This window comes from Dromiciops gliroides, chromosome 4 (assembly GCF_019393635.1).
Source record: "Dromiciops gliroides isolate mDroGli1 chromosome 4, mDroGli1.pri, whole genome shotgun sequence".
Taxonomy (NCBI): domain Eukaryota; kingdom Metazoa; phylum Chordata; class Mammalia; order Microbiotheria; family Microbiotheriidae; genus Dromiciops; species Dromiciops gliroides.
In genome coordinates, this window is record NC_057864.1 from 277,227,432 (window position 1) to 277,474,522 (window position 247,091).

At 37.0% G+C, this 247,091-nt stretch overlaps 4 protein-coding genes across 13 annotated transcripts in view; 3 read left to right on the plus strand and 1 right to left on the minus strand.

Moving 5' to 3' along the window:
- BEND6 (BEN domain containing 6) overlaps window positions 1-40,521 on the plus strand; it is a 112,711-nt gene extending 72,190 nt beyond the window's left edge. For 7 of the 8 annotated variants that reach the window (XM_044004468.1, XM_044004463.1, XM_044004465.1 and 4 more), the window contains 4 exons: window positions 12,923-13,140; window positions 14,723-14,915; window positions 17,734-17,872; window positions 27,773-27,809. In XM_044004468.1, the coding sequence (XP_043860403.1) occupies window positions 12,923-13,140; window positions 14,723-14,915; window positions 17,734-17,872; window positions 27,773-27,800 (578 nt within the window). In that variant the 3' untranslated portion in view covers window positions 27,801-27,809. Of the gene's footprint in view, window positions 1-12,922; window positions 13,141-14,722; window positions 14,916-17,733; window positions 17,873-27,772; window positions 27,810-38,149 lie in introns of those variants that run through there. The other variant, XM_044004469.1, reaches the window with a different exon arrangement.
- Window positions 40,522-70,526: 30,005 nt separating this feature from the next.
- On the plus strand, window positions 70,527-185,789 carry ZNF451 (zinc finger protein 451). 3 transcript variants are annotated; one of them, XM_044004459.1, is made up of 16 exons: window positions 70,527-71,020; window positions 71,723-71,800; window positions 104,443-104,523; window positions 141,262-141,387; window positions 144,132-144,243; window positions 150,841-150,991; window positions 152,502-152,628; window positions 156,548-156,701; window positions 157,618-157,762; window positions 159,790-161,408; window positions 163,501-163,644; window positions 164,551-164,681; window positions 168,476-168,662; window positions 176,112-176,189; window positions 182,851-182,887; window positions 185,210-185,789. In XM_044004459.1, the coding sequence occupies exons 1-16, from the start codon at window positions 70,976-70,978 to the stop codon at window positions 185,277-185,279; spliced, it is 3,285 nt and encodes a 1,094-aa protein (XP_043860394.1). In that variant the 5' UTR covers window positions 70,527-70,975; the 3' UTR covers window positions 185,280-185,789. The 3 variants fall into 3 exon arrangements, with proteins under 3 accessions (XP_043860394.1, XP_043860396.1, XP_043860395.1); XM_044004461.1 differs by having other exon boundaries at window positions 159,790-161,021; XM_044004460.1 differs by lacking the exon at window positions 182,851-182,887.
- Window positions 185,790-194,092: 8,303 nt separating this feature from the next.
- Window positions 194,093-194,721, minus strand: LOC122726493 (40S ribosomal protein S17-like). Its single transcript, XM_043964226.1, has one exon. It carries the CDS (start codon window positions 194,552-194,554, stop codon window positions 194,147-194,149), a length of 408 nt encoding a protein of 135 aa, XP_043820161.1. The 5' UTR covers window positions 194,555-194,721; the 3' UTR covers window positions 194,093-194,146.
- Window positions 194,722-202,279: 7,558 nt separating this feature from the next.
- On the plus strand, window positions 202,280-241,701 carry BAG2 (BAG cochaperone 2). The gene is made up of 4 exons (XM_044005577.1): window positions 202,280-202,436; window positions 202,761-202,894; window positions 233,176-233,285; window positions 239,786-241,701. Exons 1-4 carry the CDS (start codon window positions 202,431-202,433, stop codon window positions 240,193-240,195), a joined length of 660 nt encoding a protein of 219 aa, XP_043861512.1. The 5' UTR covers window positions 202,280-202,430; the 3' UTR covers window positions 240,196-241,701.
- Window positions 241,702-247,091: the final 5,390 nt, after the last annotated feature.

Sequence of the window (247,091 nt, forward strand, 5' to 3'; positions counted from 1 at the left end):
TAATTAAGACAGAATTAGTTAATGTTTGGAATGGTTGTAGGAAGACAAACTCATAAATATACAACTGTTCAAGAAAACAATTTGGCACTAACAGAAAAATTATTAAACTTTTCACAGCCTTTGACTCACTACTTTGATCCTACTACTAGGCATCTATAGTTGATATCCTCAAGCATAAAGACAGAAAGGTCTTAAATGTACCAAAATCTCCATAATAGCACTTTTAAAAGATAGGTTCAAACTTGAAAAAAAGTGGAAATCCATCAACTGAGGAATGGCTAAACAAACTGTTGTAAATGAATATAGGATTTCACTGGTAAAGGGAATTCCCTGGATGAACAATTCCCTTTTACAAATGCAGTTTCAAAGACTCCTTCTGTGCAATTTATAGTTTTAGAGAATTTACCTAAAGTTATGAGAAGTTAAATGACTTGATGAGGGTCATAAAACTGGTATGTGTTAAAGGGAGGACTTGAGCCCAGGTTTTATTGGCTCCAATGCCAACTCTCTACTATGCTATACTGCCTCTTTTAAAGGATTATTGAAATATTATTGTGCCTTAAGAAATGAGGGATCAGGAATTCACAGAAGTATGGGAAGACTAGTATGAACTAATGCAAAACAAAGGAAAATGACTAAAGTAATTGTGGTAGGAGCAATATCCTAACTTCTCTCTTGCTGCAAGTTATTTTTCCTTAAAAGGTACTGAGACATTACTCAAGACTTGGATTGCTCAGGGGACTGAAGGGCTGTTAACTTTCTCATCTTCTGAGTCTAAGAAGCCACAAAGAGCTTGGAGGATCTCGGATACTTGGCTGTTGAATCCCAATGGGAGCTTTTTACAATAAATCAAATCAAGGGATTCTCAGTGTCTATCTTTGATAAATATCTTGTTGCCATGACTAAGTAAATCTCATTTTGTTAGCTGTAACATTCTACAGTTAGGAACCATATTGTTCCAATATCAGATTTAAGTAAATTAGGCTCTGCCCAGAACAATTGGCATAATCTTGTAGCATCAGAACATGATGAGATCACTGAAGGGAGGGATGAACAGTACACAGGAAAGTAAGCAGGGATTGGCCTTTGTGTATCTAGTGGTGGTTTTGGTGATTTCTCTAGAAATTTGGTTGCCAACTGTAAGCTCCTTGGAAGATTAGAGTAAACTGTTTATGGCCATTCATTAAGAAGATAACAATGTGAATATGCTTTGTCCTTTAGAACTGTACCTTGAAGATAATTTAGGTAAACTGTGTTTTAGGGCCTCTAGCACTATTGTACCTCCCCATTCTGGTAATTTAAGTTCTAATAGGTGTTTACCTTCAAAGCAACCTAGAGAGAGGGTGGCTAGGTGGCACAGAGGATAAAGCACTGGCCCTGGATTCAGGAGGACCTGAGTTCAAATCCAGCTTCAGACACTTGACGCTTACTAGCTGTGTGACCTTGGGCAAGTCACTTTAACCCTCACTGCCTTACCCAAAGGAAAAAAACAACCTAGAAAGAATCAGATTTTCCAAATGGAGAGACTTTCCCCTCATTAGAAAAGGACAAATTCAGAACAACTAGTAGCAGCTGAGCCCTTGGCAGGGCTAGTTGTTTTTATATTGCTAACGTCATCATTACCCAATTGCTTGCAGGAAGCATACTTTTCTTAAAAAGACCCTACAGCTTTAAGAGACTTACATTTATGTAAACTGTTCCAGTACAGCTGAACCAGCAGTCCTCAATCTTTTTTTTTTTTTAGTAAGGCAATTGGGGTTAAATGACTTGCCCAGGGTCACACAGCTAGTAAGTGTTAAGTGTCTGAGGCCGGATTTGAACTCAGGTAGTCCTGAATCCAGGGCCAGTGCTCTATCCACTGCACCACCTAGCTGCCCCAGCAGTCCTCAATCTTACAAATAGTATGTGGACCTAGCCAAATCAATGAAGAATAGTATGAGAGAATTCAACATTGAAAACTATGGAATTTTAGAATTTTGAAAACTATTTGAGGGTTTTTTTGTTTTGTTTTGTTTTAAATTGGTAATTTAAGAGACCAACCATAATTTTACCACGTTGATTTTGTGATGATTCTTTGGTGTAAACCATTGGAGGAGGTACTTGAAAGAACAATGCTAAATTCTTCCCAAGGAACTAGAGACATTTCTGGAACTTGGGATATGGATATATTTGCCAGTTGGAATCCATTTAATTAGCTGGGGACAGGAAGAGTGCTGCATCAGTTCTTTTTTAAAAATTTCCAGTTTAAGCCCCAAACTATAAACTACGAACAGTAACACTCTCTCTGGAGCTTCCAATGAAGGGTCCCTGAAGACTGCAGAACTCAGATACCCGAAGCATTTCTTCAACTGCATCAGAAATGACTACTGGGGCAACTAGGTGGCACAGTGGATAGAGCACCGGCCCTGGAGTCAGGAGTACCTGAGTTCAAATCTGGCCTCAGACACTTAACACTTACTAGCTGTGTGACCCTGGGCAAGTCACTTAACCCCCATTGCCTCACTAAAAAAAAAAAAAAATTTTAAAGAAAAAAAGAAATGACTACTGCTTACCCGTTTGCCTTCAGGAATCTCTGGCTTTGTTGCTTATTGTGCCGCTCTGTATTTTTTCCCCTACATAGGAAAGCCAAGTCAACCAGCAGTAGTAGCATAAGAATAGTATAGCAATGTACACAGCAACATTCTGTCCAAGCATAAGGTAGAAAAGCTCAGGCCCTACTAGAATCAGTTGTCCCATCTGGGCACAAGGGATAGCAGTTGACTCTGCTATAGTAGACAGAAGGGAGAAATTAATAACATTAAGTGCCTAATATGTACCAGGCACTATGCTTAGCACTTTACAAATATTATTTCATCTGATCCTCACAACTTTAGGGTGCAGGTCCCATTTTATGGCTGAGGAAACTGAAGATGGAGGTTTAAGTGACTTGTCCAGAATCACATAGCTGACTTGAGACTGAACTTGAACTCACATCCTCATGACTCCAAAGCCACCACTCCACTCCATTGCTCCACATAGCTGTAGTGTTGGCCTTGAGTCAGTAGACAAAGATTTGTACCTTAGTAGTAGTAGATGGTGGATCACCTCCCAGCAGCAGTGGCAGAAGAGTGGACACTGGTATTTGCAGTGGCAAAAGGCAGGCCCACCATAGCCCACAGCTTACTGTAATGTAAAACTTGATTGGCATTTTGACATTGCTGCCAGTACAACACCCAAGGATCCTTGTATATCTCTTCCCCAGGGAGAGGCTAGAGGACCAAGGGGTGGCATTGTTGAGAGGGAGTTTGTTCTTGCCAACAAAGGGAAGGTAAAAGTATCTATCAAACACACACACACACACAAGGAGTTGTACTTCAGAGGTCTATCATAAAGTAAAGATTGTATATTTGACCCTGTCCTATCCCATGGACCTCTCAGGACCTGGGAGGTCCTGGCTGACGGAGTAGGGTGATGGTACAGGGCAATTTGGTGACTAGCCAGGAAGTATCATCATCTTTGCTGTAACCTTGATGCTTCTGGTGTTCTACTGATTATGTCACCTTTTTTACACTGAGACCCACTATGAACTGCAAAGATTTTGCATCTTTAACCACATGGACCTGATCATTTAAACCTAGACATGGTCCTTCCTGGAAGTCTCCCTGATTTAGTCACTTTTTCAGGAAACTATTACATTGTTTGTTTTATTATGTTTCTTTGATTTTAATTTTTAATCTTTTTCTGCTACCATATTAGGCTTCTTGAATATCAGAGGTCAGCGTAGAACAGTAATAGCCCTAAAGTCATTTAAGTGATAGAAGGTCAGTCAATTTATATTTATTAAGCTAAAAACTTAATAAAGCTTAAGGAGCTTACCACAAAGAGATGAACTGTGGGAGGATTAATAAAGCAATAGCTTTACCTCTCCATTCAGGGTTAGACTAGTTTTTCCTTATAAAGTATTGAAATATTCTTTGAGACTTGGTTAGCTCAGAGGACTAAGGGCTCGGACTGTTGACATGACTTCCTCATCACCTCAGTACAAAGCAACCACAAGTTCTCAGATATTCCACTGCTGAATCCCAATATAAATTTTGTTCAGCTGAGTCATCTCAAGTTGTTCTCAACAACTATCCTGGATGAATAGCCTTCTGCTAAGGCTAAGTAAAGCTCCTTTTGTTAAGATTTGAGTAACCTATGAGTTCTCATTTTGTTCCAAACCTAAACTGTCAGGGAACTGACCTGTCAGTTAGACCAGAGCAGTAATATAAAACAAAAAGAAAAGGCAGTCAAATGCAGATTAATTTCACTGAATAATCATGGTACCTAAGAATGGATTATGAAACTTGGTACCCCACTGGGGAGTAAATATTATATAGTTATTTTATATTATTATTTGTTTTGTTGTTGTTTTGCAGGACAGTGAGGGTTAAGTGACTTGCCCAGGGTCACACAGCTAGTAAGTGTCACGTGTCTAAGGCTAGATTTGAACTCAGGTCCTCCTGAATCCAGGGCCAGTGCTTTATCCACTGTGCCACCTAGCTGCCCCATGAAGTATCCTTTTTCATGGAACAGAAAGGAGGCCACTGTTACTGGACTGAAGAATATGTGGTGGAGAACAAGGTACAAAAAGACTGGAAAGGTGAGGGGTTTGTGGGGGTTAATTTATGAAGGGCTTTGAAAGGCAAAAAGAGGATTTTGTATTTTATCCCGAAGGTGATAGCTACTGGAACTTATTGAGTGAAGGGTGGGGAGAATCTTCAATTTAGGAAGATCATGTATGTTGGCAGTTGAATGGATTGGAGTGGGGAGAGACTTGAGGCAGGCAGACCCACCAGCAGGCTACTGCAATAGTCCAAGTGTGAGGTGATAAGGGCCTGTACCAGGGTAGTGGCAGAATCAGAGGAGAGATGTTACAAAGGTAAAAATTAACAGGCCTTGGCAACAAATTGGATGGGGAGGGGAAAGTGAGAGAGAGTGAGGAGTCAAGGATAATTAATACATAGATTACAAGGCTGGGGGACTGGCAGGATGATAGTAATAGAGGAGTTTGGAAATGGGGAAAGTTTAGGGGGAAAGATAATGAGTTCACTTTCCTACATTGTAAGTTTAAGATGTCCCCTTGGCATTCACTTTAAATGTCTGAAAGACAACTGGAGATTTGAGACTGGTGGTCCATAGAGAAGTTAGGTCAGGATGATTTGAAAAATCAAATAGATAGATTTGAATCATTTAAAAAGCATCCAGTTTATTGGATCCAGCACTAGATTCTTCCTGCAAAGTACCCAATAGCAATCACTTTCAGTTCATTTTTTCCTCTTCTACCACAGCTTGATTTTTTGGTATGCCTCAAAAAGTTAACCCCGGGGCAGCTTGGTGGCACAGTGGATAGAGCACCGGCCCTGGAGTCAGGAGGACTTGAGTTCAAATCCGGCCTCAGACACATGACACTTAACTAGCTGTGTGAACCTGGGCAAGTCACTTAACCCCCATTGCCCCTCACAAAAAACAAACAAACAAAAAATTATTTGGGGAAGCTAGGTGGCACAGTGGATAAAGCACTGACCCTGGAGTCAGGAGGACCTGAGTTCAAATCCAGCCTCAGACACTTGACACTTACTAGCTGTGTGACCCTGGGTAAGTCACTTAACCCCAATTGCCTCACTTAAAAAATAAATAAATAAAAAGTTATCCCTACTAAATTTTTCCCTTTAAATTTATGCCCTTAGTGGCAGCTAGGTGGCACAGTGGATAAAGCACTGATCCTGGATTCAGGAGGAGCTGAGTTCAAATTCAGCCTCAGACACTTGACTCTTACTTGCTGTATGACCCTGGGCAAGACACTTAATCCCAATTGCCTCACCAAAAAAAGAAAAAGAAGAGAAAAGAAAAAAATTTATGCCCTTAATTTTGTTACTTCCTGTAGCAGCCATTACCTGAATTTTAGCTACCTGTAATTTTAGCCAATAGCTTTAGTTGGCAAAATCCCAAGATGTGTTATTAAAGGGTTGGCTGTCAAACATCTAGAAAAAGAAATGGTAATCACAAAATGCCAGCATTGGCTTCATCAAGAATAGGGCATTCTGGGGGTGGCTAGGTGGCGCAGTGGATAAAGCACCGGCCCTGGATTCAGGAGTACCTGAGTTCAAATCCGACCCCAGACACTTGACACTTACTAGCTGTGTGAACCTGGGCAAGTCACTTAACCCCCATTGCCCCGCAAAAAAAAAAAAAAAAAGAATAGGGCATGCCAAATAATTTTATCCCTTGTGGCAGTCATTAAATAGGTAGATGGGGAGTGAGATAGATCAGTTTCGCTGGATTTTAAGAGCCCTCTGAGGTTCATTTTGATTTGAGTGTCTGTGAGGCAGGTTTATTTTCAGGTTGGTGCCCAGACTGGGAGCATATGAGGACTTGGAGCTCTGCTCACCACCTGAATTGGCAGAACCTCGTGTTCTGATCATGGCCTCTCTCATACCTGCTTTATAGGGAGGCAGAGCTGGGTGTTTGGAGAAAAGGGGCTGGGTTGGGCGTGGTGAGGGAGGGAGAATTTTTGTTTTGAAACCTGCTTGGGGGGCAGCTAGGTGGTGCAGTGGACAGAGCACTGGCCCTGGATTCAGGAGGACCTGAGTTCAAATCCAGTCTCAGATACTTAACACTTACTAGCTGTGTGACCCTGGGCAAGTCACTTAACCCCAATTGCCTCACCAAAAAAAAAAAAAAAAAGAAACCTGCTTGGGTTATTTTACTGTTTTAAAAAGCTTTGTTCTGAATCTTTTAGCTGTCAAAAAAAAAAAAAAGTCAGCCTGGGAGCTGGTTGCTAAGAAACAACTGCATTTCAATTACTGGACTATTAACATAAACTGTGAAGCTCCAAAGGTCAAAAACTAAGGGAGCTGGGAGTTGTTTACCTCCCTTATTCTAATGTCTGAGGTCACAGGAGGAATGCTGGACTGTTACACTCAATAGAATATGTTTTTGTTAATTTTACAATTTATTTCCCTTTGAAAACGAGGCCTAACTACATCTAAGATATTCAGATTATCCCACTTTTGGGGGTGTGGAGTGGGAATTAAAATCATCTAAAATTTAATCTGAATGCCCAAGGAAGATGACTACCCTTAGTGCAGTGTCTAGCACATACTAGGTGATTCATAAAAAGTGATTGAATTCAATTCAATACAATCATTAAATTCACACTATATACAAAGCCCTGTGTTTAGGTTCAGCCCATACAAAGTTTAAATAAGACTCCTGAACCCTCTCTTCACTGAGTTTAAGGTCTACCTGAGGCCTAGGATACAAATGTATTATGGAATCAATGCCTTAAAAAGAGAATAAAGCATGAATAAGGCACTATATACAAGATCAAAGAGAGAAGGAAAAGCCACTTAGGATCATAGACCATAGACATAAACTGCAATGGGCTGGGGCAGCTAGGTGGCACAGTGGATAGAGCACCAGCCCTGGATTCAGGAGTACCTGAGTTCAAGTCCGGACTCGACACTTACTAGCTGTGTGACCCTGGGCAAGTCACTTAACCCCAATGGCCTCACCAAAACCCAAAAAAACCCAAAACCGCAATGGGCAATTGATCCTGAGCTTCAAGGACCTTAAGAGGTCATCTAATCCAGAAGTATCAGATTGTTTGGGCCCACAACTCTCCTGAGTGTGACCCAAACCAGATTAAAATATAATTGGTAGGGGCAGCTAGGTGGCCGCAGTGGATAGAGCACTGGCCCTGGATTCAGGAGGACCTGAGTTCAAATCTGGCCTCAGACACTTAACACTTACTAGCTGTGTGACCCTGGGCAAGTCACTTAACCCCAATGGCCTCACCAAAACCCAAAAAAACCCAAAACCGCAATGGGCAATTGATCCTGAGCTTCAAGGACCTTAAGAGGTCATCTAATCCAGAAGTATCAGATTGTTTGGGCCCACAACTCTCCTGAGTGTGACCCAAACCAGATTAAAATATAATTGGTAGGGGCAGCTAGGTGGCCGCAGTGGATAGAGCACTGGCCCTGGATTCAGGAGGACCTGAGTTCAAATCTGGCCTCAGACACTTAACACTTACTAGCTGTGTGACCCTAGGCAAGTCACTTAACCCCAAATGCCTCGCAAAAAAAAAAAAAGAAAAGAAATACATCCCAGTGAAATATCCTTTCCTACTAATTCCCCCAAAGTATCAAATTATGCCTGCTTTTGTTCTTGGTATTCTTATGATGGACATATTGTCTCTCACATTAGAATGTAAATTCCTTGAGGGTTAGGACTGTTTTGCTTTTGTCTTTTTATTTCCAACACTTGGCGGAGGGCCTGGCCTATCCTTCTTGACTGTCTCTGTAGCCTTTGGTACTGTACATCATCTTCTCCTCCTTGATATTCTCTTCTGTTTAGGTTTTCAAGATCCTGCTTTCTCTCCTGGTTTGTCCTCCTACCTATCTGACCCTTCTTTCTCTGTCTCCTTTGCTGGCTCTTCTTCCAGGTTTGCATTTAACTATGGGTGTTCATCAATGAGGAACCTCTTTTCTTTGGTCTCTGTACTATTTCACTTAGCAATTTCTTTTACCAATAGTATACTGTTGTTGTTGGGTTTTTTGTTTGTTTTGCGGGGCAATGTGGGTTAAGTGACTTGCCCAGGGTCACACAGCTAGTAAGTGTCAAGTGTCTGAGGCTGGATTTGAACTCAGGTACTCCTGACTCCAGGGACAGTGTTTTATCCTCTGTGCTACCTAGCTGCCCCATCCAATAGTATATTGTTAACAAATGCCCCCCAGGCCCATAGAGGGATCTGAAATGAAAGAATCCAATACACCAATTAAATGCATTTATTATCTGAGAAAAGGTTTGCTGAAGAGAGAAGATCCTATAAGGGAGCAGAGAGGGAGAAAGAAATCTCATCTACTCAAAGGTGAGAGAAAAGGAGCAAGATAATATAGTTTCTAGAGGCTTTCGGAGGGGTAGTGAGGTTTAAGGGAGAAAACATCTGTTGACATAAGCCAGGGAGTAAGGTATTTGGAAAGTCCTGAGTTTTCAGCTGCTGCTCAAAGCTGCTCTTAAGGAGCTATTCAAGGTTGGTCTGGCCTCTATAGCCACCCCCAACTTCATCTAAAGTTCACTTCACAAAGGATCACTGGTATGTCAAGCAGCTTTGAGCTTCAGGAATCTTTCTAATTAGCTGGTTGTTATAGAACCCTATTGTCCTGCTCCCCTATGAAGAAGGGAAGTTCTAACATAGTATAGTCCTTACAGAACTCATGTCCACAATACCAATCTCTTGGGCCTTTTTTATTTTTCTTCTTCCTCTATATCATTTCATTTGGTAATCTCATCAGATCCTGTGGTTTCAAAAGATGATTCTTAGATTTATTTGGCCAGCCCTAACTGCTCTCCTGGCCTCCATTCTCAAATTTCTACCTGTCTATTGGATGTCTCATTAACATAATAAACTTACCATGTCCAAAACTGAACTCAATACCCTTCCCCCCAAACCCTCCTTATCTTCCTAACTTCTCTATTACTGTAGAGGGTACTGCAATCCTCCCAGTAATCCAGACTCCCGACCTAAGCATTATTGAAAGGTCTGAGGAGAAGCTAGATGGTGCAGTGGATAAAGCACTAGCCCTGGATTTAGGAGGACCTGAGTTCAAATATGACCTCAGACACTTGGCACTTACTAGCTGTGTGGCCCTGGGCAAGTCACTTAACCCTCATTACCCCCAGGCGGGGGAGAAGTTATGTTGACTCAGTGATCCATAATTCCCACTGCTGTTTGGTGATCAGTACTGGGAAGGCTTAGTTGGGGGAAGGCTCAGTTAAAGAGAGAAGGGGGCTGTCGCTCAGTCCCCAGCTCTTTGTTATACCCCTACTGGGAAATTGATAAAGCACTTGCTACTGCTACCTAAGGTAGGAACTGAGATGAAAGGCCCTTTTACCACATGGACTTATTTGAATTGTCTTTATCTCAGGAAAGTTACCCATAAAAGCTACCCCCACCTTGAAGCCATCAATTATTCCCCGCCCCCCCCCTTAGCCTATCAACTTGTTGCTACCTTGATTTACTTATAATAAACCTTTTAATTCTCTTTGTCCTGAGTTTTGCCTTGTAAATCAGGGCAAAAGCCCAAACAAGAATTTTCCTTCCAACAAGCATCATCCTCCCCCACTTCCCAATCAGTTGGCAAATCCTGTTATTTCTTCCTTCACATCTCTCAAATTCTCCCTTCTCTCCTCTTACACTGCAAACACCTGGTCTAGGCTCTTATCACTTCAAACCTGCAATAACCTCATAATTAGTCCCTACCTCAAGTCTCTCCCATGCCAGTTCACCTTCTACTCACCTAGCTATAAGACTGCTCTTACTAAATTAAAAGTTTGGGCATGACACCTCCCTTATTCAATCAACTCCAGTGGTTCTCTATTATTACCTCCAGGATCAGATAGGAAATCCTCTTTTTGGCATTCAAAGCCCTTCACAACTTGGTCCATTCCTACCTTTCCAGTTTTCTTACACATTACATAATTTCCTCCCTCCACCTTTGAAACCCAGTGACACTGAACTTGCTGTTGTTATTCACACAAGATATTCCCTCTCCCTACTCTGGGCATTTTCACTGGCTATCCCCAAACCCTGAAACTCTCTCCCTTTTACCACCTCCTGACTATCTTTATTTCCTTTAAATCCCAGCTAAAATTGCACTTAATGCAAGAACCCTTTCCCAATCCCCCTTCATGCTAGTGCCTTTGCTCTGTTAATTATCTCCAATTTCTCTTGTATATATGTAATTAAGAGCTTCTTAAACCTTTTCCACCCACAACCCCTTTAAGCCAGAGAAATTTTTACACCACCCCAGGCATATAGGTATATAAAATAGGTATACATAACCTTTTACTGTCGCCAAATTTTTTGCAGCCCCCACATTCAATTACATGACCCAATATGGGCTCGCAACCCACAGTTTAAGAAGCTTTGACCTAGTTTATACATGTTTGGTTGTATGTTGTCTCCCCCACAAGACTATAAGATCCTTGAGAACAGGGACTCTTTTATGTTTCTTTATATTTCACAGGTTTAACACAGTGCCTGGCACATTTTGTTTTTGTTGTTGTTCAAAGGTGTCCAACTCTTCATGACTCCATGGACCATAGTATGACAGGCCCTTATGTCCTCTACTATCTCTTGAAGTTTGTCCAAACTCACCATAGCTCATAGTTTCAATGAGCTACACAAGCCCCTTCCACCAGGGACAAGGCAGTATTGAGGAGGGGAACATAGTAGGTCCCTGATACATAGTAGGTACTTAATCTGATAGGAGAACCAGGAGAGAGTGGTGTCCCAAGGTGAAGATCCTTATCACCTCATACTTGGTGGTGATTGTCCTTTATTCTAGAAGAGGACCAAAATCACTATGTTGGAGTCAAGGTACAGTGTGTCCAACTGTGGCTGATCAGACCAATAAGATCTCAGAAGGCTCTACCACCGTTTTGGCACAAATAGTCCTTATGAACATTTGGAGTGGAAATGTCTTTAAATTTACACTTTGCTCATGGAAGCACAATGCCTTCCATGATGTTGGCATGCCATGTGGTCCTTTGGGAGTGTCTCCCTTGTCACAAAATCAATTCATAGAGACTTTGAGATTATCCTTCTTCTGACCTTCATGTAGGTGCTTGCCTTGTGTAAGTTCTCTCTAAAATAGTCTTTTAGGCAACTGTACATTGGGCATTCAAACAACATGGCCACTTCATCAGAGTTGTGCTCTCTGCAGTAGAGTTTGAATGCTTGGAAGTTCAATTCAAGAAAGGACCTCAGCATCTGGTACCTTATCTTAACAGGTTATCTTCAAAATCTTCCTAAAACAATTCAAATTGAAGTGAGTCAATTTCCTGGCAAGGTGCTGGTAGACTATCCAGGTTTCACAGGCATACAACAATGAGATCAGCACAACAGCTCTGTAGACCTTCAGTTAGGTAGGCAGTCTAATATCTCTTCTTTCCCACACTTTCCTTTGGAGCCTCCCAAACAATAAGCTAGCTCTAGCAAAAAGCCAGCATCACACTTTATAAATGCTTATTGACTAATGGATTTTAGTAGGTATTTAAGAAGCACTCATTGATTTATTAATGTGGAAAAAAGTGAGCTAGATATTGGTTTAGAACCACTGTTTTGAGCTACCAAATGCTATAAGGGGCACAACACTGGATATTTTGGTTACCATAATAAAAAGAGTATAGAGTATAGTATAGAGGGGGTGTGTTTGAGAGCTGGATTATATTCTTTATGTCACCTGGAGCTTCCTGCACCATTGAAATCACAGTTCCAGTCCCTATTCTTTATGAAAAGCAGGATGCTTGATGGCATAGTGGATAAAGCACTGGGCCTGCAGTCAGAAAGACCTGACTTCCAGTCTGGCTTCAGATACCTTCTAGCTGTGTGACCCCAGTCAAGTCACTTAACCCCTGTCTACCTGAGTTTCCTTAACTGTAAAATTAGGATCATAATAGCATGGTTATTAGGAGAATCAAATGAAGTAATATTTGTAAAGTCCTTAGCACAGTGTCTGACATATAGTAGATGGTTAATAAATGTTCATTTCCTTCCCTTCGCTCCGCTTTGTGAAAAGAGAACAAAGAAAACATCTAATTAATGAAAACCCAACTTCAGGTATGGAAACATCTGCCCAAAGTATGACAATAAATCCTCGTTAATTGAATTTTATTTGAATGGTAGCGAAAACCTGCCTGGCCCTGATTAGCCTTTTGCCTTATTAAAAAATTCATAAATAGACCATGGGAAAATCATCTTCTTTTATCAGGGATTACAGGTCACAGTGTGGTAGACCTAATGTGGCCTTATAGTTCATGTAAGGAGCTTGGGCATGGAAATAATTATGAATTCAAATGAGGTTACACACCATCTGTGTTTCTCTTCTGGTTTTAGTGTTACCCCAGGCGGTTACCCACTTTGAAGAGCTGGTGAGCATGGCAGAAGCACTGCTTAAAAGAGGAGGAGCTCATTCTGCATCCAGCCTTCATTCCCAAGACATCTGGAAGGCTGCAGGAAATACTTTACCAGATTCTTATTCTACAGTGGGTAGTAATTCCAATTCACCTCTCTCCTCAAAGGTAGAGGAGGAAGAGCATCCCATTGATAAAGAGGTTAGTTAAGTGATATGAAATGTCAATCTCTTGAATACTAAAATATAAAAACTGATGAATGGCTATAGGATAAAGAGTATTTCTTTAAAATTCAATGACAGGGGGCAGCTAGGTGGCACAGTGGATAAAGCACTGGCCCTAGATTCAGGAGGACCTGAGTTCAAATCCAGCCTCAGACACCTGACACTTAACTAGCTGTGTGACCCTGGGCAAGTCACTTAACCCTCATTGCCCTGCAAAAACAAACAAACCCCCCCCAAAAAAAATCAATGACAAATTGACATTTAATCATTTGATTAATATTGTGAACCCCTAGAGCTACCTTGTCTTTCTCCTCTTTTTATATATTCATAAAAATGTTAAATATAGTAAGTGAGGCAACATGACAAGGTGTGCTATAGAACCAGCTTTGAAGCCATGAAGACCTGGGTTCAAATCTTACCTCTGAAACATATTTGCTGTGTGACCCTGAGTATCCTCTACATGTACTAAGTAGCTCTCTTAGACAGTAAGTAGCAAAAGAGGTGCCTACAGATCTGAATGGACAGAGAGAGTTTCTTCATCTGGGAGTTCTCTATACCAATGAAAATCACATGTCTAGTCCCTAGCCTGTCAAATGTAATATTTTTAAAGGGATGGGCAGCTAGGTGGCGCAGTGGATAGAGCACTGGCCTTGGAGTCAGGAGTACCTGAGTTCAAATCCAGCCTCAGACACTTAACACTTACAAGCTGTGTGACGGGGGCAGCTAGGTGGCGCAATGGATAAAGCACCGGCCCTGGATTCAGGAGTACCTGAGTTCAAATCTGGCCTCAGACACTTACTAGCTGTGTGACCCTGGGCAAGTCACTTAACCCCCATTGCCCCGCAAAAAAAACAAAAAACAAAAAACAAACCCTTAAAACTAGCTGTGTGACCCTAGGCAAGTCACTTAACACCAACTGCCTCACTTAAAAAAAATATATATATATATATATTTTTTTTTTAAAGGGATGTTGCTATTTTGTTTTGTTTGTTTGTTTGTTTGCAGGGCAATTGGGGTTAAGTGACTTGCCCAGGGTCACACAGCTAGTTAAGTGTCAAGTGTCTGAGGCTGGATTTGAACTCAGGTCCTCCTGAATCCAAGGCCAGTGCTCTATCCACTGCGCCACCTAGCTGCCCTTTTTTTTGTTTTGTTTTGTTTTGTTTTTTGCAGGGGAGATGTTGCTATTTTGTACAGTACAAATAACCACAGTAGGTATTGTGGATAGAGGGACAACCTTGGAGTCCAGAAGAGCTTGGAGTCCTGCCTCTGACATATACTGGCTCTATGACCATATGTCTCTTAGCTAAAAGTCAACTTGTCAGTTTCCCTGGCAACTCTAAGACAATCAGTTACAGAGAACCCTGATTTTCATTGGTAAAGGAACTTTTCACACTAGGACTCTCATCCAATGAAATCAAAGGTCCAGTCTTTGTCCTGTGCCCAAGGAAGAAAAAAAAAAGTAAACATAATTAAGAAAAGTAAAGATTCAGTCAAAAAGAAATGATTGTTTTGTTAAATTTCATTAAATATTAATATCTACAAATTGTTTTATTTTTCAGTTCAAGATTGAAAAATGGCAGATTGCCCTTTGCAACAAGAGCAAGCCTCAGAAATTTATAAATGATATAATGCAAGCACTTTATACCAATGAATATATGGCAACACATAGCTTAACAGGGGCAAAATCCTCTTCTTCTAAGGAGAAAACAGCAAAGCCAGCTATGAATCAAAATGAAGTCCAGGAAATCATAGGTGACAATAAGCTTTCAATATTCTTATACTAAAACTCAAAGTGATATTTTAGAAACTCTTTTTGTAGGCATGATCTAATTACTTAATCTTTTGTAGTCCTTAATTTTCAAATTTGTTATTACTTTATTAGATTAAAAAAAAATGTCTTTGTTCCAAAGATGTCATTTCACTTGTAATTTCATTTTTATCACTTGCTTTGTTTCTTCCAGGTACTCTTGTAGTACTTGAGGCCAAGTAATTTTTTAAAAAATTCTGAGGCTCTGTGTGTAATCATGGAGTTACTCACTTCTGTATTTGTCTCTTGAATGTCTCTTTATCCATTATATTTTTTCATAGTGTTTGATGTCTTCTGTTTACTCATATCTAGATCCTTAGTATTGACTTGGGACTTTGTGCCAAGCCAGGATCCACCCTTTCCCACATTCTTAGATTGGAGTTGGGCCTTATTTGTCCTGACCTCAATGACCTGGCCTCCTTCTACTAACTTCACTTCTGCTGATGTGTCTGTGCTCAAAGGACAGACAAGTTTCAGGTCTCCCCATATTGTTTGGTTTCAAACCCCTGCAGTCTTCAAAGCCTTTGAGTGTCTCAGGTCACATTTCTTCAGATTCCAAGCACTCCTGTGCCAAAACAAAAGGAGAACTGATGGCTCCTGGCTCAATCTGTAGTCAGAGCAGTCAGAGTGCTGTGGTTTTCTAATCCCTACCCCGGGACTTCCCTGTCTCCTCAATACAGAGTTCTACAGGTTTCAGTGCCCTCCCATGCCTCCTAGGTCAGAGGACTAGAGACTTTCATCTACCCTGAAAAATGGTAAAGTGGTCAAAATGATGCCTGACCCATCAGGTGTCTTTCTATGTAGTCCTTACCTGGATTATAGCATTTACTATAGTTTCTCTATGGATTTCTTGATCTTTTTTCAATTTGGTATTGATTTCTCCTCCCTGGGACCTTACATAATACCTTATTAACCAAAAGTGCCACAATTTGAAATTCCTAAAAGCTTGAATTGTTCAAAATGTGAAATAAAAAGTTCAGTGAGCCATTTAATAACCTGTGATTATTTTTCAATTTTTTTCACCTCTAACAGAGCCCAAAGAAACATTAAATTTACCCTTTAGGGAGGGAGAGTGTTAATCCCTTACCTACAAAGAATCCATTTAAGCACATGGGAGATGAGGACCTACTTTAATTGTGAATATGTCTATATAAATATATGAGATTATAATACAAAGATATAGTCAGTTTTGGAATTCTCTCCCTCACATGTTACACATATTTCACCAGCATACAGGTTTTAAACTGGTAGAATATTAATCAGCATCAGTTGTTTCATCAGGTATTGGGAATAGGTAGGTCTGTACTGGAGCCGGCTCTTAACTGCTCATGAGTGGGATTGTTAAATTTTCTATGTAAGCATTTATACTTCAGAAATCAGCAAGAGCTACAAATCTGCATTTGATTTGGTTTTTTATTGACTGAATAGGCTCAAGAAAATTATAGAGAAAATGTTAATAATGCAAATTAAACTTACAAATATGTCCTGCATACAATATATTCCCTTCTCCCCTTTAGATTATTGATAAACATTGACCAGTACATGCTAAAAACAGGTACAAAAACAGCCTCATCTTTTAGGCAAGTGGATTTATATCCATTAGTTATATAACTAGTAAGTAAATACCTCTTCTATTTAGTGACTCATTTTTTTTGCAAAACCTATCATTTAAAAAAATCTCCTTAAATGATTCTGCTAAATTCTTCTCCATTGGGGGGAGAGGGGTCTTTAACAAATTAGAAAGATAGGGTAATTTATAATAAGGAAAGTGGTTACCTTACCTAACTTGTAGGGAGAATTTTTGGACATATAAAAAGTTGGAGAGACATAGTTTCTGGTAATTAATTATTTTATTAATAATGCTAGCATATTATTACTAAAAGGATGGTCTTTTGAAAGTCTCTCTTAGACAAAGACAAATCATGGAATCCACTCAACACTTATATGCCCTTGGAACAGTGATTATTGCTGAGGGTAGAAATCGACTCTGGCTAGTTAACAATTAATGAGAGAATATATATTATAAAGAATGGTGGATGGATAGAGCACCGGCCCTGGAGTCAGGAGTACCTGAGTTCAAATCCGGCCTCAGACACTTAACACTTACTAGCTGTGTGACCCTGGGCAAGTCACTTAACCCCAATTGCCTCACTAAAATTAAAAAAAAAAAAAGAATGGTGGATTTATTCTAATGATGGTCTGGGGTAGTGCCTCTAATCACTCAGTCTTAGTCAAAAAGATTTATCTATTTTCCTATCACCCCATCTGACAAGAGGAATAATCCATATTTTTTCAGACCTGAATATAACACAACGGGCCATCAATTCACTTAAACTAAAATTTCTTTATCTTTTAAATAGATGTGAGTTTCCCCTCTCATCAGTCCTATACTTCAGAGGATTTCCCAATGAGGAAGTAGAAAAGGGGAAAAACTTCGGTTCTAATTCAAGAATTCCTTATTAATACAAGAGAGAAATAATCATTTCTATCGGTTTGTAGGGAAGAGTACCTAGAATAATTTCTTACTCTGCCAGTTAATAGCCATATAACTGAAGTTAAGTTTTTTCATCTGTAAAACAGGGATAATAATTTTTGTACTGCCAACATCTCTAGGAAGTGAGGATCAAATGAAACAATATATGTGATGTGCTTTATTAAAATAGAGCTGTGTATACATATATATATATGCATTATTGTTATTACTCATTCTTTCAAATCAAGGTACCTTATACATGCTTTCTTTTTCTTTTCTTAATTTTATAGGTGTCACAAAACAGTTATTTCCCAACACAGATGATGCTTTAATTAGGAGAATGATGGGTCAAAAGTTAAATAACTGTACTAAGAAGCCAATTTTAAGCCAAGATCTTAATCCCCATGTTTTTAGGAAGCAAGCCTTTTGGTAAGTCTTCTAAATCAATGGCATTATCCTGTCCAACCTAGCCATGTCTGGGAATAGAACCAGATGGGGAAGGAACCTGAATACTCTTCTGGAAGGGGAAAGGAAGGAAGCCTCAGGACAATACCTGAGGAGCAGTGCCAAAAGGAGGCTCATAAGAATGAACCCATGGGTGAGAACAGTCAAAAATTAACAACGGATTCTGGAACAGTAATGGAGACTAACTCCTCCACTGGGTGTGGCAATTCAATCATAAAGCAGCAAACAAACCTCAGAGAAGAGTTTAGGTTAAATCAATGTCCATAGGTTTAACACTTGGTTAACAGCCAAGAAATCTGAAGAGGGCTAGATTAAAGGTCAGTGATTAACAATTTCTCTTGCCAAGAGTTCACCTTTCCAGAGGTCCTTTTGATCTGGTAAGTATGAGTCACATCTTCCTATTTAGCTCAGTGAAGCCAGCAGGAATTGCAGGTGTCTTTGATCAGAAATCCTCTATCAATATATGTGAGAAAACAATTCCTGGGACTCAGGGTTGGAGAAGTATCAAAGGTCTTTATTTACATTCTCTCAAGAATGGGCCTGTTCCCTAATGGAATGGCGGCTAAACGTGGCCCCCTGAGCCCTTTTATCCTTTAACACGGCTGGCCTCTCCCTTCTTCCCCAGTTACAATCTTCTCCCCAAGACAAAACTAGCCAATCAGAACACAGTGTAGCCTATGGGGGGGGGTAGGTAACACAGAGACAACCCGCTAAACTCCTCCCCCACATGACCAGCCTTGGATTTCCCTTATCATGTGATTCGGTTCACTGGGGAGGGGGAGGGAAGGCAGCCCTTTCTTAGACTGGGAGGAGCCAAGGTCTACCCCTCCCCCCCCCTTGTGGATATTAGCATTTTAAGCACCTGATTCCATTCCCAGCTGGATCTGAATTCACCTCCCAGACATTTAAGTTCCCCAGACAGTTTCAATTATCTTAGGGGGGGCACATTTGCCACAATATATCTATACATTTATAAAATCTGCAATCTACAAAAATTGCCTACTCTGTGCATATATTGGATATATGTGTCTATATCGGACATATGCACAGAGCATATATACAACATATACTATATGTTTTGAGTAATATTTCTGCCTCTATAACCTTTTACATATATATGTGTTCATATATACATATACAAATACACATATGTATAATGTTGATTCATAGACACTTACAATTGCTGCAGGGGCTCACTGAGCTAAGGAGAGGGTCTGGCTAGAACTCTCTCCCTCAAAAGAACAGCTGGAAAGATAAAAAAGGCTTAGTGCTCTTACTGTGCCAAATCCTTAATCCCTGAATCTTTGATCAGTCTTTATAGCTTGTCTATACTGTTTTGTGGCTGTCTTCCTGTGTGTGTGTGTGTGTGTGTGTGTGTGTGTGTATGTATATCCACCCCTTTCTGCTCTGTGCCCAGAAATGCCATAGACCTGTACTACATTCATTGCTGGGGTTTCCTGACTTCTTTGATAGTGGAAGTAGGCTCCTAAATTCTCACCTTTATTGGCTCATTACCCCCACCTTGGCAATTGCAGAAACTTACTAATTATAGAAATAGCTGTGCGATCAAAAGTCTAAGGGGTGTCCCCAGAAAGGAAGAAACAAAAGGAAACATATGAATTGGGTTCAGTATAGAGCAGGTTACTTTATTCCTGCGCAAAAAGCATGGGCAGTTAGATGGTGCAGGAGTTAAAGCATTGGACCTCGAATTAGGAAGACCTAATTTCAAATATGGCCTCAGACACTTAAAAGTCATTTAGCCTCTGTTTGCCTCAGTTTCCTCATCCTTAAAATAGGGATAATAATAGCATTTACCTCCCAGGGTTGTTGTGAGGATCAAATGAAATAATAATTTTTGTAAAGTGCTTAACATAGTGCTTGGCACATAGTAAGTGCTACATAAAGGTTACCTATTATTAGCTGTTAATGATAAACATGAGATAAATCATAGTATACGTTAACAGAGCAATTTAAAGGGTTGCAGCACATACAGTTGGTTTCTCCATGAACAAACTGACTGATATCACACCAAAGAAAAGCCCAACCGGGTTTTTCCCTAAATTCTCACTTGCTTGTGACACTTCTATTTTGCTACTGGATATTAATCTACTTGCCTAAAAAGATTAAGGTGATTTTTTTCATTTTTCCCCAATTTTCCAAACAAACAAACAACAACTAGAATTTCCACATATCTTCATAGAACATATTAATTAATCCTCTATGTAGGTCACTATTGAACTATAAAAGAATCAGTGATCTAAAGCTGTAGGAGACCTCAGGGACTATCTAGTCCAACCCCCTTACTTTACAGATGAAACTGAAGCCCAGGGAGCTTCACTATTTGCTACTAGGTCTTAGATATTCTGGGCATATACATTAATAATAACATACACAATTGTAGACTACTTACCAATAGCAACACCTTAAATGTACCTTTTCTTTTTTCTTTCTTTCTTTCTTTTTTTTGCGGGGCAATGAGGGTTAAGTGACTTTCCCAGGGTCTCACAGATAGCAAGTGTCAAGTGTCTGAGGCCAAATTTGAACTCAGGTCCTCCTGAATCCAGGGCCAGTGCTTTATCCACTGCGCCATCTAGCTGCCCCGAATATACTTTTTCAATAAGATGTTTTATCACGTGGCTATAGCTTGAGCTTGAACCCACAGTCATAGAAATAGTAAAAATCAAAGGCAGGATTATGAACACTCATCCTCTGATTTTAGAACCAAAGCTCTTTCCACTTACTATGCTTCCTTTGATGGCATGATGCTATAAAAACCTTGTGTCAAAGATGGAGCAGCCTATCAGACATCATTACCCCTGTTAGGGCCTGGGGGTGGGGTGGGCAAGAAAAGGGGTGGTATTCAGAGACTGTGTAGCTATTTTAGAAACCAAGAGAATACAATGCAATAGAAACCAAGGGAGGAAAGAGTATCACAAAGGAGGGGATTGTGAGCAATGAGATTTGTTACAAAGAGGCCAAGGAAGGTAAGGGCTATGAGAATGCCTTTGTAAAAACCTGAAAAGACTCATATGAACTCATATATAGTGAAGTGAGCAGAACCAGGAGGACATTGTGCACAGTTACAGCATTATTGTTCTTTGAGCAATTGTGAATGACAACTACTCTTAGCAATACAATGATCCAAGACAGTTCCAAAGGACTAATGATAAAACATACTATCTACCTCCAGGGAAAGAACTGATATTGATTGAACACAATATCCTCTTTTTTTTTTTTTACTTGAGTCTTTTTATATAAAATGACTTATATGGTAATGTTTTACATAAAAAAAAGAAAGAAAGAAAATGCCTTTGTATATGGTGAGCCTGGAGAAAGCAGTTTCAGTATACTGTGCAAAGCAGAAGCCAGATTACAAGAGGCTGAGAAAATAAGTGGGTTGTAAAGAAATGCAATGTAGACTATCATATCTAGAAAGTTATGGTGTTAGGGGAAAAAAAAGAAAGAAAGTTATGGTGTAAAATTGCTTTTTATGTGGGATGGCTTTTTGGAGAGGGGAAGGAGAAGAAGAGAGAAATTTAGGAGATGTAAAAACAAACAACAATCATAATAATAATCAGTAGTTTGGTTTTTTTATTTCATTGGATAGAGCTTATTTTAAATTTTTTTGTGTGTGTGGAAATTAATTTCTTAGCAACAAACATTTATTTGATTTTTTCCAGTTACATGTAAGGGTAGTTTTCAACATTCATTTCATAAGATTTAGAGTTCCAAATTTTTCTCCCTCCCTTTCCTCCCCCCTCCACAAGATCTTTACCAGGTTATATATGTACAATCCACAAGTGTTCTTTTTCTCAGTTCTTTCTATAGGGGTGCATAGTAAGCTTCCTCATTAGTTCCTTGGAATAATCAGTAGTTTTAAAAGTTATGGGTGAGGGTGTCTGTATCATCATTGTCTACCCAGCATTTTTTTGGGGGGGAGGGGCAAGGCAATTGGGGTTAAGTGACTTCCCCAGGGTCACACAGCTAGTAAGTGTTAAGTGTCTGAGGTCGGATTTGAACTCAGGTCCTCCTGAATCCAGGGCCAGTGCTCTATCCATTGCACCACCTAGCTGCCCCTACCTAGCATATTTTTGTTGTTCAGTCATCAGTCATGCCTGACTCTTTGTGACCCCAATCCTTTTTTTTTTCTTTTTTGTAGGGCAATGAGGGTTAAGTGACTTGCCCAGGGTCACATAGCTAGTAAGTGTCAAGTATCTGAAGCCAGATTTGAACTAAGGTCCTTCGACTCCAGGGCCAGTGCTTTATCCACTGTGCCACCTAGCTGCCCCCCAACTGGGGTTTTCTTGGCAAAGATACTAGTATGTTTTGCCATTTCCTCCTCTGGCTCATTTTACAGATGAGGAAACTGAAACAAACAGGGTTAAGTGACTTCCTAAAGGTCACAAAGCTAGTAAGTGTCTGATGCCAGATTTCAAACTCACAAAGATGAGTTTTCCTAACTCCAGGCTTTAGTACCCTATCCACTGTGCTACGGAGTTGCCCACCTAACATATAAGAGGAACATAATAGATACTTGTTCTTTAGTAGATTTTTTGTTTTTCTCCTTAATCTCAGAATAAAGCAACTTTCCTAGTGTGTTACCTCTACTTGATCAAACAATCCCATTCCACCTCATTTCCTCCAACAGATTTCCCCTTCTGTCATTCCAACTCCATCATTTCTTTTCTTTTCTTCTCTTTTTTTTTGGGAGGGGGGCGGGGCAATGAGGGTTAAGTGACTTGCCCAGGGTCACACAGCTAGTGTTAAGTGTCTGAGGCCAAATTTGAACTCAGGTCCTCCTGAATCCAGGGCTGGTGCTTTATCCACTGTGCCACCTAGCTGCCCCCTATCATTTATTTTCAATCTTTCCCTGTCTACTGGCTCCTTCTATATTGCCTACAAACATGCTCCTTTCTCTTATCATCTTACATCACTTCTACCCTTTGTTGTTAAATTCCTCCAAAGACCATCTACAATATTGTGACTCCACTTTCTCTCCTCTTACTCTCTTCTTAACTTCTTAAAATACAGTTTCTGACCTCATCCTTCCATCAAAATAGTTCTCTCCAAAGTTACCAATGATCTCTTAGTTGCCAAGTCCAAAGGCATCCATCCTCCTTCTTCTTGATGTTCCTATAGCCTTGGACACTGTTAATCACCCTCTCCTCTTTGATCCTCTTTTCTCTCTGGGTTTTCAGGATACCCTTCTCTCCTGTTTCTCTTCCTACATATCTGACCACTCCATTGATGAATTCTTATCCAGATCCTTCCAACCATAAGTGTCCCACAGGGCTCAGTCCTGGGCCCTCTTCTCTTCTTTCTTTATTCAACTTCGGCTCCCATATTTTTAATTATTATCTCTATCTCTATTACTCTCTATGTTGATGATTTTCAAACCTACCTCTCCTATTTTAACCTCCCTGCTGACCTTCAATCTCACATCTTCAACTACTTTTTACGTACTTAAAACTGGATTCCAGGAGACATATTCAAACCAAACTCATTATCTTTCCCTCTAAACCTTCCCTGTTTCCAAACTTTCCTATGTCTAACTATAGTGAACACCACCATTCTCCTAGTCCCCCCAGCTTGCAACCTAGATATCATCCTCAACCCCTCATTATCTTTCAACTTCCCCCTCCCCCCATATCCAATCTGTGGCCAAGGCCTGTACATTCCACCTGTGCAATATCTCTAGAATATGTGCCCTTTCTCTCCTCTGATACTGCTACCACTCTGGTACAGGTTCTTATCACCTCATGCCTGAACTATTGTAATAGCCTGCTGGTAAGTTGGCTTGGCTCAAGTCTCTCCCCACTCCTCTCCATCCTCCATTCTGCCACCAAAGTGATTTTTGTAAAGCACAGGTCATACCAAGTCATCTTGCTACTCAATCAACTCTAATGGTTCCCCATAATTTATAGGATCAAATAGAAAATCCTCTATTTGACATTCAAAGCCCTTTGTTGCCTAGCCCCCTCTTACACCTTATTCCCTGCCACGTATTCTTCAATTTGGTGACAACAACTTCTTCTTCCACAAACATCTCTTGATTCTGGGCATTTTGTTGGGATCTCCCCCATGCCTGGAATGCTCTTCCTCTTCATCTCTGTCTACTGACTTTCCTCAAGTCCCATTGAAAATCCTGTCTTCTACAGGAAGCCTTCCCAACCCCTCTTAATACTAGTGCCTTTTCTCTTTTAATTATTTCCCATTTTTCTGTAGAAAATTTGTACTATTTGTTTGTTTGTTGTCTTCCCCATTAGATTGTGAGTTCCTTGAGGGTGGGGACTGTCTTTTGCCTCTTTTTTGTATCCCCAGAGTTTAGTGTACTGCCTGGCACATAGTAGGTATTTAATAAATATTAATTGAGTATTGACTATTGATATAGGAAAGGCTCCCATGTCATATATGTAACCATATCAGTGTATTACAAAATTTTTAAAAGCTTCTAATGTTTGGACCTCTGCCTTTCTTAATCTCTCAAAGTACCAAAGTACCAAGGCTAAGTGCAAAATCACAAATGTATTTCTTTGCATATCTGAATGCATAGCTGAATGTACTGTAAGTCAGCTCTATGCCTTTCCTCAGGTCCTCCCAACTTTAGGCCCTGTGCTCTATCTACTGTACCAGCTAGCTGCCCCAGACATTTACTAGCTGTGTGACCCTAGGCAGGTCACTTAACCCCAATTGCCTTAAACATCTGGGGCTATCTCCAGTCTTCCTGATATATATCTTGCCACTGGATCTAGATAGCTCTGGAGGAGAGAGTGAGGATGGTGATTTTATACCACCTTCCCTCACTTAAAATCCAATTCACTGCAAGTCATGACATCACTCTGATGTCATGGTCCTCATGGAAAAGGACAAACAACAATGCTTCTCCTAGTCTAGGGCAGGAGACTATATTTTCACTTAGGCCTGCTCCTTTCTTTAGAACTATGCAACCAGCCCTTTAAACAAGGCATGCATTAAACCAAAAGAGAATTTGCCCCATTGCATCAGGACACTTGTCCAGTGACTGATACTGTAACCCTTGTATGAGTTTTAAGCCATTACAAAATGCCTGGTTTCAGCTCTTAAGTAAATGATGAATCCGGTTTTGAATCAAAATTTAGATGTTTTGCAAATTATTAGCTATCTGAATTTTCTGATTAATTCAATCTTTTTCTGAAAGGAATGGTTTGGGGAAAATGTTTCGATATTTAGACTAGGTAAATCTGCAATTTCTAGTCTAGATATAGCACCATCTGGTGGAATACTGTTTGCTTTTTTTTCCCCCTCAGACCAGAAACAGAAATTGAGACTATTTATTCAGGCCAAGGGCAACAGTATCATACAAAATATGTACTTATTGAAAAGAAACTTTCAAGAAGTTGCTGTAGGAAGACTAACTATAGTCCACAATTGTACACATTATTATTAACTCTGATGCCCAGAACATTTATGCCCTAGTAACAAGCAATGGTCTTCCCTATCTACTACTCTCTGTACTCCTGTTTGACTGTGCACAGCTGGTATAAGTGGCAAACTTCTTCAAGGTAATTTCCCCAAGGTCAGCCAGTCAGTCAATAAACATTTATCCAGCACTACTTCAATCCCAGGTGTGGCACCCTTCCCCAAGGACAGCTTACTACCATCTCTGTTCTAATATCATTCCTTCTCATTCCTATGCTTTCCAAGTTGCCTAAAGCTCCTGATGTCATATTTGCCAGGCTCCCATTCTATTTTTGAGGGAGGTGGTAGGCATCTGTATTTTCTTATTTCTTAGTGTAAGACTGAACGGTGAGAGAATGTAGAGGTCCTTGCCTTAGTGTATACGTCTTTCAAAATTATGTAACCACCAGATTATTACTTTGATACTTTATTTTCAATTCAACTTAAAAAACATTTATTAAGAATCTTGTGGGGAGGGGCAGCTAGGTGGTGCAGTGGATAGAGCACCGGCCCTAGAGTCAGGAGTACCTGAGTTCAAATCCGGCCTCAGACACTTAACACTTACTAGCTGTGTGACCCTAGGCAAGTCACTTAACCCCAATTGCCTCACTAAAAACAAAACAAAACAAAACAAAAGAATCTTGTGGGGGAGGGCAGCTAGGTGACACAGTGGATAGAGCACTGGCCCTGGATTCAGGAGGACCTGAGTTCAAATTTGGCCTCAGACACTTGACACTTACTAGCTGTATGACCTTGGGCAAGTCACTTAACCCTCATTGCCTGGCAAAAAACAAAAAAACCCACAAAGAATCTTGTGTACAAGGCCCTGTGCTCAACATTGAGAGGCTAGAAAGACAAATCCAAGTCTGTCCTCAAGGAACTTATATTCTTTTAAGAGCATTCTCTGCACTTAAAGGCATTGTGGTATGGTAGGAAAGGCACAGGATTTAGTCAAGAGGACCTGAGTTCAAATTTTGATTCTGCCACCATGTTAACTCTGCAAGCTGAGGCAAACCATTTATTTCTCTGGGCTTTAGGTTCCTTATTTGTAAAATGAGAGGAATAGGCAGCATGATATGAAGGAAAGTTGACATCTGGCCCAGATTTTTTAGCTAGAAGTCTCAGAACCATCCATATTCTTATTCTATATAATACATATGCATAGTTTCCTATAATTCATTCAGTAGCATCTATATAAGGAACTTTTCTATAATAGGATTCATCTACTTTAAAGATTTCTAAGTGTTTTCCATGTGATCTTCTTTCACATGCTGAATATGTGCATAAACACTTTGATGCCCCAATATGTACATTATTATAATGCAATGCATATTGTATATGTCATATAACATATTTGATTTTCTTAAAGATTTTATTGTGAGGAGAAAACAATTATATGGTTCTGAAATTTCTGATGTCTTCTGTTTGTTTATTTGTTTTGGTAAGAGTAAGATTTTTGTGTTACTTTCTTTTTGAGCCTCGGACAACTCTCTAAGACTATATACCTTATATGTTAGTTGTAATCTGCTTCAGCCAGGGAGTTCTTATATTGATGAAATCAATAGGTATTTGACCTGTTTTTAATGTAAGACATTTTTTTCATTTATTGTACCATAAAAGACAAATATAAAGAATACAAAAATTTGCAGAGATTTATATAAAATTATTCAAAAGCAAACAAAATTAGAAGAATATATACATTGGCTCTAAGGGCATAAGAAACCCAGCAACAAAACATTCTAAGGACATAGGTGGAAATAAGATTGGAAAAGTACATGAAACAAATGTGTTAGAAAAGTTTACATATTTTTTTTCTTTTATGAAAACATAAACAGTTCCAACTCCATAGTTTTATTTGGGATTTTATTCCTTATTTTGTTGGTATTTTTTATTTGTTGAGATTGTTTTTTGAGTTTAGAATATTAACACGACCCAATCATGATTAGTGAATATATTTTTGATTACTTATGTCTTCTTTTATTTCTGTAAAGGCTGCTTTGTGATTATATACATCTTGTGTGTTTTCGGAAGTTAATACCCAGATATTTTATGCATTTTGTAATTATTTTTCTATAGGATTCTGTTAGATTATAACAGTAATATATGTAAAGACTAATGCAGTTTATGGGTTTATTTTATATCCTGCTACTTAAGTTATTAATTACTTCAATTAATGTCTATTTGAATCTCTAGGTTCTCTAAGTAAATCATAATATCCTCACTCTTACCATCCTTACCTCTGGGCTCCTATAATTTTCTTTTGTAGGGCCCATAAAAAAACAGTGGTATTCCATTTTTTTCCTTTACTTTTCTGTCTCTGTTTCTGTGTCTATCTATGGGTCTGTGTATGTCTCTTTGTGTCTCCCTGTGTCTTTCTGTCTGGCTTTTTTGTCTTGGCATCTCTATTTCTCTCTCTCATCCAATCAGCATTGAAGTTGACTTCCCTCCTTGCTGACTAATTAAGGTAAGTGAATCTCCTGCCCTATGAGCTAGGGGAGGCCCCATAGTCCAAGACCACATATTCAACCCCAAACCAGAAACATACTCCCCATCTTGAAGGTGTGGGAGTGGTTATAATACAGAATAAAAGAGTTTGTACTGAAGATAGACCTATTCTTCCTAACTGAATATAAAGTAGGAATCCACTCTGGCCTAGGGCTGAAAAACTCTACTCTGAAACCGTGAAATAAGTATAATTCTGAGGTAAGACTGATTATATGAAAAATAATTTCCCTAGCTACCACTCCCAGCTACCCCATCCACTTGTCCCTCCTGATCTACTTTGCCCTTCAATTGTGTCCCCAGGAAATTCAATCTCTCCTTAACAAATTTTCCGTCATCTTATTTATATTCTTATCATCTATGCCTTCTAGCTCCTTATAAACACAAAACTGTGATTCACCACAGAAACATCTCAGGGCATGCTCTCCAATGCCAGATGTTCTTTTTCTCATGCCCCTCAATACAGAGGGTCAAAAAGAGGCACAAACCTGTTCCTTGTTTCTCATGGACCGTTTACATTTTTTCTCTCAACAAGTTACCATCATTCAGCAATCTGCACCCTCTCCAGATCCAGGATATCATGGAGAAGGCTGTCCACTACCCCCTAGCTATTTTCCTTCCCTTTTGGGGAGCTTAGTACATGGCTCCTAGTCTTCTCTAGCCCGATCCCTACCCTTCTACTTGGAGAATTCAGTCACTTAACCCCAATTGCCTCACCAAAAAAAAAAAAAAAAGAAAAAAAAAAGGAGAATTCAGTATACAAGCTAACATTCCTTCAACCATACTAGCCTCCCTCCCACTTTGGCCACCTCCTCAGCTTCCATGGCCTGCAAATTCAGTGAACGTTAGTTACACACAAAGATAGTCATATCCTAGACTTAATGTCACCCAAAAGTATTAGAAGTCCACAACCCAAAAGTCTAATATTCTTAGAATCCAATATTCTAATATTCTCTTCTCATGTATTCCTTGCCTAGCCTGTCCTGGATCTCCTGTTCTTTCGGTCATTTCACTCCTCCCAGTTTTTCCAGTCCATTACCCTGATCTTGTCCCACATTCCTCCCTCCCATTGAAATGTTGGTGCTATTATTAATCAGTTCAACTTTTTTTTATTACCTCATGCCTTTTTCATCTCAAAACGTGGACTATACTTCTGAGCTGCTAGAAGTTTCACAACCATGAATGAGTTAGTATACCAATTTTTTTTTTGCCACCAATTAATCAATCAAAAAGAATTATTATGTGCTTACTATATTCCAGACACTGTGCTGATGATACAAAGAAAAAGGTAAAAATTGTCTGTCTCAAGGAGTTTACTTTCCTATGTGGGAGAAAGGGAAAAGTCAGGAAAGGGTTTTAGGACAAAATATTATTCAATATTTCTAGAGAAACTAAAAAAAAAGGAGATTTAAAAATGTGCTTCCACAACAGTTATGGGAATATTTACTTTGGTGACTTTTGGGACATAATTCTAAATTGTTCTCCAGAATTTCTGTACCAATTCAGCAACAGTGTATCAGTGTGCCTATTTCCCCCTGACCCTCCAGCAATTGTCATTTTCCCATTTTTGTTATATTTGTCAATCCAATGCTTAGGAAGGGGAACCTCAGAATTTCTTAAATTTTAATTTCCCTAATTTTTCAGTTATTTGGAGCATTTTTCATATAGTTTTTTAGAATTTATAGTTCTTGGGGGCAGCTAGGTGGCGCAGTGGATAGAGCACTGGCCCTGGGTTCAGGAGTACCTGAGTTCAAATCTGGCCTCAGACACTTGACATTTACTAGCTGTGTGACCCTGGGCAAGTCACTTAACCCCAATTGCCTCACCAAAAAAAAAAAATTAAGACAGAATTTATAGTTCTTCCTTTGATAATTGCTTTGACCAGTAATCTGTTGGAGAATAGGTCTTGTCCTTATATATTTGAATCAATTTCTTACATATTATTGATGTAGGGGATGGGATTAAACCCACCCAATACATCGTTATGATGAATGAAAAACCCAAGACACAGAGTTTCTGAGTCATTAACAATCAGTTTGTTAATTAGGCTAGCTAATATTAAATAAATTGATAGTCAGTAGTTTCTCTTAGAAAACCAAAGACCCCCAGTAGAGACATTAAATGTTTTAAATACCTTTGGTAACAGGGATGCCCTAGTAAGTGAAAATCAACCCTAACTGGTAGATATTTAATGAGGAGGTAGGCTAGAAGTTTTTAGTTTCTCCTACTGAGAAAATTGCTTGATCATGAGACTCAGCCACCTCCAGCAATCTGGACAAAGGAATACACTTCTATCCAGACCACTCAGGTAGGTTTTTCCTTCATGAGCTGAAGAATTACAAGACTCAATGACTCAGTTTCCCAAGTTTTATTGCAATATTGTGAGTGATCACAGGGAGAAAACCAGAAAAGTGTAAAGGTATCTCTCGAATAGTGAAAGAAAAGACAGTTATATTTATAGTATAGCTAAATTGATTATCAATCTCATTATAATAATCTCCACCTTGGGGAGTGCCTGTCCTACTCATTATAATAATCTCCACCTTTGGGAGGTACAGGGGAGGGCTTATCCTAATTTGGAGTTCCTGGGGTCCTAAACCAACCCCTGAGGCAGGTACCTTTTTCTGTGGACATGTGTTTTGGGGCTTTACATGTCATAAGGTGAATCTGGGGACAAATGTGGCCTTTTCTGTGCATGTCTCTTTCTGGTTCCCATGCTTAGTTTCAAAACATTTTCATTTATCATTTATTTCTAATCTAAATTTCTATAGCTTATCATTTTTTTTTATTGTTATAGTCTCAGGTCTTCATGGCCTCTCTCCCTCTGTTCCCATTATGGGCACTGATTTCTGTGGGTAAGCCTGACTTGTAAGTTATCCATTAACTGGGGTCTGAGTCCCTTTTAGAGCTCATATCTGAATTAGAGCTTGGATCTTAGGTTTTTCTATTAACCCCTTTTTGCCTCCTACATCATTAGCATATTATGAAAGAACACACACACACGCACACACACACACACAAAAATAAAGTAAAAAGTGTGCTTCAATTTGCATTCAGATTCCATCAGTTCTTTCTCTGGAGGTGGATAGAATTTTTTATTGTCTTTCAAAATTGTTTTGGATCATTGTATTGCTAAGAATAGCTAAGTAATTCATAGTTGACCATCATACAATATTGCTTTTACTGTGTACAGTGTTCGCCTCATTCTGCTCACTTCACTTTGCATCAGTCCATCTAAGTCTTTCCAGGTGATTTACTTGTTTTCAAAAGGTCTCTTTGTTCTGTGCTCTTGTGTTTGTATCTTCCCAAAAAAGAGGCACTGTATATCTTCCTACTCTTTCAAAAAGTTGTTTGAAGATCAGAATGAATTTAAGATCAAATCAACCCTTAATAAAACTGCCAGTCTCTCATCTGAAAGAGGCATTTAACAACCCTTAGATCTCCTGTATAGAAGATATACTAACAGACAAATTAAAACCTGGGTGTATGGAATGGGGTTGGAGCTATGATTTCATTAGTATAAGAAACTCCCAACAAGGAAACTCCCTCCATCAATACAAATTAATTAACACACTCCCTCGAATTTATAGCCTTAGGTGCCTAGTGAATTGAAAGGCTAAATAACATCCCAGAGCACCTGAAGGCAGTAGGATTTGAACTGTTCTTCATGACCCAAAGCCAGCTCTCTATCTCTTATGCAATTCTTTCTCTGATCAAAAGTAGCCTTGGGGCAGCTAGATGGCACAGTGGATGGAGCACCATCTTCCATAGTAGCTTATTATTACAACCATGCTTGAGGCAGCCAGGTGGCACAGTGGATAGAGCGCCAGCCCTGGAGTCAGGAGTACCTGAGTTCAAATCTGGCCTCAGACACTTAACACTTACTAGCTGTGTGACCCTAGGCAAGTCACTTAACCCCAATTGCCTCACTAAAAAAACCCAAAAAACAAAAAAGTAGCCTTTATTCACAATAAATTTGAAATTTTTTAATCCACAAAAAAACAGTTTTCAAAAGGTCCTGTTGAAGAACCACTGAATTTACATTTAAATGTACAGCTATTCCTACTTTTTTTTTAAACATTATGTTTCCCAAGGCAGCTGACTTCACGCAGACTTATTTTTTCTGACTGAAGTTGCCAGCAACCTGATAAGACTTCTAACTTCTCAAAGTCTCTTGTTCTTTGTAACTTCTACAGTAATGTTTTCCCCAGTCCAAATTAACTCATGATTCACTGGGTGTACATATAAATGTCAATACATACTATTGTGAAGAGAAAAAAATCCTCTTCTCAATAATTCTCAGGAACTCAGCATTGATGTGACTTCTATTTCCTTCTTGTGAGAAGGAGGCACCCTACTAGTCCCTAACTCGAATGGACACTCCCCTTTTTCATCATTGGTCTGATTACTCAAGGGTTACAATCTACATGAAAAAACTAGCTAATCGGAACACAGTATTCCCATCCTTCTTCCTTATATGGGTATAACTCAGGAGTGGACCTTATTCTTCCTTATATGGACACAACTCCAGAGAGGACCTTATTGAGACCAGGGGAACCATGTGATTTTGTTAGCCAGATGGGGAAGAGGGGATCTGAGACCTTTGTCCTACAAACAGGTCAGGAGGAGTATGATTGACTGTTATATCCTCATTGAGAGGAGACAACTACCCATTTTCTCACACTATGAAATCAGTCATAACACATTTATTAGGTGATAGGCATTGTTACTTCAGTGGAGATACAAAGAAACAATACAATCCTTGCTCCTAGGAGCTCACAATCTAACAGAGGTTACAACATGCAAACAACTATGTAAAATAACAATAGCAACAACAATACCTAACATTTACATAGTGCTTACTATGTGCCAGATACTGTTCTAAGCACTTTATAATTATTATTATCTTATTTGATCCTCACAGCAACCCTGGGAGGTAAGTGCAAAACTGAGGCAAATGGAGGCTAAGTGGCTTTGCCCAGGGTCACACAACAAGTAAATGTTTGAGGCTGGATTTGAACTCAGGTCTTCATGACTCCAGGTTCAGAGTTCTATATACTGAACTACCTACAAACAAGTTATATAAAGGATAAATTGGAAATAATCAACAGAGGGAAAGCACTAGAATTAAGAGGGATTGGGAAAGACTTCTGTAAAAGTTGAAACTATAGCTGGGACATGAAGGAAACAGGAAATTTAGCAGTCAGATCAGGAGGGAGATCATTCCAAGGACAAATCTCTTAATTATTTGATGTTCCAATAAGATTCCATCTGTCTTTTCCAGATCTACAACAGGACTTCAGCATCTGTGAAATTAAGTATAAAATCATTAGCAATTTTCAAAATTCTCTAGGAATGATCTCATATTAATGTGGGATGGAATTAGGGTCAAATTGATTGTGAGTCATCCCAAAAGAATTACAAGACTCAGTGACTCAGTTTCCCAAGTTTTATTGCAATACTGTGAGTGATCACAGGTAGAGAACCAGAAAAGTGGAAAGGTATCTCTCTAATAGGGAAAGAAAAGACAGTTATATTTATAGTATAGATAAATTGATTATCAATCTCATTATAATAATCCCCAGTTTAGGGAGGTACAGGGGAGGGTCCTTCTCATTATAATAATCTCCACCTTAGGGAGGTACAGGGGAGGGCCTGTCCTACTTTGGAGTTCCTGGGGTCCTAAGCCGACCCTGGAGGCAGGTACCTTTTTCTGTGGATGTGTGTTTTTGGTGTTTACATGTAATAAGGTGAATCTGGGGATACATTTGGTCTTTTCAGTGCATATCTCTTTCTGGTTCCCATGCTTAGTTTCAAAACATCTTCATTTATCATTTATTCCTAGTTTGAGTTTCTATAGCCTGTCAATGTATCATTGTTATAGTCTCAGGTCTTCATGGCCTCTCTCCCTCTGTTCCCATTATAGGTACTGATTTATGTGGGTAAGAGAACTTAGCATCCTGATTTGTAAGTTATCCATTAACTGAGGTCTAGATCCCTTTTAGGGCTCATATCTGAATTAGAGCTTGGGTCTTCTGTTTTTCTGTTAACCCCTTTTTTGCCTCCTACATCACTATGACAGAGACTACCTCTAAATTTAGGGCTACTACTGACTCAGACTTTTAAAAAATGCTCCTGATTATAGAAACAATTACAGAAATAGCTTTTTAAGTAAGGAGGATAAAAAAACCCAAACAAACAATGATGCTGATATAGTTCCTTAAGGATGGGCAAGATGCTTCACCTTTATTAAATTATTTGGTGCTCCCAAAAATCCTGTGAAGGAAACACTATAAGCTACAGAAGAGGAAACTGAGGGGCATCATTATTAAAGGAAAGGCTTGATTCCAGGTACCTCTTGAATCTAAGTCCAGGAGAGCAGTTCTTTCACTCATTTTCAGGATTACACTGTAAATAATTTGGGAGGGAAGCCACCCAGTGGACAAATTTTCAAGTCAAAACTGTAACTTTTTGTACTTTTTTTTTAGTGAGGCAATTGGGGTTAAGTGACTTGCCCAGGGTCACACAGCTAGTAAGTTGTCAGGTGTCTGAGGCTGGATTTGAACTCAGGTCCTCCTGACTCCAGGGCCGGTGCTCTATCCACTGAGCCACCTAGCTGCCCCCAAAACTGTAACCTTTTAAAAGCTGAAATTGTTGGGACATACTCTTCAAGACCTTGAGTTATATTTATTTTGTTTCCTTTAGCTTTGTTAGGAATTTAAAAAAAAACTTTTTGCACAATACTAAGATTTCAAATTATCCTAGCCCATATCAATATTATATTTTAAAATATTGGGTACATCTCTGTCTTGTTCCTTTTTGTACATTTATGCAGGTACACAAAGACTGATTTATATCATAAGACTACTTTCCAATTTCATAATTATAACTTTTGGATGTCAGAGAGTGGTTCCCCTGTTGACATCAGCAGCATACATCACTCAGGGCAGGCCAGGTGTGGCCCATATCCAATCATCCCTAGCCAGTTTCCCAAATACTACTAGATCATTCAGGTGGGACCCCTGGGCATCTGCTAAATTCCATTATTTTATCACAAAATAAATGCTTAAGAATGGGTGGGAGGAGGCCAAGAGAATTGGCTGGATTTAAAGAATCTGAGTTCAAACCCACTTCTGATGCTTACTGCCCATATGACCTTGAGCAAGTCATTTAATTTGCCTGAGTCCCAGTTTTCTCATTTAAAATGAAACAGTGAAGTGGTTGGACTAGATGGCTTCCAATATCCCTTTCAGGTGTAGATCTGTGAGTCATGAATTTAGGGTTTTTGTTTGTTTGTTTTAGTTCAATAAATTTATGGAGTAAGAGTCTTTTTCTATATTTTTCTTTATCTTTTTCCTTTCCTGATAGGCCAGCCCAAGAGGAAAACAGATAAGATAAAATGAAGCAGTGACAGGTCAACTAAGACTAATCCCAACTATATAGTTTGGAAGTTAAAAAAAATTAAAGAGCTAGCTTGGACTTCTCTTTTTTTTTATTCTGATTTTATTAGAGACTATTTCCCATTCTTACTGATGGGCTACACACACACACACACACACACACACACACACACACACACACACACACACATGAGACTACACATATATTACCTGTAGTTACATGCAGAGAGATATATAGTATTTGTGTATATATTTAAAAGACAAATACAAACAGATTAGAAACACTTCTGTTGACACGCACTCATCAATGACAACAAAACATTATATGCTAGTTAACTTTAATTAGATCCTTGTGAGGTCTTATAACTTTCACTTCTCTTTACCCATTTCCAGATAGCAATAGAACACAGAAATTATCTTTGAGTTTCTCTTGGCATTCCAAATTGCCTTTTCAGATTCTTATCACCAAAGTGAGGATTGTTTGGGTTCTGTCATTGAAACAATTAACTTATTATTTTCTACATACTGTGGGATTTTTTTTTCTATTCAAGTTATGTTTTGGGGAGCCACTTGCCAATTGTATTTTTTCCCCTCTAGGTTCTTCATTTGTTGGGAATTGAAAAAAGGACATTCCTAAGGTTCCATATAATATCATATTGGAGAATAATTTGGACACACATCAAGCTACACACTCACAGGGGCTAGAGACATCCATCCAATCACTTTCTTTTTTTTTTTTAATTAATCATTGTACATGGCACACCGCAGTGCAATTTTGCCCTAGGTTCAGACAACTGGGACTTTTCCCTTGTTCCTTTGATTTACAAGAGTAAAAGGCTATTTCATCCTTGGACCCTGAGGAGCTATCAGAGTTGATGCAGGACTTCTGAATATTTAGAAACCTAGTCCCCAATTATCCCCCACTTTGGTTTCAAATAGAACCTAAGCAGGAGAGGCACAAGTAAAAGATGATACTCTTTGCCCAGAGGGTAACAGAGTTGAAGTTTTGTTTTTGTTTCCTCTCTAAGGAATAGTATAATCTCCTAATGGGTGGTTCACAGTTCTCTTGATCAGATCCCTGGGAAGCGGGAGAGAGTGAAAGTTTGCGGGGAACTCACAGAAGTTCTCTGTTCTGAATCTCAGATCCACATGGGGAGAGCATCCAGATGAGTAGGTTTAAAGATAGCTAAAATTCTCCTAGTGTTCCTTACTTGGAGATGGGGCAATCCAACAGTTCTCTGGCCTCTTTTCCTTTCTTCCCTTCTTCCCTTATGCTCCAACACACAACTTGTCCTCAGTGGGCTTGCTTAGATGGGAAGGAAGGTACCCTTTAGATCCTCACTGAAAGACATTATTTGGAATATGCTCAGTCGTATTCCTTTCCTATCACCTGGATTCATAGTCTGAACTCATAGCTACTCCCTCCATGCCTCTAGGATCAATATTTTACCTTCTCAATGCAGCCAAAGCCCCATTTATTACATCTTAATTATCTCTCCATTGTTGGCAGTTAGGACAGTATCACCTCAGTTCTCTTTATTTAAAAAATTGTTTTTCTCAGTTCTCTTTATATCAGTTTCAATGCTGTCTCTAAATGTGTTCTTTAGTACCACAATTGTTTTATACTTCAGTAATATAAATGTATACTTTCTAACTTTAAAAAGACAACATAGATGTTATGGGGTTGGGACATATCAAGGAATTTGGGACTATTAAAGTTTAAACCAGTCAACTAAACTAAAGGACAGTGTTCTGGGGTAATTCTCCTTGAGAAGCTAAACTAAAGGACAGATATACCTTGAGAAGTAAGGGAGATAAGCCCATTAGGTGTAGCTACTGCCTGATCTTCCAGAGATAACTCCAGAAGTCCTGACCACCACCTCTCACTCAAGCTATCCCTACCCCCAAAGGGAACTTTCCATTTTCAGGTGGTCACCCCATTCAGTGACCCCATCTAAAATCTATAAAAGTTTTTGCCTTTCTCCTGTTGGAGATAGGTATCTCAGAGAATCATCTCTGAATCCCTTGAGAGAAGTCCTTGGCCTCTCTCTTGTTCTCCTTTCTCTAGTGCCTAAATAAAAGATTATTTTATTCTAATTGGATTTGTGTGTGAGAAGGTGTAATTCTTTAAAGAAGAATACCTAAGGATCCCCACCACCACCAATTTCCCCCATAACAAAAGATTTGAAAACAAATGATCAGCTTCTCTTTGTATCTTACATTTATAATATGCTATTATAATAATTAGCTTATTTTAAGCCTAGGACAAATACAATGGCCTTTAAGATCTACTTGGTTCTCTCTGAAATTTAGTTGAAAAGTTAAGATTTCAATCACAATTGCTCTAAACCCTTAGTTAAGAAAATTCATAACATTTAGGTGGAGGTTGGACTCTCTCCCTGAATGCATATTTATATCTACCTCTAGCTAATCCTTGAACTCTCTGTGATTGAGATAAAATTTAGGTTTCTGGAAATGTTTGATGAAACAGGTAATTATATTTTAGTATATGTAAATGGAAAGGAACCAGGAGGGCAAGTTGGAGAAGGAGCAGGCATTTTATTGGGATTTCCCTAAATCCCTCAGTCAGTGGACACCATGGTAATGTCAGCACAGGTCTTCTGCTCAGAGATGCCTGTAGAGGTAACGGCCCTTATCTCTCTGCCAGTTCTGGGCTCAGTTATAAGTGATACCGCACCCCACTGCAACCCCATCTCTCCTCTTCCAGAGGTCAGAATATCTCTCTGGTTCAAAGGTAGCTCCTCCTTCTTGCTCAGATTCCTATTTTTAAGTGAGTGGGATAATCAAAGGAACTCCACCCTTACACAATTAAGAAAAAATGTTTAACAAAAAAATGCTTTTAAAAATGCTAAACTAGAAAAAAAATCACTTTTCATTCCAGAACAATTGGTAATAATGAAAAATCTCCAACTACACATACAGTATTTTGTGGAAACATATGAAGTGACTAAGTATGAAACAACTACAGTATGACTTGGGCCTTCCTGGAAGAAACACAGTGTGGTAATCCAGATCATTAAGCTGGAGAATTTGGAGAAATGTTAACTGTTGTTCAAATCAGAATAAATATGTAGTACAGGTTATTCTAGAATATTTATGTTACTTAATATATATGCATATATGTCTCTGTTTAATTCATTTGCTAGTGACTGTGAGCAGTTATTACTTATGATGTAGGAAAAACCTATAATAGTTTTTAATGACAAGATTCCTTAAGTAAAATCAGGTTGCTGATTCAAAATACTTGAAAAATTATTGCTATGACAAAACTAAGCATTCTGATATTTATTCCTTATGTAAAAGTCTCCTTATTTAGAGTTTGCTACTCTGGAATTTAGATTCATACTCTCTCACTAGGCAAAGAAAGTCAGTATTGGACTATCATAAATGCAGTATCAATTAACTAAAGATAATATTAGAAAGAGTATTATAAAATCAAGATAATGTGTTACCAAGAAATACCATGTTGTGCATTGTGATTACAAAATTATTCACAGCTATTTGAAATGCATAAGATAAAAAAAAGAGTAGTAGAATTATTACACATATTTGCAAATATGTTTGTGTTCCTTTTATCCTGACAATGAAGTTAACCTTTTTTGTTAATGTTAAAATTATAGTATTAACTTTCAACATAAACTTCAAAAAATATTTATGTCATGATTTTTTTTTTGCGGGGCAATGAAGGTTGTGTTTAGTCATGATTTTTAACTTGATTTTTCACTAAGTTTTAAATGGGTCCAAAAAAAAAAATAAATCTAATGTATATCAGCACAATCAGTTTCATAGTTACTATATTTTTACTTGGATGAATCTAGAAGTGCATACTTCCACTGGTGTGGATTTCACCCCATCCGGGTCATTTCCTTTTCTGTGATTTTTGTCCATGTCCTTCCATGAATTTAACATAGAGGCTGAATATGCTTTCAAATGTGCTAGAGATCTTCCACTATCTTTTAATGTTTCATGAACACCTGCATAACATTTGAGTTTTCCATCTGTTATATTTCATTCTTGCTATGTAACTATACTCAGTATTAATTAGTTTATCTTAACTGTGCCAAGGGAAAAGTTTTTAATCTTGTTTTCAGAAAAGAGGACTAGAACACAAAAGTGACAAGGATTTATTTGGGGATTACAAATGAGGATGAACACCATTTTGAAAACTGATATAACAAAGTTTATAGAAAATGATATATTTTTTCTCTTTTTTTTTGCAATACTTTCTTTTCATTTGAATTTTTTTTCTTTCCAGGGAAAGTATGCTTTTTACAGTACCTGTAAGCACATCAATGTGTTTACACTGATTTGGGAACTAAGTACTTTTTGGAATGCTGGAATACTCATCAAACCCAGTGTAATATGCAACAACAGCAAAAGAGAGGAATACATTAGATTAGGACATTTTATGATTAAAAATGCTCATGGTCACAGCTTTTGAAAGAATATTTCATTAAATCAAGTCATTGCACTTGGTCAAAAAAAGTGATACATTTTTTCAACAGAAGTTCAATTACTTTATGTCAGACTATGCATTTCACACCTAATTATGCTCATTCCAAAAGTCTTTCACATGCAAGGTTACTGCTCTAAGTTTACTATATATGAGTTATATAGGTGTGAGCCCACTGTCATGTACTCAATACAAATTTAATAAATGCTGCTTGATGATGACAGCATGGTTATATAGCAAATGTTCTCAAGTTTCTGTGCCAATGAAAAACCACTATTTAGTGGAAATGAATTATGCAAGCTTGTGTGAGGCAGGGCTTTTAACATTTAAAAGAATCTATAATAAAGATAAAGTATTTTTTTAAAATGTAGTGGAAAGGCTTTTTAGACTGCTGTTTGTCATTCATTTCAAGATGCACTAGTAAGATTTTTTTTTTTGGTTCTATCTGGAGCTACAAAACACATGGGATTAAAAACATCTATTAAGAAAGGTAAACAAATCAGGGGTGATTTTTTTTTATCATAAAGGAGGTTGGTTTTCTGTTGTTTTTTAACAGGGTCAAGTATAATGATTATATTTCTAAAATGTATTTATTTTGTCTTTGCTCTTAGCACTTTAAAAGCTCTAGTATTTATATCACTTTCAATGAAACCATAGTGCCTGTCAAAATGTATACCTCTAATGACGTTTCCTTAAAGTACTATCTGTCTCTATCTCTCTGTATCTCTCTATGTAATAATAATTAAACTTATGATGTTGTTTGCTTTTTAAAGCAACTATTGATATCAGAAATATCATTGTACCACAATTTAAATAAATTGCTTTAAAAAAACCCCTTATTGTTCAACTAGATTTTCTGTAAGCTTATGGCCGATTTATTTTTTGGTTTAATCCCCTCTATATTAGCTCTACTGCAGCTAAGTTTTGTTTGTTTGTTTTTTGTGGGGCAATGAGGGTTAAGTGACTTGTCCAGGATCACACAGCTAGTAAGTGTCAAGTGTCTGAGGCCGAATTTGAACAAAAGGCCTGTGCTTTATCCACTATGCCACCTAGCTGCCCCTGCCCCCAATTTTTTTTTAAAGTGGATTTTCTACATTTTAGGAAGAGTATCCAGAGTAGGGTGACAAAGATGGTAAATGGCCTCAAGGTCATGTCATATGAAGATCAGTTTAAGAAACTGGGGATACATAACCTGGAGAAAACAAGAATGAGGAGGAGGACATGATATTCATATGCAAGTATTTGATGGGCCATTCCTTGGTAATTAGATTTGTTCTGTGTAGCCTGAAAGGATAGAAGTAGGGCCACTTCCTAGAAGTTACAAAGAGGCAAATTAGGGTTGAGGTAAGAAAAAATTTCCTAACATTTAAAGTTAACTAAAAATAAAATGTGCTTGCTTTAGGAGAGAATGATTTCCTCTTTACTGATGGTCTTCTTCAAGCAAAAGCTGCTTGAACACTTGTCCATTAGATTGTAGAGGGGTTTCTTTTTTGGGTATGAGTGGGACTTCCCATCTCTGAACTTCTGTCATTTTGAGAAGCGATAAAGGGAAAGGGGAGAGATAAAAGCCATGATTTTTAATAGTGTAAGTCCAATGAAAGAGAGGGCATGGTATAGTGAATTAAGAGACTGCTTCATTACCAGGAAGATGTGATTCAAATCCTGCTTCTGACAGATACTTTCTGATCATGAACAAGTCACTGAACCTCTCAATGCTCTAGGCAATTCTTTAAGACTAGTGTCAACTCTGAAAATAAATGACCAAAGAGTCACAGAGGTTATGCAACCACTGTTAACTCTGAAAAATACCAAAGAGCTCACAGAGGTAATACCCTAACTGTTAACTCTGCAAAATAAAATAAAACCAAAGGGCTCACAGAGGTTATAGGCAAGAAGACTTCTTTATTCTGTTGGAGGAAGGAAACTAGATATGTGTACTAGTATCTCCTCTAGGAGAAGGCCCAAGGGAGTTGGGCTAAACTTTTATAGATAGATGATAGATAGATAGATGATAGATAGATAGATAGATAGATAGATAGATAGATAGATAGATAGATAGATAGATAGATGGATGATAGATATGTCATGGGGAAAATGGGGTAGGGAGTTTAGGAAGGGGATAGGGGTTTGGGGTTGGGGTTGGGGTCCTTACGAATTCCTCTTTAAAGAATTACACCCTCTTGCACACAAAAGCAGAATAAGATAGTAGTTTATTTCAGTGCTGAGGAAGGGAAGGGAAGGGAAGGGAAACCAAGAGAAATCCTTGGGCTTCTCATGGGGAGAGAGGCATGGCACAAAGCATGTAGCTCTGAGATACCAATCTCCTCGAGCAGGAGACTGGCAGGTATTTTTATAGAGGACTGATGGGGGTGACCATCTAACTGTGGAAAGTTCCCTTAGTGAGGGAGGACCATCCCCCACTGATGGTGGTTGGAGGAGTTGGGTGAGGAGTGGCTGTAGATCTCCCAAGCCATCTCTTCAGGACACAAAAGAAGCAGCCACACCTAATCTTATCACCCCAGGGTTGAGGGAGACTAGAATGAAGGGTGGGGGTCCCAAAACTAGCTCAGTCTGAACTGGTTCTGCTTATCTCTTTAGGTGTGTCTGTCATTTGGATTAGTTTCTCAAGGAGAAGATTCTTTGATGTGCCCCAGAGAACTTCTGGGGTACTCTGGGCACTTAATAGATAGATGATAGATAGATAGATAGATAGATAGATAGATAGATAGATAGATAGATAGATAGATAGATAGATAGATAGATAGATAGTTGTGGCTAGACAGAGAATCAAATAGTGTGATATACCAATGGTGGTGAGGCATAACAGCAACAATAAGGTAAAGTTGCCTAGTGACAGAAAGTCCATTCATAGCAGGGCTTCATGTCTGGGCATACTGGTGCTTGCTTCAGTTCAGATCTTTGAGTTAGTTACAGCAAAGTTCATCCAGAGGGTGAGTGCAAAAGATTGTTGTTATGCCAAGCACAGCCTGATTCTTGGGTCTTAGCTCTGGAAACAAGGTGTCCCCAAATAGTAAAAAAAAAAAAAAAAAAAAGGAGTGAAAAGAGAGGGGTGGTCTTGGCATGGGGATCCTGATACTAGAAATTGTAGAGAAGGTGCTCATTGGTACAGTAGAAGGATTTTCCTCATCAGGGAGTTCCCTATATTGGTGAAATTAAAAGTCTAGTTCCAGTTCCTTTTTTTTTTTTTTTTTTGGTGAGGCAATTGGGGTTAAGTGACTTGCCCAGGGTCACACAGCTAAGTAAGTGTCAAGTGTCTGAGACCAGATTTGAATTCAGGTCCTCCTGACTCCAGGGCCAGTGCTTTATCCACTGTGCCACCTAGCTGCCCCTCAGCAACTCATTCTTTTTTTTTTTTTTTTTGCAGGGCAATGAGTGTTAAGTGACTTGTCCAGGGTCACACAGCTAGTAAGTGTCAAGTATCTGAGGCCGGATTTGAACTCAGGTCCTCCTGAATCTAGGGCCAGTGCTTTATCCACTGCACCAACTAGCTGCCCTCTGCAACTCATTCTTTTTTTTTTAGTGAGGCAATTGGGGTTAAGTGACTTGTCCAGGGTCACACAGCTAGTAAGTGTTAAGTGTCTGAGGCCACATTTGAACTCAGGTCCTCCTGACTCCAGGGCCGGTGCTCTATCCACTGTGCCACCTAGCTGCCCACTGTAACTCATTCTTTTTTGTTTGTTTGTTTTTTTACAGGGCAATGGGGGTTAAGTGACTTGCCCAGGGTCACACAGCTAGTAAGTGTCAAGCGTCTGAGGCTGGATTTGAACTCAGGTACTCCTGAATCCAGGGCCAGTGCTTAATCCACTGAGCCACCTAGCTGCCCCCCAACTGTAACTCATTCTTAAACTGAAACCCAAAGAGTGGTTAAGATTCAGAGAATGGTATCAAAAAATCATCTGGAAAGAGTCAAATGGGGGAACTGAGTACACCTTCCTTTTAAATTTATTTATTTTATCCTGAACTTAAGAAATAAACCAAGCATTCCCATAACATAATAGAATGAGAGGGGGTGATTGTATATGAAACTGCAGATCTATCATTTACAACTTCCTATTTCTTTTAAATATATAATAAAGTAACCTTGTGACTTCCTCCCCCCTTTTTTTCTTCCCTCTCCCACCTCCAGAAATGGCTACTATTAGACACAAATATATATATATACAAATATTCTATAATTCTTTCTGAACCATATAAAAGTATAATAATAGCTTACACTTATATAGCATTTTATGGTCATGTAACGATTGGAATGATGCCACCTGCTGGATACTTACTGTAGAAGAGTTCTGCCCATGAAGCGAAGGTCTTTGAGGGCAAGACCAGGAGCCTTTTCTTTGGCGGGAGGAAGTGACGCGGACTAGTGGGAGGAGGAAGGAAGAGACTGGCGCTGACTCTGGGGCTCTTTCCTGGGGACGCTGGCGGAGAAGGGAGCTAAAAATGTGCTCTCCCTTTAATAGATAGAAATCTAGGCCTTTCTCTCTCTCTTTACCAAATTCTTATTTTCCTTAATAAATGCTTAAAAGCCTAACTCTTGCTAAAGCTTATAATTTATTGGCGACCACTCATTAGATATTTTAGACAGACTAGCTAGAATTTTAACCCTTAACAGATGGCTGACCATGAAGAGGAAAGCTAAACCTCAGTCTTCTGATCTTCTGGTTGGGTAAGAAATTTCCCCTCCCTCTCCCTTTAAACTGCTAAGTACTGGTGCACTGGCTGTGTTTTCCCTTTAAATTTTTTCGAATGGACCTTTTAAACTCCCTAATTACCCTATTTTTGATTTTGGTCTGTTTAACCAGACAAATGGGAGATAAGATCATGTTAATGCTTTGTTTTTGTGGATTTTCTATTTTTCTTTTTATTTTTGTTAAAAGAGCCAGCAACTTACTCACACAAGGAAATATCTCTCCCTCTCCCAACCATGCTTTTTCAGAGAAACCTGAAGAGATTCCTGCAGCTTTTCCCAGTTCTAACACTAATTGTTGCTCTAATTTTGCATGCCTGGAGGCAATGACCCACCCTCTAGAAGCTTTTAATTCCCTAGCACCTGGAGGCAAAGTGGGGGAAGAGGAATCCAGGCCTGAGTTCAAAATCAAGTCTGATTCAAATTGTGCTGGTCCCTCCCCTCCTCTCCAGACCCCACCCTCTACTCCTCCTATGGCCAAGCCCATTGCTTCCCCTGCCTGGGAAGTCCAGAGATCTGATGCGCATGCTCAACTTTCTCTAACTACATTTGCAGATTCAGGCTCAGCCCTTCCCCAGCCTGGCTGTGCTTCTGAGACAACCTTAGAAAACCCTTTAAATTCCAGATATGCTCGTTTTGTTGATAATTTTGCTAACCTGCTTTTGTCTTTCATTAGTAATCTTATAAAGCATTTGTATGGTGAAAAGACTGACAGACAATATAGAGGGGTTAAAGAAGAAAAACTTAAGCTGAATAAGAATGACAACCATCAACATAGTTCAAGACTCTGCTTCTTTTGCCATGGAAGGGTATATATATTAGAGAAATGTAGAAGTAAGCAGCAAGGTATTGATATGAGTGTTGGGGATTTTAGATATCGGAATCAAAAGTGTTCTGAATTTACTCAGAGTAGTAATAGTATCAGTTCAGAGGTTACATAGGATTTCTATGCTATCACATATACATTTTGAAATTAATGGTATGGGTTTATTTTCATAGAGATTTTCATGCTTTTGAGATTGTGTTTTATATTTAGTTTTTAAAACAAGGAGAATATTTGTAAAAGCTTTTTATAGTCATGCGATCAAGTTTATATTTTGTAATACTCGTTAATATTAAGTTCATGCTCATTTAGATTTCCCTAGTTTGAATTTCATTGTCTTTTATTGTTCCATGTGTATTTTTTTCTATTTATTCATCTCTAATTTTGAAACATTGCAAGATGGTTTTGATTTCATAATACAATGTTAATTCTAGGAGTATTGTGCTCCCATATTCTGAGTTGTTTGTGTTTGTTATTTTTTCTCAACTGATTATTTGATCAAACTCTTTAAAGCATTTCCTTGGCAAATTGGTTGCCATGGCAAGTGTAAATTGATTCTAGAAGTATTATTTTTGATAAGCATATTTTAAAAAAAAAAGAGGGGAATGTTTGTAAAAGTTTTCTTTTTTCAAAAAAAGTTTTCTTTAGGATTGTGTTGTGCTTTAACTTGTATTTAAATATGTTCAGATTTTTCAAAAAGTAATTGTATACTAAGTTTTAAAAAAGGGGTATTATTTGAAATTGTTGCATAATTATATATTGTGTTCTGAGTCAAGATGTATTCACATTTTTTGCAATCATTTATTATCCTCAATTTTTAAATCCATATGAGACTTGGATTATGGGAACTTATCATTTAAGACATTAATTGCCTTTATTCTGAGTTATCAGATGCCAGTTGGCCAAGATGCCATCCAATCACAAGAGGAATACATGCAAGAGCAGACACTGAACTGTCACATGAGGGGAGACATGCATGAAGTCAAGGTATGGCCGAGGGAACGGCTTTTGACAAATGTTGAGGTTGGATTCTCTTGGTTTAATATTTTATTTTATTTTTCCCCACAATATTGTACAGATGGCTGGAAGTATTCATCCCACCCATCTCACTTCTACACCTGGCTTCTATGCTCCCTCCTATATGCCTGATGCCATGGACATCTCAATCCCATGCATCTGATTAAGTCTGACTCAGTTTCCTCCAATATGTTCGGTGCCATGGACATATATTCCATCCACCTATTTTAAGTCTGGCATACTGTATGGGCAGTACATATTGCTCAAGTGTGGGAATGCTCACATCCCATCATTTCTCTGTTCTTTTATGGTAACCCCCATAATTATCTCAGGTGTCATGATAAATACAGTGTTGAATTTGGCCTTGACACCTGTTACCAATTATATTAGATTTTTTAATTTCTCATAATGGCATGAGGATAATTAGGCAGATGATGCAAAAAGTGATGAAACAAAGATAAAAATTATTTTTAATAATTAATATCACAGCAATTGTCTTCTCAATTACCCTCCATAAGGGGGGGGCTATAGTAATATTATAATTTTAAAGAATGGTTCAATTTTTGTTTTATTATATGTTTCATGTATAACAACTAAGATTCTGAATTCCCTTAGACATGTTTTTGAGAACTTTCATTGTTTGATTTGATTATTGACAAAGCTATTTTAAAGTTGTGTTAAGCTCAATTTTGTAGGAAATTTTCCTGGCTGATTACCAGTATCCACACATCAACCCCTGAAAAGACTTCCATTCCACGACTACACCTAGAGGACATCTGAGAAAAGACTTTCAGAGACTTTAAATGAACAGTTTTGATTTGTTGTTTTTGTTGTTGTTTTTCTCTTTCTGTTATAATATACACCATCTGTAACATGTATTCTCTGCAGAGGCCCTCCCTTTGCAGGACTAATGTCAAAGCGTCGGTTCATGAGGACAAAAAAAAAAATCGCCCCTCTGGACAAAACTTTCCTCTCTTCCTTTTCTATATTGTTGTTCACATATTATTAGTTAGCAATAGTTATTATATTCTTTTTACTGTTCCGTCAAGGAAACATTTTGTTTCTTGAGGAACAACAGGGGGGACTGTAACGATTGGAATGATGCCACCTGCTGGATACTTACTGTAGAAGAGTTCTGCCCATGAAGCGAAGGTCTTTGAGGGCAAGACCAGGAGCCTTTTCTTTGGCGGGAGGAAGTGACGCGGACTAGTGGGAGGAGGAAGGAAGAGACTGGCGCTGACTCTGGGGCTCTTTCCTGGGGACGCTGGCGGAGAAGGGAGCTAAAAATGTGCTCTCCCTTTAATAGATAGAAATCTAGGCCTTTCTCTCTCTCTTTACCAAATTCTTATTTTCCTTAATAAATGCTTAAAAGCCTAACTCTTGCTAAAGCTTATAATTTATTGGCGACCACTCATTAGATATTTTAGACAGACTAGCTAGAATTTTAACCCTTAACAGTCACAAACCATTTAACACACTTATATTATTTGATCCTTACAACAAGTAGGTAGTAAAATTATTATTATACATATCTTCCAGATAATAATTGTGAGAGGTTGGGGGGAAGGAGGAACAGCCATGTGCTGTAGGGACACATAGCCAGTCCTGATCTCCAGAGTCTATTTATAAGTCTCAGAAAGGAGTTTCTGAGTTGTTGTTCAGGCCATGGAATAAGTGAAGACTTGCCTTGCTGGGGTGAAGGGTAAAGAAATAATATTGGGGTGTAGTAAATTTGAAAAGTTTGAATGATTGAGAGAGTTTGTTTATATTGAGCATTTGGGCATTCATGAGTCTGAGGGCCTTAAGAGAGGTGAATAGAAAAAGAAGACTGTAGAATGAGGTAGAATTAGGTAAAATAATTATTATATTATAGTTTTTCATGAAAATAGATAATTATAATTATTTATAATAACAGCTGACACATTGTTTGATTTTAATTCAGTGAATGATATAGAAGAAAGAGAGTTCTAAGAAAGTGAGGAGCTGGGTTTGAAATTAAGCACTAGTCTAAGACAGTTTGTATACAAGGTTGTAAATGAATCAATCTGATCACAGTCTTCTCTCCCTCCTCCTCCCATGTATACAGTACATAGACCAGCACAGAAGGGCAGTAAATATTGTTAGGTGTTTAGCACATATTGAATTAATTATAATTATTTCTATTACCTAATGTGCACTCAATAGATACTTTTTAATTGAGTGATAATTCTCAGTAGTGCACTACTAGAGATATGTAAGACTGGATGGCCCAGGAAATAGACTAGTTCAGCTCAATTTAAGAAGCAGTTCCTAAGCACCTACTCCGAGTAGGACACTATACAAGGTGATGACACTTACTGTATGACTCAGAGTGTGAAAAAAACAACCACAACATTTTGTTGCTCTTTGAGTGGTCCATATGAAATATATGTCAACTTGAGTAGCTGTGGAATCCACAGGACTTGAAATCAACTGAATTCCAGTGTTTATGTCACTAATCAATGACATAAACATGGACAAGCCATTTAATATTTGCCAGATATAAATGTCTTCACTTGTACAATGAAAGGTTTAAGCTAGATGAACTCTAATGTTCTTTCTGATTTTAAAATGCTGTCATATATGAACCAGAACAAAGGAGAGGTGTGGATTACTACTGTATTGAAATAGTGTTTATTGAGGGGAACATTTCAAGTTACTGGTAATTGCCTTTTGCACTTGGATACCTAAGTTTTTCATTGCTCTCTGAGATAGAAATAAACATTTGGTCATTGTCTCCAAAAAAGGCGGGGGAGGATAGTGAAGAGTGGCTGTTGATCACTTTTCATCACATGCCAGATATATAACCTGAGCTTTTTCTTATTTTTGTATGAACTACTTTGAGAGGAGTGCCCAGAGAGGGTGAGGTGATAGGTGGTACAAAATAACTTATTCAGAGAGTGATAGTTTTCTGACAATAAGAATAGTAAATCTCATTTATATAGCACTTTATGGTTCATTATTTCCTCACATAAACCCTGTGAGACAGTTACTTCAGGTATCAATGCATCATTTTACAGATGAGCAAACTGAGACTTATTTATGCTTTATTAATTAGAGGATCTTTGATTTCATCAATATAGATATTACCTCAATCAATAAACATTTAATAATTGCTTACTGTGTACCAAGCACCAGGCTTGGTGCTGTGGCTATAAATAAAAACAATAGAATCTTAGTTGTCAATTAACATAGAAAGGAATTTTTGCATTACAAATTCTGGCATATTCTACCCAATGTAGATTGCTACCCACCTCTATTTTAGCATCATGATCTGAGAAGGATGCATTTACTATTTCTGCCTTTCTACATTTGACCGTGAGGTTTTTGTGCCCTAATACATGGTCAATTTTTGAGTATGTGACATGTATTGCTGAGAAAAAGGTATATTCCTTTCTGTCCCAATTAAATTTTCTTCAGATGTCTATCATATTTAACTTTTCTAAAATTCTATTCACCTCTTTAAATTCTTTTGTTTTGAGGTTATATTTATCTAATTATGAGAGGGGAAGGTTAAGATCCCCTACTAGTATAGTTTTGTTGTTTTTTTTTTTTAAGTGAGGCAATTGGGGTTAAGTGACTTGCCCAGGGTCACACAGCTAGTAAATGTTAAGTGTCCAAGGCCGGATTTGAACTCAGGTACTCCTGACTCCAGGGCCAGTGCTCTATCCACTGTACCACCTAGCTGCCCCCTAGTAGTATAGTTTTGCTGTCTATTTCCTCTTGTAACTCATTTAACTTCTCCTCTAAGAATTTTTTTCTTTTTTTTTTGTGGGGCAATGAGGGTTAAGTGAGTTGCCCAGGGTCACACAGCTAGTTAAGTGTCAAGTGTCGGAGGTCACATTTGAACTCAGGTCCTCCTGACTCCAGGGTTGGTGCTGTATCCACTGCACCACCTAGCTATCTCCTCCTCTAAGAATTTGGATGCTATACCACTTGGTGCATATATTACTTCATTATCTATGGTATCTTTTAGTGTTAAGGGCTAAAATTCTAGCTAAACTGCCTAAACTATCTAATGAGTGGTCGCCAATAAATTATAAGCTTTAGCAAGAGTTAGACTTTTAAGCATTTATTAAGGAGAATAAAAGAATTTGGTAAAGGGAGAGAAAGGCCTAGATTCCTATCTATTAAAGGGAGAGCACATTTCTAGCTCCGCTCTCCACCAGAGTCCAAAGGAAAGAGCGTAAGAGCGAGCGCCAGTCTCTTCCTTCTTCCTCTCACCAGCCCTCGTCACTTCCTAACGCCAAAGAAAAGACTCCTGGTCTTGCCCTCAAAGACCTTCCCTTCATGGGCGGAACTCTTCTACAGTAAGTCTCCAGCAGGTGGCATCATTCCAATTGTTAAAGTTCCCCGCTTTGTTTCCTTGATGAAACAGTCAAAAATAACAGAATATAATAACCTATGCTAACTAACAATATAGAAAAGGGAGAGAGGAAAGTTTTGTCCAGAGGGGCGATTTTTTTTTTTTTTGTCCTCATGAACCGACGCTTTGACATTAGTCTTGCAAAGGGAGGGCCTCTGCATAGGGTACATGTTACAGATGATGTATATTATAACAGAAAGGAGATAGTAAAAACTAACAAAACAAAACAGTTCATATAGAGTCTCTGATTTCTCTTGTCTTCTTGAAGTGGTAAGATGTCATCAGGAGGAAACTGGATTCTGGTCTGGAAAACTGGATTCTGGACTCTGGTCTGGATTCTGGACTCTGGTCTGGAAAGCTGGATTCTCTTCTTTAACTGTTTGAATTGATGTATTTTTTACTAAACCTTAGCATAGCATTGTCAATGATCAAATTAGTAAATTCCATTATATTCCCTTCTTTATATCCTTAGACTTCCAATAGAGGGTTGAGGTAGTTTTGCAATCAGTAACACTTTTTACCACCATGTGTCTGGATCAAAGCCAAATTTAGTATGTGTTCATGACACCTGAAAATGTTATGGAAAGGTTATCATACCATATCTTATGGTTCCGAGACAGCCACCGATTGTGCTAGGCCACAGGTGAGTTCAACAGAGTGAGATAAAAAGATAAATAAGTTCAGTTAAATTAGGTTAAATTAGGAGGATGAATACTGGACTGTGCCTAGTAATTGTGCTCTACATAGTCACCATCATAAACAAACCATGGACTTACGTATACCTGTCTCTCCTTTTGTTGCACATATATTCTCTCCAGGGCCTGCATCAGAGTTTACAGCAAGTTAGTCTCTGAAATGATAAGTTTCCATATTTCTGAAATCTCATTAATTTCACCAAAGACAGTATGATGGTAAAAACGCATGCTATGCTGCATAACTGAGAATATATTAGTGATATATACAATAATTCCAAACCATACCCAGAGTATAATGACATATAAATAATAAATGAATGTAAATAGCTGATTATATTAGACATTATTACATAATCTTCTTTTAGCAAGTAAACCACATCATCTTATACATGAATTCTCTAGTATAACAGTAGCAGATACTTAAAGTGGTGATTAATTTATCAAAAAGAAGTAAGACTTCAATTAGCAAGATTCAATATTCAATGTTTTCAGTGAGGTATCAAGCAATAGGGTTCAATAACCCTCTCTCAAAAAGAAAGAGTAAAAAAAAAGAATTCTAGTAGCTTCTGAGGCCCGATGGCCTCACCCACAGTATATACTTAAAATGTCTTTGAATAATCACTTAGTTTACAAAATTTAGTTTTAAAGAAAAGCAAAAGAAGCAAAAGTCAAAAAACAAAGCAAACCCAAAAACCAAAAATAAAAAGCAAAAGATTCGCTAAGCACCCTTTTGTGCTCTTAAAGAACTTAAAGGTGTGGTGAATTCCAGGTCTTTTCAGTGCCTTTCAAAAGTCAAAACAAAAAAACAAAAAGAATTAAAAAAAATAGTTGAGGTGGTCCAGAAAACTAGGCCATGTGCTTTAGTGGTTTGCCTGTAGAAGGAAATGCTTGTTAAATTATAAGGTATTTAAGCTGCTAGAGTTTGGGGTATGCCACATTGTTTTAACTGGTTCCCCAATTCTCTGCATGCCAAAGTGGCAGGGGTTTCTGAATTGTCATTGATCTTTCTAATGCTGTCATAATGTTCTTTATGGTAGAAAATGTGGAGTTTTCTAGCATCAGTTTTGTCTGTGCCACTGATTTTCAATAAAGGCTGATTTAACTGATGAACCACCACATTCAGCTGATGCTGCTTAGCAAACGCTACAATTGTATCATTTCCTCCCCACTTTCCAAATTTCTTTAATTCGTCAACATATTCTTCAAAAGGGGAGTCATTTACTCTAAAAGACTCAAACTCTTGTCTATGGTTAATCATGTAAGAAGCAGCTTCTTGTCTATATCTGAGATGATTTCTACAGTGACCTTCTAGCTGGTCTGCTAAAGCCCTAAAAAGGCAATTTCCGTCTCCTGATACTTTATGAAGACTGAGTCCCAAAGCATTTAACTGATCAGTGGGATTATCAAATGGGAACTGCCTATTTCCTCCGGACTCTCTTTGCTCTTTAACAGTTGCTATCGTTAGGGTTTTTAGCTCTTTAGCGTCTACCTCAGGTCTATCTGAAATCTCTTCACCTATGAATGGTGCAGGCTTTACATGAGAGCAATGAATCCATGAGTCTTTTTCACCAATTTTAATGGCAGTAGGAGTTGTCAATAATACCTGAAAAGGTCCTTCCCAGGCAGGTTGGGTTCCACTGGTTCTCTGAAAATTCTTTACATATATTTTATCTCCTGGGTTGAAGTTATGCAAAGAAAAGTCTAATGGGCCTGCCTGGACCACAGCTCCTGCCTCATGGAGTTCACGTAGCCTGGTTTGTAATTCCTGTATATAGTGTAGAAGAGTTCCGCCCATGAAGCGAAGGTCTTTGAGGGCAAGACCAGGAGTCTTTTCTTTGGCGTCAGGAAGTGACGAGGGCTAGTGAGAGGAAGAAGGAAGAGACTGGCGCTCGCTCTTACGCTCTTTCCTTTGGACACTTGACACTTACTAGCTGTGTGACCCTGGGCAAGTCACTTAACCTCCATTGCCCCACAAAAAACAAAAAACAAAAAACCACAAATGTTGAAAACTATTTCTACATGTAACTGGAATATAATAAAATACTTTCATGAAAAATAAAACATTTAAAAAAAGAATTATTTACTCACATACCATAAATGTGTATTTGTTGTTGTCTTTAATAGCATTTTTATTATTTCTACTATTTATCTATATATACACATTCTTGTCTTCATTGAGTTTTTATTAGTCATATTTCACTTACTGTTCATTGCTCTTATTAATAATTGTGGTCTACAAAAGTACTACTTACAATTTTTGCTGTAAAATGTATTTATAAGGATTTTTCCATATATTGTGATTTTTAAAAAATTTCCTGCGTATTTGAATAAAAATTAAATTGCCCCCCTAATGGCTTATATTCATTGTTATTTGAGACTTGTAATAATGATGCCAAGTAGATATTATTGGTAGTATTCTCCACATGTTACAGATGAGAAAACTGAAGATTGTAAAGGTTAAGTGACTTAGCCATGTGGAAATTAGTGGCAGGATTTGAATCTGGTTTTTCTTCTTTAAATTCAGCATTCAATTTATACTTTGATGTTTCCTTTTAGTAGAATCCAATGTCACATAGCTAGGGTAAGGAAGTCTGGTAGACTAGGCCTTCTTTTCCAGAGCCAGTAGGAGGAACCCATAGATAGAAATGGTGTGTGTGTGTGTGTGTGTGTGTGTGTGTGTGTGTGTGTGTGTGTGTGTTAATTGATCAAATTGATCATGAGGGGGACAGCACAGTGGATAAAGCACTGGCCCTGAGTTCAGGAGGACCTGAGTTCAAATCAGGCCTCAGGCACTTGACACTTACTAGCTGTGTGACCCTGGGCAAGTCACTTAACCCTTATTGCCCTGCAAAAAAACAAACAAAAAACAAATTGATCCTGAGGTGTCCCAAAGAATTACAAGACTCAGTGACTAAGTTGCCCAAGTTTTATTGAAAGACTGTTGACCACAGGGAGAGCACCATGGAGATAAGTGTCTCGAATAGGGGGGAAGAAAATGGTTATATTTATGGAGAGAAAAAGATTATCTCCTCATTATCTTAACCTCCTCTTTGTGGGAGGTTCATGGGAGGTCTTATCCTAATTTGGACTTCCTGGGGTCCTAAGACATCCTCCAAGGTGGGTACCTTTTTCCTTGGAGGTGTGTTTTGGAGTTTACATGTCATAAGGTAAACCTAAGGACACATTTGGCCTTTTCTGTGCATGTTCCTAAAGACATGCTTAAATTTGTCAGACCCAGAGGGTCTCTGCTGATGGTATTTACTCTTTACTTAAGATCTGGTTTCTAGGTGTCCTGTCATCTAGTAATATTAATGGCTATTAATGGTTAATGGTCCCTAGTTACTGTCTCTGTTGATGGTGAGGGTTGATAGGGACAAACCCCCTTGGTTATTTAAAAAACACAACTTAGTTTCTCTATTAATCCTTTTAGGTACTATTGATAAGGACTCAAGCCTCACTTTATCTGTTAACCACTTTTTGCTTCCTCCATCAGAAACAGCTAGTATATGTGGTAAATCCCTAAGTGTAACCTTTAAGAAAAGGAATTTTACTATTCCCAGCACTTAGTACAGTGTCTGGTGCATGGTATAAATGCTTGTTGCCTGCCTACCTAACCTGTGTGCATTTGATCTAGGCTAAGTTTGACAGGTTGGTATGGAAATTCAAACTGGGAATTGGAACACAATGAGTCATTTGTAGACAGAGGCATGTTAGTAAATATTTATCAACCAATTCTCTGGAGGAAAATATGCCCATGACATATTTTTAAGTTTAATCTGCATTATTAACATTTTCCCCATCACTTTCTTCTTTTTTTTTTTGTGGGGCAATGAGGGTTAAATGACTCGCCCAGGGTCACACAGCCAGTGTGTCAAGTGTGTGAGGCCGGATTTGAACTCAGGTCCTCCTGAATCCAGGGCTTTATCCACTTCACCACCTACCTGTGTGCCCCCCCCCCCCAATCACTTTCTTATGTCTTAATCCACAAAACAATAAATCAAGCCCTGATTTGTAGTATTGCTTATTTCTGAGGTATAAATACACAGAAAATGGAACAATCTGCCTGGTTGGAGCTGGCTCCAACATGTCTGTGCTCATAGACCATCTAACATATAGCAAAAGGAAGTTTACTTAATAGCATGGAAAGGATATTTAGCAAGGACACGCCATTTATTCATTTGGCCACAACTCTCTTGCTTCTCTATTTGCCACAGTGGTGCAGTAGCATATGTCCCACCCGTGGATTTTCCCCATTCCTCATGTACTGGGTTATTTAGAAAACCATGAAGCTATTTCAATGGATCCAGCCTTAGTCTCCTCGACTAATTAAAACATAAGGGCAGGATAGAGCACCAGCCCTGGAGTCAGGAGTACCTGAGTTCAAATCCGGCCTCAGACACTTAACACTTACTAGCTGTGTGACCCTGGGCAAGTCACTTAAACCCAATTGCCTCACTAAAAAAACCAAACAAACAAAAAACCAACCCAAAAAAAACCATAAGGGCAGTTTCATTATCTAGGAAATTTCCTAGACTAGAGAAAAACTAGTCTAACCTGAATCAGACATATGCTGCTCCTACTACAGTATCCTTATCTAGCTTACTCATGATTGGTATATTCTTTTTTTTAAACTTTAATAATATTTTATTTTTTCCCAATTACATGTAAAAACAATTTCTTTTTTTTTTTTTTGGTCGGGCAATGGGGGTTAAGTGACTTGCCCAGGGTCACACAGCTAGTAAGTGTGAAATGTCTGAGGCCGGATTTGAACTCAGGTACTCCTGAATCCAGGGCCGGTGCTTTATCCACTTTGCCACCTAGCTGCCCCTATGTAAAAACAATTTCAAACATCCATTTTTAAAAAATTGAGTTCTAAGTTCTCTTCCTCTCTCTCTCTCCTTCCCCATCCTTGAGATGATAAGCAATTTGATATAGGTTATACATGTGTAACATGATTTTGATATATTTAAAGGTACCTGGTATAATCCATTAAAGGGCTCCAGTTCTCTTTGTTTTGAGGTCCTTTAGTATAAAATAGCTTAAGTCTCAATGTTCAGGAGTTAAACAAATCAGTTGGTAATCCTAGCAGAGCTGAACAGCTATTATTTGGATCTCTTATGCCCTGTAGCATGTTCCAGATTAGGACAAAAGATATCTGACCATATCAAAGGTTGGCATGTAGCTTTGATATATCCTTTTTTTAAAAAAAAAATCATCAATGACTCATAACTATGCGAGTTGTCTGTGAGTGAACTGCATCTCTCTTCCTTAAATCACAATGTATTGTCATAACTGGGCTTAGAATCCAACATTCTGATCACAAACCCAGTACTTTTTTTCACCAAATTATGAAACCTTGAAATTAGAAGCTTCTGTGGTCATTAGCCTCTCCAATTCCCTTCTCACAAATGCAGGGAGTAGATCTCAAGCTCAAGATGGTGACACCATGGCACCAAAATATTAAGACCTATGATAAAATTTCCAGGTACCATGGCAACCTAATACCAAAAATTTCTCTAGTCCTGTTACAGAATTTTTGATGAGCTATCAAATGGCATCTCCTTAGGAGAGCTCTAATTTCTCATGCCCCTCCCCGTTGTGATCCAAATATCTAACTCAGCTACTTTGAATCCTGGCCCTATTTCAATTGCCCCTTTGACCACAGTTGACTGATCTTGTGACCACATGACTCTTCTACTCCTCTCTTCATTTTTCTTGCTTCTCTCTTTGACAAATGTTTTCCCCAATTTTTATTACCAGATAGTCTCCCTTCTTCCAGATTTCATCAGTACTGGAGAAGCTATTGTCACCACCTTGATAAGCCAGTGGGAAGTGAGAAAGGGCACATAGGTTATTAATGGAATAATGAATTAACACCTATAAGGGAGGAGAGAGGAAAGGGGGAAGAGAGAGAGGGAGAGAGATTAATTTTTAATCCTTGAGTTCCCAAAGTTTCTCTGGAATTATTGGCTAATTCAAAGGTAGTTAGGATGGGGTGGTTTGGGCAGTAGGCAAACTGAAAGACCATATACTGAGTTTTACTATTTACTACTATTTACTATTTCTATAATAGTATTGCTATTGAATAGGATGGGGAGAAGTTGGGCACTCTGACTTCCTCTCCCTCAGAAAGAAAAGAGAATATTTTATGCAAACAATAGTGTGATACAAAGAAAAAAAAATGGCACTGGAGTCCCAGGCTAAAATCTAACTTCAGATATTTTCTGTGTCAGCTTTAGCATGTCACTTGGTTTCCTTGGGCCTCAGTTTCCTTATCTGAAAAAAACAACAACAGTTTTTGAGGTCCCTTCTAGCTCTAACTCTGTGATCCTATAGGTCAGGAGTCATAGTCTAAGTCTTTGGACAGGTAGAACTTAATTTCATGCAGATGTTTAGCCACACCAAACAAAAGGCTATAGAAAAGGGAGAGTTAAAATCCTGCACTTTAAACAATTCTCTTATCTCTGGGATACTCACATTTGGACATTGTCCTGGCCAGATGTATAACACAAAGGTACCTACTTACATCCTCCTCCTCTCAGAGCAAATTGTAGACATAGAGATAAGATATTTAATGCCTAGTATATTTTTAAAAGAATATATAGGTGGCGCAGTGATAGAGCACTGGCCCTGGATTCAGGAGGACCTGAGTTCAAATCCGACCTCAGACATTTGACCTTACTAGCTGTGTGACCCTGGGCAAGTCACTTAACCCCAATTGCCTCAGCCCCCCCCCCCAAAAGGTGAAGTACAAATACTTCCTCTCTTCTATTAATTTTCATTTTCTGAGGTAGATTTACTATGGAACCATAAAGAAAGGTTGCATTTGGAGTGAGAGCACTTTCATTCAAGTCCTAGCTCTGCCACTTTTACCTGTGTAAGCTTGGGCAAGTAACAATCTCTTTGGGCATCAGGTTCCTCATCTATAAAACACTGGGGTTGGACTAGATCCTTTTAAGTTTAAATCTATGATAATAAAATTCATTAAAGTGGAAGACAAGGTTCATAAACTATTGTCAGATTCTGAATGAAGTACAGATACATACTGTGACTTTGTTTTGGTTTGTTTCTTTCTTAAAACTAATACATTTTGTCACACCAAATACATTTCAACAAAAACACAAACGAGCTTCCCACAAAGTATATTCCCCAAAACACTTAAGCAAAAATTGATGACTGATGATGCATGTCACTTTCCATCTTTGTAGACTATCATTTCTTATTAGAAAGGAAGAAATGTGCTTTAACTTCAGTAATTGATCAACAAGCATTTGATAAACACCTATTATACATAAGGCACTATTTCAGACTGTAATGATTGGAATAACGCCACCTGCTGGATACTTACTGTAGAAGAGTTCTGCCCATGAAGCGAAGGTCTTTGAGGGCAAGACCTCAAAGGAGGAAGGAAGAGACTGGCGCTCAGTCTCGCTCTCTTTCCTCTGGACTCTGGTGGAGAGTGGAGCTAGAAATGTGCTCTCCCTTTAATAGATAGGAATCTTTCCTCCTCCCACTAGTCCGCGTCACTTCCTGATGCCAAAGAAAAGACTCCTGGTCTTGCCCTCAAAGACCTTCGCTTCATGGGCAGAACTCTTCTACAGTAAGTATACAGCAGGTGGCGTTATTCCAATCGTTACAAGGCACTGCTGATACAAGGACAAAAATAAAACAATCCTTGCACTCAAGAAGCTTACATTTTATCAGGGGAGACAACATGTACATGTATTTATATTTGTTGTTGTTCGGTTGTGTCCAACTCTTCATGACCCCTTTGCAGGGTTTTCTTGCAAAGATACTAGAGGGGTTTGCCATTTCCTTCTCTTGCTCATTTTACAGATAAAGAAACTGAGGCAAACAGGGCTAAGTGACTTATTCAGGGTCATACAGCTAGTAAGTCAAACGTTTGAGGACAGATTTGAACTCATGATGTGTCTCTTCTGACTCTAGGCTCAGCACTTTATCAATGGCACCACCTAGCTGCCCTGTATGTATTATATTTATATATACACAATGAATTTAAGGTAATTTTGGGGGGAGAAGGGAATAAAAACTGGGGGAGATCAAGAAAGGCTTCTTTATATTTACAAAGAATTTGAGCTGAGCTTTGAAGGAAAGTAGAGAATCTAGGCGATACTAATAATTTCTTTTCATTTAAATTTTTTTATTATTTAAATTTAAACTTTTTTATTATTTATTTTTAACATTTAAAAAAAAAATTTGAGGGGCAGCTAGGTGGCACAGTGGATAGAGCACCAGCCCTGGATTCAGAAGGACCTGAGTTCAAATATCACCTCAGACACTTAACAATTACTAGCTGTGTGACCCTAGGCAAGTCAGTTAACCCCAATTGCCTCACCAAAAAAAAAAAAAAATTGAGTTCCAAATTTTCTGCCTTCCATTGTGAAGGGAAGAAATGTGACATAAATTATACATGTGAAATCATGCAAAACATATTTCCATGTTATCCATGTTGCAGAAAAATAAAAAATAAAAACAAGAAAAATAAAGTAAAAAAAAAATATGCTTCGGAGGAGTTCAGAGATACCTGGAGGGTCTTGCGTGAGCTGATGATGAGTGAGATGAGCAGAACCAGAAGAACATTGTACACAGTATCATCAACATTGAGTGTTGATCTACTGTGATGGACTATATTCTTTTCACCAATGCAGTGGTACAGAAGAGTTCCAGGGAACTCATGATGGAAGAGGATCTCCAAATCCAAGAAAAAAAAAAAAGAACTGTGGAGTATAGATGCTGAATGAACCATACTATTTCTTTTGTTTTTGGTGCTGTTGTTTTTTTCTTTTTTGAGGTTTTTCATCAGTGCTCTGATTTTTTCTCTTATAACATAACTAATGCAGAAATAGGATTAATGTTATTATGTATATATATATATATATATATATATATATATATATATATATATATATATATATATATATATAAAACCTATATCAGATTACCTGCTGTCTAGGGGAGGGGGAAGGGAGGGAGGGAGAAAAATCTGAAATTGTAAAGCTTGTATAAACAAAAGATGAGAACTATCTTTACATGTAATGAAAAAAAAATACTTTATTAATTTAAAAAAAAAAGCTTCATTCTGCATTCAGCCTCCATCAGTGCATAGCATTTTTCGTCATGAGTCCTTTGGAATTGTCTTGGGTCATTGTATTGCTGAGAGTAGCTAAGTTATTCACAATTAATCATACAATCTTGTTTTTACCATACCATGTTCTCCTGGTTCTGCTCACTTTGCATGAGTTCATGTAAATTTTCTTAGGTTTTTCTGAAACCGTTCGGCTTATCATTTTTTATAGTGTAATAGTATTCCATTACAATCATATACCACAATTTATTCAGTCATTCCCCAGTTGATGGGAATCCCCTCAATTTTCATTCCTTTGCCAACAAAAAAAGAGCTGTTATAAATATTTTTGTATGAATAGGTCCTTTCCCCTTTTCTTTGATCTTTTTGGTATGTAGGCCTAGTAGTGGTATTGCTGTATCAAAGGATGTGCATAGTTTTATAGCTCTTTGGGCATAGTTCCAAATTACTCTGCAAAATGGTTAGATCAGTTCACAATTCCAACAACAATATATTAGTTTCCCAATGTTCCCACATGCCCTCCAACATTTATCATTTTCCTTTTCTGTCATATTAGCCAATCAGATAAGTGTGAGGTGGTACCTCAGAGTTGTTTTAATTTGCATTTCTCTAATCAATAGTGATTTAGAGCATTCTCTCATATGACTATAGATAGCTTTGATTTGATTTGATAGATTTGATTTTTCTACTTCTGAAAATTTCCTTTTCATGTCTTTTGACCATTTATCAATTGCAAATAACTTGTATTCTTATAAATTTGACTCAGTTCCTTATATTTATCAGAGAAACCTGTTTTAAACTCACCCCACCCCCAACATTTCCTGCTTTCCTTCTAATCTTGGTTTCATTGGTTTTATTTGTGCAAAATCTTTTTAATTTGATGTAGTCAAAATTATCCATTTTACCTCCTGTAATGCTCTCCATCTTTTCTTCAAGCATAAATTTTTCCCTTATCCATAGATTTGATAGGTACATTTTTCCATGCTCCTGAAATTTAAACCATTATTGTTCACTATATTTGACTCAAATTTTATTGCTCTTTAATATTGTCTTTATTTACATTGTTGTTAATTTTGGATATTGTTCTTTTGGTTCTGTTTTCTTCACTTTGCATCACTTTAAGTCTTTCTGTTTCTCTAATTCCTCATATTTATGACTCATAATGATATTCCATTACATTCACATACCAGAATTTGTTTTACTGTTTTTCAATCACTTGTGCATTATTAAAAATTTTCTCCATCATTTTCCTAAGTCTAAACAGTCAACAATCAATTTCTGATTGATAGGGTTTACTGATTTCCAGGAGCAAATGCTCATATTGAAAATTTAACAATCATTTCACCTGTGTAAGCTGACTCCAGCACACCACTGCCTCTTATATATACTGGCTGTATGACCCTGGCCAGGCCACTTAACCTCTCAGTGACCCAGGCAAGTTTCCCAGACTATAAATTGTAGAGCTGTTGCTGTTGTTCTATACTGGAGTTTCCTCAAAGGGAATTCACTATAAAAACAGAAGTACAAGTCTGGTTTAAAAAAAAAAAATTCAGGGGCAGCTAGGTGGCACAGTGGATAGAGCACTGGCCCTGGAATCAGGAGTACCAGAGTTCAAATCCGGCCTCAGACACTTAACACTTGCTAGCTGTGTGATCCTGGGCAAGTCACTTAACCCCAACTGCCTCAGTTAAAAAAAAAAAAAAAGTGAATAGAACTATACATAAGTTAAAATGTTCAAAACTAGAAAATTGGTTGTTTCAAAATTTATTTGGATTTTTATGTATGAATAGACTCATAAGTTTTCAATCTATGCATGAAATCCAAATCAAATTTTAATTACTTATTTTTCTAGTCTCATTGATTCTCTACTTTTCTTTATTATTCCATTCACTCATTGCATAAAACACAGATAGACCTTTGTTCAGTTTGATCATCTTCATTATACCTTTTAATATGAAAAATACAACAGTGAAGAAATGATCAGATCTGTTTATTAGTTTAGGAAGCACCCACAAAAAATAATTTTTATTTTTGAAGATGCTAATCCATTATCTGTGCAATAATAAAATAAGACAACCAAATGGGATGAACTCAAATAAATAATGTGAAATAATAACATGAAATAAAATATGACAAAATAATGTGATAAAAAGGATGACATAAGTAAACAAAACTAGACAATTTGATTCTAAGTGATGATACCCTGAATGGCAAAAGATCAATTAAACCTTTTCCAAGGGATGGCAAAAATTGGAAATATTAAAATGTGAGTTACTTCAAAAAGAAAAGCTATGTTAATAGTTATTAGAAAGATAACCTAGATGAAAGATATAGAGACCAAGGTTAAAAAAAATACTACCAAACATAGCAATTGTAGAAATAGTCTACTTGGATTGAAGATGATAACATTTGATAAAGTCAGTCAGTCAGTCAAAAAACATTAAGTGCTTACTATGTGCCAGACATTGTGCTATGCTCTGGGGATGAAAAATAAAAAGGCAAAAGACAGTCTCTGCCTTCAAAGACCTCAAAATGATTGTGGGAAATAACAATAAGTAAATATGTACAAACCAGCTATTTATAAGATAAATAAATAATAATTGAGAGGGAAGGCACTAGAGGTTGGGTAAGCCAAGATAGGATTTTAGTTGAGACCTAAAGGAGGTCTGGGAAGCCAGTAAGGAAAGATGATGAAGGAGAGCATTCTGGGTAAGGGGGATAGAGAAAATGTCCAGAGACAAGAGATGGAGTGTCTTGTTTGTGGAACAGCAAGGAGGCCAATGTGACGGGATTGAAGAGTATGTGCTGAGGAAAAAGTATAATAAAACTGAAAAAGGCGGGGGGGGGGGGGGGCGGGGAACTAACTTATGAAGGGCTTTGAATGCTAGAGATTTAAAAATTTTGATACTGGAGGTAATAGGAAGCCATCATAGTTTATCGAGTAAGGAAGTGATAAGGTCAGAGCTTCTCTTTAGAAAAATAACTGTGGTAGCTAAATGGAGTCTGGATTGGAGTAAGGAAAGACTTGAGGCAGGCAGACCCAACAGCAGGCTATCATAATAGTCTAGGTATGAGGTGACAAGATCCTGTATCAATCAGAGTGGTAACAGTGTTAGAGCAGAGAAAGGGGTGTATTTGAGAAATATTGCAAAGGTGAAACCAATAGGCCTAGGCAACAGATTGGATATGAAAGGTGAGAGATAGTGAAGATTTGAAAATGACACTTAGGTTTTGAGCCTGGGAGAATAGGTTTGCCCTCTACAATAATACGAAAGATAGGAGGTGGGTATGTTTTAGAGGGAAAGATAATGAGGTAGGGAAGAGTAGAGCTGCATAACTTAGTAAGTTTGAAAGTGCTCTGGCATCCCAGCATTCTAGAGCTTAGGTCCCAACCTGAGAATTGCAGCTAGGCCAACATCAATGTCTGAAGGAACAAGGGGCATTTTGGGAAACAACCTTCTGGACCCATACCAGAGAAAGCTGAAACAAAGGCTCATCTGACAGCAAGACTACCTTTGGATGTGAACTTAGTAGAACTAATGCTATGGAGGAACTGAGCTAAATTTTGAGCCTACTCCCCCAGAAACCAAGGTAGTATAGGGAATAGCACTGATTGGAGATATTGGAGAAATTAGGGGCAACGAGGTGGTACAATGGATAGAGTGCTAGGCCTGGAGTCAGGAAGTCTCATCGTCCTGAGTTCAAATTTGGCCTCAGACACTAATTTTGTGACCCTGGGCAAGTCACAGTTTGCCTCAGTTTCCTCATCTATAAAATGAGCTGGAGAAGGAAATGGCAAACCATTCCAGTATCTTTGCCAAGAAAACTCCAAAAATGGGGTTAGGAAGAGTTGGATACAACTGAAAAATGATTAAACAACAACAAATCGGGGGCCTGTTTGTACATATTCTCTTACAGTATCTATGAGATAAAAACACCTTTGTAAAAACCAACTGGTATTAAGTAATTTAATAGAACTAGGATACTAGACCTTGTCCCCCTTAACAAAAAGGGAGATCATAGCCACTGTGGATTTGAGCCCATGGTAGATCATAAATGTCTCAGAGTACTCTATAATCCTGAGAGACAAATGTACTTGACCTGGTGTCAGGAGAGGGGGTCAGAACATACTCACATATGTTTGTATAAATACATGCATACACACATACATATCTTCCCTGAGTACCTTTCAAATTTTCAAGAGTGGAAAGTTTATATCTCCTCCTTCCTGTTCATTAAAAATTTCATTTTCTTTTATTATTATTTTAAATAAGTTTTTTATTGGTGTCTTTTGTTTTTCATATTACTAAAGTAGTCTCCAGTATCCTTCCTTCTTCCCCTTCCAGAAAGCCATCCCATTTAACAATACTTTTTTTGCCCCCTGCAGGGCATTAGGGGTTAAGTGACTTGCCCAGGGTCACACAGTGTCAAGTGTCTGAGGCCGGATTTGAACTCAAGTACTCCTGAATCCAGGGCCAGTACTTTATCCACTGTGCCACCTAGCTGCCCCAACAGTACTTTTTAAGACAAGAAAAAAAGAAAAAGAAAAAATTAGCAGACCTAATCAATATATAAAAAAAGTTTAAAAATATATATTATGTAAAACATTTATTGACCTTCCACCTCTTCAGAGGGATAGGGTTTAGGGATGTCTTCTCATATTTCTTTCTTTTTTTTTTTTGGCTACAAACATTTATTTTATTTTTTCTAGTTACATGTAAGGGTAGTTTTCAACATTCATTTTCATAAGATTTAGAGTTCCAAATTTTTCTCCCTCCCTTCCTTTCCTCCTCCCTCCACAAGACTGCAACCAGGTTATATATGTACAATCCACAAGTGTTCTTTTTATCATTTCTTTCTATGGGGGTGGATAGTAAGCTTCCTCATTAGTCCCTTGGGATTGTCTTGAATCATTGCATTGCTGAGAGTAGTTAAGTCATTCACAATTGCTCATTGAACAATACTGCTGTCACTATGCGCAATGTACTCCCAGTTCTGCTCATTTCACTATCCATCAGTTCATACAAGTCCAGGTTTTTCTGGGATCACCCTGTTTGTGATTTCCTATAGCGCAAGACCATTCCACTGCAATCATATACCACAGCTTCTTCAGTCATTCCTCAATTGATGGACATTCCCTTGATTCCCAATTCTTAGCTGCCACAAAGAGTTGCTATAAATATTTTTGTACAATTTTCCCCCCTTTTCTCTTTTTCATGATTACTATTGTTAACTGTTTCCCTCCATCCTATTCCCTTCTCCATGATATTTATTCTATTATCTATCTTCTTTCATCCTATCCCTCTTTAAAAGGGATTTGCTTCTGTCTGTCCCCTCCCCCAATCTGCCCTCCCTTCTTTTGCCCCTCTCTTTATCCCCTTCCTCTCCTATTTTCCTTCAGGGTTAGAGAGATTACTCCACCCAATTGAGTGTGTATGTTATTCCCTCCTTGAGCCAATTCTAATGAAATTGAGGTCTTTGAGTGGGGCAGTTAGGTGGCTCAGTGCATAGAGCACCGGCCCTGGAGTCAGGAGGACCTGAGTTCAAATCTGACCTCAGAGACTTAGCAATTATTAGCTGTGTGACCCTGGGCAAGTCACTTAACCCCAATTGCCTCACCAAAACTCCCCTCCTCCCAAAAAAAGAGTGTGTTGTGAGGTCTTTGAGCCAATTTTGATGAGTATTAGGCTCATTTACTGCCCAGATTAAATAGATTACTCCACCCAGTTTGGTGTGTGTGTGTGTGTGTGTGTGTGTGTGTTAGTCCCTCTTAACATTTGCTAACTGTGTGAAGTGTCAAGTGTCTGAGGCCACATTTGAACTCAGGTCCTCCTGAATCCAGGGCCGGTGCTTTATCCACTGTGCCACCTAGCTGCCCCCCAATTTTTTCCCAATTCTTTATCACAAAAAGTGCTGCAATAAATGTTTTGGTGCATATGGAAACTTATCAATTATCTCTTAGGGTATAAGGCTAGTAATGAAATTTGGGGGTCAAAGAGATAAAGGATATTTTAGATTGTGTGTGTGTGTGTGTGTGTGTGTGTATAAATCCAAATGGCTTTTTAAAATGGTTGTCCTAATGCAAAGCACTACCAACAACACTGCACTACTGTGGTTATCTTACCACACACAACCCCTCCAACATTGACTATTTCCATCTTTTGTCAATTTTGTCAATTTGCAAGGTTTGAAAAGGAACTCTCAGGGTTATTTTGATTTTAATTTCTCTTGTCATTAGGGATTTGGAGCATTCTTTCATGTAGTTTTTAATACTTTGCAATCTAAGAACTGTTTGGTCATATCTTTTTACTAACTTGGTAAGGAATGGCTTTTGGTTTTATATATATATATATACACATATATATATATCACATGCCTATATAACACTTAATATGTTAATCGCTTCTTTATCTTGATACTAAAAACTTATTAGAGAAGTTTTATCTTCTCATCTGGGTTGTTGTTAGGATCAAATGAGATAATAATTGTAAAATGCTTAGCACTGTGCCTGGCCCATATTGCGTGCTATATTAATGCTTATTTCCTTCCCTTGCTTCTCTTCTAATTTGTTTTTTATAGAAACATCTTTAATATTAGGGTCATGTAGGAGAGATACCTTTCCACTATTCTCATTCTCTCCCTGTGGTCACCTACAGTATTGCAATAAAACTTGGAAACTGGAGAAAAAATATTAGGGTCATGTAGCCATTTAGAATGTATTGTGCAATATGATAGAAAGTATTGCGGTAAGATAAATTTCTGTTGGATTGCTTTCCAGTGTTCCTAGAAGTGTTTTTTTTTAAATCAAATTGAGTTTTTTTCCAACTATTTCATGTTTTCCAGTTTTTCAAACTCTGTATTACTGTGTTTCACTGTATGTGATCCCCACCCCCACCCCTCTTGTCTAGATTGTTTCATTGATCTGTTTTTTTAAACCAACACCACATGGTTTTGATGACTGCTGTTCTCCAAAATAGCTTGAGTTCTGGAACTGCTATTCCTTTTTTTTTTTTTTACTTCTTTTCGTAATTTGCCTTGGTATTTTAGATCATTTATTTTTCCAAATGAATTTTGCTATTTTATCCAGTTCTGTGAAGTATCCTTTTGATAATTTGATTGGTTATAGAATAAAAGTGTAAACTAACTTTCAAAGTATTGTCATTTTAATTGTATTGGCATGGCCCCCCAGTATCACTTGCATTTGAATGAATGTTTCTCCAGACTCCACAAAAGCTGCAAGGACTACTACTTCCTTGACAATATAATCAAATGGTTCTATTTTTCAGATTTGACTTGGAAAGTGGAATTTCATTTTAAATTAGCTGAAATTTTAGTTTTTTGAGTGAGCATTATAGGGAAATTAGAAAAACAGTTGAGGACTTGTGGATGTCTTCACCTGCCAGGCTTTCTTGTTTTAAATGATTTTGTGTTTTTTTGTTTTTTGTCTGTAATCATTTTTTTCCCTATGGAAGAATGTTATTTGGGAGTATGAGCCTCCAGATATTTCTGCCAGCAGAGTGAAATTCTCTTCACCCTACACCACTTGAGCAGGGTTTCAATAAAATCATTGTCCTTTCCACTGATCAGAGTATGCACTAGAACTTTTACCTGAGCTATCTATAGGCTCAACTCAGATCAGGCATCTTATTCGTCTCATAAGTGAAGTAAAACCACAGGCTGCATCCCTTAAATGCAAATGTATCAGGCCCTCAAAGTAATTTTTTCTCTTTCATGCAAGTAAAATGCTTTTCAAGTCTTAAGGTTTATCTAAATGCCAGCTATTATCTTCACCTTTAATTCACCTTCTTCCTCTTCCTGGCGGAAGGGAACCACTCTTCCCCCAGCTCTAGTACAATATGCACTCCAGGCCCAGGTTTCTGTTTTGAAAGTATCAACCAAAGGAGGATGGGAGCCATACAGATTTTCCTAAAGGAAAACCAATCAAGGAATCCCGAGTTGTTCTTTCCTCTTTCCTACTCACCAATCAGAACAAACCGCTGAGACAATTTTCCTTCCCCCTCTCCTCACCCTTCCCTGTTGCTGCTGCTGCTGCTGCTAGATTAAAAAATAGATACTAAGCTGGTCCTGAAGAGATCCTTCCTTCACCTAGCTGTTTAACGGAACGGATTCTCCTATTGTACGGCGGTCCATCTAAAATTGCTTTTGCCTTCAGGTTACACTTCGGCAAGAATCGAAAACCAAACCACGCGTATATCGGCGAATTTGCATTGCTCAGTCCAAAATGGAAAGGCTTACAGATATACCTTTAAGTCTTGCTTCTCCCCCTCACCCACATCTCTCTTACACGCAGGAATTACCCTTCAGAGAGGGATTAGTTTTGGGGGTGAAATGTTTCTGAATGTTGGTGGTAGAAGCAAGATTTGGGGGCTGGGCTTCTAAAAAGTGACGTATATTACCCTCTGTCTTGGTTGGCTGTCACACTTTCCCACACGTGGTTCTCTCGGCCGGAAGGTAAACACAACCGCATGGACTTGCTTGAAGCCACACCCCTACGCAGGGACATGTGGTTGCAGGGTGCTGTTAAACAACTACAGGAATCACGGGGTGCCTGCTGCTTGTGATTATTGGCTACAGGGTCAGCGAATGAAAACTAGAATGAAAATTACTGGGCACAATCACAGCCGTTTCTCTCTATTCCCACCCACCCCGCCATTGAGTCATTCATTCTGGGCGGTCCAGTCTATTCGGTTTTCCAGTACAGTTTGACAGCCAGCTCTCCACGTGTCCTCTAGTGGGGGGTGTGGCTTTTGGGGAGTCCTGGACGTTTCTGTTTACTATCTGATACTCCACGTGGAACGCTGTCAGGGCATATTTAATTCATAACTTTATCCAATGTTAGGGCTGGAAAAGACCCTTTAGCATCACTAATAGTATTCCCTACTTCATAGTTTCTTAATCTTTTCTCATCCCTAGAATTATTCTTGATCCAAGAGCTAAAGGACAAAAAATGGTGAGAGGCAGGTTGGTGATTATTCTATCAAGTGTCTTAAAGGCAATAGTAATTGGATGAACTGATGTAGGGATACTTAACATGACTATTTGAGGCCACCTTTCCTGGGATTCTTGAGAGATATATTCTGTTCCCTACCCCTCTTTTATATATAGTCACTTCAGCTACTACATGACTGATGAGAATAGGCCAAACAAAGCAGCCTACAAATGACCAGAAGACTGTCACTGGGCATCTAGGATTGGATACTACCAGCTATGGCTTTATCAGTTAATCCTGGATATGGAGTAGAGAAAGCTTTGCAAGGCTCCCTCCCAAATCCAAATAATCAGACCACTGGCTTATGGTTGACAAGATAAATCTATGTAATTTGGCCTTATGTTACGTGGTATATTTGTTATATATGTTATATTTGTTACTTTGAAAGGCCCATGAAGGTCCAAACCCTTTTATTACCTATCTAATGACACAATCTGATGATCTCTCTTCTTTCACCATCTCTGTCAAGGAAATGCCTGGACTACTGGCCATACGAATTTAGAGGCTCTACTCATCCTCCCATTTGCCATCCCTGCAGAGTTTCTTGAGGGAGTAGCATGGAGTTGGGGACTGTTCCCTCAGTGCTACGGGGGACGGGTGAAAGAGTGGAATAGTATTGTAGGGGAAAAAAAACAAAGCCTGAGGGCAGAGACAAAGTGATTTCCAGGTCAGTTTTTACTAGGGACAGGAAGGCCTAACAGTGGAAATCAGAAGAGGATGTACATATTGCTTATTCATTTGCCTTCTTCCACCCAATTAGCCTTCCTGAAAGGGGCCCGGCTAGTCCCCACACCACAGGCGGGGGTGGGGTGGGGTGGGGTGAGGTGGGGAGAGTCTAGGTGGGGGTGGAGTGTGAGAAAGAGCAGCAAGAAGGAAGGTCAAGACACTAGGCAAGTTAGGGTGCTGCTAAATTGACAAGAGGAAGAAGAGACTGTTCCTTTAAAGTTAATACAAAAACTCTAAAACTCCTCCCCACTCCGGGGCCCATTTCTAACTACCCCTCCCACCAAGCATGCCCTGTCAGCGGAACTGACTACGCATGCTCCTCCGCGCTTCGCCCGCTTCTTGGTTTTCCCGGCCGCGGTCTTTCTTCCCAGTCTACCCGGGCGCCTGCTTCGGACCCGGGGAGAATAACAAATCCCAGAAGCCTGTGCGGTGGCTCCCGGAGTAGAAGCGGACAGTTACGGGAGAGAAGCTAGGGATAAGGAGTTCCGTGGGATTGGTCTCTTTCCTCGGCGGTGGCAGCAGGAGGCCGGCCAGCGCCTCGGCCTGTGATTACTTTTGAAGTGGGAGCTCCCGTTGCTTCCTTTCCCTCCCTGCCTTTACCCGCCCACCGTGTGTAGGCGGTCACGCGGGGGCGGGTCCCCGCTCGGTGGCGGCGGCGCGGAGAGGCGGGAAGGGACCGGGGAAGGAACGCGAGCCCCGGCCGCGAGGGGTGCCCGGGCGGCGGGGACAGCTGCAGCTACTCTAATAGTAGCGGCGGCCGGAACAGCGGCGGCTACTACGAGGGGAAGATGTCAGAGGAACAGTCGGAAAAAAAGGGAGAACCGGGTTCCGAGGTAGGTGAACAGCACAAGCCTGTGACCGTGACCGTGACCGCTCCGAGGAGAGGACGGCGGGGGATGGAAAGGGGGGGGGGTCCGTTTACTTAGGATGCTGGAGGGGCCTGATGCAACATCCACCCCAGCCCTAGGTGGGGGCGGGGAGGAGGGGGACTAAAGAGCAGGATTGCTGCTTGCCGGAACCGGTGGGGCCCGCTGTGGGGTGGCGTGGAGGGAAAGGGGGCCTACCTAGTGCAAAGCCGGCTGTTGCTTCAGCAACAATGGCCGGGCCGGCCGCCTTGCCCTGGGTCCGGAGTTTTCTGCAGCTGTTACCGGCTCCGCTGCATTGTGAAGGAGGAGGAGACGAGCATTGTGAGCTAGGGTTGTTGCTCGGCGCCGGCTCGCGCCTGTCTCCTTATTTGGGGAGGTATTTGGAACCCAGTGACTGGGGCGATGGGGAAACGCACCTCACTTTCTTGTCTCGACCCCCTCACCGCGCCCCCAGTCTCCATGAAAATATTGGGGCATGCCTTGCCTTGCCTGTTTAGTTTGATTTGCATCTTAACATCGGGCTTCTCTGAGTACTCTCTTGGGTTTCCTCCCTTTGCTGTTAGTTCCGGTTGCTCCTGCAGTGTACATCTTGTGGGAGTGAAAAAAAGTGGCGTGAAGAACTACCTTGCTTTAGAGTTAATAAAGAATGTTTTGGTTTGTGTTGTGCAGATAATGGAATTATCTTCAACTGACTCTGAGACTGAGTCACCAAAGGAAGACACTGAAGATGACATTCAGTTTGTTAGTGTAAGTAGCTATTGCGTTCAGTTTTACCATAGTAACTGATGCCTTTAATCCGTCATTACATGGTAATAATAATAATAGCTGGTATTTCTGTTGGGGTTTCAAAGCATTTTCAGGCATTAACTTGTTTTGAGCCACAAACAACCCAGTGAGGTATATATTGAAAGTATCATTCCCATTTTACAGATGAGGAAACTGAGGCCCCAAAGAGGTTAATAATGGGACTTGCTGATTGAGCAGTAGCTAGGAAATGGGAGATCCCTGATTCTAGCCTTTTTCTAACGCCAAGTCTAGCACTATGTAAAACCTAGATCAAGAAGTGATTTTGGAGGTCATCTAAACCAACTTCTTCAAACTGAGACTGAGAAAAGATAAGTGACTTGTTCAAGGCAACACCGATTAGAAATAGCAGAGTGGGGAACTGACCTACACCCATTTTCCTCTGTATGCTGCCTTACTTCTGTGTCTTGCTATCTTTTCTACACCATAATACCTCACCAATCTGTAGTTCAGCTATTAAGCAACTTCACCTTGCTGGAGGAGGCATGGTAGTTGAGAAGCAAAGAAGCACCTAAGAACATAAAGTAGATATTACAAAGTCCACAAAGTGGAATACTTAAGAGCAAAGGAAAGAGCCAAAGTTCTTTGAGGAATTTTTGAGATGTGATCATGTTTAAGGTGGAAGAAGAGTGGTCAGGGCTTCCTGGAGGAGGTGGCAACCTGAGTTTAGCCATGAGATTTGTAAGAGTGGGATTTCAGCAGCAAGAGGTGGGGAGAACAGAATGAGTAAAAAGACCCTAGATAAATAATAGAGGGCAAAATGAGGCTAATGAGCAGAGAGAGAAAGCTAGAAAGGTAGGTTTGAGAGAGATTATAGAGGGCCTTGAATAACAAGAACAAGAATTATTTAATTCTTATTGGATACACAGTTGCAAGGGCCACTGAAGATTTTTTGAGGAGAGGAATAACATGAGAGCAGTGTGATAGGGGGTTTGTTTTTTGGATGATTCAGAGAGATGATCGGTTAGAGACAGGAAGACCAGGACAATGAAAACTTTTCTTTACAATAGTTCCAAGTGCAAGAGAGCTAGGGTAGTTACAGTGGGAATTGAAAGGAGAATATAGATGAATTATTGCAGAGGTTAAAAATAGACATAGATCTTCCCAACAGTTTAGATGTGAGGGAGAGGGAAGAATAAAAAATGACTTGGAGATGATGGATTTAGATGATCCAGGAGATTGATAGTACCATCAATAGAGAACAAAAGAAGTAAAAGAAATAGTGAAGTAGGGGAAGGGCAGGTTTTGGGAATGTGATTTGGTGTTTAGTTTTGGACATACTGAATTTCAGGGTCGTAGCCTATTTGCTGTTGTTTTCGCCACACTTAACAAGTATTAGTATTTCTTAAGTTCACAGTCAGCTGGTGGACTAGAAAGAAGAACTAGTATAGAAGGTAGTCAAGCACAAGAACAGCATCGTCTGTAAAGAGAAAGCAAACCCCAAACCCTGAAAAAGCACAATTTATGTTAGGATCATTTACTGTAGGGGCAGATTGCCTTAATAATAAATAATCCTGTGTTAACAAGAATGTGTTCATTTATATTGAGTGTAGGTTTTAGACAATATTTACATCCAAAGTGGATGAGAAAGTTTTGATGCTTAAAAATAGTTATTATCATATAGTGGGGAGAACATAGGATTTGGAGTTAGAAAACCTATGTTCAAGTTAAAGCTCTGTCACCTATTAGTTAATTTACTATGTAATTCAGTTAATCTCTATGCTTAGGTTCTTTATGCAAAATGGGAGTATTGATTACTTGTATTATCTACCTCTCAGGTTGTGAGAAAAACTATGCTAATATGACTGTTACTGTATGAAATCCTCAGCCGTCCTGAACAACTTAATTTTTCAAGGGTTCCAGATGGCTACAGCTTTATAGTAATCCTGATTGTCATAGAGTATCTCCTCCTGTCTCTTGTTTATCTTTGTTGGCACATGGTTAAAGCTTACTAAATAAACCACTGGTTATGAAATATTTAGTCCATTATCTAGTCATATTGTTATTCAGGTAATTTAGTAGGATTATTTTGAAAGTCTTCACTAAAACAACCCAGCCCCATTAAAAAAAAAAAACTAATTAGTGGTAGGATAGATATTCTGTCCCTAATAAATTGAGTCTGGTACAGTGGGAATAACATTAAATTTGTAGTCATATGGACCTGGGTTGAATTGCAGCCCTGCTAGTTTACAGTCATGTGTCAGCCTCTCTGGGCCTCAATTTCTCATCTGTATAAATAGTGCTTTGGACTGGCTGAACTCCAAGAGCTTCTAGAGGTAAATTTTATGCTTTTATTTAATATGAGTGATTAGAACATACAGATGGGGCCAAATTAATATTAAGCATAATATATACAAATTTGCTTAAATAATCTTGAGAGATGGGGCAGCTAGGTGGCACAGTGGATATAGCACCAACCCTGGAGTCAGTCAAATCTGACCTCAAACACTTGACACTTAACTAGCTGTGTGACCCTGGGCAAGTCACTTAACCCCAATTGCCTCACAACAACAAAATAATAATAATAAAACTGAGAGACAAGTATAACTTCTGAATAGGGTAGTGCAGAGGAGTTAGTATTTTTAGCTTGTCATCTTATAAGGTGGTAGCTTTTTAAAAAGCAAGTGGTGGTTGTATCATAATTCCTTTTTCACTCAGGTGAGCAAGAATGCTTACCAGAGGGAGTGTACCTGATCAGAACATTTTTTCTTCTTAGCTTTAGTACTGAATATTAGAAGGGGAAAAAAAGCCCTTAATACTCATACTTTCTAGCTCTGTGATCCTGGGCAAGTCACTTAACCATGTTTGTTTCAGTTCTTCTAGTATAAAAATGAGCTGGAGAAGGAAATGGCAAACCACTCCAGTATTGTTGCCTAGAAAACCTTGGACAAAACTGCTCAACAATAACAAGAAAAGAATATAAAAAAACTAAAGCATTTATATTAAAAGATGAATTGAACAAGCTTAAAATTATTGTTATAGATTTCCCCAGCTTATATCTGTATCAGAAATCAAGCATTAAGTAAGCACTTAATGTGAAAACAAGATAGTCCTCTACTCCCAAGGAGCTTACATTCTGGGGTGGGGGAAAGACAGCAAGCATATAGAGGGGAGCTTGTTATGGGGGTAAATCGGTGGGGGAAAGACAGCATATAAAGGGGAGCTTGTTATGGGGGTAAATCATCAAGCTACTGATGAGGAGATGGGAAGGCAGTTCAGAGAGGGATTTCAGTAGGGAGTGAAGTCATTTTGGCTTAAGCCCCCCCTCATAAAATGGTGGCCAAGCTAGAGCCACACCAATCAGGAGGGTGAGCTACACCCTTGTTGGGATATCATCCTGGTAGTTTTCTAAGAGTCACATAAATTTTGAATAACTTTATCTCCCAATTTACTTTAACTAAGAGTAGAAGTGATATGGTTGTTTATATTTCCACTCCAGAAAGCATAAAAATTAGGCCGTTTATTGGAGGGAAGCCTGGATGTTACTTATTTTCAAGAGTAACTAGCATATTTAACCTATTGACTGTTTTGCCTTGATAAGTATTGCAGTTTTCTACTATAGTTTGGAATAACTTTTCTGAAGTTGTAGCCATATTGTCTTTTTTTTTTTTTGGTTGGGCAATGAGGGTTAAGTGACTTGCCCAAGGTCACACAGCTAGTAAGTGTCAAGTGTCTGAGGCTGGATTTGAACTCAGGTACTCCTGAATCCAGGGCCAGTGCTCTATCCACTGCACCACCTAGCTGCCCCCTGTAGGCATATTGTCAAGGTTTTTTTTTTTCTTTTTTTTTAAATACAGTTTTAAGACCAACTTAAAAGATATAATGTATCCAGGATTTTCTCTATATTTCTATTTTTGGGTCTTGGTTTTCAGGGAGTCTGAAGATTTCTTAAATTTCATTTTCTTGATTTACTTTCCAGGTCAGTCATTTTTGGTAGTAGATACTTTACATTTTCTTTTTTTTTTTACTTTTATGATTTTGTTTTAATATTTCACCTGTCATGGAATCATTGATTTCTATTTGCTCCATTTTAATTTACAGGTAGTTTAATAGTACTTGAGTAAAGTTTTCTAAGTTCTATTCTAAGTTATTTATTTTCTTCATTCTTTTCTCTGGAGCTTTCTAATTTCACTTATAATTTCATCTTCATATTTCTTGCTACTTTTCTTTCAGGTATTCTTTAATAGTCTTTATGTCCAAGCCATTTTTTCTCTCAGCATCTGCTTTGTCATTTTTTGTGGAGTTATTCTTTCCCTAGTTTGTCTCTTGGATACCTCTAGATCTGTGATTTTTTTCAGTAGTGTTCTATGTCTCCTGTTCATTCAGTTGCTATTTTGGACTTTTGTGCCAGGTTCTAGGCTCTACTCCCTCCTTTCATTTTTGGACAGGGTGGTTGGCTCCTATATTTGAGTCTGACCTTGATTTCTTGCTGCTGGCTTCTACTTTCTCTGGTATGTCTCCTTATGGAGCCCTGGCAGGTTTCAAACCTCCTTGCATTGTCCTGTTTCAGAGCCATATGGTCTTTAACACCCACTAGATCAGCTCAGTCAGGTCAGAGTGCTGTAAATTACTTCTGTCTCTGTCTGAATGAGCATTGGTAGTTGGTTTCCTGCCCTTTTGCCTCAACTTTTCATCCTGTACATAGCTTCTTCTCATTTTCTTGCCTTCTGGGTAGAGAGGCTTTGGGTGCTCCTGAATTTTCTGATCGGCCAGAAAGTACTTGTTTTACAGTGGACCCCTTTGTGCAGTCCTGGGGTGGATGAAGGTGCTTACTGTAGTTTCTGTTGGATTTTTTTTTTTTAACTGAGGCAGTTGGGGTTAAGTGACTCGCTAAGGGTCACACAGCTAGTAAGTGTCAAGTGTCTGAGGCTGGGTTTGAACTCAGGTCCTCCTGACTCCAGGGCCGGTGCTTTATCCACTGTGCTACCTAGCTGCCCCCTCTGTTGGATTTTTGATCATTATTTGGTTTTTTGATCTTCTTTAGATTTTTGCTGAAGTACATGTGTGAGACCTCTGCAGCCACACAATCGTTGTAACTGGAAATGAGAGTTTAAAGAATATAGGATTTCATGATTCCCAGTTAAAGTATGGAGGTCAGCATGAGGAAACCAAGAGTCCTTCCTGTTCCTGCCTTTAAGTACTCTTTTTTTTGTTGTTGTTTTTGTTTTTAGTAAGGCAGTTGGGGTTAAGTAACTTGCCCAGGGTCACACAGCTAAGTGTCTGAGGCTGTATTTGAACTCAGGTCCTCCTGAATCCAGGGCCGGTGCTCTATCCACTGTGCCACCTAGCTGCCCTTTAACTACTCTTTGACTTAGGATAGGGGAGTTTTGTTTGTTTTTTAAAATAAGATTTTTGATTAGCAGAGATTTTAGATCATATGCACAAATGTGTATATGCAACACATGCTTTCCTGTGCTTGTCTTCACCATTCGTATACTTAAAAACTCATAAATGGCCCTAGCATTAGTGTTGTGGTACAGTGGAGTTTGAGTCAATGGGTATTGGTTTGCATCTTTACTGAGTGACACTATTAGGGAAGTCATTTAACTGCCCTGAGCCTTGGTTTTCTTTTTTCTTTTTTTGGCAGGTTAGTGAGAGTTAAGTGACTTGTCCAGGGTCACACAGCTAGTGTCAAGTGTGTGAGGTCAGATTTGAACTAAGGTCCTCCTGAATCCAGGGCCGGTGCTTTATCCACTGTGCCACCTAGCTGCCCCGAGCCTTGGTTTTCATATGAAAAATGAAAGGATTGAAATAAATGACTTTTAATAAGATCTCTTCAAACTCTAGATCCTATAATTCCCTCAAGACATGATGCTATTTCTTCTTTGATTAATTTTTCTGATTAATATATTGATAGTTTCCCCAAATTGTTGAAGCAGTGACATGCTGCATTGTTTATTCAGTTGCTATTTTGGACCTTTGTTCCAGGTCCTAGGCTCTACACCCTCCTTTCATTTTTGGACAGGGTGGTTGGCTCCTATTTGAGTCTGACTTTGATTTCTTCTCAACATTTTTTCTCAAGAGATTCTACTCTAGTGTAGTGGACATGAAACCATTCATTTCATTAAAACTTTAGAAAACATTAGAAAATTCTCCTTTAACAATTTAGGTAATGTGTCTCTACTTTTAGATCAATTTTCTTTCGTTTTTTGTTTGCATTTTTTGCTGGGCAGTAAGGGTTAAGTGACTTGCCCAGGGCAACACAACTACTGTCATGTGTCTGAGGTCGGATTTGAACTCAGGTCCTCCTGAATCCAGGGTTGGTGCTTTATCTACTGCGCCACCTAGCTGCCCCCCTTTTCCCTTGTTTTAAAAAAGTTTATTCAGTAACAAATTGTTCTTCTAATGTTAAGGACTGGAAAAGGAAGATCCTTCTATCCTAGGCAGGAACAGTATCTACTTTTGTGATTACTGTAATGAATGTTAATTTTTAAAACTTGTACTTTTTTATATCTTGCCTTAGGCCTACTGGGATAAGATTGCTAATTAATGTATCATTGTAATCTTCTAGTGCAGGTATACCTTGCTTTATAAAGTGTGTTCCTAAAAAATTTTGTGCTTGATCTAATCCTCTATCTCTCCAATCCTTCAATCATTCTCTATCAACTGTTTTCATTTCTATTGCCTTCTCCCAAGCCCAACTTTTTAGTATCCTTAAAAAACTTTCACTAGACTATCATCCCCTCAAGCTATTATTCAATAGCTCTTTTGAAAGGGTTCTTAGCTAAACTCCATGAAAAAGCATAACTAAGAAATATTTTTACTCTTTATTTGCATTCAGAAATTGTCAGAGGTCTTTAATGCCTCACTCTTCTAAAATTCTGTGTTTGTCCTTAACTTTTCTTGTGTTTGTTTTTTTTTCCTAGATTGGTGTAGTCATGATTTAAAAATACTTTACAATCATTTTCTTCAAGTTTTCTTGTGTTTCTTTCATTAAGTGATCAGTGTATTCATTCCTTTTTTACTCTGACTTCTTATTCTAATATGTTTGGGTATTTTTCATGATTTCTTGAAATGTGATACCTATGCTATTTTTTGGTCATGGCTTTTAGGTAGTCCAGTGATATTAAATTATTTTAACTTGATCTATTTCCCAGCTCAGTTAAAAAAAATCTACCTGAAAAATGCTATCTATCTCTAGATAGGGAACTAATGAGTATAGATTGAATTATATTTTTCTCATTTTTCTTCCCCCCATGTATGTTTTGCATGACTTCATAAGTATGATGGACATTGTATTTCTTGCCTTCTCAAAATGTGTGGGGGAGGAGAAGGAAAGGAGAGAGACTTTCAAACTGAAAATAAAAATTAAAAAGAAATATTATCTATCTTAAAGTTTCTTCACTTTCCCCAATGTTTTGAATTTTAAAAATGTTTCTTGTTGGCTTATGGAGTCAGTGACATCTGTTTGGCCCATTCTATTTTCAGGGAATCTGTTATCTTTTGTCTGTAACTCTCATTTCTTTTTCAGTTCTTTCCTCCAGCTCTTTACTTTATTATAATCATTTTTTAAACTCTTAAAACACTCTTGCATCATTTCTGTTAGGAATTTTAATTGATCTTGTGTGCTAGCTCTGTGTCTGTATATCTTTGTATTTTGAGTCTTTGTGTTTTGAAGTTATTCTACTTGTACTATATCATGGGTATCCCTAGTGTCTTTTCCCTTTTTTTTTTTTTTTTTTTGGTGGGGCAGTGAAGATTAAATGACTTGCCCAAGGTCACACAGCTAGTAAATGTCGTGTCTGAGGCCCAATTTGAACTCAGGTCCTCCTGAATGCAGGGCTAGTGCTTTATCTGCTGTGCCCCCCCCCACCCCCCAGTGTCTTTTAAAAATTTTTCTCATTTGCCTAGCCTTTCTTCATTGATTGAGACTTTGGGTTTGGGTTAGGCTCTGTGCATTTCTAGTAGGACCATAATGGTCTTAGAATCATGCTGATTTCTTTTCTGGTGTTCCTGCTACTGTAGAGTTATAGCTCTACAACTTTCTGCTGATAAAATCTGGCTCTGAATGTGGTTTAGAGGGATATCACCATGGCCCCTTTCTGCTCCCAGGTTTGGCTTCAGTTTCCCTGGTTGATATTATTAATAGCTCTTTGGAATGAATGTGTTTGAATACCCTGGACCATCCCTTTACCACCATTCTTGCCCTTCTCACTTTGTAATCTTATGCTGAAAAATGACCCATTGGCTTCTCCTTGGATTTTGTTATTCAGGCTGATGCTTCTTTGATTGGGGTATCTGGACTACATTCCTTCTTTTGATTCTGACATTTTGGCTGGTCTCCTAGAGGAAGAGAAATTTAATGAAAAGATTTTTAAAATTCAGTTTCAATAAGAATATTTATTAAGTGTCTGGCTCTTTTCTAAGTGCTTATGAGAATCCAGAAGTACAAAATTGGGTCCCTCTTTGTAAAGAGTTTACAGATTAGGTGAGGAGATAGACTAATACAATGAAATTTATCGACAGTACAAAACAATATAATTGCTTCAATGTATCAGCAAATCTATGCTCTTGTCAACGTGAGTACTCCTGCCAACTGCACAGGTTGCATTGCATCTACTCTTCATGACTTTTGTTCATGTTAATCTTTCATAGGGAGTCCACCCAACACACTGGGAACTTTCTTCAAGGTCTTCTGACTTTACATAGGTAACACTTGTGAAGCTCTTGGGCTGCCCATCTGTCTCACTTCCTTGTGTAAACTAGATACAACCTCTTTTGTAGTCATAAAATGTATGGATAATGTCTTTGATGCCCCGTCTTGAGTATAAATAATTTATAGTAATATGTTGCAGCCTATAAGGCCCACCAGTTTATAATGTTCCATGATTTGTAGCCATAAAGCTGGAATGATATTGGTGTTTTTTTGTTTTTTCCTTTGGAGAGAACCTTGAGTTCTTTAAAGTACTGCACAGTTTTCTATATATCATCTTTCCCTCTTTCTTCCTCCATTTCAATTCTAGGTCCAATTTATTATTCTATTATCAGTTACTATATAATTAGTGGATCAGCTAAATGAACTGGTCATCCATTGCATATCAAAGTCTGGACAGTAGATATTCTTCTTTATCCATGTGTTTTTTCTGGTGTGGATTTTTTGACTGAATTATTGATTGTTTTTGAATCTTGTTTAAGAAATTCAGTGGTACTTAAAATTAGCACAATAGCATTTGAAGTACTTTATAAAGAATCCCTTTTCCATTTATACTTTGTGTTGGACGTTCTCCATGAAAACAACAAATACCTTTGTGTGTGTATATCCCTACTTTATGCCCTAGTAATTATTATTATTATTATTATTTTCTTTGGTGAGGCAATTGGGGCTAAGTGACTTGTCCAGGGTCACACAGCTAGTAAGTGTTAAGTATCTGTGGTCGGATTTGAACTCAGGTCCCCCTGAATCCAGGGCTGGTGCTCTATCCACTGCACCACCTAGCTGCCCCTGCCCTAGTAATTATTAATAATTATCATTAGACAAAATTAATCTCTTGTTGAAGCTATCCATGAAACTTACGTGGGTGGCTCCTTTTAAAGGAGAGCCTTTAAGTTTGCATTTTTTTTCTGTTGAATTAAATACTTTTATAGTCAGCATAAACACAGTGATAACTTGTTTTATCTGTACTTTTCTAGAGGTTTTGTAACAATAAAGATGTGCTTCTGAAATAGGATGTCTTTTGCAAAAAAAGCCTGCTTTTCATATTTTTATCATATAGACTATTGTAATTTTCTGGCCATGAGAAAGGAGGCATATGGGTTGGTAGTTAATGATGGCCTCTCCATCACTTTTTTAGGTTAGTTGGTAGTGATCATGAGTCTTCCTATCATTTAATATCTTTTTTTTTTTTTTTGCTGGGCAATGAGGGTTAAGTGACTTGCCCAGGGTCACACAGCTAGTAAGTGTCAAGTGTCTGAGGCTGGATTTGAACTCAGGTACTCCTGAATCCAGTGCTGGTGCTTTATCCACTATGCCACCTAGCTGCCCCTAATATCTTTCTTTCAATGTCTTGAATTAATCTTTTAGTGTTCTTAAAAATGATTATTTCCTGCATGCAACTCTTGTTTCTACTTGCTTTGGTGTAGCTATTCTTCCTGTCTTTGTTTTCTTGAGTACTTTTTCTACTTCAACTTACAGCATACTGGGAGACTGAGATCATTGGATCATAGATTTAGAACTAGAAGAGACCTTTGAAGTCAGATAGTTTAATTCTTTCATTTTGTAAATGATGAAACTGACGCCAAGAAAGAAATTAGTGAACTTGTCCAAGATCACACTGATAGTAGGCATACAAACCAAAGTCCTCTGACTCCAAACACTAGAGATGAGTAGTTAATAAATCCCAACTCCAAGGCCACATTCTAGTATGAATTTTCCAACTCTGTTGCCGCCCATAGAGTGCTAGTCTTTTCAGGTTCTACCATGCTAAAAAGGCGTCAGATATACTCCCAACAACAGACCATGTTAAATCCAATCTAGCTGAACATAAAGATTATAAAGAACCAATAGGCTGATGATTGAAGGTAACAACATTTTTTTTATCTCTAACCACCTCTGCCATTTCTCTTCTAATCTCTATCCAGTTCTGTTCTATCCTTTTGTGCCCTCTTGAATTTCTCTTTTATATCCTAAACATATTTCCCTTTATTTTAAACATCCTCCCCTTTGAGATTTTACCCATCTATGTCACCTTACATAGGTCATGGTGGCAGTTATCTGTTAGCACCAAATTCATTTTCTATCCTTCCTTAAGAGTTCAGTAACTGGCTCAGTCTTTCCATTTTATCCCCTACTTTTACATTTGTAGACATACATACATATATGTATATATGTTAACTCTCTCATACATATATTTCCCATATATATTTGTAGACATGTGTGTATGTGTGTGTATGTATGTATGTTGACTTTCCCTTAAGTATCCTGGCTTTTTAGTTGACCTCTGCTCCCATGACCTGCTCTTTTAGTCTACTTCAAGATATTATATATTCAAGAATTGGAGAGTTGGAAGGGACCTTGGCAACTGTCTGGTTGATTCTATATCAGAACAAGTGACAATCCATTCTATCCTTGAAGATCTTTAAGTAGGAAAAACCCACCACATCCTCCCTCACCCAATTCCCTTCTGCCATTGATGAGTAAAGAAAAACCCCATTATAGACATATATTGTCAATTAAAACATACCTTGTTTATGTCCAAAAAAGATTTTTGTCTCATTCTGCTGAAATTTCTATCATGAGGTAGGTAACATGTTTCATTATTAATCCTGGAGTCATAGTTGGTCATTACTCCAATAAACAGAGTTCCTAATACTTTCTTTCTTTCTTTTTTTTTTTTGTGGGGCAGTGAGGGTTAAGTGACTTGCCCAGGGTCACACAGCTAGTAAGTGTCAAGTGTCTGAGGCCAGTTTTGAACTCAGGTCCTCCTGAATCCAGGGCTGGTGCTTTATCCACTGCGCCACCTAGCTGCCCCCCAATAATTTCAAAGTTGTCTTTATCATATTGTCTAATTAGACTTATATGATCCAAGATGATGATACAGTTCAAAAGCTATAAGTGTATCATCAGATTATAAGAATAGATATTTTTACTTTAACTAATGTTTAAGTGAAGAGAGGCTATGGGTATTTTGATCATATCTTTACAATTTATGAGGTTAAACATTCAGATACCTAATAATAGTAAAAGTGCACTATAAAATCAAGAGTTAAACATAGATAGGTACATTTTAATCAACATAGATCACAAAGAAATACAGAACATTGTGTATAAATTAATAAGGTGTAAGGGGCTAAAATCCTAGCTAGTCTAAAATCTAATGAGTTGTTGCCAATAAATTATAAGCTTTAGCAAAAAAGTATTTAAGTATTTATTAAGGAGGGACAGCTAGGTACCAAAGCAGATAAAGCAGCAGCCCTGGATATTCAGGAGGACCTGAGTTCAAATCTAGCCTCAAACACTTGACACTTACTAGCTGTGTGAACCTCATTGCCCCCCCCCCAAAAAAAGTATTTATTAAGGAGAATAAGAATTTGGTGAAGAGAGAGAAAGAGGCCCAGGTGCCTATTTATCTCAGGGAGCGGGCACTTTAACTCCACTCTCCACAAGAGTCCTGATGAAAGAGAGAGAACCACGCCTTATTCATTCTACAAGCCTCCTGTGAAACTGGGAACATCCGTCCACATGCACACACAGCTCCAAGCTAATTGGCTGGTAGCTTTGATAGACAGTACCCACAAGCAAACATCACTTCCTGACGCCAAAGAAAAGCCGCATGGCTTGCCCTCAGACGCCTTCTCCTCATGGCGGAGCTTTTCTACAGTAACTCTCCAGCAGTTGGCGTCACTCCAATTGTTACAAAGGTAATTCATTCACTTTTCAACATGTTCTTAATAGTTCATTCTGTGTTTTGCCTTACTCCTATTATATGTTAATAATATGTATGTCTCTGCTTCCATGTAATGAAATCTCATACCATAAAATTCTTTATCATACAAGCATGCCTCAGACTTATCTTTAATTTAGGTAGCACTATGTTACTAGTTGGATCCTATTTTCCAAAGGCCTTCACTGTCAGCAAATTGCAGTATATTCTAACCTTCTAGGCCAATTGTTTCCAGACTATTTGGTATTTCTCAAATTTGCCAGCTCTGGCAAATAGACAGAATGTCTTTTCAAAGGGTTTTATAACTTCTATTATAGTGGTAATATTGTTCTTATTGTTCAAGAATACTAAATCTGGTCTTAATACTTCTCAGCCCTGAAACTGTTAAATTTATCTAAATTTCATTTCTTTGCCACATTTTGATAACTAGTCTGTTTAAAATAGCCATCTTGGCATTAATATCTCCACTCATTTGAGAACCACATTAATAGAGGATGTGTGGGAGGGTTTCATTTGATGCCTCACGTTGACAATCGCATTTGTCTCTACAGCCAATGGGATGTAGGTTAGTCTGTCTTTGTGAATTAATTGCCAGTCTGTAAATCAGGTAAAGGATCTTTACCTCATTTAAAAAAAATGAAGCTGCTACCATTGGGGTAATAGAATATACTTATCCTGGTTGGGTTTTTAGACTAACTGCAGTATTTGTGTCAGGTTCCTCTCTGCTCTTTCTAAGGCCAATAGACTCATTCAACCATAGAGACAGGACACTATTATTTGCTGCCCATTTAATTGAAATTTTAGCTGGTAATCACAGACAGACCAGATTCTACTGTGCCCTGGTCTCCAAATTATTCTTTCATGGAACCTTTTAAATAAATAGGAAGGTCTTCAGCTAAGAGTTAGGTTTGATTGTGTTCCTTACTGTATCACTAAGGAAATGGTGGTACAGTTGACCTAGATTAGTTGTTGCCAGAAGTCTCATTTAATGAACACATTATTGATGTTTATTGCCACAATTAGTAGCAAGTTCAGCCCCCTTCACCACATATGTTTTATCTGGGAAATATAGGGGCTCAATATTGGTTCTTTGGGGGACGTATAACTGTCTCTCAACACCAATTTTAATTGTCTTATCCAAAAGTTGATCGCACTGTTGGGGACCATGCTGGGTTTTTTTGTTTGTTTTAATCACAAAGTATTTTATTATTTTCCAGTTACATGTAAGGATAGTTTTCAACATTTGGGGGTGTGTGTGGTTTTTTTTTTTTGTGGGGCAATGAGGGTTAAGTGACTTGCCCAGGGTCACCCAGCTAGTAAATGTTAAGTGCCTGCGGCCGGATTTGAGCTCAGATCCTCCTGAATCCAGAGCCAGTGCTTTAACCACTGTGCCACCTAACTGCCCCATAACATTTGTTTTTATAAGATTTCTAGTTCCAAATTTTTCTCCCTCTCTTCCTTCCCTGCTCCCCAAGACAACAAGCAATCCGATATAGGTTATATATGTACATTGACATTAAATATATTTCTGCATTAGTCATGTTGTGAAAGAAGAATCAGAACAAAAGGGAAAACCCCCCCAAAAGAAAAAACAAAACCAAAAAATGTTGAAATAGTATAGTTCAATCTGCATCTAGATTCCACAGTTCTTTTTTTTCTGGATTTGGAGAGCATTTTCCATCATGAGTCCTTTGGAATTATCTTGGATCATTGTATTACTGAGAAAAGTTAAATCTATCACAGTTGATCATCACACAGTGTTGCTGATACTGTATTTATTGTTTTGTTTCTGTTCATCTCACTCAGCATCAGTTCATTTAAGTCCTTCCAGGTTTCTCTGAAATCTGTCTGCTTGTCATTTCTTATAGCACAATAGTATTCCATTACATTCATATACCACAACTTGTTTAGTCATTCCCCAATTGATGGGCATCCCCTCAATTTCCAATTCTTTGTTGCCACAAAAAGAACAGCTATAAATATTTTTGTACTTGTAGGTCCTTTTCCCTTTTTTATGATCTCTTTGGGATAAAGACCTAATAGTGGTATTGGTGAGTCAAAGGGTATGCACAGTTTTATAGCCCTTTGGGCATAGTTCCACATTGCTCTCCAGAATGGTTGGATCAGTTCACAGCTCCAACAGTGCATTAGTGTTCCAAATTTTCCACAGCTTCTCCCACATACATTATTTTACTTTTTTGTCATATTAGCTAATTTCATAGATGTTAGCTGGTAACTCAGAGTTGTTTTAATTTGCATTTCTCTAATCAACAGTGATTTAGAGCATTTTTTCATATGGCAATAGATAGCTTTGATGTCTTCATCTGAAAACTGCCTGTTCATATTCTTTGACCATTTCTCAATTGGGGAATGACTTGCATTCTTATAAATTTGATTTAGTTCCCTATATATTCTAGAAACGAGGCCTTTATCAGAAATACTGGCTATAAAAATTTTCCCAGCTTTCTGCCTCCCTTCTAATTTTTTTTTTTTTTTTTTTTTTTTAGTGAGGCAATTGGGGTTAAGTGACTTGCCCAGGGTCACACAGCTAGTAAGTGTCAAGTGTCTGAGGCTGGATTTGAACTCAGGTACTCCTGAATCCAGGGCCGGTGCTCTATCCACTGCGCCACCTAGCTGCCCCCTCCCTTCTAATTTTAGCTGCATTGCTTCTGTTTGTACAAACCGTTTTTAATTTAATGTAAACAAAATCATCCATTTTGCATTTCATAATATTATCTATCTCTTGTTTGGTCATAAATTTTTCTCTCCATAGATCTGAGATGTAAACTATTCCTTCCTCTCCTAATTTACCTATGATATCAACTTTTATGTCTAAATCATGTACCCATTTTGACCTTATTTTAGTATATGGTAAAATGTTGGTCTATGCCTAATTTCTGCCATTACTGTTCCAGTTTTTCCAGCAGTTTTTGTCAAATACTAAGTTCCTATCCCAGAAGCTGGAGTCTTTGGGTTTATCAAACAGTAGATTACTATAGTCATTTACTACTGTGTCTTCTGTGCTTAACCTATTCCAGTGATATCCACCACTATTTTTTAGCCAGTACCAAATAGTTTTTATGACTGCTACTTTATCTCTGGATTTTAACTATGATCCTGGGAGTTTTCATTTTGTAGTTTGAAGAGGTAACTGGTGGATTCTTTCTATTTCTTTTTTTTAAAAAATTAATTAATTAATTTCTTTTTTTTTTCCATTACATGTAAAGATAGTTCTCAACTTTTGTTTATACAAGCTTTCCAATTTCAGATTTTTCTCCCTCCCTCCCTCCTCCCTCCCCCCTCCCCCCTCCCCTAGACAGCAGGTAATCTGATATAGGTTTTTTTATATATACACACACACACCCATAATAACATTGATCCTATTTCTGCATTAGTCATGTTATAAGAGAAAAATCAGAGCAATGATGAAAAGCCTCAAAATAGAAAAAACAACAGCACCAAAAACAAAAGAAATAGTATGGTTCATTCAGCATCTATACTCCACAGTTTTTTTTTTTTCTTGGATTTGGAGATCCTCTTCTATCATGAGTTCTCTGAAACTCTTCTGTACCATTGTATTGGTGAGAAGAATATAGTCCATCACAGTAGATCAACACTCAGTGTTGATGATACTGTGTACAATGTTCTTCTGGTTCTGCTCATCTCACTCATCATCAGCCCATGTAAGACCCTCCAGGTTTCTCTGAACTCCTCCTGCTCATCGTTTCTTACAGCACAATAGTATTCCATTGTATTCATATACCACAACCTGTCCAGCCATTCCCCAATTGATGGGCATCCCCTCAACTTCCAATTCCTTGCCACCACGTAAAGAGCAGCTATAAATATTTTTGTACATGTGGGTCCCTTTCCCCTTTCCATGATTTCTTTGGGAAAAAGACCCCAAAGTGGTATTGCTGGGTCAAAGGGTATGGACAGCTTTATTGCCCTTTGGGCATAATTCCAAATTGCTCTCCAGAATGGTTGGATCAGTTCACAGCTCCACCAACAATGCGTTAGTGTTCCAATTTTCCCACAGCTTCTCCAACATTTATTATTTTCCTTTTTTGTCATTTTAGCCAATCTGATAGGTGTCAGGTGGTACCTCAGAGTTGTTTTAATTTGCATCTCTCTAATCAATAGTGATTTAGAGCATTTTTTCATATGGGAATAGATAGCTTTGGTTTCTTCATCAGAAAACTGCCTGTTCATATCCTTTGACCATTTCTCAATTGGGGAATGACTTGGATTCTTATAAATTTAATTTAGTTCCCTATGTATTTTAGAGATGAGGCCTTTATCAGAAGTACTGGCCACAGAAATTGTTTCCCAGCTTTCTGCCTCCCTTCTAATTTTGGATGCATTGCTTCTGTTTGTACAAAAATTTTTAAATTTAATGTAATCAAAATCATCCACTTTGCATTTTATAATATACTCTATCTCTTGTTTGATCAAAAACTGTTTTCCTTTCCAAAGATCTGATAGGTAGACTATTCCTTTCTCTCCTAATTTACCTATGGTATCACCTCTTATGTCTAAATCATGTATCCATTTTGACCTTATTTTAGTATAAGGTGTAAGATGTTGGTCTGTGCCTAATTTCTGCCATACTATCTTCCAGTTTTCCCAGCAGTTTTTGTCAAATACTGAGTTCCTATCCCAGAAGCTGGAGTCTTTGGGTTTATCAAACACTACATTACTAGTGTCATTTACTACTGCATTTCCTGAGCCTAGCCTATTCCATTGATCTATCACTCTATTTTTTAGCCAGTACTAGATAGTTTTGATGAATGCCGCTTTAGAGTAAAGTTCCAGGTTTGGTACCGCTAACCCACCTTCCTGTGAATTTTTTTTCATTATTTCCCTGGATATTCTTGATTTTTTGTTTTTCCAGATGAATTTTGTTATTATTTTTTCTAGCTCTATAAAATAATTTTTAGGTAGTCTGATTGGTATGGCACTGAATAAGTAAATTAATTTAGGCAGTATTGTCATTTTTACTATATTAACTCTGCCTATCCCTGAGCAATTGATATCTTTCCAATTATTTAGATCTGATTTGATTTGTGTGAAGAGTGTTTGGTAGTTGTGTTCATAGAGTTCCTGGGTTTGTTTTGGCAAGTAGACTCCCAAGTATTTTATATTATCTACCTTTACTTTAAATGGAATTTCTCTTTCTATCTCTTGCTGCTGGACTTTGTTGGTCATGTATAGAAATGCTGATGATTTATGTGGGTTTATTTTATATCCTGCTACTTTGCTAAAGTTGTTAATTGCTTCAAGTAATTTTTGAGTTGATTCTCTAGGATTCTTTAAGTATACCATCATATCTTCTGCAAAGAGTGATAGTTTTGTTTCCTCCTTGCCTATTCTAATTCCTTTAATTCCTTTCTCTTCTCTGATTGCTAAAGCTAACATTTCTAGTACAATATTAAATAATAGGGGTGATAATGGACATCCCTGTTTCACCCCTGATCTTATTGGGAAGGCCTCTAATTTATCTCCATTGCATATAATACTTGCTGATGGCTTTAGGTAGATACTGTTTATTATTTTAAGGAAAGTCCACCTATTCCTAAACTCTCTAGTGTTTTTATTAGAAATGGGTGCTATGTTTTGTCAAAAGCTTTCTCTGCATCTATTGAGATAATCATATGATTTTGGTTGCTTTTCTTATTGATGTGGTTGATTATGTTAATAGTTTTCCTAATGTTGAACCAGCCCTGCATTCCTGGTATAAATCCCACCTGGTCATAGTGTATTATCCTGGTGATCACTTGCTGTAATCTCCTTGCTAATATCTTATTTAAGATTTTAGCATCAATATTCATTAGGGAAATTGGTCTATAATTTTCTTTCTCTGTTTTTGCTTTGCCTGGTTTTGGTATCACCACCATATTTGTGTCATAAAACGAATTTGGTAGAACTCCTTCTTCACCTATTTTTTCCAAATAATTTGTATAATATTGGAATTAATTGTTCTTTAAATGTTTGGTAAAATTCACCTGTAAACCCATCTGGCCCTGGGGATTTTTTCTTAGGGAGTTCATTAATGGCTTGTTCAATTTCTTTTTCTAATATGGGTTTATTTAAGGATTTTATTTCCTCTTCAGTTAACCTGGGCAGTTTGTATTTTTGTAAATATTCATTTATTTCATTTAGATTGTCAAATTTATTGGCATACAGTTGGGCAAAATAATTCCTAATTATTGATTTAATTTCCACTTCATTGGTGGTAACATCACCCTTTTCATTTTTGATACTGGTGATTTGTTTTTCTTCTTTCTTTTTTTTAATCAAATTAACCAATATTTTATCTATTTTATTGGTTTTTTTATTTAAAAAAATTTTTTTTTAAGTTAGGCAGTTGGGGTTGAGTGACTTGCCCAGGGTCACACAGCTAGTAAGTGTTAAGTGTCCAAGGCCGGATTTGAACTCAGGTATTCCTGAATCCAGGGCCAGTGCTCTATCCACTGCACCACCTTGCTGCCCCTTATTGTTTTTTTCATAAAACCAGCTCTTAGTTTTATTGATTAATTCTATAGTTTTTTTTTGCTTTCAATCTTATTAATTTCTCCTTTAATTTTCAGGATCTCTAGTTTAGTATCTAATTGGGGATTTCTAATTTGTTCTTTTTCTAGCTTTTTAAGTTGTATGCCCAATTCATTAATCTCCTCTTTCTCTTTTTTATTCATGTAAGCATTTAGAGCTATAAATTTTCCCCTAAGCACTGCTTTGGCTGCATCCCATAGATTTTGGTATGTTGTCTCATTGTTGTCATTTTCTTGGATATAGTTATTGATTATTTCTATGATTTGTTGTTTGGCCCATTCATTCTTTAGAATGAAATTATTTAGTTTCCAATTGATTTCCATTCTACTTTTCCCTGGCTCTTTCTTACATGTAATTTTTATTGCATCATGATCTGAGAAGGATGCATTTACTATTTCTGCCTTTCTACATTTGACTATGATATTTTTGTGCCCTAATACATGGTCAATTTTTGAAAATGTGCCATGTACTGCTGAGAAAAAGATATATTCCTTTCTATCCCCATTCAATTTTCTCCAGACATCTATCATGTCTAACTTTTCTAGTAATCTATTCATCTCTTTCACTTCTTTCTTATTTATTTTTTGGCTAGATTTATCTAATTCTGAGAGGGGGAGATTCAGATCCCCCACTAGTATAGTATTACTGTCTAATTCCTCTTGTAACTCATTTAACTTCTCCTCTAAGAACTTAGATGCTATACCACTTGGCGCATACATATTTAATATTGATATTACTTCATTATCTATAGTACCTTTTAGCAAGATGTAATTTCCTTTCTTATCTCTTTTAATGAGATCTATTTTTGCCTGTGCTTTGTCTGAGATAAGGATTGCTACCCCTGCTTTTTTTACTTTAGCTGAAGCATAATATATTCTGCTCCAGCCTTTTACCTTTACTCTGTGTATATCTCGTGTTTCTTGTAAACAGCATATTGTAGGATTCTGTTTTTTAATCCACTCTGCAATTTGCTTCCGTTTTATAGCAGAGTTCATCCCATTCACATTCACATTCACAGTTATTATTACTGACAGTCTATTCCCCTCCATTTTATTTACCCCCTTTGTACTTTCCCCCCTTTCTTTCACCCTATTCCTCCTCACTGACAGTTTACTTCTTACCCCTGCCTCCCCCAATCTGCCCTCCCTTTTTATCACCCCCCTCTCTTTTCTTTACCCTTTTCTCCCTTGCTTTTGTCCTCCCTTCTGTCAGTCCCCCCCCTTTCTCTTCCCCTTTTGCTTCCCTAAAGAATGCGCTAAGTTTCTTTAGAATAAGGTGGTAGTTTATTTAGGAGCAAAGGAAGGGAAGGGTGGGGGGAGGGAAACCATGAAAGAAATCCTTGGACTTTTCATGGGGAGATAGGCACGAAGCACATGGCTCAGAGGTACCAAATCTCCGATTCTTTCTATTTCTACTTTGCCATTTGGTTCTAAGAAATCTGGGCAGGTTTTTTGTTTTTTGTTTTTTTTTGGGTAGGGAGGGGGGAATTAAGATGTCTTAAAATTCGATGTAGTCAAAATTATCCATTTTTTCTCCTTTAATGCTTTCTATCTCTTGTTTGGTTATAAATTTTCTTCCTTTATCCATAAATCTGACAGGTAAAATATTCCATGTTCTCCTAATTTGCTTGTAGTATCACCTTTTGTATTTAAATCATCTACATTTTGACCTTATCTCAGTATACAGTGTGAGATGTTGATCTATACACGGGTTATGCCAAACTGCTTTTCCAGTTTTCCCAGCAATTTTGGTGAAATTTCTTGTCCCAAAGTCTTGGATCCTTGGGTTTGTCAAAAACTAGATTACTATGGTCATCTACTCTGTATTTTGTAGCTAATCCAGTCCCCTGTGCATACTGTTTTGTAATACAGTTTGAGATCTAGTACTGCTAAGCTACCTTCCTTCACATTTTTTCCCTTGATTCCCTTGACATTCTTGACCTCTTTTCTTCTACTTTAGCCTTTTAAATTTAATTCCTTTTTTTATGTTTTAAAATTTTTTATATGAAGCTTCAAGTCTCTTATGATCTACTTTTCTTTTTCTGTAGAATATACATGTAACTTTGAAAGCTGTCCTGCTTGTTATTCCATTTATCTTCCCTCTGTTTTTTCTACATTTAAAAAATGTTAGTCACTTTTTCTTTTACCCACTGTTCCAACTCTCCACTGAAAAAAAAAATAGGAAAAAAAAACCTTTTTAAAAAATAGTAAAGGAAAACAAATTCCCACGTCGGTCATGTTTGAAAATGTATGTCGGAAAGAGAACTGATGAACTCTTGAATGCAGATTGACACCCAATGTATCACTTTATTTTTCTTGCCTATATGGAAATGTGTTGTATGCAGAATGGTCATCTCATTGCTTGCCTTCTTAGTGGGACAGGGAGGGCCTGGAGAGAGGGAGAGAATTTAGAACTCAAAATTTTAAAATAATGTTTTTAAAAAAAAGAAAAAAAAAGAAAATTTATGTATGATTCTGCAGTTTGAGTCTATTACTCTTCAGTCAGGATGCCTTCTGGAATAACAGTTGGTCAGAGTTCTTTAAATAGTTTAAAGTTGTTTTGTCTTTACAACAGTGTTATTATTGTATAAATTGTTCTCCTGGTTGTGTTCTTGTTTTAATTAATTTAGTTTTTCATTTGTGGAATAAAATTAGCATTTCTATAACAGTATAATAAGAAAGATGATTCCATGTGAAACTGCAAAGCTATTATGTACAACTTATTATTCCTTTTAAATATAATAAAGTTATGTAAATTTCTTTTTTCTTTTCTCCCCCCCATAGTTACCATTGGACACAGATGGTGTGTGTGTGTGTGTGTGTGTGTGTGTGTGTGTGTGTGTGTGTTGTAAAAAATTATTCTATACCTACTTCTATTTATCACTTCTTTCTCTTGATGTCTGCATTACTCTGAATCAGTTCATGCTAGTCTTCCCAGGTTTTTCTGACACATCCTTTTAGTCCTTTTCTTATGGCACAATAATATTCCATTACATTTGTATAAGATAATTTCTTTAACCATTCCCCAATTAAGAAACACCCTTAAGTTTTTGTTTTATTTTGTTACTACAAAAAATCTGCTGTTAACATTTTTGTACATATAGGACCTTTTCCTTTTCCTTTTTCTTTGGGGCATATTAATTTTATTATTATATTCCAAAGGTCAAAGGGTATTTACTGTTTAATGACTTTTGAGGGCCTAGTTCTAAATTGTTTTCCATAGTGGCTCTACCAATTCACAACTTTACCAATAGTACCTATTTTGCCTTAGTCCCTCTAGTAATTTTTATTTTCCCTTTTGTCATCTTTGCCAATCTCATAGATATGAGGTGGTACCTCAGCATTATTTTAATTAAATCACTTCTATTATATTATGCCTAGAAAATACATTCTAACCATAATTTATTGGATCTGCCAGGTGTTTTATCATCCTTATATATATTTTAGGCATGTAGTAGAATCCCAAATCTTGTTTTCAGATACCACCTTCTTTTTTTTTTTTTTAATTTGCAGGGCAATGAGGGTTAAGTGACCCTGGGGTCACACAACTAGTAAATGTCAGGTGCCTGAGGTTGGATTTGAATTTAGGTCCTCCTGAATCCGGGGCCAGTACTTTATCCACCCAGCTGCCCCCCCCGTAGATACCAGCCCTTTTTAGCTCAGCTGTTCACTTCCCAAATTATTTTTTCTCTTTTGCATCCCCTTTCTTTAATGGACAACAGTAATGAAAATTCGCTCTATGCCCCTTCATAATCTTTGAACAGTACCTTTTAGGTTCTTTCAAATTTTGGTGAGTTTTGACAAATTCTCTGTTATTTCTTGGATTCATCCCCTAAGAGGACAGCAGACCTCTTTCTGTTATTGTTGTGTTTGATAGAAAGTTGTACTTGATAAAAAAATTTCAGTATGTGGAGAATCACCAAGTACTATGGGTCTTTTTTCTCTGATTCTTTTTGGATGATCTCTCATCTGACTTCGGTGGTTTTATTGTATTATTCTTTGGAAGACAAGCAACTACTACCGCAGAGCTTCAGCTCCCTTCTCTTCAGGAAGCGCTTTGGATACCATTTTTGTTGTTGTTGTTGTTGTTGTTTTGTTGTTGTTTTGTTGTTGTTTTTTTTGTTTTTTTTTGCGGGGTAATGGGGGTTAAGTGACTTGCCCAGGGTCACACAGCTAGTAAGTGTCATGTGTCCGAGGCCGGATTTGAACTCAGGTACTCCTGAATCCAGGGCCGGTGCTTTATCCACTGTGCCACCTAGCCGCCCCCCAGCTAGATTTTTTTTGTTTTGGTTTTGTTTTTGCGGGGCAATAGGGATTAAGTGACTTGCCCAGGGTCACACAGCTTGTAAGTGTGAGAGGAGGGTTATTGAATTGTTACAGGCATTGACAGCCACACATGAATCCCAGACAATTAAGAGATTATTAATATATATCTTCTGCCCAGCAGACACTTTTTTTGTGTGGGGGGCAATGAGGGTTAAGTGACTTGCCCAGGGTCACACAGCTAATAAGTGTCAAGAGTCTGAGGCTGGATTTGAACTCAGGTACTCCTGAATCCAGGGCCAGTGCTTTATGCACTGCGCCACCTAGCTGCTCCCGATACCATTTTTTTTTATCTCTAACAACTTTGTTTTTCCTTCCCCATATCCTTTATATAGCACTCTTCTGGTCTCTAACACCTTTTACAAAGTTTAAGCACCTCTCCTTCACCTTAGATTCCCTCTTTCCCTTATTGACTCCTCTCTCACTTCCATTTCCTTTATGAACATTTCATTGTCCCTAACTGGATTGTTGAGTACTCCTCAAGTTACTCTTTTTTAGAAAGGGAGACCAGCATACACTTAGAATACAGATAGTAGACACTTGGATGTGTCAGAGATACAAATGTGGCACATTTCAACTGTACACTTTCTCTTGTGTCATTCCCTTAGCCCCTACTCCTGAAACCACATATGCCTTACTAAACACCAGCCTTAAATTTAGCTTCAACATTCACCTCCTCCGCTCTTAATTATGTACTGATAGAAGTCATACAGTTGTATTGATTGGGTCAGTATTCATGTTATCTAATCTGAATTGGTCTCTCACTATTGCAAGGCAAGTCTTTTATCCTTCCCAAAATGACTTAACAAAACTTTTTTTTGTTCAATTACATGTAAAGATATTTTGAGTTCCAAATTTTTCTCCTACCCTCCCTTTCTTCCCCCCTCCCGAAACCAGCAAGCAGTCTTATAAAAGTTATACATTACAATCATGTTAAACATTTCCACATTAGTCATGCCATAAGAGGAGAATCAGAACAAGAGGGAAAAAAACACAACAAAAAAGCACCAACAAAAGTGAAAATAGTATGCTTCAGTTTGCATTCAGACTCCATAGTTCTTTTTCTGAATGTGGAGAGCATTTTCCACCGCAAGTTTGTTGGCATTGTCTTGGATCATTGTATTGCTGAAAAGAGTTAAGTCTATCACAGTTGATCATCACACAGTGTTTTTGATAGATTTCATCAGCATCAGTTCATGTAAATCATTCCAAATTTTTCTGAAATCCTCTTACTCATTGTTTCTTTCTTTCTTTCTTTCTTTCTTTCTTTTTTTTGGTGAGGCAATTGGGGTTAAGTGACTTGCCCAGGGTCACACAGCTAGTAAGTGTTAAGTGTTTGAGGCCAGATTTGAACTCAGGTCCTCCTGACTCCAGGGCCAGTGCTCTATCCACTGCGCCATCTAGCTGCCCCATACCCATCGTTTCTTACAGCCCAGTAGTATTCCATTACATTAATATACCACAACTTGTTTAACCATTCCTCAATTGTTGGGCATCCCCTCAATTTCCAATTCTTTGCCACCACAAAAAAGAACAGCTATAAATATTTTTGTACATGCAGGTCCTTCCCCCCTCCTTTTTTTTTTTGGTGAGGCAATTGGGGTTAAGTGACTTGCCCAGGGTCACACAGGTGGTAAGTGTTAAGTGTCTGAGGTCAGATTTGAACTCGGGTCCTCCTGACTTCAGGGCCGGTGCTCTATTCACTGTGCCACCCAGCTGCCCCCAGTAATTTTTTTGTTTTTTGTTTTTTTTGGTGCTTTTTGGGTTTTTTTGTGGGCCAGTGGGGAGTAAGTGACTTGCCCAGGGTCACACAGCTAGCAAGTGTCAAGTGTCTGAGGCCGGATTTGAACTCAGGTCCTCCTGAATCCAAGGCTGGTACTTTATCCACTGCGCCACCTAGCTGCCCCTCCTTTTCCCTTTTTAATGATTTCTTTGGGATGTAGACCTAGTACTGGTATTGATTGCTAAGTCAAAGGGTATGCACAATTTTATAGCCTTTTGGGCATGGTTCCAAATTGCTCTCTGGAATGGTTGGATCGGTTCACAGCTCCAGTGTTCCAGTTTTCCCACATCTTCTCCAGCATTTATTATTTTCCTTTTTTGTCATATTAGCCAATTGGATAGATGTGAGGTGGTACCTTAGATTTTTCTAATCAGTAGTGATTAAGAACATTTTTTTCATATGGCTATAAATCGCTTTAATTTCTTCATCAGAAAACTGCCTGTTCATATCCTTTGACCATTTCTCGAATGACTTATATATTTGATTCTTTTCTCTATATATTTTAGATATGAGCACTTTATCAGAAACACTGGCTGTAAAAATTGTTTCCCAGCTTTCTGCTTTCCTTCTAATCTTGCATTGGTTTTGTTTGTGCAAAAGCTTTTTAACTATATGAACACAATTACAAAACACTTTTCACACAAAATCAGATCTAAACAAATGGAAAAATATAAATTGCTTATTGGTGGGCTATACTAATATAATAAAAATGACAATTCTACATAAATTAATTTACTTATTCAGTGCGATACCAAACTACCAAAAAATTATTTCATAGAGCTACAAAAAAACAAAAAACAAAAGGTCAAGAATATCAAGGGAATTAATGAAAAAAAAAATGCAAAGCAAGGTGGCCAATTTGTACCAGATCTTTATAAAGCAGCAACCATCAAAACTTTGGTACTGGATAAGAAGTAGAGAGGTGGATCAGTGGAACAGGTTAGGCACGCAAAACACAGCAGTAAATGAACATAGCAATCTCTTGTTTGATAAACCCAAACACTCTGGCCTCCAGGATAAGAACTCAACTATTTTAACAAAAATTGCTGGGAAAACTGGAAAATAGTATGGCAGAAACTAGGCATAGACCAACATCTTACACTATACACTGAAGTAAATCAAAATGATTACATGATCTACACATAATGGGTGATACCATAGGCAAATTAGAAAAGGAAGGAATGGTTTACTTGTCAGATCTATGGAGAGGGGAAGAATTTATGACCAAAGATGATATAGAGAACATTATGAAATGCAGAGTAGATCATTTTGACTACATTAAATTCAAAAAGTTTTTGCACAAACAAAACCAAATTGACTTTCTTATAGCATTTTCTAAAGCCTAGATTCTTAAACTGTGGGTTGTGTATTGGGTTGTGTAACTGAATGTGGGGATCATGAAAAATTTGGCAATGGTAAAAGGTTATGTATCCCTATTTTTATATACCTATGTAACTGGGGTTGCATAAAAATTTCTCAGGCAAAAAGGGCTTGGGAATTGAAAAAGTGACTCTAAAGTGACTGTTTCAACTCTTTTTCTCTCATCAAACCTTCCATAAAAGCCCCTCTGCTTTTCTCATGATTTATTGAGAAATTGCAGGCAGTCACTATGAACTCCCTTCCCCCACTTTATTCTGTATTCAAAACCCTTTGAAATAATCCCCTATTCTCTCTCCTCTGCTCCATTTTCTGAAAAGTTGGTCAAAGGCCAACAACTATTTCTGTCCTTTTATCCTATTCCCCTTCTGTCTTTTGACAATTTGCTTCTACAATCATCCTTTCTTGTCCCATCCCTTCCAAAGTCATCAATTATATTTTTAATAAATAAATTTTTATTGATGTCTTTTGGTTTTTTACCTATATTTCCCAATCTATCACTTCCCTACCACACACCTTCCCCCAGACTTTCAGAGAGCCGTCCCTTATAATAAACAATAAGAGGAAGAAGGAAAAGTTCAGTAAAACTCCAAAAATATCCAGAAAAGTCTGACATTATATGCAGTATTCTGCATCCATGGTAAAAAAAAAATCAGGACTCTGAGGCATTTTTTCATATGTTTTTTTGGATCAAATTTAGTAATTATAATTTTGTAGCCTTTAGTTTCATTCGTTTCATCATGATAGTTCTTTCCTTATACTTTGTTGCAGTCATTGTGTATATTGTTTGCCTAGATTATCCTTCACTGTCTATTCATATTCATCATATTAATTGGTTTTTATGGCATGGTATTTCCATTATATTCATGTGCCACAATTTGTTTAGCCATTCCCTAACTGATAGGCATCTGTTTCATATATTTGCCAGCACTAAAGTGTTGCTATAAATGTTTTGGTGTATGTATAACTTTTCTCTGTAATTGATCACTTTGGGGGGGGGTATATGCCTAGCAGTGGAATCCTGGATCACAATTGATGTGCATTTAGTCACTTTATTTGCGTAATTCCAAATTGTTTTCCACAATCATTGGACCACTTCATTGCTTTGTCAATAATCATTAGTGTACGTGCGTTTCTTCTGAGGGTGCCCCCTTGGTCTTTCTTGTTACTGAAGAAACTTTCTATGGTCCTCACCTTTCTCTGTCTGCTCATCTTGCCTTTCTTTTACTTGACTTTTAGCGCCTTAAAGTGGGGCACTATTTCCAGACTGCAGTATCCGAAGCTTCAGAAGTCCCAGGTGGTATGATTTAAGGAGGATCAGGTTCTTGACTCACCTGGCCTGTTCCCTGGTCCTTAGATGACCCCAGACCAACTTGCTAATCAACCAGCTTTGTGTGTTGTGGTTATTAGCTCTGATGAGCCTGTGCCCCTCCCCCACCTGGGCCACTACTACTCGAGCCTACCTCTTGGTTCTCAGCAGGGGTGTAAAATCCAAGTTCTGCCTTAGCACCAGCAGAGACCCCTATAGTCTCCCCCCTGCCCAGGGCTCAGCCCTCTCACCAGACTGTGAGCTTAGTTCCAGACATCACTGGTGCTTCAGCCGATTCAGTGGCTCTGGGGGTCCCCTTCTCTGGTGAGGCCTTCCTGGGACTGGATCTGTGTCAGGGTGACTGTGGGGTTGGGCTCAACTCCTGCATTAGCACAACAGCTCCCTCCTTCTGACCTTTCAAGTCATTCTTGGTTAGAAGATGATTTCAGCACATTCTTCTGTGAGTTTTGCTGCTCCAGACATTTTCCTATAGTGTTATTTGGAAGTTTTTTGGAGTGATCCTGTCATGAGTTCGGATGCTCACTGCCTTTCCTCCGCCATCTTGCCTTTTTTTTTTTTTTTTGGTGAGGCAATTGGGGTTAAGTGACTTAGGGCCACACCGCTAGTAAGTGTTAAGTGTCTAAGGCCAGATTTGAACCTAGGTCCTCCTGACTCCAGGGCCGGTGTTCCATCCACTGCGCCACCTAGGTGCCCCCTGTGTTTCTTATAACTTCTCCGATATTGACTGTTCCCATCTTTTGTCATCTTTGCCAATTTTCTTTGTGTGAGGTAAAACCTCAGTATTGCTTTGATTTGCATTTTTCATAATAGTGATTTGAAGTATTTTTTAAAATAGCGGTTAATAATTTGCAATTATTTTGCAAACTGTTCATCTCCTTTGACCACTTGCTTGGGGAATGGCTTTTGGTCTTATATTTTTCTAACAGTTGCCTGTATATATCTTATATATCATATTCTTATAATGCAAAGGTTTTTTTTTTTACCCCCCCCGTCATTTCCTTTTTTATCTTAGTTCCATTATTTTTTCCCCTAGAAAAAGCTTTCCAATTTCATGTAAACAAAATTATCTGTTTTATCTTATATAATTGTTTCTATCCCTTGTTTGATGAAGAATTCACCCCCCCTACTTCTATAACTGTGAAAATTATATGATCTCCTCTTCTAAAGGCATGATTTTTAATATTTAGGTCACATGCCTATTTTGAATTTATTGTGGTACATGGTATTATTAGATAGTGGTTTCAACCTAATTTCTGTCAGGTTCCATTCCAGTTTTCTCATTAATTCTTGTCAAAAAGGTTTTTGGTAATTTATATTTTGGGGTTTATTGAACTAGTGATATTTTAATAATTAAATCTTAGTCCTCAGGGGCAGCTAGGTGGTGCAGTGGATAAAGCACCAGCCCTGGATTCAGGAGGACCTGAGTTCACATCTGGCCCCAGACACTAGCTGTGTGACCGTGGACAAGTCACTTAACCCTCATTGCCCTGCCAAAAAGACAAAACAAAAACAAAAACAAAAAATCTTAGTCCTCTTCCTTCTTGACTTTGTGACCTTGTTTCTCCTGATTGATCTCCTGTCTGATTGCTCCTTAGTCTTCTTTGTTTTATTATTGTCCATGGTCCACTTCTTTTGTGTGGGTGTATCTCTCTGTGTTTTGTCTTGGCCCATTTCCTCTCCCCCACCCCCAGGCTTTTAGTGAACTCATGACTTTCCATAGATCCAACTATCATCTGTTTATGCAGATGATTTCCAGATCTGTGTATATAGGCCTTTTCCCTCTCTTGCTGCCTTCTTTTTTTTTTTTTTAAAGTGAGGCATTTGGGGTTAAGTGACTTGCCCAGGGTCACACAGCTAGTGAGTGTCAAGTGTCTGAGGCCAGATTTGAACTCGGGTACTCCTGAATCCAGGGCCAGTGCTTTATCCACTGCACCACCTAGCTGCCCCCTTTTGTCTTCTTTTTTAATCTTCATTTTTTATAATTTTGAGTTCTGAAGTATCTCCCCCTTCCCCTTCCCCCTCTTTGAAAAGGCAAGCAATTTGATAAATGTTATACATGTGTGGTCATGCAAAACATTTCCATATTAGTTATGTTGTGAAAGGGAACACAGACAAAAAAAAAGTTAAAAACCCCCCAAAACTCAGCTGTTTCAATCCGCATTCCAATTCCATTAATTCTTCCCTTGGAGGCAGGTAGCATTTTTTATCATAGATTCTTCAGAATTGTCTTGTATTGCAGAAAACAACTAAGTCATTTACAGTTGATCATTGTACATTATTGCTGTTACTGTGTGCAATGTTCTTCTGCTTCTGCTCACTTCACTTTGAATCAGTTCATATAAGGCTTTCCAGGTTTTTGTGAGAGCATCTTGCTCATCATTTCTTATAGCCTCTCTTGCTTCTTTGCCCCATCTCACCAATAGTCTTTTTCCAATTACTGTCTTGAAGCATCTTGAAGTTAATATGTTTGAAATAAAACTCATCCACCCCTTCCTCTTTTGTTTCTGTTGACGACACAATTTCCCTTGAATACTATAGTTGAATCAGGGAGGAAATGGGTTCAAATCTCTCTTCTGACTCTAACTTTGTGAGCCTAGGCAAGTCAATCAGACCTGTTGAGCCTTGGTTTTCTTATCTTTAAAAGAGATAATAAAAGCACCTTCCTTACCCAGTTGTTGTGACAAATGAGATGATTGTAATAATAGCACCAACCTTGCAGAGTTTTGTGACAAAGGAGATAAGTGTTTTGCAAATCTTAAAACACAATCTAATATGAATTAATACTATTTTCTAGTAACCCAGATTTAAAATCTGCTTATTCTGTCATTCTTACTCACATCCTTAAATCTAGTCAGTTGTCAAGTGCTGATATTTTCACATCTCTCAACATTCTCCCTTGTATTCAGTATTGACACTGAAGTGAGTAGAATTTGGATAGTTGGATTTGTGAAACAATAGCACAGAAGCAAGAATAAGAATGACACATGTGCAGTACAGTGAAGACATTGTCTTGACAGGAGCAGAGGGTGTATCATGAAGGAGTAAAAAATAAAGTTGGATATAGTAGAGCTAATTTTGTTTAAAAAGTCATTCATTATAGGTTTTTGAGCAGAGTAATGACATGATTAAAACGTTCAGGGAAGAATTAGTTTAGCAGTGATTTGTAGAGTAGAGTAGACTGGAAAGGCAAAGATTGGAGTGGAGGCAAGATAGTGGAGTAGCAGGATAAGTTAACTTCTCTTTGGAGAAATTCCTAGTAAAGTGTGGTTCTCTTGATGACTTGACACTTGTGAACTTGAATAGTTTAGTTCAGTGGCCATTAATGGATGTGTATGGGATATTAAAATACTAGATTTCCAGCATAATCTAAAGAGTTTACAGGTTCAGAATTTCTCTCAGGGGACTGGGAAAAGTTATCAGTGGATTGTTACTTAATGACTTGCTACCAATTCTAATAGTGTTGGAATGACTGACTGACTTTAGCATATTTAAGAACTTACTATGCACCTATATGTCCTAATGGGGGAGATAATACATATGGAAGGTTTTAGTTGCAAGTCAGATATAAAGGTTCAATGGTCTTTAGGGTACAGGGGTGAAGCCGCTTCTTTAATACCATTTCCCCTGATGAAATCCTATCTTTTTCTGATGTTGAACCATTTAACTGTGCCAACTTCTTTGGTGATAAGAACATTCTTTTTGGGATCTTAAGGAGCTGTGGTTATAGTACCTGCAGGAACAGTGACCAGGTTACATCTCCACAAGGCTTGCTTTTTAAGATGAAACATTAGGCTGGAGACACTGATATTCACAAAAGAAGGTGCTAGGCTGTTTCTGTTGTTTTGATCTAAGGGGAGGTGGTGGTTTGACCTGCGGGGTTCACCCTGTCTCCTATCTTCTTCCCGGGGTACCTGGCTACGTCAGTTAGGCTGGCATTCCTGCCCAGTGAGTGACACTTAATTGGCAATTGAACATGGTAGGCTCTTTTTCCAAAGGAGTTCTTCCCACAGATGCTGGTTATGAGGGCTTGACTGCAAACAGCACTGGAGGTCTGGGGGTGCTGTCATTCCTAGGGCTCTTGTATATTACTGGCAGTTGATCAGCAATTGTTGCTGATGGTGATGAGGAAGGCAATATTCTCTACAATAATTTCTGCCGTCAACAATGGAGATTATATGTTGACCCCAAGACTTAGGAAACAGTTTTCTCACAGTGTTTCTTATAATGAGGCTAATTAATCAGCTTTAGTAAGTCATTTTAAGAGTTGATAATTGTCATACCCAGCATGTCATTGTGTAAAGAAAAACAAAAATGCTAGAAATAAAAAAAAAAGAGATTCATAGATTTAGAACAACAAAACCTTCAGCAGCTATATAGTCTAATTTCCCCCCCTTTCCCCCCCTAATATACAGATTTCATGACAAAAAGGATGAGTCAAAGATGACTCCAAGGTTTAGATCCTGAATGATTGAGAATGGTAGCTTTCAACCTGGAGGTTCAACTGGAGGACACGCCTCCAGTACAATACAGCTTTTCATGCTTGATGAAAAAATATATCCATGTAGCATAGCAATTTGGTACCAGATTTTTTAACCATAATATTTTACAATTTTGAGTTCCAAAGGTATCAGTGTGTTGTCACTTTATTTCATAAAGATTCTACTTATTCTCTTTAGATTTTATATCTTTTCGTTTGTGAACTCTTACTGGTGGCTTGCATGGCATCTGTGGGTTTTCCTTAATGCTGGCCCTTTCTTCCATTCAGCCAAAAACCATTTGATTAATGGCAGAAATTCTGATTTGAAGAACTGTTCACTAATTTGTAAATTTTTTCTTTTTAGGAAGGGCCATTGAGACCTGTCCTTGAATACATTGATTTGGTTAGTAGCGATGATGAAGGACCTAGTACTTCTCATATTAATGTAAGTACATTGCATTTCATTTATGGCATTTTCTAGTTCTTCAGATAAAATGGCATTTTCGAAGAATAAGCACAGATCCAGTCATTGAACTAGTTAATACTTTCTTTACTTTGGATGATTCGGTGATAGAGACCTTCAGAGATTTGCCCACTCAGGTGGGCTATGAGAGAGTATACCCAGGATCTTCTCTTTTTTTCCCTTTTTTTTTTGGTGGGGCAGTGGGGGTTAAGTGACTTGCCCAAGGTCACACAGCTAGTGTCAAGTGTCTGAGGCTGGCAGGATCTTCTCTGGAAACTAACCTCCTACTTCTAGTTTTCCTCTGTTGTCCTCCAGTAAGGATATGAGAAAACTTCAAAATGATTAAGGTAAGTACTACCTGGAAGTCTTAAAGTTGGTGTGAATAAAGGGAAAAATGGAAAACTTCAAGCCTTTTGATTCCTATTGTTTTTCCTTATTGTTTTCATCAGACACTTTGTAAGACTGAGGCCTCCCATCCTAGAACATCAGAAATTATTTGAGGGGTGCAGGGGAACACATTCCACCTATTTTTTCTTGGTAAAGAGGAAAAGGACATAAGTATTCTTTAGGAAGTGAGGTTCCATAAATTGTTACGCATTCTCTAACAACTCGACTAGCCCAAAACCCTGTAACTCTCCCTTCCAAATATAAGTATTAGTTATCAGCTATGGCTCTTAATTATGTCACTCAGCCTCCACTATGGTAAAATAGACTAACAAGACCCAAGTGGTAACCTTGCCAGGTAGATTTTCAATAATGAACTATGGAAACAACCTATATCTTAGTCTTGGTTGTGTGTGTGTGTGTGTGTGTGTGTGTGTGTGTGTGTGTGTATGTATGTTTTGTTGTTATTGTTGTTGTTTTTGTGGGACAATGAAGGTTAAGTGACTTGCCCAGGTTACTGGCTAGTAAGCTAGTAAGTGTCAAGTGTCTGAGGCCAGATTTGAACTCCAGTCCTCCTGAATCTAGGGCCAGTGCTTTATCCACTGTGCCACCTAGCTGCCTCCAACCTTGTTCTTTAAAGCAGCTTCTCCTTCTTTTTTTTTTTTTTTTGGTGCCTTGAAAAGAGAACTATTGTGTGACCTGAATAAGTCATTTCACCTCTTTGAGCCTCATTTTCCTCATCCATAGAATGGAATGAATCTTCACTGCTTATACTACCTATTTCGTGTCATCACTGGGAAGAACATACCAACTAAATGTGAATTGTTAGTATCCTACAATAGTAGACAGAAAGCTTTCTGCTCTCATTTCTTCCAAAGAACTTAACAGCTGGCCACACCCTCCCTGCTCTTTTTTAACGGGGGATAAAAAGGAAAGCAAAAGTGGCCTGGAATAGTGGCAAGAGATATTTTATTTTAACTAGCCCCTTCCCCAGATAATCTTTTCTATCACCATTTCCCCCATTCTTAGCAAAGGAACTGTGGTGGTCTTTTGTTGTTGTTGTTGTTGTTTTTCTGGATGCCAGTGGCTTTTCTGCCTCACCTGTTCCAGCATGGAACTGACCTAGTGGTGGGCCAGGAAATTGCCTATTTTGATCTGTACTTGGCAAACAAAAAAATGTGATATGCAATATAGGCACAAACATATGCAGTCTAGCAGCATCTCTCTTTGTTCCTCCAGCCCTTCTCTTTAAGAGATAGGGCCCCTGGTTGACAGGCATGGGGGACCAAATCATATGAACTCCATAATCTCTTCACCAAGGGAATCTTTTAGTAGTAATAATTCTTTTTTGAGTTAAGTTCACTCACTGGACATATATCTCTTTATCTGAGATTTAATATAATGGTAAAAACTTTTTTCTCTTTGATTTTCTTTGTCAAGTGACTCTGCTAAAGCATGCTCCAATACAGAGTGCCATCCTCTTCAAGTGAGCTCCAGCTGTAGTAGTTCTCACTTCTATTAGACATAGCTGCTTCCACCACAGGAATTGTTATAGGAAACTATATTATTCATCCTCTCTCTGAGAGCCTCAAGAGCCAGAAAGTCAAGCAGGAAAGGAATTAAAAAATGGACTTAGCCCCACAACTAAGGCATCTGTCACTAGGTTATGAGGATTCTATCTTCCTTTCTGTACCTTATTTCACAAGAACCTTTAGATCCATTAGAAATCAAGGGGACTGGGATTGGAGATCTCATTCTCAAAAAGAACAAGATTCCTCTTGTGTATTTGGACACAAATGACTAAATTGTTCTGGATTATGAACTCAAGCTCAGAAGCAGTTTAAGTTTTCTATCTTTAAAGATGGAGAGAACTTTGGGTTTGCTGGAACATTACTTCTCATGGAGGAAAAACATTAAAAGAAATGAAAATTCAGACTTATTAAAAATTCCTTTACTGTGATGATGAGGGCTATTTATTTTCCTTTGTACCCTTTAAATTTTGCAAACCTGTTGAATAACGAGAATGGATCCAAGAATCTAAGGATGGTAGCTGTGTGACCTGAAGTCAAATTGTGGAAGTTGGAATTTGCCTTCAACAGGTGTTTGGATACCCTATCCTATCTTTTCTAAGAAACTTCATCAATCAGATCTTCAAGTATACTTCTGATGGCCTATCATCCTGCATTAACAAGGCACAGTATATATAAGTATATATGTATATACACACATTCATGCATACATACATACATATACCCTATGGTCAAGGACACTTGACTTTTCCAACATGACTTTTCAGCAGAGGACTTGATTGTAGAGATACTAGTGAACAACAAATAAAGGAACATGATCTTCAAGCTAGATTCTACTTCAAAAGAAATGGACGGCATGGGCTACAGGTTCTAATGAGGATGCTTTCATTGTGACATGTTCTATTAACTGTATGACCTGTGTGGCTTCATACTTTAAGAGGACATGGTACTGGATCCAGAGCTTTATTGAGACACAAAGAAACAAATCATTGGTGAGAGAATAAATGGAGGATGACTGCTGGTAACTTTGTAGTATCAGAGATGGAAAAAATTCCTTGACCTGTTCGAAGTTATAGATCACAAGTTTGGCTCTAACTTGTATTCTCTCCAAGGGAATACAAAAGATCTTACATGTAGCTTTTTTGATGGTACAATAAATACCATCATTATGGATATAGATGATGGTATTTGCCAAAGATGATTATGGTAAACTTTGTAGATTTATTTCTAGCAAACCTTCAATTCTCTTGTAACCATGATCATAAAGTACATCACAGGAGATTTAATATTAATGTCAAAATTGTCTATTACAGAGTTCCAGAACTACTATGGGCACAAGATCCCCAGGTTCAGGAAAATCCTCAGTGGAGATTCTAAACTCCTATCCTATTTCTCCATCTCAATTTTATGTAGGATTCTTAAGTAGGAATTTGCCTATAGAACATGGCACATTCCTGGCACAGTGGCACAGCTGATGTTTTAATTCTAAGTATAATATGGCTTAAGTATTAAATAGTTTGCTTTTGCCTAGATTTGGAACGAAATTCAGTGTTTAGAAGATTTACATTTTATGGTTTTTTGGGTTTTTTTTTCCCAGAGGAATCTGGGATAAGGATTCTATGATATTCTATTACTGTTAATTTCTGATCTCAAGGAAGTTCAAAGTACGCTAAATTCATAATGGTCTTTAGGAGGTAAAATTTTAGCATGACAAAAGAAAGGCTCAAAACATTATCTGTAGGAAATCTTTACATTCACAAACCTAGAAGATTATGTTTTATATCTGGAAATATCTAGCAGTCCATCTAGACCATAGAAAATCCTTTCACTTCCAAGTGACCAGTAGTTGAGCCCTGCTTCCTAGGTTTTCATGAAATACATCCCTGGTACCACAAGAGAGTCTATGTCTTGTTATGATCAGATTACTAAAGGTTCATCTCACTCTCCAATCCATGAAACTATTTTTGGAACTAAGACTCAATTTGAATCTTGCCAGAATAACCTGATTGCAATGATTGGATTTTAAGGGCTGAGTTTGATACTATCTTTATATATATTGTTAAGGGCTAAAATTCTAGCTAAACTGTCTAAAATATCCAATGAGTGGTCGCCAATAAATTATAAGCTTTAGCAAGAGTTAGACTTTTAAGCATTTATTAAGGAGAACAAGAATTTGGTAAAGAGAGAGAGAAAGGCCTATCTATTAAAGGGAGAGCGCATTTCTAGCTCCACTCTCCACCAGAGTCCCGAGGAAAAAAAAGGCCAGACCAAGCGCCAGTCTCTTCCTTCCTCCTCCCACTAGCCCACGTCACTTCTTGACACCAAAGAAAAGACTCCTGGTCTTGCCCTCAAAGACCTTCGCTTCATGGGTGGAACTCTTCTACAGTAGGTCTCCAGCAGGTGGCGTCATTCCAATCGTTACAATATAATGAAATTAGAATAGTTTTTATAATCCTAGTTGATTGTCATAAATGGTAGCCACTATCACTAAGGGGTGTATGTGTGTGTGTGTGTTTATGTGTTTATGAGAGAAAGTCATTAATGTGCTGTGTTCCATCAATTTCTCACTTATGAATAACATGATCTTTGCAAAGCTCTGTAACAGTAATCTCTCATCATTGGCTGCAAACTTCTTATAGTATGGACCTTTTAAAAGGAACCTGCTCCAGAAATAGCTATTTCCATTAGGCTGGATAACTCATTTACAGTCTCTATAAAACATATGGTGGTCACAGGGGCATACATTTGGGAACTCTGGAAATAAGGGATATTGTTCACAGCATTCAGGAATGCTGATCAGAAATATTAGAAATACATATTCTTTTTTTTTTTTTTTACATATAAGGTATTTTATTTTTTCCGTTACATGTAAAGATAGTTTTCAACTTTTGTTTATACAAGCTTTACATTTTCAGATTTTTCTCCCTCCCCTCCCTCCCCCCTCCCCTAGACAGCAGGTAATCTGATATAGGTTATATGTATATATCTATATACATATATCTATATATATCTATACACACACATATATATACACATAATAACATTAATCCTAAGAAATACATATTCTAAACAAGACTAAACCTGGTTTCAGTATTTAAAAATGGTATCATAGGAACATCTTTAAGGCCCAAACAAGGCCTATGGGTCTTGGAATGTGGATATTGATGTTTTACTAGTAAAATCTCACAATTGTGATAAAACTTCTCCAGATTAACTTCTTTGTAATGTTCCAGGTCAGCCTCTTTGCAAGTAAGAATAACCACAAGCTGCCACAGTTCTGCTAGCTATGTAGTTCTCTCTGGTCAGTGATTTACTTAAATAGTCAGGAATCTGGGTATGCCTTTGCTTTTAATTCTGTTAACTGACTTTAGTGCCCTTCCCCCCCCCCTTTTTTTTTTTTTGCAGGGCAATGAGGGTTAAGTGACTTGTCCAGGGTCACACAGCTAGTGTCAAGTGTCTGAGGGCAGATTTGAACTCAGGCCCTCCTGAATCCAGGGCCAGTGCTTTATCCCCTGTACTACCTACCTTCCCCTTTCTGTGCCTTCTTACTGGCTTCACTAAAGCTAATCATTTAGACTTTGTACAGTATCTCATCTCTTGTCCTAGCTACTGAGCAGATCCTGTATCCCACTCCCTGGGATTCTAATTCTCAGGGTCCCTTTTATCCAAGTAGAATGGGTTTTCTTTTTTTCCCCTAGGAATCAGAAAACCATCAAGATCTGTAGTTCTGTGTATCTATCTATCTATCTTGGCTTTTTCTCTATTTATTTAGAATTTTATTTCTCCCCCCAGTTAAATGTAAAAAACAATTTTAATGTCCATTTTTCAAACTTTGTGTTTGAAATTCTCTTCCTCCTTCCCCCCTCCCCAAGAATGCAAGCAATTCAATATGTTATACATGTGTAGTCATGCAAAACATTTACATATTAGTCAGGTTGTTAAAGAAAACAGACAAAAACTTAACAAAAAAAAACTAAAAAAATGCTTTAATATATTCAGACATCATCAGTTCTTTCTCTGGAGATGGATTTCATTTTTTATAAGTCCTTAAGAGTTGTCCTAGGATCATTGCATTGCTGATCATCTTACAATATTGCTGTTACTTTGCATAGTATATCTCACTTTGCATCAGCTCATGTAAGTCTTTCTAGGTTTTTCTGAGAGCATGCTGCTCATCATTTCTTATGGCATGATAGTGTTCCATCATAATCTCATCCCACAATTTATTTAGCCATTCTCCAATTGATGGGCATCTCCTCAATTTTGAATTCTTTGCACCAGAAAAGGGTTGCCATAGATATTTTTTATACATATAGGTCCTTTAACTTTTTGGTTTTTATCTCTTTTTTTGATACCAACCTAGTAGTGGTGTCAAAGAGTATACGTGGTTTTATAGCCCTTTGGCCACAGTTCCAAATTTTTCTGCAGAATGTTTGAATCACTTTACAACTCTACCAACAGTGCATTAATGTCTTATTTTCCCCATATCCCCTACAACATTTGTCATTTTCCTCTGCTGTCCTCTTATCCAATCCAGTAGGTATGAGGTAGTACCCCAGAATTGTTTTGACTTTCATATTTCTAATCAATAGTGAGTTAGAACATTTTTTTTATGTGTCTATCGGTAGCTTTCATTGCTTAATCTGAATATTTCAAGTCTTTTTGATCATCTATCAATTGGGGAATGGCTCTTATTTTAACAAATTTGACTCGTTTCTCTATGTGTATGAGAAATGAAACCTTTATCAGATAAACTTCAAAATTTTTTCATAGTTACTGTTGCTAACTGAATTTCCCTCTATCCTATTCCTTACCCATGTCATTTACTCTATTCTCTATCTCCTTTTACCCTATCCCTCCTCAAAAGTGTTTTGCTTCTGACTGTCCCCTCCCCCAATCTACCCTCCCTTCTATCACACTCTTCTCTCCCCCCACCATCCTGTTTCCCTCCTTCTTTCCTGCAGGGTAAGATAGATTACTATACCCAATTGAGTGTGTGTGTTATTCCTTCTTTGAGCCAATTCTTATGAGAGTAAGGTTCACTCACTCACCAGCACCTTCCCCATCTTCCCCTCTACTGTATAAGCTTTTTCTTGCTTCTTTTATGTGAGATATTTTACCTTATTCTGTCTTTCCCTTTTCCTTTCTCCCAGTGCATTCCTCTCACCCCTTAATTTTATTTTTTTAAAGATATCATCCCATCATATTCAACTCACACCTGTGCCCTCTGTTTAAATATACTCCATTCATATGTCCTAATAATGAAAAAGTTCTTTTGAGTTACAAGTATCATCTTGCCATGTAGGAATGTAAACAGTTTAACCTTTTAATATCCCTTATGATTTCTTTTTCCTTTTTAACTTTTTATGCTTCTTTGGAGTCTTGTATTTGAAAGTCAAATTTTCTATTCAGCTCAGGCCTTTTCATCAAGAATTCCTGAATCAAGTCCTCTTTCATTGAATTGCCATTTTTTCCCCCTGAAGGCTTATACTCAGTTTTGTTGGGTAGGCGATTCTTGGTTGTAATTCCAGTTCCTTTGCCCTGTGGAATATCATATTCCAAGTTCTCCAATCTTTTAATGTAGAAGCTGTTATATCTTGTGTTATCCTGAATGTGGCTCCACAATACTTGAATTGTTTCTTTCTGACTGCTTGCAATATTTTCTCCTTGACCCTCAGAGCTTTGATAACATATCCTCATTACCTTTTTTTTTTTTTGGTATTTATTTATATATTTAACATATAAGGTATTTTATTTTTTCCGTTACATGTAAAGATAGTTCTTAACTTTTGTTTATACAAGCTTTACAATTTTAGATTTTTCTCCCTCCCTCCCCCCTCCTCATTACCTTTTGAAAAAGGTAACATGTTTGTAGATACACTTCTCCAAAGATGCTCAGTTATCATATCTATACCTCAAAACTTCCTTTTTTTTGTAAAGCAACAGCATTGTTATTTTCATGTTACCAAAACAGCTTTTTCCTCTTCTTTCCTTTGAATTTAGATGGGTTCAGAAACTTAGAAATTAGAGTTAAACTTTTGTAGGCCGTTATGTGGGGATTGTAGTTGGTCAAAAAGTAAATATGTTTAAAGTGTTTATTGGACACTGTGTCCCATCACCCAAAGAGGGGCTCTACAAAATTAGCCTCTTAAGAATCTTAGATATATTTAAGAGAATTATATTTATGGTCCCTGCAGTTCCTTTAAAGGGATTATTTCATGACAGATATAAAATATATATCAAAACGGTTTGAGCTCTTGTACATACTGTGTGCAGAGATAATTTATATTGCCTTTTCAAGTTCTACCCAGTTAAGGGTTTAATGTAGTTTGAAATTCTTTAGTATTTATGTTAAACTCCATGGACTAAACTTTGATATTTCAGAATTTTCCTACAAGTCTTCCAAAGAATTGTTAGAACTAGTTTTTCTTTCACTATATTACTATCATACATGATCTGCCTTAAGAGTCCTGTTTAACTTAGGATTTGGTGTTTTTTCTCATTTACTTATAATAGTTCCTTTTAATTGGTGCAGTTATCTGCACATTCAAGGCAGCTTTTAAAAAATATCAGTGTACAAGTTGTCTAACTCATTTACTTGGTTTACAAGCTTAACATTATCCTCTATTAGGCTAATAAAGTCTTGAATTGTTATATTATTGGTGAGTTGCTTTATTTGCTTACTAAGGGGGAAAAATAGAAATTTAGGGGGGAAAAGTTTGCCAGAAAGAAAATTGTTTTGAGATTATGAAATCTTATTTATCCTATAATTCTGTTTTACTCATATGAGGCACTTTGTAAGGACTGCATCTTTTTGACCACTTAGACTAATAAGTACTAAACAGCACCCATAATTTGTTACATGGTACTTTAGTGTGACATGAACTTGCTGATGTATTTTCCAAGCAGCTAAATTCATTTAGGGCAACCTGGATGATTCTGTAAATAAGAGGTTGAACTGATGATTTTTTAAAATCCAGATTAGATGTTTAATGATTTTTCAGCCTGAATGACTATAGTAAAATGACAATCATTCAATTAGAATTTCTATTAACAAGGTTGAAATTATAGCCTTCAGCTTTGTAGAAACAAGCTAACGATATTGGTAGTACCATAAAAGACATTTTAATGTCTTAATAAAGCACCATCTCCTCCAGATATTTAATCTCCTGTTTCTTGTCTTTGAAACATATTTTTCTGTGACTTAGTTCTAACCAATGGTTATTTTATACAAATACTTTTGTTTCATTTAGATTATATATGTCATATCTACTTTTCCATATTCATTATATATCATTGTCCTAATTATCTGAATAAAATGGGGTTATAAATGAATTGTAATACTTCACCTCTTGTAACTAATGTATTGGTCACTGTTCAACACAAATCTTTTTGCAATTTTTTCAGATTTACAAAGGCTTTTCAACAGTTTAAAATTTCCTTTTGTGGAATTTTTCTTCTCCTGTGATGAATCCTTAGGCTATTTATATTGTCTCTCATGAGCAGGGATGCTATTTTATATTTTCCTGTTTTTTTCATTTGCTGAACTTTGTAATGATGAGGCATTCTATTTACTTCTTTGGTTGTATCTACTATTCTTTTTTTTATATTGTCTACAGTTACTTTATTTATTTTTTATTTTATTTTATTTTTTTTTGGTGAGGCAATTGGGGTTAAGTGACTTGCCCAGGGTCACACAGCTAGTAAGTGTTGAGTGTCTGAGGTCGGATTTGAACTCAGGTATTCCTGAATCCAGGGCCAGTGCTTTATCCACTATGCCACCTAGCCGCCCCTATATCTACTATTTTTGTCACATCTATCCCTCATGAAAAATAGCATCTAGTTTCCATGGTATATTTACTGGAGTTGTGATTCTTTCTACAGCATTCAACAACTCATCTTTTGCTTTCATTGTCAATATCTATCGCTCAAAGGGGCCTGTTGATAGTAATGTTTTGGGGATTCATATAGCTTCCCAAAATATAAAACTTTGCTAATTATGTGGCCTTAAAATGTTTGTTTGTTTTCAGGGCAATGAGGGTTAAGTAACTTGCCCAGGGTCACACAGCTAGTAAGTGTCAAGTGTCTGAGGCTGGCTTTGAACTCAGGTCCTCCTGAATCCAGAGCTAGTGCTTTATCCACTACGCCACCTAGCTGCCCCATGTGGCCTTAAAATGAATGGATTTTGAGCTCTGCTTTCTCTTTGTCCCTTGCTATTGGCAGAGGTGTTGATGTATATATGTTCTATATAAGTAAGAATAAAATGATTTTAATTCCATCAGAAATTGAATGTTTAAAAATTTATACTAACTTCTTCGTATTGCCATAGGAGCCAGTTATTGGTAGAATTTATTCCTACCGACACTGTATTTTTACATTAAATGTTATCACATAGTTGTTAGAAAATGGAGCAATTCTTTCATATCATGACTTTATCCTTTTTTTTTTTTTAAGTGAGACAATTGGGGTTAAGTGACTTGCCCAGGGTCACACAGCTAGTAAGTGTTAAGTGTCTGAGGCTGGATTTGAACTCAGGTATTCCTGACTCCAGGGCCAGTGATCTATCCGACTTTATCCATTTTTAGCCAATAAGGATATGCAATTTTACAGATTTTCGTTTTGCTTTACTGATTTTGTTTAGCCAAGTATATAAGTTAAATGGTATTTTGGATTTTAATGACTACTGACAAAGTTTTGTATCAGTCATCTTCTTTCAGGACTTTCAAGAAGTTCATTGTGCTTGCCCAGGTCTTCTAAGGTTCCAAATGATTGATTATCTTAAGTTGGTAAGCACAGTAAATAGTTTACTTTTAGAGGTATGTATCCTAATTATATTTAGTTCATAAAATGCTTCATGTATTATGGTGTCATATATTATTTAGGGGGTTGCTGTAAATAGCCCATAAATTATAGGTTAGCTGTTATTTGAGAAAACTGTCATCATAATGGACTAATATTATTTTCCTCTTTTAATAATCCTGGACTTTCCCTTTTTCTTCATTAATTATCACAATGTATCAGTCATGATGTTAAATAATAGAGGACATAATTAATTTACTTCTTAGGAGTTTATCTTCATAGTAGACACCTTGTTATGTCTTCATTTTGGTATGGAAAAGCCTTTTTATGTCAGGTAACAAGGTTAATATGATTATGATGACACAATCATACATTTTCTCTGATTCCTAAATGCAGTTCTTTAAGGGTTTTTTTTTGTCTTTTTTATGTATTGTAATTATTTTGTCAAACTTTGTAATGTTAACTCAATAACTAAAAAAACCTTTGAGCCATAACTTTTTAAGAGTTTTATCAACCTCTTAGTAGCTCTGTATATGTAAATAACCTTACAGAGTTGCTTGTAGTTGGTTATGCAGCTATTTTAAGAACATTACAGCACTGTGCTCTATTCAAGACTACCTACACTATGTTGCTCCTTTGTGGTAGAGAGAATATTTCCAGTGTTTCTATTGGGGCATTCTTTTCCATTATTTAACACATGCATATTCATTTTCCATAATATCCAAAACAAAAATTCAGTTATACATTATGGGAGAAGTAAAGTACTTGCACCTGAAGTAAAATACTTATATTTAAAGTATTTAGTCAGCATTTTAACATAATGCTATTGCTTGGAAGAGTCTGGAAGCCACACCATTGTGGGAGGCAATAACTTAATAACTTTTTTTTATCTGCAATCATCTTTTTTTACTATACTACATTATGGAAATGCTTGTCTTATTCCATAAATTAAAAATATAAAGTTGGCATGTGACAAATGCTTATCCCTTTCCCCCAATGCCTCACTACTATGCCATAGGTTTGGTTTTTTTAAGCATTTTATTATTTTCCAGTTACGTATAAGGATAGTTTTCAACATTTGTTTTCATAGGATGTTTAGTTCCAAATTTTTCTGCCCCCCCTCCCTTCCCTCTCCCCTCCCCAAGACAGAAAACAATCTGATATAGGATATATATGTGCAATCACATTGAACATATTTCTATTAGTCATCTTGTGAAAGAAGAATCAGAGCACAAGGGAAAAACCTCAAAAAAGAAGGGAAAAAAACCAGCCCCAAAGTAGAAACAGTATGGTTCAATCTGCATTCATAATCCACAGTTCTTTTTTCTGGATGTTGAGAACACTCTCTATCATGAGTTCTTTGAAATTGTCTTGGATTGTTGCACTGCTGAGAGGAACCAAGTCTATCACCATTGTTCATCACATAATGTTGGTGTTATTATGTAAAATGTTCTCCTGGTTCTGCTCCTCTCAGTCAGCATCAGTACATGTAAGTCCTTCCAGGTTTCTCTGGACTCCTCCTGCTCATCATTTCTTACAGCACAATAGTATTCCATTACATTCATATACCACAACTTGTTTAGCCATTTCCCTATTGATGGGCATTCCCTCGATTTCCAATTCTTTGCCACCACAAAGAGAGCTGCTATAAATATGTGGGTCCTTTTCCCTCTTCTATGATCACTTTGGGATACAGACCTAGCAGTTGGTACCACTGGGTCAAAGGGTATGAACAGTCCCATAACCCTTTGGGCATAGTTCCAAATTGCTCGCCAGAATGGTTGGATCAGTTCACAGTTCCACCAAAAATGCATTAGTGTTCCAATTTTTCCACAGCTTCTCCAACATTTATTATTTTCCTTTTTTGTCATATTAGCCAATCTGATAGATGTGAGGTGGTACCTCAGAGTTGTTTTAATTTGCATTTCTTTAATTAACAGTGATTTAGAGTACTTTTTCATATGGTAATAGATAGCTTTGATTTCTTCATCGAAAACTGCCTGTTCATATCCTTTGACCATTTCTCAATTGGGGAATGACTTGCATTCTTATAAATTTGATTTAGTTCCCTATGTATTTTAAAAATGAGGCCTTTATCAGAAATACTGGCTGTAAAAAATTGTTTCCCAGCTTTCTGCCTCCCTTCTAATTTTGGCTGCATTGCTTCTGTTTGTACAAAACCTTTTAAATTTAATATAATCAAAGTTTCCCATCTTGCATTTCATAATATTCTCTATCTTTTGTTTGGACATAAATTGTTCTCTCCATAGGTCTGAGAGATAAACTGTCCCTTCATCTCCTAATTTATCTGTAGTATCCCCCTTTATGTCTAAATCTTGAACCCATTTTGACCTTCTTTTTGTATGGGGTGTAAGATATTGGTCTAGAGGTAATTACTTTTAATGAACCAAGCAGCAGGTTAAGTGGGCCTTTCCTCCTCCCCCCCACCAGCTTTTTTTTTTTTTTAAATTAAAACATATCCACATCCAGGCCCATAGAACCTGTGTAGATTTGATGGCTTTCTCACAGAAACCTTCATTTTGGGATTTAGAATACAATCTCAAGTAATACTATAGCCAAAGAATGTTATAAAAACAGTGGTAAAGCCCTTTTGTAAATATGAGCAGCAGAGTGCATGTATCCTGATTCACCAAGCTTCTTTCTACTACTTCCTTAAGAGGGAAATTCATGGCTAACAGTTCACCATACAACTTCTGCCTGTATACATCCCTGGGGGAATCATGGAGAATAAAGCTAAGCTTAGCTGCCCCTGTCATTTTATTTTTGCTGAATTACCTTTTCTAGTTACAAATTTCCTAGATAGTGTCTTTTATTCCATATCTTACATGCACATTTTATTGACTAAAATGCTGCAGTATACATATGCCCATCATATGTCTTTTTCCCTTTTGCTTTATTTCTATTTGAACTTTTCTGAAATTTTGCTATTTCATGTGTCATGGCCTAAGAGAATCATAAGTAGATTATTTGTATTAAAAAGGAATGGACTTTAGCAACAGAAAACAATTTGGAATCTTTGAGGACTGAGTGATTTCCCAAAATTTTTTTGGTTGATCTTTTCTTCCTAAATTCTGGACTGAAATCACTGTCCATTTGTATACCATATCTAAGAAGTACACATTGGTGTAGTAATTCTATGGGCTTTTTCTCTAACTGTAGTCTGGGTAGTGTTCATTTTTCATTTACTTTGACCTAACTAAGTAGTTTTCACAGAGTAATTTGGAAGTGTTGTGAGTTTGATTTATTTTTGTGTTGTCATTGAAACGCATCAATAGAATATTCATGTTTTGTTTGGAGTTTGCACAAGAAATTTTCCATTTTGCTACAAAACATAGTGGAATATATTTAACACTTGATGCATGTGAAAAGCAATGTAGTTGAACAGTTAGCTTCATGACATTTGCATGTTTTTGACTTAGTTGTTGGAGACATCTTGTCTGAGATAGCATTAAAAGGATGAATTTTATTCTTCTGAGTCAAGTCTTTATGTCAGTGAACAGATAACTAACAGTGTAGATAGAGCATTAGACTTGTTCTTAGCAGCATTTATTAGCTGTGTGACCCCTGAATAGGCACTTAACTTCTCTGTGCCTCAAATTCCTCATGTGTACATTGAGGACATTGGATTCAATGACCTCTAAGCTCTAAGTCTATAATTCTGTAAATAAAAGTTGGATCTTATATTCATATCTTTAAATTGTGTGACTGTAAAGATGTGGTATGCTATATAAAATCATTTATAAAAGCTCTTAGATGACTCTTTAAAATTTTTATTATAGAGGTAAAAAAGAAAGACTGGCATGTAATAGGTGCTTAATAAATACCTGTGAATTGGTTTGGGTTTCTAGCTCTTGATATCATCATGGTCCATTCTTCCCACCTTTTTTTTTTTTTTTTTGGTAAAAACATTATCCATGATCTTTTAAATTCTTTTGGAACCTTCTCTTTAAGATAGTTTCATAATCAATTCATTGGTGCTTTTAAAAATTATGTTGCTGGGACAGCTAGGTGGCGAAGTGGATAGAGCACCGGCCCTGGAGTCAGGAGGACCTGAGTTCAAATCCGGCCTCAGACATTTAACACTTACTAGCTGTGTGACCATGGGCAAGTCACTTAACCCCAATTGCCTCACCAAAAAAAAAAAAATGATGTTGCTGGTGTAGCTAGGTGGTACAGTGGACATAGCACTGGTCGTGAAGTCAGGAGGACCCTTGTTCAAATGCAGCCACAGACACTTAATAACTATGTGACCCTAGACAATTCACTTAACTCTAATTGCCTACCCCATCCCCCCAAAAAGATTGTGTTGCTGACTTACATGTCATGTGACCAGAAAGACAGAGGACTAGACATTTTCTCTGATTCTCATGTCCTCTCACAGATCTCTCTGAAAAAGGAATTTTGTCTGACAGAAGAATAATCAGCTTTAGCTGTCTCCGTGGATTAGAACATGAAAAACCCTAATGAGGTAATTCAGTGGGCTAACAACAGAAAATGCTGATTTCTAGCCCCTGATGTACTCACTTAGCATCACTTCTGTCACCATCAACCACTCTCAAGTAGCATTGCTACACAAGCCTGACCATAACCTTGCAATAAAATTTCATTCTATCCCACTTCAACCTTCTAGTGCCATGGAAAACCAAAAGGCAAAAGCTTGCTCAGATTGGAACAGCAACATGGCAGTATTCTGTGCTGCAAAAGAGCTCAGCCAGACAGGTGAGGAATAGGACATGTATATTCCTGTATAGCATTTCACTAGGCCTGAGGAAAAGAGTACAGCATCCATTTGGAGTGAGTTCTGTCTCCTTCTCACTTGGGGCAGAGATCAACCTAAATTACCCAGTGTGGGAGAAGGCTGAGATCTGCTGAGGGAAACTTGTCTTCAAAGGAGAAAGAAGTTAGAAAGTGAGAAATAAGGGAATACAAGGGGAGGGGGAGAGGAAAGAATTAAATTACCAAAGATCTCTAGATAAACCAACAGAGAAGATGTAAATAACAGAAGGTTTATATCCAAATCAGGTAAAAGAATTCTGACATCTGTGAATAAGTATTGCAAGAAAAAAGGAAAATCAATCAACACCTGGTGAAACAGGGTTCTATGGAATTTCAAGATCAGATGGAATCACAGCAGGATTTTTCACAATGGTTTTAAGCAGAATTTATGGTCTGTGCAGCAGAATTAATGGGACAGAATATAAAAAATTTAATTCACTGTGGCAATTCTCACCAGAAACAGAGAAAAAGAATTATCTTCCATTTCTGTGTATTTGCATTCTCAGTCTGAAGGGAAAAAACCCAATTAACATTAAAAGAAAATATGGTCTGCATGCAAGCAAAATATATTGATTTCTAATACAGTTTGAGTTGAGATAGCTTAAGAATAGAATTATACATCTTCAAGGAGATTACAAGGTAAAAAATCCACCTACCACAATATAAGAAATAATTAAAGAAAACTGTAGAATTTCTAAATTAAACAGTAACAGTCTAGAAAAGGGGAGTAAAAACTTATGCTACAAACTCCCAATGACAAACAAAAAATTCTGCAAACAATCAAGAAGAAAACCTTCAATATAAAGGAAAGGAAATTCAAATAATGCAATCCTATTTTGCACTTAAGAGAAACCACCAGAGGGACTGAAGTAATGTGCTTTGATAAACAAAGCTACTGAGGATATAACCCAAGGTGAACCTGCTTCTGCAAACTTTATCTTAATCATTAATTAAAAAAAAAAGAGATGGACTTTGAATAAAAAAGCAGCATTTGAGGGGCAGCTAGGTGGCGCAGTAGATAAAGCACTGGCCCTGGATTCAGGAGGACCTGAGTTCAAATCCGGTCTCAGACATTTAACACTAGCTGTGTGACCCTGGGTAAGTCACTTAACCCCCATTGCCCTGCCAAAAAAAAAAAAAAAGCATTTGAAACATTCTTTGAAAGAAAATCAGACTAAAACAAATTATTTACTTTTCAAAATCCTCTATGGGGAAATATAAAGAAAACAAATACAGCAGCCAAGGAAAACAAGAAAATAACCACAAAAACACTATTAAGATATTTATTTCTAAAAGTACACAAAGAGAGAAGGGTGAAAGGAAGAGTAAAATGAAGTGATATTGGAGAAACGGCATGAAATATCATGGACTAAATATCATAGCACTCCCTGGAATTTAAGAAGAAAGGTTTTTTGGTGGGAATAAATTATAAAATGAGAACTTGAATAAAAAGGGGGGGAGGGTAAGAATAAGATAGAAAAGATTATATGATGTGCTACAATCAAGTAACTCCTGTAATCTTTCAGGTAGAAGAGAGCCTACAGGACAGTGGGCAAGAAGACAAAGGGAGGGATTGAAACAGGGGAAAGAAAAGGGGGAAATCTTGTTAAGTGGTGGAAGAGGGTGCCACTGATGAATGTTCCCATGGGGAAGAGAAAGTCTATAAGGACACATGGGGACTTTACAACGGGTAAGTCTAAAGAATGATAAACACAAGGGGAAAATATAGAACTGAACAAATTGCTCGAGAAATGAATAAAAAGACATGGCACCTTCTGAATGGGATTCAAATGAACTCACATTTCTCAGCACCAAGTAGGTTAAAGAACAAATTGTAGAAATAGTAATTGTATGAAAAATATTTAAATAATGAAAAAACATGCCAGTATTTCTGGGATACAGCTGATATAGTCATCATTTTCAAAAATCATATCACTATAAACACACATGGATGAAACAGGATTCATGAACTGATTATGCATTTATAAAAATTCAAATGGCAACAAACATAAAATAAACACAAGAGTCAATTTTAACAATGAGAGGAGAAATAAACTGAAAACTAAACACTAGAAATGCAAAGGGAAAATAAAAACTAGTTCTTTGAAATGACTGATAAAATTGATAAACTTTTGGCCAGTTTTAAAAAAGAAGAGGACAGTAAATCAAATCAACAAAATAGAGAAGGAACAAGGTGAAATTAAAAAATAAAAAAAATAAAAATAATTATTGGTACCTATGCAGTTATATACTAAAATCAGAATACAAAAGAAATAGAGAATACCTTTTAAAATATAAAATCCAAACTAACGGAAGACTAAGTAGAGATCTTAAGTAACCCAGTGTCAGAAAAGCAGGAATTACTAAAGGAAAAAGTCTATTCCATATTGATTCATAGGAAAATTCTGTCAAACTTTTAAAGAACAATTAGTAAAATATTACCTAAATCTTTCTTAAAAGTTGAGAAAGAAAGCATCTAACCAGATTCTTTTTATGAGAGAAATATCCTAATACCTAAATCAGGGAAAGATAAAACAATTATAGAATATATCATTAATGAATATCAGTTGAAAATTTTTAAATAAAATCTGTCAGACCTGAGTAATTGATTCAAGAAATCATTCATTATGACCAAATTATTTATTCCAGCGATATAAGGATGGTTCAACAGTAGGAAAACAATCCACACGATAATGGGGTGGGGGGGAACCCATCCAAAACCACATGATTATTTGAACCAGTACAGAAAAAAACCTTTGAAAATGTACATTCTTTTATTCTAAAAATCGTATGAAGCATAGGTATACAAGTACCCTTTTTAATATTATAAAAAATATCTAAAAACAAAATTAAGCATGATACACAATTGATACATTAGGACTTTTCCCAGTAAATAAAGGAGTAAAGCAAAGATGTTCATTCTCACTATTATTTCAAACAATGCTGGACATGCTAGCAGTAACAATAAAACAAGAGAAAGAAAGGGATAAGGATAAGTAAAGAGGTGATAGATCTATCCATGCTGATGATTTACTTAGAAAATTCTAGAGTTAGCAGAGATTGAGACAGTAGCTTCAGCAAAATTGCACATTACAAAATAAAGCCTCAAAATCAACAGCATTTTTATATACTAATGACTGATTTCCATTCCAAGTAATTATAAAGAGCATATAATACCTGGGCAATAATCATCAAACAGATAAAATATTCGTATAGTTTCTTTCTTTCTTTTTTTGGTGAGGCATTTGGGATTAAGTGACTTGCTCAAGGTCACACAGCTAGTTAAGTGTTAAGTGTTTGAGGCTGGATTTGAACTCAGGTCCTCCTGAATTCACGGCCTGTGCTTTATGCACTGTGCCACCTAGCTGCCCCTGTATAGTTTCAATTACAAAGTGTTCATCAAAGAAATATAGAACAACTTAAATAGCTACAGCTCACTGATAGACTCTGCCAATATAATGAAAATGACTAATATTAAAGTTAATTATACACTTAATGCTATACCAATCAAATTTTCAAGAGTATATTGTATCAACAACAAAGTAGGAAGATTCATTTGGAAAAATAAAGATCTAGATATCAAGGGAAATAAGGAAGGATGGTAGAGATAAAGGGAGAATAGCACTTCTAAACCTTAGATAATAGAAAACAATGGAAATTCAGTGTTTAATAGACCAGGAAAAAAATTAGGAAATAATTCCCTACTTGATAAAAATGATTGGGAAAACTGGAAAAAGTCTGACGGAAATCAGGCTCAGGCAAGCCTTAATACTTAATGCTTAATCTTAATACTGTATTCTACAATGTATTCTAAATATATATGTGTGATTTTAATATTTACACACGCCCCCCCTCAAAAGAAACAGATTATATATATCTTAAAACAGTGATTAGATATACTCTTTGGGGGGGGGCAGTGACAGTTAAGTGACTTGCCCAGGGTCACACAGCCACCAAGTGTCAAGTGTCTGAGGCTGGATCTGAACTCAGGTCTTCCTGAATACAGGGCTGGTGCCCTATGCACACTATGCCAAGCATCTGCCCCCGATTAGATATACTCTTCTGGTGTTGGGTTTTGTTTTGTTTTTTCGGGGGCAATGAGGGTTAGTTAAGTGACTTGCCCAGGGCTACACAGCTAGTAAGTGTCAGGTGTTTGAGGCTGGATTTGTTGTTGTTGTTGTTTTTTTAGTGAGGCAATTGGGGTTAGTAACTTGCCCAAGGTCACACAGCTAGTAAGTTTTAAGTGTCTGAGGCCAGATTTGAACTCAGGTACTCCTGACTCCAGGGCCAGTGCTCTATCCACTGCACCATCTAGCTGCCCCTGAGGCTGGATTTGAACTCAGGTCCTCCTGAATCCAAGGCCAGTGCTTTATCCACTGTGCCACCTAGCTGCCCTCCGATTATATATACTCTTAACTAAATAAGGGATTGAGGAAATTTTAAAAGATCAAATGCATAACTTATTACAGAAAGTTGAAAATATTCTATACATGCAATTAATGCACTCAGGATAAGAAGGAAAATGGTCATAATTAAACATGGTAAACAGATAAGAAACAATGAGTTTAGTTTATTAATCATTTTACTATTAATATGCTATTGAGGTTATTTACATCTATTGTTTCTTTATAGTGGAAATACTATGTAATGGCTTTACTACTACTGCACATCTCTTTTCTTTGTCCATGTTCAGTACATCAGTCAGGTTGAAATTATCTGTGGTGGAATTATTTACACCAAAGAAAACAGTAAATACTACAAATCAGGCTTGACCTTTTATTTTGTTGATTATCTAGATTTGAGAAAATAAAACCACTAGAATAAACTCTGTGAAGATAAAACAAATTAGGATACTTGATATTCCAAAGCCCATACTAAATTTCCAGATTTCTTAAAAATAATCAGCTATTGACTCAATTTCTAGTATAGGGCTGCAAAGAGTTAATTGTTATTTGAGGTTTTTATGCCTCAGGGCGCACTGGCCTGAGGCTCCGCATGGTGCTCCACCCACTGGTTGTAGCTGTTGCCATGGCGCTGGCACCTCATGTCATCACCACTCGCCAACACCTACATGGACCTGGCAAAATTATAATGATTAGAAGCCTAGTGAGGGCAGTCATGTGACTATTAGAGTGGCCAATTCACCGTTTTAGCTGGAAGCTGGAAGGCGACAGGAGCTCTGCTGTGTATTCTCAGCAGATTCCTGGGCGGTGGTATTTTTTCAGGTTGTATAATTTCCCTTTCCCCATTTTATTTCCTTTCCCTTGATCCTACTGATCCTGTTTGTGTGTGTGTTTTTTTAAAAGTTCGTTCTTGTTAAAATAAATCCTGTTCTGTTTTGAGGGAGGCTGCCAGTCTCCTTCCTTGCCCCAATATTGCGGAGAGCCGCTTAGCTAACATTCCCCATTTAAAAATTGGTCCCCCCAGGGCATAAGCTCAATAGTAAAAGTACTGATGCTATGATAAAAGTTTTCAGTACTATTTACATTTTGATAAAATATAATAGGCCTGCTTTTCAGAGGTCAATAGAATTATAAGAGAAAAATGGAGTAGATATAGCAGTTTATATAACATAATGCACCATGAATAAAAAATAAAAATGGAAATACTTAGGAATATTATAGAAGAGAATGCCAGAGTCAACCACACAGAGTACATTTTCTATATCTTACTATCTACTTTAAAAGATTGTGGCTTTAGTAATTAATATTTTAAAGAAAACTTAATTGCATTTTGGGAAGACATCCTAGAATAGATATGAAGTCAGAAAATCATTACTCTGCACTACTTTAAATTTATTTGAGTTACCACTTTTAGATTTAATATCTGAACAAATTAATCATTTAAAAATATTCCTGGATAAAGTGCATTGTATCTATCACCAATCTAGTAAAAACCTACCCAAGCTATAAAAGAACTTGAAAATTAAAACAAAACAACTTGAGCTAAAAAAAAAAAGCCAAAGAACTTGAAATTGAAATTGTTAAAATTGAGTGTTAAGACAGAGATGTGTCATATAGTTAATTTTTAAAATTTGATAGTATTTTATTTTCTTTTTTTCCAATTGCATGTAAAGATAGTTTTCACCATTCATTTTTGTTAGATTTTGAATTCCTAATTTTTCTCCCTCTCTTCCCTGACAATCTGATGTTATACATTACAGTCATGTTAAACATTTCTACATTAGTCATGTTGTGAAAGAAAAATCAGAACAAATGGGAAAAATTATGAAAAAGAAAGCAAAAAAAAGTGGGAATAGTGTGCCTCAATCTATATTCAGACTCCATAGTTGGGTTTTTGTTTTTTTTTTTCTTGGTTGTGGATAGCATTTTCCATCATGAGTACTTTGGAATTGTCTTGGATCATTGCTGAGAAGAGCTAAGTCTATCACAGTTGATCATCACGCAATGTTGTTGATACTGTGTACAATGTTCTCTTGGTTTTGCTCATTTCACTCAGTATCAATTCATGTAAGCTTTTCCAAGTTTTTCTGAAATCTGCTTGCTCATCATTTCTTACAGCACAATAGTATTCCACTATATTCATATACCATAACTTGTTTAGCCATTCCCCAATTGATGGGCATCCCCTCAGTTTCCAATTCTTTGCCACCACAAAAAGAGCAACTATAAATATTTTTGTACATGTGGGTTCTTTTCTCATTTTTATGATCTCTTTGGGATATAGACCTAGCAGTGGTATTGCTGGGTCAAAGGGTATGCACAGTTTTATAGCCTTTTGGGCATGGTTCCGAATTGTTCTCCAGATTGGTTGGATCAGTTCACAACTCTAAAAATGCATTAGTGTTCCAATTTCCCCACATCTCCAACATTTATCATTTTCCTTTTGTCATATTAAACGATTGCCTAGATGTGAGGTGGTACCTCAGAGTAGGGGTTTTTTTGTTTGTTTGTTTTGCAGGGCAATGGGGGTTAAGTGACTTGCCCAGGGTCACACAGCTAGTAAGTGTCAAGTATCTGAGGCTGGGTTTGAACTCAGGTACTCCTGAATCCAGGGCGTAGTTTTAATTTGCATTTCTCTAATCAGTAGTGATTGAGAACATTTTTTCATATGGCTGTAGATTGCTTTAATTTCTTCATCTGAAAACTGCCTGATAATATCCTTTGTCATATAGTTTAAGAGCTACTATTGCTGCATGATATGTATAATCCTATATTACATGTACTTTTTTCTTATTCTTATTCTGGTTTGGCAATAACATTAGATAACATTGATTGACACTCTTTTTTTTTTTTTAATGGGGCAATGAGGTTAAGTGACTTGCCCAGGGTCATACAGCTAGTAAGTGTCAAGTGTCTGAAGCCAGATTTGAACTCAGAAACTCCTGAATCCAGGGCCAGTGCTTTATCCACTGCGCCACCTAGCCGCCCCTTGATTGACACTTTTGAAGAATTTTCATTACCTTCAACTGCATTGCCCTTAAGATCACCTAAATTTTAAAAGGCTAAAAATTAATCCAAGTCACCACAAGCACACTTGAAAGTTTTGAAGATTTGTACTAGAAACAAATCTCACATTGAAGATTTAACTAAGTCAGATATTTAAAGATATACCATTTAATTAAAAATAATAAATTTAATGTCCTTAGGAATGTTAACTGGAAAACATAATTCAACACATCTACTTATGTCTTTTATTGAATAGAAACAAAGATGAAAGCATTTAAAATTACTTTGTTTCATTAGAACTATCACACTTGGCCTTATGAAGAACTAAGTTCACTATGGATAACTGATTTTTAAAAATTGTATCATTGAAGTGATTTTTTTTTTTTTTTTGCGGGGCAATGAGAGTTACACAGCTATTATCAGCCCAGGGTCACACAGCTAGTAAGTGTCAAGTGTCTGAGGCCAGATTTGAACTTAGGTACTTCTGAATCCAGGGCTGGTGCTTTATCCACTGCGCCACCAGCTGCCCCAACTATTTAATTTACAATAAAGAATATTGTATTTGTTGTTTGTAAATTATGTACTATACATCCTTTATATCAGTAAAAGTTATAATAAAAGTGTGTGCATGCATGTGCATCTTTTGGATGGGGGAGGGGCAAGCTGATAGTTAAATATTTACAAACACACCATCTCCTCTTGCCCCTTCCTCTCCTCTTTGCAGAGGTGGAAGGACTACAAATGTTGTACATTGCTCATGTTTTCAGACTTTTTTGATACATTAATCAGTCATGCTGTTGCCTTCCTTTTTCTTTTTTTGCTTTTAAAAGAAATTGTTGCTCACAGGGTGGTGGTGGTTGTTTTTAATCCTCTTCCATGGTGTTTTGTAAATGTATTTATTCTCTAATTGGCAGTAACGTGGCTTAATGTGTTTCTCCACTTAGCAAGTAGATTATTATTTATAAGCTGAGAGTTTCTTGACTCTTTTGGCTTCATTATGGCGACTGTTTTGCATTAGTGAAATATTTTAGAAATGATAGTAGGGGCAGCTAGGTGGCGCAGTGGATGGAGCACCAGCCCTGGAGTCAGGAGTACCTGAGTTCAAATCCGGCCTCAGACACTTAGTAGCTGTGTGACCCTGGGCAAGTCACTTGACCCCAATTGCCTCACTTAAAAAAAAAAAAAGAAAAGAAAAGAAAAAAAAAAAGAAATGATAGTAGACAAAAATAAAGGCACAGACTATATCCTGTTTTCCACATCAAAAGTTTATTCAGACCGGTTCCTTTGGAGCTGCTAAAATTGTTTTTAGTGTCTTCTTATCTTACCTTCTGGTTTGCATATTTATTTGGATGTTTGTTCTAATCGGCAAGTGATCTCAGTATACACAGATAGCTAATTTTAGAATGACTGCTATGCCTAACCACAGGTTTCTGTTGTTGGGCCATTGGAAAGTCTCTCCATGTCATGGTTGTTGTTTTTTTTTAAAATGGAAAACAGATCCACCCTGGAATTTTTTAAAAAATATTTTTTGACTCAGCTACCCCATTATCGAGCATGTACCCCAACGAATTTAAAAATAGAAGAAAGCATACTATGTATATCAAGTGTCTGAGGCTGGATTTGAACTCAGGTCCTCCTGAGTCCAGGGCTGGTGCTTTATTCACTGTGCCACCTAGCTTCCCCTGGTTTCCTGATATTCTACTGCAGAAGTTCTTAACCTGGGATCTGAGAACTTTAAAAATAGATATTTTGATAACTTTAAGTATAATTAATTTCCTTTGTAATTATATATTTTATTTTATGTATTTAAAAACATTCTAAGCAGTCTTTGGACTTCACCAGATTGCCTTTGTCAGTGACAAAATTCAATTCAACAAACATTTATTAAACACAAACACTTACTATGTGCCAGGCACTGTGATGAAGAACCTTTGCTTTGCCTGGCAAACCAGTTGACACTCCTGGTCTGATCTTCTCAGCATGCCATATCCTCATTCTCCTTCTCTTCCTATAGAGTCCTGGCAAAAGACTATTGTGTATATGTGCTGATGCCATCACTCAGTGACTTACTATACCCTCTATTTCATAACCTTTTACTTGTTTACTTTGTGCCATTATCTTTTTCAGAAGAATTTACAGGTCCTACTAGGACACTGATTAGAGAGAAACATGCTTAATTTACTCAAAAATATTATTGCTCTTTTGTGTTTCTTTGCCTTTTCTGATCATTTTACTTTTTCTTTTCTTTTCTTTTTTTTGGAGGGGGGGAGGTGAGGCAATTGGGGTTAAGTGACTTGCTCAGGGTCACACAGCTAGTAAGTGTCAAGTGGATTTGAACTCAGGTGCTCCTGAATCCAGGGCCAGTGCTCTATCCACTGTGCCACCTAGCTGCCCCTACTTTTATTTTCTTAGAATTTTTTTGTACAACATTTTTCCTTTTCTCTTTTTCACAATTACTATTGTTAACTGTATCCCTCCATCCTATTCCCTTCCCCATGATACTTACTCTATTATCTATCTTCACCCTATCCCTCCTCAAAAGGGATTTGCTTCTGACTGCTCCTTCCCCCAATCTGCCCTCCCTTCTTTCACCCCCTCCCTCCTTATCCCCTTCCCCATCTACTTTCCTGAAGGGTTAGATAGATTATTCCACCCAGTTGAGTGTGTATGTTAATCCCTCCTTGAGCCATCTTTGATGAGATTAAGGTATTTGAGCCAGTTCTGATGAGTGTAAGGCTCATTCACTGTCCCGCTCCTCCTCCATCTCTATCCCCATTCCATAAACCCTTTCTTGTTTCTTTCATGTGGGATTTCACCCCATTCTACCTCTCCCCTTACCCCTCTCTCAGTGCAATCCTTTCACCCATCAATTTTACCTTAAAGATGTCATCATGGGGCAGCTAGGTGACACAGTGGACAAAGCACCTACCCTGGACCCAGGAGGACCTGTGTCCAAATCTGTCCCCAGTCACAAGACACTCACCCACTGCTCATCCCCAGGCATGTCACCTAACTGACCATTCCACAAAAAGAAAAAAAGATAAAAAATAAATGCTTTACAGATATCATCCCTTCATAATCAATTCCCACCTGTGCTCTCTAAATTTATTTCTATCGTCTGCGCTAATACCGAGAAATTTCTTATGAGTTAGACATGTCATCTTCCCATGTACGAATGTTAACAGTTTAACCTTTTAACCTCCCTCTTAATTTCTTTTTCCTGTTTACCTTTTTATGCTTCTCTGGGGTCTTGTATTTGAAAATCAATTTTTCTATTAAATTCAGGTATTTTCATCACAAATGCCTGAAAGTCCTCTTTTTTATGGAAGTCCCATTTTTTCCCCTGAAAGATTATATACAGTTTTGCTGGGTAGGTGATTTTTGGTTATATTTCCAATTCCTTTGCCCTCTGGAATATCATATTCTATGCTCTCTGATCCTTTAATGTAGAAACTGCTAAATCTTGTGCTATCCTTACCATGGCTCCAAAGTATTTGAATTGTTTCTTTCTGGCTGCTTGTGATATTTTCTCCTTGACCTGGAAGCTTTGGAATTTGGGTATAATATTCCTGGAAGTTTTCATTTTGGGATCTCTTTTAGGAGGCAATTGGTGAATTCTTTCAAGTTCTATTTTACCTTCTGTTTCTAGAATATCAAGGCAATTTTCCCTGACCGTTTCTTGGAAGATGATGTCTAAGCTCTTTTCTTGATCATGGTTTTCAGGTAGTTTCAATAATTTTGAAATTATCTCTGCTGGATCTATTTTCTAGGTCAGCAATTTTTTTAAAGGAGATATTTCACATCGCCTATTTTTATTTGTTTGGATTTGCTTTATTGTGTCTTGTTTTCTCATAAAGTCATTTGCTTCTATTTGTTCAATGCTAATTTTTAAGCAATGATTTTCTTCAGAGAGCTTTTGTATCTCCTTTTCCATTTGGCCAATTTGACTTTTCAAGCTGTTGAGTTTTTTTCTTGACCATCCTTTACCACTCTCATCTCTCTTTACATTTTTTCCTCTACCTCTCTTACTTTATCTTCAAAGTCCTATTTGAGCACTTCTATGACCTGAGACCAATTCATATTTTTCTTGGAAGCTTTGAATGTAGGAGCTCTGATGTTGCTATTCTCTTCTGAGCGTGCATCTTCCTGCAAGAAACTTTCTATGATCCTTATCTTTCTCTGTCTGCTCATCTTGCCTGTCTTTTACTTGAATTTTTACTCCTTCTTAAAGTAGAGCACTGCTTCCAGGATATACTGTCCCAAGGTTCAGGGGGTCCCAGGTGCTATGATTTAAGGAGGGGCAGATTCTTCACTTGCCTGGCCTGTTCTCTGGTGTGTAGATAACCCCAGGCCAAATTGCTAATTAACTAGGCAGCAAAGCTTTGTGTGCTGTGGTTGTTAGCTACAATGAGCTTGAATCCCTCCCCCACCTGGGCCACTGCTACTTGAGCCTACTTCCTGGTTCCCAGCAGCGGTGAAACACCCAAGTTCCACCTCAGCACCAGCAGAGACCCCTGTAATCTCCCCCTAGACAACTACTCAGCCCTCTCACTAGACTGTGAGCTTAGTTCCAGAGGACACTGGTGCTACAGCTGATTCAGAGGCTCTAGGGGTCTCTCTCTGGCTCAGTGTGCCTGAGACTGGATCTGTGTCAGGATGGTCTCGGGGTTAGGCTCCACGCCTGCCATCGGCACAGCAGCCCCCTCCTGTCGACCTTCTAATCCATCTTTATTTTCTTAGAATTGTTAAAAAAGATAGATTTTTTCAAATTTAATATTTTGAATGTTTTTCCTATTTGTTTTGTTCTATTTTATAGTCATCTATGCCTATCATTTCATTTTCAGTGCTCTCTGTCTACCTGTATTCCTTCTGACTGCCCTAATAGTGATATTAGTAGTAGTAATAGTGATAAGATTATCATCTTCCCATGTCTAGGAATGTAAACAGTTTATTGAATCCCTTATACTTTCTCTTTCTTGTTTGCCTTTTTTATGCATCTCTTGAGTCTTGTATTTAAAAATCAGATTTTCGGTTCACTCTAGTCTTTTTTATCAAGAATACTTGAAAGCTCTCTTTTATTGAATGTCCATTTTTGCCCCTGAATGATTGTATTCATTTTCTCTGGATAGGTGATTTTACATTGTAATCCTAATTCTTTTGCCTTCTGGAATATCATATTTCAAGCCCTTTGATCCTTTAGCGTGGAACCTGCAAAATCCTGTGTTATCCTAATTATGGCTCCACAATATTAGAATAGGTTGGGTTTTGATTTTTTTTTTCTTGCTGTTTCCAATATTTTCTCCTTTACCTGGGAGCTCTGGAATTTGACTATAATATTTCTTGGAGTTTTAATTTTGGCATCTATTTCAGGAGATGATCAGAGTGGATTCTTTGAATTTCTATTTTACCTTCTGGTTCTAGGATATCAGGGAAGTTTTTCTTGATAATTTCTTGAAAGATGATGTCCAGGCTTTTTTTGAAGGGGGTGGTGGTGGGAGGAGGAGAATCATGGTTTTCAGGTTGTCCACTTTTTTGGGGGGGGGGCAGGGTAATGAGGGTTAAGTGACTTGCCCAGGGTCATACAGCTAGTAAGTGTCAAGTGTCTGAGGCCAGATTTAGTCTGCTAATTCTTAAATTATCTCTCCTCAGTTTGTTTTCCAGGTCACTTGTTTTTCCAACTAGATATTTCACATTTTCTATTATTTTTTTCATTCTTTTGATTTGATTTTGTCTCTTTTGTTTCTTTTCTTTTTCTTTTTTTTGGGGGGGGTGGTGGGAGGCAAATGAGGGTTAAGTGACTTGCCCAGGGTCACACAGCTAGTACGTGTCAGGTGTCTGAGGCCGGATTTGAACTTGGGTCATTGTGATGAACAGCGGTGATAGACTTGGCTCTTCTCAGCAGTGCGATGATACAAAACAGTTTCAAAGAACTTATGATGGAAAATGTTCTCAACATCCAGAAAAAAAGAATTGTGGATTATGAATGCAAATTGAACCATACTGTTTCTACTTTTGGACTGTGTACTACTTAGGGCTAAAGAAATTACTGAACCTAGGACTGGATAATTTTGATACACCTTCATATTAGGAGATAGTGAAAGGTTCTCTTAATGCAGTCCTCTTCCATGGGAATAATTTTTTTAAAAGGAAAAAGTCAAGAGCAAAGTCATTTTGTAATGAATTTTCCTAAATTAAAAATGGCTATTTGTCCTAAGAGAATACTGATAGACTCTGATTTTATTTAACAAGTTTGATAGCACATTGAGATTATAATCCAAGCATAGTATGTTAAAATAAATTGAAAGTTTGTCTTGATAATAGATTGGATTGTATGCTATTTAAAAATATTTGTTTCCCTAAAGCAAATAACTGCTTTCTATTTGTGAATAATACTACCTTCAAAGTAGAAAAGAGAAGTGTTTTTATTAGTTCCAGAGCTGTAGTGGGGAGCGGAGCAAGTATATGAAAATATTCATCACTATGTCTCTCTTTGGCTTTGGTTTTTGGGGTTTTTTTTCCTGCTCTAATTATATTTGAATACACTCTGAAAGTTCTTTTAAGGATACACTTGTTCTTACATTATGAACTTGACAGTGAAAGAAACGTAAGCATATATATATATATATATATATATATATATACACACATAGAACTATTTAAAATAAAAGTATACTCCATTCTGATTCATTTACACATACATGCATGTCTATGTGGGACTCTATATGGTGAGTTTTTTATATACTTTTATTCAATAATCTGATTTATTGGAGGGAATGCCCATATAGATGAAATCCTTTGGAGTATTGAGAGTACATATAGATGGAGTTAGTATATGTGCTTATTTTGTAGTTGTACTTTTCCCATTTTGCAATATTTAATGTTTTTCTATATATATATTCTTCATAGTTTGGTGGTATAATTTTTATTACACTGATCTGTTATATTGATATATCATAATTCTCCAACCATTAAATGTAGATTTTTTTACTAACAAATAATGCATTTTTTTTTCAGTTTCAAAAAAAATTTACTTTCTTAGGATTTTATTCACTCATGAACTTTGGACTTTTTATAACTCATGGAATGCCAGGTTACTTTAGAAAAAGATCTCCATTAGTTTAAATTCTGCCAACATGGATTTTTTTGTCATTTAAAATCATTTTTTGCTCATTTGGTAAGTGTGAGCTGGTATTTAAAAATTAATTTATTTTATTATTATTTGATTCATTTAACTGTTTTCAAGTTTTTAAAAGGCTGTTTCCTTGCTTTGTAGATTCTGTACTTTTGCCCTCAGTTATCTATACGTATATGTAGATTCCTTATGGATTCTAAATAGTATGTTTTTATCTTGTACAATTATTCCACAAAATTTCCAGTTTCTTGCTTTTTATTTTGGTTATATTGTATCATATAGGTTTAAAATGTTAATTTATTGATGGAATTAGTAATAATTATATTTATTACTTATGATGGAGATAAACTCATTTTGCCATATTACAATCCAACTTTTCCAAGAATTTTAATGAAATAATTTTCTTCTTCAAAAGTTCAGCATTGTTGGGCCTATTGAACACTAAATCTTTTGTGTATGTTTCATTTTATTTCTGGGATATCTATTCTGTTTCATTGATATGTTGTTTTCATATTTTCTATTTTGTACCATGTGGGTTTTATAAAAACTGTTTTTAGAATAAAATTCTAGGAGGGTAAGTCTCGATTTATCACTTTGCCCCATTCAAACTAGATCTTAACAGGGTTTAGCCCATTTTTTCTCTCTTTAAAATAAATTTTTTTGATTATAAATTGAACAGATATGAACATTTCTATATATAAAACATAGGATGATATATGAGAAACTGAATCTCTATTATACACAACTTTAATATACATATTTTATATGTGTATGTGTATATGTATATATAAAATATGATAGTTCCAACACTACTCTCCTTGTCTATTTCCTCTTTTGAACCTCATTACTTTTTCTGTATGTTTTTAAATGCTTCTTTGATGTTTTCTTCTTTTTTACCCATATAAAAACTTTTTATTCAATTCTACAAAGTAATTCAGATTTAATTTATCATTATCGAATTCAAAAGTTAATTTTTCTAAGTATTAGTATTTTAGACTTAACATGAGACTACTTTATACACACATAAGATGTGTGTATAGATAGATAGATAGTTCTTTAATCTGCCAAAGTGGTTTGCATTTTTCTTTGGAAAGCAATTGTATGTCTTGGTAGCTGTGATCTTTTCGTCAGGAATGCTTGGAAGTCTTCTTTTTCATTGAAGGTTTGTTTGTTTTTTCCCCTGTAGGATCATATTCCTTTATATTGGCTAAATTGTTCTTAGTTGTATGTAAGCCTGTATCCTTTGTCTTCTTGACAGTATCTAAGTTCTGTATTGGAGAAGGAAACAGTAAACTAGTCTAGTATCTTTGCCAGGAAAATCCGCAAATTGGGTCACAAAGAGTTGGACAAAAGTGAAAAACTGAGTGACAACAGAAAGCTCTATATTCCTTTATAGACGTTACTTGTGTGATCATAGCTGTGTCTCCTTAATACTTGAATTCTTTCTGGCTACTTGTACTTTTTCATTGACCTGGAAGCTCAGCATTCTTGGCTATGGTGTTCCTGGGAGTTTTCATTTTGAGATTTCTTTCAGGAAGTTAGTGGTTAGTTCTTTCAATTTCTACTTTGCCCCTCTAGTTCTAAGAGATTTAGGCAGTTTTCTTTTAAGAGTTCTTGAAATAGGGTTTCTAAGTTTTTTTCTTGGCCATGACATTTTCAAGTATTCAGTGATTCTTAAATTTTCTCTTGTTCTTTTTTCTAGGTCAGTCATTTTTACTAGATAACCTCACATCTTTTTCTTCCTTGTCTTTTGACTTGTTTTTAATATTTATTGTTGTCTTATGAAGTTATTGGTTTCTAATTGGCCCATTTTCAATTTCAGTGAATTTATTGCTCAGGCAAGTTTTTGTAACTCTTGTGCCAAGGAGTTAATTTCTTGATCAATTCTTTCAGAGCTCTGATTCCACCCTCTCCCCACTTCCCTCCAGCTCTCATTTCATTAAAAGAAAAAAAAACAATTTAAACTTTTTCACATTCTTACCTTCATTTCTACCAGGAATTCTAGTTGAATTTGTGCCCAAACTGTGTTTTTGCTTTTGATGGTTTTTTTTGTTTTTGTTTTTGTTTTTTTGTTTTTTAAGTGAGGCAATTGGGGTTAAGTGACTTGCCCAGGGTCACACAGCTAGTAAGTGTTAAGTGTCTGAGGCCGGATTTGAACTCAGGTACTCCTGAATCCAGGGCCGGTGCTTTATCCACTGCGCCACCTAGCCACCCCTGCTTTTGATGTTTAGAATCATTCTCTTCAGTTTTATGTCTTCAATGTCCATATTACCATAATAACTTTTTAGGGTGGTATTCTTTTTGTTTACTCATTCTCCTAACTAACTTTCTAACTTGAGATTTTCTGTTAGGGGTCAGGCTGTGCACACTTCTAGAAGGAAAGCTGGACTGGTGGTATTTCTGATTGCGGAAATTCTTGAGGAATTAAGTTTTATGTTACTCCAGTATCTCAGGGACATGTCTTAAGCTGAGAACCTACCTGCAAGCTTTCAGTGTTCCCACAGTGGTCTGATCTAGGGCAGACAAAGTCTAACTAATTACTACCCCTCTGGTGTGAGTTCTGACCTGGGTTTAGGTTTGAGCAGCAGGTCCTGTGGGCTTTCCTTTTGGAGTATTAGAAGACTGCTGCTGAACACAGCCACTATTAGCTATTTCATAACCTTACTGGCTCAGAGTTACAGAATTGTAGGTTTCCCTTTGGTTTTGGATTCCTGCCCCCGTTATAGCTTTACAACCTTCAGACTTAGCTAGAAGCTTGAAACTGAAACCCCACTCCACTCCTCTGATCAGAGCCACAGAGCTATTGTTGGCTTCTTATTTGCTCCTTTCTTGGCAAACAGGCTAGGGCCAGCAACTGCTTCTCACACTGAAATGCCACTCTTAGGCACAGTCTGCCCTGGATATGTAACCCTTGAACTGAGTAGTAAGCATTAGAGTTGCCAGTCTTACCAACATACACATTCCTTTATTCTGGATCTGGAACCTTTTCTTGCCCTACTACACAGCCTCTCCTTTGTGCTGGAATAGTCTGTATGATGCTCTCTGTGCTATCCTAGGCTAGAAAAATGACTGTGATTTAAAAAAATTTTTTTTTAAATCCCAATCAGGATTTGTTCCTGTGGGGTTTTTTCCCCCCTAGATTTATTGGGAGGGGGATATTACTGTATTTCCATGCTACTCTCTCTCTCTCTCTCTCTCTTTTTTTTTTTTTGGTAGGGCAATGAGGGTTAAATGACTTGCCCAGGGTCACACAGCGAGTGTCAAGTGTCTGAGGCCAGATTTGAACTCAAGGTCCTCCTGAATCCAAGGGCTGGTGCTTTATCCACTGCACCACCTAGCTGCTCGCTGTTGTGTTTACCTAGAATATCTTTATAGACTTCTTTAATTTCTCATTTTTCTCCAGGCTGACCTGTGGAAATTTTCTCCTGCTTTTCAGCTTCCTTTTCTTTATTGTCTTCTTTCATTGGAATGTAAAGCTTCTTGGAAACAGGAGCTGTCTTTCTGCTTATATTTTTATTTTCAGTTCTTAGCACAGTATGTGGCATATGCTTAATAAATGCTTGTTAACTGGCTGACTTTTCAATAGCATCATGAATGGCTCTTGTATTTCAGCAAAATTCGTCTGAATTATTAATATCATCATACTGCTTTTTAAATTTTTAAATTGTTTTCCTTATATTTAAACATCTCTACATTCCTTATATTCTGTTGTTAGGATGAATTTTTCCTATTTATTTTTCAATTAATCAGTTCTTTAATATTTTTGTGATCCTATTGATATATATATATATCCTATAGGTAGGCCTATAATTTTAATTTTTATTAATATCATGTTTTAAAACAAATCCTAATTTGTTTCATAAAAAGAACTGAGTAGCCTACTTTCTTTCTACATGAATTTAAAAATTCAACAGAATTTTATTAAGAAGCTATGAGGGGCAGCTGGGTGGCGCAGTGGATAGAGCACCGGCCCTGGAGTCAGGAGTACCTGAGTTCAAATCCGGCCTCAGACACTTAACACTTACTAGCTGTGTGACCCTGGGCAAGTCACTTGACCCCAAGTGCCTCACTAAAAAAAAAAACAAACAAAAACAAAAAAAAAAGAAGCTATGACCATGTGCAAGGCACTGTTCTTTTTGCTGGTGAAACAAAGAACTTTGATTTTACTAGAAGAGTACGACTTATGTGAATAGAGCACTGGCCCTGGAGTCAGGAGGACCTGAGTTCAAATCCGGCCTCAGACACTTAACACTTACTAGCTGTGTGACCCTGGGCAAGTCACTTAATCCCCATTGTCCAGCCAAAAAAAAAAGAAGTTATTTTTAAAAAAGGGGGCAGCTAGGTGGCACAGTGGATAGAGCACTGGCCCTGGAGTCAGGAATACCTGAGTTCAAATCTGGCCTCAGACACTTAACACTTACTAGCTGTGTGACCCTAGGCAAGTCACTTAACCCCAATTGCCTCACTTAAAAAAAAAAAAAGAATACGACTTATGTACACATAAGTAAATAAAGAATAATTAGAGGATGAGTGCCTTGCATTGTAATAACTGGTTAATGGGAGAAATCATGAAAGGCTTTTTGAAGAATAGTACATGAAATGAGTCTCATAGAAAACTCCAAATATATGAAGGGGTAGAAATGAATAGGAAAATGCATTCTCAATATGGGGACCTGCACAGAGACTGGAGACAGGAATTAGAATGTCAAGTCCAAAGAACAGCTAATTTCATTGTTATCATTGACTCTTCACTCTCATTTCAAATTTGCCAAATTCCATACGTGGAACAAGCACTCAGGTTCTGTTCTCTTGAGTCTTGGAAACTATAGGCCCTCCAGTACCTTTAGCACCCTGAGACTTATTATCTTTCCACTTTAGTTTAGACATCTGTATGATAATGAATCTTCTTCCTTTCCTGACTTCTGCTGCCTTAGTCCATGGAGCATAGGGATTATTTGTTCTTAAGAGGTTTGGAAAAAATAATTTAAGAATTTGTCTGATCTAATTTTTTTTAATAGTACAGATACTTAATGGTCTGTCTGATTTTGCCCTCCTGCAAAATTGGTTTATTCCTGTTATGTTTAATTTTGGCTTATTTTTATTCATGTTAAACCATTTTTCGAGTTTCCAAATTATTAGCTATAGTTTTTAGTAATTCTTATTATTTTCTTAATTTAAAAAATTTTGATTGAGTTTTCCTTTTCTTTTATTGTCTACTATGTCCTAAGCACTTTACAAATGTTATCTCATTTAATCCTTACAACCACCCTGAAAGGAAGGTTCTATTGTTATACTAATTTATAATTGAAGCTATTGAGGAAGACAGATTAAATTACTTTATCGGGGTTACACAGCTAGATTGTGGCAGGATTTGAATTCAATTCCAAGTCAAAACTGGTTCCACTTAAGCCACATAGCTTCTTCTAAGAAATCATTAACAACAAAATATTTAAAATAAAGTACATTACACATAAAATCTAAAAAATTAATATGATATAAACTAGAAACAAAATTTTAATTTTAATTTTTTGTGTATGGGGGGCAGTGGGGGTTAAGTGACTTGCCCAGAGTCACACAGCTAGTGTCAAGTGGCTGAGGCCAGATTTGTACTCAGGTCCTCCTGAATCCAGGGCTGGTGCTCTATCCACTGTGCTACCTAGCTGACCCCCAAAACAAAATTTTAAAATAGCCAAAATCCCAGGCTGGCTTTTGAAAATAAAATAAAATTGACAAACCATTATTAAATTTCTTTTTAAAGAGGGTAACACAAATTTAGAGTGAAGGTGAAAGAGAAACTCCTCATGAATGACCACTTGTTAGGAAAGTAGAAGGCTGGGGAAGGGAAAAGAGATGTTGAAAGTATAAGCCTGGTAAGAGTAAAAGGATTGTTTTATAGCCTAAAGGGTGCAACTAACATTAGATATGCAAAGTTATAGGACCCCAGTCTCCAGCTATAATCAGCACATGACTGATAAATTTGGATGGTGGGTGTAATCTGAAGTTGGGCTTTGACTGTATATAAACTACTGATAATAGAAGTTTGGAGAAGATGCCAGGGATTCTAAGATACTTGATTGTGGTTAAATGAATTATCCATCATATTGAGAAGGGAGGAAAGCTAGGACAGAGCTGACTGTGGATTGTGAAAAGTAGGAAGAATAAAGATAAACCAAGGAAGACAAAAAAAGAATTTAACAAAAAAGAATGAAAGGACTGTGGCACTAAAGAATTTTAGATCTTGTTGATAAAATTTATAAGTAAAGGGCAAAGAGCTAAGCTAGGCTTCATTTCTTATCCCCGAGACTCAAATGAAAACTTGCTCCCTGAAAGATTATTTTGCTACTTATATTTGTATGAATCTGACCTCAATTTTTGATCTTTCAAAATCCACAACAGCAATTTTGGGCTTTCATTAGCCTCATAGATCATGAAGTTATAGGCATTCTCCTATTTTCTTTGTGTTCAAGTTAAAACCCCAGTAAGGGTGATGTTAATAAACTAATTAATTAATGAATGATTGTTCTCTAAAATTATAGAGTTTAGCATAGTGCCATGCATGTAGTAGGCACTGAGAAGTTTATTATTGCTACTGATAAAAATAAGTTAAGCTCTTTAACTATAGCTGCACTTAAAAAAAAATCTAAATGAATCATTGCTCTTTAAATAATAGGAAAGAGTGAAAAGTAAAGACCATGTTGACCAGGAGAAGGATAGAGTTGCTTTAACTCTGGCTCGTCTAGCTCGTCATGTGGAGGAAGACATACAGCAGAAAGAAGAGAAAAATAAAGCTTTTCGGGTAATATGATTATTTCATATATTCTTTAACTAAAATCTAAGAATCCTTTTGAGTTTTACAGTGTCTTAAGGAAGAAACTTAGGACAGAAAAAACTGAATTCAAGCACAATTGGATCATCAGTTAAGTTTTTCATTAGCCTTTTACTTCCAGATTATTAGATTCATGAATATTTGAACATTTTTATATTTATAGAAAGAAAATAAAGTTGAATTGTCCTTGGGTTTTATTTCTGTTAAAAGTTAGGGTTCGGGGCAGCTGGGTGGCACAGTGGATGGAGCACCGGCCCTGGAGTCAGGAGGACCTGAGTTCAAATGCGGCCTCAGACGTTTGACACTTACTAGCTGTGTGACCTTGGGCAAGTCACTTAACCCCAATTGCTTCCTCCCCCCCCAAAAAAGTTAGGGTTCAAAATTCATGAGATTTGTCATTGTAGCAGAAGAAATTAAGGGATACTTCCAGTGACTAGAGGCAAATTAAATTGGATGGGGGAATCATTGGATTCTACATAGCATTAAAATCTTTGGGGTTGTCTTTTCATAACAAAGGACAAAGCATTTTAGAAGCTTCATAAACTTTGAAAGCAACTCGATCATTAGGAAGAAGATGGTACATACAAAGATTGTAGGAGAAAAACTGTAACAAATTTGACCCCAACTTAAAAGCTAGGAAACATCTGTGGGCATGTCTCAACCTATTTTGTAACTCCCCAAATGAAATTATTTTATTTAAAAAAATAAACCAGGGGGCAGCTAGGTGGTACAGTGGATAAAGCACTGGTCCTGGATTCAGGAGGACCTGAGTTCAAATCCAGCCTCAGACACTTGACACTCACTAGCTGTGTGACCCTGGGCAAGTCACTTAAACCCCATTGCCCAGCAAAAAAAATAAATAAACATTTAAAAACCAGCTGCTGTCACACTTCAATGGTACATATGACACCTATTTTTATATTCTTTGGTGAATTAAATCTCATACTGAAACTTCTCATTTCTATTTTTCCTATTCCTATTTTACTTGATTATTGCCTTAGTCTTTTAAAGTAAACCATTAGTAAACCTTAGCCTAACATAAACCATTATTTTTTTTCATTCAAAAATCAGGGAGAAAAGTTACTGGAATTTAACTTTAGTGTAGAATTAAAACTAGAGTGCAGTATAAATCCAGTAAAATATTCTCATTGCCTTAAATTAGAAAAGGGATATTGCTATACTCTTTAAGTTGGCCTTTGCCATAGTCATGAAAGAAATCTTATTTGGGAGGAAGACTTTTTAAGTTGTCCTCTTTCTCTCTACATCTCCTAACTGACTAATGCTGGCTTCTTTTCCCAAGCAAAGTCAGTGCCCACATGGATAATGAAGCTGTTATGATGTTGTTGAGAATCTTACTGTCACTATGACAACTAGGGTTTACCCAAGGGTATTTTCAGCCTCCACCCATGTAGAGGTTCATACATACATTGGATCTGAAATCAGGAGTTCACTTTAGTTTTCTGTTCAGGAAGGTTTTATTAGTCAAACTATTAAAAAAAGATGTTTCTTACTAGATCAGATCTCACTAAATTCTACAGAAGTGCCTTGATCTATTTGTTTTCTATCACCAACCGTGATTTTTCCTCCAGACCTTGACGTCTGTTATGGGCCATTTCTATCTCAGATGTACCAGACCACCAAAAAACAAAAGCAAATGGACAGTGAAACAACAGTGGAACATCAAGAATTTTAGTGTGTCCATGTAATGGCAGTAAACCTTGGAAAATATCTTCTGAATTATTCCAAGTTCACTTAGCTTGGTTAACTTGATATTTCTACATTCAAAATGGAGTTTCTTCTTTTTTATGGGGAGGTTTTAATGAAAAAATTAACATATCCAGAATGGATAAATCATCTTAATGAAGAACAAGTTATGATGGGAGAACATCATGAATTTGACCAGCTTTGTTCATTGACATTCCAGCAGATGGAATCATCAACTTGCAAGTAATAGTCTATTATTAATGGAAGTGATTCCTTGATAAAACAAAAATGGCAACTTAGATTGAGTCAATAGAGGTAAAATTCCATTATAAGGCGTTCCAAAGGAATGTTTCATTGTATGAATCTGAGATTTTTGCTATTGAACTTTGTTGAATACTAGGCCATCAGACATGACTTAATAGTCTTTATTATGGATTTATTGTTTTAAAGAATGTGACCTATGGTTATACTTTTTACTTTAGAAAATATCTTTTAACTGTAGCTTACTTGGAGTGTCATGCTTCAGTTCTTTTTGATAGAATATTATGAAGAGAGAGACATGCCAAAACGTATATTTTACCCTGAAACAATATATATATTTGAAAAGAGTAGAAATTGGTTTGATATTAAAATTTATAATTACTGACTATTTTTGGGAAACCTTCTGAAAAAGATTCTATTTAGAAGTACATCTTTTCCCCCCAGCCTTTTTTAAACCCCAGCAGTTAGAAGATTGATCAATCATACAATATCTATCTAGCATTCTGTTAGTTTTTTTTCTTAATTTGCTGATGACTTCTTTATGACTATGACTTTAATATAACTAATTCTAAATTTTAAAAAGGAACATTTAAAATCAAAGATTTACTTTTTAAAAAATGTCTCAGAAGCACTTAACATAGTGACAATAACTTAATAAATCAGTGGTTTTTAAGGATGATGTATAGCATTCCTGTGCACCTAGGGTATAACAATCATTCACTGATCTGATTTTTTTTTTTATTCTTTAGGAAAAAATGGATTTTCAGCATGCTCATGGATTACAAGAACTGGAGTTTATTCGAGACCGTAGTGACACAGAAGCAGCAAGACTGTGTGTGGACCAATGGCTAAAAATGCCAGGTATTTTTTCAGAGTGAGAAAAGCAAAGATTATTTTTTTTTTTGCTTTGCTCAATCAAATTTATTTTTTATAGTCACAAACAAGCACTTTTACAGAAAAGTAGGAAAATAAGACCATAAAGGCTCTCTCCCAAAATATATGTTCCAAGCATGTCAATGTAGGTCAGGATTGTTGCTATACATATAGACACAACAAGACTATAACTAGGCAGAAGGCTGGCAATGATCTTGTTCTTTTGCCTAAAAGCAAAGATTATTAAGATTTTGTGAATCATACTTATTTTTGATAAACTAATATATTTGTGATCTTGAGTTGTTGATCATCATATATGGCATTGAAACCAGTTTTAAGTAAAACCTCATAATGGCATCCTCCATCCCCCACCCTCACAAAGCATTATTTTTTGTTCCCATTTGTAAAATCCCCTTTCAAGCACATTATATAAAACCAGTTCATATTTGCGAATCTCAAATGTGCCCCACATATTTGTTGCACTTTTCAAAGCTATTAAAATGTAATTGTTATATTAACTGTTAAACTCTACGTGGAAGATAGGTTTCATATTTTTGGTTTTTTTTTGGTTTTTTTGTTTTTTTTTTGTTTTTTTTTTGTTTTTTAGTGAGGCAATTGGGGTTAAGTGACTTGCCCAGGGTCACACAGCTAGTAAGTGTCAAATGTCTGAGGCCAGATTTGAACTCAGGTACTCCTGAATCCAGGGCCAGTGCTTTAACCACTGCGCCATCTAGCTGCCCCGATAGGTTTCATATTAACAAGTTTCCAGTCTGATCCCTTAGGAAGAGTTCACTTCAAGAAGTGAGGGAGACACTAGATGCTATGTGTTGCCTTTTGAATGCTCACATTTTATAATCTTAGTTCATTTGATTTGATATCTATTGTGAGATAAAATAATGTGGTTTTGAAGAAATAAATCTTCTATCCCTTAGTAATAATAATGGTTTCTTTAGTCATTAAAGTACTGACCCTATCAGTGGTTGATATAGAACGATTGCTTAGACTGAGTCTTTTGTTCACAATATGTACATAGAATGATTTATTGACACAGTCAATTTACCTAGATGTTTAGTACTTAATTAAGCTATTTATTAAAACCACCTGAAAAAGACAGAACTATGTTTTCTAAATGTGTCTCATAATTGTGATATTCTTTTGGTTTTTAATTCATTCAATACCACTGAGATTTCTCTCCTCCCCCCCATATACACACACACACAGTATATATGTGTGTATATGTATGTGTATATATCTGTCTCTATACACATAAACCACCAGTAAAGCTACATATGTATGCATGTATACATGTGTATGTGTGTGTAAATTTAACTATATATAAAGTAAATACTAGGTAATTTTGGCTAGGGGCTGAAAGATTTAAAGGAAGCTGGTGATTCTGAGATGTGTGGGTAAGGAAGTACATTCCAGGCATAGGGCATAGGCAGCTTGTGCGATGAGGTGGAATATCATCTGTGTGAAACAGCAAGTCCAGTTAAATTGAACCATAAATAGGGAGTTTATACAGGAGAGTAATGCTTAATGAATCTGGAGGGGCAGGTTTGGAGCTAGATTTTGAAGAGTTTTGAAATGCCATACAGAAGTGTTATTTATATGCCATCTCCGAGATAGTGTTTGCACCCAGATTTTGTTGTGTAGATTTATAGTTAACTTCTTCTGGAAATGTATGTAAATTGCTGTTTACAAAGGGACCAGTTTTAAGTAACATCTTTTGTTCCTGGTAAGAAGCAGCACTGTTCCACAGAGTCATCCCTAAGTGGTTACTTTGGACAGCTAATAGAAACAAAGAGGCTGACCCAGATACCTTGGCTAGTTTTCAAAGGTCTAACTTGTGGAGCACACTTCAACCAAGTTGGGGAAGGGGCAATATCATCAGATACAAGAGAGTCTAAGAGTTACATATGGGTTGTGGTTTAAATAATTCAACAAAAGTTGATTATAAAACATTATTAGTTCATTATAATAGTTGATGATAATTAGTAGATTATAAAATATTTCTTTATACAGTGTCATTTTCACTGAGCTTTGAGGTTATATCTACTATAGATCTAAAGTTTAGAATTGGGGAAGTGATAACAGGGAAGTTCAGCTTTTCACAAATCTCCTTTTCACAAACTCAAATCAGCCCATTCCAGTTATTCTGGCAAGTAGAATCCATTGTATTTATAAAGGTGACTTTGTATAAGGGGAACAGTCTACCAACAGCCTTCTAATGCTGCTTATAGTCATTGCTTAGCTTTCCTGGCGGTAGTCAGGATTACAGGTTGTTGACCCCTTGTATTTTTACTTATTTGAAGGGCATATTTGAAGGAGACTTTGGATAGTATTGCAGAAGATATCAGATACTCAGGTTCCAAAACTAAAACTTTTCAGAGAAATCATCATCCATGAAAGGCTCTAAAGATTTATTATGAACAGTGTTAGATGTTGATTTGTTCATTATGTCTTCTTAAATCTAACTTCATTCAGAAACTTTACATCTAGCCACATAACCAATTCTTATTGCCTATTTTGATGTCTTACATTGTAATAGTACATGCAATAAGTAAGTAGTGTTTGTAGCTAGATTTTTACAACTTTTTTCATTCATTGGCATGATTAAGTTACACCTGACTATAATATATCCTTCATTGAGCAAGACAAGTGGGAGTAAATGTGTCATTTAGCTCTGCTTTATGATGCATGCAAGACCTGGTGCTTTATATAGGATCAGGTTGTACCTAGCTCATTGATGGCTGATCGGGTACTGAGAAGCATGAGCTTGGGGGTTAAGGTTAGTGCTTTGCTTTTTTTTTTTTTTAATTTTTTTTTATTGAGAAAAATCCCACTTCTCAGTAGTTAAAGGATTTAAAATTTTTTTTTTAGCTATTATAAGTAATGCTTGTACCAGTCTTATGGCCTCTTTATGGGAGAAAGTCATTGATAGGTCATAACTCCCATTATGTAGGTTTTAGATTATAGCAGTGCCACTTCTGTTGGACCAGTATACCTTGAAAATTAGAGTATATACTAATTATAATCAAATCTCTTAAGTTGCAAAGGGGGAATGTGGTGGTGCTGAGTTATGTCATTTATTACTATTTCATGAAGAGTGCTCATTCTTTTGGTTTGACTTTTTCCCTTTTTTTTTTTTTTGCAATTTCATCCACAGAGATATTATTAACTGAGAGTTAGGTAGAGTCTCCTCATAGAAAACGTAACCAGCACAACATGGCTGAGCAATAATGAAAGTTATGTCATAATTTTGAGTCTTTTGTATTAAATTAAAATTTTAAAATATAAGGCAAACTTGATGAACATGAAATGAACATGTTGGTTAACAAAGTAATCTTTTCAGAGCTCATTTAGTGTCTGGTGTTTCCTCTGTCTTAAAGTGAGTGGGAAAATTATAAAACTAAAGCAAGGTTTCATTTTTGGTTTTGTGCCTTGCATATGAATTGCATCCTATCTCTACTTTTTAGATATTTCAGTTAATACCATATATGGTCATATCCAAAAATTCCACTGGTGTGTGTTTGCTCAAAAAGGCAGTGTGGAATAGTGGAGCTTTAGAACTTGTAATAGTCCAGTTGCCCCCAAAATTTAAAATGTAGAGATGAAATGAACATTAACAAAATAAACTTTTTAAAGCTCATTTTAATGTCTTGTATTTATTGTATTGTTTCTGTCTTTAAATGGTAATTTATGCAATGCAAGCTTTCTCAAGGTAGGTACTATTTTACATTTTTGTTTTGTGCTCTGTACATGATAGGTGCTTAATAAATTATTAGTGAATTACTACCATTTCCACTTTGAAAATATACAAGGTGGTAACAAATATATAGTTCTAGCTAAAAATTTATTCCACTTGTTCTTTGCCTAGACAAAGGCAGCATAGTGATAGTAAAGTTCAAGAGGAAGACCTGGCCTCAGATCCCAGCCCTCAAGTACTTTGCTAGATACTGTGTGACAGTATTTAAGTCACTTAAGTTCTCTGAGCCTTGGTTTCCTCATTTGTAAAACGAAGTGGAGGTTAGATTTGATGGCCATAAAGGTCCCTTTCATCTATCTCTCCAGGACCACATGAGTCCTATGTAAATGAAATAAAGAAACTTGGCCCAAATTAGGAAAACAGGAAGTTACATTGTGAGCTTATTTGAAGAGACAATGTATCTAGAATCAGAAGATGACCTGGATAGAAATTCTGTTTAATGTTATTTGCTGACCTATATGAGTTTAGGGAAAGAATTTCATCTAATTCCGGACCTCAGTAAGGGAGAGTTGGTTTAGATATCTCACTGATCCCTTCTAGCTCTAAGATTTTTTATTTGTGATCTAAGTCTCTCAGACTGTTCTTGCTTGTCAAATTACTTTCACATAGGTTCATAAGTTCAAAGATTTAGAACTGAATCAGGATTTTAGAGGCCAAGTTTCAACCTAATGGGATCAGGGTCAGGGAAGAATCTTGCCTAAGCTCACAATTTCTAAAAGGTGGTGGGCTGGGATTTGGACTGATTCAGAATCCAGTCATATGTTCCATTTATAGCACCTTTACTTGTTCTGTTAGTCATGGTGATTATATAGTATACATATATATGGGGGTGTGGATGTAAATTATATAATGCTTTAAGGTTTTCAAAACTAATTTACAGGTATCTAATTTTAGCCTCAAAACAACTCTAGGAGAAATAGGTGCTATTACTATTATCATCTTAATTTTACAGTTGAGGAAACTGAGGCAGTAGTTAAATAACACAGGTAGCATCTGAAGCCAGATTTGAACTCAAGTCTTTCCAGACTCCAGGTCCAGCTCTATCTACTGTGTCAACCAGTTGCTTATTGATAAGTTTCAGAGAGCACAAAAATAGAGATAATAGTGGTTGTTTGTTTTTGTTTTTTTTTGATGGGGCAATGAGGGTTAAGTGACTTGCCCAGGGTCACACAGCTAGTAAGTGTCAAGTGTCTGTGGTGGGATTTGAACTCAGGTCCTTCTGAATCCAGGGCCAGTGCTCTATCCACTGTACCACCTAGCTGCCCCCGATAATAGTGTTTTGTTTTGTTTTTGGTTTTTTGTGAGGCAATGAGGGTTAAGTGACTTGCCCAAGGTCACACAATTAGTAAGTTTCAAGTGTCTGAGGCCAGATTTGAACTCAGGTCCTCCTGAATCCAGAGCCAGTGCTTTATCCACTGCGCCACCTAGCTGCCCCTCCAATAATAGTGTTTTAACGAGCTTATAAAGCCATTTTTATTATTTGATACACAGCAATAGGCATATATAGGTGTATATAAATGTGTGTGTGTATATATATACATATACATAAATCTTTAATTCAGACATTTTAGAGTTTCACAATTTTTTATGTTTTGTGACATCTGGAAGCAGATCCAGATTTTTTTTTATGACACATGTTAGAAATTAGCACAATTATGTGTGGAAATTTTGCATTATGTTCTTATGCTCTTGGAGAGGTCTCAGCTCAAGGAGAAGATTGGTAAGAAGAGTGGGTAGGAAAAGAAAGGTTAAAGAAAGGAACTTATTGGATAAGAGAAAAAGGAAAATAAACATTTTCTTGAGTTGGCTCTCATGAAGTTTAGTCCTGTGATCAGATTTAGAACTGGAAAGGACAACCGGAGGCCATTTAGTCCAACCTCCTTCATTTTCCAGATGAGGAAACCCTTTGTTGAGACTCAGGGAGATTATGTAATTTTTCCAATATTAAGTAGGTGATGTGTACTATATGAGGCTAGAGTTGAAGTAGGTCCTAGTAGGTAGCTAGTGCTTTTTCCATTGTATATAATATACTAATAATGTGGAAGACTATTGATCTTCTCTGGAACTTAATTTGATAGCTATGGGATGCAGTTTGTTTGACAGGCGGGGGGGCAGGGGGGAGCTGGTAGAATTCTCTGGAAGAGCAACTTTCTTGTGGGCTAGGATTATATTGTTGTAAAGGTTTTTGGACAGTTGCACTTTGAAGATTTATTTTTCTCCTGGAAACCTAGGCCTTCTAAAAGAGCCAAATGATATTTACTTGCTAAAAAGATACTAAAGACTTAATTTTGTCAAGGGGAAAACAATAGGAGAGACAAAAAACCCTTCACCAGAAATTTTTCTTTTGGAAAGTTATAGAGACTAAAATTTGGGGTATTTTTTGGTTTTGGGGGTTTGTTTTGTTTCGGGGAGTTTTTTGTGCTTGTCCTCTCTAAACTTTAAGGGGTGGATCTAATAGAATTGTGAGCATTTTTCAAAATCTTAACTTTTTTCATTTTTGGATTTTTAAATGTCAGATGAAACATTGAGACTTTTTGTTATTAAAATTACAATTCTGCAGAAGATCTGACAAATTTTAAGTAGAAAATGTCAAGAATTTTTTTTTGAAGTTAGTAAGACTGTTTCCTTTCTTTTAATAAGGGAATATATCTGTTCTGTCTGCTACTAGAAAAAAAATTCTTTTAAGTTTTTGTTATGTGGAAAGTTTTGTGCACACTACGGAAATATTTATTGACTATTTTCATGTAAATTCAGTAATTGCTATCACTCATGACAGGCATCTGAACACTATAACTTACCTTGTTTTTCCATTGCAGGACTCAAAACAGGCACGATTAATTCTGGAAGAAGAGGTCCAATTCGAAGAACAGGCCAAATGCCGATGTCCAGCAAACCTATTTCATGCCCCATAATGTACTGTAACAAAGAGTTTGACAATGGGCACCTTCTCTTAGGTCATTTGAAAAGGTCAGTGTGACATTTCTCAGCACAAGTAATTTGTGTGTTACTTTGGAGGTTTTTGTTGTTGCCAAATTAGTTATTTTCTAATACGTATTTGAGATAGTCAAGATTATTAAATATTTTTATTTTTGTGTTTGTGGCTGTAAAGTAGTACATATTTATTTTAAAATATTTAGATGATTGATAAATTCATAGATCTTTTTTCCCACAATATATTGAAAACTGACCCAAACTCTGCATATTTAACTCAGGGATGATTTAAAGAGTTTTAAAATTATTTGGTCTTAAAAGTCCTCTTAGGTTTTTATCCCTTTTGTTAAGAACCAAATTAAGGATATATCCTTTGATATACAATAAAAAATTCCCGAAACTCCATATTTCATGCTCAGTTTTACAGTGATTTAAATGTGAGTTGACTTCAAGGTATAGTGGAATTTAAAAAAGGAGGTTATGGACAGCCTGTAAGACTATCTAAGCACAACACTGCCAAAACAATGTGATCCTTATAAGAGCCATTGTTATTTGCTACCAGTACACACAATCTAAGTAGCCTCCTTGTTAGACCAATTGGTTGGGTTACATAGGCCCTTGATAGTGCTGTACCTGTAGACAGAAGTGAAATAAATTCTGGTGATGGTGTAGGTGCCATATTCTCTCCCTCTACTTCCCCCTCTCTTGATTTCTCTCAAGATTTCTTTCAGACTCAGAGGTGTAAAAATATAGACTTGTTCTTAGAAATGACAGAACCTAATAGGGTCCCATACTTTCAGGGTAGGGGTTCCAAGTGTAGAGTTTGTTCTTTAGGAGGAAACTGGAAAATGATGAATCAGTATTATTAAGTGCCAAGGTCTGGTGCCTAACTGGGTAGACTCAAGAACTAATTTGGTATAAATAAATCCAGAGAAATCTGGAGACAATAAAGTAATTGTATATTTGATGTATTAGTATATGCCAAGTAGTTCTATTCATCATCTGTTGTATAGGAATGAAATTCTACATATTGGGCCTCCATATTGTATAAAAGCTAAGTCATAACAGCCCTCTCTTGGGTAAAGAATGGGAAGGCTAATGAACTGTTTTGAATGTTAATTTGATATGGAGCTCTAGTTTAAATAATGTTGAGTAAGAAAGTCATTATATAACTAACTGGCAGATAACTTTTACAAAATTTCCTCTGTTACTGTAGATTAGACAACTTAATTTGGGGGACATATATTACTACCTATGAAAAAGTTTTTCTGATCTCCCCCAGTTGCATTTTAGTATGTCTCGTGAAATTTCAAAGTAAAATTGTATTTACTTTGCATATGTTTATATAGAATTATTTTTGTACTCATTGCTTCTCTTCTCCATTCTTAAAAGGTAAGATTCTTGAGGACAAATACTTTCATTTTATATTTGCATTCATCCATAGCACAATGCATAAAGTATAGCAGGTGTTTTTATTTAATAAATCCCTTTTTGAATGATTGAGTGTAAAACTAAAATTTTGATACATGTCTCTGCCACTTTGTAGGTTTGATCATTCTCCATGTGATCCAACAATTACACTGCATGGACCTCTCACCAATTCCTTTGCATGTGTAATATGTTATAAAAAATTTGCTACCCAACAGCAATATAGTGATCACCTTTTTGCTAAGGTAAGAGTCATTAAAAGGTAAGGAAGGGCATATACTCTGTTTTCTATGGAATATATATGGTGTGAGTATATTCATAACTCTTAATTTTTCATTTAAATCTAAATTGGGGGGGGGCAGCTAGGTAGCGCAGTGGATAAAGCACCGGCCCTGGATTCAGGAGAATCTGAGTTCAAATATGACCTCAGACACTTGACATTTACTAGCTGTGTGACCCTGGGCAAGTCACTTAACCCCTACTGTCCTGCCCCCCCCCCCCGCCCCCGCCCCCAAAAGAATTAAATCTAAATTATGCCTTAGGAATAAGAAATTTGTGAGCTTTTATGGAAGGTTAGGATAGTAATGAGCAGGAGCCATAGGTATAGAGCATTATAATAGTCAGAATATTGGGATCTTGAGATCATCTATTCTAGTCCCCTTATATTATAGATCTGCAACTGAAGATACTGGAGGCAAGGGACATTTCTTAAGTTGAATGTAAAATTGCAGCAGAACTGCTGGGACAAGAACTCAGGCCTCTTGACTCTGGGGCTTTGGAATCATTTCACAGTGAATCCAATGTTCTCTCCCCACTATATCATACATAACTTTGCCAATCTCATGGGTCATATTAGAAGAATGTTCAATACCTTCATATTGTATCTTATTTATGTGGCATTGAGATATGATTTGACTACTCTGTTCTAGTGAAATCCATATAACAATGAAAGAAGTTATTATGTTTTTAACCATACTTGAAATTGAGTTGGTTTGAAATGATATAAAATTATATAATTCACCACATTATAGAAGGTAGGGTTTTTATTTCTACTCAATACATAATGATGATATACATAACATCTTAGAAAGTGATAGTGTATAATAACTGATTGATTGTTGATGTGAGTTCATAATATTATGGTCGGAGGTTTCCTTCTCAAGGAGAGAGGTTCACTAGATTGTATAGCTTTTATTAGCTACTTCAGAACCTTCTTAAGGTAAATATGAAGTTTTGTTCATTTTTCTTATTGTCAGATAGATATCAACAAGAAGGCTTAGGAGATCCAGGGAATTCAGTACATGTTATTTAAACTTCCTATAAACCTCATGGACAAGATTTGTCAAAGTAATTATATTGAATTATTCTTGTAAGCAGTAGAAAACCATAGTGGGTTACAAAGGGCATACCTGACCATGGGGATACAAAAATATAGGCATATCTGACCAAACATCATTGGTTTCCTGAAAACTGGCACAGGGGGAAGCAGTTAGTTAGTTCCATAGCATCTCTATTTACACTTTTCCTTAAACCTTTCAGTCTCTGCCTTGCACAGAGGAATTTTGTTTCTCATGAAACCGTGTTATACATGCCCTTCCCTCCTCAGTTTACCTTTAAAAGTTTTTTTTTTTTTTTCCACTTGCCATGTATGTGATCTTAGTCTCTTTCCCTAGCTCTGGGTTTCATTTTTCCCATTTATAAAATGAAAAGGGTTGGAATAGTTCTCCAAAGTTCTTTCCAGCTCTAGATTTGCATTCTATTATGAGTATTTAGGCATAAGAAGACAGCTTGGGGGAGGGGAAGACAACCAAACTATAAAATTAATCAAATGAATGCTTTTATACTTTTAAATTTATTTTGGGATACTGCTTTAAAGACTTAAGAAGTACATTTCTTCTGTAAAGTCTTAACATTACAGATATAGCTATCCTTTCAATGATTTTACTTTGCTATGAAGGCCCTCTCCAAGGCTTAGATCAGGTGTGCCCCATTTCTCAATAAAGCTTTACTTTAACCACTTCTCTGGTTTTTGTTTTGTTTTGGTTTTTTAGTGAGGCAATTGGGGTTAAGTGACTTGCCCAGGGTCACACAGCTAGTTAAGTGTTAAGTGTCTGAGGCCAGATTTGAACTCAGGTACTCCTGACTCCAGGGCCAGTGCTCTATCCACTGCGCCACCTAGCTGCCCCTTATAAGTATATCTGGAAACAGAAGTAGCAATAATTCTGGAGAGCAAGAAGATGAGAAAAAAGAATAATTTATTTCTCTTTTGCCAAAGGCATGTTACAGCAGTGGCAACAATAGAATATTCTTAGTGCTGCTCATCTTGAGCTAATTAAATGATCCTTATTGTCTTAAACACAGATTAAAAGATTGAAGGGCAGCAGATAAGGTAAGTAGGCATTCAAACTGGAAAAAAGCCACCCAAGTGAGCTACGGTCCTAAACTTATAAGAATGCTTATCAGTGCTTCAAATAAGCTTACTTTCTTCCAGGCTGGGAAAGAAACCACAGATGTGAAATTGATTTAATACTTGGGGAAAGTGAGTTTCCAGAAAGCCCTCTAGTGACCTCTTCTGGCTGACAAAAGAACTACAAAAAAAATTTTAATGAAGAACTTTCCATAAAAGTTTAACTAAACTTGGGGCAGCTAGGTGGCTAAGTGGATAAAGCACCAGCTCTGGATTCAGGAGTACCTGAGTTCAAATCTGGCCTCAGACACTTGACATTTACTAGCTGTGTGACTCTGGACAAGTCACTTAACCCCCATTGCCCCACAAAAACAAACAAAACAAAACAAAAGTTTAATCTTATTTCACTTCACTAAAGAAACAGTATGTGAACATAAATAACTATGATAGTGGAATGTAAACTTAGAAAGTAGGGTCAGGATCCTAATTGATCTTCCTTCTAGTTTTTTTTCTCCAGTCAAGTCTACTGGACTCAATCTTAAAAGCGCATGTCTGGGGGCAGCTAGGTGGCGCATTGGATAAAGCACTGGCCTTGGATTCAGGAGGGCCTGAGTTCAAATCCAGCCTCAGACACTTGACACTTACTAGCTGTGTGACCCTGGGCAAGTCACTTAACCCTCATTGCCCGGCCAAAAAACAAAAGCAAAAAAAAAAAAAAAACCAAACAAAAAAGCGCATGTCTCATCATGTCTGTTGCATCAAGGATAAAACACCAACTACTTCGGTTTTTCAACCCTTCACAACCTGGATCTTAGCTTATTTTTCTACAATTATTTTATATTACTCTCCCTTTACAAACCCTGTTCTGCCAAACTTGCTGTGCCTTGTTGAGTACATTTCATATCCCATTTCTATGGTGTGGGGTTTTGTTTGTTTTTTAATTTTTATTGGTGAGGCAATTGGGGTTAAGTGACTTGCCTAGGGTCACACAGCTAGTAATTGTTAAGTGTCTGAGGCTGGATTTGAACTCAGGTCCTCCTGAATCCAGGGCCAATGCTCTAACCACTGCGCCACCTAGCTGCCCAGTGTGTGTGTGTGTGTGTGTGTGTGTGTGTGTGTGTGTTTTTAAAATAAGCTGCCTTTTCATGCCTAAATACTCAAAATACATATTTAGTGCTGGAAAGGATTTTAGAGAACTACTCCAAACCCATCTCTTTTTACAGGTGAGAAGACTGATGTCCAGAGATAAGGAAAGATCATGCACTGATGAATATAATAACACTTGTCAGATGCCTTAATTCTATGATATATTTACTTTCAGAAATCTTTAAAATACAAATTTGCTTTGTGGAAGAAAGTACTGTTGTAATTGTTATGTTAGCATTTACTTCATTATTGAAAATCTTGTTAAGCAATTATTTAAAAAAAAACCCTACACATTGGCTTATGTGTCTAGAATTAATTGACTAAGTCAATTGACCAAGTGACTATTAAGATGCTACAACAATGTTAACATAAAATATGTTAATATATTGCTAACTTTTGGTTTTTTGTTTCAGATTAAATCAGGTTATAGAAATGAAAATTTATTTGTCTAATTATATGTACTTATAGAATATAGAACATATAAATTGCTCATAAGCCATAAAACCTGCAGAAAGCTAACAAAATTAATTTAGGCAATTGTCTTTTAACTCTTAAATTCTTGAACTTGACAATTCCATTGCATATCTGTAAACTATTTTGTCTCATTTCAGGCAGCTGCAGGTGATGGACATAAAACCAATCTTCTTCCCCAGCTTATTCAGTGCTTTGCATGTCCAAATTGCTTCCTTCTTTTTAGCAACAAGGATGAATGTTTGCGGCATATGTCTGGAAAAAATCATTTCCTTCAGAGTTTTAAACTGGGTGGTATGTCTATTTATATTGTTTTTATTTTTTCCAGTATTAGTTCAGCAAGCTTCTTTTGAGGGCCTAGTATATACAAAAGGACCTATAGGCAGGTTGGGGGAAGGGAGCAGGATCCAGGGAGATTGTAAAGACTGGTAAAACTAACTCTCAGGTTGTTAGAGCTGGAAGGGATCTTAGCTGTAAACCTAATCCAACCCCCTCCCCTTTCATTTTACAAATGAGGAAACAGTCTCAGAAAGGGAAATGACTTGCTTCTAATATCAACACAATAATAAAGAGGGTTCATTACTTTATCCCATGGTATATTCTGCTATGTAACTATTATGTACTGTACCAGAAACTTATTCTTTCTTGTTTGGGTAAGAGGTAGACTTTGCCCTCTCAGGCCATGAGGCCAGGTATATTTTTTCATTGGGTTTATTAGGAAATATTTTTATCCCCATTTTACTAATGATCAATACCTGGGACTCAGAGGTTTTGATTTACACCCATAGTTAACGTGCTCTTTTGGTCTGAGGTTTGGGACTCAACTATTACTCATATTCTTTTTAAATTCTCTTACAAGACCATTTTATTTGTGGTTTCATGAATCTTCCTAGATAATTTCCAGTTCAGAAGAGAATTATAACCCTACTTTAACACTATGCAAGTCTGAAAGTTAGAGAAACATTAGTTTTCAGTGAATAAAATTAATTTACTCTTGGGAATGAAAAGAAACTACTTGGTCTCTATTTTTGTATGTATAGTACTTGAACTTAAATTACTTTTTCAGTGAAATACCTCAAATTCCTATAAGATCAATGGCTCTTCCTATAGGCTGAAAAGTGACTTCCTTTAAAATATCATTAGTTTGTATTATGCGTGGGTTCAGGATTTGAGGATATTTGTCATTTAATTTTGTCCATTTTTTCCCCAGATGACAAGGAAATATGTCCTATACCTTTTCCATCTTTTGCAAAGAAACTTTTGATATCTCTCTGTAAAGAAGTTCCCTTTCATGTGAAATGCATGGCCTGCCACAAAACATTACGTTCTCACATGGATCTCACAGCTCATTTCAGGTAAAGTGTGACTCAAGTAATAGAAAAGTTTTAATTATGGTTTTAACTGCCAAAGTAGCAGAAGTTTTAATTTTGCTTGATACTCACGAAGAGGTGCTTCTGAATAGAGATTTTATAGATAGGATAATCTGGCAAGTTGGTAGAAGAGTGGTGAAACTGAATATTTTAAGTTCCTGCCTATATAAAGAAGCTAATTTAATTCCTGAATCTCACATTTTTAAATATATCTTACATATTTAAAGTACTCTAAAGCAATTAAACCATAAAGTTTGGTTTTTCCTAGAGGGCCCCCTAGGTGGCGCCCAAAGGATAAAAACACTTTGAATCTGTGCTCTAAGAATACTTGAGTTTAAATTTAGCCTCATACTTTGCTAGCTGTGTGACTCTGGAAAATCACTTAACTTTCTGCTACCTATGTTTCCTCTGTAAAATGGGGATAACGATAGCACATTCTAAAGGTGGTTGTGGGGATTAAATGTGAAATTTAACACAATATAAATGCTCTTTGCTCTAGATATCATGAAGGGGAGAGGAAGTAGTATAAAACCAGTTGTTCTCTTCCAGGACCTTTAAAAATAAATATAAGGCCTAGGTGGTGCAGTGGATAAAGCACCGGCCCTGGATTCAGGAGGACCTGAGTTCAAATCCAGCCCCAGACACTTGACACTTACTAGCTGTGTGACCCTGGGCAAGTCACTTAACCCTCACTGCCCTGTTTAAAAAAAAAAAAAAGAAGAAGAAAATAAAACAAAAAATTTATTTAAAAAATTAATTTTATATCAAAAATGTTAAAAATTGTCTTTGAGGGGGCAGCCAGGTGGCACAATGGATGAAGCACTGGCCCTGGATTCAGAAGGACCTGAGTCCAAATCCAGCCTTAGACACTTGACACTTACTAGCTCTTGTGACCCTAGGCAAGTCACTTAACCCTCATTAAAAGTCTGAACTGGGGGGCAGCTAGATGGCACAGTGGATAGAGCACTGGCCTTGGAGTCAGGAGTACCTGAGTTCAAATCCAGCCTCAAATCCAGAGTAAAAGGGAATGAAAATAAAGAAAAGATCATTGATAATACATTTTTATTAGAATAGGGATAGGAGAGGTAAAATCCATATTGCAGGAAATTAAATGTAAAATGAATAGTAAGGAAGTAGTAGAAACATGAATTTTATTTACATCTACATCTATTTATATCCATATCCTATTCTTATTCATTTCAGGTTTTTCCTTTAAGTCTTGGACTTTATATACTTATCACTATTAAGTTTCATTTTTCTTGATTCAGGCTATCATTATAGCCTATATTTTTCAAAATAATCCATCTTTATTACCCAAGAAGATATTCACATATTAAGCCATTTATTCTTCAAGAATAATTTATACATGATAGGGGGGTGTGTGTGTGTGTGTGTGTGTGTGTGTGTGTGTGTGTGTGTGTAGTATTTGATGCTATTTACAATTCTCTAATATGTGTCAATCATCTCCATTCCAGGCAAGATATAAGTAATATACAAGTATTTTGAGATGCTTTAATGTCAATGTTCATTACCATTATGAAAAAGTATTTGTGGGGGGGGGCAGCTAGGTGGTGCAGTGGATAAAGCACTGTCCCTGGATTCAGGAGTATGTGAGTTCAAATCCCGCCTCAGACACTTGACACTTACTAGCTGTGTGACCTTGGGCAAGTCACTTAACCCCCATTGCCCTGGGGGGGGGGGAAGGAGTCAGGAATTTAAAAAAAAAAAGTATTTGTGGGGCAGCTAGGTGGCGCAGTGGATAGAGCACCAGCCCTGGAGTCAGGAGGACCTGAGTTCAAATCCAGCCTCGGACACTTAACACTTACTAGGTGTGTGACCCTGGGCAAAGTTACTTAACCCCAATTGCCTCACTAAAAAAAACAAAAAACAAAAAAAAAGTATTTGTGTTTATTCATGTTTCACTATGCTAAGTGTTATATGAAACTTGTAAAATTACAGAATTTAGAAACATTTAGTGTATAAAGATGTTTTATCTTTTATGTCTAATTCAGAGTCCATTGTCGAAATGCTGGTCCCGTAGCAGTAGCTGAGAAGAGTGTCTCCCAGGTTGCAGAGAGATTCAAAGCAAGAGGTTATTGTCTAAATTGCAATGAACTCTTTGTGGATGAGAGCAGTACCAATAATCACAAGCAGAATTCAGGACACAAAGTCCGAGTCATTGCCTCAATGGAAGAATCCATCTTGCTGTTTTGTCACATCCATGGAGGCAACAAACCTCCCTCTGATTTGCGCCTCCTGCTAGAGCATTCAAAATTTTCATCACTTAAAAGGACACTATCCAGTAAAGATTTGAAGACACAGGCATGCATCACTACTCCAAAGAAGAAGAAAAATTTGGAGGATCAAAATAGTGAAGGTGCAGTACATACAAAACAAAATAAGTCTGTCTGGTTTTGTGAATGCCAACTAAAGTTCCTAAGTGAAGAGGCAGCAGAAAAGCATGTATTCTCAGCAAATACAATGTGCCATAAATGTGTGGTTTGTGGGAAGGTATCTGAAGATGCAGGTGTTATGCGTTTGCACATGAGCCGATTTCATGGCGGGGCACATTTAAATAACTTTCTTTTCTGGTGTCGGACATGCAAAAAGGAATTACGGAGAAAAGAGACCATTATGGCCCATGTGACTGAAAATCATCGTGGACACACTTATTTTTATGAGCAAGATGCTGGAGAAGAGGAACCTTTACCATCCTCTTCTAAGACATTGATGAGCAGCCCTGTTAATAAGAGTAGTCTTCCTGTACTTCAATCCCCTCCAAAAAGTCCTCCAAAAAGCCCTCCACGAGGAAAATGGCAGTGCCGAATTTGTGAAGATATGTTTGACTCCCAGGAAAGTGTTAAACATCACTGTATGTGTTTAACAAGTCATCAGTTTCATAGGTATAGCTGTGACCATTGCAAAAAATCCTTTCATAAGATAGAGACATTATACCGACACTGCCAAGACCAGCATGACAATGACATAAAAATTAAATATTTCTGTGGTCTCTGTGATCTGACTTTTGATGTGGAAGAAGAATTTTTGAGTCATTATAAGGATGTCCACAGCATAGACTATGTGTTTGTATCAGAAAAGCCTGAAACTTCAATTAAAAGTGAGGATGATTTCCCAATAGTGGAGAAAAGTAACTTGTTAACATGTGGCTGTCGGGAGAGTTACATCTGCAAAACAAACAGGAAGGAAGATCACAGTAGATGTCTACAGATCTTGCTTGACAAAGGTAATCTGTGGTTTCGTTGCTGTTGGTGTTCAGCAACAGCACAGAATGTAGCAGACATGAATGCCCATGTTCTTAAACGACACAAGGGAGAGAGAGATCATAAAGAAGAGCAGTACTTTGTGAAGTGCGCTATCTGCAGCAAAAGTTTTCATGATGCTGAGAGTGCTCAGCAACATTTTCACACAAAACATTGCTTCTTACAAAAACCCAACATAGCTCACTTTGGACCAGAAAAATTAAGCCCATTCAAGTTTACTGCCAGTGGTGCACGTGTAGACAAAAAACTGAAACATCCCGTAAGCTATTCAAAAATTTCAGAATCTCCTTCAAATAGACTACTAAACATGGATTCAGGAGCTAAGGATGACATAGGCTGTCAGAACATAGGTATGACCTTAAAATTATGATTTAATGTCTGTGCAAATCTCATGCAATTGTATAGAAACTTAAATATATAGAGCATAAACCAGCATGTCTCCAAAAAGATAGTATATATTACATTTTTCAACTGAATTATAATAAGGTCTGTGATATAGCAAATCGTGAAAGCTAAACCATAGCCAATCTGTTTTAAATCAGAAGTGAGAGAGAAGAATGAAAGCTTTCAGTTTAAAAAATCATCCATGTTATAGTAACTTAGTTCCTTTGTTGTCTCCGATTTACTTGTTTTTCTTAGCCAGACTTAAGGGAATATGTACATATTGGGTTTTTAAAAGTATAAGTATTATCATAAGTATTTTCTTCTTCCCAACATAAGGCACAGGAAATTTTAAAGGAAAGGAAGGAAGTTTGGGATTTTTGTCCATGCGTATAAAGTTTAAAAGTTCTTTTGCTGGATGTTACTGCTGTCATTTTTAACAGCATCCAAGCAACCTTTGAGAATGAGCCAGTTGATTTTTGAAACTCCTTTTAGGAGCTAGTGTTTTTTGTTTTAATTTTTAGCTACAAAGATTCCTTAAAGTAATTTTTAAAAGGACAAGTATTCCTCATGTAATCTGAAGGGTATGTTTCCATTATGTTTAATGTGGAGGGAAAACTTTTGCATATTAAAAAATTACAGTGATGGGATTTAAAATGATAGCAAGGCATGTGCATAAATGTTTTGGTCCCATAGATGAAACATCTAATGGATCCATAGTGTACGAGTATAAAACAGAAAATTAAAATTGTATTTTGAGATTCCATACTTAAACTTTTCACAAAAATACATATTAGAAGAAATATAAAAGGTTGGGGAGCCATAGGTTTATGTTCCCAGCTAAATGTCGTGTCCATAAAATGGGCGGGGGGGGATTTTAGCCAGTAAAAAATTTTGACTTACATTGAAATTAATAGCAATTATTTAGTATGAACTTATAAATGATAAGTGGATAGACCAAAAAGAATAATCCATGTTCATTCTTCACATACCCACACTTTGGGTAATGTTTGACTATAGCAAAAACATACTAACATATATTCCCAGGAAAAGTTATCAGAAAAGACTAGTGGATATTTGGCCCTAAATCTATTTTATTACCCTTATATCCATAAATATATATGGAAATAAACCATGTATACATATATATACACACACACATATATATCTAAAAGGAAATAAACCTTTTTCCTTACAAAATTTAAATTGAGAAAAAAATTTCAAATCAAAGCTTCACACCAAATCAGAATTGCTGTTCAGTCCTTTCTGTAAGCATTTTCTATTCCCTTCCTACCCACCTAGCTTAGAATTAGAATTACCCCTTACAATCAGAATTTGGTCTTTTCTCTAGTCAAGCACTTAAAATTTAATATCTAAGATAGATGGATAGGGTAGATGGAAGATTCTATATAACAGCAAGAGACAAAGTATACAAGTAACTCTTGCATCCAAGGGAAGTGCTAGTGGCATACTGCCATCTTCAATTGTATATACCCACCCCATTCATTCACAAGTGACTTCTTTTAGATAATATCATAGATTTAAAACTGGAAGAGACCTTAGCAGTCATCTTGTTCAGATCCCTCTTTACAGATAAAACCTCCAAATCAAAAAGGTAGTAATTGGCAGTAAGAATTTGAACCCAAGTCCTTTAACCTCAAAGTTAATATCTTTTCCATTGCACTTCCATTCCTCATCTTAACTGGTTTGCAAGGTTACAACAGACATGAGCCATCTCTTTAGGCCTGATGGCTTCTAGCAGAAATATAGGGAAAGGGGGGGAAGTGAGAATGGGATTAAAAAATGATTATACTTCTAGAAGTAATACATGATTGTTATGAAATCGGATTTTGACTCAGCTTATTAACCCTTGTTGCATACCTAAGAACTTTAATTGCCATTATTTTGTTGCACCATGTATAATAAATGGTGTGGCTACTTCTCTTTCAAGTAGAAGAGGAGAAGTACATATAATAATTTTTGTCTTAATTTTCTAAGATTTTATACTGAGTTTAGAGAAATTCTTACTGACAGCAACCATGTTCTGTGTGTGTTTACCAGATGAAGGAGATGTTGAACTTCCAGATCTGGACTACTTGCGAACCATGACTCATATAGTCTTTGTGGATTTTGATAACTGGTCAAACTTTTTTGGTCATCTACCAGGATTCCTTAATCAAGGAACCTTTGTCTGGGGGTTTCAAGGTAAAGTTAACAATGAAAGTTGGACATATATTCCTTTTGCTTTAAATATAATTTGCCCCACTTAAATGGAACTGCTTTTGAACCCTCCTAAAATGGTCCTTCTGATATACTGAAAGGCAGTGTTCTTTTAAAATAGCAAATAGAAATTAATAGTGGCAAAGTTTTGACATTTTACTACTCTATATTGATTGCAATCATGGCTATGTACTGAATATATTATTCCTGTGCCTATTGAATTATCAATCACTACTTTGGGCGGGGGTGCAGGGCAGTGAGGGTTAAGTGACTTGCCCAGGGTCACACAGCTAGTGTTAAGTGTCTGAGGTCGGATTTGAACTCAGGTCCTCCTGAATCCAGGGCTGGTGCTTTATCTACTGTGCCACCTAGTTGCCCCATGACATTGAATTATAAACATTTCTTGGTTTTTCTTAGTGCTGTGGATTTTATTCAGGAGTTAATGAAGTGTTGTTTCTTATTATTAATAGGATTACATAGGATTTCAAGTGTATATATGTTTTGAGACTTCATATTTGATATTGTAATATTAGCTATATTTAAATTTAATGATCCTAAAGTATCTTATTAATTTCTCTTTTATTATCAGCTTTATTTGGGAATCTAGAAATCATTTGCTTGGTTCTGACATTACCATAGTTCAAAATTCCATTTTATCTGTTAGTACCGAAATAAAGTTTGAGTATATCATATCATGGATATATCAAAGTTTAAAAAAAATTAAAATATAGTATGGAATATAATTTTTCCAAGTGACAGTTTAGTAATAACAATATAATTCATTTTTATTTCGTGATGTCAGATTTTTTTCATGTATTTATAAACATTTAGGGGAACTTTTCAGATATTTCTTCTCCAATTTGATTATCATTTTTAACATTGACATCTTAGGAGGAAACACCAATTGGAAGCCTCCAGTGAATTGCAAGATCTTTAATTACCTCAATAGGATTGGATGCTTCTTCCTTCACCCACGTTGCAGTAAGAGAAAAGATGCTGCTGACTTTGCCATCTGTATGCATGTGAGTTATAGTTGGACTAAAAGTGCATTTGGTATCTCCAAGGAATTGCTGTTGCAATTGATTCTGTGCTTGAATATTGGTTCCTTTTAAATTTAAAGGAAAGCACAGGCAGTTCTCACTTTATGTAAATTTGCATTACACAAAAAACACCTATGTTAATTTTATAGTACAATGCTGTGCTCTCTCCCCACTCCTGCACCCCCCTAGCTCTTGCTTGGCACTCTGCATTCTCCCTTATCCCCTCTCCCCAACCCCCCAACCCCAAACCAAACAAGCCCTCTAAATGAAGCAGAATGGTCTACAAAAAGACCACCCCTGCTGCAACTGCCATGATGGGGGCTTGACTTGAGACCCCGCAGTGCTGAGAAGTGACCTTTGCCCAGCTCTGTCCCATGTCTAGCCCCCATGTGTCTGTTTGGGGTACTGTATTATGGTCTGGCCCCAGCCCCTGTACATGGCCCCAGCCCCTGTATATGGCCCATCCTTTCCTGTCTTTGTCTGGCCCTTACATTCTGTTCCTTGCATGATCTTCCTCTTAGTTCCAGCTTGGGCTCCCATGTGGCTGGCCCCTGAACCCCCCAGGTATTCCTATTCCTGCTCTTGATTCTCTTTCCCCAGTCCCCACATGTCCTCGAACTTTTATGTGCTGGTCCTTTCCCTCCACAGGTGCTTGGCGCCCCCTTCCTGACTTTCTCCCTCCCTCTGTCTCTTTGCCATGGCCATGGGCAAATTCACATTATGTAAAAATTGCTTTATGTAGATGCCTGTAGAATGATCCACTTACATAAAGCAAGAACAGTATGTACATCATTTTTGATTTAAGCATGAGGTTTTTCTCTAATAATAAAAGGAAAGCTCATATTTAGTGATTTAAGGTATTCAAAGTGCTTTTCTCACATAAGCTTTTGAGGTAGGTAGCATGTTATCCACGCAAGCCATACTGTCACATATAGCTGACATTGATATGTACAAAGCGCTAATTCAGCTTAATTCTTTATAATTTGCTATAGTGTTTTTTTAATGTTTGAAACTGCAGGACTTAGGAGTACTACACACATTTCATTGATAGGAAAAGTTTTTTTACACCAAAATTTATTGATAGTTTTCTAAGTTTAATGCTTTCATAGATTTATTTTCATTTGGAGTGGTTAGCAATTCTTTTTTTCATCTCCATTTGGTTTCCTACCAGCAAGTTTAAAAATCTTTCATTGTAGATTTCTGAATTCTCCCTTAACTTCTCTCCTTTCCATTTTTCTCTTTTCTACTTGAAGCATGTTTATATTTTTACTTTCTCTACCACTTTTTCTTTCTAAGACTGACCTACTCCATTATGTGCCCATTGGTCCTGCTCCTTCCTATTTTCTCTGGCATCATATCCCATCAACTCTGTTATGTTAAGGTACTGCCTTTCTATTAGCAACTTACTTTTGGCCTAGACCTATACCATTCTTTTTTTGACTCCACTACCACCCCCTTTTGTACTGTCCCATGGCTCTCTTTTATTTCTGTCCATCTTTTGGAAAACATAACCTACATTGGATGGTTCCACTATCTCACTACTCCACCACTGTAGCACCCCTTACAAAATATGGCTTTTCCCCACCTCCTACTCTGCTAAAACCTTTCCTTTAAAAATGCCTACTGTCCTATCTAGTTGTGTCTTTTCTGCATTATTTTTTCTATTCTTGTGGAATTTTACACTGTTAACCATTTTTACTCTACCCTCCATTTCCCCTCAAATTCCAACCTTAACAGTTCTCAACAAAACAAATACACAAACCAAGTAATAAAATTTTACTGTAAACCCTTAGCTTTAAAAAATTGATTTTTATTAATGTTATATCATCTAGATTTTTTCCTTCTGTATCCCTTCTCCTCCTGCAGAACCAAAAAAAATTAAAAAACAACAAAACAATAGAGAAAATATTTTATTTTGTATCTCCTTTTCTAGGTCTGCTCATAGTTCTACCACCTTTGGCTCCTATTTGTCTGACTTCTAAAAATTTTTTCGGGGGAGGCAGTGAGTGTTAAGTGACATGCCCAGGGTCACACAGTAAATGTCAAGTGTCTGAGGGCAGATTTGAACTCAGGTCCTCCTGAATATCCAGGGGCTGGTGCTTTATCCACTACACCTCCTAGCTGCCCCCTTTTCTTTTTTTCTTTTGTTATTTTTTGGTGAGGCACTTGGGGTCAAGTGACTTGCCCAGGGTCACACAGCTAGTAAGTGTTAAGTGTCTGAGGCTGGATTTGAACTCAGGTACTCCTGACTCCAGGACCGGTGCTCTATCCACTGCGCCACCTAGCTGCCCCCCCACTTTTCTTATTGGTTTTAATTTAATCTAGTTATAGTCAGCGTGTGTAAAAATTCTAGTTTTAGTGATTTTGTATTGTATTACCTCAAAGCTATTATATGCTTCAAATATTATTAATGGCACTTTAATATTTTGATTATATTAGTATGCCATAATTTGTTCATCTGTTCTCTTAAACATATAAATTATACAGGTAAATTTCCTAAGTTTGCTTGGTTTGTTTGTTATTACATACAGAGTATGTATATTTTTATGACATTTTGAGGATGGAAAGGGTCCATCCCTGGGTCAATCCGCCTTTTTTCCCTTCTTGAAACATTTACATTTATGACTTTAGCATTTTGGTTTTCATTCCTTTCTGAGCATTTCTTTTTCCCATTCCTTCATTTGGCGGCTCTTACTACTATCCCAGGATATAGGCATGTCCCTCTTCTCTATATATACTTTCTCTTTATATTCATCTATTCTCACAGCTTCAATTATGCCTTTCATGAGGAGTCTTCAAAACTAATATTTCCAGCTTCAACTTCCTGTTCCAACTTTCAACTATTTCCAGTTAATTAGATACTGTAGAGGGCAGTGTTGTTATAATGGAAAAAAAGCCAGACCTCAAAGCCAAGAATATCTGTATTCAAGTTTCATCTCTGATACATACTGGCTGTGTGACCCTAGACAAGTTGCCTTAAAGAGATCTCTTTAGAAATAGAAGTTTCGGGGGCAGCTAGGTGGCGCAGTGGATAGAGCACCAGCCCTGGAGTCAGGAGTACCTGAGTTCAAATCTGGCCTCAGACACTTAACACTTACTAGCTGTGTGACCCTGGGCAAGTCACTTAACCCCAATTGCCTCACTAAAAAAAAAAAAAAGAAATAGAAGTTTTAGAGAAGGTACCAATCTACATTTGGTAGAGTTGACTCACACAGGAATTCTCAGTTCTGTTAATGTCATACATCCAGTACTGTTCCTCATCCTGGTCAGCTGACTTAGATGTCCCAAACTCATTATTTTTTCTATGAGATAATCAAGTTTTGACTGACTTCCTTTTTCTATTAGGTTTATCCTCCATTTTTTTCGCTCAAGATCTCAAAGTTGTTTTCGGGTTCTTTTTTTCTTCCTCTCTACTTCTAATAATCACCAAGCCCCATTACCCTAGTATTTGAGTTGGTTCTACTTTCTATACTCATTGTTAACTATACTGTTTGAAGCTCTTATTACCTTAATAAGCTATCCCAACTGCCTCACTACAAAATAATGTACTTGTTTATATGCTCTTGTTATTTTCATAAATATGCCTTATTTCCTTACTAGAAAATGTTTGAGTATAGAGACCTTGTCTTCATACTTTTCTGTACATCATAAACCCGTAATTGTATTTTTGCACAAAGCTGATAAGTATTTGTTGAATGAATGTTATATAAGTTACAAATTGTAACTTAAACTTGATATGTCTCTTATTTTCCCAACTTTTATATTTTGTTCTGCAGGCTGGCCGTCTAGATGAACAGCTACCTAAGCAAATTCCTTTCACTATTCTCTCAGGAGATCAAGGTTTTCTGGAGCTACAGAATCAATTTAAGAAGACTCAGAGGCCAGCCCACATCCTAAACCCTCATCACTTAGAGGGGGATATGATGTGTGCCTTATTAAATAGTATATCTGATACAACCAAAGGTACGCAGCTGCAGATACCATACAGAATGCCAAAGAGGAGGAGACTTCATTGCTGAACGAAACCAATAAATGGCTGTCCACAAGGAAACTGTTTTCCCAATTACTAAACCATCATGATCATAACTGATTTGCATCTTTTTTCCCCTCTCATTGGCAACCATTTAGAAGGAGTGTTGATTTAGTGTAATTTTCTTGAGCTGCAATGTGGTACAACAATTCGTAGTTAATGTGTGATGATTGGTTGGATCCTATGAATGCAATTTTATATAAAATTTCAGTTATATTTTATAGTTCCACTTGAAAATCATATGGACAAAAACCACAATTCCAGTTTTCCAAACGGTAAATAGCAAACAATATAGAAGAAGTGATTCACTCACTCTTGACTAGCATGAGTAAACTAGCTTGAGTATATACAGGAATCATTTGTTTTAAGTATGTTTAGTTCTCTGCTTTGTTGAAGATCAGCACTTCATCTTAATTTTTTTAGAGTATAAGACAGTAAGTGAAAGGATTTTTAATTATGTTGTGCTTCCTCTTCCCCACTTCATGTTTGTAGAAAAAAAAATCTAAGGCTAAAGACTACTTCAAAGTCTATCTAATGTTTCTTTAAGAGAGATAGGGGAAAAAAACAGAAGAAAGGGGGAACACATTATATTTGCTTTTTGAATCAAAGAGTTAAATCCTAAGGGCTTAAATGTGTTCATGGCTCCACTTAGTTTTTTCCTAGACTAACATTGTTCCAAGTTTGAACACAAAGAATAGTCATAACAGAAGATTAGCTGTATTTATTCTTCTGTATTTATACTGAATTCTTATAACATTTTATTTTGCAATTTTTATCCTTTCTAATATGTAACAACCCCCCCCATTTAGCAGTTTACCTAATTAGATTTAGTTTTTCTCCTCTTTGAATTTATTTTTAATTTTATTAACTCATTTGCAATTCTTTTTACATCCTTGTTACTGATTCTCAACTGTTGCCTGTTTTGTGCACTGTTAAAGATAGAAAAGTATATACTTTTATTTTATTTCTACCACCTTGTCCCAGTGCCTGTCCCAGTTTTCTTTTTTTTATTGTTATACTGAGAACTTATTTAAAGAATGTGAATGGTATTTGGTCCCATGCATTTCAATAATGTGTTGCCTGGATTAATTGAGTGCTGCATGGGATACTATAGGAAAATAAATGGCCAAGATATGAAGATGAGGGGGCTCTAAGGAAAAGGGCTATTGATATCTCCTGGTAACTGTCCCCCATGCTAGATGACCTCTAAAATATGATTCCCTTGTATCTGAGTGAGTGGCAATTATCTCATCCCTTTTCCTTCCCTCCCCTACTTAACATGTCCTTGGGGATATCATGTGCCTTTGGCACACAAAGCACATCATTGTGCTTATTTTTCTGGCCTTTGAAAGCAATGAAGTTATCATATAGTTGCAGTACAAAGAGTTTATCACAATTTGTTCTTAATGATAACTTGCTGAAGAAACATCACCCTATTACATATAACATATCATCTGATAAATTATTTGAAAAGTTCCAAACTGCTGATAATTTAAATAGAAGCATACTTAATTAATATATGATTTTCCAGTGTTTCTCTTGAATGTTTTATATGTTTGGATCAGTATCTTTTTCAATCTCAAATGAGGTCAAAATGTATCGTCTTGACAGCAATCAAAGCAATCATCTTTGTCACAGTGTAGATTCATTTGAAAGCTACATTTACTTTCTCCTTTTTTGAAAGAAATCATACTATTACTTGAATTCACTAGTACCAGGTATCTAAGAGGATCTTATTCTTATGTAGATTCTTTTTTTTTTTTTTTTTTTTTTTGCGGGGCAATGGGGGTTAAGTGACTTGCCCAGGGTCACACAGCTAGTAAGTGTCAAGTGTCTGAGGCCAGATTTGAACTCAGGTACTCCTGAATCCAGGGCCGGTGCTTTATCCACTGTGCCACCTAGCCGCCCCTGTAGATTCTTTATAACATAAAACCAAAGGGATGTAATTTTAGTTGAGGTTTTAGGTAGCTGTGATTCCTCTATATAGAATATATACTTTTATTAACCCTAGACCCAAGAATTTTTCACTTTTAGCATCTTTATGTTCAGTTCAGTCATATTAACTTCTTAGAGAAGATTCTAGGTTACTACTTGAGTTCAGTTAATTACTTTTACTCAGTTAATTAACTCAGATCTGTATCATCTATGTCATTTTTAGGTTTTTGTGAAAGTGGGGTGGGGTAGGGAAGAGAGTAGAGTTTAGACAGTCCACCAACTAAAACATTTATCATTCTTTGCTGTGTAACACTTATTTCATTTTCATCCTTTACTTACATATAGCTTAAAATTAAACTATTGCTCTTGTTTCTCTTAGCTCAAATACTAGGCTACTGCTTCTTGGATAAATTGGAAGAAATTTTCAGTAACATTGTGTATAGATCAATAGGGAATTATTATCTTTTCCAACTTTCAAGGAAGCAGTGTTCTACCCATCCTTTCAAAAAGCACATACTGTGGAATTTATGGCTTGCCACCTACAATACTGGCATATTGAAATTTCAGTGGCTATTTGGGCATAGTTTCATGAGGTGTAGAAGAAGATATGAAAAAGTTCATTGTTCTGCCATTATTTTGGTCTTTGACTTTGATAAAAGTTCCTTAACCATTTTTTCTTTCCTTATTCATAAGATGATAGGCTTGTAATTTAAGTAAGGTGGTCTTCCTGGTCAGTTTTGATATTGAAGACTCTTTCAAATACTCAACTATCCTCCTATCCCCAAGGGATAGTCTCCCAAAACAGTGAAGCAAAGTCACCTAATCATGTTAGATTAGTGCATACTGATTTTATACTTTTGGATTCTTAAAAGTTATATATACAGAAAGAATGTATGTTATTTTGACTTTGCCTGCATTTAAAAAAAAATTACAACTAATGCTTCTATGAATTACTTGCCTATGTGTGTTACAAATGAGTATTCTCTTGTTCTCAATAAACCTCTTTGGAGGATATGACCACAGAAGTGGAATAGATTTGGTTATTCTTTATTATCACTATTTCTATAGTGTTAGCAAGATGGCTACTTAAAAATTTTTCATAATTAACTTTATATTTTTAAGTCATCAAGACTACCAATGTTCAGCTTAACAAGAGAATACAGGTGAATTAAATTTCAGAATCTATTCTACACTCATAATTAACTTATGTGCACCTTTATTGGAACTATCCTTAGACTTCTTACCCTCTGTTACTTCTATTTTCTTTGCTGTCCCTCTTTTTTGCCCCCCCCCCTTTTTTTTTTTGGTGAGGCAATTGGGGTTTAAGTGACTTGCCCAGGGTCACACAGCTAGTAAGTGTCAAGTGTGTGATGCTGGATTTGAACTCAGGTCCTTCTGAATCCAGAGCTGGTGCTCTATCCACTGTGCCACCTAGCTGCCCCACCCATTTTGTTTTTAATAAAATATAGTAAATTCCTCTAGCAGTACCCAAACAATGCAACACAAATAGATTTTTTGCCTTTCTGGTCCCTTTCTGTTTGCTTCACAGATATGTGCATGTGGATATACCCACCCTTATTTAACTTTAAGTTTGCGTCACTTTTACTCTCAGTCATCTTAGAAGCAGCTTTCTCAGAATATAGCATTCAGTTTTTAAATTTCCAAGGCTAATTTTTTCACTTGTTGCTGTACCTACTATCCCTTTACATAACTATCTAGCTGCCACTGATTATTGGTCCTTACCCATTTGAGGGGAAAGAAGTAATCAGGATTATATGTAAAAAATATTTAACTCTAATTGCAAAGGTTACCTATATGTACAGACCAAAGGTGGATACTTTCTTAAAAGCTAGAGAAGGACATCAGTTTCCTGCTGGGAAGAAAGATGAACAGATATAATCAGAAGATAGTAACCTGGCTGAAGAACTATATAGACTTTATGGATTTCTCTGTCATTGTTCATATACATGTTAGATGGCCAAGGAAGAGAAAAACAGTATTTCACCTTACAAAAAAAATTCATCTTTTTATTCTTAAAAATTATCACATTAACCAAAATATATCACATCTGAAAAATTGAACAGGAAGTTGGAACATGATCATATGACTTAAATAAGCACTTTTTGCAACAATAATTTCTAGTTCAGCACTTCTTTTAGAAAGATCCTGACTTTCACAGAGATTCTGATGAAAATTTTAAATCTACTTCATTAAAATTGGAAGTTAATACCATTAGGATTTTCTTCATTTTGTTTCAGCATCTGTTTCAAGTAGACCTCTTCCTGGGATATTGGGGTATCGAATGCTAAACTTCTAGAAGGGAAGAGGCACTGCTGTAGTACCATTTACCATCCTTGATTACTTGGAGATACCAAATAATTTCTTTTTCTTCATTTAAGAATCATAAGAATTGAGAGGCAGGAAGGGACCTTTAGAGATCTAAAACCACTTGTACAGATAAAGAAACTGAAGCTTGGAAAGGGAAAGGGACTTGCCCAAGTTTGCTCAACTAGTTTGGGCAGACCCAACAAGAGTAGAACCTAGGTATGCCGATTCCTGTTAGTATCAAATTGCCTTAGCTGTGCCCTTTCACTCATTTAAATCTCTGTTAGTGTTTTTCATATATTTAAGTGGTTTCCCTCATTAAGGAGTATATGAAAAATTGGCATAGGAGCACATCTAGTTTACAAAGTATAACCTCATTATTTTAGACTAATTTGGGGAAGACTTTTGTGTTATTTTAACTCTCAACTATGGACTTTGTAAGAAAATTTTACCTTTCAGCTTTAAAGTAGGTAAAGGATTTATTTACCTTGTAGTATTTTTATACTTTTTTTTTAATATTTTTATACTTTTAATTTTACTCATCTTTCATTCCTAGGTAACCAAGGGTCAATTTTAATATAAGTTCATAGAAATACTGCCCGTGTCTGAATTAACATTCATTAGAATTAATGGTGTTGAATTTTAAAAGGTTTTACTGTAATTCAATATTCTCTTTCAGGAACCTGAAACTTGGATAACTTGGTGTGGCCTATCTTGTAACTTCATGGTCTACATAAAAATCTCTTGAACTTTGTGGTATTTGTGTAGCCATGGCTCGTGTTTGTGTTTTTTCTTCTCTGATACTTTATTTATATAGTACGTAGGTGACCTGGGTTTCTGAAATGCTAGGCCATCAAAGTGTACAACCTCTGTAAGTTCTTTCAAATTGGAAAGGTTTTGATTCTGAATAACAGACAGCCATCTACAGACCACACACTAGTGAGGCCCATCTTGTGATATATTTTTTATGTCCAATAGCAGCTCAGGAAACAGTTTGCTAAAGTATGTAAAGCTTGTGATTTCATTGGAGGAAAGAGAGTAAGTCACAGTGATAAAATCATTGATATTTTAAAGTTTAAAGGTAGATACCAAAGATTTTCACATCTTAGTAATCATAGCAATCAAGGAACAGCTATATCGTAGGTGTTTCTTCATTGTTATGAGTTACTGTTTCCAAGTAATATGACAATGCCTCTATTAAGGATTTCATACACTTAATAATTACATTAGATTATACAAGTTAGTCTGATGGTTTTTTAATGATATTTTGGTACTGCTCTACTCCACAAAAGTAGTGAAAGTGGCAACGGAATACTAATTATTTAACTACAAGTTTTGAGTTGTTTGTGGAAGAAGGAACCTTTCATGGTCATCATAACTTAGTGTTATAGCACTTAATTCCATTATAATCTCAATTTGCATGTTTTCTTTTGTCCCTATGACAGTTTAATTTATTTAAGATGCTTTTCCTGACAGATTAAGATTTTAAACTCCATTTTGTTTCAAAAGACTTCATGTTGTTTTTTTAACCTGGGGTAAAAGGTTCATAATTATTTCCATCAACTTTTGATTTTGCTTGAGGTTTTTTTTTTTGTTTGTTTTTTTGGTGAAGCAGTTGGGGTTAAGTGACTTGCCCAGAGTCACACAGCTAGTAAGTGTCTGAGGCCGGATTTGAACTCAGGTACTCCTGACTTCAGGGCCAGTGTGCTTGAGTTATTTTGAAGTAAATATAGATTGAATATTTTCTAGAATAATAAGTTTTTACATACTTTTGAGAAACAGTAGGTAAAAGTAAATTCCTATAATACCAGATGTATTAAGTTGATTTCCTTAGTGCCATCATTTATCAGTTTGGCTTTCTGCAAATATTGACATATTTGTATGTAAGGAGGCATGTTTAAAAGATACCTTGAATTTGACAATTTGAGAAGATTTTAATGTGAGAACCATTTTATTCTCAAATTTGACAAAATTAAACCATATCTGGACAAAACTAGATATTAGAATTGTAAAGATTTAAATAAAATTGTTTTTATAAAGTAATTGCAAAACATTCTAGTAATGTAACTTTGCAACATTCAGTTCTGAGAGATGTGGTAATAAGATAAAAATTGTTAGGATATGTCTATTTATAATAACTTTCTGAGATAGTCCCCTAAAAATGGGTCTACATATTATTGAAGACAGGAAAAATGGGTGTCTCTATTTTTGTTAATTGATGAAATCCTCAGGTTTTATTGCTTGTGGTCAAATATATATAACTTTCATGTTTCTAAATTTTTCCAAAAGCTGGAATTCTGTTTTTATTTAGTGCTTACATTTAACTAAAGTGTCCAGGTACATGTTTCTTACCACTTCAGTCCACGATTCCATGAATGCATCGATGTAACGCTCCATTGACAAAAATCACAGCCCCTTGACACTAGGAGATGGTCTTTGTGAGTTGCTGTAACCAAATATTTTAATCATTTAATGGACAAAATTTTCTGATGACGAACCTTTTCAAACTTAGGCCTTCACTAGGCCTCTATTCAAAGCCTTTCTAGCTTGGCAAGACCAGGCAGAACTTTTCCTTAGGTGGTGTAAATTTTCAGAAACAAAGGCTAACCCCCAAATAATGATATGGCATTTAGAAAAGGCCTTTAAGTGGAAGGCCCTGTTTTTAAAATATAGCATATAGATCTTAAAGAAAGCACATGGGGGGGCAGCTAGGTGGCACAGTGGATAGAACACCAGCCTTGGAGTCAGGAGTACCTGAGTTCAAATCTGGCCTCAGACACCTAACACTTACTAGCTGCGTGACCCTAGGCAAGTCACTTAACCCCCATTGCCCTGCCCAAAAAAAAAAAAAAAAAAAAAGAAAGCACATAAATTGAGTTGGTGGTTTGAGTAGTATTACTCTGAAGAACCTAGGATTTATAGAGTTAATCTGATATTTCTTAGTGAAAATGGGATCTTTTGTATTAGTTTTTTGAAATGTTTTTGTGGGTAGGGGATAGAGAGGAAAATTACTAAGTTTCTGACCCTGTAGTAAAATGAAGTATCAAAACCATTGAAAACAGGAGTAAAATGGAATAATTAATAAGTTAACTTACATATATTGAAATATTGCTGCTTTACAGACAGTGACAGTAGCGAAAATGATCGAACAAGAACAAGCAGAAATACTATACAAGAAGAGGAAATCAAGTCCAGAGAAGGTAACCTAATGATTGAGTTTTTCCTTTTTTTTATTCCAGCGACATGAAAACAGCTCTATAGAGCATGTAGTAAATTTAGGTAAACTTGCAGAATATTAGCAAATATTATTAAGGAAAACTAAGACTTGATATAGCTATTTTGTATCACAGATCTAGTTGAAAACTTCAGGTACCACTTGATTGTAATTGTTTATATAACTCTGATTCGTGATGGTGTACAAAAATAATTTTGCTCAAAAAGTAAGTATCTTCCATTTAAAAATATAAGTACCCTTGCAGAAATATGTAGATTGGGAATTTGGCAAATATTTTTATAATTGTTTATATTGGATATCAAATTCCTATGCCTACACATATGTTTGTACTTATATGTAGCAGTTTCACAGAGATGTTATCTGTTTTATGGTTGTGGGTTTGTTTTTGATTTCAATAACACTCTGAAGTATGTAGCTAAGGCATATGTATTATTCCTGTTTTTATAGATGAGGAAACAGTCATAAAGAGACTTTCAGAGTCACACAGAAAATTGCGTAAATCTAATACTCTAACCTAAGTGTTTTAGCTCTTTGTTTTCTTTTTTTTTTTTTCCTTTTTTTTTTTTTTTTTTTTAGTGAGGCAATTGGGGTTAAGTGACTTGCCCAGGGTCACACAGCTAGTAAGTGTTAAGTGTCTGAGGCCGGATTTGAACTCAGGTACTCCTGACTCCAGGGCCGGTGCTTTATCCACTTCACCACCTAGCTGCCCCTGCTCTTTGTTTTCTTTAATCAAGAGCCTAGATCCTTAAAACACATTTCCTTTTCCACTTAAGGTTAAAATAGAAATGTTTGGTTTTCACTTTCAGATTTTCATCTGAAAAATTCAAAGTAATCCAGTCATGTGATAAAGAACTATTCTTATAAGCTTTTATAGTGGAATTAGACAAGTATGTACTTTTATATGGGTAGTGATAGACCAGTTCTTCTAAATAAAACTTTATTTCCTAGAGGTGTCTTCTACCAAATTCTTCATTGTGGTATGGAAATGACCCTGTATTCTCAAAGGATATGTCAGCATAACCCAAACTCTGGCAGGTCCTATCAAGGTGGAGAAGCTTTGAGTAGTTTAATGACAGATCGTTATCTAGTTAGCATCCTAGCTAATTTTGGAGGAGGGAGAATTCCTAGAGAGTTGTCACCAAATGATCGATTTATTTTGGCCACAACTACTACTTTGACCTTCCTACTTATGTGTGGTGGGTTTACAGTTTGCATTGGTGGAGAAATTGCCCATCCTTGAAATGTATTTACTATTATAATTAAGTATAAAGTAACAAGAATAACAATAACATAAGTCATTTAAATAAAACTTTTTAATATTTTCAAAATTTTTTATTCATGGTAACTCCACTAGGTAGGTAGTGCAAATATCCATTATATTAACTTTAAATATCTCGGGTGACACTGGAGTTCAGGTCTTGCTTTTGACTCATTCTGGCTGTGGGACCTTAAGCAACTCACTTCAGCTCTCAGTGCCTCCCGTCACTTTCTAAGATTATAAATTGTAGAATGTATTTAATAAAATAGAAAGCTTTAACTCATCTTTTATTATTGATGGCTATTGTGTCAGCCTTAAATTAGCCAGAGAATTTATAACCAGAGACATGATTTGTTGGTTTTTGTTTGTTTTTTTAAGACTATTCTCTGTTCTGCATGATCAGATATGGTCCACGTCAGTGTTTAACAGACACATAATAGTTCATTAAAACAATGGAGACCAATTTTGAAATTTAAACAAAAGCAGCAGATAAAGATGTTGCTCATTAAAGAAACTAATAAAAAATGAAGATGATTAAACATTCAAGAACTTTAGACTAGGAAACTCTCATTACGTGCCACTCTGTGACTCATCTCATTGAAAATGTCTGGGCAACTGGTCATTTAAAGTGACCACACCCTATATGCTTTCTCATTCTTCCCCTATTACCCTGTTTTGTAGAGTTTGAACTGAGGAGGGAACTAAAGGAAATCATCTTTATAATAATACTTAGTATTTCCTTATTTACATTAGCGTTATAGTTTGAGAATTTAAAATTTTCTTAGCTTTAAAAACTCTTATTTATATAGTAGTAACTTGTATTTTGTAACATTTATAGACCTTTTACTTTTGAAAGTGAGAAGAGCATTTATTTTGAATGCACTGATTAAAGAAAAATGCCTACTTTTTAATCCTTTAACAAACTGTCATTTGAATTAAATGAAACTCATCAAGACATGGAAATCTAAAAAGAGAAACATGTTTCTCAGATGTCTTCTGTTTTAAAAAAGTGGGGAGAATGATATGTACATTTTTGTAAAGAAAATAATCAGTTTCCCAACTACCTTTAAATTTAAAGAAATGAACTTCTTTTTATTTACAGAACAACCAGACAAAATGATGATTCAAGTTGATATAAAATCACTTTTTCACATGTTGAATGACCCCAGTTTGCCCCACTTAAATTTGGAATATTCAGTATCTCATCTCATTTGAACATCATCTAGAAGAGAAAATTATAAGAAAGGGAGCAGATGTTTTACTTTATACTAGAATTTATTAAAATGCATATTAACTTTGGATTTCTTTATAATTCATGTATTTAAATTTTTTTATATCTTTCGGTTAAAACTTACCAGTGTTTAATGGATAAAAAAGGGATGGAGGTTTAGTATATTCATTAAGATTATATTTATAGTTCTGTCTTAAAGCATAGTGACCTTAAGTAAAATCGCATGCTTTGAATTACTTCTGTTATCTTCTTAAAATATTCAATGAGCCTGAAGAATAAAAGGATGATTACAAAATGTAAGCACATTTATTTCTGCTAAGCAAATTCATAGGATTTAGAACTGTAAGGGCCTTTGAAATAATTTAGGCCACCTTCATTTTACAATTGAAAAAATGAAACCTGGAGAGGGAGACTGACTTGCTTCTTATGATTAATGTTTAAACTCTTTGTGCCAATTGCAAAGAAGAATCCATAAATATTAATATTCTCACCTTCCAAAGAAGTTGTAGCACATACTTATATTTTGTTGTTTATAAACCAGTTTATTCACAAATGATCCCCTTGACAGGTTTCATTATCCCCATAGAGGCTTATAGAAGACTTTATTAAGCTCACACAGCCATTGCCAAAGCTACTACTCTAACATAACCAAGTAATAGTTTATAGTGGGAGCCTAGGAACTTTTGATAGATTGTCATTTGCTGATAATGGATGACATATTTAAATGTCTAGGTGTCTTTTTTTAACAAAACACACCTAAAAATCATCTACAAAAACTTATTAAATGCCAGAACTCTATTAGAGTTCTGTTGTTCCTCTCCTAAAACTCTAGAAGTAACATGGCATATTTAGAGAGTTGGACTTAGAGTCAGGAAGCCTTAGGTTCAAATTTTGCCTTAGACACTTATTAGCTATAAGACCCTGTCCAAGTCACCAAGTTTTCTTGCCCTCAGTTTCACACCTACAAAATGAGGGAGGTTGGACTAGATGTTCTCTTAAGGATCTCACACAGTGAAGTAGTGGCTTAAATTCCTTGGTTGAGCAAAAGTATAAAGCTAAGACAGTATATAGGATGCAAATCTGGAACCTCTTTCTCCCCATCATCTCTGCTCTTTGATATGGGCTGAAATTAAAATTCTTTCAGTTACAGCTCATGGGCATGTTCATGTCTAAAATCAAATCAACAAAAACATGGCTTCATCAAGAACAGATTTTGCCAGATTAATGTTATGATTCCTTTATATGTTGTCAAATAAAATAAACCAAAGAATATAAATAAATGTAAATGTGGTAGATGAAAGAAATGCTACAAATAGTTTACCTAGATTTCAAGCTAAACATTTCACAATGTCTCTCATGCAATCTTTGTGGATAAGAGGAGGAATTATCAACTAAAATGATGGTATGGATGGATTTAGTAGAATGATCAGATTTATAAACATTATCTCACTTGATCCTGTTATTGACCTTCAAGGTCGGTGTTGTTATTATCCCCATTTTACAGTTGAGGAAACTTGAGATAAACAGATTAAGTGACTAACCTGAGGTGTCACACAAGTAGAAAGTGTCTGAGGTGAGATTTGAATGAAGGTACTCCTGACTCCAGGTCCAGTGTTGTATCTATTAAAGCATTTATTACATTCCTGACACTGTGCTAAACATTGCAGATAGAAATACCAACAAGACTGTCTCTGCCCTCAAGGAGCTTATATTCTAAGGGGGTGGGAGGGAGGACAACTTATAAAGGGGTTGGAGAGGGGTACCTTTGGAAATGATCAGAAATTGATCAGAGGGAGGGAGTTGAGGAACATAGCTGGAGAGGAGGCAGCATAGTCTGGAAACAAATCAATTAACTATACATAGGGAGGTATCTATTGAAGGGACCAAGCTATCTTTTCCTTGGTCCTTTGTTGTTCATAATTAACAGGGAATACATGTAATGTTCCACTCTTTCCATTTACAAAGCACTTAAGGGTGATGGTGTTAGAATATGATTTGTTTGAATGATCTCAGACTATAAGCTCCTTATTCATAAACATAAGTGGGACACAGCATTAAAGAAGCTGATGTGACTTTAGATGGTATCAAGAGGTAGTATCAAGAACAAGAGAGGTAGTAGTTTCACTTTGTCTTTCTTTAGCTCATATCTGAGTCAGGTCCAAAGAGGCAACCAGTGAAAAGGCATATAGTAGTCCAGTAGATGATGACAGACAAGTACTGATTGAAGGAAATGGGGATATGTAGCATGGGGAAGACTTAGAGGGAACTTAATTGCTATCTTTAAATATTTGAAGGCCCTTCAAGTGGAAAAAAGGGAATTAGGCTTGTTTTGCTACATACCCATGGGACAGGATAGGAATTGGGGAGAAAATTTCAGCTTTAAATATCATGAAAAAACTTCCTAAAAACTAGAACTATCTAAGAATGGACAGGCTGACTCATGAAGGTAGTTTTACCTCTGTACCATCCCAGCCCCCAACTCTTTTCTGTCCCCTACCCCCATTAGAAAGTTTCAAGCAGATACATGTCAGGATTTTCAAAGGGGGTTGCTGAACTGGTATAGACTGGATTTGATGACTTCTTAGTTACTGTCTTACTCGGAATTTGTGATTCTGTCAAATATTTAATGAAAACTAGTTGCTTCTCAAGGGAACTCTAATTCATTGTGCTGCCTCAACTCTTGTGAAACCCTTCAAAATCACAGGTTCTTAAGCAGGATTAATTTTTGTGATTTCAAGATAATGTGGTAAAGTAGAAAGTGTACCTGGAAGAAAGGCTGCAGTTTGTGGTGGATAGAAAGCCATCTTGGAAATTAGGAAGTTTGGGGTTCGAGTTTTACCTCTGACATTTACTGGCTATGGAGACCCTACTAGACAAGTCTGTTAACCTCTTGTTGCTCCAGGCCTAACAGTTGCTAGAGGGAATACCCCATACCAATGTAATCTCAGGTCTAGTGTGTCCCCTCCTGCAACACCCACCCCCCCCCCCGCAAAAAAAAAAAAAAAGAAAGAAAGAAAAAGTGTATATGGACCAAAAGTCAAAAGATTTTGGGGTCCTTGTCCTGACTTATCAGCTCTTTGACCTTGAGTTAAGATCTTTTTCCTCTTTGGGAAATGTTTTTGATTTTTTTGTTTTTTGTTTTAAATGTGAACTTTTCATTTCTGAAATGGCATATTTGTACAATGTTCAGTCAAAATACCATCTTCAATGGGCTGGTTATTTGAATAGAAACTTTTCCTAGCCTTATGATATAATTAAAAAGTGATTGATTCTAACAGATCACTTTATCTGATCATTTATATCTTTCCTACTCCCTGATTGCTTCTATGGACATCTACTTTTTTAAAATGTCTATTACCACACTCAAATACAGATAGCATTTCCATATATCTCTCAGGCTTCCTTCTCCCTCACCCATGCTATCTAACATCTGTCTGTGCCATCAGAGCTAGAGGACATTCCATATTACCTTTTATTATTCCATTTATTTATAGCACCATGCCAAAAGTTTATTGGTCATATTTTTAACAAGTATCCACTCTAAAAGGTAAGTTACTTAGTGTCTTTGAATATGTGAGTAATTGTAGGCTTCCAAGTCCTTCAGGCATCAGACTTAAAGCTTTATTAGATACTACATTTAAGAAAACATGATATTTTGGTGTGAAGCATTTGTCAACTTTAAAGTGTTACCAACCACTATGCCCCCAAATCCTAATTTTTAGTTTTGATCTTTTGTAATTTATTTTAATGTTTTCACATTGTATTTGTTCTTTGCTATTGGTCTTCTAATATTACCTTTGGCCAAAAGCAATTAAATTCTGAAGAAAGAAGAAATAATAACAGGAAGTCATGTATGTTTGGAAAAGACTTCTCATTTCTTGTATTGTAATTTAAACATTTCATATGTTTATGTTCCTTCTCCCTAACTAGAGTGTAAGCTCCTTGAGAGCAGAGAACAGAGTTACATGGTCCTTTTCCTATAGTTTTATGTGTATATATAGGTATACATACATATACATGTATATACATAATATATAATAGGTACTCATTGTGAATTTTTTTATGGAATTGAAATTAATTGAATTGACATGACCCTAATGTATGAATGTGCTAATTGTTTTTTCTCATTTACTCAAGTTCTCTTTAGCTGTGAAATACAGAATCAAATGGCCAGGTAAAACTTGGGATTTTGATGTGGGTTGGTCATTTAACATATTTCCAGTTATTTAATCTGTTTCTTTATCTTTTAGATTCTTATAATTGCTAGCTATTAAATTTATAAAAAAACAATTGTACTATTGGAATTTGCACAAAACTTTCATAACCTATCCTTGAATTATATAGCATTAGCGATTGAAACCCTGTATTTATGTGAATATTATACTGACTATACTAGCAGAAACACCTAATTGTTTTGCACATAATATTCACTTAATGTTTATTTTACAGTGCTAATGCTTCCAAGCTATAGTAAACTTCGTCCCCACATAGACTTAAAATAGCCTTATTTACTGATAATAGATTATATAGGTAATTTAAGTTAATCATCTTGAAAATTTGTACCTTTAAGTCACAGAAAGGATTGTAGACATATGAATAGACAAGCACAAAAAGTGTATTCTGGGGCTAAATAATCATCATGATGATTAAGTCATCTTTTAATGTGATAATGTGAAAAATAATTCCTACTTAAAATTATAGGACCAGCTGATGATATAGATGGCTCTTTAGATATATGTAATAGTTTGGTTTTTTTTTAAACTTTAGCTTAACAAGGGTTGGCCTCTTTGCAGTCTTTATCAAATTCATGATGACCTTATCCCAAGACATCAGTTATATTCCATTCTATTCCATTTGAATAGACTAGAGCATAAAACATAAGAAGTTTTAGTGATGATATTATGTTTTCCAATAATTTTTCATTATTTCTTAAATTGGTATTTTTTGTTTGGTAATAATGGCAGCAAATCACTTGGCTTGCTGGTCCTCAGTAATGCTTTATGCTACTGGAGACCAATGAGCCCATCACACAGGACCTCCAGGTGTGCTGGTTTAGCTCAGCCAATGGCCATTTCACCCCTCCACCCTGCTTCCCGGAAGGGATCATTGGTAGCAGGAGGAGTGCTAGGCTTCCTGGTACAGCAGTTTCCACCGGCTTCAGCCTGGGCCAAGTGTCACTGGCCCAGACACACTAGGACAGCACATTGCCGGCATCAGATACAGTTTATTTACTTTATTGCAGAGATGCAGCTGGAAATCATATATATATGTATGTGTATATATATGTGTTCTCGTCTGCCATTTCTGCAGCTGATTGTGCTTTTCTCACTTCAAGGATTTGTGGCTTCTTTGGTGTGGGCATTCCCTTCACCAACACTGATTGCAACACTTTCAGGCCTCTGGATGGTCTTCATGAGTTGCTGTGGCCAATAAAATTCATCACCTGGTGGCCAACCTCATGGTGATGAACATTTCTGAACATAGAATGTTCCTTGGCCAACAAATACACAGTTCATTGCCAGTATTATAAGCCTTTCCAGCTTGGCAAGATATGTGCCAGAGCTTGTGCTGAACTGGCAAAGCTTTTGAGAACCCTGAGTCACCTTCATGCCATGATGAAGGCATTGGAGAAGGACTTTAATGGAGAACATTGCTGCCATAAGAGCAGGAGAAATTCTTCACCTGTATAGAATTTTTTCACTTAAAAAAAAAAATTTAAATGGAGGGACCTTAAATGATAACATATAGCCATATCCCCTTATTTTAACAGTGAGCGAATCTGAGGCTCAGGGATAGAGCCTGGGCCTAGAAGTCTGGGACACCTTCTTTTCTAGCCATTGTTTTTTCTCCTACCAAAAAAACCCCAAACCACAAAACCATAAAATCTTCTTCTTTGGAAGCTAGTTCAGCAGTCTTCCCTATAAATGTCAAGTTTGTGTTACATGTCTAGCAGTTTGCACACAGTAGGCCCTTATTTCATAAATGTTTGTTGGAATGAATCCCTTCATTCTAAATGAAGTCATTGCTTTTTATCCTGTTTCCTTTGTATAATGTCAAATTTTAAATCTTTAAATGCTGAGGCCCCCATGTAGCTATGAAAACGCCATTACATTCCTAAATAAGAATTTGCCATGCTGTCTAAAGTATCTCTAGGTCTAAAGTACCCCCAAATGAAGAAGAAAATAACTATCTGTAAAATGGAAGTCTAAATAATCATTTATAGGTTATGATATCTAAATTACCATATTTCAAAATGCCATATGAGTATCATGATTAATAAAATGCTATATTGTTTCTCTTCAGGCTCTTATATCCCTACCCTCCCTTCACCCATCTTCCCTACCCCACTTATTATTTTCCCTACTTGGAAGGATGAACAAGATTTGTATACTGTGATATTGCAAACATAATCATCATCCTGCTGATTTAAGCTGACATAAAGCATATTGTGTTTTTTCCTAACCCCTAACTTTGCAATTCTAATCTTTTTATACAGATGTGGAATTGCAGGAAGTTCTCAGAAGGAGTCTGAAAGAGGTGTAATTGAAGAGTCTCCTACACAATAACAGCTGTCATTGAAGGTGCTCACAATAGTAGAATCTTGAGTTCTACTTGAGTCAAAAACTATAATAGCAAAGATATGTTTGAAAATATGCTTATGCATTTACTTGTTAGACTTGAAAGCTAATGTCATTTTATGTTCTTTTACTAATATGAATTTATAAAATGTACAGAGGGAAGAGAATAAATGTTTAATATAAATCTGAATGGCCATGTTCTGATACAGTTGCTATAATCTCTCAATTAGCCATATGATTGTATATAGTTAAAGCTCTTCTCTATGATTTTATATTCTCCCTATTAATCTTTTTTTACTTTTAATCATGGATCTTATTTTGGCCCTTTGTTTTTTATAGACATAAGCCACTCCAATCTAATTTTCCTAAAATCCATGTAGCATTGAGAGTGTGATCTCTTAATATCTTTTTGATGTCTTTTTAAAATGTTCTTAATAGTTGGAGAGATAATAAAATCATATTACATGCTTTGTCCCTTGTGTTGCACACAAATATACATCCATGCCTTCAAGTAACTTGTTGATACATAAAAAGGCAACTTTGTTTTTTCTAAGGAAATTATTTAAAGGGTCCTTTTAAAATTTATTTTACATGGAATGCTATATACATTTATAATCTTTTGTTTAAAGGGGGTAGGGGCTATTGTTAAAATATTTGAGTAGAGTTAAATTTATTCTAAATAGTTTTGGATCCTTATCTTTATAAATGTTATTTCTAGAAATAACCTTTTTTAAACAAAAGTTCCCATTAAAAGCTTTTCCTGAAATATTCCATATGATCCTGGCTTGGGATTTATATGCAAGTCTTTCTCAATCTCGGTTAATTAACAGAATAAGCTGTCAGTATTCCCTCCCTCCACAATATTAGTCATTTAATTTTTAAAAGCTCATTTTGATTCCTCCTCTTCTTCTTCTTCTTCTTCTTCTTCTCCTCCTCCTCCTCCTTCTTTTTTGCAGGGTTATGGGGGTTAAGTAACTTGCTCGGGGTTACACAGCTAGTAAATGTCAAGTGTCTGAGGCTGAATTTGAACTCAGGTCCTCCTGAATCCAGGGCCAGTGCTTTAATCACTGTGCCACCTAGCTGCCCCCTGGGTCCTTATTTTTCTAAATGTTATTTCCTAGAAATTTTTAAACAAAAGTTCCAATTAAAACCTTTTCCTGTAATATTCCATATGATCCTGGCTTGAGATTTATGTACAAGTATTTATCATTCTAGGTTAATCAACAAAATCAGCTGTCAATATTCCCTATACAATATTAGTCATTTGATTTTTAAAGTTCTGAAACCCCTTTGTGGACATTGAAAATACAATGGAAGAATTTGCTGTTGTATCTTAACATGACTTAACAAAATTTGACTAAAAATGGAACACAACCCGGGGCAGCTAGGTGGCACAGTGGATAGAGCACTGGCCCTGGATTCAGGACGACCTGAGTTCAAATCCGGCCTCAGACACTTAATACTTACTAGCTGTGTGACCCTGGGCAAGTCACTTAACCCCAATTGCCTCACAAAAAAACCAAAAAACAAAACAAGAACTTTTGGGGCAGCTAGGTGGTGCAGTGGATAAAGCACTGGCCATGGATTCAGGAGTTCCTGAGTTCAAATCCAGCCTTAGACACTTGACACTTACTAGCTGTGTGACCCTGGGCAAGTCACTTAACCCCCATTGCCCCGCCAAAAAAAAAAAAATGGAACACAACCCAATATTTTTTTAATATTAGTAGCCTTAAAAAACAAAGTTGTTTCTATAAATGTAATACTCTAAAACAAGAAAAGAGACCTATTACAAGAAATTAAATGCAGAATAATAATAATGCAAGATTTACCATGTGGCCTTATGTAAGTGCTCATATGAGTGGTACAGATTTTTAAAATGACTGTGAATTCAGATTGGGCCTTGTCATGGAAAATGATAATTGAACTGAATTATAAGTATGGGTATGAATTACCTTGGCAGGAAGGGGGAGGCCATTGGAAAGCACTGTATATGGAAAGCTGTGCAACCAAAAGTATAGAGGGAGAAATGAGTATGCCATTGTAGTGACATCCATCAATCTGCATGTCACAGGTTCCACAGAGATTAAAGTTTAGGCAGAAGTTATATTTAGTCTTCTATATAATGTAATCAGTGAAATATTATTTTGATGGAGAGGAAAGCAGTTTTCTCAAGTCTCATTTTAGATAATTGTTGATGCTAGTTATTTTTTCTTCCACATTTTAACAGATAATGTCACTTGATCAGTTTGCTGCTTACTCATTAAAATTCATGTTTTAAAGTATTTCATGTGGGGGCAGCTAGGTGGCGCAGTGGATAAAGCACTGGCCTTGGATTCAGGAGGACCTGAGTTCAAATCCAGCCTCAGACACTTGACACTTAACTAGCTGTGTGACCCTGGGCAAGTCACTTAACCCTCATTGCCCTCAAAAAAACAAACAAAAAAAAAATAAAGTTTTTCATATGAACTACCATAAAGATTGAATTCACCTGACTGCAAGGATATGATCCTATGGATGACTCTAGGAGTTAAGGAGATTCCTCCTGTGGTGGAACCCCACCCCCTCCAACCCCCTGCCATAACTAAAAGACTTGTCATTTGTCAGGTTGGTTAATTGCCAGCTTTCATTCATTGCTTATTAATTCATGTATGTCCCCTATTGATAATGTATTCATTGACACTGAACATGGTTTTAAAACTTGGGTGTAAATGGTTACTCTAGCATTTAGCTAGCTCTCATGTCATAAGGTAGGTATATTTTTAACCTTGTGAGTTAGTATAGTATATATCATTTAAGACCCAAGGAAATAGTTCCAGATTTAAGGATTTAATAGTTCCATTAATTGATGTATATATAAAACATGTTTATCCTTGAGTTAAATGTATTGTTTATCTGTGATTTATATATTATAAGCCTGCTTTGCATCTTTGCTAAATAAAGGCTTACTAAATTTAGGACTTACAGTAATATATGGGAGTTAAGCAAAGAAACCAGCTCTCTGCTATTATCTTAATAGTAGAAAAAAATGCCGGGGAATGACAGGGAGAGGGAGAATTAAGTTTTAAGAACACAGTTATGAGAGGGGTGGACCTGCTGCTTCTATTCTTCAAATTAGCTCACCCTTATAACCAGCACTCTCAGCCCAGTCCTACTTTTTGTGTCCAATGTAGACCACCATGGATGCTGCCATTCTTGGACCAAAGTGTACGGCAAATTGGGAATGGGGCTAAAAATAGGGAATTATATTAAGCACATGGGAAAAGCAGCCTTTTCACCTTGAATTGCCTTAGGAAGGAAAGGGTAGGGTAAATGATAAAATGGTAAGGGAGGAGTCAGCAATAAAACTTGCCTTAAGCATCACCTCCAGAAATTGCTGCAGCCTTCTTTGTTCAGAAGTAACACTATATTTGTGGTCATCTCTACTTCTACAGAAGTGATAGACTTATTTTAAATTGTCAGTGATCTTGGCCTTTCTGTGCAAATTTATTTTTAATTGGAAAAGAGTATAAGTAAATCCATTGGGGCAGCTCAGTGGTGCAGTAGATAGAGCACCAGCCCTGGAGAGTCAGGAGAACCTGAGTTCAAATCCGGCCTCAGACACCTAACACTTACTAGCTGTGTGAACTTGGGCAAGTCACTTAACCCCAGTTGCCTCACACACACACACACACACAAATAAATAAAAGTAAATCCATCAGAAAAAGAGAAAATCAAGCATCCAAATGATGAACAAAGAAAAAAGAATATGATTTTCCTATTTGAAAGAGCCAAAGAAAAAAATTCAGATATAAATTCGTGCTAAAGTGAAGCAAGTATGAGTAAATTGGGTAATATCAAATTCAAAGACAAATATGAAACAATGTGAAGCAACACTGCTGAATGAAACTATCAATGGGAAGCCACGAAACCCTACTAAATTAGTAAAAAATCAAAAGAATGGAAATAAAATTGAGTAATTTTAGAATACAACTTAAAAAGGACTTTGCAGGCAAAATAGTAGGCTTACCAGACAGATCAAGAAGTTTAAACTTTTAGTCATGATTTTAAATTTTGTTCACAACAAAATATAAATATTTAAAGAACTGGAAAAAGTTTTCTGAAATGCAGAAAAACAGGTAACAGTTCACAAATGGAAGTAAGTTAAAAGGTTCACCTTAGCAAAGAGAAATCCAAAATAGAGTTCAATTTCTATAATTAGCAAACTTTAAAATTGCAAAAGCAATTACCCATTAAAACCAATAATTACCTACTAAAAACAGATTATTATTTTTCAACTATAACAGGAAAGATGACAGAGCTGGACAAAAATAGACATCAAATATGTAAACTAACCCCCTTACAAACTTTGAACATACTGTTACTTAGAACTCAACAAACCTTTAAGGGCTTAATCAATAGAAACCCACAACTGTAAAGGACTCCATAAGCAATCAGTGCTGTCATTGATAGCATACTGATAAAATTTTAACAACAGTATTAGTGTTTATACTTGTTACCACTTTCAGTTTATCACAGAATTTCAATTTTAGAATAAAGTAGCAGTAATGAAATTAAAAAGTTCAGTTCAAATCAGAAAACAAGGTATACAGTACTATATACTGGTAAAGATTACTAGTGAATATTAAACCATTTTTAATTTACATATGGAAAACAATTTGGTGATTAGGTTAATAAAAGACAATCATACTGGTGGTCCATTATCAGTCAGTTGAAAGACATAAAGAAGCTTGAGGTAGGGAGACCATCCAATATTGTTTAAGCTCATTACTACAGTTAATCACAATTTAGTAAGTATGGCAATAATGAAATAAAAATGTTTCATTCAAACCAGAAAACATAAAGAGATAGACAACAGTATTGTACAGTATAATGGCAAGAGGAACACTAATGAATAATAAAATTTTTTTTAAATATATAAGGATTGGGGCAGCTAGGTGGCTCAGTGGATAGAGCACTGGCCCTGGATTCAGGAGGACCTGAGTTCAAATATGGACTCAGACACTTGACACTTACTAGCTGTGTGACCCTGAGCAAATCACTTAACCCCAATTGCCTCACCAAAACCCCCCAAAAAACCCAGATATATAAGGATTAATTCAGTGATTAACTTCAGAGAGACCAAACTTAATAATAGGGAAATCTAGTATTATCAGACTGCCACATCCAGTAAGAAGGTATCTGAAAGAAATCAGATATAAACTTTATTAAGTAAGCTGGAAATAATGATACAGAGACAACTTAACAGAAGAAAGGAATGTGTTCTTTTCAAGTGAACACTACTCAAAAAGTTGATCATGCACTTGGTCATTAAGAGGGCCTTCATTTTTTCTTTTTTTTTAATTTGAAATACAAATATTATCTAAACAAACCAAAAAAAATGGAAACGACAATAATAAGGTCCACTACTGAATATTGTGATGGGATTGCAGCATTCATATTTTAAACTCAAGGAAGACATAATTGTATTCCAAAAGAGCTAAGTCTGCAGGTCTAAAATATGAATCATTTTTAAAATGCCACATTAATTCAGAAGCCTGTTTATCTCCTTAGGAAAAGCATATGTTCTGCTTTGCTATGTAATGAAGCAGTAAACATACTCTACCACAATCATAACAGTTGCCTGTGAAATTAGATCTCTAATACTAGGTTTTAGCTTCATTCTCTTAAAGTTCATCTATTATAAAGAAATGCAAGTTGTCTGAGGAAAATGTAAATTCTAGTTGTATTGTGCTGCCACTGCCAGTATTTTGTCTTTCACAACCTTTGGAGATAACTAACAAGAATGGCAATAAACTCCAAATGAGAGTCACCAATTAGTTTTCTGACAAGCCAAAGGAAAGGTTTCTTAAAGTTCTCTTTTAGCTGAAATGTCGTAGTACTAGAGACATTTCTTCTGGATATAATTGATTTGGCCTTGACTTTTCTGTCCTTAATACTAGTTTGTTGTCACACAGCACTTAGAAGGATATTTTCACATACCAACAGTACCAGATCTGTATATTACTTAGGCACATTCATATAAGTGATTCTCAATGTTACATTAAACATAATGGCATATTAAGCTTGGATGTATAAACTATTTCTCAGACCACCAAATTTCTCTTAGCCAACCAATACATGGAATTTAATAGGACCTTTATTTTTATGAAATACAAGGGGATACCCAAGGTAGGTACATCTCATTTTCACCAGTCAGGTGACGTTTTACAAATGTCTTTTTTCCAGTATATCCATCATGAACTAGTAAAAAGTTTTAATCGAACCTGGCATTTTCCTTGGGTGGCTAGTGTGATGGTTCATTCAGAAGGATTGCCATCTCTGCCCAAATGAATGATGGCCATTACTAAGCTTTTTTTTTTAAGATTTTATTTTCAGTTCCAAAATATCTCCCTCCTTTCTCCTCTGCCCATATAGAAATCAAGAAAAACAAATAACATTACAAATATATATGGTCATGCAAAAAATTTTCTGTATTAGCAATGTGTAAAAAGCAAAAAGGGAAGGAAGGAAAGAGGAAGAAAGGAAGGAAGAAGAATGTGCTACAATCTGCACTTTAGATCTCTCCTCTATCTAGAGGTGGATAACCTGTTTCATCATGAATCTGGAATTGTGGTTGGTCATTGTGTTGATCATAGTCTTTCAGAATTGATTATCTTTACAAAATTACTATCATATAAATTGTTCTCACTTCATGTTGCATAATTTCACATTTCAGGTTTTTCTGAAACCCCCTTCATAATTTCTTACAGTAATATAGTATTCTGTCACATTCATATAACCATAATTTATTCAGTCATTTGCCCATTGATGTGAGTATATTCTCACTTTCCAATTTTCTGCCACAACAAAAAGAGCTACTATAAATATTTTTCTTTCTATGGATCTTCTTCCTCTCTTGGATCTCTTGGGGTATAGACCTTGTTGTAGGATCACTGGGTCAAAGCAGGGTATTCAGTTTAATAGTTATATGAACATAGTTCCAAATTGTTTTCCAAAATGGTTGGGTCACTTGACAGCTCCACCAACAGTACATTAAAAAACCAATCTGATGGATGTTAGATGCTACCTCATAATTGGTTTAATTTTAATTTCTCTAATAGTGATTTAGAGCATTTTTAAAATATGACTAATAACTGCTTGGATTTCTTCCTCCAAAAACCACCTCTTCATATCCTATGATCATTTTTCAATTGGGAAATGGCTTTTATCCTTATAAATTTTTTTCTTTCCCCTAAGTATCTTAGAAATTATACCTTTATCAGAGAAACGATGCAAAGATTTGTTTTCTCAGTGTTCTTTTTTCTTCTAATTTTAGCTGCATTGGTATTTATGCAAAATCTTTATAATTCTGTGTAATCCCTTGTTAAGTTCTGTGGGGACCAATTTTTACAGTTCTAAAAGGCAGATATTTTACATAACATTTTCTGACATAATTAGAAATAAATACCAATAGCTGAATCAAACATCTAAACTTTTAATATATTAAATATCCATGTAAAAACATTAGAAAAGGAAGAACATCCAAAAGAGCAGGAAAAAAAGGTAACTAGCTCAAAAATAGAAAATATTTTTTTAAAAACCAAGAATAAAAGAACCTTTTTCTAAAAGAGCAATAAAATTGGTTTTAAAATTATCCAACCTTAAAAAAATATCAAAACCTGGGTAGTAAATGAGACAAAATTGCAAAAAAATATATTGCTTAACATGTATAGTTGTATGCTAATAGAAAAGTGAAAGGTTATAATTTGCAAAAATATGAATTGTTAAAGCTGGCAATAAACATACCGTTTATTGAGAAGGAATTAAGATGACTAACAATCTAAACTACTCCCAAAAGACCTCTTGTCCAAACTGGATCACAATGTTAATTTTTCCAAATATAAAACAGATTATTCACAAATATAGGGGAAGATTAAAAAAAAACCCTCAGATATTCCCCTTATGAGACAGATGTGGTTTGGGGTTTAAAACCTGGTAAATGGAACTCTAGAAAAAAAAGGTGTAGACCAGTTTCCCTAATCAACACATGCCAAAATACAATATTAACTATCAGAATGTCACTTAACCCCAATTGCCTCACTAAAAAAAAGTCTTGGGTTCTAGTTCTAGCTGAAATAGCTATGTGACTTTAGGGAAATTTCTTTAAAGTTGCTTTTCTTTTTTGTTTGTTTTGTTTTGTTTTGTTTTTGTTTTTTGTGGGGCATTGGGGGTTAAGTGACTTGCCCAGGGTCACACAGCTAGTAAGTGTCCCGTGTCTGAGGCCGGATTTGAACTCAGGTACTCCCGAATCCAGGGCCTGTGCTTTATCCACTGAGCCACCTAGCCGCCCCCAAAGTTGCTTTTCTTTTAAAATGATGGAGTTGGACTAATTTTTTAAGGTTCTCAGTATTTACATTTTATAGAATTTGTTTCAGTATGTTAGGATTATTATTTTTTAAAGATAAGCCAGTATATATAGTATAGTTGAAAGTCAGATTTTCTATTTGGCTCTGTTCCTTTTATCAGGAATGCTTGCAAGTTCTCTATTTCATTAAATGTCAATTTTTTTTACCCTGAAGAATTATACTCAATTTTGCTGGATAGGTTATTGGTTGTAATCCTACCTTCTTTGGCTTCTTTTTCTTTAACGTGGAAGCTACTAAATCTTGTGCAATACTGACTGTGGCTCTACAATATTTGCGTTGTTTCTTTCTGGCTGATTGCAATATTTTCTCCTTGACCTACGAGTTTTGGAATTTGACTATAATATTCCTAGAAATGTTCATTTTGGGATGTCTTTCAGGAGATGATCAGTGGGTTATTTCAGTTTCTTTGGGGGGTTCTCAAGTTTATTGGAAAGAACACAAAAGTAAACATTAAACAGCTCTTCTTGGTGTTTTGAAGTTTATCCCAACTGTGGGCTGGGTAACTTGCAGGTTGGACAAACTGCCAAAGTCCAGCAGTTTCAACATTTCTTTGGTATCAGGGTCCACTTCAGTGATCTCCTGATGCAAAGCAAAGACCTCAGGGACATAACTATCCCTCCTTTCTCTTTCTTCTTCCTGCAATTTGATGGAGATACCCCTCCCAGAGTCTCTCTGGATACACTTCATTGGATGAGTAACATATCCCTCAATCTTGTTGCGGAGCTTCTTGCTGGGGATGATGGCTATCTCCTCGCACACACGCTTGTTGGTGTGGAAGTCGTTATCCAGGCGGGTGTAGTACTTTTCGATGATGACCCACGTCACCTTCTTCACGGTCTTGGTCTGAATGTGACCCATGTTGGCTGGGGGGGGTGAGGGGCAGTTATTTCTTTGACCCTCTGCTTCTGTGATATCAGGGCAGTTTTCCTTTATAATTTCTTGAACTATAATGTCTAGGCTCTTTTTTTGATTATGGCTTTCATGTAGTCCACCTAATTCTTATCTATCCTCAATCTGTTTTCCAGATCACTTGTTTTTTCAGGTGCTGTTTTCTTCAGTATTTTTCTTTTAGTCTCTCCAAGCTGTTGACGCTTCATTTTTATTCATTATTTTCATTTCTTAATTCTTCCTCTACCTCTAATTTAAAAAATTGAGCTCTTCCAAGAATTCTTGTGGGATTTGTGTCTAATTCATATTTTTCTTTGAGGCTTTGCTTGTAGCTACTTTGACACTTATCTTCTTGGTCTATCTGTCATGATCTTCCTTGTCCCCATAGTCACTTGTTATGGTCAGGTTGTTCTTTGCTCATTTTCCCAACCTATTTCTTGACTTTTAACTTTCTATTAAAGTGGTATTCTGCTTTCATGCTGCTGTTTTCAGAGCTAGCCACCAATGTTAGCACTCCTCCTGGCACTGGGACTATGACCAGTCCCCCTGTTCTCTTGCAGCTGCACTTTCAAGTTCTTGCCTTTTGTTTTAGAATTGAGACTAGGGTCCCTACTCCTCCATGAGTGACCACAAGCACTCCTTTTGGCCCTGGGACTATTGACCCAGAACTCCATATGGGCAATGCAACAAATATCTGAACCTAGCACCAGCCGAGTGTTCCCTGCAATCTCCTTCCAACTAGTTAGCTGATTTCATACAAACCCCACCCCTCTCAGCCTACTGCTGGCACTACAGTGTGGCTTGCACTGATTTTGGTAAAGATCTTAAAATTAAATACTTGAAATCAACATTTTATCTAATGATGAAGTGGCAGCATTACCAGTAAAAAACAGATACGAAGCAAAGGTGTTCACTTTGAGGATTTCTATTTGGCATATCATTAGAAATGCTAGCAGTCACTCAATAAGCATTTATTAAGCACTTATATGCTAGGCACTTTGCTAAGAACTGGGAATACAAAAAGAGGCAAGAGGCAATCCCTACCCTCAAGGAGACCACAAGCAAACAACTATGTACAAACAGGCTATTATGGGATAAAAGGTAAAAAATTCAAATGAAATGCTTCCTGTAGAAAATAAGATTTTAGTTTAAGCAAGCCAGGAGGTGGAGATGTGGAAGAAGAGCATTCCAGCCATGGGGGATGGCCAGTGAAAATTCCCTGCGGAAAGACGAATATCTTGTTTGAGAAACAATAAAGAGATGTGTCCTGGACTGAAGAGTACCTGAAGGATGGACTAAGATATATGAAAACTAGGAAGGCTTTGAAAGCCAAACATGAGGATTTGTATTTGATCCTGGAGGTTATAGGGAGCTGCTGAAGTTGATTGAGTCAGGGAAATGATGTAATAAGACTTGTGTTTTAGGAGAATCACTTTGGTGGTACAGAGAGACCCACCAGCGATTAGGATGGGGGAAAATCAATGTAAAAAGAGATTAATGGAAAAGAAGGGGTGAAAATATCTATAAAGGGCATGGTAGTGTAGCTAGAAAATCCAAAGAGTTCTTCAACAAAAGAACTAATTGATAGATTATAAATTAAGTCAGCAAGGCCTAACAGTATGAAACCCATGGAAATTATTTGTACTTTTATATGGAGTAGAATATAAACAGCTTGAGGGCAGAGGTGGCTTCATTTATGTCTTGGCATCCCCAGCTTCTATGGATTGTCTTGCCCATAAGTGCTTACTAATTGAAAATAATCTTTTCAAATTACCTAGATACTTAATGCAATAATTAGTGTTATGTAGTGGAAAGACTGATAGACTTTATGTCTTTAAGATGAAGGCTAAATCTTGACTCCAACATTTAACTCTGTATGGTCCTCATTTTCATCTGTAAGATGGAGATAAAGGCTCAAAATGTACATAAAGTGCTTATGGAAAACCTCAAAGCCTCATACGAATATCAGCTATATTTCATGCTAATCAGAATACCAGCAGGTTTCTAAAATGGAATTTACATGGAAAAATAACAGACTGATTAGGGTGGATTTATTCTTCCAGACCTTAAAATATACAATATATCAGTTTTATATATACATATACAACATATCCATCCATCCATATATACATAACATAACAATAGCTAGCATTTATATAATACCTATTATGTGTCAGGCACTATGGTAAGTGCTTTACAAATATCTTATTTGATCCTCACAGCAACCCTGGGAGGTAGATGCTATTAGAGATGTGGAAACTGAGGCAAACAGGATGAGTGAGTTGCCCAAGGTCCTTCCAGCTTGCCTAAGGCCAGATTTGAATTCACATCTCAGCATTCTATTCCCTGTAATACCTGTTTAGCTGTATAGTGTTAAGCAGAATAGGTAACATGAGGTCAGGAATGTATGCATGCATGCCTGTATGTGTATACTTGTGTGTATCTATGTATGTTTATATGTGTGTGTATATCTAAATCCAGTCTAATAAACATTAAGTGCCTATGGTGTGCCAGGCACTGTGCTGTGTTGCAAAGGAAGGGGGGAGGGTGTGTGTGTGTGTATGCACATACTCTGTGTATTTTCTCCTCCAGTATTTCCTAAGGTTCCTGATTTTGTTAGTGTAGTACTCCTTCCCCTGATCTAAATCATAACCCTTCTTTACTTTTGGCAGATCAATTAAACAAAATAGTGATTCCGAAATAGAACCAAGTATATATAAGAGGTTAGTATCTGATAAATTTCTGGAAGACAAAAACTGAGAAAAGGAGTTATAAGTGTTGAAAAAACTCACTAATGTGCATAGACATACATATATGCACATATATACGCATATGTAAATATATAATTGCAGTCTATGCACACACACACACACACACACACACATATATATATATATATATAAATTTTACCAAACCATTTAGTACCATTTACCATAAATTCCAGCTGGATCATGGACTTCTTAAGTATTAAAAATCAAGAGAAAAATGTAATAATACATTTACCTTAATATGGAAAGTAGTTACATTTTTACCTATTAAGCAAACAGAAGAGATTATTGGGGACCAGATAGATGTATTTGCAAAACAAAAATGCCTCCAAAAATGTAATTAGGGAATTGGCACTAAAAAAAAAAATGAACCAATTTCCAAGAAATAAATAAAGGATATTGTTTCAAAATAATTAAGAGCTATAAATGACGGTAAAAATAATACTCCAAATCACTAACACTAAAATACTTCAAACTCTCAGATACTACCTCACCATGCCAATTGACAAAGAAGAAAAAAGATGGAAGCAGTCAATGTTGGAGAGAGTGTATATAGACCAACAGACTAATATACCATCAGTGATCTGTGAAATGGCCCAACTATTCTGGATTTCAGTTGGGAGTTACTAAAAAAGAAAGTGACTGTTTATGGGAAAGATTGTTCCAAATCATTAATAATAAGAAAATTCATTTTGAAACAGTGTTGAGGCTTTACATCTAAGAACTGAAAAACATGACAAAATATGGGAATAGTCAATTTTGAAGAGATACGGGAAGACAGGTACACTAATACACTGTTGATAGAGCCATGAATTGGTCCAACCATTCTGGAAAACAATTTGGAATTATGCCAAGAGAGTGACTAAAATGTACTAGTTGACCTATAGTTCTACTGCCTAATTTATGCTTCAAGGAATTCAAAGGTGGAAAAAAAAAACCCCTTCCATATACACTAAAATACAGCAGCATGTTTTATAATTGCATAGCATTGGAAACAAATTACATACTGATAAATTGAGAGGTGGCTAAACAAATTATATATAGATGTAATGACATTACTGCATAACTGGTTGAATAACTGGACTCATTAATTGCTAATGTTTCCATGTTGACATGGCAGAAAATATTCAGTGGATACTCCCAGGGATTTGTGCTTGATTCTGTCTTATTTGACTATTTTTATCAATGACTTAGATAAAGGCATAGCTGGTACACATCAAATGTACAAGTGACACAAAACAGGGAGGGATAGTTAACACAGTTTATGATAGAGTCAGGATCCAAATGGATCTTGAGCCCTGGGCTAGATATAATAAGATGAAATTGAATAGGGATAAATGTGAAATCTTGCACTTGGATTTTTAAAAAATGGTCCAAAAGAAGAGATATGAAAATGCATACACACACACACACCCTCCCCCTTGCAAAAAGTATGTGGAATAGGACATACAGTTGGACTTAAGTGATCTATAGGTTAGTTATGTTGAACTTTTAAATTCTTTTTTAAAAGGGATGGTTCTCTGGGCAAAAAAGGGGGGAATATTAGGAAGATGGTGATATAAAGAGAAAAGATATCAATGAAGAGGTGTTTTGTTTTTTAAACAAAGTGACTAAACCATCCATACTCTTTGACCCAGCAATCGCACTTTTGGTAATACTACCCTCATAGGATTCAAAGACAGAAATGAAGTTTAATGTATAACAAAATATTCATAGCAAATTTGTGGTAGCAAAGAACCAGAAAGCAAATAGCTGTTCATTGATTGGTAAGAAGCTTAACAACAACCTAAATCATGTGGGTACAATGGAAAATTATTGTACAGTAAGAAATAACTGAGGAATTCAGAGAAAAGTGGGAAAGTTTATAGGAAATGAAACAGGACAAAAAATGCAGAACCAAGAGAAAACAATGACCACAAAAATGCAACTCAGCAAATTATCAAAAGGATGTTGAGGAGCAGGTAGGTGGCGCAGTGGATAGAGCACTGACCCTGGATTCAGGAGTACTGGAGTTCAAATCCAGCCTCAGACACTTGACACTTACTAGCTGTGTGACCTTGGGCAAGTCACTTAACCCCAATTGCCTCACCAAAAAAAAAAAAAAATGTTGAACTTTGAGCAACAGAAAAACTATTGAATGTCCCAGAGAAGATATAATGGAATATACATTCTCACTTCAGAGAAATAGGGAACCGTTAGAAAAGCATAGAATATACAATACCAGAAAGGGATCTCTATCAGAGATTTTTTATTATTTTTCTTTTACACAAGGGGAAGGTTCAATATGGAAGGAGCATGAGAAATGGCTGATGTAATGACAAAAGCCATCAATAAAATGTATATTAAAATATAGGAATAAAATAATAGATTGGTGAAGATAATCATGGTCAATATAACATTAAAAGCAATACCTAAATTATAACAGACAAAACTATTAAAGTGAATATCCAGTGAATAATTGATCACATGGGAATAGATAATTTATAAGAGGAAATACAAATCGCTCTGCTTAGCTTCACTAATAAAAATGTGCTCTCAATTTTGAAGTACCACCCCAATCTCCTCAAACTGACAAAGTAACAATACAATACTGGTTCAATTGTGTAGAGAAATATATTTATACATTACTAGTGGAATTTCAAATTGTTGTTACTCCAATCTCTTGAAGAGTAATCTAGCAGTACACTATGGGAGTTATAAAAAATTATTCTTATTTAGTATTCTCTTTATTGGGAAAATAGAATATTATCAAAAAGAAAATTGAGCTATCAGTTCAAAGGTATTTATTGCAGCACAATTTATAATTGTGAAAACTGGCAAAAGCCTAAATGTCAAACAGAGGGAGAAATGATTTCATAAAGTTATGTCAATGTAATATAATACCATGATGCAATTAAAATGACTAAGTTTGAAGAATTCATATATGGAAAGATGAAATAACGTGGCAGTTAAGAACAGTATATACACTTAGATTACATAAAACAAAAAACGTATAAAGGGGAATAGAGAGGGCTAGGAATAAGGGGGGAATAAGAAGGAAAAGGAATTGACATTTATATGATACATAGGGTGTCCCAGGCATTGTGCTAAGTACTTATATGAATATTCTCATCTCATTTGATCTTCACAACAATGCTCCGAAGCAGGTACTATTATCCCCATTTTAGAGTTGATAAAACTGAGGCAAAGTGATTAAGTTACTTGCCCAGGGTCCTATAGTTAGTATTTATTTGAAGCTGGATTTCCATTCAGATCTTATCTAACTCCAGGCCAGTGCTCTATCCACTGTGCCCCCAGCTGCCTCTTAAAGACATAAATGGATTAGCAAAACCAGAAGGGTACACAGGAAGAAAATGGTATGGACGTTTTGTTTGTTGAAGAGCATTTTTTTTTAGCATAAATAGTCATAAAACTTTGTTTTAATTGATTCTGTTGATATTTAAGGTTAAGTTCGTAATAGATTACTTAATGAAAAAAGTGAAGGGACAATATGCTAAGCTTTTTTTTTTTCTATAAGCAGAGGAATTTCTATGGCTAGTATATAGACTTTCTGAATTGTGTTGACATAACATGACATTGTTGAACATTCAAGACAAGTCACAAGGCATCTCCATTAAATTGTGTCTGTTACTGCAACCATTGGTATTAATTTTCTTATTAGAAAAGAATTAGTCATTAAAATTACTTTAATGAGAATCATTGCTACTGAAGCAGATTCTCAATATTCAGATTTACAAAAACAGTGAATAAGGTAACTAAGGGGCTATTTCTTCCCTCTTTCACCCCCCACCCCTCTCTGTGTCCCAGTCACTCCTGATATTTTGGCACCGTTGTTCACCTATGGGAATTAGAGAACAGAATAATTTCCAGTGACGCTAAGGTGCAAGCAACTCTAGCGTTTATTAAAAGCTTAGTACGTTCTACTGGGGGAAGCTAAGTGGCTCAGTGGAGAGTGCCAGGCCTGGATGGAGTTAAGACTTCTCTTTCTGAGTTCAATTATGGGCTCAGATACTTTCTAGCTCTGTGATCCTGGACAAATCATTTAACCCCTTTTACCTCAGTTACTCATCTGTAACATTCTGGAGAAGGAAATGGCAAACCACTCCGGTATCTTTGCCAAGAAAACCCCAAATGGGGTCCCGAAGACTCAGATATGACTGAACAACATGTTCTAATTACCGTGCTAAATGCTGGGGATACAACGCTGAAAGACACAAACACTGCAGTTGTTCTCAAGGAGCTCACATTCTAGTGGGGATGACAACATGCAAACAACTTCTTTTCATTCCATATGGATAGTGGAAACTGAGAAAGGCCTCTTGCAGTAGGCGGGATTTGAGCTAAGTTTTAAAGGAAGCCAGGTTAGAAGGTGGAGGCTCCAAGCTTTGGGGTGGGGGTGGGGTGGGGGGAGAGAAAGGGGAGCAACTCATGAAAATATACAACACAGTTCTCGTTTTGGAAATACTCTAGCTTTTTTCTGTCCCTCCCATTTCTCACGCCTTCCCACCCCCCAAGCCAAATAATCTAAGGTGAGAAGATCTTTTCCTTATGATTCATTTAGGATCATTTGAAGATCCTAAACAATTCTTTAACTTTAACTTGCTATCAGGTTTAGCTAGCTTCCCTTTGGGGAGTTAGTTTCATGAAGACTCATGAAGCATAGGGCATGCTACGAGATGCTTAAATTCATGACAGTTTTGAGTGGCTTATTTAAATCGTTCTTTCAAACGACCCTATTAATTTCCCCCTTTAACCTTAGGCAGCACTGAAGGTGATTTCCATTGACTTTTTCTTACTTCTACGGGTGGCTCCAAGGAGAAAAAGACAGCTGCCCCCCCCAACCCCCGCCCCCTGAATTCACCCAACTGCCATCCCTACTGGAATGAGACAATCCCAGTTTGGCAGCTGTCACGTCCTCCCATCTCCTTGGCTAAAGAGGGCTGGCTGGCCCCCGGGCCTCCCACCCGTGCCCTTCCCAGGGATAAGGCACGCTTCCTCCTGCCGCAGCTTAGAACCCCGCCGGGACGGCTTGGAAGGAGGCTCAGCAGTCAGTCACCTCTGCTGCCGGAGCTGGGGGGATGGAGGTGAATAAGGGTGGGGGTGGGGGTCTGCCCTCTCGGGGAGGAGGAGGCGACGGGGGGCGGCGGGGCAGGCAGGCGGACTGGCGGGCGGGCGGGCGGGCGCCTGTGTCCTTCTTTGGCCATGTTGTCAGCGGGTCCTGCCCGCCCGGCCGCGGCCTCTCATTGTAGGCGTCAGAGGGAGGAGGTGTCCGGAGCTGCCACTAGCGCGCGGCTGCCCGGGGGGGAAGGAGGGAGGGAGGAAGGGAGGGAGGAAAAGAGGGAGGTGGCACCGCCGCAGCCGGCCGCGTAATCCCTTCCTCCTCCTTCCTCCCGCCACTGTCCCTGCAGCCACCGCTGCCGAACTGCCCCATGGCCCAGGCGAAGATCAACGCGAAAGCCAACGAGGGGCGTTTCTGCCGCTCCTCCTCCATGGCCGACCGCTCCAGCCGCCTGCTCGAGAGCCTGGACCAGCTGGAGCTCAGGTGAGCCGGGGTGGGAGGGAGGCAAAGGCAGCCCCGCGTCCCGGCCGGTCCTGTCCCACGCACGCGCTCCCCGGAGGTCGCCCCGGAACCCGGGAGCCCTCCCGGGACCGGAGCTGGAGCCAGATCGTCCTCGTGGCCCCCGGAGGCGCGCTGTGCCGGGACGGCGAGCGAGGGGCAGGGGGCGTGGGCAGTTGTGGAGCTGGGGCCGAGGCGAGGGGCAGGCGCTCCCAGGACACCTGCACATTTAGAGCTGGGAGGGCAGAGTTTGGGGAAAAGAGAAAGACGGGGTGGGGTAGGAAAACAGATGTGGAGCATCGCTAGCACTTTTTTCCTTCGGTGCTTCCCTTTGTGGGGGGGTCCATATCTATAACGAGGCAGTGTGGCGTAATGAATAGAGAGCCGACTTTTGAGGCAGGAAGATTTGGGTTCAAGTTCGGTCTCCTACAGATTCGACCAGGGCATGTTTTTTACGTACTATCTTTGTGCATGTTGCCTCCTCCAGTAGGATGTATGTTCCTGGAGAGCAGGAACCATTCCCCCCCCTCACCTTTTTACCATTCTGTGTATCCTCAGCGCTTAGCACATTGTCTGGTACATAGTAAGTGCCTAATAAGTAAATGTTTGCTGACTGACAAAAATCCCCAGTGTATTAGGCAACTCAGTAAGACTATTTCTCCACATTCATGAAATCAGAGATTGGTTAGGAACAGAAACCTGTGTTTTCATCAGTAGGATCACTTGGTGTGGAAATACCCTCCCCCATGCAGATATACATCTCATCCAAAACAATATATCAGAGTTACTAGAGCGACACTGAGAAGTTAAATGACTTTTGCTTATGGACCCAGATTTTCTCGATTCCAAGACCAGCCAGCCTTATATCCTGTATGCTACTGCTGCCTGTCTTGGTGAATGTTTATGCCAGATAAAATCTGAGCAACTTCATTGTCTGAGCATTCTTTTGGGTGGGTTTGGCCACTTTTATAGTTCCATTCCCATAATCCTTTTGGACATCTGAATGTGGTATTTAGAAAAAGAAAAAAAAACAGATGGCAAAATATACTGTGACATCATCTGACTGATTATAGGCTTCAGCATCTGATTCCAAAGTGCTCTTTTAATGTCTTTTATGTTAACTTGGCTGCTGCTGTTTCTTCTTTAGTGGAGTTTACATGGTCACTGATACAGTCTGTCCCAAAAGTTTTAGTGCAGTCTTAATCTATAATTGTTTAGAACTGCACTAAAACTTTTGGAACACCCTATAGATTGGTTGTCTTCTTTACTGCAAAAGGTTTATTCACTCCAAATAGAAGGTTATCCAAAAAACAAAACCAAACCTGGAGTAATAGCTCCAACAGGGAGTAGTAACAATGGGGCAGAGAGAAGAATGACAGCTGGAAGACTTTGTAGAATAAACAGGTTGATGCTACTTTTCTCACAGTAATAAAGCACCACCACATTGTACTATTTTGGCCTTTTACTCATAATCTGATGTTCTGGCTTGATATTATTGTTGAAAGTTTATTCACAGGGATTTGGTGTTTGTGTGTATGTGTGTTTACTTTTCTAATGATTATTGAATAGTCTTGTCAAACACAGAAATAGATTTGCATAAAAATTCAAAACTGTTAACTAATAACAAAAATGTTTTCTATAAGAAGAGTAACATATATTTATTATAATGTCCTTAGTGATTTTTTAAGCTTTTGTGGCATAAACTTTAAACATGAGCAGTTATAGTTAAAATTCCTGTAATATGTTTACTTTGTTATTGATTAAACAAGATAAAGTATATATAAAGTGCTGTGGAGATCTTAAAGTACTAAAAATGTAAGCTATTTTCAAAATAACAATAACTAACATTTGCAGAGCAGTTTTCAAGGTTTGCAAAGCACTTTACATTGGTCATCTCATGTGATTCCCACAATTATCTTGTAAAGAAGGTGCTATTATTATCTCTTTTACAGAAGAGGAAACTGTGAGGCTAAGTGAGGCGAACTTGCCCAGGGTCACATAGCTGGTATATAAGGCAGGATTTGAAACCAGGTCTTCCTTCTTGCAGCTAGGTAGCACAGTGGATAGAAATGCTCAGCCTGGAGTCAGGAAGACCTGAATTCAAATGTGGCCTGATACTACTAACTTTTGTGGCCCTGGACAAATCACTGCAGTTGCCTCAACTGAAAAACGGGAGATAAGAACAGAACCTACCTTTCAGGGCTGCTTAGCACAATGCCTGGCATGCAGTAGGTGCTTTTGAAATGCTTATACCCTTTCTGACTCCAAAAGCAAACGATATCCATTGTGCCATCTAGCTGCCTGCTGTGTAGCAAGGGATAAATCATTTCTTAAAAAAAGATGTATAGGATTAATAAATGTATTCTCCTAGAAACTGAGGCTTGTGGCATTGTTCCCTCCCCCCCCCTTTTTTTTCCTTTTGGGGCAGTGAGGGTTAAGTGACTTGCCCAGGGCCACACAGCTAGTAAGTGTCAAGTTTCTGAGGTTAGATTCAAACTCAGGTCCTCCTGACTCCAGGGCTGCTCCTTTATCCACTGAGCCACCTAGCTGTCCCGGCTTATGGCATTGTTAACTTAAACAGCAATGAGCTGGAAAGGGAGAGGAACCAATTCTCTAGTCACAATTTTAATGGCAATAGCAAAAAAAAATGAGAATAGCAGAAACTGCTATTTCTAGGTCTTTACTTTTCTTCCATCTTTGCTCAGGATGGAAAACATGAGGAAATAAAAATTAAAAGATTAGAGAATTAACAAAATAAATACAGGATTAGTTTAACAGCTTTCTACTAGGGTTATACAAAACTGGCAAACCTGGTTCTGATAATTTACTAAAGAAGGAGATTATAAAAAACCAAAAACAACCAGAGTTCCTCCAACTTGGTCTCCTTATTTTCTACCAATAGAATTATATGCAGAGCTGTAACTAGACTAAGACCACCACTTCCTGGTATTAAAATTTAGAGGATGCTGCCAGTACTTGCAGTCTTTCAGTGACATAGACCTTAGCACCTAATTAACAAGAATAATTAATTAGTTCAAGTAGAAAATTACCAGGTGGCTGTGCTTCCCAATGGGCATTGCAGGTATGCTGCTTCCAGTCCAGGCCTCACCATGCTCCCATCCCCTTTAGGCAGCCTTCCCTATCTATGACCTTGAAGTGTCCTAGGGTCTCTAAACACCCTGCCCACCTACACATGACCAAGCTTGCTTTTGGACCAAAACTGATATTAATTGCCCTGATTATATGTATCTTTATACAGTGTATGAAATAACCCTCACATACATTTCCTCAGGTTTGTAAAAAATTGGGAATATCCTTTCTTTTTCTTTTTTTTTTTTTTTTGGCAGGGCAATGGGGGGTTAAGTGACTTGCCCAGGGTCACACAGCTAGTAAGTGTCAAAGTGTCTGAGGCAGGATTTGAACTCAGGTACTCCTGAATCCATGGCCGGTGCTTTATCCACTGCGCCACCTAGCTGCCCCCAGGAATATCCTTTCAACAGTTTTAAGAGCCCTTTATTCTAGACTGAGAAACAAAAGATGTTTAAAAAAAGGTGGAAAGAGTATTTTTAATAGCATTACTGAAAACCCATCCTTTCTATGTCCCTGTTTCTACATGCTGAGTCATTCTCTCCAAACTTAGACTTTTAAAAATAAATAGTATTGTTTTAATTAACTCTTAAAATGTGGTGGATGCTCCCTACATAATGAAGACCTGGTTATAGTATTTATTCATAAGGTCTTATATACAATTTTATCCTGTACTAACACGTATATGCTGTTGCACCCTTTGGAAATTTCATAGACTAGATTAAAGGGTTTGCTCTTTATTATAAGGTACAAGCCCTAATTAAATATTCACAACCGCATATTTGAACTGTTTTTGCAAGAATTATCTTAATTAGCAACTGGATTCATCATTAACAACATGTAACTCCTTATCCAGGCACTCAAAATACTAATATCTAAGATTGTATAACAAAATTTCAAAAATTTATTTTCCCTTGGATACTTTCATGGACTGGATGATTTTAGAAGTCTCTTTCAATGTCTTATGTACTGTGGATCTAATTGTGGTTAAGGAATTTTCAAGAGATGTGTATCATGACTAATAATATTGTAATGGGTGTAATCAGAACTCCACCACCATTAGCTTATGCATTACAATAATAGTTCATTCTTCTTTAAAGTTGAAAGAACTTCCCTCCCAACTACTCTGTGAACTAGGTAATACAGGTATTATCACCCCCATTTCACAAAAGAGGAAACTAAGGCCCATAGAAATAAAGTGATTTATTTACTCATGTTATGTAAGCAACAGAGAGAGGCAGCTTGTCTCAGTTAAGATGACCTGGATTCAAGTCCTTCCTCTAGACCATGTTCTCCTTCTATCTTTACTCTTACAGATTAGGAGCAGCTAGGTGGTGCAGTGGGTAGCACACTGGCCCTGGAGTCAAGAGGATGTGAGTTCAAATTCGAGCTCACACACTTGACACTTACTAGCTGTGTGACCCTGGGCAAGTCACTTGCTTGCCCGCTTGTCTCAAACATCTAGGGCTATCTCTAAGCATCCTGATGTTTATCTTGCCACTGGACCCAGATGGCTTTGGAGGAGAGAGTGAGGCTGGTGACTTTACACAGCCCTCCCTCCCTTAAATTCAATTCACTGCAAGTCATGATATCACCTCCTGAAGTCACTGTCCTCTCCTTATTGATTGATTAATATTGACTGTGACCCTGGGCATGTCACAATCTCTCAGCAGAAGGCTATTAGTTGCAGAGCAAGTGCTTATCTGCAATGAAGTCAGAGGTCCTGCTCCCCCCCACCCTCCCAAAAAAGAGTATCAGAGCTGGAGTTCTAACCAAGGTCCAGAACTCTTTCCGATGTACTTAAAGTACTTCCTTTTGAATTTGCCAGTAAAAGAAGAATTTACTTATTTTTAAATGTTTATTAATTCTTCTAGACTGACCTCAGACACTTGACACTAGCTAGCTGTGTGATCCTGGACAAATCATTTAACCCCAATTGCCTTGCCAAAAAAAAAATTCTTCTAGAACACACTGTGTTACATAACACACATACACACCTACACACCTACATGCAAACATACATACATACATACATACATTCTCATCTACAACCTGAAAGTTTATATCTCTTCAAAAAGTAAGCCATTTAAATTTTTTCCAGAAGAATAAGGCCTACTCAAAGTAGACTGGGCTGTGTGCTGTTATGATTACATTATTTTCTAATTAGGAGAATAGGAGCCAACATTTTTTGCAATTCTAAAAATCTTCTTCTTTTTTAAAAAGAGAGTCATTAGTACTAATCATTCATTGTATTCAAATGTTTGATGAATGTAAACCATGGTATGATTATTGAAACATAAAAGATTAGCTTACAAATCATACTTAATTTAGTCCTTTAGTTGAGAAACTGCTGATTAGCACTAAGCCTAATCAGTGGTTTCAAGGAATTTTCCATTAATTCAGGAATGTTGCAAATTTTAGCTTGCTTTCTTAAAACTCACTGGAGAATGAAGTCAGAAGGGCTTTAGATTTATGGAATAAGTAAGATATAAAAGCAGAAACATTATAAACAGTAAATAAAAGTGATTTTTAAAGGTAAATTTAATTCAATTTGAAATAAATAACCTTGCTAGATTGAACTAGAAACAGAGTAGTATAAAAGAGCATTTGCTCTAGAATCAAGAAATTAGGGCCTAATTGTAGCTCTGATCATGAGCAGTTCACTTTATCTCTCTGAGCTTTGCTTATGTGTAAAATGGGAATAGTAACAGTTGTGCTCCTTACTTCATACTTCGTTATGATGAAGTGCCTGGTAAATTGTGAAGGACTATAAAAATGTGAATGACCGAATTCGAAAGCATGTGAGTGATTGTCACAGAGTCTGATTGAGTTAAAAACAAAAACAAAAAACTGTGAACAAGATTACTTCTGGCCAAGGCCAAGGCCAAGGCCAAGGGGGATGTCTGTCTGTCTGTCTGTCTGTCTGTCTGTCTGTCTGTCTGTCTGTCTCTCTCTCTCTCTCTCTCTCTCTCTTGTACAAAATGTATTAGAATTCCCTTATTTTTCAGAGTAACTATATCAAAACCTGGCCTTTGTGGTGACAGTTATTACCTGGCTGGATATGCAAATAGTCAGAAATTCCTGAGGACAATAAAAGCACCATCCAAGCAGGTTTCTCTGGAGACATTTGGAAATTTATGGTCCTTCTAGGGATATCCTTATCTACAGAGACATTTCTTATCTGCTAGAGACTTTATCCTTATCTTCAAAGATTCCCAAAGACTTCCTGCTTCACATTCCCTATCTGGGTTTGCCTGTTGCAAAACCGGGAAGCAGAGAGTTAATTAAGCAGGACCTGACATATCAATAAATCATTAACTGTCCAGGGACTGCACAACCCCTTTTTCAATTGTTTAAATAAATATCTGTCTTCCTCAATTTAGAGTGGGCTATTCTGGGGGCAGCTAGTTGGCAAAGTGGATAAAGCATTGGCCCTGGATTCAGGAGGACCTGAGTTCAAATTTGACCTCAGACACTTGACACTTACTAGCTGTGTGACCCTGGGCCAGTCACTTAATCTTCATTGCCTTGCAAAAGAGAGAGAGAGAGAGAGAGAGAGAGATGTATGATCTGTATCAAATTACTTGCCTTCTTAAGGAGGAGAAGGAAAGAAGAAAAATATTTGGAACTTGAAATTTAAAAGAAAACAAACAACAAATATAGAGTGGGCTATTCTCTCTAAGAATGTCTCTCACACATGTATGTATTCAGGTTTTACTAAGAATAATTAATAATACAATAGGTGGTTGCATTACTGAGCTGGCCATTACTCTATTTCGTGAGGCTGTGTCTGTTTTTTTCCTTACCGTGGTTTGTGAAGAGCAGAGTCTTTTGAGTTCTCCTTGCTCTGGTTCATGGGAAACTTGGAGTTCTTCATCCTGGTTCATAAGCCATGGGAGACACTTCTCTCTAATACTGCAATACACAGTTTAACGAACTGTTTCACTCTGCTTGTAGCTTATTCTGGGTTACCACAGGGACAGTTCTCTGTTTAACATCTACACACACCTCTACCATAGCAGTATTTTATTGTTTTTATTTTTATTTTTTTGGTTTTTTGTGGGGGAATGGGGGTTAAGTGACTTGCCCAGGGTCACACAGTTAGTAAGTGTTAAGTGTCTGAGGCCGGATTTGAACCCAGGTACTCCTGACTCCAGGGCTGGTGCTCTATCCATTGCGCCACCTAGCTGCCCTATAGCAGTATTTTAAATTATATGTATTATGTATACATATACGCACATATACATATGTGTATATATTATACCCCTCAGAATATGAGCTCCTTGAGAACAAGAACTTTCCCCACTGACTAGTGCAGTGCTTAGTATATATTGCAGTAGGCCTTGAGTATACATGTTTGTTAATTGCACCACAGTTTTCTACCAAAAAGAATGGATTAGGAGTTCTTTTTTTTTTCTTGCAGGGCAATGAGGGCTAAGTTACTTGCCCAGGGTCACACAGCTAGTGTCAGTTATCTGAGGCCAGATTTGAACACAGATCCTCCTGAATCCAGTATTTTATCCACTGTACTATCTAGCTGCTCCCAGGTTAGGAGTTCTCTAGATAGATTTCAGAGGGTCTATGGGGAAAAAATGGGGGAAATTACATCTTTATTTTAATAATGATATGTAATATAGATATCTATCTGTCTATCTATTTCTAGGTAACTCTCCATTTAACTGGTTTCCTTTGTAATCCTATATATTTTATTTTATGCTTTTAAAAATATAGGCTTTATCAGACTGCCAAAGAGTTCCATGACACAGAAAAGGTTAAGGTTAATCATGACTGATGTGGGTATTACCTCCATTGGTACAGATGGCAAACTATTCATGCCATCTCATCCTGTGATTCTTGCCCTTGTAGAATTCACCCAATATGTTGGAGATGTTCCTTTAAGTCAGGTTCTTAACCTTCTCTGTGTCACGGACCCCTTTGTGCTAAGTGCTGGATATACACATAAAAACAAAATACAGTCTCAGTTTTCAGTGAGCTCACAGTCTGATAGGGGAGACAAACAACTATGTACAAGTTTTATATATATATATATATATCAGAGGGAAGGCACTAAGGTTAGGGACAGGCTTCTTGCAGAAGGTGAAACCTGAAGGAAGCCAGGAAGAGGGAGATAAGTAGGCAGAGTATTCCAAGCATGTTGTGACAGCCTGTGACAGTGATAGTGCCCAGATCTGGGAGATAGAATGTGATGTAGGAGGAACAACAAGAACACCAGTGTCACTCATGGGCCATGTGAAGGAGAGAGTAAGGTATAAGAAGACTGGAAAGGGAAGAAGTGCCTAGGTTATGAAGGGCTTTAAAAGCCAAACGGAGGATTTTCTATTTGATCCTGGAGGTAGGTAATAGGGAGCCACTGGAGTTGATCAAATGGGGAAGGGACATGGTCAGACCTGTGCATTTTAGAAAGATTCGTTTGACAGCTGAGTGGAGGATGGATTGAAGTGGGGAAGGACTTGAAGCAGGGAGACCAGCCAGCAGACTAGTGCAGTAATGCAGACAAGAGGGGTTGAAGGCCTAGACCCAGCTGGTGGCAGTGTCAGAGAAGAATACAAGGTATATATGAGAAATGTTACACGGATAGAAACCAGGGGTATGTCAAGAGAGCTGATTGTCAAATTTTCAGTGTGGCCGTTTACACCTCAGAAATTGGAAAGCTACAAATCGGGGCTCAATTTCTTGTTTTATTGATTGTCTAGATTTAAGAAAGTGTTGGAAAAGATGTTAATATTACAGATTAAACTTAGAACTATGTCATGCATACTTTATTTTTATTTTATTTTAAAAAATTTTTTAAGTGAGGCAATTGGGGTTACGTGACTTGCCCAGGGTCACACAGTGTTAAGCGTCTGAGACCGGATTTGAACCCAGGTACTCCTGACTCCAGGGCCGGTGCTCTATCCACTGTGCCACCTAGCTGCCCCAAAGCTTTTTATTTTATTTTATTTTTCGTGCGTACTTTAGTTGCTAAAATGTCAGAATTTGGCAAGTATTTGTTATGGAGGGGGTCAGGGAAATCACAGACCCATTGAATAAAGTACTGAAGAGGGAGGCAAGTGTCATGCAGTGGCAAGGGTATGTGTTGGATTTGGAATCAGAGAATCTTAGTTTGAATTCTGATTCAGCCACTCATTAGCAGTGTAAACCTCCACCAGCTACTTAATCTGTTTGGGATTCATCCATAGAATGAGAGACTTCATAAGCCTCCAAGGCCCTTTCCAGTTCTCTATCTATGATATCAGGCCTCATATAGACTCTGCAGTAAATTTAGAAATACTACAGTATTAGAGTTTATCCTCAAAATGTTCTCAAGTGTTCTACAATCAATCTGCTCTACCATCTGTTGTTATATTCTTTAGTGTAAAAAATTTTTCCATATGTAACATGAAAGGAATATTATGTCAAGCTTTTTATGAACTGTAGCATATATTGTTATAAGCACTGCTTTAAAGTTTATAATGTTTTAAATTGTGATTGCGGCCTGCTGAAAAGTTAAGATAAATATCTTGGTTTGTTTTTTATTAATAGGCTTTCATTGTGATGACAACCTTTCTCTTTAGATTGTCTCTTTAAATATTTTCTGTAGTAAAGTTGGTTCTTTTCTGTTCCAGTTTTCAAGAAGAACATCTTCTAGCTGTGGATCTAATTCCAACCAGACCCCATGTTTTTATTTGAACAGAAAATTTTCTTAAAGTTAAATATAAGATGCATTATAATTTTAAAACCCATGGTGGGGAATTTTGCAGAAATTGTGTGCTAATGGAATCCCAGGAATGGGCAGTGGAGAATCTAAAAAAGTGAGGAATGGGGACGGGAGAGGATTCCTAGCAAAGCCTGAGCATCCCCAAATGGGGCAGTGCATTCAAATTCCCTACTGTTGCTATTGCTATCATACCCCTCATATTTTTTTCAATTCAACAAGCATTTATTAACCACTTGTTGTGTTCCAGGCTCTGTGTCAATATCTTCACTGAGATGGTAATGTATTTTTTTTTTTTTTTTTTAGTGAGGCAATTGGGGTTAAGTGACTTGCCCAGGGTCACACAGCTAGTAAGTGTTAAGTGTCTGAGGCCGGATTTGAACTCAGGTACTCCTGACTCCACGGCCGGTGCTCTATCCACTGCGCCACCTAGCTGCCCCTATGGTAATGTATTTTAAGTTAGTTTTTGAACAATTGTCCATTACTGCCAAATCATTACATTTGACATATTGATAATAGCCATCATATATATATTGTGACTATAATAGCTAACATTTATATAGTGCTTACTATGTGCCAGGAACTGTGCTAAGGGATTTACAATTATTTATCTTGTTTGAACATCACAACAACCCTGGCAGGGTAGCTGCTATTATTACCCTCATTTTACTGATGGGGAAACTGAGGCAAACCAAAGTTAAATGACTTGCCCATGGTCACACAGCTGGTGTTTGATTCCAGATTTGAGCTTAGGTCTTCCTGACCCCAGGCCTGGTGCTTGATCCACTGTACCACCTAGCAAATGCATAAATGTTTTTACACATATGTGTATATACAGGTACATGTCTGTATAGGTATGTGCACATGTGTGTGCATGTATATATGTATGTATTGTGCATGTGTGTGTATACACACAACTTTAAAGTCTGCAAATCACACTACATATATTATCTATTTTGATTTTCACAACAACTTGTGAGGTAGATAGTATTATCTCCGTATTGCAGATGACAAAACTTAGGCCAACAGGATGTGAGTTACATAGAGTAACAAAGCGAGTAGCTATATTCACATATTTAGCATGTTAACCTAGCTAGTAGCTATTAACAGTAGTAGCTGAGGCAGTATTTAAAAAGTGAATCACTTGGATTACTTAGGTCAGTGGTTGTTTTTTTTTTTTCTAGCATGAATAAATATACTCTTTTTAGCAAAATATCAGTTCCCTACACAGTAGATTCTTGAATTATTTATGAAGTCTGAGCTCCATAGAACATAGTGAGAAAGAGTCATGGAAAAAGTTTGATCTGCAGTACTTTGGACCCAGTGGCTATGTACAGAGCAGTGTATGCCTCTGTGGCTTTGCCTTGAAGAGAAAACCTTTAAATGGCAGGCAAGCACCTGCTACCCACTTTTCTGTCTTCACCCGGCTCCACCTGCCAAGTTCCACTGTTTGCAGTCTTTGGGGGAAGAGAAGGAAGAGGAATATGTCATGGCAGGTGGTGCCTGGAACTGGCCACTCTCCTGGTTCCAATTCCTATTTTAGTCAAAGCTGCCGTAGAGCACACGGTCTGGGATAGGAGCAAGGAAGGGGCTGAACTGAGTGATTCTGACCTGACTGGGAATGCCTGGGAATGCCCAGAACAGTATCAGGACTTTCATCAACACCAGCACTGGGGCCACTGCCAATACTCCTCACCCAGGACTGTGCTTCTGCAAGAAATTTTGGCCAATGAACCCCTGAAGTTTTTTTTGGTTAATTTTTAATGTTTTGATATCTTTTGTTTTTACACCACAGTGAGTTTTGGATGTGTTTTCCACCTGCCCTGCCCCCGTACTCTTCTGGAACAAAAAACAAAACAAAACAAAAAAACAACCCCAAGCCCCCAAACCGATAGTTAAGCAAAAAGAATAGATAAAGTAACCTTGTCTGACAATTTATGCGACACTTGCAAAATGTCACTCACCTCATTGCTGAGAGGAGAAAGGAAAGTTTCATTTTCTGTTCCCGAGACCGTTTTTTTTTTGATCATCAGGTAAAAAACGAAAGTTTGAGAAGTTACAGTAATTTTTTCCCTTGGGGGTTATTTGTAGCAGCCCTGATACTGAAATTGAAAGTAGGAACTTTTCAGTAATTCCTATTTCTCTCTTGCTCCAGACACTATCCAGCCTCCCAAATTCCCCTTTCTTCTGAGGTACTTCTCTCATCTTTGTTTGGCTTTCACTTTCCTTTATCACTTTCTCTGTCCTGCACATCCTTCCTCCTGTCCACTTTCCTGCCTCAGGTAATACTAAATACTTGAATGGGAGTTGAGTTAATCCAGAAGACACTTTAAGTGAGCCTACAGAAATTAATTTTACATCTCAATACTTTAAGTACCAAAAAAAACCCCAAAACTTTGTCATTTTAGTCAGGTATTCAGAAGTCTGAAGAACATTAAATATAACAAAGGGATGATATAAGTAGCAGAATTACTGCACATACAGTCAACAACAAAAAAGCATGAGATTAATGATAGGATTTGGTTTTTGGCCTCTCCTTCTACATGGCTCCTTTAAACTCCTCAGAATAATGAAGGAGCCCTCTGCCTAGAGTCTTGAAGCCTGTCTGCTAGTCCCAGCTCTGTCAAGGTCACCTTGGGCAACTCTTTTGTCTTGGATTCAGTTTCTTCTCTCTGAAACTCAGATTCCTCATCAATGAATTGAAGGAGTTGAACTAGGAGATATGTAAGGGTCCTTCCATTTTCTCTGACCCCTCCCCACTTCCATTTGCCCTCTGTTTAATTAACTTGTTTCCATTAAGCAAGATTCCAAGAGAAATGAGTTCTATTTTATAAGTGTCAGGGGAGACTGGTATAATGGAAAGATCAATGGATTTGGAAGTAAAGGAGCTGCCAATTATCATCTGTGTGAGTTGGGGCAAATCTCCTAAGCTCTCTGAGATTCATTTTTCTCATCTGTAAAATGTAGAGACTGGGCTAGATGGCCTCCGAAGCCCCCTCTAGCACTAAATCTACAACTACATTGTTGTAGTTGAACTACACAAATATACATATGTGCTCGGGCGCACGTGCACACACACATGTACATATACACAAATGTATATATGCATATCTATATATGCATATACACACTGAACTTTGAGAAAAGCACTCCTTAATTTTTTCCTTTTACCATGTTTTTATTAGATGTACACATATTATAATGCTCTAGTTATTATATATGTTCTTTGGCATGGACCATAAAGCTATATTTGTTGTTTTTTTTTAAGTTAACATTTTAATTTTAGATCATATTCGTTTCCCAGTGTATTCCCCTCCCTTCCCTCAACCAGTCATCCCTCATAAAGTTAATGTTTTTTTTCTTTGTTTTTTTAGTGAGGCAATTGGGGTTAAGTGATTTGCCCAGGGTCACACAAGCTAGTAAGTATTAAGTGTCTGAGGTCAAATTTGAACTCAGGTACTTCTGAATCCAGGGCCAGTGCTTTATCCACTGCGCCACCTAGCCGCCCCTACCTATAACGTTAGTGTTTTAAAGGAGGAAAAAAGGTTAGAAAGGCTAACACATCTACCAAGTACATCAGTATGTGCTGTTAGAACTTTTAAAAAAATAAGCACACATACACATCTGAACATAAACATCTATCTGAGTGTTGTAACTTCCAAGGAGTTCACTTAGAAACACACACACACACATTCCATTAGTGCTACTACCATCACCACAAGCAAGTTTGGAGTTCCTCTTTTGGAATTGCCTGCAGAGTCAGGGCCCCTTTGTTTTGGACAGACTTCATCCTTTGAGGCCGGATTTGAGTTTTGGAGAGAAACAAAAGTCCTCCAGCCAAATCTGGTGAATAAAGTGGATGCCGATCAAGCCTGTCTAATGCCATTTTTGGTTTGGAGAAGTTGGAGTGGAAAATGATGTGTGATCCTAAAGTACTGAAACACTGTCGTCAGAGACTCCTAAACCATTCTGTATAAAAAGGACATACCTGCGGGTCTGAGTAATCTCACATTGTTTAGTTAACCAGAGGGTTATTGTTGGCTTATGTGACTTCACAAAACCTGTTTTCTTCTTTGTGTTCCCTTACCTTTTTGGCTTTAAGAGCTAATGCAAGATTGCTGGAAAGAATTAAAGGAGTTCTTATATGGGCTCCAGAAACCCAGCTTGTACCCCATCCGCACTGCTAAAACTGAAAATGTTTGACCCTTTCAGTACTAAGATTTCAGTACTGAGATTAAAACTTAAAATATATGTCTGAGTTTATAAAATCAGGTAGCAGACTGAGTATGTCAGTTTATCTTCCTTGAAATTGTCAGAAAGTAAAAATTCACTTTTTTTTTCATCCAGACTTCTTATTTCATCAGTGTAGGGAGCTGCTGGTGAAGAAATGCCCTCTGTGCATACAGATCAACAACTGTTATGAAACCTGTAATTTTATAGAGTGTTATATGGGCCACTAAGAGCTATAATAATGACTTGTCAGGGCTTACATGGCCAGTATGCATCAGAGGGAAGACTTGAACTCAGGTTTTCCTGATTCTGAGGCCTGGTCTATATCCACTAGGGCAGGCTGCCACACTTGACATCCACTTTTAGTTCATGCTGTACTAACATGTTTTATGAGTCTGTAAATTAAAATCCTTGAATGTGATGTTAGCAGACTACCATCTGTCCAGAATTCCTTGGGGGAGATGAGGATTCAAATGAACTAGTAAAAATCAGAATGCTAAGTGGGAGACAAAATATCTTGTTGTCTGTACAATCTTGGGTTATTCTTTGTGGGTAATTTATAAAATTACATCTGTTTTTCTTAACTTGTTTTTCTATTTCCTTGAGTGCCTTATTGTTATGAACATCATTTACTGTCTTCTATGTGCAAGGTACTAGGCTAGGTGCTGAGCAAATAGATATAGGTTACGGGTTTTGTGGCCAGTGACCCTCATTATAGACTCCCTCTTGTCTTCCCATTCCTCTTCCCTCTTTTTTTTTTTTTCACCATAGAAAAGTGCTAACTTTGACTCAAAGGTGATCTTCTGGATCATCAAGTATCTGGTACTACAGGTTTGAGGGTGAATGTACAAATAATATTTTACATGAAAAGCGTAGGATTGTAGGGAACCCGGAGATAAGTAACAGGGTTCTACATAAGAGGTAAACATTTAATTTTTTGATACATATGGATGGATGGAAAGAAAAAAAATGGAAGGAAGGGAAAGAAAGGAAGGAAGAAAGAAAAGCAGAAAATTAGATAGGTAGGTAGGTAGATAGATAGATAGATAGATAGATAGATAGATAGATAGATAGATAGATAGATAGATAGATAGGTATGTAAGTGGCTCCTGGGACTATTATTTCATTAGTACATTTGAGCAGAGAAGAAGTAAGGGAACAAGTATTTATTATGTGCCTAATATACGCGAGTCACGGTGCTAGGCACTTTACAAATATTATCTCATTAGAGTGTAATTGCACATTGTTTAGTTAAGTGTGTTTATTTGGAACTCCCAGTATGGAAACAAGCCACTGATGAAGATTGGCAATACATCTGTAGCTTCGAATCTATGTTGCATGAGAAGTTAAATGTCTCGTCCGAGAACACACAACTAGTGTATGTCAGAAGTCAGGACTGGAACTCAGGTCTTCTTAATTTCAAAGCCAGCTTTCTATCTACCATGCTTACTTTTATATTTACTTTGTATATGTTAATTTGCACACACATAATTGGATGTGTTAAGGATAAAATATATATAATTCACAAACATGAACACATAAAATTACTTTTAATTATAATTGAGGAAATATGAATTGTCAGGTCATGTGCCACATTCGTGTATCCTTCCTTTTCCCCCACTGTCAATAACAGCTTTCACCTTTGAATATCATGTAGCACTTTGTTCAGCACCCCTAAGACACTTATGATGTATTATTATCTATTGCAGTTGTTTCTATATGCATCTTATCCTCCTACTAGACTCTGTGTTCCACAAGGTCAGAAATAACATAATTTCTAAAATGTATGTTTCCCCTAGTGCCTGGAGTAGTGCTCTATATACAAAAAGCATCATTTTACATGAGGAGCTGGCCTTTTTCCTTACCAAGGCAGACATCTACATTACACAGTGACCCCTCATTCCATCACATCGTGTCCAGCAGATTGTTCCCTTCCTCATCCCCAGCCTCTTATTTATTTTCGCTCTCTCCTTGTCTGTTGGCTGCTTCCCTTCTGCCTGCAAACATGCTCACTGCCTCTATCCATAAAAAACAAACCCTCCCCAAACCCTCACTTGATCCATCCGTTCATCCCCACTAACTGTAATCCCATACTTCTCTGTTTTGAAGCTAACCTCCTTGAAAAGGCCATCTACTATAGGTACCTTGACTTCCTTTTCTCTCCCTCTCTTTTTAGTTCTCTACATTCTGACTTATAATCTCATCATTCAAGAGAAATTGCACTCTTCAAAGTTGCCAACTCTAATGGCTTTTTTTTTTCTCCCAGTCCTCATCATTCTTAACATCTCTGCAGTCTTTGACACCCTCTTGTCCTTGATAACCTCTTCTCACTACTTTTTCATGACACGATTCCCTCCCAGTTCTCCTACAGATGTCTGACTGTTCCTTCTCAGCCTCCTTTGCTGGATCTTTGTCCAGATCACATACTCCAGGCCTCTGTCCATGGCCCTCTTCTCTTCTTCCTCCATACTATTTCATTTGGTAATATCAGCTTCCATAGATTCAATGATCATTTATAGACTAAGGATTCTCATAACTACTTTTCCAGCCCTAACCTCTCTCCTAACCTTCAACTTACATCTCCAACTGCCTGTTAGGCATTTTGAATTGGATGTTCCATAGATATCTTAAACTCAACATGACCAAAACCAAACTCATTATCTTTCTTCAAAAACCTTCCCATGGAATTCTTAACTTTCCTATTACTGTCAAGGGCACCACCATCCTCCCAAGTCACCCAAGCTTGTAACCTAGTTGTCATCCTTCACTCCTCACTCTCTCTCCACCCCATATCCAATCTGTTGTCAAGTTGTCTATTCTACCTTCATAACATCTCTTGTATATGTCCTCCTTCTTCCCTCCTACTTGGCCACCAACCTGGTGCAGGCCCATATCACCTCACACCAACTATTGCAATAGTTTGCTGTTTGGTCTTCTTGCCTACAGTCTCTCCTTACTCAAGTCCATTCAGCAGTCAAATTAATCTTTTTTATGCACATGTTTAACCACGTTAAATCCCTTCTCAATAAACTGCAGTGGTTCCTGACTTACCTCCAGGATAAAACATAAAATCCTCTGTTTGATATTCAAAGTATTTCACAGCCTAGTTCCCTACTCCTATATTTCCAATCTTCATTTTTAAAATTTATTTTATTTTCAGGTCTGTATTCTCTACTTCCCATCTCTCCATTCCCCTTAACCCCCTTCCCTATTGAGAAAGCAAGAAAAACAAAACCTGTTATAGACACGTATAGCCAAAAAACCCTACTTGACTATTTTTTTAAGGCCTCAATCTACACTGACTTTTTCTTCTTTCTAGTCTTCTTATACTTTATTCTCTCCCCCATACTCTGTGATCCAGTGACTATGGTCTTCTCCCTGTTCACTCCCATCTCCAGGCTGTGGGTTTTTTCACTGGCTGTTCCTCATGTGTAGAATATTTCCCCTCTTAACTTCTGCCTCCTGTCTTCCTTCAAATTCTATCTTTTATGAAGAGGATTTCTTGATTCCTCTGATACTGGTACCTTCCCTCTGTAGATTATGACCATTTTATCTGGCATATATTTTGTTTATATATTGTTGTTTTTGTGTTTTCTCCCTGACTAGAATATGATCTCTTTGAGAACAGATTATCTTTTGCCTTTCTTTATGTCTTTGGTGCTTAGCACACTGCCTAGTACACAGTAGGCGATTAATAAATACTCATTGACAGACTGATTAATAAATGTTGGTTGGATTGAAATGAAATGATTAGAAAAAGGATACTAGCTATCATGATCCTAGTTTTATGTTTTTATACTATTGTAATTGTCCAGAGGATCTGATTATTATGGGACCGTGTGATCTATGAAACCATTTAACCTCTGTTTTCCTAGGAAGATAGGTAGGTGGCTCAGTAGATAGAGCACTAGGCCTGGAGTTGTATACACACATAGGTATGTATGTGTGTAGACATACACACGTATGTACACACATACATATATGTATATATACATATCTATCATCATCATCATCTCCAGTCACGAGTATCCATTATGCCTCCTTTCTTGTGCTTTCATCCCACATCTGGTCCAGATAGGATTTTTGGTTTTGTTTTTGTTTTGTTTTTGTTTTTAGTGAGGCAATTGGGGTTAAGTGACTTGCCCAGGATCACACACCTAGTTAAGTGTTAAGTGTCTGAGGCCAGATTTGAACTCAGGTACTCCTGACTCCAGGGCTGGTGCTCTATCCACTGTGACATCTAGCTGCCCCCCAGATAGTTTTTGATGTAATGCTTGCCTTATCTTAAGTGCGACATTATAATTCTATTATTATCTGATTCATGTAAAACTTTATATTCTGACTGGCTTCTTTGTAATACAACTGTTTGTAAAACTTGTTTGTAGCATAAGCTGCTTGTGCTTGAAGGAACCGACACTGGAGAATTCTATAAAGCTTGCTTGCTTATGGTCAGAACAGTTGGTAATTACATGTTTTTGATTACTTTATGATGCTTTGCTTTGTGATGCCAAAGGCTAATTAATTAGTTCAGGAGTATAACTTTTGCTGAAGTGCCCCTAGAAGTAAAAGCCTGAAGTTCAGATAGCCTTTTGTGTGACCTTGCCTTGTCAGTTTCAAGGCCAGATCAGGATCCTAATGCCAATGAATTCTAGACATTGTGTCTGCCAGCCACATGGCTGAGGATCCCACCACTTTGTGGAAGGCCATTAGCTTCTGTGCGCACACACGTCTGCTTGCTGTGCCACAAAGATCTGCATTGTGATTGGAAATCCAGGGGCCCAGAGTGATTACCATGAAAGTGCATCTGTTCCTCTTGAACATAATCAATTAACAACCTGAGTCAGGCAAACAGGGAGTAACAACTTCTTGCTTGGCTCAAGCCTGAATCTTGAATAATAGCCCTATTGGAGTAGCTAGACATGGCTGAAATACCAACACATTGCTGGCTCAGTCAGACCAGAAAACTATAAAAGCAAAATTAAAGGGTTTCCTTTTGTTGGATTAGGGAACTTTATGGTAGTGTCCTACAGCTAATCGTTTTCTCATATTTGACATAGCATGGGGTCATATAGGGACAGCTAGATATCTCAGTGGATAGATCTGGGCTTGGAGTCAGGAAGAGCTGAATCTGAATCCAGCTTCAGACACTTACTAGCTATGTGACCCTGGGCAAATCACTTAACCTCTTTTTGCCTTAATTCACTGGAAAAGGAAATGGCAAACCACTCCTGTATCTTTGCCAAGAAAACCTCATGAACAGTATGGTCCATATATCATTTATGTTTTCAAAGTACTTTCATGTACATTAAAATCCAGCAATGTTTTGAGATAGGTTGGACAGTTTTCATTATCTCCATTTAATGGATAAGGACACTGAGGCACAACATAGAATAGTGACTTGCCCATAGTTACATTGCTTATTAGTAGCAGTACTGACTCTGGAACTATGACTCCTATATTGAGTAAACAGAAATTAATGTTGTTGCGATCCTACATGTCAATCAACAAAGGGCTTTTGAATCTGTAGGCTTTTTCAGAAGATAAGAGATGGAATTATTAGTAAGAAGTTAGATGATGAGTTCCAAAGGAGACAAGTGAACAATGACTAGGACACCAGAAGTCAACCAGTCATTTTGTGACCTTATTCTTGCCACCTGTTTCCTCATATAAGACATATATATGTGTGTGTGTGTGTGTGTGTGTGTGTGTGTGTGTGTGTACTTATGATTTATTTCCTGAGTGCACCAATATGAGTTTTATCCAGTAAAAACAGAGAATATTCTTAAAAATGTTGAGCATGCTATAATTCTTTAATTATAAAAGAAAGTAAAAAGAATATTATATGGTGAAAAGGGCATTGAACATGAAGTCACAAGACATGGCTTTGAATTCTTGCTCTCTGACACTTAATAGCTGTGTGACCTTGGGCAAGTCTTTTAACCTTTTTATGTCTCAGGTTTTTTTATCTGCAAAATAAAGGGATTATCAGATTAGATGACCTCTAAGGTTCTTTTCATTTCTAGATCAATGACCTATTGCAATTTGATAGATAGATAGACAGACAGACATATATTTGTACCTTGGCACAATGGAAAAGAGGACATTGTTTCTGAAGTCAGGGAACTTGGGCTGAATTCCACCTCTGATATTTATTACTTGTGATCTTCGGTAAATCTAATCTCTGCAAAATGAGGGGGTTGGATTAGATGCTTCTAAAGTCCCTTCTAGCTCTAGCTCTATGATCTCATGGATCCTGTATACTGAAAGGTAATGTTTCTCCTTTTTTCTTGATTTCATCTTTAATTCTTTAAAAAAAACTCTATATATTTGACATAGGTGTGGCACAATGGATAGAGCACTGGGCCAGGGAGTCAGAAAAACCTGAGTTCAAATCCAGCTTCGGACATTTTCTGGCGGTGTGACCTTAGGCAAGATACTTACTTTCTGCCTCAATTTTGTCATGTATAAAAATGGGAATAAAAAAATAGCACCATGGTTGTTGTGAGGAGCAAATGAGATAATAGTTGTAAAGTGCTTAGCACAGTGCTTGGCACATGGTAAGTGCTATATAAATGTTAGCTATTATTATTGTCATCGTTATTATTAGTTTAGTTGTTGAGTAAGGATTGTCATCTTTTGCACGGTATCAAGAACCCCATGAGTAGCATTGACTTCCAGGCAATTTGTCCTGCTTCCACCAGCATTGTCCAGAGGAGCAACTCCAGTGGAGATATGACTGGGTACTAGATCTGCAAGTGATTCAGCCTTCACCTCCTCTGTAGTCACCTTTTCTAAAGCCCTAGAAAACAAAGATCCAGCCACCAAAATCTTTAGTATTATCAAATGGTTCAATGGAAAAAATGGGCATAGTTTTTTTATCAATTAAGAGGACACTCAGGTTGTGTTTGTATGCCAGCCTTATCTTCCCTCTTTACTCCAGCCAAACTGAACTACTTGCCATCTAGAACAATATACCTTCCCATCTGCAATAAGAACCATTGAGCCTTTCCAGCAACTCTGCTGAAAAATTATCCTACATGTTCGTCTCCCTCTATTACAATGTGAACTTTTCCAAGCAGGGATTGTCTCAATGTTCTTTCTATTTTTATCCCCAGCACTTAGCACAGTGCCTTTGCATACAGTATTTAATAAATGCTTTTTCATTTATTTATTCACTCTCACTCACAGAACTATTCAGGCTATAGCATCCCAGTCAGTAAGTGTGGGGAAAAGTCTTCATCAACAGACGTCAGTTGCACATAGCAACATGACTCTAAATGACATCTGCATGAGAAGGGTGGCTGCCAAAGGGGGGTGCCTTTTATATTACAGTTTATGAATTGTGGGTATGTCTGTGACACACAGACTACATTAGATGGCCCTTGAGATCAGAATCCAGCAACTTGTTACCAAGGCTACATGACTTTACACAGAACTAGGAAGTTCCATCATTGAAACCTTTGGAGACTTGGGTATGGAAATTAAAATGAGAATTAGATGGGGGTGGGAAGAAAATGAAATTTTACCAACATCAAGTCAGTTAGATGGGGAAAAGCAGGAGGAAAAGAGCACCTGTTAGAAACCAGATTATAGCCTGTCAAAAGCTGTAGCATGTGTTCCCTTCATTTCTTTCACTTTCACTCTTGTCTGTTTGGTGATGGGAAGAGAATAACAGCACTGAGGAAAAGATGTTCACGTGCAGGAATGAAGGGGAAAGAGGCACCGTAATTTTACTGAATTACATAGGCTCCTTTGCCCAGGTTTAGAACAGGTTTGGGTATTTGCTTGATGGTTATGAAAATGGATGTGAATTTTGCAGTAAAGAATGGGGAAAGAAGAATTTCCAGAACTGTGAAATTGGCTTTCTCTAAAATTCCCACTACAGTTCAGTACTAGATACACCTGTAACCTTCTACACATGGTATTATGGCTTTAGAATCAGAAGTCCTGGGCCTGAATCCCAGCTTTTCCACTTTACTGAGTGACTTTTCTGCTTCTTGGGCTTCAGATTTCCTCTTCTGTAAAATGAAATGGGCTGGAGTGGGGTAGGCTAGGAGGAATGGACAAAACGACTCATTTCATCTCTAAAACCCCACAATTCTATGATTCTACAATCCTTTCTTCTTCACTTTTTAAAAACAGTCATTATTCATAGGACTAAAACACTAATATTCTCTCTTTCTGTGGAAGTCTATACACATACATACATATGTACATATGTAATACACACATATGTATTTGTACATGTAAATAGACAATGAACTGAACCCAGAATTGAACAGAATGGAATGATTTGACTGGAATACTTCAAAGTTCTTTTCAATGGCTTTAAGCTTTTCTTGAAATAAAGGCCCATATTTTAATACCAATATTCTTTTAGTGATATTGTATGACTTTGAGTCATAGAACACTATGACCCGTGAAAAACTGATATTGAGAATTCCCTTGTGGGGCTATGAAGAAGCCCATGGCAGGCATGAGCAGGCTGTAACACATAACACTGAAGGATTTATGAAGAAGTGATTTAAGAGTTGTCATCAAAGAAAAGTATAATTGAGTACTCTTTACTGAAGGGAACCCTCTAAAAGATGTAGCAAAGACAGTTCATGAAAACACTTTTTAACAACACTTTTTTGTGACTTACTTCCCATCCGTGTGAGAGGAGTGGCTGTTACAGGATAAAAGCTGGTCTTAAAAGATTAGAGGGTGTGCTGGTGTTAGCTGCCAAGATTTCAGGCACATAAAAGGAGATCCAGTCATGAGATGTTTTCAGAGATGAAGAAACCAACCTGGCATCTGGACGAAATATAGGCCAGTACACAGACAGGAGTAGTAAGTCTGACCCTCATACAACCCTCTTACAAGCATGGCAGAAGCCGAAACGAGGAACAGTAGGAATGGGACAATATAATCATATGACACTGTATGTTCGAACCAGTCTACTTAAGGTTAATTATCATCCATAGAAAAGAGACTATGGGATTGTCTGTGTTTCATTAAAATGATGTCATTAGCTCTTGTATTAAGAGAAGAGGGAAAGTTGTCTCTGGGGTTTCATGAGGAAAGGTGGATATTTTTTCCATTTACCATAATAAAGGGCATGAGAAAAACATGTATTAGGAAAAACATTGGGAAAAGGTTGTGATGATTTTGTAAATTAAATATGGCAGAACCAGTTGAAATGAAACCTTTTTTTTTTTTGAGGGGCAGTGAGGGTTAAGTGACTTGCCCAGGGTCACACCCTAGTAAGTGTCAAGTGTCTGAGGTCAGATTTGAACTCAGGTACTCCTGAATCCAGGGCCAGTGCTTTATCCACTGCGCCACCTAGCTGCCCCCTAAAATGAAGCTTTTAAAAATATATTTTTTAAACTGTATAATTGGAAAAGGTCATATAGTGAGAGTGATAACTCATATACCCCACTGATGTCCTCATGATGTCAAGAGAACGTGAGGTAGGCTCCCAGTGGGTTAACCCTCTATAGGAGTAAATTAGTGAGATGACATGAAGATTTCCCTCAGGATGAATAGAAATGTATGGATCGTGATCTGCATCCTTGGAGGGAATACCTATGTCAATGAATTTGAGAACCATTGGAGTACTGTAGTATGTATTTGTTTATGTGTTTATGTATATATAAATAGATATACATATATGTGTGTGTACATACAAAAAATTTCCATTTATGTGAAAAGTTGGGAATATGAATCTCACCAAAAATATTCTGAGAGTTCTGATATATGGTTTGCTAATTCTCCAGAAATTAAGCCATAATCCATAATACTAAAATAAAATACATAACATTAAAACTATACTAAAGATTATTTCATTTTTTGACTATTCAGGAGGTACCTTAAAATATTATTGTCATTGGGTTATTATGTCATGATTTTCATAGTACTTTACTATAAATGTAGATGAAAAGGGTTTAGTAGCGTAAGGGCCAAATTTTAATTGGGTGGCTCGCTGTACTATTGGAGTTCAGAAAATAATGAGGGACCTCTAGGTCCAAAATTTCCTCCCTTCCAAACTGCCTTTTTTAGTTATTTCTCCCAGACTAATAAGAAAGGAGATTAACAGCCTCTTTTCCACAAACAAACTAGGTTTTATTAAAGGGAACAAAATTTACAACACAGGTGAAGTCAATAAAGCCAGGGACAAAATAAGGAAGGAAATAGGGGAAGAGAAAAACAAATAAGCTCCCTCGCTCTAGCAAAGACTGACTCAAACCCCAAACTTGCTTGATGCTCATCTAGCTCAAAGAGCTGGCCTCACTTCCACTCACCACCACCTTGGGTCCATGGTTTTTCAATGAGAGTCAGCTGTGCCATCTCTCTCCAGTTCACTCCGAAGCTCTCTCACACAGCTCCTCTCTTTCCCGCTTTTTTGCCTCTCCCACAGGAAGGAGAGGTTCTTAGCCATGCTGAGTCTCCAATTGGTTCAACATACCCCCTGGGCTGTCTCCATTATAATTTGGCCAGGCCACTGTGGGCATGGGGAACTACTAGAGGAGGCTTAGATACTTAGTTGTTCTTTTCTATAATCCCTTCAAGTACACACCCATCTTCTCTAGGCTTTTTCGAGATTACATCTTTTCAGTCTGACCATAATGAAGCAAAGATGGGGTGATGGAAACCCCAAATTACAATTAATTTCTTACAGTAGGTTAGTTTGATTACAGAAACTAGGACTTAAACCTAGAAATTACTTTAAAAATGAATTATTATGTTTATTTTCTTCAACATATGAACATGTTATCTGAATTTTTCAGTTGTTTGGACTTAAGATAAATGGTGATTAGCTGTATTTGGTTTTTGCCTCTGGTTATTAATTCACTGGCAAAAAGGATATTAGTTTCCTTTCTCCATCCCCTTAACTGTCCTGGTATTTCTCCCTTATGGTATTTGAGAGGCAGGATTTGTGATGTACAAGAAAATTAAGGATGAATGACAGGTATGGGAAGATGTTAATATACATGTGCTCCAATTTTATCACCATGTACATATCTTTTTCAATTACTTTTTATCATAGTTTATAACTGTTGTGACTTCATGAAGAGATATATTAGGGCAAATTTTGGGGATAATCAATATTTTATTTTGACTAAAAGAAAGGTCTGGTACTTAATAAATGTATATACCTTTCTGCATTCTAGATATGTACTGGTCTACAGGATCAGACAGGAAAATAATCCAGGAAAAATTTTCTGACATAATTCTTACCACTTGCAAGCAATCTTAAGACTACATAAAGGAGTTAACAAATTAGATATTTGTAGAAGCCTAATTTACAAGTAGTTTTTCCTTACAAAAAATAGCATGAAAATAGAAAAATATATTTGATAAATAGAATCCACAGAAGAATAGAATCCATGTTCAAATTTGTGTTAATAAGTATATATAACATGTGGAAATAAATATACATTTAAAAATTTTATATCTGGCTTAAACTAGTAGGACAAAATGTTTTGACCAAGCCTAAATTCACGACTTCAAAGTTTGGACATAATTCACTCATTGTCAACATCAAATGATTAGAAATGAGATAGTGCTCACTAGGAAATACTTAAGAATTGAGGGAATGTACAGATACAATGATTCGAATATTTAAAATTAAGGCATATTATTCAAATGTCAAAATTTCATACTCTCACTAAAGACTATTAGAATTTGAGAAATTGGTAGTTGATGGGGCTGAGAACCTAAAAATTCAGATTTATGCGAATTTTGAAGACAGTGAATGTAGAAAAATTCCATGCAAATATCTTACAAAATGGTAAATATCATGGTACAATTACAATAATAGTAATAGGTAGCATTTACACTTGAAGATTTGCAGAGCTTTTTATATGTTATCTCATTTGATCCTCACTTTGTACTTTGAATTCACTGAAGCATGGGAAGACTTATATAAACTTTTTACACCTATAACTCTTTGATCCAGTGATGTGGTCTCCTGGCTGTTCCAGGAACAAGACACTACATCTCTCAGCTACAGGCATTTTCTCAGGCTGTTTCCCATGCCTGGACTGTACTGTCTCCTCAGATTAACCAAGCTTTTACTGGAAACCTTCCCCAGTTTGCCATTTATCTTGTAGATAACTTGCTTTGTATATATTTGTCTATATGTTGTCAGACTGTGAGCTCCTTGGGTGCAGGGACTGTCTTTTGTGTCTTTGTATCCCCAAAACTTAGCACAGTGCCGGAAACATAGTAGGCACTTAATAAATGTTTATCAATTGTTTGATTACAAAGAGAAGTAAGCAGAACCAATGAAATGATATACACAATGAATGTAAAGAACAAAGGAAAACAAAAAAAAAAACCTGAATACTGTGTAATTATAATAATCAAGCTTACTCCTAAATAGAAAACACACTTCCTCTCTTGTTTGGCAGGGGATAGGGTAATGAGAGTGGGACATTACATATACTGTTATATTTGGTTAATGTGTTGGTAATTTTTAATAAACTGTTTTTTCCCTCTCAGTTATTCTTTCTTTTAAGAGGATGGCTCCTTTGATGAGGGTGGAAGAGGGAGAGGTGTATGTTTAGACAGTAAGATAATATAAAAAACGATATAGGAAATTTAAAAAGAAAAAGGAATTAATTACTTTACTCCCAGTGTTTGCAAAATTTTCCATAGCCAAAAAACCCCAACCAAACAAAACAAACAAACAAACAAAACAAAAAAACATGTTGAGGGGAAGGGCAGGAATCAGAAGAAGCCACCAGCTGCCAAAGTGACTTTGATAATATCTGAGAGATTAAGATAAAGGACAGACTGCCATCACAAATTCAAAGTTTTACACCTTAAATATAATAGTTTTTCCTTTTTTAGAATATTGGTTCTTTCCTAAATTTGATTGACAAGAAGAAAATCCTAATCACAAAAGATTAGCTTAGAAATTTGTAAGTAATCTAGACTCAATAAACATATCCAAAGGTAATATAAATAAAACGAGCTAGCTTTGGGAGTCTTTAAGGTGTGTGAAATAACCTATAATTTATGTTTTATTTTTATAATCATGTTAAAATTTTAAATAAAAAGCTTAGAAAGTATAAAATTCCTGGGTTCAAATCCTGCCACAGACTTTGGCTGTGTGTGACCCTGGGGAATTCACTTAATCTCTGTCCCTCAACTTCCTCATCTGTAAAATTGTCCTTTCTAACTAAATCCATGATCTTTTCTTTCTTGTGGGAGAAATAGCTTTAATCATTCCTTTCTATTATTATTTATACCTCCGAAAATCCTCTTCTCTATATTTGCTTTTACTTTCTATAATGACAAGGGATGCGTCACATACACTGTGTGTTCATTCTTGAGTACTTTCATCTGTTTTCTCATTCATTAGTAGCTCCACAGGTTTATACTGATAAATTACATCACCACTTTTAGGACAAGGAATGTTTTGCTTTTGCTTCACTGTATTCTGTTTGAACATGAACTCAAAAGGTGTACTGAAAAATTAATCTTTTCCTTCAGCACCTTCTCATTTACTCATCAGATTGTATTGCCTGTGTCAATAGTAAGGAATTGGATTCGGAAGTTTTTGTTTGTAGCATGAATTTTTCATGGTGAACCACAATATTTCTCATGTGCTTTGGATCTTAATTTTATCTGTCAATGAATGTAAGAATAATAATATATAATGCAGAGTGTCACATACATTTTATTTTTTAAAATGAGTTTTTATTGAAATATTTTTGTTTTTATACCACTTTTATTTCCCAGCCTATCTTCCTTCCCCGCCTTTCCTCCTCTTCCCAGAGTCATCCCTTAAAACAAAGAATAAAAAGGGTGTGTTGTATGTGTATGGCAAGGGGAGGTGGGAACTGTTCAGCAAAACCAATATATCAAAGAAGTTTGAGTTTGTATGTGGTATTTCATACGCATTGCCTCCCCTCTGTAAAGAATTTGGGAAAGGGATATTTTTGTATCTATTCTTTGGGGCCAAGCTTTCATTTTTAACTTTGTAACTTTGATTATTTTGTTGTTCTTTCCATTTCCATTTCCATATACACAATCAATGTGTATATTGTTTTCCTTATTCTGCTTATTTTACCCATTTCCTATATCTTCCCATGTTTCCTGGTATTCATCATATTCACTATTTCTTACAACACAGTAATGCTCCATTTCTCATACACCAAAACTGTTTTGGTCATTCCCAACATCAATGGGCATTTATTTTGTTTCTAGTTTTTTGCAACTACAAAAAGTATTCCTATTAATATTTTGGTGTATACAAATAGCAACACATATAGCAGCAGAACCTCTGGGTCAAAGAAAAAACATTTTAATCACTTTCTTCCCATAACTCCAAATTGCTTTCCAGAAGGATTAAGTCTGAGAGCCCTACCAACAGTGCAGTAGTGTGTCCATCTTTTTAGAAACCCTCCAAAACTGACTTTCCATCTTTTGTCATCTTGGCCAGTTTGATGGTTGGAAGGTGAAACCTCTGAGTTGTTTTGTGCCTCTCTTTATTCTTTATAATTTTGCAACATTCATTGTCACTTGTATTGTGGCAGTTCTTTACACCTACATTGTTGTAGTCATTGTGTTTATTATATTCCTGCTTCTGGTTACTTCAGTTTGCCTCAGTTCATTTTAGTCTTCTCATGCTCCTCTAGTCTTCCTCAAGTTTGTCCAGTCTTACCAAACAGCAATATTCTATTTACATGCCTTGATATGTTTAGGCATTCCTCAGTTGATGGGCAAACTGCTCTGTTTCCAGTTCTTTGCTACCACACTCACAAAAAAATGCTGCTATAAATATTTTGGTGTATGTGGAAGCTCCCCTGCCCTTTTTCAGATCTATTGCCTCCTTTGGATATGTGCTAGTGAAGTCTTTGGGTGAAAGGGTATGAGCATTTTAACCCCTTACTTTGCATAATTCCAAACTGCTTTCTAGAATGTTATGTATTTTATAAAAGTGCGCCTAACTACTATATGGGAGAAGCATGGTACAGGGAGAAAAGCATGAAGTTGGACGTGCAGAACTTAAATTTAAATACTGCCTTTGCTACTTACTTATTATTAGGGAAATTACTTAATCTCTCTGGGTCTCAGTTTCCACCTCCCAAAAGTGAGGCTGATGGGCTGAATGACCTCAAATGGCCCTTCTAACTTCACGTTGGTTGATGCAGCTGGTGAAGTTAGAAAATCAGTGGCTGCCATCATTTTATCATATGAGAGCCAGGGAGGAATGGGTAGTGAGGAGACTGTCAGGACTGGAATATAATATGATACAATGAGTTTGAATCCTACCTCAGACATAGCTGCATGACCATGAGCAGATCTCTTTACCTCAGAACCTCAATTTACTTCATGTCCAAAATGAGAATAATACTTCCACTACTTACCTCACAGGAGGGTTGTGAGAAATGCATTTGGAAAACCTTAAATTGCTATATAAAAGGAATTATTATTACCTAAGGCTATAGTATTTTCTTTCCTGTCTAGGTTACAGAGGACTTAAAAAAAAAAACGGTTTTTGGCTTACTGTTCTTGAAGAAGACTGGATTAAAATTATGTCTAGAGCTATCTGGAAATGTGTAAGGGACATTGGGATTACATAACTAGTTTGTGGCTAACACTATTAGCCTGTAGGCAGGTGGGTGAATGGAGAGAGTGAAAAGAGTGTAGTAAAAAAAAAAAAAGACATAAGAGAGTGAGTGCAAAATTGTATTGAACTTGTTTGTATATTCGTTTTAGATAATGAGCAAGAGATGAAAGTTACTCATAATTCCTGCTTCCAGAATTACTTGTTCAGTGAGGGCAGCTAAAGGAAGGTACTGGTTTTACCCAGTTATAATAGAGGAGTGATCCTAGAAATGTTAGTGTGATTTGGAAATAAAACACTCAAATATTACAGGATATTTTTCTCTTGCTCACACTTATAACTCCATAAGCTAGAACTGGTCTTCATACTAACCTTCAATTGTACCCTAATGAATGGGAAGGATTGTGAGTCTTCAAAGGAGGCATTTGGTTATTTGTGTGCCTGACTGGGGGGAGGGAGGGCAGCTAACTTTTTATACTCTTCATACTTGCTCTACTATATTACAGGACTTTTCAACAAGAGGAAGTGATAAAATGACACGAAGAAGTTAAAGACTAGCTTTCCTCATTATCTTTAATTCTGAATTAGATTTTATGATTCAAACATGAACAATAAAACAGAAACAGGAGTATTTTTCATATGGTAACAGATTTTCTTCTCCACTTTACATAGGGTTGAAGCTCTGAGAGAAGCAGCATCTGCTGTAGAACAAGAAAAAGAAATTCTCCTAGAAATGATCCATTCTATACAAAACAGCCAAGAAATGAGACAAATCAGTGATGGTAAGAATTCTTTCCCAAAGCTACATCATCAATATTTATTAAACACTTGCAGTGTGTAAGTAGTTCCTTTCATGTGTGTCTGAATAATAAAAAAATACATTTATCTTTCATATGAAGTTCTGATTTAACTAAGGAATTTAAGCCAAATATGGCTATTAGTACTTTTAACCTCAAACTTTTTTCTACCAGTTGAGTTGCTGTAGAAATCTAAGCCGATACAACAGTTAAAACCAGTGAGGGAATTCTCAACCTGGGAAGAGGGCCACACCAGAAATACATTGCATGACCTTTGGTGAGAGTGTATTGGGTTTCAGTAGAAAATGTGAGCTCTAACTTTTTATTACATTAAGGCCTCACTTATGTGATGGTTAGTCTTCAATCAAACTCAAACTTCAAGACCTTGAATTGGAAGCAAATGAAAAAGGCCCCCCCCCCCCCAAAAAAAAAACTGGCACAAAATCCCTGCCCACACTAAATTGGTGCACTTTTCTCTCAAGGCTCTTCCATATATCTTTGTTCATTTAAAATACAGACCTTAACATGAATTGGAGTGTGATCATCTGTTTTACTTGAGTATACTTATTTTCTATAAAAGTGGGTTTCTGTTTTGGGAAGGGATAGATGCCTCAAAAGAACATCTATAAATACAAAAACTAGAAATTCAGAAGGGGCACACAAACCGGACAATTTTGTTACCACCATGTTAAATTCTGTATGCACTTTTAAACATCAAACTGTACATAAAAGAAGTCTAATTTCATATACTATCTTTTTTGTTTTTTGCATATTAGAATTCTGTATTTGTTAATATTTGTAAAACTTATAATAAAAATAACATAAACAAAATAAAAAATAAAGTTTATTGATTAGAAGCTCAGAAATAATATACAAATAATAAGTAAAAATATGAAAAAGGAAAGGAAGAAGGGGGGAAAAGCCAAAGAAAATTAGATCAGTTATGAGGTGGAAAAGAAAAAGAACAATTAATGTAATAATGTGCCCTTAGTATAAAAATACAATGTGACTCTTTAGTTTGACTTGTTTTTCAAAGAGAATTGAATAACCTGACTCAGTCCCCTTATGGCCAATGGTAAATGCACATTTGTGAGCTCAAAAATGAGGGTTGGGTATGCAGACCAAGTTAATTGAATCATATACACATTGAATATACAGTTTTGGTCTCAAATGTATTTTATAACAATCAACTCGCTTATTACTCCAGACAAGCAGTTAATAAAATATTGAAATAAAGCTGTGAAATAGAGACAGACAGCTCATATTTCCTTGTGAGTAATTATGTGCTAGATTATTTCCTCACCATTGCTCCTGCCACCCACCTTGCCTAGATTCTACCTACCAGACTCAGCTAAACCACTTGCTTCTTTCTTTGATCTTCTATCTGGAAATAATAGGGTGACTTTCTGGATAGTATGGTCTCCCTTTTAACCACATGCTATAATTTTTCCAGCAAATTCTGAATCCTTTAATTGTACATAATGGTCCTTATCTCCCACAATATTAAGATCCCTTTGGTTAGCCTTCTCCTTCTCCTCTCTCCCATTTATCAAGTTGTTTTTAAATTTAATTTTTTTGTTATAATGAAGTTGACAAATACCAACAAACATGATCATTTTCATGTAAAAGAATAGAAGATTACATATGAAATAATTAATCTCCATTATGTCCAATTTGTTTCCTTTAAAAAAACTATATTTTAATTTAATTTAATTATAATTTAATTTAATTATAATTTAATTTAATACCTTGGTTTAAAAGCTATCTTGTTTATCTGTTTCCCTTTGAATCATTCTGTTCTCTTTTGTTTGTAGTTTTAAAAATGCTTCCCTGAATCTCTTTTCTTCTTTTTTTTGGACATTATCAGTAGCCTCTTTTTCCTCTACCCCGCCTCTCCAATTTTTTTTTAAAAACCTCCCTTATAACAGCTAATCATAGTAAAGCAAAACTAATGTATATAATGGCCGTGTCCAATAAATATATCTCACTTAACACCTTTAGACCTCTTCTGACAGGAGGTTTAGCATCATGTTTGATCACTACACTGTCAGAATTCTCAAATCTTTAAAAGCTGCTTTTCCTTACAATGTTGTAGTCATTGTCTAAGTTGTCTGGGTTCTGCTAATTCCACTTTGCATCAGTTTCACACAAGTCTTTCTAGGTTTCTCTGAAGCCATCCCTTTCATTACTTCTTAAGGCAAAGTAATATTCTATTACATTTATATTCCCTAATTTGTTCAGCTATTCCCCAATTGACAGGCACCCCAGTAGTTTCCTATTCTTTGCTGTGATAAAAAGTATTGCTATAAATATTATATTCTTGTTTTGAGTAAATATGTTTCAGATTCATGTATACACTCTTTTTTGTTTGTTTTTGCGGGGCAATGAAGGTTAAGTGACTTGCCCACGGTCACACAGCTAGTAAGTGTCAAGTGTCTGGGATCGGATTTGAACTCAGCTCCTCCTGACTCCAGGGCTGGTACTTTATCCATTGTGCCACCTAGCTGCCCCCCATTTATCCACTCTTAATGTAAAACCTTGGGAGTCTCTATAGGTTTTTCCTGTTATCTTCAGGTAAAATTTATAAATAAATTATTCCAGAGAATTTATCCCACTTTCCTGTGACCACCTTTTGTAATCCATTTTATTTAACATCTCACGAAATCTTAAGAGTTGTAGGGAATTTCAGAGAAAAGTGAATCTAACCCTACCTAAATCATGACTCTTATCTACATCATCTCAGCAAACAGATATAACCAGTTGCTGTTTGAAGACCTTCAGACTGATGGGTTTCTAATCTCACTAATTTCATCTTTTTTTCAAGCATATTTAAAGATATATGCTGTAACTTGCATATCTTCAATTTATGATCTTTTCCTGACCTGCTACTACTCTTTAAAAAAGGATATGGTGTTAGTATGACATGAGTTGTTCTTAATGACTCATATTTCTTAAGTGCTCACAAGCCCTCTCTTTTTATCAATATTATAACAAATGTCATCAGGAATCAACAGCAATCTCACCTTTCTACAGATTGAAATATCTACCTTCTCCTTTTCAGAAATTGGGACAGGTTCCCAACTCTAGTTCCATGACACATCTCCCTTTTGTCACAGCTACACAAAGATCACAGAGAACAATTCATAGTCAACAAATAGTTACAATTTAGTAATAACATCTTCAAGTTCTTTTTGAAAAATTTATTTAGTATTTTATTTTTCCCCAGTTACATGTAAGAACAATTTTTTATATTCATTCTTAAAACTTTGAGTTCCAAATTCTCTCTCTTCCTCCCCTCCATCCCCCTCATTGAGAGGACAACGTATAGTCATGTCAAACATTTCCATATTACTCATTTTGTGAAATAAATCATAGAGCAAAAAACCCCTTAAGAACAATAAAAAATTATGCTTCAATCTGTATTCAGACACCATTAGTTCTTTCTTTGGGGATGGATAGAATTTTTCATCATAAGTCCTTCAGAGTTGTCTTGGATCACTGAATTGCTGAGAATAGCTATGTCATTCACAGCTCATCATCTTACAGTATTGCTGTTCTTTTGTACACAGTACATTTCACTTTGCATCAGCTCATGTAAGTCTTTCTAGTTTTTTCTGAGCATCCTGCTCATCATTTCTTGTAGCACAATAGTATTCCATCACAATCACATAGCAAAATTTGTCCAACCATTCCCCAATTGATGGGCATCCCCTCAATTTCCGATTCTTTGCCACCAGAAAAGTTCTGGTATAAATATTGTTGTGTAAGTTCTTTTAAGACTCTGGAATGTGGGTTTGTCTAGATCAGATAACTTAAATTCACTAAAGGCTCTTAGGTGCTCTCAGCTCCTTAAGAATTATCTCTGATTTCAATTTCCTATGAACTATTTTCCTTTTATCCTTCCCAGTTTGTCTAAAGGTGGAACAGTGCAGATGTCCAGATTTGGAACCAGAATACCTGGGCTCAAATCTTGACTTTACCACTTATTACATGTATAATGTTGAACAACTTACTTCACCCTTTGGGGCCTCAGTTTCCTAATCTGTATAGTGAAGAGTTATTTTAGGTGGTCTCTAAGGTCCCTTCCAATTCTAAATCTGTGATCTTTGGTAGGGAAAATAGAGTAAAATGGGAGTTGAGCAGTTCTAACTTTTCTCCATTGTACATTCTCTTCCCATCCATGACAAGCTGGACTCTTTTCTTCCTTGATGATCATCTTGCTCTCAACTTAACTTTTAAAAGAGAGACCATATTGGGGCAGCTAGGTGGCGCAGTGGATAGAGCATCGACCCTGGAGTCAGGCGGACCTAAGTTCAAATTTGGCCTCAGACACTTAACTCCAATTGCCTCACAAAAGAGAGAGAGAGAGAGAGAGAGAGAGAGAGAGAGAGAGAGAGAGAGAGAGAGAGAGAGAGAGAGAGAAACCATCTTAAGAATTTAGCATGTATTATATAATCAGATTGCTTTCTGTCTTGGGGATTGGGGAGGGAAAAGAGGGAGGTAGAAAAATTGGGAACTAAAAATCTTATGAAAACAAATGTTAAAAATTATCTTTACATGTAACTGGAAAATAATAAAATACTTTTATGATAAAAAATAATTTAGCATGTATTGCAAACCTCCGCTTATAGTGGTTCCTAGTTGTCCTGACACCATTTAGAAATTATCTTAATAATCTTTTTGCATTCACCTTCAATTAGTTGCCATCACTTCAGTCCCTTATACATTCCAATGAGTTCTCTCAGTTTCTTTTGTGGGGTTTTTTTGTTTGTTTGTTTGTTTGTTTGTTTTCAGAGCAATGAGGGTTAAGTGACTTGCCTAGGGTCACACAGCTAGTTAAGTGTCAAGTGTCTGAGGCTAGATTTTAACTCAGATCCTCCTGAATCCAAGGCCAGTGCTTTATCCACTGCACCACCTAGCTGCTTCTTCTCTCAGTTTCTTTAAACATGCCCCCTTTTCTTTCTCATTGGAAGCAATTATGATTATATAACTACAATTTTGTTAAGAATCTCCTTTATGTCACAACATCTTACTTATACTATTCCTGAATTCTTGAAATACACTTTTCTAAAAGTCTAGGGTATGTTTCAGATTATGGCTGAGATTCTTCTCCTTACCTATCACAAACCACCACAAAAGATTGTAATGGCCACTGTCTCCCAAGGGTTATCATTAACTTTACCAGTTCTTCCTTATTAATTTTAATCAGGTCCAGTAAGCAGTGCTTTTCAGTTCTTCCCCTTTAAAAAAATGAAGTCAGAGGGAAACATTCATGCAGGGTAACCTGCATTTTAAGAAGAGAGAAATATTCATGCAGCGTAACCTAGTACAAAGCTTCTTAAATTGTGGGTTGCAACCCCATATGGGTTCACATAACTGAATGTGGGACTCACAAAAATTTTGGCAGTAAATGTTTGATTTGTATACTTATTTCATTTACTTATATACCCAAAGGTCACATAAAAATTTCTCAGACAAAAATAGGTCACGAGTGGAAAAAGTTTAAGAAGTCCTGACCTTACATGATTTACACATAAAGGGTAATATGATCAGCAAATTGAGAGAACATGGAATAATTTATCTGTCAGATTTATGGATAGAGGAAGAATTTAGAACTAAAAAATATATAAAGAGCAATACAGAATATAAAATAGATCATTTTGATTATATAAAATTAAAAAGCTTTTGCACAGAAACACTAATGTAAAACCAAGATTATAAGGAAAGCAGAAAACTGGGAAAGATTTTTTGAAACACATATCTCTGATAAAGGCCTTATTTCTCAAATATATAGAGATAGCTGAAGTGGCCCATCGCAAATATATCTCATCTCAGCCAGTTTTATGATTCAGGTCATGAACTCATCATCCAGTCCCTTCAGTTAGCCAAACTACTTGTAGTAGACTCCCAGCTTTATAGTATCTGTTTCTCAGATACTCTGATCCACACTTGAGTACTAAGATTTCTAGTTCACACTATTATATACTCCATGCTGTGTTATATAGCTGGACCTAATGATATCTCTTCCACCTTCATTATTATTGTATCTTGTTTATTTTATGTCTATTGCTATTCTTTTTTTTTTTTTTTTGAGATTGATTGACTGTCCCTACCTTATTCAGGGTAGAAGGGTAGAGGCCCTGCATAGGTTTGATCTTTCTTTCTCTTTTTAGTTTCAAGTCAGTTTCCAAGAAAATACATTTTTTCCACCCTTATTGGTTATACTCAATCTCTAAAGAAGAATTCACCATTCCTGTATTTTGTTCTATGGCCACAAAAGTTTAATCCTATTTGCTTCTTCATTAGTAAATTCCTTATACTTCATTTAAATCACATTTCCTCTTCCTCTTTTGTGAAGGCAGAGTATATAAAGTAAAGCAACAGAGCTTTCTACACATAACATTAATGCAATCAAAGTATTATTGTCATAAACGTGTTTCTTGTTGATATCAGCTAACTATACAAAACATTTACTTTTTATTCAGGAGAAAGAGAAGAATTAAGTCTAACAGCAAATCGTTTGATGGGAAGAACCCTCACCGTTGAAGTTTCTGTAGAAACAATTAGAAATCCCCAGCAACAAGAGTCACTGAGGCATGCCACAATGATTATTGATGAAGTGGTGAATAAGTTCCTCGATGATTTGGAAAATGCCAAGAGTCATTTAATGTCACTGTATGGGGCTTGTTCATCTGAGGTACCACCTGGACCAATTGATCAGAAATTTCAGTCCATAGTAATTGGATGTGCTCTTGAAGATCAGAAGAAAATTAAGCGAAGATTAGAGACTTTGCTTAGAAATATTGAAAACTCTGATAAAGCCATCAAGTTGTTGGAGCATTCAAAAGGAGCTGGCACAAAAGCTTTGAAGCCAACTACCTTAAAGCAAGTTTAAATAGCTTGGGCAACTTAAAGGTGCAAATGAGTTTCCATGTAAAGATAAGAAAGTACTATTTTAAGTGATAGATATATGTATTCCCTTGTAAATGTTGGGCAGACCCATTCATTCTGTTTCAGCTGATAAAAATATTCCAAGTGTCATTGCTCTCACCACTGGAGACATTTATAACTAGAAAATATTAACTATAGCTCTATTTTTAAGTGAATGTTTAATGTCATATTATCTGGTATACCATTATTTTTGACTGTATTTTGGGTAAAAACACCCAACTATGTGAAAACAACAAGAAGTGTGTCGATGGTAGCAGTACTCATTAGGACTATTTCATCCCTTGTACCATCTATCTTGCAGTACAAGTCGACTTGGCAAATATAGCAAATGAAATCTTTTCATCTAAAATTTATATTATAGGTTAGGCTATATGGAACAGCTAGCTGATATAATTCTGACTCCTTCTGCTAGAACACAGACCAGCCCTAGGTCCTCTCTGATGAACAATAACATGGAAGCTAATTCATTCATTCAGCACCTACTCATTTAATACCTATTAAGTTGGCGATAAGACCCTAAGTCAATCACTACTGAGTGCCTTAAGAGAAATCCAAGATATGGTCTTTGCCTGTAAGGAGCTTCTACCAGCATACCTGGCCATAGAAGAGTAATTTTAATTCATTTTACAAATATTTGTGGAGCAACTTCTAAGCTTAAGACAGGATGGTCATACTGTTATGCAGATAAAAATGAGTAAAGCATGATCCCTGCTCTCAAGGATCTTTATCTTAAAGGTCACCCTATGCCTGGGGATATAATATTCTATGTTGGGTTCTGAGCAGTTTGCTTTTATTCTAAAGATATGTTTGAAGAAATTCCAAAGAATGAAATTTCCTAAACTAGCATCATGTGTTAGGGGGAAAAACACCAATGTGATTTTATTCTAATTTATATTAATTATCTTCAATATAGAATTATAGCTAAACACAAATTGCTAATACTAGTTTGGCATCTTCCCAATGTTCAGCCAACCCTCAGCTTTTACCTCCCCATCTCCAAATCCAGCAAGTGTGCCATTAAAAATCTAATTTTATTTGGTTGGGCGCTAAATCTAATGGACATAAAACTTTCTGAAGATAAATATGATCTTGGCTGTGTATTTTGGGATTGTTATTTATACTTCAGGTCCTCATCACTGGTATAGATAGTGGAATTGATTATACTGTTTCCTTTGTTCTCTTAAAACCCAGCTCTGGTGATATGTTCTCCATGAAGTCTTCCCAGATAGCCCAAGCTAGAAGTGGTCCTGCTCACCTAGAATTTCTTATGCTTGTTTGATCTTTCCTATGTACTTATCATATTCTAACTTTATTACACATTTTGGCATACATTTTTTATACTTACTAGATTGTAAGCTCCTTGAGGGCAAAGACTTACTTTTTTTCCCCTTTAATCTTTGTGTCCTTAGCATCTAGCACATAATATACAATAAATGTTTATTGAATAGTAGCAGTGGACATTTATATGGTACTTATAAGGCTAATCAAGTGCTTCATCCATTCATTTGATCTTTACAACAATCCCAGGAGGTAGGGTAGCACAGGTGTCATTCTTTTTTTGTTTGTTTTGTCTTTGTTTTGTCGTTTGTTTGTTTGGTTTTTGAAGGGCAATGAGGGTTAAGTGACTTGCCCAGGATCACACAATAGTAAGCGTCAAGTGTCTGAGGTCATATTTGAACTCGAGTCCTCCTGAAAACAGGGCTGGTGCTTTATCCACTGCGCCACCTAGAGGTCTCATTCTTATTTCACGAATTAAGACACTGAAACTCAGACTGATTAAAATGTTTAAATGACTTGCCTAAGGCCACACAGTGGTTGAAACCACATGTTAAGGCTCCAAGACCAGTTATTTTTTTTACAGTATACTTTAAGTTCCAAATCAATTCCTGCTGGAATCAACTGTGAGACATAGGAGACACTGTCACAGGACTGCCCTGCATGGTGTACCTGCATCACAGAAGGCTGTGTTCTGTGAGCAAAGCAGAATTGTAGTAGCTCAAAGGAAATGGGCGATGTGCATATTTAGAGACATTTCCACTCCAAATGTTCATATGGACTATTTTTGCCTGAACTATGGTAGAGCCTTCCAAACTTGTATCGGTCTGATCAGCCAGTCAGACACACTGTACCTTGACCCCAACATAATGATGTCATTTTGGTCCTCTTTGAGAAAGGACAACCACCATCACCACACTGTAAGTCTACCACCTTTATACATTTCAAAATATTTTACTGTTATGTGCTCTTGAGCACCATCTCAGTACTTCTTTCTATTTACCCTAGCCCTTATCTAGCCCCATCTCTTCCATTTTCCTCCCTTGCTCTACAGCTTGAAACTGCTGAGTCGACCCTAAGATATAAAATAGTCTGACATTCTGAGAGTATTCGATTTTGTATGTATATTTTTTTTTAAAAAACGAACTTTAATGAAGACTGAGTATAGCATAAGCTATTTGGTTGAAAGTTCAGCAAGACTGCTGAATGTTTGCCTTAATGATGAAAGCTAAGGCATACCTTAACATTTGCAGGGGAGAAATACATTTTTCTAAAGACTGGAGGGTGAGGGAGATGAGGATGACATAGTAAAGTCACAGGAGGCTTAGTCTCTGAATGTGCTAGAGATCGACTTCATTTTCCCTGACATCCTGAGAGTAGCAGTGGGGCATTTGGGCTCCCACCTGCCATCTCTCAGTCACTCTGTAGCCAGTCCATCTTCTCTTCCTATTATGCAATTCCTTCATGATGTCTTTTAATCATTCCTGCTCTCCTTTAGAATTCATCATTGATTCTATGTTGTAGCCTGCTTACAGCCATCATGCTTGTTTTTAATTCTTCAGAAACTAATAAATGCCTTGTCTTATTTCCATGCATCAATGCCACTACAATATTGGTAACAAAAAGATGGCCCTTTGCTTTTATGGGAGTCACAGGCTCAGTAAAGGAGCTATGCAATTTACTGCTCCACTTTCCTCCTTGTGTCAACTCTGGGTCATTATCCATGTGTACCAACTATGTCAGGCATACATACTAAGGAACACGTTCTCACAGATGGAACATCCAAAAGGATGTAAAAATCTAGGCAACAGACATTCTTCATTCACTTGGTGTTTTCTTTTTCTTTTTCTTTTTTTTGCGGGGCAATGGGGGTTAAGTGACTTGCCCAGGGTCACACAGCTAGTAAGTGTCAAGTGTCTGAGGCCGGATTTGAACTCAGGTACTCCTGAATCCAGGGCCGGTGCTTTATCCACTGCGCCACCTAGCCGCCCCCCACTTGGTGTTTTCTTTATGGATAATCAGGATATTAATACTAATGATAAGAATAGCTTGCATTTATAGAGTGCCTACTATGTGCCACACACTATGCTAAATACTTTACAAACGAGGCAGAGAGGTTAAGGGATTTGTCTGAGGCCAGATGTGAACTCAGTTCTTCCTGATTCCAGGCCCAATGATCTGCATCATCTACTTGCCTCTAAAATTTCTTTGAGTTAGTATTATTTAGCACCCTTGCCAAATTACTTCAGTCACATAACTTAAATTGTCTAGTGATTGGATATTCCAGAGGTATAGTGTGGTTTCACAATTTTATTGGATACATTGTATGACGAGTAAAATCTAATGTGTGGTCACCTTTTTCCTGTCCCCAGTATAGGGAAAACTAGCTAGAATTTACTTATAAATTAGAAGCCTTAGCATGAAGTTTGGCATTATGCATTTATTAGTGAAAAAGAGAGAACACGTGGAGTTCAGAAAGATAGCAAAGCCTATCTACCTTAGAAGAGAGGTCAGAGTTCAACCTGGGCTCCTTCTTCTCCCAAGTCTTCTGCCACCACCAGCTTGTTCCTGCCACAAAGAGAGAGAGTCTCTACCTGTTAGAGTGGAAGATCCCTGCGGGTGTGGAAGAGAGGTGGTCCCCACACACCGCTTCAAGCTAGTTGGCTGGTAGCACTCACGTCCACTGATTGACATGACTTGAAGGTGGTCTTAAGTTAGTTAACTTCCTTTAGTTAGTTAGGAGTTCCTGTGTGTGTGTGTGGGGGGGATGGGGGTCTGAGTACTCTTGAGGGTCAAGCAGGTGTGGCTTAATCACTCTCACTCAATTCAATCAATCCAAATCAATCTCCAGGTGGGACCTTTGGGGGTTGGCAAATCTCATTATGTTCTCACATTTGGTATTATTAATGACAGTGAGTTGGGCTCAGTTTAATACTATAAACATGAAGTACCTAATAGCTGCAAAAATGAGAGGTAATAAGGCATTGTTGATAGAGAGTAATCTCAAAGCCAAGAAAGTCCTCATATAGTCTGATCCATCCTGGCCATGCGATCATGGCTAAAGAAATTAGCCTTTCAATCCCTCTGATGGGTCTCTAAGACTATAATTTGCAGGATCACACTGGAAAAGGGAGTTTCCTCAACGGAGATTCTTTACACCAACAAATTCATAGGTGGGGCAAAAAAACTTATGAGATATAGGTTAATAAAAATGTGTTTACAAGTCAATGTGTACTGAGTAATAATGCTAGGTAAGATTTACTTTCTTATGTAATTAACTCTTAGAAATGAAATAGAAAAGGTAATTATTTTTTTCATATACAATTTGAGAAATATTGAAATAGTTTGAAAGGAAAAGTTTATGTTAAAGAACTTTGGGTTAGTATAGCTTTATTAAGACTAATGTGAAGAATGTCTGCCAATTGGCATTGGTGGAGCTCTCAATCATAGATCCAGTTTTCCCCAAATACCTGTAAAGTTGCTATCTAGCTATACTGTCTAAAATATCTAATGAGTGGTCGCCAATAAATTAGAAGCTTTAGCAAGAGTTTAGACTTTTAAGCATTTATTAAAGAGCATTAGGATCAGAGAGAAAGGTAAAAATCTAACTATTTCTAAGAGACCTCATCATCCAACCTGCCATGGTGAGGTTAGGAACAAAAAAGGACCCAACGCTTCCTTCCTCCTCCCAGAAGCCTCCTGTCTCAACAGGAAACATCAAACGTCATTTCCTGACGCCTAGGAACTGACCTTCCAAGCCACATGGCTTGCCCTCAGATGCCTTCTCCTCATGGTGGAGCTTTCCTACAGTAAATCTCCAGCAGGTGGTGTCACTCCAATTGTCACATACCAAAATTATCTACAAAATCTCATTTATTTCAGACCTAATTTTATTGTGTCTTGATTTCTCATAGTCATTAGCTTCCATTTGCTCAAACCTAATTTTTAAGCAATTATTTTCTTCAGAGAGCTTTTGTACCTCCTTTTCCATTTGGCCAATTTGACTTTTTTCCCATGACTTTCCTGTATCTCTCTCATTTCTATTTCCATTTTTTCCTCTACCTCTCTTTATTTTCAAAGTCATCTTTGAGTGTTTCTATGGCCTGAGACCAATTCATATTTTCCTTAGAAGCTCTGGATGTAGGAGCTTCGACTTTGTTGACTTCTTCTAAAGGTCCTTGTTACCATAGATACTTTCTAGGGTCAGCATTTTTTTGTTTGTTTTCCCAGCCTATTTCTAGACTTTTAACTAGTTCTTTTTTTTTTTTTTTTTGCGGGGCAATGGGGGTTAAGTGACTTGCCCAAGGTCACACAGCCAGTAAGTGTCAAGTGTCTGAGGCCCGATTTGAACTCAGGAACTCCTGAATCCAGGGCCGGTGCTTTATCCACTGCGCCACCTAGCTGCCCCATTTTTAACTAGTTCTTAAAGTGGGGCACTGCTTCCCGGGTGCATTGTCCCAAGCTTCAGGGGGTCCAAAGTGGTACAATTTAAGGAGAGGCATGTTCACCACTCCCCTGGCCTGTGCTCTGGTCTGCAAACAACCACAGGCCTACTTGCCCTCTAACCTATAAGAGAATCCTGTTCCATTGTGGCTCTGGTGTGCATGCACCCCTCCCCCACCTGGGCTGCCACCAAAGACTGCTTCTTGTATCTGAGCAGTGGCAAAATAAAAGTCCTGCCTCAGGGCTTAGCAAAGAGAACTATGTAATCTCCCCCTGGCCAATTACTCAACCCCCTCACTGTCCATGGGCTTGAGTTCCAGAAGCTGCTGCTGCTGCTGTAGCTGATTCAGAAACTTCCAAAGTCTGATTCTCTGGGGTTGGGGCTGGGTCTGTAGGGTGCGGCCACGGGTCTGTGCTCCACTCTCACCCCGGTACAACAGACCTTTCCTGCTGACTTTCTATGCCATCTTTGGCTGGAAAATGATCTTACCCCATCCTTTTTGTGGGTTCTGCTGCTACAGGAATTGTCTTATGGCATTATTTGAAGGTATTTAGAGGGAGGGGTCTTGGGGAAAGCTCCAGAAGTTACTGCCTTTCCTCCTCCATCTTGGCTCCACCCTCAGGAAGCCCACAGACCTAATTGTAAACTTACAGAACTTCTCTTTTCTATAATGTACCAATTTAAGTTAAAAAAAAAACCTTTCTCTACATCAAGGGTCCTCTTACTCCTAAGAACAAAACATGCTACAGCATTTAGGACAGAGCTAAGTCCAGAGAGGCTGCTCAATGATGTCTTATTGAATTAAGTAATACAGTCTCCATCCAACTCACACCTATAATGTTCTAGGATTAAATTACCACAAAATCATCAGGGCCAAAGTAAAAAGTATTTGAGGAAGGGATTGGCAAAGGGTATTAGAGGTAAATAACCAGACTTGGTGTTAGAAATGGGCTCAGAACTAGAACTCAGTGTTATGATTATATCTTTCTCTTGTATATATCTACAGCTGTTACTATAGAAGTGAAATATCAAAAACAAGGTCTAAGTCTAAAACTTGCCTAAAATTGTACAGAATACAATTTCAAATTAATAAAATTATAAGGCCATCTATAAAGTCATTG

Coding starts and splice junctions, on each gene's coding strand:
- ZNF451 (XM_044004459.1), top strand. CDS start 70,976: ATGTCAGAGGAACAGTCGGAAAAAAAGGGAGAACCGGGTTCCGAG. Junction 71,021..71,722: donor AGGGAGAACCGGGTTCCGAG/GTAGGTGAACAG, acceptor TGTGTTGTGCAG/ATAATGGAATTATCTTCAAC. Junction 104,524..141,261: donor CTAGTACTTCTCATATTAAT/GTAAGTACATTG, acceptor TTTAAATAATAG/GAAAGAGTGAAAAGTAAAGA.
- LOC122726493 (XM_043964226.1), bottom strand. CDS start 194,554: ATGGGTCACATTCAGACCAAGACCGTGAAGAAGGTGACGTGGGTCATC.
- BAG2 (XM_044005577.1), top strand. Junction 202,895..233,175: donor CTGGACCAGCTGGAGCTCAG/GTGAGCCGGGGT, acceptor CACTTTACATAG/GGTTGAAGCTCTGAGAGAAG. Junction 233,286..239,785: donor AATGAGACAAATCAGTGATG/GTAAGAATTCTT, acceptor CTTTTTATTCAG/GAGAAAGAGAAGAATTAAGT.